We start from the raw sequence: 288,358 nt of genomic DNA on the forward strand, positions 1-288,358 counted from the left end.
AAAGACAGCCTCTTCAATAAGTGGTGCTGGGAAAACTAGACAGCTGCATGTAAAAGACTGAAATTAGAACACTCCCTAACACCATACACAAAAATAAACTCAAAATGGATTAAAGACCTAAAATAAGTCCAAACACTATAAAACTTTTAGAGGAAAACCTAGGCAGAACACTCTATGACATGAATCATAGCAAGATCCTATTGACCCACCTGCCAGAGAAATGGAAATAAAAACAAAAATAAACAAATGGGACCTATTGAAACTTAAAACCTTTTGCACAGCAAAGGAAACCATAAGCAAGACAAAAAGACAACTGTCAGAATGGGAGAAAATATATTCAAGTGAAGCAACTGACAAAGGATTAATCTCCAAAATTTGCAAGCAGCTCATGCAGCTCAATATCAGAAAAACAACCCAATCCAAAAGTTGGCAGAAAATCTTAATAGACATTTCCCAAAGAAGATACACAGAGAGCCAACAAACACATGAAAGAATGCTCAACATCACTAATCATTAGAGAAATGCAAATCAAAACTTCAATGAGGTATCACCTCACACTGGTCAGAACGGCCATCATCAAAAAGTCGACAAACAATAAATGCTGGAGAGGGTGTGGAGAAAAGGGAACCCTCTTGAACTGTTGGTGGCAATGTAAATTGATAGCCACTATGGAGAACAGTAAGGAGGTTCCTTGAAAAACTAAAAATAAAACTACCATACGACCCAGCAATTCCACTGCTGGGCATATACCCTGAGAAAACCATAATTCAAAAGGATATATGTACCACAATGTTCATTGCAACTCTATTTAGAATAGTCAAGACATAGAAGCAATGTAAGTGTCCATCGACAGATGAATGGATAAGGAAGATGTGGCACATATATTCAATGGAATATTATTCAGCCATAAAGGAACAAAATTGAGTTATTTGTAGTGAGGTGGATGGACCTACAGTCTCTCATACAGAGTGAAGTAACTTAGAAAGAGAAAAATGAATACCATATGCTAACACATATATATGGAATCTAAAAAAAAAACCAAAAAAACAAGAAAGAAAAAATGATTATGAAGAACTTAGGGGCAGGACAGGAATAAAGACACTGATGTAAAGAAGGGACTTGAGGACACTGGGTGGGAGGAAGGGTAAGATGCGACAAAGTGAGAGAGTGGAATGGACATATAGACACTACCAAATATAAAATAGATAGATAGTGGGAAGCAGCCACATAGCACAGGGCGATCAGCTCAGTGCTTTGTGACCATGTAGAGAGGTGGGATAAGGAGGTTAGGAGGGAGATGCAAGATGGAGGATATATGAGGATATATGTATATGTATAACTGATTCACTTTGTTATAAAGCAGGAACTAACACACCATTGTAAAACAATAATACTCCGATAAAGATGTTTAAAATATAAATTAATTAAATTAAAAAATAAATAAATAGCTGCATTTTCAACATCATCATCATAGCAAAATAAATTGGATCACCAAAAAATCATGATGATAATGAGAATGGTGATGATGAGAATGATAGAGGTAACATGAGCAGCTGAACTGTATAGTAAATTGGATCACCAAAAAAAAATTAAAAATAAAAATTATAGTTATCATACCCAGAAAAAAACTATATATGTGTATTTATATATATATATATATATATATATATATATATATATATATATATATTCCAGAGAGGATTAATAAAAAGAAATGCATGCTTACACATATACAATGGTTATTACAAAACTCATCTACAAACAAAACAAAAACCAAATAAATCAACTTATAGTACATTTTCCAGCAGCAACAATGAGAGGCAAAATCAGTTGAAGAATATATTTAAAATGCTGAGAGAAATGAATCAGCAATTTTCAATCTTATAACTAGCAAACTCTTTTTCAAGAACAAGAACAAGAAAAATAAATACTGAGAAAATTTACCATCAATAGATGCTCCTAATAAGAATTATATATATATGTGTGTGTGTATATATATATATGTATATAGATATAATATAGTTGCCATAACTAAATAAATTATGGTAAAATTTCAAAAGGAAACACCAAAAACTTAGAAATAGAGAGTATACATTTCAAATTTTATAGGAAAATATTTAGGGAATAAATTTATCATTTAAAATAACAATAGAAGAGGGAAGAAATGAAATATCAGAGTATAATTTTAAATAAATATTTTACCAAATTTTCAGGTGACAGATGCATAAAATTTATGAAGTATAGAAAAACTGAAAACACTACATAATTTTAAAAGGCATTTTACTAACACCAGACCCAAAAAATATACTTAATAAAAAATTATATGCCAACTGACACTCATGATTATGGATACAAAGAATTAAAACAATGCACTGGAAAATGTAATAAGGTTATATTTTAAAATCTAAGCTAAATTAGTTTTATCTCCTATATACAAGTTTGGATTAACATTAATAAAGGTATTAATATTTTTCTTCCATAAAATGATTAAAGAGAATGAAAATATGATCAAGTGAATAAAAATAGACAAGGTAATATATCCCATGGATTTTTTTTTTTTACCAATGGTAATGAACAAAAATATTTATACCAGGATTGTTTGTAGTCACAAGAAACTCATAATAACCAAAAAGTCCCCAAAATAAAAGAATGGGCAAAGCAATTATATGTTGATATTAATACATTAGAGTTAATTACAGTTTTAACAAATGAACCATGGTCAATCAACTCAAAATATATCAATCTCAGAAATATATGTGGCTTATAAAAGGGGAAATCGACAGTAACACACTCATAGTAGGGGACTTCAACACCCCACTTTCACCAATGGACAGATCATCCAAAATGAAAATAAATAAGGAAACACAAGCTTTAAATGCTACATTAAACAAGATGGACATAATTGATATGTATAGGACATTCCATTCAAAAACAACAGAATACACATTTTTCTCAACTGCTCATGAAACATTCTCCAGGATAGATCATATCTTGGGTCACAAAACAAGCCTTAGTAAATTTAAGAAAATTGAAATTGTATCAAGTATCTTTTCTGACCACAATGCTATGAGACTAGACATCAATTACAGGAAAAGATCTGTAAAAAAATAGAAACACATGGAGGCTAAACAATACACTACTTAATAACGAAGTGATCACTGAAGAAATCAAAGAGGAAATAAAAAAATACCTAGAAACAAATGACAATGGAGACACGACAACCCAAAACCTATGGGACGCAGCAAAAGCAGTTCTAAGGGGGAAGTTTATAGCTTCCCACCTTAAGAAACAGGAAACATCTCGAGTAAACAACCTGACCCTGCACCTAAAGCAATTAGAGAAAGAAGAACAAAAAAACGCCAAAGTGAGCAGAAGGAAGGAAATCATAAAGATCAGATCAGAAATAAATGAAAAAGAAATGAAGGAAACAAAGCAAAGATCAATAAAACTAAAAGCTGGTTCTTTGAGAAGATAAACAAAATTGATAAACCATTAGCCAGACTCATCAAGAAAAAAAGGGAGAAGACTCAAATCAATAGAATTAGAAATGAAAAAGGAGAATTAACAACTGACACTGCAGAAACACAAAAGATCATGAGAGATTACTACAAGCAACTCTATGCCAATAAAATGGACAACCTGGAAGAAATGGACAAATTCCTGGAAATGCACAACCTGCCAACACTGACTCAGGAAGAAATAGAAAATATGAATAAACCAATCACAAGCACTGAAATTGAAACTGTGATAAAAAATCTTCCAACAAACAAAAGCCCAGGACCAGATGGCTTCACAGGCGAATTCTATCAAACATTTAGAGAAGAGATAACACCCATCCTTCTCAAACTCTTCCAAAATATAGCAGAGGGAAGAACACTCCCAAACTCATTCTACGAGGCCACCATCACCTTGATACCAAACCCAGACAAGGATGTCACAAACAAAGAAAACTAAAGGCGAATATCACTGATGAACATAGATGCAAAAATCCTCAACAAAATACTAGCAAACAGTATCCAACAGCACATTAAAAGGATCATACACCATGATCAAGTGGGGTTTATTCCAGGAATGCAGGGATTCCTCAGTATACGCAAATCAATCAATGTGATACACCATATTAACAAATTGAAGAAGAAAAAACATATGATCATCTCAATAGATGCAGAGAAAGCCTTCAACAAAATTCAACACCCATTTATGATAAAAACCCTGCAGAAAGTAGGCATAGAGGGAATTTTCCTCAACATAATAAAGGTCATATATGACAAACCCACAGCCAACATCATCCTCAATGGTGAAAAACTCAAACCATTTCCACTAAGATCAGGAACAAGACAAGGCTGCCTACTCTAACCACTCTTATTCAACCTAGTTTTGGAAGTTTTAGCCACAGCAATCAGAGAAGAAAAGAAAATAAAAGGAATCCAAATTGGAAAACAAGAAGTAAAGCTGTCACTGTTTGCAGATGACATGATACTATACATAGAGAATGCTAAAGATGCTACCAGAAAACTACTAGAGCTAATCAATGAATTCAGTAAAGTAGCAGGATACAAAATTCATGCACAGAAATCTCTGGCATTCCTACACACTAATGATGAAAAATCTGAAAGTGAAATCATGAAAATACTCCCATTTACCATTGCAACAAAAAGAATAAAATATCTAGGAATAAACTTACCTAAGGAGACAAAAGACCTGTATGCAGAAAATTATAAGACACTGATGAAAGAAATTAAAGATGATACAAATAGATGGAAAGATATATACCATGTTCCTGGATTGGAAGAATCAATATTGTGAAAATGACTCTACTACCCAAAGCAATCTACAGATTCAATGCAATCCCTATGAAACTACCACTGGCATTTTTCACAGAACTAGAACAAAAAATTTCAAAATTTGTTTGGAAAAACAAAAGACCCCAAATAGCCAAAGCAATCTTGAGAACGAAAAACGGAGCTGGAGGAATCAGGCTCCCTGACTTCAGACTATACTACAAAGCTACAGTAATCAAGACAGTGTGGTACTGGCACAAAAACAGAAAGATAGATCAACGGAACAGGATAGAAAGCCCAGAGGTAAACCCACGCACATATGGTCAACTTATCTTTGATAAAGTAGGCAAGAATGTACAGTGGAGAAAGAACAGCCTCTTCAATAAGTGGTGCTGGGAAAACTGGACAGGGACATGTAAAAAGTATGAGATTAGATCATTCCCTAACACCATACGCAAAAATAAGCCCCAAATGGATTAAAGACTTAAATATAATGCCAGAAACTATCAAAATCTTAGAGGAAAACATAGGCAGAACACTCTATGACATAAATCACAGCAAGATCCTTTTGGACCCACCTCCTAGAGAAATGGAAATAAAAACAAAGATAAACAAATGGGACCTAATGAAACTTCAAAGATTTTGCACAGCAAAGGAAACAATAAACAAGACCAAAAGACAACCCTCAGAATGGGAGAAAATATTTGCAAATGAAGCAACTGACAAAGGATTAATCTCCAAAATTTATAAGCAGCTCAATAGCAAAAAAAAAAAAACAACCCAATCCAAAAATGGGCAGAAGACTTAAATAGGCATTTCTCCAAAGAAGATATAGACTGCCAACAAACACATGAAAGAATGTTCAACGTCATTAATCATTAGAGAAATGCAAATCAAAACTACAGTGAGATATCATCTCACACCAGCCAGAATGGCCATCATTAAAAAATCTAGAAACAATAAATGCTGGAGAGGGTGTGGAGAAAAGGGAACACTCTTGCACTTCTGGTAGGAATATGAATTGGTACAGCCACTATGGAGAACAGTATGGAGGTTCCTTAAAAAACTAAAAATAGAACTACCATATGACCCAGCAATCCCACTACCAGGCATATACCCTGAGAAAACCATAATTCAAAAAGAGACATGTACCAAAATGTTCATTGCAGCTCTATTCACAATATCCCGGAGCTGGAAACAACCTAAGTGTCCATCATCGGATGAATGGATAAAGAAGATGTGGCACATATATACAATGGAATATTACTCAGCCGTAAAAAGAAACAAAACTGAGCTATTTGTAATGAGGTGGATAGACCTAGAGTCTGTCATACAGAGTGAAGTAAGTCAGAAAGAGAAAGACAAACACCGTATGCTAACACATATATATGGAATTTAAAGAAAATGTCATGAAGAACCTAGGGGTAAAACGGGAATAAAGACACAGACTTACTTGAGAATGGACTTGAGGATATGGGGAGGGGGAAGGGTAAGCTGTGACAAAGTGAAAGAGAGGCATGGACATATGTACTCTACCAAACCTAAGGTAGATAGATAGTGAGAAGCAGCCGCAGAGCACAGGGAGATCAGCTCGGTGCTTTGTGACCGCCTGGAGGAGTGGGATGGGGAGGGTGGGAGGGAGGGAGATGCATGTGGGAAGGGATGTGGGAGCAGATGTATATGTATAACTGATTCACTTTGTTATAAAGGAGAAACTAATAAAAAATAAAATAAAAAAAGAGACATGTACCAAAATGTTAATTGCAGCTCTATTTACAATAGCCCAGAGATGGAAACAACCTAAGTGTCCATCATCGGATGAATGGATAAAGAAGATGTGGCACATATATACAATGGAATATTACTCAGCCATAAAAAGAAACGAAATTGAGCTATTTGTAATGAGGTGGATAAACCTAGAGTCTGTCATACAGAGTGAAGTAAGTCAGAAAGAGAAAGACAAATACCATATGCTAACACATATATATGGAATTTAAGAAAAGAAAAATGTCATGAAGAACCTAGGGGTAAAACAGGAATAAAGACACATACCTACTTGAGAATGGACTTGAGGATATGGGGAGGGGGAAGGGTAAGCTGTGACAAAGCGAGAGAGAGGCATGGACATATATACATTACCAAACGTAAGGTAGATAGATAGTGGGAAGCAGCCGCATAGCACAGGGAGATCAGCTTGGTGCTTTGTGACCGCCTGGAGGTGGGATAGGGAGGGTGGGAGGGAGGGAGACGCAAGAGGGCAGGGATGTGGGAACAGATGCATATGTATGACTGATTCACTTTGTTATAAAGTAGAAACTAGTAATAAAAAAATAAAAGTAATATATGTGGCTTAGCAATAGCATTGAAAAAAACCACATCTGTTATGGAATCAATTACATAAAAACACAATTATACAAAACTAAGGATATATGCATATGTATGTAACAAAACTAGTATCAACCATCATTGTTTAAAATTCTGTATGTGTGATTTGTTTACTTGGTAAAATGTATTTGTAATCCCCAAATCTATAGTCAGACCTGCTCAGAACAGTGAATATTTGAGTCTGAGGCCTCTGTTTCCAAATGATGGCTAACAGGGTAAGGTGCTCTGCCCTCTTGTTTCAGCTCTCAGAGAGATGCCCACAGGATTGAGAGGGCAGTGCACTTCAGAGCAAGCAGTTCTGGCCCTGAGGGCAGCTGGACAGGGACTGAATCCCACCTCTGGCATCTGCTAGTGGGGAAGCTTCAAGAAAGTCACTTAACCATTCCGAACCTTGTTTCCTCTTTTATAAAATAGGAAAAATCAAATTTACCAGGATGAGCTGTTTTTACAATTTAAGATTGTAATCTATGTGAGATGTGTGTGTGCACGTGTGTGTGTGTGTGTCCATATTTCCCCTAGGAGCAATTGTTCAGTATTTGCTAATTCAGTGTTCACCTCAACTTTATGCAGCATATACACCATGAACAAGGAGAGTCAACTGATAAGGAAAAACAAGGAAATAATATATATGAATAGTAATTCTTTCCAGAGAGGACTGAGAGGTGATATGGGAGCCTGAGAAAGAAAAGTCACACAACTGAAAGGGTCACAGAGGGGCTTTTAGCTGTACTGGTAATGCTCTGCTGGATAATTCAGTTGTTGGGTCCTCAATTGCTCATTTTATTATTGTTTTACTATTTATGGCCTATGACATTTATGTAACATATAAAATTATATTTATGAGATATTTCATAATAATAAAATGGTTTTAAAAGATCAATCTGCCCTCGTTTAGTGCTGGGGTCAGTTAACTACGGTCCATGGATATAGCCGCACTCATGTTTCATTTAGAGCAGGAATAGTCAAATCATAGCTCATAAAATCCACCTGTTTTTACAAAATTTTATTAGTGCATAGCCTGCCCATTTTATGTATTTTCTATGGCTGCTTTTGAGCTACAAGAGCAGAATTAAGTAGTTGCAACAGATACCTCACAAAGCCTAAAATATTTACTATTTGGTCCTTTACCAAAACTTTTACAAACCCCTAATTCAGTGCAACATCTTAATATCCACACTAATTGGTAAGGACAGCTCAGAAGTCAGGGCCAAAATGAGCTACAGAGAAAAACCTAGAAGAAAAATGTTTTTATATGATAAGTGACTTGAGCTTTTAAGATTCTGAAACATCCATAAAGCAGCAGGTGTGGGGGGCTGGAGCAACATGCCAGCAAACAAAACTGAAAATAAGTCAACGAGAAAACTTGCAAATATTAACTCATGGAATCCACACAATCCTCACGTAAGTCAACTGAAGCACAGATAGATTAAAAAATCACCCATGTTCACAGATGTTGCATCTAGTGAAGCTAGAATTCCATACAACCTGCCTTCCTGTGTAGAATAATACACACTCACAATTAGCATAATCTATTATTAAGGTGATTCCCATGGTAAACTGTATGTTGTGGGCAGACTGCTTTCATCATCTCAAACCTTCTGTAAACTGTTATTTTGGAGAGTGAAGGATGCAGTGACATATTGTGTATACCTCTTGGGTGCGAATATAAAGATTCAGTGGACTCAAGACATTGGAAATAAAGAGAAATTTAAGCCTCTTGGTCATCTGTGAAGTTATTAGGAGATACTGGGTTTCCAATCATATGTAATATGGAGATTTTATATTTAATATTTAAATATTAAAGGACAGGGTAAATTTGACATATAAAGGAATTGATGTCACTGAAGTGGTTGATATTTTGGTTATTTTTATGAATACAACAATTCTTGTTTTGTTTAGCAATTAGTCAATATATAAAAAATGAGGATGTCATGGTGGGACCATATCTTATATCTGCTTGCCTTTCTTTAAAAGAGCCAGCAGAATGATCTTCAAATGGTGTATAGCAAGACACTGAATACAAGGATAAACACAGTGTGTGGCTTTTAGAAGGGGGAAAAAACGGTTTTTGAATTCAGGTACCAACAATGAGGTAAGTAACATGAGTATTTCCCTGTGTTCTTATATAAAATAATTATACATTTACAAGAAAATAAGTTTTTATTGAAAATTATTGAAGATAATTCAAATGTTAAAACATTTTTTGAAGCAAATTGAGATAAATAATGTAATAAATGTTATTTCACAAAACATGCAAATACAAGATCTTTTTAAAATTATTTTTTAGTTTAAAAAAACGTATACTATGTAAAATCAATTTTGCTCTACCACAAGTGAAAGTTCATGGGAAAGACTGTAAGTAATCAGGAGAAAAATCATTTTAATAATTTTATTTTCTTAGAGTCCATAGATCAAAAAAATATAGGCCATAGAGAGATTTTAGAATTAGGTTAAAAGCCTTCTGTGCCCCCAGATATAATTGATGTTTCACAGCAATTAAAAAAAATACCTAGAATTCTTATATATAATAGCTTAATTTATTTTTATCATCATGCTTTTATGTGGAGCAACACATTTATCACACAGTCTTGAAGAATTCTGATTTAGATTGAATGAAGCATATATATTACATTGACTTCTTAAAATTATCTGAAATTGGAAAACAAAAGCAATTGTTAGAGTCTTACACTTTGAAAATATTATTTTGGCAATATGACATCATTTAATGTTTTCATTTATATTCAGTTAAGCTTTGATATATGGTTTCTGAAAGACATAACGTCAAGCTTTGATCTATGGTTTCTGAAAGATATAAAGTCAAAGCAATTTCCATAATTTGGGTATTTTAATGTAATATATCTTGTTACTTATCACAGAGGTTGTCACATTTGTCATCCCATTAATTCCTACATCCTTATATAACTTTTTCAGAATTTCTTGCAGGCAAAGATCTTTTCTTTGCCCCTCACATTTCAGTGTGTACTTTTCAGAGTCTATTCACTACATCTGTGTCTGGTATCTCGTTGCCTCTCTTGTTAGGGAAATGGGCCAATTACAGTTCTGGTTTTCCTACCCCAGGCCCTGTTCCCTAGGAGATTTCTGCTTGTGAGTCCCTGCTTTAGTAAGCTGATGACCTGTATTCATCTGTTGGTCTCTCCAATTTGAGGGAAGGAATTTGGCCTGTGTCCTCCCCTCTCTTACAGATCCTACTAGAGTTAATTTTTCAGTATGTTCTGCATTTTCTCTGTTTTTTTTTTAAGATTTTTATTTATTCTTATTTTTCTATTTATTTATTTATTTATTTTTTGGTGACACTGCACTGCTTGTGGGATTTTAGTTCCCTGAGCAGGGATTGAACCCTGGGCCCTCGGCAGTGACTGTGTGGAGTCCTAACCTCTGGACCACAAAGGAATTCCCTGTTCTGCTTTTTACTTGCTGTTTGAACTGAGTCAAAATTTCCACGTTCCTTACATGTGGAACCTGAAATGGGAAGTTAAGGTCATTACTCTAAATTGTTTTAGTAAAAGAGGGAGAAATACCCCAGAGCATATAAGGATCAGATTGTGTCCTCAGAAACTAACCATGAATAATCTCTTATGATCTGCCCTAGGATAGATTGTGTGTGTGTGTGTGTGTGAGAGAGTGTGTTTGGGGGAAGTGGGGCAGTAAGGCAGGCAGGGCTCTTCACTCTTCAGACTTTGGAAGCAAGTGTAAAAGAAACTTCACAGCATAAGTGTGTATCATGCCTAAATTTGACTTAATAGTGTTTTGACTAGAACATGAAAGGGACATTTTTGAGAAATGTTTTAAAAATGTTTATATTTTGGAGTTCTAATTCTTCAGCTTCTAAAACAAACCAATTAATTAATATAGAGTATAGTGAGAGAAAACAATTCTCCAAAATTTCATCAAGAATTCCTCTAAGTTAATGGCCAGATTTGCTATTATTCCCAGGATAGTTTCTGGTAGAACAAGTACACTTTTCAAAAAATACTGTAGGTTAAGGATTAATATTCCTAGCCTATGAAGTTGTACAAATTGCTAATGCTCTCCCTCTATACCTTGTCCTCCCATTGCCAAGCTCTTTCTCTCTTCTATTAACATTCAAACTATTGCAACATTTGAATAGCTGTTGTAAGAAAGAGTGACCTCATCTCATTGGCTTTACTTCTTCGTTTGACATTCACACTCAAACCAGTGAAATGTTGTTTCACCCTCTACTGCTCAATATATCAATAGTCTGCTCATTAAATCTAGTGGATTCTTCTCAGAACACTTCTTACCACTGCAGCATTTGATATTGAGGGCAATTTTCTTCATATTTTGCATTCTTGAAACTTCTTTTTTGATTCCCATGACACAACTCTCTCCAGGTATTGTCTTATCTTTCTAGTTGCTCCTTTATTCTTATGTGAGCTATTTCCTGATCACAGCTTCTAAATTTTCTGTTCCACAGAATCAGTGTCCTATATTGGGGAAAACTCTTCATTTTTTCTTATGGTGTCTCAGTCACTCTAACAGCTGTATTTATATATTCAAGACAGCCTTTTCCCTTGAGCTCTATTCTTGTCAGTAAACCTAAATTACCTTCTAGGTATCTCCACATATACATTATATAGAATACTTGTTAGTTTTTAACTCAACTTGTTGCACTCTAAGCTTATTATACTCCTAGAAAACATATATCTATTTTCTACATCTCAGACAATGGCACTTTTAACCTCCCCCTCCTCTACCCATCATAAACTCCTCAGTTGTACTTGTTCCTGTTGGTGTCAGTAAGGTCCAAAATTGCTTTTTGACTGAAAAGCAATCAAAGTAGAAATATACCAAATTTGCTAAACTCACAATCTCCAATTTATAAAGCTTCAATGCCAAGAAAATAAGTTCTAAATCTTCTAGTCTGGCATCACTTAGCAATGATGATGGTCAAACATATGAGACTTCCTTTAAACATGATCACCCAGTTTGTTTTAAATAAGTATTACCTGTGGTCATGGAGACAAAATAAAGCAGTACCACCCACAGAAGTCCTGGCCTCACAAGCTGCATGTACCAGATACCTTTGTGGTCCCACCTCAAATATCATATTTGATTTTAGCAGCAGTTATGCTGGACACCTCTGTGCAATATTTGTTCAATCAATTCTGTATACTACATTCTTTCTGTTAAAATAATTTGTGTGATTTCTGTTTTCCTGCCGGAGTCTAACTGAACCAATCAGCTATGATAGAGAATAAAGATACACACAAGATCAGGGACACATGATAGAATACATGTATCTGTCTCCTCCTGGCCCCTCTTATTTCTCACAGAGGCACACCCCAAGTGCAGAGGCCCTAGCAGTGTAGTTGACATATGGAATCCATGGAGTAGAAGAGAATAAAGACAGGCTCATTCTTTACCATGTAATCTAATGCACTGGGGTGGGAGTTTGGGGGGTGGTACACGTAGCACACAAAGGTCTATGTTAGTACAATATAATAAATTTCTTACTCTGCACAGTTAAATAATCAGGTTCAATTTCTTGTAGGTTTAATGGGCCTCTCTTAAAATATCTGTGTGTCAGACCTGGCCATGACCCACCTCAGCCTGTGTGGTATGGTCCATTTTTTCCTTCTGACCTGTTGCCGTCCCCCCTCTTAAATAGTCTAGCAATAAAGCTTTATGACTATACTTCAAGAATATAAAAGTTTTCCTGAATTATAGCTTTTACACATGCAATATTCTATGTCCAAAGTCAACTCCTCTTCCATCCTAATACAGTGGTAATTCCTAACTTTTTCTACCTGGATAACTCACACTTATTTTTCAGGAAACATTATTCCTTCAGGGAAGCATTTCCTTATCACTACTCTCCCACTAGACTAAATTAATTCCTCTAGTTTACACTCTACCACTTCATAGATGATCATATCATGGGCATCATTGTCAAAATCGCAGAAATAACAGAAGTAAAACCAATGAATCACAGAAGTAGCAATTAGTAAAAGTTTATTGTGCAGACACCAAAAAGACAGTTTGTGAACTGGGAGCACTCAAACCAAAACATGGGATGAGGTTCAGGGGTGTATTTTTTTATAAAACAACTATAGTGAGAAAGCAATGACTGTTTACTCTTCTCACTGATTGGTTATAATATTAGATTTTTCTTTAATGGTAGGGAACTGGTCAGTGGATACCTCATACCGTCCTTGGGAAAGAGTTTAAGCTTTGCTTACGAGATCCAGAGGCATAAATAAGATATGACTCAAGTAAAATTAGCCTTGCATAATAAGCTAAATTAAGCTTTGTTTTTATGACTAAACTGATTTTGTCTGCTCAGGGAATTTTCAAGGCTAGGCTTCATTTGTTTTTGATTTTAACATCATATAGTTTTTTCTGGTTAATATTTTCTTTCTGTCTTAATTTCAAGAATGTAAGTCTGATGAAAGCAGGCACTATATTCATTGTATTTATTTCCATATCCTTGGAACTAAAGACAATTCCTGATACATTATGGATATTCATTAAGATAGTAGTTAATGGCTGAATAAAGGGATAAACAATGATTGAATGTTACTGTCTATTATCAGTCCTGTCCAATATACCTTTCTGTGATTTCGGAAATGCTGTATGTCTGAATTATCCAATATGAAAGACACACATGGCTACTGAACACTTAACATGTGGCTAGTGTGACTAAAAAACTGAAATTTTAATTTAATTTGAATTAATTTAATTTTAAATAATTACATGTGGATAGTTGCTAACATGTTAGACAGCGTCAGGTCTATGGGACAGAATCCATAAGGATGTTCAGTTAAAAATATGAGTGAAAATATATGTATACAAGAGATAAATTTGGGGAAATCATAAATCTTAGACTGAGCTTCATATATGGGAAAAAAATCATTTTTTCTGAACAGAGAACACAAGAACAGAGAACACAAATAGCACTCTGGTTTGGAATATAACACTTCTCTAAAATAGTAAAGCACAAGTTTCTTGTACTTGTTAAACTAGAGACATAATGTGACCAATATTTGAAAGAAAATAAATTGCTATGCTCTACCTTTTTAGAAAAATATGGAAAGACTAAATCTCATTGAATGTGCATTTGTTTTATGAATATGACCCAGCCTCAATCTTTTATTACAGTTTTATGTTGTATCTGTTGAGTGCACACAAATGAAAAATTTGGATAATGTAATAATCATTATTTAAGCACTTTGCCTATGTTGGTCATATAGTGAACTGAGATAGCTTATTGATTGTATTATTAGAACCTACTCACATTTATGTTTTATGATTAAAATTTTGCATGGTTTCAATACTTTACACATATTAATATATATTACATATTTTTTAGTCAACAATGTCTTAATTGATTTTTTCTCATGACAATTTTCTTTCATGACTGTATGTAAACTTGTCCATTTTAGTTAATTTCTTGAACCATCCTTATTAGAATAATATATCTGTCTTTTGCCATTGTATATTTACCACTTCATAGGAGAGTATCAAAGGTTAAGAATGTATAAGAGACATTGTCAATACATATTTGTATATCCAAATAAACCATAAGCAAAATTTGTATTTTCATATAAATGTAAATGTATTCTTGTAAATTTGGACATATCCTATACTGCATTTGTACTATTAGATTTAAAAAAATATTTTGCTAACTCTAATTCTCTGAGCCATACAAATGTTCCTAAGTTCTCTGAATGTTCTCTCTGATTAATTTAATTTGGTTTTTGTAAAAGCTAAACTCATATAATTCCATCTGAATTCAGAGTTACTGTTTTAAAATTAAATCAGATCTTCTAGATAATATTTATCCCAGATCTGTATTTCCTCTGCCTTGGAAACAGTGTTGATTTTATTCATTTCTGATAAGGTAGTACCACCTTGGTTAAAGATACTTTTGACTTATTTTTAATTTCAAGCCTAGTAGACACAAAACACTACTTCTAGTCACTTCATACCATCCTCCTCATGATAGAGATCTTTTCAGACACAAACCAATAAAAAATAAACGCTATTATCTATGAAATGGCAGAATATTTTCTACCAAATACAACATTCTAAAATTAGATACATAATTTGATAATCAACTAGTGGCCTGATGATGCTTTTAACCATGCTCTTGGGCCCTATTTTCTTCTGAAGACAAATTTCTAGCTCTAGAAGAAAAACATACACTTTTTCAATGGTATAGAGAAGAGCAAGGAGGAAGCATTAGTACACCCCACCTTTCAGTTATTCTGAATACTCAGCCTCTCAGAGGGCATTTCATCATAACTCTCCTTATTCCTCACATGCACAAAAAACGCACATAAATAGTACCAAGATATTTTCTCAAGACCAGCAGGTAAAGAATATAACTCAGCAGTAAAAAGACAACTCTGCTGTCTTTGCAGATTTTCTCCCCCACTTATCTTTCAATGCATGAATCATCACACCAGCAAGAGCTTTCCCTTCCACAAGGATGTTTTCCTACATTACCCCCCATGAAATCTTTACCGACTGAGTACCATCTTCTGCTAGGGTCTACCTGTGCCCCACTTACCATGCAGGATTGTGCCCAATTCAACTGCTGGGGGTGATGAGCCAGTTCCTGCATGAGACTTCAGACTGTGATTCAGGTCTCTCACCTGTGGAAGGAGAGAAGTAAGGCAGGAGAATTAGATAAGAAGAGTATTAGACTGCAGCATAGTTCCAAGAAAAGCGAGACAAGTCCAATGAGCAGTCCTTGGATGAAAAGTGCCTAGTGGAGAAATCCCACAGCACCTGGAGCTGCCAGTCAAATATGCTCCTCCAAAACAGATCTGTGAAATGAATTTTCATGGCCTCCACATTACTCTAACTTCAGTCCGTCCCAATCATTCCACAAAAGCAATGTTCGAGGAGGTCACCTAGAACCTCCATGTTGTTATAACCAGTGGTTATTTTTCGGTCCTTCTCTTACTTTGCCATTCAGCCATGCATTGAATAGTTGATGCTACTCAAGTCAGTCAGTTCCTTGAAACACTCCCTCTTTGACTTCATTGGCACCACCCTTTCCTGAAGGACAACCTTCCTCTCTGGTTGTTCATCTGCATGCTTGTCCTCCTCTACTCAGCTACTAAATATTTTCAGTTTCCCAAACACAGGTTTATATCCTTTTTCATCACACTCTATATTCCTTCCATGGTTTACCTCTTCTACATTAAAGTCCTCAGTTTCTACTTATATGCAGGTGACTCTCAAGCTTATATATCCAGTTTTGTCATTGGATGCTAAGCTAGAGCTTCTCTGAGATAAAACACTTTTTATTAGAGATCCTTCTCCACCTGGCTGTGACATAAAATGCATATTTCCTCTGTTACTTCATTTCCTATTTGTCCCCTATTTGCTGTGTAGGTGGCTAAGATTGTCTGGGCCGGTACTTGGGGTGGAAATAGCTTCCTGAGTTATTTGAACCTGTAAAAGGATGAAGGTTTCTTAAGAAATGATAAATCTAACTTCACACCTATAGAAGCAATAATCTAAAGTGATGAAATAAGAAATGTTTTCCCAAAATAGTCTCTCCCCTTTCTTTTGAATGAGAGCAGCATATCATTTTGTAATAGAGATGGGAAATGCATGAGTAATAACAAATACAATTTAACTGGATTTTCCATACTCCACCTGGAAATATGGAAGATTAGTTCTTATGGGTGAGGAGGAGTTGACAATACACATCTGCAGGTTTATTTAGTTTGTGAGGTCCCTAAACTCCTGAGACAGAAACTTTGTAATTGTAACCATATTACATGAATGTAACTAGTTGAAAAGTACTATGTTCAATCTAAAGAGGCATCCTTTTGACAATAATAGGTTGTTTGCCTGAATTCAACCCTGATCTAAGTATGACAGGTTTTTGTGTGTTGGGATGGACTGCAATGTATAATTAGAAAAAAAATTTTGTGGCAACCAGAAACTTACTTATATTTAATTCTATTTTATATCATGAATTGAAAATCCCTGCTGCACAAGATCTTATAGAGATAACCATTGTTCATCTTCTCTTCAGGAGACTACTTTCTTCATGATCAGAAATGATCTTTTTTCCAGTGACTTAAATGAATTATATTCAGTCCTTATTTACCTGACCATCCTGCAGTATATGATGCTGTTGACCTTTCTCTTCTAACTGAAAAATAACCATGAGACTTTGCTTTCTATGAACTGGCACTCCCTGATTCTCATTTGGCACTTTTGGTTTCCATTGAAACTTGTTTTCCTTTTCCTGGTCTTTTTATGTAGGTTTCCCTCAGGAGTCTGTGACCTGTGCTCTGTTCCATCATCACTTTATGTGCTCTGCATGAGCAATCAAATTTATTGTGATGGTTCTAAGTACATATATATATTTATGACTCAAAAAGCTTGTATCAATCAGGATCCTATAGAGAAACAGACTAATAGAATTTATATAGATATGTAGAAAGGTATATATTATGAGGGGTTGGCTCACACAAATATGAAAGCAGAGAAATCCCACAATCTGCCTTCTGCAAGCTGGAGACAAGGAAAGCCTGCAGTGCAGTTCTAGTCTAAACCAGAAAACTTGAGAACCAGGGGAGCCAGTGATTTAAGTCCTAGTTCAAGTCTGATGGCCTGAGAGCAAGGAGTGCTGATGTACCGAGGCAAGACAAGATGGATGACCCAGATCAAGAGAATAAACAAAGTAACCCTTCCACCACCATTTTGTTCCAGTCAAGCCTTCAGTGGATTGGATGATTTCTCACATTGGTAAGGGAGATCTTTACTCAGTCTACCAATTCAAATGCTAGTCTTTCCCAGAAACACCCTCAAATACACACACACTCAGAAATATATCTTACCAGTTGTTATTCCTTAGCCCTGTCAAATTGACACATAAAATTAACTATCACAAAGCCTAATACTATCTCAGTTATCATTTCAAAGCCTTGAAATTTTTACATCCATGTATTCCACTACAGATGACACTGGTTGTACTTCAAATCAACATAGGCAACATAGGCACAACTTGAGAATATATTTTCAAAACATGTTACCTAATAAAAATTTATTTTTATTGAGATAGAATATACCTACAATAAAGTATACAAATCTTATGTATAAACCTTGTTTAATTTTTGCTATGTACCTGTTATAAATGCCTCAAAGATTAATATATAACACATTTCCAGATGCCTGATTGTGGATTTAGGATCCTAAATCCTAAAATATCCTAAAGGATCCTCCCTGCCCTTCCCAGTCAGTACTCCTCAAGGTAACCATTACTTTGACTTCTGTCTACATATACTGGTTTTGCCTGATATTTTAAAACATGATATAAAAAGAAGCCTATGATATATGTTCTTTTGGGTCTGTCTTCTTTTCTTCATTATTGGACCTGTGAGATGCACCCATAGTATTTTCTGTAACAGTGCTTCACTCTTTTTTATTGCTGGGTTATATTTCATTGTATAACTAGAACAAATTTTATATATCCCTTCTCCCATTGGTAGACATTTGGGTTATACATGAGTTACAATTGCTGTGTAACAAATTTTCCTAAAGCATAGCCCTTTAAAATAACATTTGTTATCTTACAGCATCTCTGTGTCAGGAATTCAGGAGTAGTTTAGTTGTAAAACCAAGTTAATCTAGTGTTTTAGTATAATTTCTAGTGTTTAATATAGTTTCAGGCAGTATAAGTTAAATAAAGCTCATAACTTTAGTTAACTTAAGATGCACAGCTATTAATCTATTCGAAATAGTAAAACTCAAATAATTATTAGCTAGTGAATGCTATTAACACAATGAAGCTCATTGTTTAATTTGATAGCATATCAGACATTTTAAACTTATGAAAACATTCTATTATGCTCACTTTTATATTACTAAGGTCAAATTCGCCCATCTTATTTGTATCATTTCCTGAAGAGAAATTTTAAATTTGAGAAAGTGCAGTGTGTTGTTTCAGTAATATAACTGTGGCAACAGAAAAAAAGGTGACAATGAGGTTAGAGATTACCTGGCATAAAATGTACTATTTGTATCCAATTAGTATCAAACAAACAAAAGTTTATATAGTAGGATTTTCTATCTAAAGTTTTAAGATATATTTTATATCCTATAATTGTTACACAGGAAGGAAAAAAATACATACGCAGAAATTACATTTCCAAATGTGAATCCTGGGGTCAAGTAAATTAAGTAAAACCTTAAAGATTATAATTGCATTAATATAGAAACTGTGACTTATTTTCTACTGGGACAAAGAAAGATTTTCATTGTGCTTTCCACATAGACAATATTTTACAAATTATTTTCCTGTTGTGTTTTTTAAAGATGTTGATGTTGAGTATATCTATAAAGAAATAACGTGTTATCCAAATAACCACAATATTTCTAAATATTCTAATATTAATTACAATATTTTTTCTTACTCTCTAAGGGAACTCTTCTGCTACTGTCATATTAAAACTAGATCCAAGTTTGTTAATTTAAATTTCAAGAGGTTTTAAAAATTCAGTAGGATTAACTACATTGTGGCTGGAACACTGGGTTGATGCCTCAGACATTGTTTATCTGGTTTAGAGATTAATACTTAATCATTTTTAGAAATATAAGTAATGGATATTTAAATAATAAATAATGTCTTCTAAGCCCAGGTGCTAAAGAACATTACCAAACACCATTAGTAAAAGTCAATATTACTGACTTTAAAATACTTTTTTTTATTCATAAACTTTGTATATTGAATGGCTCTCCTGACTTTTAATCCAAATATGCATAGAACTTTGTGTCATCTAACAATCAATTGCTCTTACCCAAAGCTTTTTTCTTGCAGAATGTTTGCTATGCTAGCGAAAATGTACTTCAGCTAATCAAATCTCTTTACCTTCTCTACTTTATTTCTATATTGGGAGAATCAGAAATCTCAGTGAGAGAATTTTAGTGTATCATTGTGTGATGACAAGACTAATGATTTTTTCCCATTTGATGAAGTAATTTTTATGAACAAAGTAGCTGGGTTACTAGCTCCATAAAATTTCAATATCAAATCAGATGTGGAAGGGACAGTCAACAATATATAGTCTGATCTTTATTGTACATATTGGGAAATTGAGGTTCAGAGATTTTAAGTGAGTCATTTGAAGTCACAAAGTCAAACAGTAATAAAGCTGTGACTGGAATCCGGGCCCAAACATCTCCTTTTTATTTTTCTTTCAATACTTTTCCATTTGGTTACCTTTGGAAAATTCTTGGTTTATGGCCTTGGTTATTCCTTTTTCAATTGAAATATGTACTAAATTTACATAAAGATGAATCATAGAACTGTAATTCAGGATAAGCTGTGAAGAATGTCTAGTACAGTTTTCAAAATGTCCTTTTGGTTTTTCAGTAATTTCAATCAATCAAACTTCCTCTAAAGTTATCTAAGTTTTTGCAGGGTTTATTTTTTTTTTCTTTTCTTTTCTTTTTTCTTTTTTTTTTTTTTTGCTATACTAAAGAGTCTTTCCATCTTAGATAGGGGAACATTCACCCATGGTGAAAATATGAATTATTGCAAATACTTTGGTGTATAGAATGATAATCTAACTAAATTTAAAATAAACATAATCAGTACTTCTAATGCTAGATGTTTATCAGGCCTGGAAAAGTATGTAATAGAAAATTTGAAGTAGTTTACATATATGAGATTTATAAAATATAAATAAAATATATTTATAAATAAAATGGTATATTTATAAAATATAAATAAAATAAATTATAAAATAATATGGTACATTTGATAAATAGAATACTATACAATTATTAACAACAAAGAAGCTGATCTAGGTGCCAAGTGCAGAAGACTGGATTTAAGTGAAAAAATGCAAAGCGTAAAACATGTATTATAATCTTATTTAAAATTATAATGTGTATGTATGTTGTGTAATGTATGTAGAAGCTATGTATATCTATCTACATAACGACTTCTGTAATGTTGGCAATGAGATTATCCTTATAATTATCTCTGAATTAGGAAGAGTTTTGGGGACAGAGGAAGTGAGATTTAAATTTTGTTAGCAGTTGTAGGTTCACAGCAAAATGGAACAGAAAGTACAAAGAGTACCCATGTATTCCTGACATTTAAATATTAGCTTTGACTTTTTTAAGATGTATTAATTTACTTTTTTACTATGTGTGTAAAACTTCTTTCTTAAAATCTGGTTGAGAGATAAAAACTTTAAAAATATGATTAATGAATATCAATTAAAATTTGACTAAAAGGTATACAATTAAAAGGTACCAGCATCAATTAAGATGGAATCAATGCATGCATTCTGTTTTGCTTTCTTTATATATGATAGTTAACTATATTTTTGTTAAAAATTCACTATATTGTCCTCATGTCCATTTGCTTTTCCCATTTAATTTTTACCTCTTATTACTTAGGTTTCGCACATACAAGCACAAAATCCCTTGATTAAAAAAAAATGAAGCAGATGTCACATAATTTCTCAGGGTGGTGGTGATTGTGGAGGTTAGGGGGTGAAGAGATTAGAATTAAATAGCCCAATACATAACTATTATGCTCAAGATGCAGGTTTGATATGAGTTCCATTCAGCAGAGCTCACTTTTTAACATAAACTGTTTTATTCATTTTTAAGATTCATTTCAATACTACCCTCTCAGTGCTGTGTGATCCGTTACTTGTGGACAAGCTGTATTCACTACCCTTTAATTCTTGAGGTATTTATAATTTCTATCAAAATGTACTACTTATCTGCAGTTTCTTATTTTTTCTCTTGCTATTTGTTAGCTATAGCTTCAACTGTATTTGCAATTTTCTTCCTGAGTACAGAAATCAGTTTTAGGACTCATTTCATTTTCCTCAATATTGATTGTTAACATTACTATTTTGACTTCCAGAATCTACTCTTGTTTTCTGAGAATATCATCCTTATTTCTTCTTGCCCATTTTCCTGCTTACCTGTAACCTATGATTATATGTAATCCAAATGGGAGCTATACCTAACTTGTATGCCCTTCTTCTCTGGTCATCAGGATATTGAAAGTGGACATTTGTCTCCATCTTTCATTTCACTTCATTGACAAGTTTTCAGCATGTAGCTCCATCTATGCCACACAAGTCTTCATTTAATATTTTTAAACTAAAATTGCTAAACACAGACCAATGGTTACCATGATTTTAGTGTTATGAGAGAGGCATTTGGGGGGAACAAACAACACTGAAGAAGGAATCATAACAAGTAGAAAGAGAGGCTAATGATGACTATTCAATTCTAGTCCCTGAAATTCTGAGGACTATCTTGGTTTCAGAATTCTACCTATTTAGTTGTTTGATTTGCCCTTCAACTCTTTGAATTGTCCCAGAACCTTTCAAACTAACTTCTTTTATATTTCCTTAACTAGCTTGAATTAGATTTTTGTCATTTTTTTTTTTTTTGCAAATTTGGTCAGTAATGATGATGCCTAATTCAGAACATATATTGCATGACAACTAATGAATTTTCTTCACTTTTTTACTCTTCCATTCATGATAAATAATGTCTTATGAAAGAATATACATTCTTCAAATGCCAATAAAAAACACTTGAAAATTATTGGTGCACAAATACAAGAGTAAGTTAAAAGCTATTGTCAAAGAAAAGTGTTTTGACACATTTAGGAATTTTATTTGATGTTATACATAATTTTAATAAAGAAATTAATTGTAATACCCTCTTAACTACAGTGGTTTTCCCCTAGGTAATTTAAAATATATTTTATCCACTATTAATCTATTAAAAAATCTTAGACCTGAAAAGTCATATCAAATTATTTTTAGTTATACTCACTTTCCTCTTAAATGGAAAGGTTTTCAACATTAGCATTACCAAATATCCAAGTTCATCATCAAATTAAGATAATTTTTCTTTTCACTTTTGACTTTTTCAAGGTTTTATAGACTGTCAATACATATGTATAAACTATTATTTTTACATAATGGACAAATTTTATTGCATCTTCCTTTTTATCTAGCAATATATTTGAATCAATACCATAGTGATTCCAAAATGTTCTAAGTGAACAAAACTGAATGTAGTACATTTTGAACATTTTTTTTAACATAAGAAACCACTGATAATATTAGTCTGATTTTCTCCAATAACATCTTTCTGAAACATGATATAAAATATAAACCACAATTGCTAATGATTCTGTAGTACTGATTTTTGTTTGGTTTGGTTTCTATAATTGATATAGAAGGAAGCATGAAAAGACATTTAATAATTTTGAATATAATTTTACAAAATTTTACTATGAAGAAATTCAAAGGGACCATAACATTTTTTTTTAATTTTGTTATGGCATAAAATTACTATTGCTTTATGTCTATTGCTCATATTGATTTTGTTTTATAAACTGATGTTGAGATGTAAACTTTATAAGTTTCTTCAAGACAGAAACAGTCAAGATTAGAATCAAGTTAAATCAAAAGTATTATTTAGGGCCTCCCTGGTGGCGCAGTGGTTGAGAGTCCGCCTGCCGATGCAGGGGTTACGGGTTCGTGCCCCGGTCCGGGAGGATCCCATATGCCGTGGAGCGGCTGGGCCCGTGGGCCATGGCCGCTGAGCCTGCGCATCCGGAGCCTGTGCTCCGCAACGGGAGAGGCCACAACAGTGAGAGGCCCGCATACCGCAAAAAAAAAAAAAAAAAAAAAAAAGTATTATTTAGTGTAGTACCCAGAGTCTAGCTTCTTTTTTGCCCCAAATATCTAAAACCAAGTGACGTATTGTCTGTGGTGTAGAGTAGGACATTCCTAAATGTCCTTAGGAAAGCAGGCAAACAGATAAAAAGTGTAAATTGTAAAACCATAGATAAATGATGACAAACTATTATTGTAACATAAGGAAAAAATCTCAAAGATTTTGTGAACAGAAAAAGAGAATCATCCTATTCTCTTACATTGAAATTGTGATCAGTACTAATTATTATAGTGTTTTGTCAATATTAAGGAACTAAATTGAAAAGAACAATTTATTTGTAAGCTTAGTTATTAATTTGAACATTCTTTAGCTTTTTCATGTAATCTTGTATTCTATCACATTTATTATAGGAAGGTATATATTTAAGTTAAATGTTGTTAATAGATATCACAGATTTCTTTACACCCAAAATCATGACAGCTGAGGATTATATACTTGAAAGTATTTTGTGACCATATATTTGAAAATTTAAAAAGTAATCTCTGTAAAATATAATATTGTTTCTTTTGTGTTTGGTAAGGTTTGAAAATGTGTAGTTAATGTGGGCACTTGAATAATGTTAAATTTTGGAAATCTGTGGATAAAACCAATTAATTGCAGGCAAGTAGCTTGGGTAGTTTAACGATGTATCCTAATGGTCCAATTTTGTGATTTTGCACATCTTCTGAATATTTAACTATTTTGAATGATGTCTTCCTAGTTTCAGCATGACAAGGAAAACAAAATGAGGCTATTTTGGTTTTAGCACAATTTGTCTTTTGCCAGAAAAGGGCAGAGTAAATTCTCCTGCTAGCATCATGGGCACAGTATGTAAAGGTTTCATGATATTAGTACAATTTAACATTCTCTATACATTCAAAGAATAGAAATAATGACCAATTAGAGTCAAAATCCTAATGACAAGATTAGTTTTTTATTAAAGGTAATTTTATTTAATCCTATTTAATGAACAGAGGGAGCATGTTTCAGTTAAGCATTTTTTGGTTAAACTAAACATTAAATTTATATATAACATGGAACTTTCTAAGGCTCTGCTACTTGACTAAAAGAGCCAAACTCATCTTCTTCATACTCTTACCTAAGATTCAAAACTTATGAAAATTATAGGTTTGCTATATAACATTTGTTTTGTAATAGTTACATCTTTTTTACCACCATTGCAGAATCATAGATATGAGAGGGATTTAGAGACAATTTAATACAATCTCAACACATATTTAAACATATATACACAAGAACTGCTTGACCAATTCTAGTCATGAATAGCCTCCTACTTTTAGACAATGAGATGCATTGTTAAGAATATCTAATTGTTTGAAATTATATATTTACATTGTTTAAATATTTGCCTCCCTGTAAATAGTTTATTGTTGATCTTATTCTATATATGTAAGGAAGAAGAAATAGGCCCCTCTTACACATGAAATATCTTGAAATATTTTAAGACAAATTTTGTTTTATTATGTCTTTTACTTGGGTTAAATACCCCCATCTTCAAAGTATACTCTGTGGATCAGACATATTATTAGCATGACTAGAGAGCTTGACAAAAATGAAAAAAATTTGATCTCAGTAATACTAATTAGAACCCACTTCTCAAGATCTCTAGGTGGTTTATATGCACATTATTGCTTGAGAACCATGGTCCTAAATTAATCTTCATATGTATGTCATATTCTGTTGAACTTCCTAAATTCCAGTTATGAACACACACACACACACACACATTTCTTTTTTTCAAAAGTTTTGTTTAGGTGTAATTTTTGTATCGTTAAAAGCACAGATCTTAAGTGTACAGTAAAATCAATTTTGATAAATCCATACGTCCATGAAACTCAAGCTTCCATATTCAATATATAGAATGATTGCATCACCAGGTAAAGTTCCTCTGCTTCTCAGGTGACCATTGAACTTATTTGTCACTAAAAGCTAGATTTGACTGTTACAAACTTCATATAAATAAAATCATTCAGTATATACTAATTTGTGCTAATTTTTTTAACCCAACATAATGTTCTTGATATTCATAGATGTTGCTGTATATATGAGTAATTTGGTCATTTCCATTGCTCGGTGATGTCTCATTGTATAAATATGACACAATTTGTTTATGCACTCACCTGTTGATGGATACCTGGGCTTTTTTTAGTTCTTGGCTATTATAAATAAAGCTGCTATAAATATTCTTGTGCAGCATGCTTTGTGAACATATGGTTTCATTTCTCTTAGGTAAATAACTAGGAATAGAATCACTGTGCCAGTGTAAATGTACATTTAATTTTCCAGTGTATTATTATGAAAATATTCAAGTATAGAGCAAATTTGAAAAAAAGTTTGCAGTGAACATCAATATCCACCACCTAGATTCTAACATTAATATTTTATAATACTTGTTTTATCACATTTCTATCCATTTAGGCATGTTTCTATCCATGCATCTGTCCATTTAAATTGTTAATACATTTCAAAGTAAATTGAAGACATAAATTCAGTTCTCCTTCAAAACTTCAGCACATACATCACTAAATAGAGTTAACTCTTTATTTACAATTTTTCTTTTGATATAAAATTTACTTAAACTTAAACGTGTGTGTACATTTTTTTGAATTTTGACATGTACCTCTAACTATGTATTCTGAACACTTGCCACGTTAATAATGCTCCAGAAAATATTCTCATGCTTATTTTCAATCAAACTCCTTTGACATCCTAGCTAATGTAACCACTCATGTATTTTTCCCAGTTCAATTAGTTTATCTAGTTCTAGAAATTCAAATGAATGGAACCTTACAGTTGTGTAACGATTTTGTGACTGGCTTTATTCATTTTCATTTCAGGATTCCTTATATTGTGTTTGTCAGTGGTTTGTTCCTTTTTATGGCTAACATTTTGTTATATGAATAAAATAAATTTTTAGTGATTTTTTCTACTGATGGAAACGTAGTATTTCCAGTTATTGGCTATTATGAGTAATGTTTCTAAGATTTCCATGTACTAGTTTTTGCATGAACATATTTTCATTTTTCCTGAGAATATATCTAGAATTCTTAAGTCAAAGGTAAGTATATGTTTAGTTTTTTTTTTTTTTTAGAAACTGCTAGAACATTCTAAAGTGGTTGCAAAATTTTACTTTCTCAGAAACAATTTGAGGGATCAGTTGTTCCACATCCTTACTAACATTTGGTGTTGTCAGTCTGTTTTATTTTTGTGTCTGATGTGAACCATGAATTGAGGTTCAATTCCTTTCAAAATGAATATCCAGTTTTTCCAGCACCATTTGTTAAAGAGACATTTTTTTTTTCACCTTTGGATTGCTTTGGCTCCTTTGTTGAAAATCATTTGACCACATAAATGCATGACTTTATCTTGGCTGATTGATAAGCACGTTAAAATCGTCATTGATATTGGCAACATTATGAACAATAACCACACTAATCATAGCAGAAAATAAACATTTATTATATTTTTCTTATTGAGTCATCTTGTTATCTTTTTAATCCCCACAATTGTATGAAGTAGGTGCTATTTTTACCCTTATTTTATTAATAACAATAATGAGTTTTGGAAATTAACTTGCTCAATGTCACACACCCCAAGTTCCTCACCACTGTATTAAATTACCTCAAGAATTTAGAAAAAGCAATAGAAATTTCTTTCCAATTGACAATAACCTATAGTAAACAAAACATTAAGTATATTATCTAATTAGCTATGAATTTGCTGAACTAAAATATTTTCCAAAAAAAAAAAACTCAGTAAAAATTTTCAAACACGGATCAATTCAAAATATATCTGCATTTGTCTGATCTCATCAACATGAGATAATAAACTATTACTAATAATGTAACATTTTCTATAATGTATAATGTGATTTTCTGTTATCGAATCTAACCCTCTTGACTCATGCATTGGTTTAAAAAAAGCTTCTATCTTGGAATACGAGCATTATTCTTCAAGCACTGCAAACAATTTGTGATATGGAATATAATGAAGGTACAGTCCTACAGGAATATCTTGGACATATTGCAAGCTCGGTTCCAGACCACCCCTATAAAGTGAACATCTAAATAAAGTGAGTCACACAAACGTTTTGATTTCCTAGTGCATATACGCTGTTCTGTAGTCTATTAAGTGTGCAGTAGCATTATGTCTAAAACAAGCACATACCTTAATTAAAAAAATACTTTATTGCTAAAAAATGCTAACCAATGTTACCGGGTGGCATGCATTGTGTCACAATAGCCTCAATCGAGGAGGTCAATGGAATATCTGGACCTGGACCAAATCCTGGTCTTGGTCCTCACAGTAGCAAGCAAAGAATTGCAGACTACCACTTGAGGCGTAAATACAAAGCAAAGTTTATTTAAGCATAGATACACCCTCAGAGAGAGAGAGAGCAGGCTGTTTCTGTGAAGTGAAACCAGCATTCCTGTACAGGCTTAAGGGCATTTTTAAGGAGCATTTTGCGGGGAGGTGGAGGGAATGACAAGGGTCATTATTTGATTGACAGTCCCGAGCTATGTGATAAGTTCACTACTGCACATGCTCTCACCCTTGATTCGCTAAGAAATGCCCATGGGGTAGGGATGGGGGATCACATGTAGATTTTATTATAATGATGGTATAATGAGTTTGGGTTTACTATAGGTTATACACCTGTCTGGTCTGGGCATGCACAGCCCAGGGACATTCCCTTGTGTTGCTCTGCCTCTTCTTTATCAGGATAAGTTTGCCCACCATATGGCCATAGTTTCACCCATTCTGGGTGGGGTAAGGGGAGGGTACCCAGATGGTTGGGGTGTAACGTAGCTGCTCCCCTCTTGTCTTTCGCCACAGTTGTCTTCTTGCTGCTAAAGTTAGGAGAGGGTCCCCAGATGGTCGGGGTGTGACTCAACTACTCCCTCTTTTCTTTTCACCGCTGCCACCTTCTTGCTGCTAATGTCTAACTACCTAACACCATGATCTGAGCCCTCAGCGAGTTGTAACCATTTTGCTGGTGGAAGGTCTTACCTAGATGTTAATGGCTACGCACTGATCAGGCTGGTGGCTGCTGAAGGCTGAAGTGCCTGTGGCAGTTTCTTAGAATAAGACAACAGTGAAATTTGCTGCATTGATTGACTCCACAGAGTAGAACGTTTTTTCAAAACTGGAGTCAGTCCTCTCAACCCCTGCCCCTGCTTTATCCACTAACTTTGTATAATATACTACATCACTTGTTGTCATTTCAACAATCTTCAGAGCATCTTCACCAGGAGTAGTTTTCATCTCAAGAAACTACTTTCTTTGCTCATCTATAAGAAGCAACTCTTCATTCAAGTTCTATAATGAGATTACAGAAATCAGTCATAACTTCAGCTTCCACTTCTAATTAAACTTCTCTTGCTATTTCCAGCACATCTGCAGTTAGTTCCTCCACGGATGTCTTGAATGACTCAAAGTCATTTATGAGGGTTGGAATCAGCTTCTTCTAAACTCCCGTTAACGCTGATATTTTGACCTCTTCCTGTAATCCACAACTGTTCTTAATGGCATATAGAATGGTGAATCCTTTCCAGAAGGTTTCAATTGACTTTGCCCAGATCCATCAGAGGAATCACTATCTAAGGCAGTTATAGCCTTACAAAATATATTTCTTAAATAATATGACTTGAAATGTGAAACGACTCCTTGATCCATGGGCTGCAAAATGGATGTTGTGTTAGCAGGTATGAAAACCGCATTAATATCATTATACATCTCTATCAGAGCTCTTGGGTGACCAGGTACATTGTCAGTCAGAAGTAATATTTGACAGAAATCCTTTTTTCTGAGCAGTAGCTCTCAACAGTTGCCCTAAAATATTTAGTAAACCATGTTGTAAACTGATGTGCTGTCATCAGGGCTTTGTTGTTCCATTTATAGAGCCCAGGCAGCATATTTAGCATAATACTGAAGGGCCGTAAGAGTTGCAGAATGGTAAATGAACATTGGCTTCAACTTAAAGAAACAACTGCATTATCCCTTAGTAAGAGAGCTAGGCTGTCCTTTGAAGCTTTGAAGCTAGGCATTGACTTCTCCTCTCTAATTATAAAAGTCCTAGATAACATCTTCTTCCAGTATCTAGTCTTGGTATCAAAGGTTTACTTGTTTTATAAAATAAATTCCATAGTATTACCTCTTTTTTCAATAATGTGGGATAGTTTATAGTTTAGGAAATATTTTTTCTTTAAAGATTTAGACAAAATGATTATTAAAATTATCTAACCCTAAGGACTTATAAAGGAAATGCTGATACATTTGCATTTTTCTATGGTTATTGTTTAGTTTTATTCAATCATTTATATTTTCTCAGAATAAACAAGGTGTTCAGAATGGTTTCTTATTAAATTAATCATTACATTCTCTTTTTAAAAATCTTTTTTGACACTGCATTCCTTTTATATAATTTTATTGATTTGTTTTTTCAGTTTCTTTTACCATTTCAGTTATTTATTTATTGGTTTATTTATTTATGTATTTATTTTAGTGCTAAGATTTGTCTGAAGTTTGCCTATTTTAACTTCTTAACAATTAAGACTAATGTTTAATTTTTATTTCAATAACACTATTTTATTAATATTCCATTGATTAGTATTTTTGTTTTTCCTTTTAATTTTTATTTCAAATTTAGTTAACCATGAATTTTGCATGGTTAATTATTTCATCTTAATTATTTTTGTGAATAATCTAGCATGCTTCTCCATTATTTCTATTTGTTTGTCCTCTTCTTAATGCTGGATAATCTTTTTATGTTTATGCCAAGTCCTGATTAAATTTCTGCAGGATTATTTCTATTTCCTTTTAGTTATTTTTACATCTGTGTGTAACTCAACCTAATCCATTTTAATATTACCCTCTCTATTTTTTTCTTCTCATCCTTTTCTTTATTTTAGGGTCTACTTTAATGGTCTCCTCCTGCTTTACAGACACTATTTCCCTTCACATGTATTTGAGACACTAAGTTCTATGCTTTTTTCTTATTTTCTGTAATACATATTTTTTGTTATAAACTTCTCTAGGTGCTTAGAATTGCTTTGCTTTTTCTTACTGCTACAGTATATTTTTTAATTTGCCTTATGTTAGCTCATTATATGGATATATACTTGAATATGTATATTGATGTAATATATAATATACTATCTATATATACCTATATATATCTATATATCTAACTTAATATAATATCTATTCTGACCCAGTCTTTCTAGAAGAGAGTGTGAGGATTACCCTTACTAAACTTAGTTTTAGTCAAATGCTCTTTCTCAGGTCAATAACAATGGAGACGTGGAAGAGTGCAGGTCCCAAAGCAATAACTGGCTATGTAGTTTCTTGATAGTGTTGGTACCTTTCACTTCACTCTTTTAAAAAAGTGGTGGGCTTCCCTGGTGGTGCAGTGGTTGAGAGTCCACCTGCTGATGCAGGGGACGCGGGTTTATGCCCGGGTCTGGGAGGATCCCACAGCCGTGGACCGGCTGGACCTGTGAGCCATGGACACTGGACCTGCGCGTCCAGGGCCTGTGCTCTGAAATGGGAGAGGACACAACAGTGAGAGGCCCGCGTACCTCAAAAAAAAAAAAAAAAGTGGTCATCGTTCTGCCCTCATTCTTTTGGCAAATTCGTATTCATTTTTCAAGTGTCTTTTCTTGAATAATTATTTGCCAACATTAATGAGGCACCCAGCTGTAATATATCCCTTCACTGTTCTTTTGTACTATTTTTTTTATATAACTCACTAGTTATTTTTGAATTTTATTTAATTTATTTTTTATACAGCAGGTTCTTATTAGTTATCCATTTTATACATATTAGTGTATATATGTCTATCCCAATCTCCCAATTCATCACACCACGCCCCCTGCCATTTCCCCCCCTTGTTGTCCATACGTTTCTTCTCTACATCTGTATCTCTATTTCTGCCCTGAAAACTAATTCATCTGTACCATTTTTCTAGATTCCACATATATGCGTTAATATACGATATTTGTTTTTCTCTTTCTGACGTACATCACTCTGTATGACAGCCTCTATATCCAATCACGTCTCTACAAATGACCCAATTTTGTTCCTTTTTATGACTGAGTAATATTCCATTGTATATACGTACCATATCTTTTTTATCCATTCATTTGTCGATAGGCATTTAGGTTTCTTCCATGACCTGGCTATTGTAAATAGTGCTGCAATGAATATTGGGGTGCATGTGTCTTTCTGAATTATGGTTTTCTCTGGGTATATGCCCAGTAGTGGGATTGCTGGGTCATATGGTAATTCTATTTTTAGTTTTTTAAGGAAACTCCATACTGTTCTCCATAGTGGCTGTATCAACTTACATTCCCACCAACAGGACAAGAGGGTTCCCTTTTCTCCACATCCTCTCCAGCACTTGTTGTTCATAGATTTTCTGATGATGCTCATTCTAACTGGTGTGAGGTGATACCTCATTAGAGTTTTGATTTGCATTTCTCTAATAATTAGTGATGTTGAGAAGCTATTCATGTTCTTCTTGGCCATCTGTATGTCTTCTTTGGAGAAATATCTATTTAGGCCTTCTGCTCATTTTTTGATTGGGTTGTTTTTTTTTTTAATATTGAGCTGCACAACTGTTTATATATTTTGGAGATTAATCCTTTGTCAGTTGATTTGTTTGCAAATATTTTTTCCCATTCTGAGGGTTGTCTTTTCATCTTGTTTGTAGTTTCCTTTGCTTTGTAAAAGCTTTTAAGTTTCATTAGGTCCCATTTGTTTATTTTTATTTTTATTTCCATTACTCTAGAAGGTGGATCAAAAAAGACCTTGCTGTGCATTATGACTAAGAGTGTTCTGCCTATGTTTTCCTCTAAGAGTTTTATAGTGTCTGGTCTTACATTTAGGTTTCTAATCCATTTTCAGTTTATTTTTGTGTATGGTGTTAGGGAGTGTTCTAATTTCATTCTTTTACATGTAGCTGTCCAGTTTTCCCAGCACCAGTTATTGAAGAGGCTGTCTTTTCTCCACTGTATATTCTTGTCTCCTTTATCAAAGATAAGGTGACCATATGTGCATGAGTTTATCTCTGGGCTTTCTTTTCTGTTCCATTGATCTACATTTCTGTTTTGTGCCAGTGCCATATTGTCTTGATTATGGTAGCTTTGTAGTATAGTCTGAAGTCAGGGAGTCTGATTCCTCCAACTCCGTTTTTTTTTTTCCCTCAAGACCACTTTGGCTATTCACGGTCTTTTGTGTCTCCATACAAATTTTAAGAGTTTTTGTTCTAGTTCTGTAAAAAATGCCATTGATAATTTGATAAGGATTGCGTTGAATCTGTAGATTGCTTTGGGTAATATAGTCATTTTCACAATACTTATTCTTCCAATCCAAGAACATGGTATATCTCTCCAGCTGTTTGTATCAGGTTTAATTCCTTTCATCAGTGTCTTATAGTTTTCTGCCTACAGGTCTTTTGTCTCCCTAGGTATGGTTATTCCTAGGTACTTTATTCTTTTTGTTGTAATGGTAAATGGGAGTGTTTTCTTAATTTCTCTCTCAGATTTTTCATCATTAGTGTATAGGAATGCAAGAGTCTTCTGTGTATTAATTTTCTATTGTGCAACTTTACCAAATTCATTGATTGGCTCTAGTAGTTTTCTGGTGGCATCTTTAGGATTCTCTGTGTATAGTATCATGTCATCTGCAAACAGTGACAGTTTTACTTCTTCTTTTCCAATTTGTATTCCTTTTATTTATTTTTCTTCTCTGATTGCTGTGGCTAGGACTTCCAAAACTATGTTGAATAATAGTAGTGAGAGTGAACATCCTTGTCTTGTTCCTGATCTTAGAGGAAATGTTTTCAGTTTTTCACCATTGAGAATGATGTTTGTTGTGGGTTTGTCATATATGGCCTTTTTTATGTTGAGGTAACTTCCCTATTCCCACTTTCTGGAGAGTTTTTGCCATAAATGCTTGCTGAATTTTGTCAAAAGCTCTTTCTGCATCTATTGAGATGATCCTATGGTTTTCCTTCTTCAATTTGTTAATATGGTGTCATTGATTGATTTGCATATATTGAAGAATCCTTGCATCCCTGGGATAAATCCCACTTTATCATGGTGTATGATCCTTTTAATGTGTTGCTGGATTCTGTTTGCTAGTATTTTGTTGAGGATTTTTGCATCTATAATCATATGTGATATTGGTCTGTAATTTTCTTTTTTCTGTAGTATTTTTGTCTGGTTTTGGTATCAGGGTGATGGTGGCCTGATAGAATGAGTTTGGGAATGTTCCTTCCTCTGCAATTTTTTTTGGAAGAGTTTGAGAGGGGTGGGTGTTAGCTCTTCTCTAAATGTTTGATAGAATTCACCTGTGAAGCCATTTGGTCCTGGACATTTGTTTGTTGGAAGATTTTTAATCATTGTTTCAATTTCATTACTTGTGATTTGTCTGTTCATATTTTCTATTTCTTCCTAGTTCAGTCTTGAAAGTTATACATTTCTAAGTATTTGTCCATTTCTTCCAGGTTGTCCATTTTATTGGCATAGAGTTGCTTGTAGTAATCTCTTTGGTTGTTTTGTATTTCTGTGGTGTCTGTTGTAACTTCTCCTTTTTCATTTCTAATTTTATTGATGATTCCTCTCTCTGTTTTTCTTTATGAGTCTGTCTAATGGTTTATAAATTTTGTTTATCTTCTCAAAGAAACAGCTTTTAGTTTTTTGATCTTTGTTATTGTTTCCTTCGTTTGTATTTCATTTATTTCTGTTCTGATCTTTATGATTTATATCCTTCTACTAACTTTGGGTTTTTCTTGTTATTCTTTCTCTAGTTCCTTTAGGTGTAAGTTTAGATATTTATTTGAGATTTTTCTTGTTTCTTGTATATTACTCATTAGTTTTTAAATAAAGAATTTATTTATTTGTGAGTTCCCCAGATTGGCTGTAGGCAATTTGAAGAGCAGGTTTAATCTAGTTCAATAGGCAAGGTGCAGTAGCAAACAGAATGAAGGACTTACATAACAGCTCACTTATGTAGATGAGGTTTCAGTAGGGCCACTGCATCCTGGAAAGATGTGTGTCTACCACAAATGAGAAGTGTGGGAAAACATCTATCAGGAAACAGAATAATTGAGATGCTATGGAGGATGAGTAGTATTGAAAGGTCTAGTTATAGTCAATCTCCTATATGCCTGAAGGATACTCACTTGAAGGGCTGTGTGAACTACTGTACTGAAATGTTCCTCATTGGGTAAACACTCAGTTCTGTAACCATAAATCTTTAAAACTACTTCTCTTCCTCTGCCACTTTTTCTCTTTCTTCTTATTTTACATCACGTTCTGAGTGTAAAACAGAATAGAAAAAGGGATTTGGGATATTGGCAAGAAAATGCAATTATGTATTATGATTTTACCTACACTCAATTACATTATGAAGTGCTGTATTGGAAGTAATAGAAACAGGTCTGCTATTTAGAAATGCATATTTTATGAACATTACTTGTTAAAGTTATATTAATTATTCACAACAATATTTAAAAATAATATTTTGACAGGGATTACAAATGCACCACCTTGTGAACTGTGAAGAATATATTTCAGTTTCCATAATTATTCTAATGAGAATTATTACAATGGAGTTAACTCCTGGAAGAATTAGACATGAAAACTTGCCAACACTGCATCAATCATAATTTTAACTTCAAGCCTGTAAAATTCTCTTTATAATATATAACAGTGAAACTTTTTTAGCTCTAGGGTTGAAAATGAACTCTGGCTGCTAAGTCATACAGCTTAAATTAAAAACAAGATTTAACTATAATTAGCAAATTCCAGATTTGTTTCTAAGCTATTTTGCATGACTTAAAGAAAGAACCATTGTGTGGTGACTCTCTACACTCTCTTTTCTTTCTTTTTTTTTTGTGGTATGTGGGCTTCTCACTGTTGTGGCCTCTCCCGTTGTGGATCACAGCCTCCAGATGCACAGCCTCAGTGTCCATGGCTCATGGGCCCAGCTGCTCTGCGTCAAGTGGGATCCTCCTAGACTGCAGCATGAACCCGTGTCCCCTGCATCGGCAGGTGGACTCTCAACCACTGTGCCACCAGGGAAGCCCCTCTTACCCAGATTGATTGCATAAGTATCCTACTCTCCACTTGACTGAGTCTTTATAATCATTGAACAATCAAGTAGAAACAACCCAGCTATTTGTATTATGTCCTGTATTTAGAGGTAGAAGTACCAGGAACAAAGGACAAAATAAACATTGTTAGTAGACAAATGAAGAGAAAAAGCAGCAAAGAAAAGAACACGCTTTTTAAAAATCATCTTATCATCCCCTAGACCTTAATTTATACTTTGTTAAAAATTAAAGGCAAAATCTCAAGTTTTATGGATTTCCTATCATCATAACTTTTAATACTATTTATTATCATTCTAGATATATCAAATAGGAAAAGAAAAAAGAGAATAAGATATAATTCATGCTCCACAGCACATGTTTCAGAGTGGAAAGAAAACATGTAATCAAATACACTCAAAACAAAATGGCTAAAGCAGAAACTAACACAGTATTGTAAAGCACTTATGCTCCAATAAAGATGTTAAAAAAAAACCGAATATAATAATAATGAAAAAGTGTGAAGTGCTGCAAGATTACCAAAACATGACACAAAGACAAAAAGTGAGCAAATGCTCTTGGAGAAATGGTATCAATATAACTGCTTGACACAGGATTGACACAAACCTTCAGTTTGTAAAAAGTGAACTATCTGGCTCCTCTCTCATGCCCCCGTCCGCCCCCTCCCCCGCCAGTGTCTTGCGCCTTCCTTTCATTAAACAAACAGAAGATCCTGAAACCTGGACACTGTGCTAGCTGCAGCTCAAGGAGGAGGAGGAGGAGGAGGAGGCAGAGCGCGGTATGGGCGCTGAGGGGAATTTGTGATCCCGCGCTCCCAGCCCCATGTGTGCGTGCACACACACACACTCTCACACACATGCATGCACACACACACTCTCACACAAACACACGCATACACGCCCATGCCGTGCGCTCACTGGTTGGATCTCCCATGCAGGCAGAATGCAGCAGAGCCCGGGGAGCAGGTCTCCAACCACTGCTTGAATGCACCTCACTGCAAGGAACCGGATGGCCCAGTAGGGCACACGGGAGGAGGGTCCACCGAGAGAGGTAGATGAAAGGCTCTTGGTGCTGCAGCTAGGAGTCAGTGCTGTGCCTCTGAAGTGGGAGAGCCGACTTCAGGACACGGGTCCACAAGAGACCTCCCAGCTCCACATAATATCAAGTGGTGAAAATCTCCCAGAGATCTCCATCTCAACACGAGCACCCAGCTTCAGTCAACGACCAGCAAGCTACAGTGCTGGTCACCCTATGCCAAGCAACTAGCAAGGCAGGAACACAACCCCACCTATTAGCAGAGAGGCTGCCTAAAAACATAATAAGGCCACAGGCACCCCAAAACACACCACCAGACGTGGACATGTCCACCAGAAAGACAAGATCGAGCCTCAACCACCAGAACACAGGCACTAGTACCCCCCACCAGGAAGCCTACACAACCTACTGAAACAACCTTAGCCACTGGGGACAGACACCAAAAACAATGGGAACTACGAATCTGCAGCCTGCAAAAAGGAGACCACAAACATAGTAAGATAAGCAAAATGAGAAGACAGAAAAACACACAGCAGGTGAAGGAGCAAGATAAAAACCTACCAGACCTAACAAATGAAGAGGTAATAGGTAGTCTACCTGAAAAAGAATTCAGAATAATGATAGTAAAGAAGATCCAAGATTCTATTTCCAAGATCCAAAATCTTGGAAATAGAATAGACAAAATGCAAGAAACAGTTAACAAGGACCTAGAAGAACTAAAGATGAATCAAGCATCAATTAAAAACACAATAAATGAAATGAAAAATACTCTAGATGGGATCAATAGCAGAATAACTGAAGCAGAAGAACGGATAAGTGAGGTGGAACATAAAATAATGGAAATAACTGCTGCAGAGCAAAATAAAGAAAAAAGAATGAAAAGAACAGAGGACAGTCTCAGAGACCTCTGGGACAACATTAAACACACCAACATTCGAATTATAGGGGTTCCAGAAGAAGAAGAGAAAAAGAAAGGGACTGAGAAAATATTTGAAGAGATTATAGTTGAAAACTTCCCTAGTAAGGGAAAGGAAATAGTTAATCAAGTCCAGGAGGAACAGAGAGTCCCATACAGAATAAATCCAAGGAGAAATACGCCAAGACACATATTAATCAAACTTTCAAAAATTAAACACAAAGAAATCATATTAAAAGCAGCAAGGGAAAAACAACAAATAACACACAAGGGAATCCCCATAAGCTTAACAGCTGATCTTTCAGAAGAAACCCTACAAGCCAGAAGGGAGTGGCAGGACATAATTAAAATTATGAAGGAGAAAAATCTGCAACCAAGATTACTCTACCCAGCAAGGATCTCATTCAGATTTGATGGAGAAATTAAAAGGTTTACAGACAAGCAAAAGCTGAGAGAGTTCAGCACCACCAAACCAGCTTTACAACAAATGCTAAAGGAACTTCTCTAGGCAAGAAACACAACAGAAGGAATATACCTACAATAACAAACCCAAAACAATTAAGGAAATGGGAAAGGGAACATACATATCAATAATTACCTTAAATGTAAATGGACTAAATGCTCCCACCAAAAGACAGAGATTGGCTGAATGGATACAAAAACAAGACCCATATATATGCTGTCTACAAGAGACCCACTTCAGACCTAGAGACACATACAGATTGAAAGTAAGGGGATGGAAAAAGATATTGCATACAAATGGAAATCAAAAGAAAGCTGGAGTAGCAATTCTTATATCAGACAAAATAGACTTTAAAATAAAGACTATTACAAGAGACAAAGAAGGACACTACATAATGATCAAGGGATTGATCCAAGAAGAAGATATAACAATTGTAAATATTTATGCACCCAACATAGGAGCACCTCAATACATAAGGCAAATACTAACAGCCATAAAAGGGGAAATCAACAGTAACACACTCATAGTAGGGGACTTTAATACCCCACTTTCACCAATGGACAGATCATCCAAAATGAAAATAAATAAGGAAACACAAGCTTTAAATGATACATTAAACAAGATGGACTTAATTGATATTTATAGGACATTCCATCCAAAAACAACAGAATACACATTTTTCTCAAGTGCTCATGGAACATTCTCCAGGATAGAACATATCTTGGGTCACAAATCAAGCCTTGGAAAATTTAAGAAAATTGAAATTGTATCAAGTAACTTTTCCGACCACAATGCTATGAGACTAGACATCAATTACAGGAAAAGATCTGTAAAAAATACAAACACATGGAGGCTAAACAATACACTACTTAATAACGAAGTGATCACTGAAGAAATCAAAGAGGAAATTAAAAAAATACCTAGAAACTAATGACAATGGAGACACAACGACCCAAAACCTATGGGACGCAGCAAAAGCAGTTCTAAGGGGGAAGTTTATAGCAATACAATCCCACCTTAAGAAGCAGGAAGCATCTCGAGTAAACAACCTGACCCTGCACCTAAAGCAATTAGAGGAAGAAGAACAAAAAAACCCCAAAGTTAGCAGAAGGAAAGAAATCATAAAGATCTTATCAGAAATAAATGAAAAAGAAATGAAGGAAATGATAGCAAAGATCAATAAAACTAAAAGCTGATTCTTTGAGAAGATAAACAAAATTGATAAACCATTAGCCAAACTCATCAAGAAAAAAAGGGAGAGGACTCAAACAATAGAATTATAAATGAAAAAGGAGAAGTAACAACTGACACTGCAGAAATACAAAAGATCATGAGAGATTACTACAAGGAACTCTATGCCATTAAATGGACCACCTGGAAAAAATGGACAAATTCTTGGAAAAGCACAACCTGCTAAGACTGAATCAGGAAGAAATAGAAAATATGAATAGACCAATCACAAGCACTGAAATTGAAACTGTGATTTAAAATGTTCCAAAAAAGAAAAGCCCAGGACCAGATGGGCTGGAATACAATGGAATATTACTCAGCCATATAAAGAAACGAAACTGAGCTATTTGTAATGAATTGGATAGACCTAGAGTCTGTCATACAGAGTGAAGTAAGTCAGAAGGAGAAAGACAAATACCGTATGCTAACACATATATGTGGAATATAAGAAAAAAAATGTCATGAAGAACCTTGGGGTAAAACAGGAATAAAGACACAGACCTACTTGAGAATGGACTTGAGGATATGGGGAGGGGGAAGGGTAAGCTGTGACAAAGCAAAAGAGAGGCATGGACATATATACAGTACCAAACATAAGGTAGATAGATAGCGGCAAGCAGCCGCATAGCACAGGGAGATCAGCTTGGTGCTTTGTGACCGCCTGGAGGGGTGGGATAGGGAGGGTGGGAGGGAGGGAGACGCAAGAGGGCAGGGATGTGGGAACAGCTGTATATGTATGACTGATTCACTTTGTTATAAAGCAGAAACTAATAAAAAAAGTGAAATATCTGGAAAGTAAAATAAAGTGAACCATAGTAAAAAAAAAAAAAAAAAAAAAAAAGGCATTCTCCAGAATCAAAGGTAAATTCTGTCATGGGAATTACCCAACAGAGGTCACGTAAATATGGCTATGGTGTTAGGCTGTTTTTACAGTAAAAGTGAAATAAAACTTAATGAGCAGAATATGTTCAGAGGGTCATAGAATTCACAGCATGTAAACTTTCAGAGGTAGTGATTAGAAAAATAACTCACTATTTTAAGGAAAAACTATAGATGGCAACATGGATTTCAGTTTAGTTTTTGTTGTTGTTTTTGTTGTTAGATTAAAATTCCAGGACATTATCTCTAAAATTACACCTGAATTCACCTAAAGAAGTAGCCGGGTAACAAGTTGGAGTTACAGCATTCCAAATAGAGGAAACAGCTGAAGTTGCCAGAAATAATGGGAGTATAGGCTTCATAATAACAGTTTTTCATGTGTACACTAAAGGATTCTTCTCCATTATTTTAGGAATAATTTTTCCATGGAGTTTATGTGATATAAAATGCATAATAATCTTCCTAATTATTGAATTAAATTATCATTGTAGGGAAAAAAGTGAAATACATTCATTCCCTGTAAAACAGGTTGCTTTTATAAGACATTTCTTCTTGGCTTTTAAAAATCATTTTAAAGTTGCAGTCTTTAAAACCCCCTTTATTATAATTTTTAAATCTCTCTATATAAAGTGACCAATTATCTTCTGGTTGTAACTAAAGCAAAAGAGGGAATTAAGATTTTTAAAGATAATTTACACTCAATGGCTTTATAACTACTAAAGACACATTGTAACAATTCATCTTATTTAAGTACTGGCACACTCTTCTTTTAAATTTACAGCAAAAACAATAGTCTCATTAGAGGTTGGACTTTATGACACTTAGCCTGCCCCACATCCATTCCCAGCTATTAAAACACTTGCTGCTATAAACTGAAGGCTTTAGAGTTAGACACAGTCATGATAAAATAAAAATCGTAGCCTGTGGTGCCCATAATGGACAATAAGTCCTTAACCACATAAGTCTGCTTACTGCTTAACAGTGTGAGCTGAAATCATCTTTTGTTCTTATTTCTATATGCATTCATCTCTGTTAAGAACATCTAGACTTAAAAATAACAGCTGTCTTGCCCTCTTTTTTGTATTTGTCTTGATTTCCTACTCTTTACATACACCAAAAATAAGCAGTGTTTCATGTGATCCTTGTACATTTTTGCTTTTATGTTTCCTTCCTCTATTATGTAGGCAAACGCCAGGCCATTCTAAGGAAAGCTGACTCACCGAGTCTGTTAACCAGAGGCACCTTCAATGTTTTCTAGGAATTAATGTTGGTCCCTGATTTCTGTTGGTTCTATCTACTTCAAAAAATACTTAAAGATAGTTGATTCTCATTATCTGCAGATTACATAATTGTGGATTTTCCTTCTTGCTAAAATGTATTTGTAACCACAAAATCAGTGCTCATGGACTTTTGCAGATAGGCACAAAGGAATCAAAAATTAGAGTCACCTAAGGAGCATGTCCAAAGCTATGGTCAAACAAGGCTATGCTCTGCCTTCTTGTTTCAGGTCTCATGCTGTAAATGAGTGTTTCTTCACCATCTATCTAATGACATACTTTTTGCAGTTTAGTGCTCTTTTTCAGTGAATTTGCTGTTTAAAATGGCCCCCAAGAATAACAGTAAAGTGTTGTCTATTGTTTCTAAGCCCAAGAAGTCTGTGATGTGCCTTCTGGAGAAGATACAAGTGATAAGACGTATTCAGACATGTATTGTGCTATTTGAGTTCAATATTAATGAATCAACAATATGGTATTTTCAGAGAGAGGAAGAGGAAATTTACTTACATTTATAGGAGAATGCTTCAAAAAGTATTAAAATAACATGTATAGTTTATGATGAAGCTATGGAAAAGATGGATAAGTGGTTAAATTTGTGGATTTATGAGATGGTAACTGATAAAATAAGCATTGAAGACAGCACAGTGTGAGTTTCAAAGCCAAATATATCTGTGGCCATGTTATCCAGGGTCAGGAAACGATTAAACTCTTTTCAGCTAATGTTTCCTTATACAGAAATACTGCATATAATTATTTCTTACAAATATATATTATGTTATGTGTCATTAACCAAAGCACATAAAAAACAAGCTTATGTTTGATTGATGAAAATGTTGCAATGAATGGTTCTCAGGAACCTAACTCTGTATTTCCCCTAGGAACAATGAATGGTTCTGGATTCACCAAGACAGTATTCACTGCAACTTTATAAAATATAACTACCTTGAAAAAGGAGGAACAACTGTATATAAAATGTGGGCAAGTTCTTTTTTATGGATAGAAAATTTTAGTTTATTTATAGTTTCTTCCATACCACTCCTCTATATAATTGATAATCAAATATGAGAGAATCTGAAGTCATGTAATAGAAAAATGCAAGATATGAAATCAAATGAAGCTTTACTCAGTGTTCATAAATAGGACTTGCAGAAATACATTTCATCTTAGGAAATTCCACTTGTGTGCTTTTAACTTAGAGAAAATATATTTATCTGTAACAGTATTCATAGTTGATAGATGAGAAGATTTAATAGATTATTTCACAATTCTATTAGGAATTCAAAGAGGAATATGGTACAAAAAATGATAAATTGAATAGCTATAAAATTAATAGAAAAGGAGTATGAAGTAATATACACTAAAAAGTAATAGACCATTTCTTAAAATTAACTTGTTTGGATAAAAATGCATGCTTGTTTCAACTCATGCGAGCAAACATTTTAAACTCCATGAGAATATGCACCTTGTACTTGGTTTTTCATGGCCTACAGAGCCATGCAAAATTTCATTCAGAAAAATAATAAATATATGCACATTTGAAAACAGATAGTCTCCATCTAACTACAGATTTATTACCAATTTTTCCAATATTAGTTCTTTGAAGTGAAATGAATGCTTTTAAAATAAATGGAAAATATTTTAACTATTTTCAGAGGTATTTAATGCTCATTTATATGAAAAAAGCCTGTTCATTTGTAACTCTTTTTTAGAAAGAAACAAAACCTAGCTTAAAAGCAATAAGAAAATAATCTCCAATATTATTTTAAGGAATTCAATGCATTTTTTCCTACTCTAACTCATATTTACTATTTTCTTCAACATATTTATTTGGGTTCTGTTTCTCATATGAAGTCTTGTAGGGCTGAACAGGGGAAAGAATGACCTATACTTGCTTTAAAGTGGTAACTCTTTTTTTTAAATTTCAAAGTATATATCTCTTTCACACAGAAATGTATGAAAATGATTTGTCCCAGGCAGGATCATTGTAAGTCAAGGTTTTGCCATCATGAAAATTTTGCTTTTTAGTTACAAACTTATACGAAAATTAAAAATCCTGAAATATGACAGATTCATAAGTGTAGGTGGTGTTGTCATACTATAGCAGGCACTTCAGAAAGCATCATAAAACTAAATTACAAATGCATGTTATTTTCAGTAAATAAAATTTAAGCATTTAAAATTTAAAACTTTCAGTAAATAAAATAATATTTTCAAATCATTCAACTAAAAGACATACAGCTGAATTTTATATCTCTTCAAAAACCTTACAAGAATAAATATTTCCAGAAGCAATACCCATGAGCAAACCTGTTATTGTGGTTCATTCAATGGTACCTGAAATCTAAGCAAAGATGTTCCACAATTCCACTCTTTTAAATATGGCTAATGCAAAAGTAAACGGCTCCTAATTTTTTATTTAGTTTCAAGTTAATCAAAGTTAAACTGATTTCTTTAGTGAGGCATTTGTTAGAGTTTTAGTTTAATAAAATTTGTTATAAAGCTCCAAAAATAGTATATTTATCTTTTCACTAATTTATTTATCCACAAAAACAGGGGTGTGTGTGTGTGTGTTCTCTGATACCTATAATACTGCAGAATACAGACTACACCTTGGGAAGCTTTTTTATAAAAATATGTGGTACATTCCAAATGATCCTAAAGGGTTTTATTTCTAATTCTTTTTGTAGAATATGTGAATACAATATCTGAGGAAGTTAGGATGAGTTCATTCAAAAAAATGCTTTTAGAAAAATTTATATTGCAATTTCTTTTGTAAACATTTTGATTTCTTGGTATGAAAAGGAGAAAAAAATGAAAAGATATTTAGTATGTGTTTGGTGATGAAATGCTCAGTGTGTTATATAAATATATAATATTACCTCAAATCTTGCTTAGAATTGGAAGATTAGTATGGCTGATAGTAATAGAAAAATTCTTGGCACAATATCTGTTACTACTCAGTCATCATACATGGTCAATGTTTCTAATCAACAAACTCTATAACCACGAAACTTCATTCTTTTCGTGGCCTATACAAGTAACATCACACAAACTCTACCTCTAAACACAAAAGGGACTAAAAATTATTCTGCTTTCAAGACACCATTAGTACTGATTGAGATTAGACTAATATCTGGTAGTATAAGAAAACACAATATTGAATATAGTTTTTGTTATCAGTATTCACTGACCTACTTTCCAGAAATTTGCACTTGTATAAAACTGTATAAAAATGTGACAATTAGTTTACTGGTATATATGTAAAAGTATATGTTAAGAACACTGTTTCTAAAATTTTATCTGAGAAAGATTACATGTAAGAGTCTTCATTGATTTTATTAATTTAAACTTTACCTGAGGGAGATTTCAGAGTTATTGGTCAGTCATTAAATATACAGAACGTGTGATAAGTTTTGGATTCTGTTATGTACTCTTGGCCTCAGATCAATTGGAAGACCATAGTTTGATTTTAGGTTTTGAGTATGAGATTCAGGTGTCTGTTAAATTAGCCTTAAAATTAAATTGCAGACTCAGTACAAATATCTAACTCTTAGTCCTACACGTTAACACAGATTCAACGTTTTGAAAAAGGCTCAATCTTTCAATCAAGCTCTTCATGCAGACTGAGGAGACTGACCACTAACTAGAACAAAAAATCCTTCAAAACTAAGTTTTTTACATGTTGATTTTGCAGGCTAACTTGTAAACAACCACTCCACACCTAACTTCATTTCTCTTTCTAAAACAATAGATGCGATATGCATATGGCAGAGAGGGCCTTGCAGTTTCAAGTAAAAAAAAAAATTATTCAAAAGGAAAATAAAAATACCTGAAAAATGTGTTTTTGAAAAGAAGGAAGTTTAGTAATTGCTCAGAAGAAGAAGGGGAGAAAATCATTGAGGATCTTTAAAGATGTCAAGATGAGAGTTAAGGGAATGAAACATTAGGGTTTTATTGTGATTTGAATTATTTAACAATTAGAATGTGTGATATAAAATTCTGCTGATCTTCTCACCCTCTCTCCAGCCTGCCAACTCACTCAAGCTCTCTTTCCATGCTTGGCTCAAATGAAGTTCAAGGGCTGATCAACAAGTGTTTTCCTAAGCCAATGTCCCACCAGGTCAGTTGACACTGGTTTTCCTTAGTTTAGGCATTGCTACTTTCTGCAAGGGATTATTGTAAACCATTCCTTAGCATGGTTAAGGAGTACCAAAAAAAAAAAAAACACAAAAAAAATCCATACCCCAATCTAACTCTATTCTCTGAAGTTTCTCCTTGACTTTCTATGCTCCGCTTAAATAGGCAGGAAGGAAATGGAGGTGGGACACAGGGAAAGATGGTAATGTAGACGTGTTCTGCCCTCTCTTTGTAAGGCCTATGGCAACTCATTTTAGGACACAGCAGGTACTAATAAGCTATGTTGTTTTGCTTTGGAGCATTGGCCTCAATTGCAAGGCAACACCTGCCACGTTCCCCAGCACACAGAAACTAATGACTGATAATTAACCTGAGATGAAATAAGTACCCCTTATCATCTCACAGTGTATTAATATTTCTAATAATCTAATATGGGGAAAATTAGATAGGGTTAATGCATTGTTTCAACTAACTTTTTAAAACTTAAAAAGTAGGTGCTTATTTCCTCACGTTCTTAATTTTTAACTATGAGAGTTAGATATCACAGTATAATTTTTAAATAATTAAAGATTTTCTGACACAAAGGGTTTTTGCAGACTCCCAGGATCTGTGAGACTTTTTAAAGAACTGACACAGAACTTTCACACTTCAGTTTACTCTGCAATCTAAAGACTGTGCTTCTTTTAGTAAAATTTCATTTGTATACAAGCACTTTGGGATATATTTTCCTAAGAAAATACCATGGAAATTTGCTTTAGAATTAGTTTTTCAATAAGTCAAGTCACATCTGTAGAGGATTTTATTTGGAGAGCTGGATCATATACTCTTTCTTAAATCCATAATATTGGGTGACATGGTCACTTCTTGAATGAAGAAATGTAAATTTAGCATCAGGTATACATTATGTTTTTAATAAAAATCTCTGAAAACTGATTATTCTGTTTCAGTTTGTTCTTTCTAAACAAAGTTAGTCTCCCAAGCTCTATATGACTAAACTATAAAAAATACAGCATGTGTAACATTTAATATTGTACTTAAAAACAAATTGACTAGTATTTCTGAATATTCTGTTTACTAATTCAAAGACTGCATACTGATATAGTCATGTTCAGTTATATACAAACTATAGCAACAATATTCACCATGTGAAAATAGACATTGCATTAAACTTCCAAAGCAGTGACAATTTAGTCAGATTTAAAAATTGCACAAGAGGAAGTTTCCCAGTATTACCTATGTTGATAAGTTCGTGTGGAGTTAGGCTTTCTTATAATTGAATCAACTCATTATATATCAACAATTACTGTTTAATATAAAGGATTTCCAAGAAGATTGAGCCTTATTTATAAAGATGAGTATACACAAAGAAAAACATAAGTACAAATTCTCTATTATAGAATACACTGCAGTAAAAAAAAAAAAATACCATGTGTATTTTTAGTATTTGCACAATTCCAGTAATCAAAGAGTTACAATGTTTTAGCAAAAAGTAGAATGTTCAAATTCTAAATAAATTTGACTTGTCATTTTTTCACTAGAATACAAACACATTTTGCTATGAATTTATTACAAGAGCATGGCTTATTTATTTTCAAATTCATTTTCCCTGGAATAAAGTGGCAGTAAATCGATAATCCATGGCTCTATTTCACACAGTTAGGCATCCCATCATGCACCAGGAAGAGAGCAAATGAAAGAACTGGGACATTTATAACAAAGCTCCCTGCAGACTCATGATTGGCAGTACCCTGAACCATTAAAAACCCACAGCCCTGAGAGCTCAGAAATGCGTGCTGTGGTATACCACATTCATTGAAATATAGCGTAATGCATTTTCTAATTCTTTAATTTATATTTAACTTTTCATTTCTAAAAGCTAGAGTAATTGAGTTTCACATGTAAACAAAATTTAGTTAATTTATAATATTTTAATAAACCAAATCTATTTAGAAATGTGTTATATACACATATATGAAAAACTGAAACTTTTAAGTCTTTGTATTCCTCATGATGCCAAAATATCTGGCACTTTTAATTTTCAAAAGTACTTTAATATACATTTAGGTTTTATACTTTTTTAAAAAAAAGGTCAAAGTAAAATGCTACCAAATTTTATTTAATAAACAAAAAGTACATAAATGCTATCCCTTTTCACAGCAAAATATAACTGATGTAATATACAGAAAGTCAATGCAAAACAAAAGCACTGTTCCAACCTTGTCACTTCTCCTGGCCAAATGATATACATTTAATTATTTCAAGGAGGAAAAAAAATCTCATAATACATAATGCAAAGAGCATGGGGCACCAAAAAATCTGGTATCCATTTTGATATATAACTATCATAAATATGGAAATAGTGCATGGTGATTAAGCATTTTACAACATGAATAGAACTATAACTATCTGCAGGGTCAAAAAATTAACGTTTGGCTGGTTGATAGTTTACGGCTATCCCCAAAATAAATTAAAAAGCCCAAAAGGAACCAACAACTTGAATATTAGAGGAAAAAAATAATTTACAATGTTATAGGCAATTTGCAACATAAACCTACTTATGACCAAGAGATATCAGATAGAAAACAGATTGACAAGTAGATAAAAAGACTGTGGGTCAGTGTAAATAATCCAAATACAGAGTTCTTGAGCTTTTTATGCACATATCTTAGCTCCAGTTTTAAGACTGAACTCACTGTGGGTAAGTTCCGCCCATATAGATAATTTTAACATTAACAATAATAATCATATCTGCTTTTTAAAAAATGACCTATAATGCTCCAGGTACTAACTGGGCACTTTTATATAATTAGATAATTATTTACTATAAATCATTTTAATTTTAAGTCATAAGTTTATAGTTTATAAGTCGAAGGATGTTTACAAGAGAACGATTTTCATTTTCATATCATTCTGTTAAGAAGGTTAACAGTTTTGATAAGTAAAGGAAATACTGGGACATGTTAGCAGGTGCAGACTTATTGCCTAGAAGGTATTTTGAACATTATGCATCTCACTTCATGGTAAATGTGTGAAAAAGCATTTTCAACATTGAAAATAGTCATATACACACAAAAAATTCTTAGAGTCTAGATCATCAGCTGGTAGCATATGGCTAGCTCAGCAAATACAGCTGTTGAGATCATTTTGAGTAAAGACACTGTAGAAAAATCTATGGATAAATGCAAGGATTAATTCTGAGGGAAAATAAACTGTCATCAAGCAATGCAGGATTCTTGATGTCTTTCTCCTTCTCCAGCTGGTTATGTCCATTTTCTGAATCTTCTTTTAAGGACATGTTTCTTACCACATTGCTCACTCCCCTAATGCACTCTCTTACTCTCTTAAGCAGTGGGAGTTACCTCCTCTGGAATCTCTTCTAAGATATTAAGCAGTGGCTAAAAATTTATCTCATTAATAAACTAAGCCTGGGGTGGTAGTTTTAGTACAAGCTTCACTTAATTTTTTCTATTCAAATATTTTAAATATTAAATAAAAATTGACCAAAGGATTGGATTAGGGATTATGTTTCAAAATCAATCTTACAAATCCCACCAGGCCTTGCAGGATTCCTTCCCTTTATTGCCTTCTCCAACCTTATCTCATTCTCCCTCTGTGAGAACAATGCTGGTCTCTTGTTTTTCCTGGAATAGGCCAGACATGCTGCACCTTAAAGTCTCGATACTTGTTTTTATTTTTACCTGGAATACATTTCCTCCATATGGTCAAACCCCTTAGGTTTTATTCACATGTCACCTAGGTGACACTGTCCCCACAGCCCAGTATTGACAACTGAGATAGTTAGATGATTGTGTTTTTAAAGCTTTCTGCCACAAAGTTTCTGCTTTTCTGCTTGAAATATCTATCTCTATCACCTTTAATCTCAATTGAAAAAATTGGCGTAAGTCACTTGGTAGAAAATTTCCATTTTGTATTTCTATTAGAAAATTTCTTAATTTCCATTGATATACTGATAGAAATTATTGCTCATTATAAACCAAATATTTCCACATCCTTAATTATCCTATTGGTAAAAAGTACTGCACCCCAATTCAAGCAGCTTTTAATCTTCTTCATGGCAAGGATCATGACCACTTTTTTTCTTATATGTCTATGTATCCTACCCATTACTCTCTTCTCTGTGGTGAGACACCAGTGCTTTGGTGTGTATAGGCATGCTGAGTGGAACAATGCTTCTAGAGTCTTTTGAGAAGGCTCTGTTTATATTAATAGATTTCTGCTTGTAATGCAGCTCTCAGCTCAAAAAGAATTAAATGCTATGTGTAACATACAAAAGTGTAGGTTATATAGGTGTTCGTAAGGACATTGATTTCTTTATTTGATAAACCTCACTTTGAAATTTTACACATAAATATGTGAAGACTGAACCTTTGATTAAAGCTTGAGTGACAAACTACTTTGTTTTAGTCTGAAATCTCTTGAGCACAGCTTTTATGCCTTTACAACTTCTAATGTGCACAATGAAAAGAATAAAGAGAACTCTGCACAGTTTTACATGTAAATCAAGTCAAACTAGCTGACCACTGACTAACACAGAAGCTGATGAAATGAAGCACACTAATATCCTAATATGACCCATATTAAGCCCTGATGCAAATTGTTTTTTGGTCAGAATTCAAAGGCATTACATAAAAATTATATCTAGGATGATTTTGTTCAGAAGTGTTAAAAAGCAGTTGCTCAAAATTCACTTTAAAAAGAAAATAAAAAAAGACCTAGGAAACTTTGTCATTAAGAATGATCTACTTTCAAAGAGCCTTGCTGCTTTCAGTATTATTTGTAACCTTTTGATAGAGTCATTTTACCAGTATCTGTTTATAGAAAATTAGAAAAAAATCCATCACCTATTTCTACCTTCTTTTAGAAACTTGACTAAAGGAGAGAATACTGGAAACCCCTGTGGCTGGGCTAAATAGAACCATCATTTGTTGATTGTATCCCTGAGGACTTTTACATTTATCTCATTTTAAAACATGTAAAAAAATGTCCATTTTGTGACAGACACTTAAAATTCTGAGGCTACTTAAAAATAAGTAGCAATAAAGTCCCTCATAGAGAATTCACTATCTCAAGCAAATTCACACTTGTAAATAATTACAGAATGTGTTAGATCCTACTATATCTTTAGATCATATAATATTAATTATATTATCTTCTTCCCTTACTGTAAACTCAAAACTAAATTCAAATATTTCATGTTTTACCTATTGATATAAATTCAATTGCACTGTTACTACAAGATACACCTGAGAAACTTTGTAAACTCTTCAGTATTGTGTAGTTAAATAAAACTGGATTTAAAATATTGAAAAGATATACCACGGTTTATTTTCAATAATTTATGTGTTTTCTCATTTATGAATGCTTAATTATTGTTACTTCACATTTTTTCATTAAGAAACTATTTGAAAAAGAAAAGGGTTAAGATTTTTGGTAACATAAATAAATTCTCAGCAGTTTGTTTCTTCATATTTATATTTGGTCACACAACATCACTGGCTGGAGAATTTCTGTCTTTTTCCTCAGAGAGAGAGATAATAAAACAGAAATCAAGAATGGCAACTAAAACCTTTAGACTTGGACAAGGATATCTCCATGCAGAATACTGAAAATGTTACTTGCATATATTTAATTACTACAAAAAAAGAGATGATCTTAAAAAAAAAACTGGGGAATATATATTCAGAATTTAGAGGATTTCTTTCTACCTTAGGAAACAAATCTATTTCTCACCTCTAACTTTGCTAACCAGAAAAAGATTCTCAATTTAGGGCACAGCTTAAGTCCAAAGACAAAATCCAGATACGACACAGACTTAGAATAAAGATCAAATCGTGATATGGCTCTAACATTTCTTGTTATGACCTCTGGGGAAAAAAAATATGTTTCTGTGGTCTAGTAAAACATTTAAGGTAGAAAATGGGTTCTAGAAAGCATAAGGGGAAAATATATCAGTAACTTGATATGTTCAAAGAATCAGTAATTAAATCAAGAGAGAAAAGAACATCTTTTTAAAAATGTGGGTATAGCTTTATTGCAGAGAGAGCAGTTACAAATTGGAAACAAATACATAGAAAACCCACAGTATGTTTGAGAGAGCATTATTAGCAAGAGTGCTGTCAGTCTGCACTGTAGGAAATTCAGATTTTATAAAAAGACTTCTAAGTCACTACCTTCCCAAAGGCAGAAAATAGTCAATGAGATCTGATCAGCTGCCTAAAGAGCATATATTTCTATTCAATTTTCTGAACTGGCCAGGGTATATGATAGGAAAATAAAGACAAATACTGTATGATATCACTTATACGTGGAATCTAGAAAATACAACAAACTAGTGAATATAACAAAAAAGAAGCAGACTCACAGATATAGAGAAGAGACTAGTGGTAACCAGTGGGGAGAGGGAAAGGGGGAAGGGGAAATATAGGGGTAGAAAAGTAAGAGGTACAATCTATTATGTACAAAATAAGAGACAGGGATATACTGTACAACATGGAGATATTTTTAAAATATATTTTATATTGGAGTATACTTGATTAACAGTGTTGTGTTGGTTTCAGGTGTACAGCAAAGTAACTCAGTTATATATATATATTCTTTTTCAGATTCTTTCCCCATTTAAGTTATTAAAGAATGTTGAGTAGAGTTCCCAGTGATATACAGTAGGTCTTTGTTGATTATCTATTTTATATATAGTAGTGTACATATGTTAACCACACACTCCTAATTTACGACTCCCCACCATTCACCTTTGTAAACCTAAGTTTGTTTCCTAAATCTGCGTCAGTTTCTGTTTTGTAAATAAGTTCATTTGTATCATTTTTTTTCTAGATTTCACATATAAGCCATCTCATATGATATTTGTCTTCCTCTGTCTCACCAACTTCACTTAGTCTGATAATCTCTAGGTCCATCTATGTTGCTGCAAGTGGCATTATTTTATCCTTTTTTTAAAAAAAACCACCTTTATTGGAGTATAACTGCTTTAAAATGGTGTGTTAGTTTCTGCTTTATAACAAAGTGAATCAGTTATACATATACATATGTTCCCATATCACTTCCCTCTTGCATCTCCCTCCTTCCCACGCTCCCTATCCCACTACTCTAGGTGGTTACAAACCACCGAGCTGACCTCCCTGTGCTATGCGGCTGCTTCCCACTAGCTCTCTATTTTACATTTGGTAGTGTATATATGTCCATGCCACTCTCTCATTTTGTCATGGATTACCCTTCCCCCTCCCCATATCCTCATGTCCATTCTCTAGTAGGTCTGTGTCTTTATTCCCATCTTACCCCGAGGTTCTTCATGACCTTATTTTTTGCTTTTTTTCCTAGATTCTATATATACGTGTTAGCACATGGTACTTGTTTTTCTCTTTCTGACTTACTTAACTCTGTATGACAGACTCTAGGTCCATCCACCACACTACAAATAACTCAATTTCGTATCTTTTTATGGCTGAGTAATATTCCATTTTGTATATGTGCCACATCTTCTTTATCCATTCTTCTGTTGATGGACACTTAGGTTGCTTCCATGTCCTGACTATTGTAAATAGAGCTGCAATGAACATTTTGGTACATGACTCTTTTTGAAATATGGTTTTCTCAGGGTATATGCTCAGTAGTGGGATTCCTGGGTCGTATGGTAAATTTATTTTTAGCTTTTTAAGGAACCTCCATACTGTTCTCCATAGTGGCTGTGTCAGTTTACATTTCCACCAACAGTGCAAGAGGCTTCCCTTTTCTCCATACCCTTTCCAGCATTTATTGTTTCTAGATTTTTTGATGATGGCCATTCTGACTGGTGTGAGATGATATCTCATTGTAGTTTTGATTTGCATTTCTCTAATGATTAATGATGTTGAGCATTCTTTAATGTGTTTGTTGGCAGTCTGTATATCTTCTTAAGAGAAATGTCTATTTAAGTCTGCTGCCCATTTTTGGATTGTTTTTTTTTTTTTTTTATTGAGCTATATGAGCTGCATGTAAATATTGGAGATTAATCCTTTGTCAGTTGCTTCATTTACAAATATTTTCTCCCATTCGGAGGGTTGTCTTTTGGTCTTGTTTACGGTATCCTTTGTTGTGCAAAAAGGTTTTAAGTTTCATTAGGTCCCATTTGTTTATTTTTGTTTTTATTTCCATTTCTTTAGGAGGTGGGTCAAAAATGATCTTGCTGTGATTTATGTCATAGAGTGTTCTGCCTATGTTTTCCTCTAAGAGTTTGATAGTGTCTGGCCTTACATTTAGGTCTTTAATCCATTTGGAGCTTATTTTTGTGTATGGTGTTAGGGAGTGTTCTAATTTCATTCTTTTACATGTAGCTCTCCAGTTTTCCCAGCACCACTTATTGAAGAGGCTGTCTTTTCTCCCCTGTATATTCTTACCTCCTTTATCAAAGATAAGGTGACCATATATGTGTGGGTTTATCTCTGGACTTTCTATCCTGTTCCATTGATCTATCTTTCTGTTTTTGTGCCAGTACCATACTGTCTTGATTACTGTACATTTGTAGTATAGTCTGAGGTCAGGGACCCTGATTCCTCCAGCTCCATTTTTCTTTCTCAAGATTGCTTTGGCTATTCGGAGTCTTTTGTGTTTCCATACAAATTGTGAAATTCTTTGTTCTAGTTCTGTGAAAAATGCCAGTGGTAGTTTGACAGGGATTACATTGAATCTGTAGATTGATTTGGGTAGTAGAGTCATTTTCACAATGTTGATTCTTCCAATCCAAGAACATGGTATTTCTCTCCATCTATTTGTATCATCTTTAATTTCTTTCATCAGTGTCTTATAATTTTCTGCATACAGGTCTTTTGTTTCCTTACATAAGTTTATTCCTAGATATTTTATTCTTTTTGTTGCAATGGTAAATGGGAGTGTTTTCTTAATTTCACTTTTTATATTTTTCATCATTAGTGTTTAGGAATGCAAGAGATTTCTGTGCATTAATTTTGTATCCTGCTACTTTACCAAATTCATTGATTAGGTCTAGTAGTTTTCTGGTAATATCTTTAGGTCTCTCTATGTATACTATCATGTCATCTGCAAACAGTGACAGCTTTACTTCTTCTTTTCCAATTTGGATTCCTTTTATTTCTTTTTCTTCTCTGATTGCTGTGGCTAAAACTTCCAAAACTATGTTGAATAATAGTGGTGAGAGTGGGCAACCTTGTCTTGTTCCTGATCCTAGTATAAATAGTTTCAGTTTTTCACCATTGAGGACAATGTTGGCTGTGGGTTTGTCATATATGGCCTTTGTTATGTTGAGGAAAGTTCCCTCTATGCCTACTTTCTGCAGGGTTTCTGTCATAAATGGGTGTTGAATTTTGTCAAAAGTGTTTTTTGGCTCTATAGATATGATCATATGGTTTTTCTCCTTCAATTTATTAATATGGTGCATCACGTTGATTTATTTGCACATATTGAAGAATTCTTGCATTCCTGGAATAAACCCTACTTGATCATAGTGTATGATCCTTTTAATGTGCTGTTGGATTCTGTTTGCTAGTATTTTACTGAGGATTTTTGCATCTATGTTCATCAGTGATATTGGCTTGTAGTTTTCTTTCTTTGTGACATCTTTTTCTGGTTTTGGTATCAGGGTGATGGTAGCTTCGTGAAATGAGTTTGGGAGTTTTCCTCCCCGTGATATATTTTGGAAGTGTTTGAGAAGGATAGGTGTTAGCTCTGCTCTAAATGTTTGATAGAATTTGCCTGTGAATCCATCTGGCCCTGGGCTTTTGTTTGTTGGAAGATTTTTAATCAAAGATTCAATTTCAGTGCTTGTGATTGGTCTGTTCATTTTTTCTATTTCTTCCTGGTTCAATCTCAGCTCGTTGTGCATTTCTAAGAATTTGTCCATTTCTTCCATATTTCATTCTTTTTTATGGCTGAGTAATATTCCATTGTATATATGTACCACATCTTCTTTATCCATTCTCTTGATGGACATTTAGGTTGCTTCCATGTCTTGGGTATTGTAAATAGTACTACAATGAACTTTGGGGTGCTTGTATGCTTTCAAATTATGGTTTTCTCTGGATATATGCCTGCCCAGAAGTGGGATTGCTGTATAATAGCAATGAGAGCACTATTTTTAGTTTTTTAAGGAACCTCTATACAGTTCTCCATAGTGGCTCTACCAATTTACATTTCCACCAACAGTGTAAGAGGGTTCCCTTTTCTTGGCACCCTCTCTAGCATTCATTGTTTGTAGACTTTTTGATGATGGTCATTCTAACTGCTGTGAGGAGATACCTCATTGTATTTTTGATTTGCATTTCTCTAATAATTAATGATGTTGAGCATCTTTTTATGTGCTTTTTGGCCATCTGTATGTCTTCTTTGGAGAAATATCTACTTAGATAATATGGGGATTATAGCCAATATTTTATAATAACTATAAATTTAGTATAGCCTTTAAAAATTGTGAATCACTACATTGTACACCTATAATTTATATATTATTAGACATTAATCATACTTCAGTTAAAAAAAAAAAGGTACTACAGTGTGGAACTCACATCTGAGCAAACAATGAACTGGGAAACTCTCCCAGGGAGCAGAACCAGAACTTATTCAAGTAGCATCCCATACCCAAAGAGTGAGTGGAATTGGCAAAAAAAAAATGCCCAGTGGAATATCAAAGTTGATATGTACCAATGACTACATTTACCTATGGGCAACACAGTTTCCACTCAGACATTAAAAATCATTTCAAAGGGAAATCATCAGATATGTAAAAACTGTTAGGTGACATGTTACAACAGCAGTATCCTGACAGCAATTAATTATGGAGGCAAAGAAGGAAGGAAAGATGAGGTGAGAAAACAATGACAAGGAAAAAAAATTACCGTTTAGTATTCAGGCACAGAAATGGCTATTCAGGACCTCACACTCTAGGCTGAAGCAGAATTGTTGTCAACAGTTGGCCAAGAAAAAGTATTGAAAGTTCAGGAAAGAGAGCAAGTTAGAAACGAGACAAGTAACAAGAGGCACAAAACAAAGGACACAGTCATTAAATGATTAATATATGAAACCTACATGTGACATGCTCAGTACTTATATAGAATTATACATAGGTGGGGAATAGCCCTACTTATATAGTATATAACACTTATATATGCCAGACACTGTTCTGTATGCATTGCAAGAACTAAATCAATCAATCCTTATAACAGTTATTTGAGGAAGGAAAAATGTAAGCCCCATTTTACAGAGGAGAACCTGATGCCAGAGAGGCTTATTAACTTTTTGATGTTCAGTCAGCTAGTAAGTGACAAAACTGCTATTTGAGCACATCATCTTATATTATCTTTTCAATTATCCTGTGCCACAACATATTACCACTGTTTTACAGTTAAGAAAATTGATGCCAGGGAATTTAAATAATTTATTTGAGGAGATAACTAGAATAAATTGTCTCATATTTTAAGCCAAGTATATCTAACTCAGATACCAACCCTCTTACCATTACACCACTTTCCCTTTGCTTATATAAGTAAAAGAACCAGTGTGTGAGGGAGTGATAAAAGAATCAAATATAAGGACTACAATTTATTAAGCAAGAAGTGACAAATCATAGAGAAAAAACTAGTAGTTACCAGTGGGGAGAGGTAAGGGGGAGGGACAATGTGGGGTAGGGGGAGGAAAAGGTACAAGCTATTAGGTATAAAGTAAGCTACAAGGACTTATTGTACATGAGGAAGATAGCCAATATATTTATAATAAGTATAAATGAAATATAACCTGTAAAACTTGTGAATCACTACATTGCACATCTGTAACTTATATAATAAAAATTTAAATTTTTAAAAAGAAATAAATGGGGAGTACTTAGACAAGTCTTGGGCACGCAATTTTTGTTAAAGAAATCAAGTCATAGTTTAAAAAAAAAGAAGTAAAGAATCTTTATAATGTAGTTGTCCAGGTAATATAATGATTTTTTAAAAAATTAACTTCCTTATTAGCACAGAATGATGTTAACTACATGCCCATGGGAGAGGTGGGATGAGAAATATATATGACATCAGATAATTGAGATAATGAAAAAGCAACTGCAAATGCCAAAAATCTTTTAAGGACCAGGACGTACCTTGCATAGCTTCAATTTTTAATGAGAACTACTCAATTGTTTAAGAGGTTAGGCAGAAGTGTGTCTAGTAGCCATGAAACAGAGACTAGAAAGAGTGAATGAGACAGAGAGACAAACAGATAAATAGAAAAAGAAATACAGACAGAGAGAGATACAGAAAGAGATACTGAAGAAAGAAAAAGAGGGAGAGTTCAGATGATATAGAAGTCATAAATTATAATCTTCAACAGCCAGAGATTTGTTTTAAGAATATTAACAGAAATGATAGCTTTAAAATTCCTTATTTTATTCTTCTGACTTGTCCTTGATATTTTCTCCTTATAATAAAAGTCACTGTTTTAACATATCTTTACGTATAAAATAGTTTGAATGAGATAAAGTCCTTGACAAGATGTTATTAATCTGAATATATTTTAAATCAATTTACAATGTTAACAGAACTCTGAAGGATGTTCAAGATTTTAAAATAACTAACACCTTAAAATCCTACTTGGAACTCATTTCCAGAATGAATTGAAGTGTTCTAGATAATCAGCAGAACACTGGAACTGTCAATATGATACTAACACAGAGGCCAATGAAAAATGTTTCTTCTTAAATTTTGGTTCTTTCATGAACAAACAGCAAAAATACATAGATCATAGAAATTTTAAGACAGAAAAATGCTTTAGGACAGTTCTATGGTCTGATTGTTTGTGCCCCGCCCCCAGATCTGTATACTGAAATTCTAAAACCCAAGGATGATGGCATTTGGAGGTAGAGTCTTTGGGAAGTGCTTAAGCCATGAGGGCAGAGCCCTCATGAATGGAGTTAGTGCCTTATAAAAAGAGGCTCCAGAGAGCTCCCTAGCCCCTTTCATTGTGTGAGGACACAGTGAGAAGGTGCCACCTATGAATCAGGAAGAATGCCTTCACAAGAAAATGACCTGGCTGGCACCATGTTCTTGGATTTCTCAACCTCCAGAAATGTATGAAATAAATTGTTGTTGTTTATAAGCTACCTAGTCGGTGGTACTTTGTTTTAGCAGCTCAAACAGACTAAGGCAGAAATTTATGTAAGCCAAATGAAGTTTTTTACTTTCAAGGTTAGCTTTTAAGTTTTTGTTCATTTACTTTATATGCAAATATAAATGCCGAGGATATCAAGGTCCAGAATATGGACATCAATAAACCTCATAAAATGTCTTCTAGATTATGGGAGCATAGTATTGGTAAAGTGATGGAAGGAGGGAGGGTGGTTCCATTGGCCCACTTCTATTGACTTCTCTGATATGATCTAAACTCAAGTAAGCTTTGTTTTTAAATCTTTTAGAAATGTAGATCAATATATTAGTCATTTATTCTTTTAGAAATACGACAGTTGTAATAAAATAAAAATCAATTTGTCAAGCAAATCTTGATTGCATTATCCTCAAAGGAAAATGCAAGTCAGCAATAAAATATTATGACAAGAAAATAGCAATAAGCTTAAAGCCTCATTTCATATTGTTATCCTGATAGCAATATCTCTGGAATATTTTCCTGACAGGAAAATTCCATTTTATTACCTTTAAAAAGAATTATCCAGAAATGTTTCCTCCCAAGGAAATAGTTATTATGCTAAAAGAAACATTTCAGTTTCAGTGCCCTGAAAGAAGTATCACTCTTAACCTGGAATAGAAAGCATTTGAATGAAGGGCAGCTTGTTCCTTTGACTGCTGGAAATATTTTATATATTTACGTAAAAAGAAAAAAAAACACAAAAATGTTAAATCAAACCACAAATTCAGCTTGTCATTTTATAATATTAGTGGTATACTAAAATTTGAAATAGACACAAAAAACAGAGAAATATATCTATCTATCACTTTCAAGCACTCAACCTGTTTTTGTATGGCAACATCATGTATTTATAGTGATATTACACAAACAGCATGGTAGGACAAGAAAGGCAATTCAGTATGAAAAAGGGGTTAGGTAGAGGCTGACCTATTGGATCCTTCCACCCCTGGGCATCTGATTTGCACTGTCAAAAGATCTTCTTTATACTCTTTATACGTGCTTAAGTTATTTAATATTGTGACACAGCCCATAATCAGGAGTCAATTATCACGATTCTAATTCCAGCTAAGCCTCATACTGTGTGTGTGCTTTTGGAGCAAGCAGTTCATTAAACAATATGAGCCTAATTTGTAAAGTGAAGATAACCAAACCCTTAAATATATCATTATTTTCCCTTAGGACTGAATTATAAAAAGTATGGAGACAATAACATGGAAGCATCCAAAAGAGCATGATATGGCATCTCTGGGCCTCCCATCAAAATCCAACAGAAGATAAGAAAGTAGTAAAACTTCAAATGATAATGAAGAAAATGATATATTCTTTAACTTTTGCAAAGTATTTGGGCAGAGTAACAAAAACATACAATACTCATATTCTATCTTATGCATCTAAACAGTATCTAAGATATGAGAATGTTTCTGACTCATTGCTGCTTTCTATTTTATCTTTCAATTGATGGTTAGGGATAGTACCTCCTCTTAAATTCAAGTTACACCAAATTAATCATGGAAATTTTTTTCACAATGAGACTTGTGGGTTTTAACTGGACTATTATTTTATCTGCATCTATTACTATACTCATAACATATGTATATATTACTTATATTCTTTGATTTATGTAATGTATTACAGATAAATGCATTTTAAACACAAACCTAAAATGACAAACTTAAACATGACATTGATTGCCAGAAATATAAACTACTGTCCAATCCCACTTATAAATACAAATGTAAAATCCTTAAGTAAAACAATAGCAGGTTAGTTTTTAGAAAGTTCTCCACCGTAATCATATTTGGTTTTGTTTTTATTCCATTATTGTGAGGATGGATGAGTGTATTGGAACCTATTTATATTGCATACATATAAAACTGCTCCCCAATGAAGTCAGCAAAATCCCATGTCTTATTTAAAAAAATAAAATAAAATGATATACCCTTAAAATCTACTGCAAATAACCTATACTATCATGGAGCAAACATTTGCTCTAGACTAATAACAATTATAAACTTAATGATAAATCTCTGAAGATTTGTCCTAAAAAGTTAGGAAAATCACTGAGAGGAGCTAATCTCTACAATAACTATTTTAGGATACAATTGTTTATTCAAAGTATTTGAGACAAAACTATTTGAAATAGGGGAAATAATATTATTGGCATATATGTGTATTAATATATACATATATGTAATATTATACACATATATGCTATATATGTGTGTGTGTGTGTGTGTGTATACTGTAACCATTTTGTCACCATAAAGAAATCCAGATTCTAGATGAAGCTGATAAGAATGATAAAGTTTAGCAAGGGGACCAAACTGGGTCTGTAATGACATTCTAGTGTTTCTGAATTAAAATCAATCTTTAAGCGTACTTTTCTCTTAACTTTCAGATGCTATTGTTTTAGAGTTTGAGTTGAGTTTTTGTGTTACCTAAAACTACAGCCTTCTCATTAATATAATAAATCTCATTATATCTAAGCATTTTTTTCAATTGGTTTTCTAGGGACAGATGGATAGATGATAGATAGATATAGATATTGCTACTTGTATCTATATACAAATATATCATGTTATAAACATGAGGTCAAAAGATAGGAAAATGATGCTCAGCTAGGTTCCAGTCATGATACTAGTAGTCACAAATGCAATCATTTATTAGGTCATGGGAACAATAATAATGAGGAAAGAAAAGGGACTGATAAAGAGAGACTTGAATTATATAAAATTATATGCATATGAATAGAAATAAGTAACAATTTTTTGTCTACCATGTGAGTAGTGGCATGATTTGTACTTCATAAAGTTGTTAAATATTGTAGATTAAAAAAAAACCTATGTTGATGTAGATGAGGAAGAAAAATATGGTTATTTAAATAGTTTAAAAATATATGATATATATATGTTTATATCTACTATATAAACATATACATATATATAACAATATGATATATATGCTTTTATGAGTACATATATATTCTCTTTAATAATTAAAGAATAAAAATGAGAAATACATTTATTTATTTTTAGAAAAAAGTATATATGGATAAATAGACATAATATATTTATTTTTAGAAAAAAATATGTGTATATATGAATAGATAAATAGATATAATTTACTAGCAGGCATTGTTGCTTCAACAATTCATCGCACCATACTACCGGTAGACATTATGCTTTGAGATACTGAAAAATATATAAAGAAAATAAAAAAACAATTATCAATTGACCATGTAATAATACAATAATAATGACATTTTGAATTGATATATTACTCAAAAATGTCAAGCAAAATGCTTAATTCTTGTTAAGAAGGATATATTTGTTACTTCCTTTCAAATGAATTCATTTTTTAAAAAATATAAGAAAAAATAAGACAGCTAACAAACGGTTAATTTTTTTTCTGTATTGAACTGGTTTGAAAAGTAATGTTTCATAATGCTATGTAATAGCTTCAATAACACTGGGAATATGTGAATGAACCACCCCTCCCAAAACTAATAGCCTGTGTCTGTACTTATATGAAGCACAATAGAATATGGATTCAAAGGTTAAAATGTATATACAGAGCAATATTGCTAAAAAATTTAGTTTTCAGCATATTTAAGAAATGGAATTTTCCAGTACTATATCTTCTCTTAAACTGAAACTGGCTAAGCATTGATAATTTCAGTCCAAATACCATGTTTCTGGCATTAGTATAAGCCTCCATTTGGAAAACAATGTTATAAGGTTCATGTAGACAGATGGATAAATGAACAAAAGCAAAATACCATCCTAAGTTTTCTCCCTTTTATTTGGTCTTCTGCCAAATGGAACTGTTTTTCTGTACAAAACTGAAAAAAATATATCCTGGCATAAATTTAACTCTTCCTATGTCAATTTTCTCTCTGAATTTATCCCCTCTGGCATATCTCTATTTCACAGAATGGTTATATTAAAAACTTGCTCAGTGTGAACATTTAACCAAATTCAGTGTATACATTATTCCTTGGTATAAAGTTAAATCTATATTTAAATACTACATTGTTTGTTGGTATGGGCTGAATTGGGACCCCCCCCCCCAAGGCTCATATGTTGAAGTCCTAACTCCTAGTATATCAGAATGCTCCTATATTTGGAGAAATAGTCTTTAAAGATGTAATTAAGTGAAAATGAGATCATTAGAGAAGGCCCTAATCCCATCTAAATGGTGTCCTTATTGGAACAGATAGGGACACAGACATGTACAGAGGGAAGACCATGTGAAGACATAGAGAGGAGAAGGCCATCTCTAAGCCAAGAAGAGAGGTCTCAGAGAAGGTCAACTTTAAAGACACTTTGATCTCAGACTTCTACCCTAAAGAATTGTGAGAAAATATATTTCTGTTGTGTAAACCACCCAGTCTGAGGTATGTTGTTATGGCCCCTTAGGAAACTAGTACATCTATGATAAAGTAAGTTTGCTATTTTGAGCCCTACTGGTAGCTCTTTTCAATGCAATTGGTCCAATTATCTGTGAAGTTAATTCTACTGTAACTATGAAGTTTCAGTAATTAGGCCAACAGTATACCAGTGTTTAGTTAGTTGTATAGACAGTTTAAGGACTCTCCCAGGGTTAAAGAAAGACATGTTACTCATTTGAAAGCTACAAGACTATCTATTCCATGAATTAAAAATGCAATACTTAACAATCACATCAAAAAACTGTCTGATTCCAATATCTGACACAAAATAAATTTATACTCTTTTGTTAACCAGTAACAATGACACCTACTTCATGAAATTATTGTAAGAATGAAACAAGGTATTTGTGGAAACACCTAGAAGATAACTGACCATATAATCAATAATCAACATTATACTGAGTTGATTTGAAAATGATACCTTCCTACTTACCAAGACTATTTAACCAATAAATGAAAGATATTGAGGGGACAGATGTCGTTAGGAACAGATTTTCTTATACAGGAAATTCACTGTATAAGATAGTGTAAAAGATAGGCTGGAGGAAGTTGATACCAGAATAAAATATATATAATAATATGTCCAGGGAACAATAAGAGATCTTACTTCTTAAACTGAAAGCTATGTGCTGGGTACTATTAGGATCTATAGATTAGGTAGTTAGAAGATAAATTGTGAAGGCAGAAATAGAAGGATTTAGAAATAGTGTGGGAGAAAATATGAAGGCTCCTGAGAAGGGGATACATGCTGATATTAGTGCTAAAAAAAGATTTGTCTGACAATGCAGGCTCTGCATTTCCTTGATATTTTAGTATAATGCTTGTAAATCAAGGATAATGAAATATGACTTATGGGGAAATTGGGAGGATTAATTACCGATGCTAATGTTTATAAAGAGCTTTAAGAAATGTTGAATTCAAAGTCTTATTGCATCGCAGTTCAGAGCATTTGCATTCTTTCTCTTGTGAATTTCTGTTCACATTTTCTGAAGCTACTTTATACTGAGCTCTAATAAAAGTAGTTTCTGAAAGCATTTAAAGAAAAAGATGCACCTGAGAAGAGCAAGTGGCAGGGTCAGACCACCTCAGTATAAGAAAGGCCATATTCCCATGATGAAAGGAAGAGTCTCTAGGAGAAGTAGACAGCTTTCCACTGTTTCTCTCACTAGTCATCCACCTCCTCACTTTTTCATTCTCAGACTCCAGAGACTCTCAGGTCACCCCATATGATAATTAATAGTTAACCATAGGAGTAATCCATAACTGATTAAGGAATCAAAATTGTTCATCAAATCTTTCCTATACATTTGATTATAATTAAAGTTACACATTCTTTTGGTATAACCAAACCATTTTTTACATTTTTACAAATAATTTTTACAAGGCAATTTAGAAATGTGATATATAAGCTGCCCACACGAAAAATTCCTCATACACAAAATACACGAGGCCCTAGAAAAGCACAAGTCTTTATTCCATGGATTTCTGATTCACTGACATAGATCATATTTATTAAGAAAGTGTCCTCTAGGAATACAGAAACTTAAATCCCAGCTCTGCCACTTAATCACTGTTATACTATCAATAAAGAAATTCCTTTATGCAACTAATATTATGAAGATATAGTATTTGTCAGGCACTATTCTTGGCACATCTGATTGTCAGTGGGTAAGTGAAACTAAAATGGAAGTTTAAATTTTTTTCATCTTCATACACATCTCTTATTTTTTATATAATAAGTCTCTATTGTATTTATGAAAAAATGTGTTAAAACTGAATTCAATACCATCATTCTTGCCCTCATTAATCCATTTTTCTTGGAAATATCACCTTCTTCCACATCATAGTCTCATTCAACCAAACTATCTCCATGTATTTATGCTCTTAATTCTTGCCTTTTCATCATTAGCTTGCTTGTCTCAAAAAGCCATCCTTCACATTCTATCCCTATTCCCACTAATATAATCAAGGCCTTAAATCAGGCATAACTATGTCAAGTGGCTGAGAGAGCTGTCCAGTTTGCTTTCTTTCCTTCATCTCTCATTTGCTCAGTCTGCATCACTGTGCTGTTTGCTAAATCTCAAGAAAAATGGTATGGTAATATTCAGTTCCAAGTTTCAACTCTACCACTTACTATTTTTGTTTTGGCCTTGTTAATGCCACTTAAAAACACTGTTTTAATGTCATCAACATGAAAAGGAGGAGATATTACTAAGATATCACTATCTTCTCTCTTACCATTAACATTTTTGAAGTTGACCTTTTTTAAATATCTAGACTGGATTCATGAGATTTATTATTGCCTCAGCTACTTTCCCCCCACTATTGCATCATTGTGTGTTTTGATCTAAGAGGCAGGTTAACTTACAATAAGTTAGTAAGCTTAAACTTATTTATGGGAGCTCCTTCCCCATAAATTTTTCCTCTAGTTACCTAATTAAGTATATATACTGTATTTATTTACATAAATAATGTATTTGTATATTTACATGAATATTTATTTACATAAATAAATTATATACACATATAAAATTTTTACCTCAAGTTCAAATATATTTTCTACTTTTTCCTTACAGTATTCTACAATCATGCAAACCATTCTCCTCTTTATAAGTGCAATAATCTTTTCCCCAAAATATTTTATCAGAATTCAACACATGGTCAAAATTGTAGTACATTCCCATTTCAAAACTACTGAGATAGAGAATGGAATAATCTCACTGGCTTTATCATCTTGATTCATTGCATTAGGCTAAGGAGGGACACAGTTCCCAGTAAAGCACAAGACTGCTTAGTACCTAAAAGCAAGTACAGTGCCCTACCAAGGAAGAAGGTGAGGGGATTTAGAATTGAGGTAATGTATTGTGTTTCTAAGAACCACAGGCTATGTGCCACTAGCATGTTCCCAAACGCTTTATCAAAATTTTGAGAGCTAGAAGAGGAGAAATAGAATTTATATTTGCATAGTTGCTTAGTGGAAGGAGATTTGGGCTACATATAAAAGTAATGGATTTTGTTTCTGACTCTGTATCTAATGCCTGTCTGCAATATCATTGCCTCTCTTTTGGTGCAATGATATTTGGTCAGTTTCCTCGTGTATTAATTATTAAGGTCTTTAGGAAAGGGAATTCAGTACATCACAGCTTTCTGATTTGAGTGTTTGTATGAAGAGTGAAACTATTCAGTAAGATAGAAAATATCATGGAAAGGTAAATTTCAGGAGATAACTGAATATGTGAAGAACTATTGGATATGAAGAACCTGTACAAATGATTCAGTGGAATATTGATTGGCAGATGACAATATTGCCCAACACAGATATGTTAGTAAAGAAAATATTTGTCATTTACAAAAAATATATAATATTTGAAGATATATATATATATACATATATATATATATATAATTCAAAGTAATATTTCAGCAACTATTTTGAGGTTTTTTTTTAACATTTTTTATTTATTTATTTATTTTTTTGGTACACGGGCCTCTCACCATTGTGGCCTCTCCCGTTGCGGAGCACAGGCTCCAGATGCGCAGGCTCAGCAGCCATGGCTTATGGGCCCAGCCGCTCCACGGCATGTGGGATCTTCCCGGAACGAGGCACAAACCCGTGTCCCCTGCATTGGTAGGCGGACTCTCAATAACTGTGACACCAGGGAAGCCCTATTTTGGTATTTTTAACCATGTTTAATCTTTTTGTTTTATTCATCTCTTGACAAGTGTATACAACTGATAATTTGAGAAATGTTTTATTCTTAATGAATGCCAGAAATATATTTTGGAAAAAAAAATAATTACATGTAAACAATTTTGCCAATTACATTTCTTAATGTAAATGATCTTTTCATTGTACCTCATATTTTGCTTGCTTTTGGTTTCTGATTCCAGCACCCTTTGTTTGATATCTCAGTTGCAAAATGTGATAAAGACATTATGCAATCAGATAGTTTTATTGTCACTGAAATAAGTTGTCTATAAAGTGTGTAGAATTAGGGGAAAAATGAGGATAAAGACAAATCAACTGCTTATTTGTTACAAATCAAATAACAAAATTATGAATAAAATTCTGAATTCCATGACTGCAAGAAAATTCCCAAAACTCTACCACTAAATTTTGTGGGAAATAAAGAATTAGTTATGGGTTAATGATTTCATGTTTTAAGTTTGATCTTTCCTGTCATTAATCTTTCATTATTAGGCATACAGTATGTTGTTAAACAAAAATATACTTTTCTTGTCTTTAGTGACTATTAAAAAAACTACATATCCATGCAGAAAGATACCATGTAGTAGGAATTTGTTAATTTATTCTTCCATGTCTCCATGCATTATTTTCAAAAACATTATTACAACTTTACGAGTATTAGGGAGGTAAACTTGTTTGTTTGTTTTTTCCTTATTCAAGAGCTTTCCAGCAGACTACTTAAGGTATAGTTCATACAGTAAATGCCTATATAGTGGAAGAATAAATAAAAGTAATAATGAAGAATACACTTTTACACTATTAACTATAATGTAATGTGATAGATTCTATAATAAATATCAGAATAAATTACTATGAAAATACTATAGTTATAAGGAGGCTTCAGAAGAGGATATGACTACTGAAATATCAATAAGTCAGTCATATAAGGCATATATACACTATGTAAAGATATGAATAAGAGTAAATATGATGAATTAATAACAGGATATAGGTAATACTTGATCCAAAATGTCTTGTACAAGAGGCTTTGTTTATTGTATTCACTTTTTACTTTTTAAACATGTGTGTTCTTCAATTTCATAAGTCTTGCATTTCTTGAAAAGACCATGATTTAGTCAACAAATCCACTTGGAGAGAAAAATGCAAAAAATAAAGTAGATTTCCTGTACACATGAAGGATCCAATAAACATTTCTAACAATATAAAGCACTTTATAAAGCATAGATGTGCTGTGTAAACAGGAAATAGCAGTCATTAGTCAAATGAAATAAGTACTTAGAAAATTTTACTACAAGAGGAAGGAAAGGCTCCTACTCATCCCATGAATATACAAATCATTCATGCTTACTGCAGATACTTGAATAATTATGTGAAGGCTTTCCCTTTCTTTTCCTTGCTTTTAAAAATCTGTGTTGATATTCCTTTGTGTTGTGAATATACATAGATATCAGCACACTAACTATGCTTGGATATCATTAAGCAGATTAAATTGAATGATTAAAGCTCTTTCTAATAAAATGAACATGATTTTCTTTCTTGTTAACTATATTAAACAAAATCCTCTCTTGGAATTAAGTCATTAAATTTATCCTCTCAACCTATGAAATAGAGCCATTAGACATTCAACTTGATCAATATAAATGTCCAATTAAGGCAATTCTGAACTAAATACTTTTCCTGTTCAAATGCTATTTGGTTCACTTGATCTACCAAGACTGCATTAAGAATGGAAGCATCATTATTTTACCTTGTATGTATTGCAAAGTGAAGCAAAAATAAGAGTCATAACTATCTCTTAATCCTATTTTGACCTATTTTTATTGAGATATAATTGACATATAATATTATATTAGTTTCAGTTGTACAATGTAATGAGTCAATATGTGTAAATACTGTGAAATGATCACCAAAATAAGTCTAGTCAACATCTATCACCACATATAGTTACAATTATTTTTCTTGTAATGAGAACTTTCAAGATTTAGCCTCTTAACAACTCTGAAATATACAATACAGTATCATTAACTATAGCCACCATGGTGTACATTACAGCCTCATAACATTTATTATATAACTGGAGGTTTTTATTTTTTAACCACCTTCACCCATTTTGCCCACCCCTATAACCCCACCTCTGGCAACCACCAATCTGTTTTCTTTATCTATCTGTACATTTTGCTTGTTAGTTGATTTGGTTTTTAGATTTCATATATAAGTGAGATCATATGTTATTGGTCTTTCTATGTCTGAATTATGCCCTCAAGGTCTATCCACCTATCCACAAATGGCAAGATTTCCTTTTATCTTATGAATGAAAAATATTTCATTGCATATATATGCATATATATTTATGTATATATATATATATATATATATATATATATATATATATATATATATATATATAATATACATATCCTTTATCCATTCATCCATCAGTGGACACCTAGGGTTGCTTCCATGTATTTTGACCAGCTTTACTAGTTTCCCAAAGAGGGTACAATTGAATGCCTAAATGCATAATCCCCAAGGAACTTAAATATTACTGAATGATTAGAAGAAAAAACACAAATATCTACAATCCAGGTAGATAAAATATAAGGTCATATAGGTCACTGGTGGATCGAAGAAGTGGACTTTTGTTTTCTTTTGTGTTTTTAATTTTCTTTTGGAGAGAGCAGGGACAATATGGAAATTAATGGAGATCACTGTTCACACTCATTATATGAAATACAACCAAATAAATCTTGACAAAGCATAGCTATATAAATATGCCCTTATCCAGGCAAAAAATTCTCTCTTGGTTTCCCATTGACCTCACAATTGAGTGAAAAGCATTTCTTAAAATTAATTAATTAGTTTATTTATTTTTGGCTGCATTGGGTTTTCGTTGCTGCCCACGGGTTTTCTCTAGTTGCAGCGAGTGGGTGCTACTCTTCATTGCGGTGCGCTGGCTTCTCATTCAGGTAGCTTCTCTTGTTTCCGAGCACAGGCTCTAGGCACGCAGGTTTCAGTAGTTGTGGCTCATGGTCTCTAGAGTGCAGGCTCAGTAGTTGTGGCACACGGGCTTAGTTGCTCTGCGGCCTGCGGGATCTTCCCAGACCAGGCCTCGAACCCGTGCCCCCTGCATTGGTAGGCAGATTCTTAACCACTGAGTCAGCAGGGAAGTCTGTGAAAAGCATTTTGAAAACATAAATTTTGTGAAAGTTTTATCAAGCAGGAAAATCTTCCAAGAAAGAGAATGTAGTAAATATTGAATGCCTGATGAATTTTATGCCATTTCAAGGGTAAAACAAAGTGCTTGAAATGTAGTTTAAGCAAAAATTTTGAATGAGGAAAAATTTAAATGAATCCACATATATACCAGTTCTAGTGTCCTCCATTCATTTCCATAGATTAAAATTTCCATCTGAAATAATTTGCCCTTAGCCTGAAAAATATTTTTAAATAGGCTTTGTAGTGTAGTATTGAAAAAACATATCACTTTGGTTGTATTCTATTTTCTATTATTTTTAAGGATATTTTGAGCATATACAGAATTATCATTGACATTTTTTTTTCCTCAGCCCTTTAAATATGTTATTCCATTGTCTTCTGGAATGCATTTTTTGGAGGCAAGGAATCCACAATGCTTTTTGTTTGTTTCCTTGTATATAATGTATCATTCTCCCCCTTGGCTGTGATTCCTTTCCTTGTTTTTTAGTGATTTGATTATTATGTGCTTTGTGTAGTTTTCATGAAATTTGCAAATATTTTTGATCATTATTTCTTCAAAAATTTTTCTTCCCAATTCCCTTGTAATTATGAAACTCATATTATTCACATATCAAACAACTTGACATTTTCCCATATGTCTTTTAATCTTTGTTCATTTTTTTTTTCAGCCATTTTCCCTCTATTCTTGAGTTTGGACAGTTTCTATTGCTATGTTTTCAAATTCACTGAACTTTTCTGTAATGTGTCTAATCTCTTCTTCAGTCCAACTAGGTAAATTTTTTTTATTGCAGATATTTTATTTTTCTCTTTAGAAGCTACACTTGTTTTTATGCAGCTCCCATTTCTCTCTTCATTGTATTCATATTTACTTAATGACCTAAAAAACCTTATAGTTGATTTTTCTTTCAAACTTAGTCTGATTATTACTTCATCTTTCTCAGTTCTAGAATTTTAAATTAACTGATTTTTCTCTTGGTTATAGGCCATACCTTTTGCTGGTCATGTTTAATGATATTTGATTGGATGCTATACATTGTAAATATTTTTCTTCAAATGTATAGATTTTTGTTTAAAGAGTGTTGGCTTTTGTTTGTTTTTAAACCAAATTTCCTAACTGATCAGGTTAATCTATTAAAATTATGTTTTTGTGGATCTAAAGTAGATTTTAATCTAGGCACTCAGACTACTTAAAACTTTCTTTTAAGGTGTGGTTTAATTGATGTAGCTACTGAATGCATTAGGTGAATCCTTAAGACTTTCCACTCTCACTGATCAGAAATGAAATGTCTCATAAACTTGTATAAGCTCCCCAGTAGTTTTTTCCTGGTAGCTGTCTTTTGCCAGGGTTTGTGAATTCTCACCCTACACATTCACATCTTCATATTCACCCAAGAATACAAAAAGACACTTACACAGATTTATAAAACTTTTTCTTTTTCTGAATAGAGCACTTATCTCCACAAATTCCAGCCATTGGAACCTCTCAATCTAGGATTTATCTTTACATAAACCCAGAATTAAGATTTATGTAAATAAATCTCAATAAATCAAGAAGGTCATGTTATATATTAATTCCCCTCCCTGTGCTAGGCTCTGGTAAATTAATTTAGGTAAAAGCTGGGACAATTTGAGCAATCATGTAATTTGTTTCCCATCTTTCAGGAAGAATATATTTTTTGCAGCCAATTGTCCAAATTATGGAAATAGTTGTTCCATATTTTTTCCAGTTTACTAGGTATTTACAATTGAAACACTAGCTGGTACCAGTTATTTAGTCATTTCCAGAAGCAGAAATTTAGTTTTATGAGTAGCATTAAATCAAATCCATTGTACAAATAATAAGCCTTATACAACTGCATTGGCTGAACAATTTGGAGGGAAATTTTTGTTGTTATTATCTTGAATGATAATAACAAGAATGATAATGTAAGCCCCCATATATTATGTTATTGTTAGTAATTTGTTAATACAAAGGATGACTACATAACTAAACCTTCAAATGTCATCAAGCTAGCAAAGTATTCACACAAACCAGGAAGTACAGTTGCATGAAAGGATAAACGAGACAGCTATGTTTGTAAAAAATGGTGAAGAAATTGGTGGAAAAGGATACGTCCAAGTTCTACTGAATAACAAGAGCAACAAGAACAAAAACAAAGAATAATATTATTATCACCAGAACCCATGTCATCCAAATGATGGTAATAATGGTAAATTTGTAAGGCCAAAGTCTTTATATGATCTATGTATATGTAGCTTCTATAGTGCCAGTTAAGAGGATTTTTCACATGGAGGTATTGAATGATTATGACTTGATATATTTTTTAGAATATTTGCAAATGCATAGATCTATAAAGATAGGGTTTTAATTATTTTATTGAACATATAGACTACAGAAATAATCTATTTTTGTTGAAAAATAGATAAAAATAGAAAGTAGTTGTTCATTAACTAATTTTTGACAAATGAACTGTGATGGCTTATGAAATTCAAATCCAAGATTTATTGCACATTTCTTAGGCTTTAAGATAGGTTTAGTGAACTTAATATATGCAGCTCAGTTTAAGGTCTATAGGTTAGTGTGTGATAGACAAGGTTAAGAAGAAAGTGAGTTACAGTGGAAATTAGCTGAATTATCTATTCAAAAATTTCTAAAATGTTTAAGGTGATTTTCTACTTCCTGTTTTTTCAAAAGATGCTAATGGATTTAATTGATCATTTTCTTAATGTACATATTCAAAATAAAACCCTCAAATTATCTTAACCCAACTTAATATAGAGAATAAAATAGGAATTTTTCTTAATTTTTGTTATATTTATTTCTGCATCATTTTATTTTATTTTTTTAATTTAAACCAAAAAAAAAAAGATACAGTTCACCCATTTCTCCCAGGCTCCACCCCCTGCCTCTTGCAACTACCAATCTGTTCCTTATATCTATAAGCTTGGAGTTTTTTGCTTTGTTTTGTTCTGTTTTTTACATTCCACACATAAGAGAGATCATACGTTTCTTGTCTTTATCTGTCTGGCTTATTTTACTTAGCATAATGCCCTCAAGGTCCATCCATGTTGTTGCAAGGGAAAGATTTCCTCCTTTTATATGACTGAATAATATTTCATTGTATATACAGTTGGCCCTTGTGCAACATGAGTTAGAACTGCAAGAGTCAACTTAAATGTGTTTTTTTTTTCTGTAAATACATACTACTGTTTTACATGATACACGATGGATTGAATCCGCAGATATAGAACCTCAGATAAGGAGGGCTGACTGTAAAATTAAGAGCAGATTTTCCACTTCACAAGGGGTTGACATCCCTAAGCCTTATGTTGTTCAAAGCTCAACTGGATATATCATAAATTCTCTATCCATTCATCCATTCGTGGACACTTAGATTGTCTCCATATATTTACTATTGTAAATAATGCTCCAATGAACATGGGGGTGCACATATCTATTTAAATTAATGTTTTTGTTTTCTTTGAATAAATATCCAGGAGTGTAATTGCTGGGTCAAACGATAATTCTAGTTTTAATTTTTTGAAGAAGCCTAAACTGCTTTTCATAGTGGTTTCACTAATCAACATCACACCAACAGTACACAAGGTACCTACCTCCTTGGCAACACTGTTATTTGTTGTCTTTATGATAGCAGTCATTCTAACAATGAGGTGACATCTCAGTGTCATTTTGATCTGTATTTCTCTGGTGATTAATGGTATTGAGCATCTTTCCATGAATCTGTTGGCCATCTGTATCTCATCTTTGGAAAAGTGTCTAATTAGATCTTCTGCCCATTTTTTAAAAGAATTATTTGGGTTTTTTTGTTGCTAATAAACTCTATGACTTCTTTATAGATTTGGGATATTAGCCCCTTATCAGATATATGATTTGCAATTATTTTATCCCATTCAGTAGGTTTCCTTTTCATTTTGTTGATGGTTTCCTTTGCTGTGCAGAACTTTTTGTTAGTGTGATGTAGTACCACTTGTCTATTTTTGCTTTTGCTCCTTTTGCTTTTGATATCAAATTAAAAACTCAGTGGCAAGACCTGTGTTAAGAGCTTAATGCCTATGTTTTCTTCTAGGAGTCATGGTTTCAGACTTTAATCTATTTTGAGTTAATTTTTGTGGATGGTGTAAGGTAGTGGTCCAATTTCATTGATCCAAATATTGAATCATCTTTGAATCCATGGAATAAATCCCACTTGATCATGATCCATGATTCTTTAGTGTATTGTTGAATTTGGTTTGGTAATATTTTGCTCAGGTTTTTCACTTCTATGTTCATCAGATATATTGGGCTGTAGTTTTTTTTTGTGGCATTGCTGTCCAGTTTTCGTATCAGGGTAATGCTAGCCTGGTACAATGTGTTAGGAAGAGTTGCCTCCTCTTCTATTTTTTGGAAGAGTTTGAGAAGGACTGGTATTAATTCATCTTTAAATATTTGATAGAATTCACTGGTAAAGCCATCTGGTTCTGGATGTCTGTATGTTGGGAGATTTTGATTAGTGATTCAATCTCCTTGCTAATAATCAGTCTGTTCAGATTTTCTATTTCATCATCATTCAGTCTTGGTAGGTTGTATATTTCTGGAAATTTATCCATTTTTTCTAGGTTGTCCAATTTGTTGTCATATAATTGTTCATAGCTGTCTCTTATGATCCTTTGTATTTCTGTGATCATATCAGTTTTAATATTTCTTTTTCATTTCTGAATTTATTTATTTGAGTCCTTTGTCTTTTTCTTCTTGGTGAGTCTAGCTAAAGGTTTGTCAACTCTTTTTATCTTTTCAAAAAAACAATTATAATTTCAATGATCTTTTCTATTGTCTTTTTAGTCTCAATTTCATTATTTTCATTTATTTTGCTCTAATCATTGTTATGATTTTCTTCTACTAACTTTAGGCTTTGTTGCTTCTTTTTTATTGTTCTTTGAGGAGTAAATTTTGGTTACTTATATGAAACTTTTCTTGTTTCTTATTTATCACTGTGAATTTCCCTTGTAGAACTGCTTTTGCTCATTCCATAAATTCTGGTAGGTTGCATTTCCATTTCTGTTTGTCTCAAGGCTTTTTTTGATTTATCTTTTTATTTCTTCTCTGACCCATTGGTTGTTCATATTGTTTAATCTCCACATATTTGTGAATTTTCCATGTTTTTTCCATGTAAATAATTTCTAGTTTCATACCATTGTGGCCAGATAGATGCTTGATATGATTTCAGCCCTCTTAAATTTATCGACTTGTTTTTTTGCCTAACATTTGATCTAACTTGGAAAATGTTCTCTATAAACTTGAGAAGAATATGTATCCTGTTGTTTTTGGATAAAATGTTCTGTAAATATGTCAAGTCCATCTGGTGTAATGTCATTTAAGGCCAATGTCTTCTTATTGATTTTCTGTCTGAATGATCTCTCTATTGATGTAATTAGGATATTAAAGTCCCCTACTATTATTGCATTGCTGACTATTTCTCCCTGTATGTCTGTAAATATTCGCTTTACATATTTAGGTGTTCCTATGTTGGGTGCATAAACAATTACAAATATTACATTCTCTTATTGGATTGACCCCCTTATCGTTGTTTAACACCCTTCTTTGTCCCTTATTACAGTCTTTATTTTAAAATCTATTTTGTCTGATATAAGTATATATACTCCAGGTTTCTTTTGGTTTCCATTTGCATGGAATAACTTTTTCCATCACTTAACTTTCAGTCTTTGAGTAGTCTTACACCTAAAGTGTGTCTCTTGCAGGTAGCATATAGATGGGTTTTGTTTTTTATCCATTCATACACTCTATACCTTTTTGTTTGGATAATTTAGTGAATTTACACTTAAATTAATTATTGATAAGTGTGTGCTTATTGACATTTTGTTCATTATTTTCTAGCTGCTTCTGCAATTTCTGTTTTCCTTTCTATTTCTCTTGCTCTCTTCCTTTGTGGCTTGATGGCTTTCTTTAGTGGCATGCTTATATTCCTTTCTCTTTATCTTTTACGTATTTACTATAGGTTTTAATTTAGTGGTTACATTGATGCTATACATATAATATACATATATATACTTATATATTATATATATAGCCATCTATTTTAAGTTGATAACAACTTCAGTTTGATTCCATTCTAAAGCCAATATTTTCAATTTCCTCCCACTTTTAATGTTTTTGATATCACATTTTACATCTTTTTATCCTGTGTATCCCTTAAATAATTACTGTAAGCATAATTATTTTTACTACTTTTATCTTTTAACCTTCATACTAGATTTATAAGTAATTAATCCACTACATTCACTGTATATTTACTTTTCCAGTGAGATTTATTCTTTCATATTGTTCTTTTACAAAATAGTGCCCTTTCTTTTCAACTTAAATAAGTGCCTTTAACATTTCTTGTAAGGCCAGTTTAGTGGTGATGAACTCCTTTAGTTTTTCTTGTCTGGAAAATTATCTTTGTTTCAATTCTAAATAACTTTGTTGGTAGAATATTCTTAGTTGGAAGTTTTTTGTTTTGTTTTGTTTATTTATTTCATCACTTTGAATATACATGCCACTCCCTTATGGCTTACAAAGCTTGTGTGAATAATCTGCTGTGAGTCTTATAGGGGTTCTCTTCCATATAACAAGTCGTTTTACTCTTGCTGCTTCTAATATTATATGCTTGTCTTTAACTTTTGCTATTTTAATTATAATATGTCTTGGTGTGGGTCTCTTTGGGTTCACTTTTTTTTTAATTCTCTGGGCTTCCCTGGTCTAGATGTTTGTTTTCTTTCCCAAGATAAGGAAGCTTTTCATTTTCTCACAAAATATTTCTGCCCCTTTCTCACTCTCTCTTCTACTTCTGGAAGTCCTATAATTCTGAATCATTTAAAGTAATGGTTAGCTTCCTTGAAAGACTGCTATGATTGTGATTATGATACTTGAAGCACATATATTGAAAATTAATACAAAATTTAAAATTCTATATAATGTGCTAAAATTAGGTGATATGTGTTTTCCTATTCTTAAAATATATGCTAAAGTAAAGGTTGTAATTCAGTTTTATTTTTGACATTTTACAGATAAGAATACAAACTCAGAACGTCCAAGCTGCTATTTTTAAGATCCTGTTCACAATGTGAAGAAATGTGACATTCTAAATCAAAACTAGTATTCTCTCTTCCATTTGTTTCCAGAAAAGTATTTAGTTAAAAAAGATGGAATCTTTTTTTTAAGTAAATAATCTCACTTATTATTCTTAATAGGAAGAGTATTTCCAGTTTAACTTTGCCTAACCTAGTCTACTATTCAAAGCTGTCCCAGATATATCATCCTATTTTTGACATTCACAAGTACATACTTTACTTGTATGTATTTTTTATTTATTGAACAAACACATACTACATATGCCAACTGATGACCTAGACTTTATTACTTTCCACAAATTCAATATGAGGAAACTAAGGCATGAAAGGTGATATGTTTGCCCAAGGTCACACAAGTAGTTAATGGTAGAGTTAGCATTTGAATCCAGGAAATCTTGTTTTAAATTAAATCCCTTCAACTACTACACAACACAGGTATAAATTGTCAATCTTTCAAAGCAATCTTTAGGTAAACAGACACACTCTGACAGTGCTCTCATGGAAGAGGAAGATAAATTACAAACTGGATTAGCAATGTTCTCAAAACTTTTTCTAGATTAGTTATGTGTGTTTGTTGACCATTCAAGGACAGTTTCACAGACATTCTGTGGTTTCTTTCCAAAGATAAGTTCAAACCTCCTTTGATTTCTTAAAAAAAAAAATACATTGAATTATATCTCTAAATATATGTCCTCTTCTATTATGTTTTTTCTTCTCTGATGATTACAAATATTTGTACTTGCTATTCACTTTGTCTATTTTCTATATATATCACTTTCTCTTTAGATGTTTATTTTATATATTTACTTTTCTCTCTCTAGACCTTATTTGCATATTCATTGTTTTTTAGCAAGGTTAGGCTTTTAAAATGGGATTTTAATATTTATTTCCCCTACCAGCTATCAAATACCTTATTTATTAACAGGGAAGTAAAGTATTTCAAGAATTTAAATCTCACAAGTCTCATTTCTGGGCAATTAAAATTTAATAAAACAAATATTGAAGTACATTCCAACTTAGTCAAAGACATATTTCAGAATCTTATTTATATTTTGGAAAGCTAATGTATGCTGTTCTATGTAATATTGTTTATAAATTTGGATTCTCTTTTTATATGATTAAGTATCATTCATTCTTATTCTTATATAAAAAGAGTTAAACTGAGGGGAGTGTTTAAGGAGTGTGCAACTAAGATTGGGACTTGAAGCCACGGGCCAGGACTCAAACGCAGCCATCACCCAGATTGGGACTTGCACCCATTGGCCAGGACTCAAACCCAGCCAAAACCCAGATTGAGATTTGAACCCACGGTCTTTTAATTGAGATCACACACCTGGTCTCAAGACTTAATGAAGCTCAGGTTCTTGATGTCTTGTCACAGAAAGAATACAGTGAGAGACAAAGTGATAAGTAAAAAATGGATTTATTTAGAGAGAAACACACTCCACGGACAGAGTGTGGGACATCTCAGAAGGCAAGAGGAGCACCAGGGTATGGGGTTGCCAGTTTTTATAGGGGTAGGTAATTTTATAGGCTAATGAGTGGGAGGTGTATTCCAGCTATTTTGGGGATGGGGTAGGAATTGGGACACCACCCATTTTTTGACATTTATGGTTGGCATTGGAACTGTCATGGCACCTGTGGGTGTGTCATTTAGCTTACTGATGTATTACAATGAGCAAATACTGAGGCTCAAGGTCTAGTAGGAATCAGTTTGTCCACCATCTTGGACTTATTTGGTCCTAATCAGTTTATATTGTGTCCTCAGTCTATGTCATTCCTTTTTTGTGTGTGTGTGGTACGTGGGCCTCTCACTGTTGTGGCCTCTCTCATTGTTGAGCACAGGCTCTGGATGCACAGGTTCAGCAGCCATGGCTCACGGGCCCAGCCACTCCGTGGCATGTGGGATCTTCCCGGACCAGGGCACGAACCCGTGTCCCCTGCATCAGCAGGTGGACTCTCAACCACTGCACCACCAGGGAAGCCCCACTGGCTATGTCATTCTTTTAAAGGTTGTGCCCTGCCTCCTTCCCTCCTGTTTCAGTATTTAAGATAAATACTCCTTACTTCATTTTATCAATTTTATGAAATACTTACAATTATAAATTCTTGGTGCTTTTTCTGAGTTTATAATACTCAAAGCTTTTATTTTACTTTTATTCAAAATGAATTAATTATATTCATTAAAAATCAATCTTCTATGATTTCCACCTTTTTTTTACATATCTATTTTATATATGCATTTAATTTTAGTCTTTCCTTGTTAATCTGTCTTTCTAGATTTATAATCATGTATTCTGCCTATTACTTTACCCAATTTGTCATCAACTTTCTGGCATTTCTAATGGGTATGCATGTCTCATTTAAAGTGGTCAGTTTTTAAAGGAAAAGAAAAAGTGATGTAAAAATGAGTTTAAGTTTCTGCCTTAAAATTTTGTTGATTTTTTCCCCTTGTAATTTTACAATCATGTAGTTTTTTCATTATGTTAACACACAATATGTTTCAAATTCTATTTCAATTTGATATTAAGAACCATTGATATTCTTTGAAATATTAATACTGATAATGTTGGAATTTCAAAAATATTCAAAAAATATTGCCAATGTGGGAAAAGTTGATGTCATGTATGGAAGTACCAGGTTTAATATGTCATCAGAAATATATATATATAAAAGAATCTCAGATTAGAAGTCTCCATGACCTTTAGTTAAAACACTAATTTAGGTCTCTGCTTGAATACTACTTTTACTGAGAAGCTTATTGCCTCTTATACCAACTTTTCCTTGACCAACTTTCAAGCAAATGATCATGTAGCAATACTGTCAAAATGGCAATGAATAAGATTCAGAGCTACAAAGATTATCAAGAACCAAAGCTTGGAAAGCTGAGTTTTACTTCTGGATCAGTTATTCGCTAGCAAATGTGTCAGAAAATATCCCTCCACTGGACACTTCAGTGAAATTGTCTGCCAGGAAATCCTCACTGTCTTTTTATTTTAGGTGCTCATTCTCATCAGTCTTGGTTTATTGCTCTTCAAACAATTATTTAAAACTTATGTAGAAGTAGACTTCAGTTGAAAATGTCTTCATTTCACTTAGGACCAAAGGACCCCAGACCATGTCAGGCTAGATTAATGTAGTCACATTATTAAACATCCCAGAATGACCATTTTAAAACATAATTTGACTTGATTATGCATAAACATCAAAGTTGTGCACAAATATCAACTGTTATAGAAAAAGCCTCATTTAAAACTCTTCTAACCTATCCTCTGACAGCAGAATCATACAAAACTCTTCAGTATACAAACATATTTATTATCAAATTCTCCAAATTAATCTATCAAAATTACCTTTTCCATTGCCCTATCTTACCTTTGTTCAATTGTTGTCTTGAACTATTTATGACAAAATCTGAAGGTATTTGACCTACTCTTATGTTTTAATTACATTTTATTTTTTAAGTCCACAGAATCACATGAACTCTAATATCAAGAACAAATAACTTCACTAGCAAATTCATTAACTGAGTTCCAGAATCAATAGTTCAAGCGGTTACTGCTCTTCTTTTTTCATAATGTGGTCATTGAACATGTAAATTGTCTGAAATTGTGCTCCTCTCTAAATTTTTAAATATATGTTTTGGGTGGAATTGTGACCTTGGAATGTCCTTATCAAGTGCCTAGTTTACTGAATGTAAATGCAGAGGAATATTTTTTGAGGATTATGTCGAAACACATGAACTGAAATTGAAGTTTACATTTACAAAACACTGCTAAAAAAATTTGTCAAGTATGTTAAGAGGATGTGTTGTGGGCCTAGTGAAGGGATGAGAGAAGCAAGGTCAGAGCCCAGATAGATTCAATCACAAGGAGTAAGTAATACACCCTTAGTTGTCATATGACAACTCAACTTTTTACTACTATGAACAAGAGATAACCTGGATATTTTTTCACATTCATTTACCAGTCTAAATTACCAACTGTATGTTACTTGCTCAACCACAATGCCTAAACAAAGACAGTAAAAAGGACTCTGAAATTTATGTTTGAATAGAACACTTTGTAATCAAGACTGTTAGCATGAAGTTACAATATCAGAGCAAAACATCTTCAATCAACTCTTTTATGTATATAAGATACCCATATTTCCTACATGATTAAATCTTAATCCTTGGCTCCAGAAAAAAAAATTTATATATATATATATATATATATATAACAGAGAAAAAATAGCATCTGAATAAAGCAATGAAAAACTTATTGTGGGTAAATGAATCCAATTAAATATTTGATTCAGAATGTCATCAGTAATTTAATAAGAAATTTTGATTTATATCAGTAATTACAAAAGGTAGATTGCATCTAAGAGTCTTCTAAACAGACCAGTAATCATTTTTAATTAGGTTTTGATGGGACTGGAAGCTGTAATGATAAAGATAAAAATATGGGATGTCCACTTATTTTTATCTGAGTTATTAAAAATGCTCTATTACTTAAATACAAATCAAAATTTTTCAAGTGGGTGAAGATTTTTTTGAAATATTGTGATAGTAAAAATAATCAGACAGTTTTATGGAAGTATAAATAATATTAGAATTGCAGCTTATACTGCAACATATATCCAAGGCAATCTTGTATCATAGTAAACCATGCATTTAATAAGTTTTATTGCAGCACTAAAGTCTTTTAACTAGAAATGCAGTATTCATAATTATTTGTAGTTTTACTTTATTCACAAATATCCCATGTAAATTTCTTATAAGCTGAGTCATGTCTCCCTTTCCAAATTTACATATTGAAGCCCTAACTTCAATGTGATGGTATTTGGAGATAAGGCCTATCTAGAGGTTATTAAGGTTAAATGAGTTCATAAGAATGGAGCCTTAATCCAATATGAATGCAGTCCTTCCAAGAAGAGGAAGAGGTACCAGGAATGTGTGTGACAGAGGAAAGACCATGTGAGGACATAAGGAGAAGGTGGCCATCGGCAAGTCATTGAGAGAGGTCTCAGGAGAAATCGACCCTGCTGGCACCATTATCTTGGACTTTCAACCGCCAGAACTGTGACAAAATAAATTTCCATCATTTAAGCCACCCAGCCTGTGGTATTTTGTTAATGGAAACACTAGCAAAGTAACACAAAGTTTTAAGACCAAGTTGTGTAACTTTCATAAATAAGTTTGGGGACAAGGAAACTATTACATATAGAAATCTATAATTTAGCACTTTTCCTTAAACATTCAAAATATATATTTACATGAAAACTTAAAGTATTAAGTTTTAATTCGAAACAAATGGCTGAAATGGAAAAGCCAGATGTTTCAGTTCATTCTCTAAAAATGCAGCAGGCTGAGGCATGGGAAATGTTGGGAAAAAAATAGAGTTCTATATGTATTGTCAGGGTATAAAAGTAGAATTTAGGAAAACTTAAAATCATGTGTAGATCTGACATGTGTCCACTCCTATTAGGACAGTGACTAGTTGTATATAAGGAGTAGATCTGGTCTTTGAAAATATAAGCAGCTAAACAGGATATCAGTAATTTAGACAAACTGATCAGAAATGGACTTCAGGGCTACAAGAGCACTGGAGTACTTTGCAGTAAGCTGTGCTGGATATGGTTGCTCCATCCCTACCACGTTCAAGGGTGCTTTTTTGTATAGCAAGAGCAGAAAGCTAAATAATTTTTTTCTAGATTTCCTTACTCATACTGAATGCAATTAGGTTCTATCAATTAGATGCATTTATATAAGTGTTTTTAAGGGAAAAATGAAAGGAAACCATCTTTTTGCTGATTTTTGTTGGTTTGTTGTTATTGAGAGCAAGTGTGAGGATGTGATTTTGTTTTGTGGCTTTGTTTTAGAATCCAGTTTCCAGCTTCACTGGTGTTTAAGTAAGTTCAGGGGTGACAGCTACTTCCTGATTCATCCAGATAGTATGTCAAACTCAGTGGTTCAGAGGTGACCTCTTGATTTTCCACTTTTCTGATTGTATCAGAGGTCAACCCTTGGTTGATCAATTCAGTATGTAATGTTCTAAGGTATACCTCAGAACCTACTCTTCCAATAGTTCTCTGGATTAAATCCTATCCTGTTCATAATAGTTAGTGTATATTGTTAGAGAAACCAGGAAGAAATAGTCAGTTTTCTGTATGGAATTAATTCTATTGTTGTTTGAGAAAGTAGTGTGTTATCCATACTCAAAATTTGATATAATAGAAAATGTATGCAATTGTAACCCATAGATATCTCCAAATGTATACATGAGTAGGTTAATATAACTATTCCTCGAACAGGAAAATGTCTCTAATTCCACACTTTGAGTTTCTTTTTTCCTTAATCCAAAGATGCATTCTTACTCCCTGCTCCCCGCCAATGTGGTATACATTTACTGAAATAATTATCATGACTAATAGTTAAATAGAAAAAAAATACTATTTTGTCAACAAGGGAACATCCTTGGTTTCATTATCAGTTAGCCAAAAATTGAGTCAATACATAACCACAAACATACACAGAGGTATTAAACCTTATCTTCCCAGACCTAGTAACAAAAGGAAATGTTTATGAAAGAGAAAAAGTTATACTATTCTTTCAGTCTTTTATTCAATTTGATTACTTCCCTTCCTTACTCAGAGACTAAAACTGTATTGAGTTACAAACCCTTGCCCTAACATCTACCTGAGCTATACCTGAAGAAATCTTTTAAATACCTTTTCTTAAAATCATTTAATGGAAAGGGTACTTGACAGAGAAGAGGGAAAAGCTTGAGTGTTTATGGCTGCAGCTATTAACTAGTGAAGATCACTTCATTAGATCTCTCTGGGGCTTAGCTTACACTTCAATTAAAAATTAAAGGTGGCCTAAATGATCTCTAAAACTTCCTATAGGTCTAATATACCAGGTTTCTCTTCTGGTTATGCTATTCCAGGAAGGAATATATAAAAAGAGTGTTTAAAATGGCCTCTTAGATTATGGAAGGAAAATGCTAAATTAGAACTTATTAATTAAATATGCAGAGAAACATAGGAAGAAATAAGACATTTCCTAAAGGAGAATCCATAATTTAATGCAGATTTCAATTAATACAAAACCACAAACTATCAATAAATATTATGAAAGGTGCTTCTCTTTCCACCATGCTTACTACACTCCCATATGTCTTGCTACTGTCCCCTGGGAGAAATATTGTCACATATTTTCCTAAACCTTAAAAATGTACTTATCTATAAAGTTGTGTGTTTGTTTTTTTCTCTCTTAAAATAGAAAAAAGGAAAGTATCTGAAAGTCATAATTTTCAAGGTGATGTTTTAGAGAAGCACAAAGATGAAGAAATTTTGTCTGTTAAAAGATATGATGTTTGTGATAGCAGATTATCCCTAGGATATTTACTTTTATTAAAACCTGTGGCTTCACTTTCTTAATATCTTTAGGGCTAAGATTGCTGAGATATTAGGAGAAGACAGCAATGACAAAAGTATTTTGGAATTTATCATCATTCTATCTAAAATGCCTTCATTTTCCTTGAGTTTACTGCATATATGAAAAAGAAAAACAAAAGTTTATCAGAGAAGCTTTAGAGTTCAAATTTCATTATAAAAGTTACAAATTAATTTATTTAATTACCAAAATCCATCCAATACTATCAATTTGTTCTCTCAAGTGCATGGAACAGTGCATGGGAAGGTGCCTTACCAATAGGATATTAGGGCATTTTCCATGGGCTAGGTTAGACACAAATTCTTCATGAAAAGAAAAAGCTTTAGTGCTCACTTTGGCAGCACATATACTAAAATTGGAACAATACAGAGAAGATTAGCATGGCCCCTGAACAAGGATGGCATGCAAATCTGTGAAGCATTCCATATTTTTTAAAAAAAAAGCAGTAAAATTTCAGCTATATTTGTAAATATCTGGAATTTGAGAAAAAAATAGTGCTTTGAACATTGTTTGTACTGCACAACCAGTTTGACCTTTGCCTAAGCACCCTAGTCAATTAGGACATTGAGTATAATGATTAATGCAATGAATTGACCAACTGTGTGACTGAACTAACCAAATAATATAATTCACTTAATGTGAAATATGTGCATGCTCTGAGAAATCCCTGACCTCCTCTGTTCTGCAAGATGGCACCTTCAACAACTAAATAGGCTACATGCATCATATTGTTGGGAAACTCAAATACATAAACAAAAACAAATACTTACAGAGAATTAGAATTGATGAATCTAGCTTCCTGCAAATTTCTATAATGAAAACTAGGGGAACCTCGAAAGAAACAGGAAAACATGTTGTGGGTTAAAGATTCTGTGCTAATAATTTTCTTTGCACAAAGACTGTCTATCTAGTATGGTACTTTTGAATACTAGAGAGCAGAAAGACAGAGTTTCCAAGCCAAGAAAGTTTTAAATACAAGTGTCACCAAGCAGGACCTTATGGGGCCTTCCCAGAACAGACCCTCCCCATTCCATGTTCTCCATCTGTTTCTTGCCTGTAGAAAAAACTTTAACCTCCTAGGCTGTCCTCAAGTTCCAAAGAATAAATATAATCAGAATAGTGAGAAAATACAGAAAGAAAGGAAAACAGTCAAGCAAGAGAAAATAATAATAGTTTAGCCATTAAACAAAGTCAAGGACCTTTAGTCCCTCCTCAAGGGCTATCAATAATATTCTGAAACATATCTTTGAGATGTTTTACAGATACTGAAACCCCCACTAGGTGGAAGAAGTTAACTATAGCTGCCCACAAGCATGTAGCCCCATATTGGTTAGAATCAGAAGCTTGATGATGTTGACTCTTTATTACCTCACCACCAACCAATCAGAAGCATATCCACAGCTGATCATGCACACCGTAACCCCTCTCCCTCACCTTGTCTTTAAAAATCTTTCCCTTGAAGCCATTAGGGAGTTTGGACCTTTTGATCACTAGCCACCTGGACTCCTTGTTTGGTGCCCTGCAATAAATGCTGCACCTTCACCACATCCAGTGTCAGTAGATTGGCTTTACTGATCATGGGCAAGCCAACACAAGTTTGGATCGGTAACACAAAGAGTGTGGATGTACCACTAGATAGCCTCATTAGTATTAATCTTGTACATAGGTAAATACCCATATACACCCTGAAACCCAGTGGAAAGCACACAGGCTTTGGGTCTAACAAAGCCCATCATCAAATTTCAACCAAATTTATTGTACTTGACTCCAAAACAAATCCTGTGTGATATAAAGGTAGGGTTTTTTTCTCACATGAGATAAGGAAACTCACATTCAGAATAAATAAGTGACTTGCCAATGATCACATAAGTAATAAATATTAGAGCCAGCTATAATACCCAGATGTTTTAACTCTGAATTCACTGCATTGTTTCTAGTACAAATTATTAAATCTTTCATGTTTCAGTTGCAAATGACCAAAGTGTCAACTTAAGTCCCATGGGGCTCTTTGGTGGGGCTAATGCCAGACTCTGGGAGGGCTCACACCAAGGACTACTTCCTATAACTTCTGCTGCTAGTGTCCTTGTCCTCACAGTGAGCCAAGGCCACCACCAGCATCTGCAGGAGACCCTCCAACACTAGCAGTATCCTGAATTTTATATATATAGAACCACATCACCAGCAAGGCCTTCTAGATCCTCCTCAAGAAGCTCACATATGCCTCAAACAAAAATGTCACCCAGCAAGAAAGATAAAACAAAGATTTAAACATTTTAAAAAAATGAGGAGGAGCTTCAAGATGATGGAAGAGTAAGACACAAAGATCTCCTTCCTCCCCACAACTACATCAGAAATACATCTACATGTGGAACAAATCATACAGAACACCTACTGAATGCTGGCAGAAGACCTCGGACCTCCCAAAAGGGAAGAAACTCCCCATGTACCTGGGTAGGGCAAAAGAAAACAGAAAAAAACAGAGACAAAAGAATAGGGATGGGATCTGCACCAGTGGGAGGGAGCTGTGAAGGAGGAAAGGATTCCACACACTAGGAAGCCCCTTCATGGGCAGAGACTGCGGGTGGCAGAGGGGGGAAGATTTGGAGCCATGGAAGAGAGTGTAGCAATAAGGGTGTAGGGGGCAAAGCAGAGAAATTCCCACACAGAGGATCGGTGCCGACCGGCACTCACTAGCCCGAGAAGCTTGTCTGCTCACTCGATGGGATGGGAGGGGGGCTGGGAGCTGAGGCTCAGGCTTCAGTTGGATCCCAGGGAGAGAACTGGGGTTAGCTGTGTGAACACAGCCTGAAGGAACTACTGCACCACAGCTAGCAGGGAGGGAGTCTGGGAAAGTCTGGAGCTGCTGAAGGGGCAAGAGACTTTTTCTTGCCTCTTTGTTTCCTGGTGTGCAGGAGAGGGGATTAAGAAAGCCGCTTAAAGTAGCTCCAGAGACGGGCGTGAACCCAAGAGATGGGCATGGGATGCTAAGGCTGCTGATGCAGACACCAAAGAGTCTGTGTGTAAGCACAGGTCACTATCCAAACCTCCCCTCGCAGGAGCCTGTGCAGCCCGCCACTGCCAGGATCCCATGATCCAGGGACAACTTCCCGGGAGAACACACGGTGCGCCTCAGGCTGATTCAACATCAGGCCAGCCTCTGCTGCCACAGACTCGCCGCACATCCATACCCCTCCCTCCCACTGGCCTGAATGAGCCACAGCACCGGAAGCACCTGCTCCTTTAACCACATCCTGTTTGAGAGAAGAACAGATGCCCTCATGCGACCTACACACAGAGGCAGGTCCAAATCCAAAGCTGAACCCCAGGAGATGTGCAAACAAAGAAGAGAAAGGGAGATTTCTCCCAGCAGCATCAAGAGCAGCAAATTAAATCTCCAAAATCAACTTCATGTACACTGCACCTGTGGAATACCAGAATAGACAACGAATCATCCCAAATTGAGGAGGTGGACTCTGGGAGCAAAGATATATATACCTTTTTCCCCCTTTTTTATCTTTGTGAGTGTGTATCTGTATGCTTCTGTGTGCGAATTTTTCTGTATAGCTTTGCTTTTAGCTTTAGTCATAGGGTTCTGTCTGTCCTTTTTTTTTTTCCTTTTTTACTTTTCAAAAAATTTTTCTTAATAATTATTTTTTATTTTAAAAACTCCTTTTTATTTTACTTTATCTTATTTTATTTTATCTTCTTCTTTCTTTCTTTTATTTTTTTCTCACTTTTATTCTGAGCCGTGTGGAGGACAGGCTCTTGGTGCTCCAGTCAGGCATCAGGTCTCTAGCTCTGAGGTGGGAGGGTCAAGTTCTGGACACTGGTCCACAAGAGACCTCCCAGCTCTATGTAAAATAAAACGACAAAAATCTCCCAGAGATCGCCATCTCAACGCCAAGACCCAGCTCCACTCAAAGACCAGAAAGCTACAGTGCTGAACACACTATGCCAAACAACTAGCAAGACAAGAACACAACCCCATCCATCAGCAGAGAGGCCACCTAAAATCATAATAAGGCCACAGATATACCAAAACAAACCAACAGACGTTGACCAGCACACGAGAAAGATAAGATCCAGCCTCATCCACCAGAACACAGGCACTAGTCCCCTCAACCAGGAAGCCTACACAATCCACTGAACCAAACTTAGCCGCTGGGGAGAGACACCAAAAACAACGGGAACGGGGCTTCCCTGGTGGCGAAGCAGTTGAGAGTCCCCCTGCTGATGCAGGGGACACGGGTTTGTGCCCTGGTTTAGGAGGATCCCACATGCTGCGGAGCGGCTGGGCCCGTGAGCCATGGCCACTGAGCCTGTATGTCCGGAGCCTGTGCTCCACAAGGGGAGAGGCCAAAACAGTGAGAGGCCCGCATAATGTAAAAAAATAAATAAATAAATAAATAAAATAAAAAACAATGGGAACTATGAACCTGGAGCCTGCAAAAAGGAGACCACAAACACATTAAGTTAAGCAAAATGAGAAGACAGAGAAACACACAGCAGATGAAGGAGCAAGGCAAAAAACCACCAGATCTAACAAGTGATGAGGAAATAAGCAGTTTACCTGAAAAAGCATTCAGAATAATGATAGAAAAGATGATCCAAAATCTTGGAAATAGAATGGATATAATAAAAGAAACGTTTAACCAGGACCTAGAAGAACTAAAGAGCAAACAAACAGTGATGAACAACACAATAAATACCATTAAAAGTTCTCTAGAAGGGACCAATAGCAGATTAACAGAGGCACAAGAACGGATAAGTGACCTGGAAGATAAAAGAGTGGAAATAACTACTGCAGAGCACAATAAAGAAAAAGGAATGAAAAGAATTGAGAACAGTCTCAGAGACCTCTGGAACAATATTAAATGCACCAGCATTCGAATTATAGGGGTCCCAGAAGAAGAAGAGAAAAAGAAAGGGACTGAGAAAATATTTGAAGAGATTATAGTTGAAAACTTCCCTAATATGGGAAAAGAAATAGTTAATCAAGTCCAGTAAGCACAGAGAGTCCCATACAGGATAAATCCAAGGAGAAACATGCCAAGAAACATATTAATCAAACTATCAAAAATTAAATACAAAGAAAAAATATTAAAAGCAGCAAGGAAACAACAACAAATAACACACAAGGGAATCCCCATAAGGTTAACAGTGGATCTTTCTGCAGAAACTCTGGAAACCAGAAGGGACTGGCAGGACATATTTAAACTGATGAAGGAGAAAAACCTACAACCAAGATTACTCTACCCAGCAAGGATCTCATTCAGATTTGATGGAGAAAATAAAATCTTTACAGACAAGCAAAAGCTAAGAGAATTCAGCACCACCAAAACACCTTAAGAAAAAGTGCTAAAGGAACTTCTCTAGGCAGGAAACACAAGATAAGGAAAAGAGCTACAATAACAAACACAAAACAATTAAGAAAATGGTAATAGGAACATACATATCAATAATTACTTTAAATATAAATGGATTAAATGCTCCAACCAAAAGAAATAGATTGGCTTAATGGATACAAATAAAGATCCGTATGTCTACAAGAGACCCACTTAAGACCTAGAGACACATACAGACTGAAAGTGAGGGGATGGAAAAAGATATTCCATGCAAATGGAAATAAAAAGAAAGCTGGAGTAGCAATCCTCATATCAGACAAAATAGACTTTAAACAAAGACTATTACAAGACACAAAGAAGGACACTATATAATGGTGAAGGGATAAATTCAAAAGAAGATATAACAATTGTAAATGTTTATGCACCCAACATAGGAGCGTCTCAATACATAAGGCCAATACTAACAGCCATAAAATGGAAAATCAACAAGAACACAATCATAGTACCGGACTTTAACACCCCGTTTTCATGAATGGACAGATCATGCAAAATGAAAATAAATAAGGAGACACAAGCTTTAAATGATACATTAAACAAGATGGAATTAATTGATATATATAGGACATTCCATCCAAAAACAACAGAATACACATTCTTCTCAAGTGCTCATGGAACATTCTCCAGGATAGATCCTATCTTGGGTCACAAATCAAGCCTTGCTAAATTTAAGAAAATTGAAATCATATCAAGTATCTTTTCCGACCACAACACTATGAGACTAGATATCAATTCCAGGAAAAAATCAATAAAAAATACAAACACATGGAGGCTAAACAACACACTACTTAATAACCAAGAGATCACTGAAGAAATCAAAGAGGAAATTAAAAAGTACCTAGAAACAGATGACATTAAAAACACGACAACCCAAAACCTATGGGATGTAGCCAAAGTAGTTCTAAGAGGGAATTTTATAGCAGTACAATTCTACCTTAAGAAACAAGAAACATCTTAAGGAACCTAAACTTACACCTAAAGCAATTAGAGAAAGAAGAACAACAATAACAAATAAACAAAGTTAGCAGAAGGAAAGAAATCATAAAGATCAGATCAGAAATAAAAAAGAAATGAAGGAAACAATAGCAAAGATCAATAAAACTAAAGCTGGTTCTTTGAGAAGATAAACAAAATTGATAAACCATTAGCCAGACTAATCAAGAAAAAAAGAATAAGAAACAAATCAATAGAATTAGAACTGAAAAAGGAGAAGTAACAACTGACACTGCAGAAATACAAAGGATCATGAGAGATTACCACAAGCAACTATATGCCAATAAACTGGGCAACTGGAAAGAAATGGAAAAATTCTTAGAAATGTACAACCTTCCAAGACTGAATCAGGAAGAAATAGAAAATATTAACAGACCAATCACAAGCACTGAAATTGAAACTGTGATTTAAAATCTTCCAACAAACAAAAGTCCAGGACCAGATGGCTTCACAGGCGAATTCCATGAAACATTTAGAGAAGAGATAACACCTATCCTTCTCAAACTCTTCTAAAATACAGCAGAGGGAGGAACACACCCAGACTCATTCTATGAGGCCATCATCACCCTGATACAAAACCCAAAGATGGCACAAAGAAAGAAAACTACAGGCCAATGTCACTGATGAACATACATGCAAAAATCCTCAATGAAATACTAGCAAGCAGAATCTAACAGCACATTAAAAGGATCATAAATCATGATCAAGAGGGGTTTATCCCAGGAATGCAAGGATTCTTCAATATACACAAATCAATCAATGTGATACACCACATTAACAAACTGAAGGATAAAAAAGATATGATCATCTCAATAGATGCAGAGAAATCTTTCGACAAAATTCACCACCCATTTATGATAAAAACCCTGCAGAAGGTAGGCATAGAGGGAATTTTCCTCAACATAATTAAGGCCATATATGACAAACCCAACAAAGCCAACATTGTCTTCAATGGTGAAAAACTGAAACCATTTCCACTAAGATAATCAAGAAGACAAGGTTGATCTTCCCTGGTGGCACAGTGGTTGAGAGTCCACCTGCCGATGCAGGGGATACGGGTTAGGGCCTCAGCCTGGGAAGATCCCACACGCCACGGAGTGGCTAGGCCCATGACCCATGGCTGCTAAGCCTGCACGTCCAGAGCCTGTGCTCTGCAACAGGAGAGGCCACAACAGTGAGAGGTCAGCGTACCGCAAAAAAAAAAAAAAAAAAAAGGAAGAAAGAAAGAAAGAAGACAGGGTTGCCGACTCTCACCACTATTATTCAACATAGTTCTGGAAATTTTATCCACAGCAATCAGAGAAGAAAAAGAAATACAAGGAATCCAAATCGGAAAAGAAGAAGTAAAGCTGTCACTGTTTGAAGATGACATGACACTATACATAGAGAAACCTAAAGATGCTACCAGAAAAGTACTAGAGCTAATCAATGAATTTGGTAAAGTAGCAGGATACAAATGAATGCACAGAAATCTCTTGCATTCTTATACACCAATGATGAAAATTCTGAAAGTGAAATTAAGAAAACACTCCCATTTACCATTGCAACAAAAAGAATAAAATATCTAGGAATAACCTACCTAAGGAGAAAAAAGACCTGAATGCAGAAAATTATAAGACACTGATGAAAGAAATTAAAGATGATACAAATAGATTGAGAGATATATCATGTTCTTAGATTGGAAGAATCAACATTGTGAAAATGACTCTACTACCCAAAGCAATCTACAGATTCAATGCAATCCCTATCAAACTACCACTGGCAATTTTCACAGAACTAGAACAAAAATTTCACAATTTGTATGGAAACACAAAAGACCCCGAATAGCCAAAGAAATTTTAGAAAGAAAAACGGAGCTGGAGAAATCAGGCTCCCTGACTTCAGACTCTACTACAAAGCTACAGTAATGCAGAAAGTATGGTACTGTGGCAGAAACAGAAATATTGATCTATGGAAAAGGATAGAAAGCCAAGACATAAACTCACACATATATGGTCACCTTATCTTTGATAAAGGAGGCAAGAATATACAGTGGAGAAAAGACAGCCTCTTCAATAAGTGGTACTGGGAAAACTGGACAGCTACATGTAAAAGAGTGACATTAGAACACTCCCTAACACCATACACAAAAATAAACTCAAAATGGATTAAAGATCTAAATGTAAGGTCAGACACTATCAAATCTTAGAGGAAAACATAGGCAGAACACTCTATGATATAAATCACAGCAAGATCCTTTTTGACCCACCTCCTAGAGAAATGGAAATAAAAACAAAAATAAACACATGGGACCTAATGAAACTTAAAAGCTTTTGCACAGCAAAGGATACGATAAACAAGACCAAAAGACAACCCTCAGAATGGGAGAAAATATGGGCAAATGAAACAACTGACAAAGGATTAATCTCCAAAACTTACAAGCAGCTCATGTAGCTCAATGTCAAAAAAACAAACAACCCAATCTTAAAATGGGCAGAATATCTAAATAGACATTTCTCCAAACACATGAAAGAATGCTCAACATCATTAATCCTTAGAGAAATGCAAATGCAAATGCAAATCAAAACTACATTGAGATATCATCTCACACCAGTCAGAATGTCATCATCAAAAAATCTACAACCAATAAGGGCTGGAGAGGGTGTGGAGAAAAGGGAACCCTCTTGCACTGTTGGTGGGAATGTAAATTGATACAATCACATACAGTTACTATGGAGAACTGTATGGAGGTTCCTTAAAAAACTAAAAATAGAACTACCATATGACTCAGCAATCCCACTCCTGGGCATATACCCTAAGAAAACCATAATTCAAATAGAGTCATGTACCACATTGTTCATTGAAGCTCTATTTTCAATAACCATGACATGGAAGCTACCTAAATGTCCATCAATGGATGAATGGATAAAGAAGATGTGGTACACATATACAATGGAATATTACTCAGCCATAAAAAGAAACGAAATTGAGTTATTTGTAGTGAGGTGCATGGACCTAGAGTCTGTCATACACAGTGAAATAAATCAGAAAGAGAAAAACAAATACCGTATGCTAACACATATATATGGAATCTAAAAAAAAAAAAAAAAAAAAAAACGGTCATGAAGATCCTAGGGGTAAGAGGAGACTAAAGACACAAACCTACTAGAGAATGGACTTGAGGATCCTGGGAGGGGGAAGGGTAAGCTGGGACAAAGTGAGAGAGTGGTATGGACATATATACACTACCAAACATAAAATAGATAGCTAGTGAGAAGCATCCGCATAGCACAGGGAGATCAGCTCGGTGCTTTGTGACCACCTAGAGTGGTGGGATAGGGAGGGTGGGAAGGAGGGAGACACAAGAGGGTAGAGATATGGGGACATATGTGTATGTATAACTGATTTGCATTGTTATACAGCATAAATTAACACACCATTGTAAAGCAATTACACTCCAATAAAGATGTTAAAAAAAAAAAAAAAAGTCCCATGCCCCAAGTGTAGGTAAATGGAAGATTCATTGGTTTTACACAATCAGGAAGTCCAGAGGTGGAGGTGATTTCAGGCATTTCTGGTCCATAAATTCAAACAATAATCTGCTTGGTTATGCAATCTCACTCTGTCCCTCACCCTCTGTCACCATATTTACCTGCTCTTCCTTCTTTCTCCCTTGCTACTTCTGTCCATATGTTGGCCTCATTCTTTCTTACTTCAGACAGGGTCTCTTTATCTGCAAACAATGATAATAATTTCAAATTGGTATTTTATTCTTTCCAGGTTTGTGATTCTCCTCTTCCATTTCATCCTCCACTTCCTCCTCCTTCTCTTCTTTCTCCTCCTTCTCTGTCATTGTCTCTGATTCCTGACTTGGATCACAGGTCAACCTGCAGTTTCATCATTGCTTCCAGGGCTCTAAGGCACCTTTGTTTTCCAGACTTGAGTTGTATTTAATTGCCCAGTTAAAGATAATTACCCAACAGTCAATTAGAAATCACATGAGGAGATTTGGTGATTCTGTCCAATGTGAGGCTGTCTAAGATCTTTGTCTTAGCAAGGATCTTGTTAGGTCACTTTAGCAAGAATCTCCCTACCCTCGATGTCTCCTCTTAGAAATTTTCCATCAGGTGACCCTTCACTCTGTTCCTTGGCTATAAATCAACACTTTTCTTTGCTGTAGTTAGAATTGAGCCTCATCTCTCTCCCCTAATGCAATAGTCTAAAGTCTACATTTACCATTTTAACAAGTGTGAGAATATTTTTTTCTTTAACACGATGCTGGCCACCACCCCTGATACCAGCCTCACAGCAGCCGTAAAGTCTGCTCTTGCATTGAAAAGTCTATTGTTTCATTTGGAGTTATAAAGCACATTCTCTAACCCAGAAGACTGATTGATTGATTGATAAGCAACAGCAATATATATATATATATATTTATACACACATTTAAACCTTAAAAACCTTACATCACATACATAGAAAAATGTTACCTTCAAATATTGAACCACTGACAAATACTAATTAATTGCTACCTACATACTGAGCATTTAGTTAGATGATTAAGATAAAGTATCAACCGAAAAGATGGGGTCCCTCATCTCAGGGAACATAGCAAGGAATAAGGTGACTATAACAATAAAGAACAGTAAAATAGCCTGTGTCAAGGGTCTAAACACAGGATCACAGATGACTTTCCTAAGGAAGTGATGTTTATACTGGTACCTGAAGGAGAAGGAGGATTTATTTAGGCAAAGACAAGAAGAAGAATATTCCAGTCCAGTGTACAATATATTGGCTAGAACAGTAGCCAGAGTGACTGGCACAAAGTGGCTGATGTATAGTAGTCACATGAGTACAGATCAGAATGGCCTTTGCAAAATTAATACCAGAAAACAATGGGAAAAAGCCTGGAAAAAGTGAGCTAGCTCAAAGGTTTTATTCCTAGCCACTTTTTGAATGTGAAAACACAACTTTTGTTTAATCACTCATTCCAAAAAATAATTGAGCCTATAGGCACCTACTTTGCTCTGAACAAACACTCATCTATAAAACCAAGTTCTTGGACTTCCCTGGTGGTACAGTGGTTAAGAATCCGCCTGCCAATGCAGGGGACGTGGCTTCGAGCTCTGGTCAGGGAAGGTCTCACACGCCACAGAGCAACTAAGCCTGCATGCCACAGCTACTGAAGCCTGCACTACTAGAGCCCGTGTTCCACAATAAGAGAAGCCATCGCAATGAGAAGCCCGCACACTGCAACGAAGAGTAGCCCCCACTCACCACAACTAGAGAAAGCACATGCACAGCAACGAAGACACAATGCAGCCATAAATAAGTAAATAAATAAATAAGTTTATTTTTTAAAATAAATAAATAAAACCAATCCCTTGCCCTTGAGGGACTTACATTATAATAAAGGAGAGTGGAATTAAATAAACTAATAGGTACTATACAGTGGAGTGGCAATGGGTGTTATAGTAAAAAGTAAAGGAAGCTAGAGGGAAAGAGCATTGGGGGTGCTATTATAGGTCAGAAACATTGGGAAGATCCTTCAGAAAAGCTGACATATAAACAGAAATCTGATTGAAATGAGATGAGCAAAAATTGTAACTAATTTCTGGAAAGATTGTCCAAAGCAAATCTAATTTTAGATTGTCTGACATTTTCTCATTACTAGGTTGATGTTGTATATTTTGTGGCAAGGATACCACAGAAGTAATGTTGTTTTTTTCTCAGTGTATTGTAAGAAGGGAAACATGATGTCAGCATGTGTTACTACTGATGGCGTTAACCTTAATTATTTGGTAAAGATGGTAACTGCTGGGTTTCTCCATTATGAAGTTACTCATTTTTTCTCTTAATTAATAAAAATCTTAGGATACATTACTTGGAGACTATGCAAATAGTCTGCTCCTCTTCAAAATTTGGTCCACCTCTTTTAATATCTATTGATGGATCCTGTCTACAACAGTTTTTCCTGTATTGTTCTAGTGGTGACATTTTTCTCCATTTTTTCTACATTTATGAATTGTAGTTTTTCTGTAAAGAAGAACTATCCCTTCTCTTTCACTTATTTATGTATTCAATTATAAGTTTATATTGTTATGTGCACATGGATATTTACCTTATTCCATGGTTTCTAATGTTAAATTATCATTACTTACCATATTCTTCAAAATTTTCTAGCTTTGAACATTAAGAACTATTTCAGAGTGCTTCGTACAACCTTTTGACATGTTCCCCTCCTTTTGTGAGAACTTTCTTACTCTCTGGCTCCACACATTCTCCAGACTCATTTGTATTTCCTATGCTGCAGCTCTGGAATCAATAATTTCTTCAACAAGGCCTTGTTCCTTTTATTGGACAACAATATTTATAAATCCATAACTTGTTTTTAGAAACATACCTAACAATATGTCCTTGCTTCTAGGTCTTCTGAATGGATAGACCTTGTAAAATATAAATATTTATTTCTGTATACGGATGAATGGATAGATTTATATCTATATCTATACATACACTGAGTTTATAGCCTATGTTTAATTCTAATCAAATACCACAGCGTTCATTCTAAGAAAGTGAAAAGCCTGGCTCTAATGATTTACAATGTATTTACTTATTTGCACTATGCTAGTATACACAATTTCAGAATTGATGCCATCTGAGAAACAAATCTATTAACCAGAGTACAATACTTGTGTATAGTTATTTTTGTCTTTAACCTTTTGGTATCCAGACAGAACACTATTTTCCAAAGTAATGTTGGTTATTCTACATTCCTCTACATCTTTCAATATGGTATATCATTCATATTTTGTTCAGGTGGCCTCAGATATTACGTTTTAACTTCCTGTCACATGTTGCTTGATTTTTCATACCTACAAAGTATGGCTTGTACAAATGCCAAATTATGTTTGTTTGTAGAAGAAACAGATGGAGGGATGGATGTATAGATGGATTAATATATAATATTTTCCAGGAAAGTTTCTCTGTCTGGTCTCTCAGATCATTTACCTATTTTGGTGATTAATAGATGTGGTTTGTCATATTTTTGAACATCTTTGGACATGTAACTGCTCAGTATTCTCTGTGTATTTGTGAGTGTGTGTGTGTGTGTGTGTGTGTGTGTGTGTGTGTGAGAGAGAGAGAGAGAGAATGAAAGAGATAAACAAAGACAAAGTCAGAGACCATGACATAGATCAAAAGTTCACAAGAAATTATGGGAGAAGAAACAATTCAGACTCTGGTGTTTTCCTCATTTATTGCATCCTCTGGCTTAGTGACTCCAGATTCTCTTTACTGCCTGCTTCTCAAGAGCATTTAAAGTTTTCTCAGATGGTATACCATTTTATTTGTCCTTTCATATAGAGTCACACCCTGAGAGTGTTGATTGTTTTTCTAGGTTCCTGATTCTGTGGTCCATATTAAAATTCCTACTAATATTAATAAAATACACTTCAGAAACTAAATTATAGCATTCAACAACGTCAGTTGCTAGAAAAGATAAAGTCAAAGGCATAAAATTCTGACTGAGTAAACAAAAGATTTATTGTGCTACTTTATGGCTTAGATATCCAAAATTTGCCTGGAGAATAAGAATTTAGCTTCAGAAATACTAATATAAGGAGAGTGAGGCACTTGCCTTGGGCATAAAATTTAAAGAAGCAAAAATATTCAGTAATTGAGGTAAATATTTTAATGCAATATCACTGAATGTTCTATTTGCCTCAGGCTCAAATAGGGTTTATCTAGTTATAGTTGCTGATTCTGCCTGAATCTAAAATGTTGATATTTTGTTCATCTTTACTTATTTGCATTAATTTTCATTTTTAAATATGCATTAAATAATATTTAGCTTGATTATTGAATTTTGGGGATGCATCCTTAAATATTGCCCCTGAGGTAAGTTCCTACCTACCGTACTTACCCCATGGTAACCCCACCCTGCTTAGTCTCCATTTTTATCTGCAGTCGACATAGTAAATGTTGATATTAGTCAAAACGTAATTCAAACTATACATAGGAGTGTGTGTGTGTGTGTTTGTGTGTATGTGTGTGTAAACATACACAATATACATATAATACTGAAGAGGATTAATATCAACATAAACCAAAATAAAGTTTTCCTCCTAATAATCTACTTCCTCTTAGAGAATATGTCAGATATCAAATATTCACAAAATATTTGAGTTAATTCTTCCCACAATAGCAAATAACAATATCATAGTGTCGCAAATCAAACAATGATTGTAAAATAAAATTTATGAGGCTTTTGTAGCTTAGTTGACAGAAACATATGTAAATTCTATTACAGAAGTGAAGACATTAATATAGATTTCTTGTCAGGAGAGATGAATGCATGTCTAACCATGATATAAAAGGGGTTCTGCATTAACCATATTCATCCTATCAAGCAGGGATTTTCTATTAAGTTTTATATTATTAAATATAAAAAGAATACAAATTCCTGACTGCCTGAATTGCTAAATCTCACTTTAAATACCACCAGATATTTTGAAATCTCAAGTGTCTTATGATTAATATCTTTCTCTGGTGCACTAAATTAAGAAGTTGATACTGACTCATTCTGCTGCCTGATGCTTCAGCTTGCCTATTCACAATGAAATAATCTTGTCTTAAATAAAGTCATAGGTACTCTACTAAATTGTTTGCCTAGAAATAACTAGAGAGAGGAGAAAAAACCATTTTCTTCTGATCCTGTTGTCAATCTTATCTCATATAGCTGGAATAGCATTTACTCTGAGTTTCAAATCCAATATTCAAGACCCCTAGTTTCAATTTAGAAATGAATTAAAACCAAAGTGACATTAAATATATATATACATTTCCCAAATTATCTCTAAAAGGGAGTAGTTCAATATGAACATTACATGACATCTGGACATCACAGAAGATAGCAAATTAGCAAGCTCCAAGGGTTGCTTGACAACTACTGAGCTAGCAAAAACTGTCTGACACAACTATTTTAGAATGTTAGATACTTGCAGCATAAGGGAAGTGCTTGATGAAGAAAGACTCATATGTTTAAGGGAATTTTGAGTTTCCTTTTGTAGCTATTATTCCTCATCCCCCATCTCCTATCCCTGTGGTTACATCAGGCCACAATCCTGGTGTGATTTCCTGGGTCTAGGGAGGGAAATAGGAATCTTCTTCTCCAAAACTGTGTTTTTCCTTTGTGATTGATGTTATTAATTGCTAAGAGGCTAACACAGAGGTAGGCCATCAATTTCAGGCACATGGGCCATTGGTGAGATGAAATTTAAAGATATGGACTTTTAATTTTTCCCCCTTTTTATTAGAATGAGGCTTTTAAGGAAATTAGAGTCTAGAAAAGTCACTGAACATACTGATGACTGCAGCCTTCATCAGGTAAGAGCAGCAATCCCAAGTGAAAGGAGGGGATGCCTCATTACAATATTCAAAATGTCCAGTTCTCAACAAAGAGATTACAAATTATACAAAGAAATATGAAAATATGGCCAAGTCATAAAACAAAAAGAAATTGGTAGTAACTCTCCATGAAGAAGCCCAGACATTGGACTTAATAGACAAAGACTTTAAACTAACAGTTTAAATGTGTTCAAAGATCTGAAGGAAACCATGGACAAAGAAGTCAAGAAAATCAGGAAACCAATGAATGGGAAGCTATGGAATGTATAAAATAGACACTACAGAAAGAAACCAAATAGAAATTCTAGAGCTGAAAAATAAAACAGTTTAAAAAAATTTTCACTGATGGAATTAAAAAACCGACTTGAGCAGGCAGAATACAGAAGCAGAGAACTTAAATAAAGGACAATTGAAATTAATAGTCTGAGGAACAGAAAGAAAAAAGAATGATGAACAGGCTCCAAGGTACCTATGGAACACTACCAAGTGTACCATCATGTGAATCACAGAAATCTCAGAAAGAAAGATAAAAAGAGAGAGATATGGTGGCTTCCAGCATGCCCTGGGAGAAGCCCTAGCTCACAATGGACTCTGGCTCTAGCCCCTCTGGCTTAAGCCCCATCCCTACCAAGAAAACAGCCTTTGCTTGTTCCAGGAAAAACCTTAACATTTGCTGGGCTACAGCTCTAGCCCCTCCAGCTCCAGCCCAGCTCCCTGTCAAAGTGACAACTGCCAATGTTCCCTGGGGGAAACTCTCAACTGCACCAGATTCCAGGTCTAGCCACCAACTTCCCAGGACCAGCACCCAACGCCACCAAAGCAATGACCTCAGGGCACCCCAGAAAAGCCCTAGCCTCTGCTTAAAAAAGCTCTAGACCTCCCACCAAATCCACTGTGTACATGCAGACTACACAGGGACACTCTTATTCAAAGACACACCTTTAAGACTGGGATAGATAACTGCTATTAATTTTATAGAGACAAAAAAGAGAAAGTCAAACAAAATGAAAAGAGAAAGTCAAACAAAATGAGAACACAAAGGATAGGCTTCAAATAAAGAAAAAGAAAGAAGGAGGAGCATCAAGATGGCGAAAGAGTAAGACACGGATATCACATTCCTCCCCACAAATACATCAGAAATGCATCTACATGTGGAACAACTCCTACAGAAAACCTACTGAATTAAAAGCAGCAAGGGAAAAACAACAAATAACACACAAGGGAATCCCCACCAGGTTAACAGCTGATCTCTCAGCAGAAACTCTACAAGCCAGAAGGGAATGGCAGGACATAATTAAAGTGATGAAGGAGAGAAACCTGCAAAAAAGATTATTCTACCCAGCAAGGATCTCATTCAGATTTGATGGAGAAATTAAAACGTTTACAGACAAGCAAAAGCTGAGAGACTTCAGCACCACCAAACCAGCTTTACAACAAATGCTAAAGGAACTTCTCTAAGCAAGAAACACAACAGAAGGAATATACCTACAATAATGAACCCAAAGCAATTAAGGAAATGGGAATAGGAACATACATATCAATAATTACCTTAAATGTAAATGGACTAAATGCTCCCACCAAAAGACACAGATTGGCTGAATGGATACAAAAACAAGACCCATATATATGCTGTCTACAAGAGACCCACTTCAGACCTAGAGACAAATACAGATTGAAAGTAAGGGGATGGAAAAAGATATTGCATGCAAATGGAAATCAAAAGAAAGCTGGAGTAGCAATTCTTATATCAGACAAAATAGACTTTAAAATAAAGACTATTACAAGAGACAAAGAAGGACACTACATAATGATCAAGGGATTGATCCAAGAAGAAGATATAACAATTGTAAATATTTATGCACCCAACATAGGAGCACCTCAATACATAAGGCAAATACTAACAGCCATAAAAGGGGAAATCAACAGTAACACACTCATAGTAGGGGACTTTAACACCCCACTTTCACCAATGGACAGATCATCCAAAATGAAAATAAAAAAGGAAACACAAGCTTTAAATGATACATTAAACAAGATGGACTTAGTTGATATTTATAGGACATTCCATCCAAAAACAACAGAATACACATTTTTCTCAAGTGCTCATGGAACATTCTCCAGGATAGATCATATCTTGGGTCAAAAATCAAGCCTTGGTAAATTTAAGAAAATTGAAATTGTATCAAGTATCTTTTCCGACCACAATGCTATGACACTAGACATCAATTACAGGAAAAGATCTGTAAAAAATACAAACACATGGAAGCTAAACAATACACTACTCAATAACGAAGTGATCACTGAAGAAATCAAAGAGGAAATTAAAAAATACTTAGAAACAAATGACAATGGAGACACGACGGCCCAAAACCTATGGGACGCAGCAAAAGCAGTTCTAAGGGGGAAGTTTATAGCAATACAATCCCACCTTAAGAAACAGGAAACATTTCGAGTAAACAACCTGACCCTGCACCTAAAGCAATTAGAGAAAGAGGAACAAAAAACCCCCAAAGCTAGCAGAAGGAAAGAAATCATAAAGACCAGATCAGAAATAAATGAAAAAGAAATGAAGGAAACGATAGCAAAGATCAACCAAACTAAAAGCTGGTTCTTTGAGAAGATAAACAAAATTGACAAACCATTAGCCAGACTCATCAAGAAAAGAAGGGAGAAGACTCAAATCAATAGAATTAGAAATGAAAAAGGAGAAGTAACAACTGACACTGCAGAAATACAAAAGATCATGAGAGATTACTATAAGCAACTCTATGCCCATAAAATGGACAACCTGGAAGAAATGGACAAATTCTTAGAAATGCACAACCTGCCAAGACTGAATCAGGAAGAAATAGAAAATATGAATAGACCAATCACAAGCACTGAAATTGAAACTGTGATTAAAAATCTTCCATCAAACAAAAGCCCAGGACCAGATGGCTTCACAGGCGAATTCTATCAAACATTTAGAGAAGACCTAACACCCATCCTTCTCAAACTCTTCCAAACAATTTCAGAGGAAGAAACACTCCCAAACTCATTCTACGAGGCCACCATCACCTTGATACCAAAACCAGGCAAGGATGTCACAAAGAAAGAAAATGGCAGGCCAATATCACTGATGAACAGAGATGCAAAAATCCTCAACAAAATACTAGCAAACAGAATCCAACAGCACATTAAAAGGATCATACACCATGATCAAGTGGGGTTTATTCCAGGAATGCAAGGATTCTTCAATATATGCAAATCAATCAATGTGATACACCATATTAACAAGTTGAAGGAAAAAAACCATATGATCATCTCAATAGATGCAGAGAAAGCGTTCGACAAAATTCAACACCCATTTATGATAAAAACCCTGCAGAAAGTAGGCATAGAGGGATCTTTCCTCAACATAATAAAGGCCATATATGACAAACCCACAGCCAACATTGTCCTCAATGGTGAAAAACTGAAACCATTTCCACTAAGATCAGGAACAAGACAAGGCTGCCCACTCTCACCACTCTTATTCAACCTAGCTTTGGAAGTTTTAGCCACAGCAATCAGAGAAGAAAAGGAAATAAAAGGAATCCAAATTGGAAAGGAAGAAGTAAAGCTGTCACTGTTTGCAGATGACATGATACTATACATAGAGAATCCTAAAGATGCTACTGAAAAACTACTAGAGCTAATCAATGAATTTGGTAAAGTAGGAGGATACAAAATTAATGTACAGAAATCTCTGGCATTCCTGTACACTAATGATGAAAAATCTGAAAATGAAATCAAGAAAACACTCCCATTTACCATCGCAACAAAAAAAATAAAATATTTAGGAATAAACCTACCTAAGGAGACAAAAGACCTGTATGCAGAAAATTATAAGACACTGATGAAAGAAATTAAACATGATACAAATAGATGGAGAGATATACCATGCTCCTGAATTGGAAGAATCAATATTGTGAAAATGACTCTACTACCCAAAGCAATCTACAGATTCAATGCAATCCCTATCAAACTACCACTGGCATTTTTCACAGAACTAGAACAAAAAATTTCAAAATTTGTTTGGAAAAACAAAAGGCCCCGAATAGCCAAAGCAATCTTGAGAACGAAAAACGGAGCTGGAGGAATCAGGCTCCCTGACTTCAGACTATACTACAAAGCTACAGTAATCAAGACAGTCTGGTACTGGCATAAAAACAGAAAGATAGATCAGTGGATCAGGATAGAAAGCCCAGAGGTAAACTCACTCACATATGGTCAACTTATCTTTGATAAAGGAGGCAGGAATGTACAGTGGAGAAAGGACAGTCTCTTCAATAAGTGGTGCTGGGAAAACTGGATAGGGACATGTAAAAGTATGAGATTAGATCACTCCCTAACACCATACACAAAAATAAGCTCAAAATGGATTAAAGACTTAAATGTAAGGCCAGAAACTATCAAACTCTTAGAGGAAAACATAGGTAGAACACTCTATGACATAAATCACAGCAAGATCCTTTTGGACCCACCTCCTAGAGAAATGGAAATAAAAACAAAGATAAACAAATGGGACCTAATGAAACTTCAAAGCTTTTGCACAGCAAAGGAAACCATAAACAAGACCAAAAGACAACCCTCCGAATGGGAGAAAATATTTGCAAATGAAGCAACTGACAAAGGATTAATCTCCAAAATTTATAAACAGCTCATGCAGCTCAATAGCAAAAAAACAAACAACCCAATCCAAAAATGGGCAGAAGACTTAAATAGGCATTTCTCCAAAGAAGATATACAGACTGCCAACAAACACATGAAAGAATGCTCAACATCATTAATCATTAGAGAAATGCAAATCAAAACTACAATGAGATATCATCTCACACCAGTCAGAATGGCCATCATCAAGAAATCTAGAAACAATAAATGCTGGAGAGGGTGTGGAGAAAAGGGAACACTCTTGCACTGCTGGTGGGAATGTGCATTGGTACAGCCACTATGGAGAACAGTATGGAGGTTCCTTAAAAAACTAAAAATAGAACTACCATATGACCCAGCAATCCCACTACTAGGCATATACCCTGAGAAAACCATAATTCAAAAAGAGACATGTACCAAAATGTTCATTGCAGCTCTATTCACAATATCCCAGAGCTGGAAACAACCTAAGTGTCCATCATCGGATGAATGGATAAAGAAGATGTGGCACATATATACAATGGAATATTACTCAGCCATAAAAAGAAACGAAACTGAGCTATTTGTAATGAGGTAGATAGACCTAGAGTCTGTCATACAGAGTGAAGTAATTCAGAAAGAGAAAGACAAATACCGTATGCTAACACATATATACGGAATTAAAAAAAAAATGTCATGAAGAACCTAGGGGTAAAACGGGAATAAAGACACATACCTACTTGAGAATGGACTTGAGGATATGGGGAGGGGGAAGGGTAAGCTGTGACAAAGCGAAGGAGAGGCGTGGACATATATACACTACCAAGCGTGGGGTGGATAGATAGTGGGAAGCAGCCACAGAGCACAGGGAGGTCAGCTCAGTGCTTTGTGACCACCTGGAGGGGTGGGATGGGGAGGGTGGGAGGGAGGGAGATGCATGAGGGAAGGGATGTGGGAGCAGATGTGTATGTATGACTGATTCACTTTGTTGTAGAGCAGAAACTAATAAAAAAAAGAAAAAGTAATTAAATATATAGAAATTATAACATTAAAAAAAAAAAGAAAAAGAAAACCTACTGAATGCCGGCAGAAGACCTCAGACCTCCCAAAAGGCAAGAAACTCCCCACACACCTGGGTAGGTCAAAAGAAAACAGAAAAATACAGAGACAAAAGAATAGGGACAGGACCTGCACCTGTGGGAGGGAGCTGTGAAGGAGGAAAGGATTCCTCACACTAGGAAGCCCCTTCGTGGGTGGAGACTGAGGGTGGAAGACGGGGAAAACATTGGAGCCATGGAGAAGAGCACATCAACAGGGGTGCAGAGGGCAAAGCAGAGAGACTCCCTCACAGAAGATCGGTGCTGACCAGCACTCACCAGCCCGAGAGGCGTGTCTGCTCACCCACCGGGATGGGTGGGGCTGAGAGGTGAGGCTCGAGCTTCGGAGGTCAGACCCCAGGGAGAGGACTGGGGTTGGTGGCGTGAACACAGACTGAAGGGGCTGGTGTGCCACAAGTAGATGCGAGGGAGTCCGGGAAAAAATCTAGAAATGCCAAAGAGGCGAAAGACTTTTTCTTGCCTCCTTGTTTCCTGTTGAGTGAGGAGAGGGAATTAAGAGCACCTCTTAAAGGAGCTGCAGAGATGGGCACTACCTGCAGCTATCAGCATGGACCCCAGAGATGGGCATGGGATGCTAAGGCTGCAGCTGCAGCCACCAAGAAGCCTATGTGCAAGCACAGGTCACTATCCACACCACCCGTCCCTGGAGTCTGTGCAGCCTGCCACTGCCAGGGTCCTGTGAACCAGGGACAACGTCCCCGGGAGAACACACGGTGCACCTAAGGATGCGGCAGCATCACGCCAGCCTCTGCCCCGGCGGGCTCGCCACACATCTGCACCCCTCCCTCCTCCTGGCCTGAGTGAGCCAGAGCCCCCGAAGCAGCTGCTCCATTAACCTCATCTTGTCTGAGTGAAGAACAGAAACCCTCACGTGACCTACGCACAGAGGAGGGTCTAAATCCAAAGCTGAAACACAGGAGATGTGCAAACAAAGAGGAGAAAGGGAAATTTCTCCTAGCAGCCTCAGGAGCAGCAGATTAAATCTCCACAATCAACCTGATGTACATTGAATCTGTGGAGTACATGAAGAGACAACAAATCATCCCAAACTGAGTAGGTGGATTTTGGGAGCAACGATATATATACTTTTCTCCCCTTTTCTCTTTTTGTGAGTGTGTATGTGTATGCTTCTGTGTGCTATTTTGTCTGCATAGCTTTGCTCTTACCATTTGTCTTGGCTTCTGTCTGTTGCTTTCCTTTTACTTAAAAATTTTTTTCTTAATAATTTATTTAATTTTTTATTTTAATAACTATTTTATTTTATTTTATTTTATTTTATCGCCTTCCTTCCTTCCTCCCTCCCTCCCTCCCTCCTTCTCTTTCTTTCTTTCTTTCTTTCATTCTTTCTTCACTTTTATTCTGAGGCATGTGACTGACAAGCTCTTGTTGCTCCAGCCAGGCATCAGGGTGGTGCCTCTGAGGTGGGAGAGCCAAGCTCAGGACACAGGTCCACAACAGACCTCCCAGCTCAATGTAATATCAAATGGTAAAAATCTCCCAGAGATCTCCATTTCAACACCAAGACCAGGCTCCAATCAACGACCAGCAAGCTAGAGTGCTGGATACCCTATGCCAAACAACTAGTGAGACAGGAACACAAACCCACCCATCAGCAGAGAGGTTACCGAAAATCATAATAAGGCCACAGACGCCCCAAAACAAACCACCAGATGTGCACCTGCCTACCAGAAAGACAAGATCCAGCCTCATTTACCAGAACACAGGCACTAGTCCTCTCCACCAGGAAGCCTACACAACCCACTGAACCAAACTTAGCCACTGGGGACACGCACCAAAACAAAGCAAACTACGAACATGCAGCTGGCAAAAAGGAAACCCCAAACACAGTTAAATAAGCAAAATGAGAAGACAGAGAAACACACAGCAGATGAAGGAGCAAGGCAAACACCTGCCAGACCTAACACATGAAGAGGAAATAGGCAGTCTACCTGAAAAAGAATTCAGAATAAGGACAGTAAAGATGATCCAAAATCTTGGAAATAGAATGGAGATAATACTAAAAACGTTTAACAAGGACCAAGAAGAACTAAAGAGCAAACAAACAGTGATGAACAACACAATAAGTTATATTAAAAATTCTCTGGAAAGGATCAATAGCACAATAACTGAGGCAGAAGAATGGATAAATGACCTGGAAGATAAAATGTGGAAATAACTACTGCAGAGCAGAATAAAGAAAAAAGAATGAAGAGAATTGAGGACAGTCACAGAGACCTCTGGGACAATATTAAATGCACCAGCATTCGAATTATAGGGGTACCATAAGAAGAAGACAAAAAGAAAGGGACTGAGAGAATATTTCAAGAGATTATACTTGAAAACTTCCCTAATATGGGAAGGAAATAGTTATTCAAGTCCAGGAAGCACAAAGAGTCTCATACAGGAAAAAGAAAGGAGAAACACACGAAGACACATATTAATCAAACTATCAAATATTAAATACAAAGAAAAAAATTTAAAAGCAGCAAGGGGAAAAAACAAACAAAAACAAATAACACACAAGGGAATCCCCATAAGGTTAACAGCAGATCTTTCTGCAGAAACTCTGCAAGCCAGACGGGAGTGGCAGGACATATTTAAACTGATGAAGGAGAAAAACCTACAACCAAAATTACTCTACCCAGCAAGGATCACAATCAGATTTGACAGAGAAATTAAAACCTTTACAGAGAAGCAGAAGCTAAGAGAGTTCAGCACCATCAAAACCAGCATTACAACAAGTGCTAAAGTAACTTCTCTAGGCAGAAAACACAAGAGAAGGAGAAGACGTACAATAACAAACCCGAAACAATTAAGAAAATGTTAATAAGGACATACATATTGATAATTAACTTAAATGTAAATGGATTAAATGTTCCAACCAAAAGATATATATTGGCTGAATGGATGCAAAAATAAGACCCATACATATGCTGTCTATAAGAGACCCACTTAAGACAGGGACACATACAGACTGAAAGTGAGGGGATGGAAAAAGATAATCCATGCAAATGGAAATCAAAACAAAGCTACAATAGCAATTCTCCTATGAGGCAAAATACACTTTAAAACAAAGATTATTACAAGAGACAAAAAAGGACACTATGTAATGATCAAGGGATGAATCCAGAAGAAGATATAACAATTTAAAATATTTATGCACCCTACATACCAGTGGCTCAATACATAGGGACAATATTAGCAGCCATAAAAGGGAAAATCAAAAGGAACACAATCATACTAGGGGACTTTAACACCCCACTTACACCAATGGACAAATCATCCAAAATGAAAATAAAAAAGGAAACAAGATTTAAATGATACATTAAAGAAGATGGCCTTAATTGATATTTACAGGACAATCCATCCAAAAACAATAGAATACATATTCTTCTCAAGTGCTCATGGACATTCTCCAGGATAGATCATATCTTGGGTCACAAATCAAGCCTTGGTAAATTTAAGAAAATTGAAATTGTATCAAGTATCTTTTCCAACCACAACATTATGAGACTTCATATCAATTTCCGGAAAAAATCTGTAAAAATTACAAACACATGGAGGCTAAACAACACACTATTAAAACCAAGAGATCATTGAAGAAATCAAAGAGGAAATAAAACAATACTTAGAAACAAATGACAATGAAAACACGACGACCCAAAACCTATGGGATGCAGCAAAGGCAGTTCTAAGAGGGAAGTTTATAGCAATAAAATCCTAACTTAAGAAACAAGAAGCATCTCAAATAAACAACCTAACCTTACACCTAAAGCAATTAGAGAAAGAAGAACAAAAAAACCCCAAAGTTAGCAGAAGTAAAGAAATCATAAAGATCAGATCACAAGTAAATGAAAAAGAAACGAAGGAAACAATAGCAAAGATCAGTAACACTAAAAGCTGCTTTTTGAGAAGATAAAAACAAAAGATAAACCATTAGCCAGACTCATCAAGAAAAAAAGGGAGAAGACACAAGTCAGTAGAATTAGAAATGAAAAAGGGGAAGTAACAACTGACATTGCAGAAATACAAAGGATCATGAGAGATTACTACAAGCAACTATATGCCAAGAAAATGGACAATCTGGAAGAAATGGACAAATTCCTAGAAATGCACAACCTGCCAAGACTGAGCCAGAAAGAAATAGAAAATATGAACAGACCAATCACAAGCACTGAAATTGAAACTGTGATTAAAAGTCTTCCAACAAACAAAAGCCCAGGACCAGATGCCTTCACAGGCGAATTCTGTCAAATATTTAGAGAAGAGTTAACACCTATCCTTTTCAAGCTCTTCCAAAATACAGAAGAGGGAGAAACCCTCCCAAACTCATTCTATGAGGCCAACGTCACCATGATATCAAAACCAGACAAAGATGTCACAAAGAAAGAATATTACAGGCCAATAACACTGATGAACAGAGATGCAAATATCCTCAACAAAATACTAGCAGACAGAATCCAACAGCACATTTAAAGGATCATACACAATGATCAAGTGGGATTTATCCCAGAAATGTAAGGATTCTTCAATATATGCAAATCAATCAATGTGATACACCATATTAACAAACTGAAGAATAAAAATCATATGATCATCTCAATAGATGTAGACAAAGCTTTTGACAAAATTCAATACCCATTTATGATGAATACCCTTCAGAAAGTAGGCATAGAGGGACGTTTCCTCAACATAATAAAGGCCATATGTGATGAACCCCCAGCCAACATCATCCTCAATGGTGAAAAACTTAAACCATTTATACTAAGATCAGGAACAAGACAAGGTTGCCCAATCTCACCACTATTATCCAACAAGTTTGGAAGTCCTAGCCACAGCAATCAGAGAAGAAAAAGAAATAAAAGGAATCCAAATCAGTAAAGAAGAAGTAAAGCTGTCACTGTTTGCAGATGACATGATACTATACATAGAGAAACCTAAAGATGCTACCAGAAAACTACTAGAGCTAATAATCAATGAATTTGGTAAAGTAGCAGGATACAAAATTCATGCACAGAAATCTCTTGCATTTCTATATACTAATGATGAAAAATCTGAACATGAAATTAAGAAAACACTCCCATTTACAATTGCAACAAAGAATAAAATATCTAGGAATAAACCTACCTAAGGATATAAAAGACCTCTATGCAGAAACTTATAAGACACGGATGAAAGAAATTGATGATACAAATAGATGGAGAGATATATACCATGTTCCTGGATTGGAAGAATCAACATTGTGAAAATGACTCTACTACCCAAAGCAATCTACAGATTCAATGCAATTCCTATCAAACTACCACTGGTATTTTTCACAGAATGAGAACAAAAATTTTCAGTTTGTATGGAAAAACAAAAGACCCCAAATAGCCAAAGCAATCTTGTGAAAGAAAAACGGACCTGGAGGAATCAGGCTCCCTGACTTCAGAAGATACTACTAAGCTACAGTAATCAAGATAGTATGGTACTGGCATGAAACCAGAAATACAGATCAATGGAACTGGATAGAAAGCCCAAAGGTAAAGCCATGCACATATGGCTTTGATATGTATCTTTGATAAAGGAGACAAGAACATATATTGGAGAAAAGACATCCTCTTCAATAAGTGGTGCTGGGAAAACTGGACAGGTACATGTAAAAGAGTGGAATTAGAATACTCCCTAACACCATACACAAAAATAAACTCAAAATGGATTAAAGAGCTAAATGTAAGGCCAGATACTATCAAATCTTAGAGGAAAACATAGGCAGAACATTCTATGACATAAATCACAGCAAGATCCTTTTTGACCCACCTCCTAGAGAAATGGAACTAAAAACAAAAATAAACAAATGGGACCTAATGAAACTTAAAACCTTTTGCACAGCAAAGGATACCATAAACAAGACGGAAAGACAACCCTCAAAATGGGAGAAAATATTTGCAAATGAAACAACTGACAAAGGATTAATCTCCAAAATTTACAACCAGCTTATGTAGCTTAGTATCAAAAAAACAAACAACCCAACCCAAAAATGGGCCAAAGACCTAAATAGACATTTCTCCAAAGAAGATATACAGATTGCCAACAAACACATGAAAGAATGCTCAACATCATTAATCATTAGAGAAATGCAAATCAAAACTACAATGAGATATCATCTCACACTGGTCAGTACGGCCATCATCAAAAAATCTACAAACAATAAATGATGGAGAGGGTGTGGAGAAAAGGGAACCATCTTGCATTGTTGGTGGGAATGTAAATTGATACAGCCACTATGGATAACAGTATGGGGGTTACTTAAAAAACTCAAAATATAACTACCATACGACCCAGCAATCCCACTACTGGACATATACCCTGAGAAAACCATAATTCAAAAAGAGACATGTGCCATAATGTTCATTGCAAATCTATTTACAATAGCCAGGACGTGGAAGCAACCTAAGTGTCCATCAACAGATGAATGGATAAAGAAGATGTGGTACATATATACAATGGAATATTACTCAGCCATAAAAAGAAACGAAATTGAGTTATTTGTAGTGAGGTGGATGGACCTAGAGTCTGTCATACACAGTGAAATAAGTCAGAAAGAGAAAAACAAATACCGTATGCTAACACACATATATGAATCTAAAAGAAACTCAAAATGGTCATGAAGAACCTAGGGGAAAGACAAGAATAAAGATGCAGACCTACTAGAGAATGGACTTGAGGATCCTGTGAGAGGGAAGGGTAAGATGGGACAAAGTGAAAGAGTGGCATGCACATATATACACTACCAAACGTAAAATAGGTAGCTAGTGGGAAGAAGCCACATAGCACTGGGAGATCAGCTCGGTACTTTGTGCCCACATAGTGGGGTGGAATAGGTAGGGGGGAGGGAGGGAGACGCAAGAGTGAAGAGATATGGGGACATATGTTTATGTATAACTGATTCACTTTGTTATAAAACAGAAACTAACATACCATTGTAAAGCAATTATACTCCAATAAAGATGTTAAAAAAAAGAAGAAAATAAAAATTAATGAAACAGGATAATAAACTTACCTGATAAACAGTTCAAAACAAGTGTCATAAAAATGCTCATCAAATGCATGAAAAGAATAGAGGAACACAATGAGAATTTCAAGTAAGAATTAGAGAATATGAAAAATAACCTATCAGAGCCGCAGAATAAAATAACTGATATGAAAAACACTAGAATAAATCAACAGCAGATTATGTGTTATAAACAAAAATTCACAGAAGACCTGGAAGAAAGAATAGTGGGAATCACTCAATCAGAACAGCAAAAAGGGGAAAAAATTAAATAAGAATAGTTTAAGGGACCTCTAGAACAATATCAAGCATACTAACATTTGCATTATAGGGTTCCGAGAAGGAGAAGAGAGAAAGAGAAAAGGACAGCAAATGTATTTGATAAAATAATGGCTGAAAATATCCCTAGCCTGTGGAAGGAAAGAGATACCCAAGTCTGGGAAGCACAGAGACCTAAACAAGATGAACCCAAAGAGAACCATACCTCATAATTAAAATGGCAAAAGTTCAAGATAAAGCAAAAATATTAAAGGCAGCAATAACAACACAAAACAAAGAGTCACATGTAAGGAAACCCCCATAAGGCTATCAGCTGATTTTTCAGCTGAAACTTTGCAGTTCAGAAGGGAGTGGCATGATAAAGTGCTAAAAGGCAAAAAACCTACAGCCAAACATACTCTTCCTGGCAAGGTTATCATTCAGAACTGAAGAAGAGTTTCCCAGACAAGGGAATACTAAAATAGTTAAAAAACAGCCTTAAAAGAAATGTTAAAGTGAGAAAGAAAAGATAATTAAAAGATATAAAAAATATATGAAGGGAAAAATAGCACTAGTAAAGTGATAGAAATACACAAGGCACATACACACACCTACCCAATGGTGACCACAAACCAAAAACTTACAACAGATACCCAAAACAAAAGAAAAAGGCAGGAGCTCAAACATAACACTAAAAAAAAAATCATCAAGCTACAAGAGATTAGAGTAACAGAGGAGAAAACTATAGAAAATAACTCTAAAAAACAACCAGAAAACAAATAACAAAGAAGAAATAAGCACATGCCTGTCAATAATCACTTAAAATATAAATGGACTAAATGCTTCAATAAAAAAATATACAGTAGTTGAATGAAGAACAAAACAAGACCCATCTATATGTAGCCACAAGAGAATCACTTTAGAGATAAAGACACACAGAGAATAAAAGTGAAGAATGAAAAAAGATATTCCATGCAAATGGAAAGAAAGAAAGCTGGGATATCAATACTCATTTTAGGTAAAATAGACTTAAAATAGTCTATAACACAGGACAAATAAGGACATTACATAATGTTAAAGTGGTCAATCAAAAAAAAATGATATCATTTGTAAACAAAAATGTACCTAACATAGAAGCACGTAAATATATAAACCAAATATGAACAGACATAAAGGAAGAAATCGACAATAACACAATGGTAGTAAGGGACTTTCATACTCCACTGCATTAATGAGTAGGTCATCCTGACAGAAAGTCAGTAAAGAAACAGGGACCTTAAATGATATATTAGACTAGACAGTCTTAATAGATATCTATAGAACATTGCATTCAAAAACATCAGAATACACATTCTTCTTAAGTGCAGGTGAACATTTCTCCAGAATAGAGTATACGCTAGGCCATAAAACAGGTCTCAATAAATTTAGGAAAATTAAAGTAATATGAAACATTTTCCAATCACAAAAATATGAAAGTAGAAATCAATTACAGGAAGAAAACTGGAAAAACCACAAACACGTGGAGATTAAACAACATGATACTAAAAATGTTTTTTAAAAGAACAAAAGAAAACAATGGATCAACAAAGATATCAGGGGAAATTCAAAAAAATACCTTGATACAAATGCAAATATAAATAAAACTTTCAAAAATCTATGGATTTCAGCAAAAGAAGTTCTAATAGGAAAGTTTATAGCAATACAGGCTTACTTCAAAAAGGAAAAAGAAAAATCTTAAATAAACAACCTAACTTCACATATAAAGACTATAGAGGGCTTTCCTGGTGGTGCAGTGGTTGAGAGTCCGCCTGCTGATGCAGGGGACATGGGTTCATGCCCCAGTCTGGGAAGATCCCACGTGCCACGGAGTGGCTGGGCCCGTGAGCCATGGCCACTGGGCCTGCACGTCCAGAGCCTGTGCTCCGCAATGGGAGAGGCCACAACAGTGAGAGGACCGTGTACTGCAAAAAAAAAAAAAAAAGTAGAAAAAGAAAAATAAACAAAGCCCAGAATTAGTAGAAGGATGGAAATAATAAACATCAGAGCAGAAATATATAAAATAGAGACATCCCCTCAAAAAAAAATAGAAAAGATTAATAAAACTAAAACCAGTTTTAAAAGATAAACAAACTTGATAAACACTTGTCAGACTCCTAAAGAAAGAAAGAGTGTCCAAATAAATAAAATTAGAAATAAAATAGGAATTACAACCAATATCACAGAAATACAATATAAAGAGTCATAAGAGAATACTACAAACAATCACATGCTAACAAATTGGACAACCTAGAAGAAATGGATTAATTCGTAGGAACATACAATCTTCCAAGACAGAATTAGGAAGAAAAACTGAACAGATTAATTGCTGATAATGAAATTGAATCAGTAATCAAAGAACTCCCGAAAAACAAAAGTTCATGACCAGATGGCTTTACAGGGGAATTCTACCAAACATACAAAGGGTTGATACCTATCCTTCTCAAACTATTCCAAAAAATTGAAGAGGAAGGAACACTCCCAGATTCATTCTATGAAGGCACCATCATCCTCATACCAAAACCAGACAAAGATAATACAAAAAAAGAAAATTACAGATCAATATCTCTGATGAATATAGATGAAAGACCTCAACAAAATATTAGCAAAGTGAATTCAACAATATATATAAAGGATCATACACCATGATCAAATGGGAATTACTCCAGGCATGCAAGGATAGTTTAATATCCATAAATCAATCTATGTGATACATATCATTAACAAAAGGAAGGATAAAATCACATGATCGTCTCAATACATGAAGGAAAAACATTTGACAGAATTCAACATTTGTTCTTGAAATACTCTCAATAAAGTTCGTATAGAGGGACCATATCTCAATATAATAAAGCCCATTTATGAAAAATTCACAGCTAACATCATACTTAACAGTGAAGAGCTGAAATTTTTTCCTCTATGATCAGGAAGAAGACAAGGATCCCCACTCTTTACACTTCTATTTAACACAGTATTGGAAGCCCTAGCTACAGCAATAAGATAAGATAAAGAAATAAAAGGTATCCAAATTGAAAGGGAAAAAGTAAAACTATCACTATTTCAAGATGATCTGATACTATTTATAGAAAAGCTTAAAGACTCCACCAAAAACCTAGTAGAACAATAAATTAATTCAGTAAATTTGCAGGATATAAAGTTTATATGCAGAATTTTATTGCATTTATCTACACTAATAATAAACTATCAGAAAGAGAAAGCAAGAAAAATATACAAAGAACTCAAATCAGAAAAGAAAGCAAAGACATTACTGACTTTACAGAAACTAGAAGAATTATGAGAGGCTACTGTGAACAGGTTGTGTGCCAGCATATTTAGATAACTGAAATGAAATGGACACATTCCTAAAAACATACAAGTTACCAAATTACCCACCCTGACTCAGGAGGAAATAGAACTTCTCAACATACTTGTAACAAGTAAAGATATTGGGTAAGTAATTAAACTTCTCAACAAAGAAAAGTACAGGACTAAATGGCTTCAATAGTGAATTCTCCCAAACATTTAAAGAAGAATTAACACCAATTCTAGTCAAACTCTTACAAAAGAATCTTAAGAGGAGGAAGCATGTCCTGACACATCCTATGAGGCAGAATTACCCTGATACCAAAGCCAGACATAAACATCACAAGAAAAGAAAACAACATGTCAATATCCCTTATGAATTTTGTCAGCAAACATAAGAGCAAACTGAATTAAACAGCACATTTAAAGGATTACACCCATGCCCAAAAGTGGGAGTTATCAAAAGAACAAAATAGTGGTCCAAAATAGAAATTCAATTAATGAAATACTATATATTAATGTAACTAAGGAAAAAATAAAACACATGATTACCCCCAGTTGTTCCAGAAAAGGCATTTGACAAAATTCAACACACTTTCCTGAATAAAACACTCAGAAAACTAGGAATAGATGGGAACTTCTGCAGTATAATAAAAAACATTTATGGAAACCCAGTTTTTTATACTCAATAGTGAAAATTTGAAACTTTTCCCCCTAAGCCTAGGAACAAAACAATAATACTCATTTTACCCACTGTTATTCAACATTGCAATAAAAAAGCTATCCAGAGCAATTAGGCAAGAAAAGTAAATAAAAGTCATCCAAATTGGAAATGAAGAAGAAGAAACTTTTTCTAATTAAGCAGAATGTAGATGACATGATTCTATATACAGAAAACCAATAGAATACACAAAAGCTACTAGAGCTAATAAATTCAGCAAAGTTGCTGGGTTCAAAATAAATGCACAAAAAAATCAGTTGTGCTTCTATACAACAGTAATAAACAATCCAAAAGGAAAATTAGGAAAGCAATGTCATTTACAGTAACATTCAAAAGAATAAAATACCTATGAGAGAATTTAAGCAAGGAAGGGAAAGACTTGTACATTGAAAACTACAAACCTTGCTGAAAGAAATTAAAGAAAACCTAAATAAATGGAAAGATAATCCACATTCGTGGAACGGAAGATGTAATGCTATTAAGATGTCAGTATTCCTCAAAGCAATCTAGAGCTTCAATGCAATTCCTATCAAAATTCCCATGTTTTTTTTTTTTTGTAGAAATGGAAAAGTAGATTCATACAGAAATGTAAAGGGCTCCAAATATCAAAAACAATCTTAAAAGAGAAAGTCAAAGTAGGAGGACTCATACTTCTTTATTTCAAAATTTACTACAAAACTGCAGAAATCAGAACAATGTGGTATTGGCATATGAACCGACATATAGAGCAATGGAAGAAATTTGAGAGCCCAGAAATCAAACCAAACATCTTTAGTCAATTGATTCTCAACAAGAGTGCCTAGCTTATGCATGGGGAAAAATAGTCTTTTCCAAAAATGGTGCTGAAAAACTGGTTTTTCACAAGCAAAAAGAATGATTTTGGATGCATACGTCACTCCATATACAAAAATGGATCAACAACTTGGATATAAAAACTAAAACTATAAAACTATTAGAACAAAACATAGGGGTAAATTTTCATGACCTTAGATTTGGCAATGGATTCTTAGACTTAACACCACAAGCAAAAGTTCAAAAGAAAAAAGAGTTTGGACTTCAAAATGTCTAAAAACGTTCATGCATCAAAGGGCATTATCAAGAATGTGGAAAGAAAACCTACGAAAATGGAGAAACTATTTCTAAATCATATATCTTATAAAAGTTTACTATCCAGAATCTATTAAGATCTCTTCTTTCTTAAAAAAAGACAAATGGCCCAATTAAAAGTGGATAAATGAATTGAATAGACATTTCTCCAAAGATATACAAATGCAACAAGCACATGAAATATGTTCACAATCCTTGGTCAATAAGGAAGTAGAAATCAAAATCACAATGAGATACCTCTTCACACAACTAGTATAACTTTAATCCAGAATGTAAAAGTTAACAAGTGTTCCTGGTGATTTGGAGAAATAGGAACTCCTATACATTACAGGTAAGTATGTAAAATAGTGGAAAAAGTTTGGTAGTCTCATAAAAAGTTAAACAGAATACTCAGCAATTATACTCCTAGGTATACATCTAAAAGAAATAAAAATGTATGTCTACACAGAAACTTGTTTGTGGATTTCTATAACAGCATTATTCATAGTATCTAAAAGGTAGAAATAACCCAAACATCCACTATGAGCAAATGGATAGACAAAGTGTGGCATATACATATAATGGAATATAATTCAACTATAAAAATCATTTCAACATTATTCCAGATTGTGAAGAAAGTAGAGGGAAAGACTGAAAGATGGCAAGATGATAGAATGTGACATTTAAGACTGTTACAATTAAGTAAGTTAGAGATCAGGTTGTCAACAATGAAGCATTCCTAACTTTACATATGACAGAACCCATATTATACAGTATTTGAATATGCCTTCTCAATATGCTATGGTATTTATAACATGAATCACAAATCTATGTTTGGAGAGTATGCATAAAAGTACATTTCTGAGGTTTTATTATTATTAATTCATAAAGAATATAATGATTGAGGAGAAAAACTCAAGTTAAAGGAATTTTTAAATTAACATGATAATGGTGGGAAGAAAGCTGAAGGTGGTTTTGATTGTTAAACTGACAAAAAGCTAAAATGAGATTTTGAAAGAGGAAAATAAAAAGAGGGAGGAAGGGAGGGAGGGAGGGAGAAAGGAAGGAAGGAAGGGAGGGAGGGAGGGAGGAAGGGAAGAACATGAAGCACCAACTTCAGTTTGGAATAGAAAGGTATACTTGTGTATGCTTGTGGTTAGAATATGGTACTGGTAGTGAAAATATGTAGATTTTATTTCTGGCTTTGCTGTTTACTCTGCCCCTGTCTTTCTCTACCTTGAACAGAGCTTGTGATGTCTTTCTTTAACGGACTTTGATCTCATGTGAGAAAAGATGATGGGGGAGGCATAATTTTCCTCAGTTCTACTAGATACTTGACAGCAAGAGCTATCAATTTCTTATATGAAATATTGGACTATCCTTTTCTGGAAATCTTAACAATTGGTCAAAAGAAAATATTGTAAGAAAAATTGAAAGAAACAGTTCTGTGCCTTTGGGAAATAGATTGACAGCAGTGGCAGACCTTTGAAGTTTATTATATTCTTTGTTTTAGTAGTGCTACAAGTTTTAACACTTTTTTCTTTTAAAAACAGTGTATCCCATTTTAAAATGATTTGAAAGAAACAGCATCTGTTACTTTCCTCAGAAACCTATCTTTCCAAATTTATAGCTCATGCTGTGACTTTTTTTCTTCATGAACAGCCACTTTCTTTAGATTCTTGTAAACTTTTATGAGCACCACCAAGTTAGTTTCCTTGGGATTCTGAACTAAATTTTCTCTCTTTTGTGCTGTACTGGATACTACAATTTTAATTTCAAGTTCTACAGTGTGTTTGTGTGTGTGTGTGTGTGTTATCAAATGTATTACATCACTATTCCTATAAATTTTATGGTACAAATATTTATATAATCAAATCAAATGGCTTGTGTATTTTAACATTAATTCAAAAATAATACTTTAAAATGAAGATTATATAATGTTACAGGATACACACAGTATTATGTGGATAAGTATGACATTTATTCAAGCTCAAACAAATTGGTATGCCTGTTTTGAGAAAATGAAAATCTTACTTCACATTACCTGTGAATATATAAGCAGAGGAAAATTCTCAAAATGTCCTTCATGTTTATTATACTGCAATAATGTTAGTGTTTCCATGAATAGCTTCTCCTAGTTGAAATTTCAACATAATCAAATATTAAACCTGTGAGGTTTACCAAAAAAAAGATATTTATTTGGAAATATTTTATAGATAATGTTATAAAAATCCTTGTTTGAAAACTATTAAAGATGACTAATGTCTCCTAATCTTTTGAATTTATATGATTTTTAAATATTTTGCTTAACAGTTGTTTTTAAATGAAAAAGTATTTTGGTTTAAAAATAATAATTTAAAGAGTTTCTAAAATAATTATATCTTTCTTTATGAAGGAATCATAAAGTCTTCTGAGTTTTATATTTAAACAATCAGTATTTGAATGCTGTGCCACTGATGTTACCTATGAAAGAAAATATCTGTTTTTATAACAATAAATATTATATTCCTAAATTATTATTTATTCAATTTTTAAATATCATTTTCAACTGCAAATAAATTTACATGTGTGAATTTAAAAGTGAATAGTAGAAATAATTTAAAAGCAATATAATAAAATAGTGTGAACTTTTCAATATTTCCATGAGTTAGAGCAGGATCATATCAAATATGCAGCATTTTTATATTTACAGTACATCAATCCAGGAATATATCTTGAGCATTGTGATGATTAATTTTATGAGTCAACTTGGAAGGTGTTTTGGGATGAGATTAACACTTAAATAAGTACATTGTGGGGAAAGCAGATTGCCCTCCATAATATGGGTGGGCCTCATCCAATCAACTGAAGGGCTGAGTGGAACAAAAAGGTCTGCCTTCCAGAGCAGATAAGAGTTCTTCAGTAGACTGACTCACACTTCTTCATCTTCACGATTCGTTCTCCAGGGTTTCCATCCTGCCAGCTCACGTTGAAAATTTGGGACTTACCAGCCTCCATAATTATGTAATTGAATTTCTTATAATTAATCTCTTTCCCTGTATGTATACATCCTACTGGCTGGAGAACCCTGAGGAATTCAAGTGTTGACTGTATCACTATTTTAAGTGTTATTTGGGCCTCTTAGAAGATTGCTCAGGAAGAGATCTGGTGAACACCATCATGCCTATGCTTTGAACTATGGCATACACTATTGCAATTTAAAAAAAATAAATAAACATTCCTGTTGTTAGATGCATATTTAAAGAAAGAATCTAAGTTACTGTCAGAAATATATAGCAACAGAGTCAGATCCATTTCCCTTGTACTTACATCTCTCCTTAGCATTGAGTAGAATACCTGCACCCAGCTATCTGCCCACCACTTTGCTCCTTTAGATGTGATACTTGTAGGTCCCCTGTGTCAGCAGAACTCTCTGCTAATCAAACAGGCCTCTCTTGTGAAGATCAGGAGAAGCCCTCCTCTCCTCTACTCTTGAATGTGCCACCTCCTGATTCCCAGTGTTCACAGCTCATATTTGGAGTGCCTTTGAATATACTTCAGCTCATCAGGAGTCTTCATCTGTGATGTTAGGTCAGATGAATTGGTAAAACTGAAAGTGTACGAAATTATAATACTTTACATCTTGTAGCAACATTCCTTTCTATTTTCCAATTCTGAAACAGCTCCCTTTAGTGCGAAAAGGGAACTTTTGAGATATAAATGTCCAAGTACACACACACAGTCAACTTTCATATGTTAAGAGAGATGTTCCTTGATTCCTAGTAACTAAAAATCATACTCCTCTTTCACATTTGACCCATTCTGTTTTATTTTTCTTCCTAGGACTCATTAGTCTTTGACATTATATATTTTATATGTTTATTGAAACAACTGCTATCTCTTTCTCCAAAATCTAAGTTTTGTGGAAAAATGGGCTTTTTTTAACTCAATTTTCAACTGCTACAACAACTAGTATATAATCATTAAATATTTCTTAAATATTGAATAGGACAATTAATTAGTAAATGAAAGAATCATATGTTTTGGAGTAAATTCCTTCCTTATGTGGACCTCAGTTTCCAACTGTATCTCTTTGGCCATAAATAAAGAGTATTTTCACATTTTTATTCAGATTAAAATAAGATATCTTTTTTTAAAATTAATGGATATTTAGACTTCTTTGTGGAAAAGTCCCAGAGCAATAAATAGTAAAATGTGCCAAAGTTTCAATAACAAAATTGTTTTTCATGCAGTTTGTTAAATAACATTTCCTTAGCCCTGTATCTTCATTATGCAATACTCTCTTAGTATATTGCACCTGGAATCATTATCCCCAGACCCCTTTCTTTGGAAAACCCCATGTATTTCATAGTTGGATATGCATAATCAATAATAATAGAATAGCTACAGCTCAATCACCTAAAGCTAAACAAATCAATATCTAAAAAAGGTGATATCCCTGACCATCCTCTCAGCACATGAGCTCTTTTCTACTTCATAAGTAACCCTGACCTCTTGTAATTCATCATCCTTCATAGTCTTAACAATGAGCACTGGATATTTTGCTCAGCACAGTGGGTCATACAAAGATGTATAAGATATGGTTCCTGGCCTTCGAAGATTAAATTCACATCTTATTTTAAAAACATTAAAATATTCATACTGTATACAACAGCAAAAAATGCACATAACTTTATCTTAAAACTCAGACATACTTAGAAATAACTGAACACATGGTTTGTCAAGCCATTTCTCATTCTCCCTATTATTATCTCAAAGAGTTGAAATTCATTTGGGGATTCCTTTAATATTAGTGTTGAAAATCTTTGTCTAGATAGCATCATGTGTGACCATCACTTAATATATTAGTAATCCCAGGCACTTCTTCTTCCCTCTCATGAAAGAGAAAACTGTTTGTCCTGCTAAGTTTCTTCTCATTTCTCCAATTTACAAGGGAAACACTGCCTGCACAAACTAATTGTTTTTGAGTTTTATTAGTGACATTGTTTGTTTGCATTTGTTGTTTTTATTTGTGTTTTGCTTTTTGGAATGTAAAATTTGGACAAATAGGAATGAAGAGAGAAAGGAATGGGATGGGTCAAGCTGGGATTTGAGTTGGAAAAAGTTGAAAGCACCTGTGTCAAAAGGAACATGGAAGAGAATAAAACATTTTTAGAAGAGCATTGCTTATGTCAACATGTATACTTCACATTCTTTGAGAAATGCATGCAACAAACTTGGAGTATATTTATGTTTGGTTGTGGACAGAGTTTCTTTGGCCCTGACACTGCTATGAGTTTAGATCATGTCCATGGAACCACATAACCATTAACATGTTTAATGTTGTTTTCCATAAATATATATTAGATATTTATTATATGCTGGGCTCTGTCCTAGTGCATATTTATGTAAACCTAGTAGAGGGCTCATCCATCATGAAATTTACATTCTAAGAATAAAAGTGAGACCAGAAGCACATTAAAACAAAACCAAACAAAAATATCTCCTTATAGTGAAAATTGATATGAAGGAAACAAATGGGTAGAAAAGAATGCTTTAAAAAAAGGAGTTACCCCTGGGATGTGGAAAAAAATGGTCAAGAATGTTTGATGCAGAGAGAATCCTAAGAGCAAAGGATTTTAGGCCAGATCAAATTTGTCATGGTAAAGCCCCAGTAAGAAGGCCAGTGCAGGCAGCAGGAGCATAGGATCTAAACAGCATGTGCTTAAGCTAAGATAAAGAAGTAAAGAGAGATATTGACTTTTATAGATCACAAAAGAGGAAAGAGGGTTAGTTTGTATGTTTGTTCATTTGTTTTCTGGAAATCATGTAAAACCTTTACAGCTTAGTCAGGGATGGCCTCTAGCAGATAGTAAAATTGGAGGCCAGAATGATAAAACTGCACACTTGTAAACATCTGGGAAAGAAAATTATAGGAACTATTCTGAAGTAGGAACAATCTACATTTGTTGAGGGTCAAAAAAAGATCTGTATGGGCTGGACTTATTTTGGATTGAAGGAGAGAAAGATATATAGAAGGAATAAAAACTGATGCAAATCCATTGGGAAGCCTTAAGCATGGTAACTAGCTTTTAATATAAATTGTTAACTGAAGTGTAGCATACAGACAGAAAAGTGCAGAGCATGTGTGAAGGTGTAATGAGCTATAAAAGGAACACATGTGGAGCCCCACTCAGATTAAAAAGAGAAAAAAATGAAATTGACATTTAAATCATTTCAGAAGTCTGCACATGCCACATCTCAGCCTCTCCCCTTCTCCCCAGAGGGTAGCACTATCCTTACTTCTAATACTAGAGAGTGATTTTGCACATGTTTAAGCATATATATATATATATATATATATATATATATATATATATGTAATTTCACTGCATGCATTATTTTATACTTGGCTTCCTTTTCTCAATATTTCTGGCTTATTTTCATTCATTATTTTATGTAGTTCACCATATTTTATTTTATACTACATTTCAATTTTTATTGTTGTTTCTATTTTAATTGTGGTAGCACACACATACACACAAATGTTCAGAAAAATCTCTTGGTTAAAAAAAGGAAATCCTGCTTTTTTAACAACATGGGTAAATCATGAGGACATTATACTAAGCGAAATAAGTCAGACAGATACAGACAAACACTGTATAATCTCACTTATATGTGGAATCTAAATAAACTAAACAAAGAGGAACAGAGAAGAGATTGGTGGTGGTCACGGGTGAGGGATTGGGGGTATGGAAATGAGTGAAGGTGGTCAAAGGGTACAGACTACCAGTTATAAAATGAGTAAGTTCTGGGATATAATGTATAGCATGGTGGCTATAGTTAACAGTATTGTATTGTTATTTGGAAGTTGCTAAGAAAGTAGATTTTAAAAGTTCTCACCACACACACAAAAATTGTAACTATATGACTTGATGAATGTGTTAACTAACCTTATTTTGGTAATAATTTTGCAATATATACACATATATCAAATCATTGGGTTGTACACCTTAAACTTACATCATGTTATATGTTAATTATATCACAGTAAAGCTAAATGAAGAACAATATCTTGAGAAAATCATAGAAACTGAATATTATTCTGTTTTACTTTGCTCATAAAGTACTTTTCAGCCATGCTAATTGACCTTTACTCACAGAATTGCTGACATGGCAAGTTGAGTCAGTAATAATAAGAACAGTTTTTTAAGGAAAGTAGGCCTTTAGGTACCCTGTTTAGACACAGTAAAGGTGTGATTAATATAAATGTTGAGAAATAATGTTTTCTTTTCAAATTATGGAAGCTCCCCTACTCCAAGTAATTTGTACACTAATCTAAGATGCTTTTGTGGTTTTTTACTTGTTTTCTCTTTTGATTTTTATTTACTCTTTCTTCTCTGACTCGGTTAAGTACATTTATTTATTTATTCATTCATTCATTTATTATTTTTTAATGAATCAGAATACTGAAACTTCTCAGACTCAACACTTTCTCTTTGTAGAGTTTTAAACATGTGAAACATATAGATCAAGGATTAATAGAATAACTGATGTATCAAAATTGTTAACCACTTCCCTGTAGTGTATTTGGGAACAGAAATATACATTACAGTGAACACTTTGCATTTCAGTCCAAGTTAGTTGTTGAAAGCATGAAAATACTTCTATCATGTGTGGGCATATCAACATGTTTCAACTTTCCATGGACACATAATCATCTTATAAAACAAATATAAATTTTAAAATATGGACAAAATTCATGATTACTATCAATTGATGTTCATCACCACCTCTAAAAATACTGATTCAACTTTGTAACTGAATTTAGCATCTTAACTCTTCCACAGCAAGCATGGTTTCAAGACAGGGTGGCCTATTTAGGTCTTCCACTCATTTGTTTTTTTTTGTTTTGTTTTGTTTGTTTTCTCAAAATAACCTTTTTATTTTGTTTTATTTTTTATTACTTTCTGCTTTATAACAAAGTGAATCAGTCATACAAATACATCTGTTCCAACATCCCTTCCCTCATGCATCTCCCTCCCTCCCACCCTCCCCATCCCACCCCTCCAGGCGGTCACAAAGCACCAAGCTGATCTCCCTGTGCTCTGCGGCTGCTTCCCACTATCTATCTACCTTACTTTTGGTACTGTATATATGTCCATGCCTCTCTTCCGCTTTGTCACAGCTGAACCTTCCCCCTCCCCATATCCTCAAGTCCATTCTCAAGTAGGTCTGTGTCTTTATTCCCGTTTTACCCCTAGGTTCTTCATGACATTTTTCTTTTCTTAAATTCCATATATATGTGTTAGCATATGGTATTTGTCTTTCTCTTTCTGACTTACTTCAGTCTGTACGACAGTCTCTAGATCCATCCACCTCATTACAAATAGCTCAGTTTCGTTTTTTTTTATGGCTGAGTAATATTCCATTGTATATATGTACCACTTCTTCTTTATCCATTCATCCAATGATGGACACTTAGGTTGTTTCCAGCTCCGGGCTATTGTGAATAGAGCTGCAATGAACATTTTGGTACATGTCTCTTTTTGAATTATGGTTTTCTCATAAAAAGTAGTGGGATTGTTGGGTGCCTAGTAGTGGGATTGTGGGGTCATATGGTAGTTCTATTTTTAGTTTTTTAAGGAACCTCCATACTGTTCTCCATAGTGGCTGTACCAAATCACATTCCCACCAGTAGTGCAAGAGTGTTCCCTTTTCTCCACACCCTCTCCAGCATTTATTGTTTCTAGATTGCTTGATGATGGCCATTCTGACTGGTGTGAGATGATATCTCATTGTAGTTTTGATTTGCATTTCTCTAATGATTAATGATGTTGAGCATTCTTTCATGTGTTTGTTGGCAGTCTGTATATCTTCTGTGAAGAAATGCCTATTTAAGTCTTCTGCCTATTTTTGGATTGGGTTGTTTGTTTTTTTGCTATTGAGCTGCATGAGCTGTTTATAAATTTTGGAGATTAATCCTTTGTCAGTTGCTTCATTTGCAAATACTTTCTCCCATTCGGAGGGTTGTCTTTTGGTCTTGTTTATGGTTTCCTTTGCTGTGCAAAAGCTTTGAAGTTTCATTAGGTCCCATTTGTTTATCTTTGTTTTTATTTCCATTTCTCTAGGAGGTGGGTCCAAAAGGATCTTGCTGTGATTTATGTCATAGAGTGTTCTACCTATGTTTTCCTCTAAGAGTTTGATAGTTTCTGGCCTTACATCTAAGTCTTTAATCCATTTTGAGCTTATTTTTGTGTATGGTGTTAGGGAATGATCTAATCTCATACTTTTACATGTCCCTGTCCAGTTTTCCCAGCACCACTTATTGAAGAGGCTGTCCTTTCTCCACTGTACATTCCTGCCTCCTTTATCAAAGATAAGTTGACCATATGTGTGTGGGTTTATCTCTGGGCTTTCTATCCTGTTCCATTGATCTATCTTTCTGTTTTTGTGCCAGTACCACACTGTCTTGATTACTGTAGCTTTGTAGTATAGTCTGAAGTCAGGGAGCCTGATTCCTCCAGCTCCGTTTTTCATTCTCAAGATTGCTTTGGCTATTCGGGGTCTTTTGTTTTTCCAAACAAATTTTGAAATTTTTGTTCTAGTTCTGTGAAAAATGCCAGTGGTAGTTTGATAGGGATTGCATTGAATCTGTAGATTGCTTTGGGTAGTAGAGTCATTTTCACAATATTGATTCTTCCAATTCAGGAGCATGGTATATCTCTCCATCTATTTGTATCATCTTTAATTTCTTTCATCAGTGTCTTATAATTTTTGCATACAGGTCTTTTGTCTCTTTAGGTAGGTTTATTCCTAAATATTTTATTTTTTTTGTTGCGATGGTAAATGGGAGTGTTTTCTTGATTTCATTTTCAGATTTTTCATCATTAGTGTACAGGAATGCCAGAGATTTCTGTACATTAATTTTGTATCCTGCTACTTTACCAAATTCATTGATTAGCTCTAGTAGTTTTCTGGTAGTATCTTTAGGATTCTCTATGTATAGTATCATGTCACCTGCAAACAGTGACAAATTTACTTCTTCTTTTCCAATTTGGATTCCTTTTATTTCCTTTTCTTCTCTGATTGCTGTGGCTAAAACTTCCAAAGCTAGGTTGAATAAGAGTGGTGAGAGTGGGCAGCCTTGTCTTGTTCCTGATCTTAGTGGAAATGATTTCAGTTTTCCACCATTGAGGACAATGTTGGCTGTGGGTTTGTCATATATGGCCTTTATTATGTTGAGGAAAGATCCCTCTATGCCTACTTTCTGCAGGGTTTTTATCATAAATGGGTGTTGAATTTTGTCAAAAGCTTTCTCTGCATCTATTGAGATGATCACATGTTTTTTTTGTTCTTCAATTTGTTAATATGGTGTATCACATTGATTGATTTGCATATATTGAAGAATCCTTGCATTCCTGGAATGAACCCCACTTGATCCTGGTGTATGATCCTTTTAATGTGCTGTTGGATTCTGTTTGCTAGTATTTTGTTGAGGATTTTTGCATCTATGTTCATCAGTGATATTGGCCTGTAGTTTTCTTTCTTTGTGACATCCTTGCCTGGTTTTGGTATCAAGGTGATGGTGGACTCGTAGAATGAGTTTGGGAGTGTTCCTTCCTCTGATATTGTTTGGAAGAGTTTGAGAAGGATGGGTGTTAGCTCTTCTCTAAATGCTTGATAGAATTCACCTGTGAAGCCATCTGGTCCTGGGCTTTTGTTTGTTGGAAGATATTTAATCACAGTTTCAATTTCAGTGCTTGTGATTGGTCTATTCATATTTTCTATTTCTTCCTGATTCAGTCTTGGCAGGTTGTGGATTTCTAAGAATTTGTCCATTTCTTACAGTTGTCCATTTAATGGCATAGAGTAGTAATCTCTCATGATCTTTTGTATTTCTGCAGTGTCAGTTGTTACTTCTCCTTTTTCATTTCTAATTCTATTGATTTGTGTCTTCTCCCTTTTTTTCTTGATGAGTCTGGCTAATGGTTTATCAATTTTGTTTATCTTCTCAAAGAACCAGCTTTTAGTTTTATTGATCTTTGCTATCATTTCCTTCATTTCTTTTTCATTTATTTCTGATCTGATCTTTATGATTTCTTTCCTTCTGCTAGCTTTGGGTTTTTTTGTTCTTCTTTCTCTAATTGCTTTAGGTGCAGGGTCAGGTTGTTTACTCGAGATGTTTCCTGTTTCATAAGGTGGGATTGTATTGCTAAAAACTTCCCCCTTAGAACTGCTTTTGCTGTGTCCCATAGGTTGTGGGTCGTCGTGTTTCCATTGTCATTTGTTTCTAGGTATTTTTTAATTTCCTCTTTGATTTCTTCAGTGATCACTTCGTTATTGAGTAGTGTATTGTTTAGCCTCCATGTGTTTGTATTTTTTACAGATCTTTTCCTGTAATTGATGTCTAGTCTCATAGCATTGTGGTCAGAAAAGATACTTGATACAATTTCAATATTCTTAAATTTACCAAGGCTTGATTTGTGACCCAAGATATGATCTATCCTGGAGAATGTTCCATGAGCACTTGAGAAAAATGTGTATTCTGTTGTTTTTGGATGGAATGTCCTATAAATATCAATTAAGTCCATCTTCTTTAATGTATCATTTAAAGCTTGTGTTTCCTTATTTATTTTCATTTTGGATGATCTGTCCATTGGTGAAAGTGGGGTGTTAAACTCCCCTACTATGAGTGTGTTACTGTGGATTTCCCCATTTATGGCTGTTAGTATTTGCCTTATGTATTGAGGTGCTCCTATGTTGGGTGCATAAATATTTACAATTGTTATATCTTCTTCTTGCATCGAGCCCTTGATCATTATGTAGTGTCCTTCTTTGTCTCTTCTAATAGTCTTTTTTTAAAGTCTATTTTGTCTGATATAAGAATTGCTGCTCCAGCTTTCTTTTGATTTCCATTTGCATGGAATATCTTTTTCCATCCCCTTACTTTCAATCTGTATGTGTCTCTAGGTCTGAAGTGGGTCTCTTGTAGACAGCATATATATGGGTCTTGTTTTTGTATCCATTCAGCTAATCTGTGTCTTTTGGTGGGAGCATTTAGTTCATTTACATTTAAGGTAATTATTGATATGTATGTTCCTATTCCCATTTCCTTAATTGCTTTGGGTTCATTATTTTAGGTTTTTTCCTTCTGTTGTGTTTCTTGCCTAGGGAAGTTCCTTTAGCATTTGCTGTAAAGCTGGTTTGGTGGTGATGAACTCTCTCAGCTTTTGCTTGTCTGTAAACGTTTTAATTTCTCCTTCAAATCTGAATGAGATCCTTGCTGGGTAGAGTAATCTTGGTTGCAGGTTTTTCTCCTTCATCACTTTAATTATGTCCTGCCACTCTCTTCTGGCTTGTAGAGTTTCTGCTGAGAGATCAGCTGTTAACCTGATGGGGATTCCCTTGTGTGTTATTTGTTGTTTTTCCCTTGCTGCTTTTAATAGGATTTCTTTGTGTTTAGTTTTTGAAAGTTTGATTAATATGTGTCTTGGCATATTTCTCCTTGGATTTATTCTGTATGGGACTCTCTGTGCCTCCTGGACTTGATTAACTATTTCCTTTCCCATATTAGGGAAGTTTTCAACTATAATCTCTTCAAATATTTTCTCAGTCCCTTTCTTTTCCTCTTCTTCTTCTGGAACCCCTATAATTCGAATGTTGGTGTGTTTAATGTTGTCCCAGAGGTCTCTGAGACTGTCCTCTGTTCTTTTCATTCTTTTTTCTTTATTTTGCTCTGCAGCAGTTATTTCCACTATTTTATCTTCCACCTCACTTATCCGTTCTTCTGCCTCAGTTATTCTGCTATTGATCCCATCTAGAGTATTTTTCATTTCATTTATTGTGTTTTTAATTGATGCTTGATTCATCTTTAGTTCTTCTAGGTCCTTGTTTACTGTTTCTTGCATTTTGTCTATTCTATTTCCAAGATTTTGGATCTTGGAAATAGAATTTTGGATCATCTTTACTATCATTATTCTGAATTCTTTTTCAGGTAGACTGCCTATTACCTCTTCATTTGTTTGGTCTGGTAGGTTTTTATCTTGCTCCTTCACCTGCTGTGTGTTTTTCTGTCTTCTCATTTTGCTTATGTTACTGTGTTTGGGGTCTCCTTTTTGCAGGCTGCAGATTCGTAGTTCCCGTTGTTTTTGGTGTCTGTCCCCAGTGGCTAAGGTTGTTTCAGTAGGTTGTGTAGGCTTCCTGTTGGGGGGGACTAGTGCCTGTGTTCTGGTGGTTGAGGTTTGATCTTGTCTTTCTGGTGGACAGGTCCACGTCTGGTGGTGTGTTTTGGGGTGCCTGTGGCCTTATTATGTTTTTAGGCAGCCTCTCTGCTAATGGGTGGGGTTGTGTTCCTGCCTTGCTAGTTGCTTGGCATTGGGTGACCAGCACTGTAGCTTGCTGGTCATTGACTGAAGCTGGGTGCTGGTGTTGAGATGGAGATCTCTGGGAGATTTTTGCCGCTTGATATCATGTGGAGCTGGGAGGTCTCTTGTGGACCCGTGTCCTGAAGTTGGCTCTCCCACTTCAGAGGCACAGCACTGACTCCTGGCTGCAGCACCAACAGCCTTTCATCTATCTGGTTCAGAATAAAAGGGAGGAAAGGTACAAAGAAAGAATTAGTAGAAGAAAGAAAGAGAAAGAGGAAGAAAGGAAGGAAGGAAGAAAGAAAGAAAGGAAGGAGGGAGGGAGGAATGATGGAAAGAAAGAAAGAAAGAAAGAAAGAAAGAAAGAAGTGGGGAAGGAAAGAAAAAGAAAGAGTGAATGGAAGAAGGGAGAGATGAAGGAAAGAAAGAAAGAAAGAAAGACAGGATGGAGGGAGGGAGGAAAGTAAAATAAAGAGTGAAAAGAAGAAGGGTGGGAGGGATGGAGGAAGGAAAGAAAGACAGACAGGAGGGAGGGAGGGAAGGAGGAAGGAAAGAAAAAGAAAGAGTGAAAGGAAGAAGGGAGGGAGGGAGGGAGGAAGGAAAGAAAGAGAGAAAGAAGGAAAGGCGGGGTGGAGGGAGGGAGGGAGGAAGGGAAGGTAGGAAAAAAAGAAAGAGCAGGTAAACTAAAATAGAATAAAGTATAAAATATAGTAGCATTATTAAAATTAAAATGTAATTATTGAAAAAAAATGGACAGATAGAACCCTGGTACATATGATGGAAGCAAAGCTATACAGAAAACATCTCACAAAGAATCATACACATACACATTCACAAAAAGAGAGCAGGGGGAAAAATCGAAAATCTTGCTCTCAAAGTCCACCTCCTCAATTTGGGATAATTCGTTGTAAAAAGAGGAAAAGGGGGAAAAGTCTTAAATCTTGTCCTCAAAGTCCACCTCCTCAATTTAGGATGATTTGCTGTCCATTCATGCACTCCACAGACGCAAGGCACATCAAGTGGACCGTGGAGCTTTAATCCACTGCCTCCAAGGCTGCACAGAGAGACTTCCCTGTCTCTTCTCTGCTCTCACAGCTCCCGGGTCTCAGCCTTGGACCTGGCCCTCCCTCTGCGCATAGGTCGCCAGAGGGTGTCCGTTCTTCGCTCAGACAAGACGGGTTTAAAGGAGCCGCTGATTCGGGGGCTCTGGCTCACTCAGGCAGAGGGGAGGGAGGGGCGTGCAGTGTGGGGCAGGCCTGCGGCGGCAGAGGCCGGCGCGACGTTGCACCAGCCCGAGGCGCTCCGTGCGCTTTCCCGGGAAAGCCGTCCCTGGGTCCCGAGACCCCGGCAGTGGCGGGGTGCACAGGCTCCCCGGAAGGCATGGTGGACAGTGACCTGCGCTTGCACACAGGTCTTGTGGCAGTGACAGCATCAGCCCCAGCGTCCCACGTCTGTCTCCGGGGTCCGTGCCTTTAGCCACGGCTCTCGCCCGTCTCTGGTGCTTCTTTAAGCAGCTCTCTTAATGCCCTCTCCTCGTGCACCAGGAAACAAAAGGAAAGAAATAGTCTCTTGCCTCTTTGGCATCTCCAGGCTTTTCCCCCGGACTCCCTCCAGGCTAGCCTTGGTGCACTAACCCCTTCAGGCTCTCTTCCTGCCGCCAGCCCCAGTCTTCTCCCTGTGCTCTGACTGAAACCAGATACCCGAGCCTCAGCTCCCAGCCCCGCCCGCCCTGGCGGCCCAGCAGACAAGCCTCTTGGGCTGGTGTGTACCTGAGGGCACCAATCCTCTGTGCCGGAATCTCTCTGCTTTGCCCTCCGCACCCCTGTTGCTGTGCTCTCCTCCGCTACTCCAAAGCTTCCCCCTCCGCCACCTGTAGTCTCCGCCTGCGAAAGGGCTTCTAGTGTGTGGAAACCTTTCCTCCTTCACGGCTCCCTCCCACTGGTGCAGGTCCCATCCCTATCCTTTTGTCTCTGTTTATTCTTTTTTCTTTTGTCCTACCCAGGTACGTGGGGAGTTTCTTGCCTTTTGGGGGGTCTGAGGTCTTCTGTCAGCGTTCAGTAGGTGTTCTCTAGGAGTTGTTCCACGTGTAGATGAATTTCTGATGTATCTCCATTCTCTTCCTTCACTCATCCCCCACACCCCGCAACAGGTCTTCCACTCATTTGTTAATTGAATTGTTTGGTCTTTTGATATTGAGCTCCATGAGCTGTTTGTACATTTTGGAGATTAATCCTTTGTCTGTTGTTTCATTTGCAAATATTTTCTCCCATTCTGAGTGTTGTCTTTTCATCTTGTTTACGGTTTCTTTTGATGTGCAAAATCTTTTAAGTTTAATTAGGTCCCATTTGTTTATTTTTTGTTTTATTTCCATTATTCTACAAGGTGGGTCACCAAAGAAGACATACAGATGGTGAAGAGGCACATGAAAAGATGCTCAACATCACTAACTATTAGAGGAATGCAAATCAAAACTACAATGAGGTATCACCTCACACCAGTCAGAATGGCCATTATCAAAAAATCTAGAAACAGTAAATGCTGGAAAGGTTGTGGTGAAAATGGAACCCTCTTGCACTGTTAGTGGGAATGTAAATTGATACAACCACTAAGGAGAACAGTTTGGAGGTTCCTTAAAAAACGAAAAATAGAACTACCATATGACCCAGCAATCCCACTACTGGGCATATACCCTGAGAAAACCACAATTCAAAAAGAGACATGTACCAAAATGTTCATTGTAGCACTACTACAATAGTCAGGACATGGAAGCAACCTAAATGTCCATTGACAGATGAATAGATAAAGAAGATGTGGCACATATATACAATGGAATATTAGCCATAAAAACTAAAGAAATTTAATTATTTGTAGTGAGGTGGATGGACCTAGAGTCTGTCATACAGAGTGAAGTAAGTCAGAAAGAGAAAAACAAATACCATATGCTAACACATACATATGGAATCTAAAAAAAAAAACAAAACAAACAAAAAAAAACATGGTACTGATGAACATAGTGACAGGGCAGGAATAAAGACGTAGACAGAGAGAATGGACTTGAGGACACGTGAGGCAGGGAGGGGGAAGCTGGGGCGAAGTGAGAGTAGCATTGACATACATACACTGCAGGATGTAAAATAGTTAGCTAGTGGGAAGCAGCAGCATAGCACAGGGTGATCAGCTCGGTGTTTGCGATGATCTAGAGAGATGGGATAGGGAGGGTGGGAGGGAGGCTCAAGAGGGAGGTGACATGGGGATATATGTATGCATATGGCTGATTCACTTTTTTGTGCAACAGAAACTAACACGGTATTTTGAAGCAATTATACTCCAATAAAGATCTATTAAAAAAAAAAAAAAGTAAGGGTAACTAGAAAAAAAAAAAAAAAAAAGACAGGGTGGCCAATATGGTAACCATGTGACATCACTATTCCCACCTCCAAGTTATCCTGGTACACTTTCCTATGAATTCTAACTTGGAATTCCTGGTGCTGCTGTATGTTCCTTTCTAGTTGTCCTCTACAACTAGAGAGGAAGAATAAAGCTTATCCTGTCATAACATAAAACACCTAACTATATTGTCCTATGTCTAAGGGAAAATACTCTTGCTCCCACTTAAAATAATTTTTTTTTAATCTCAACAACACAAAGCAACAACAAAAATATCTGTGAAGGTTTAGTTCAGTAATGTTCAGTCTTTTCTGAAAGATGATTAGCACGTGATCTCCATTGCCCAGAAACATTCACTGGTACAAACACACTTATGGAATTGACCCTCTCAACCTTCCCTCACTTGTTAATGTGTATTTTGTTCAGAGTTTTTGGTTCCAGGTAAAAACTTGAATGAGAATATCTTGCAAAAACAGCATATTCAGTTCAATATTACAAGTATTTTCAGCGAAGATTTAGAGAAATTATCAGATATATTTTGTATTTTCACAAGAATATATTCCTCAACTTGATTTTGTCATATGCTAAAATGGAAATATGTATTCCAGAGATAATGTTTTTTCATGAATTTTAGGTATTGCATAAAAGTAGATGTCTGAACCATATTTTGGAAGCAGTGGTCTGGTCAATTAAATGGCTCTATAATTAAACTTCAAGTCACTTTTAATTTATCAGTGTTAAAAGCAAACCTATAAAATACATATCCTTTCAATATGGCCTTATCTTAATCAAAAATACTAAGAAAATATTTTTTAAAATGTGAGTCACTCAAAGTGCAAGTGATGATGACTTTAAAATGCATCATCTAAGTTTCTGCACTGTAGATGCCTCTATACTTTGTTTTTACCTCAATTTACTATTAAAATCCGTTTGCACTTCTTAAATACAGAATAATTGGTGCAGGCAGGCAGAGGGCCCAGAAATTCGTAGAAGAAATTTTCCCAGAATTAAAAACAGACTAAAATAGATCATTGCAGCAAAATCCTCACATGGATAATTAAGAATGAACAGGAAATAAAGCACACAGTAAAGAAAATCTATATAGGAAGTCATTTCCATTTAAATTAGTTGTTTTCTCTACTAATGGGAGGTAAAAATAATGATGATGACAGTAATGAGAAGGGTAATGATCATAACTATTAATAATCATACTATTAATAATCATATTATTAATGGCAACCACTGAATTAAATGATTACCATGTGCCGGTACTGAGTTACCAACTTTACAAATAGTATCTCATTTAATTCTCATAATACTCCTACATGTATGTATTAAAACTCCCATTTAAGAGGAGAAAAGTCCATCCTTAAGGATATTAAGATAGTTTTCCTGGTAATATATTTAGTGTATGGCAGTGCTAGGATTCATACCCAGGCCTCTGTGAGTCCAGAACCCATACTTTCACAGACTGTACAATAAAAAGTGGTGATAAAATCCAAATTTATTCTATAGCTGGTTTGGTGTATTTTCTTACGATTTGCTTGTTTCTTCGTATGATACCAAAGCAGTAGTGATGCATCTCTAGCAAGTAAGGACTAGAGGTTTTAAGGTTTTTTTCCAACTATCTCAATGAGATGACATTTGTAAAGATTACATATCATTTTATTTTAGCATCTCAGGAAGGCACCAATTGAAAGATATTTCCTATGTATATATCCATGTTTAACTCCTTCCCCCATATTCTTATACAAGGGGAGAAGTTGGAAATATAAACAAGTTGCCATAGGTCTGAAATGACAAATATTATTATTCCAGTCAAGCATAACCCACTCAGGGGCAACATAAATCTTGAATACACATTTACTGAATCTGTTGAAATTCTGAGAGTTTGGCCAATAGCTAGTATATCTGACAATGTTTCAATCTTGCTTACATTTACTTTGAAAACTGTGTGTTTTCTTAAACATAGAATGCTATATTATTTGTGTAATTTCTACAGGATAAATTGGTGCTCTGGATACTTGGTGAAGTGGGAGTGAGCTTTCTAAAACCTAAACATGGTTATACTAATCCTCAATTTAAAATACTTCAACACCTTCCTATCGGTTACCAAATGTAATCCAAGACATTTATCATTGAATATATGGCCTCCTATTAGTCAATAGACATTGTCTGGCCTCCTCTTAGTCAGCAGACAATCAATTATTTATTGATTTCACAAAAGAGGAAATCCAGAATGAGGATGTTGGGGGCTGGTGCTATGGTTCAATGACATCATCAGACATGATTCCAGGTTCTTTTCCTCTTTCAGCTCTGCTCTTCATAGTGTTTAGTCCTCTGTCCCCACCCTTATCATTTCATGGTCACAAGATGACTGCTTTCCTCCAGGCTTGTGCCTTCATAATAGTGTAACCAGGGTGGGTGGGTGGGGAAGAGGAAAAAACTATGCTCATATAAGGGAAAAAATACAGGCAGACTACAGAGCAGAATAGGACTGTTTCATGAATCACCTCTAGTTTTGGCGAGGGCTGAAAAATAGACTTTCAGCTAGACACACTGGGAACCCCCAAATAATTAAAGTTTTAACTTTAAGGGAGAAGAGCAAACAGACATTGGCTTGGCTTCTAGCAGTACCTGACTAATATGTGGAAAAAATTGTGTTGGTCATTGGGGTTAGAAATTATTATAATTGCTCCTGCTTAGGGTATTTATATAATATAACCAATTTCAGTGGTCCTATCTCTTGTCCTGACATTTCTCTTTGTTTACTCTGTACTCCATTTTAGCTGAACAACTAATTACCTGAATTGTCTGTGCACTTTTTCTGTTGTTTTACATTTGCAGTTGCTATAACTTTGGCTTGCAAAGTTCTGTCTTCTTGACATACCTGCTAAGTTTCTACTTTACCTAGATGTTAATTCAAGTATCTTTTACTGTATTGAACATTCTTATACTCCCTTAAATGCCCATTAAAATACTATTCCTCTGTGTCACATCATACTGTGACCATTTGTATATGCTTACCAACAAGTGATTAATAGAGCTGAGAATTTAGAAATTATTCAATCTGTGGCCACAGGAAAGAATTGACAAAATTTGCTTTAAAATGTTTAAGTGATAATGCAACATATATCATTAAACATTTGAAAGCAAGTTTTGTCAATTCTATCCTTGTGGCCACAAGGACATACATATACCAATATATATGTACATACGTGTATTTCTGTGTTGGAAGTTTATTCGTAATGTAAAGAAAATGTTTTGCTTGGATAAATTATTAAATTTCAGCCACTGTAGATGAGATAATAGTGGACATGTGAATAAGTAATCTACATGTTGTCATAGGCTAGGATAACATAAATTACCTACTAAGAAATGTTGGATAATTGTCATAATTTTGAATATATTAGTCTATAAATAACATTAGTATAGCACTTCAGTGTTTTCAATTTGTTTTCAGACCCTATTTTACTTGATTTTTAAAACACTCTCATAAGGTATATATATATATATATATATATATATATATATATATATATATATATATATATATATGTATATAATTATCCCTCCTTTACAGAACAGATATGTGTATGGTTCAGAGAGGTTTATGGATATGCCAAAGGTCAAATTGTGTGTGGTAACATTAAAAATTAAATGCAGATCTTTTGATTTGAAACTCAATGTTTAGTTAACTACATAATTCTGACTCGTGAATATGATTATATAAAAATTATGTACTTTTGTTCTCCTGAGTGTTTTGTATTCATATATTTATTAATGATGATTTATTGAGTTATAATTAGTTTTACAATGTTATATAAATCCTAATCATTTTGAACTTAACTTATTTTCTATGCATTGCTCATTATTGAAGGTCTAAATTGCTCAGTCCTTGGTAGACTAAACAACTTGTCCAGGTTTGCCAAGGACTTTTCTGCTTTTAAAACTAAAATTCCCAAGTCCAAGTAACCTCAGCCCTGGGAAAATCAGAACACTTGATCACCCTCCTGATACTGTGGAAGACATAAAATGTTAAGCCCTATATTCTTTTGAGCAGTCTTAGAATTATAGATGCATCAACTGATAATAAGGAATCTTGAAAGATGGGAAACTGTTGACACGGTTTAATAGAGTTCAACTAGTCATTGTATCTCGTTAGTCACACAAAGTTTAACAAATATTTACATTCTATGAACTGTTGAATTTTAGTTAATTTTACATATCTTTTTATCAAAGTATCACAGCATTTGGTTTACATTTATATAGGCTTGCACAAAGGCAAATAATTTTCCTATAACTTTGAGAGAATTTTTATAACTGGTCCAAGCTTGTTGACTTTTAAATTTGAGAGTAAAAATATCTGGATTCAAGTGTTTTTGAAAGAAATGATGTATCTTCATTTAAAAGGGTAAATTGTGTCAATTTTACCCATAACTATGAAATGATAAAGCATCATCCCCTCATTTACAGAGTAAATATTTTGATCATAAAAATACAAAAGGACAAGACAATATTGCAAATATAAAGCTCAGAGATAAAAATAAAAATGTATTTCATTAAAATAATTTGGACTATAAAAGTATTTATTAACACATACTGAAGAGAGGACTTCTGCTTCTGGTAAAATGTAGTACAGTAGGCTAATTGTCCCTCTGCAACATCTAGGAAAATTATATTTTTAAAGGCATAGAATACTAATGGAAACAATAAGAATATGGTAAACTGTCTTTAAATAGTTTGAAATAAGAAAAAATCCACCTATTATGAGTAAAAATAGTCAGTCACTACTTTCTTATATCCAGATGCTTATATATAGGAAGACTGGGTAACTGGCCTGACCCAGCAGGACTCTAAGAGGGAATAGAAACCAGCTAAGTCTTAGTAGTTGAGAAGTGGTAAACTCTTGAGTGACAGGATGAAAACTAGAGAAGCCCCAAAAGGCTGTTTGTTTATGTAATATTCAGAATTCTGGAGCTACGATGGATGCCAGGGCTCTCAGTTAAAACTTCTAAGTGGAAAATTAAAATAAAACACAGTCTCCTAATAACTTGTGAGACAAAGTTCTGATGGAGTGTAGAAGCCTGTTTCAAAAACGTGGCCAGTTTCCCCTCAAAACATTTGCCAGGGTTTGAAAAATATGGGATGCAGGGAAGACACAGACTTAAAAACATCTCAAGGGGAGAACTGAATTTCACACATGCCTCTGGGACTAAGAAGGTAGAGAACCACCGGATTCCCCGTCAAAACCATAGGTTGAATCTGAGGATGTGAAACCCACGATGAAACCTGCAGATAGGAAGAGACGACTGTATTCGTTGTATAAGCTATTTTATGTTAACAGACCTGAGCAGCCTCAGATTTCCATATTCGTGGGGACTCCAGAAACCCAACACCCATGGATACTGAGGGATGACTGTATATAATTTCCTCTGACCCTTACAAACACCATTCTAGTCTTTTGATCAGAAAACGTCTGAGCACTATGTAAATCTCTTCATATTGAGGATAATTTGATTCTCTCATTGTAAAATTCTTATGAATTCCTCTTTATCCTCACCTCCTCCAGGCTTTCTATCTGGAAATACTTGGCTTTCTGTAACTTTCAGAAATGTTCTTCTATTTTTCATTTTCCTCTCTATTTTCCCTTTGTTGATTCAATCAACAATTTATTTTAGGGCACCTGGACTTATTAAATTCTCTCATATTTTCACTTGCTTTGACCACTTGCACTGAGTTCTTTGTCTTAGTCTTCTGTTCACTAACTTGATCATTACAGTGTCTAGACTCGAATCATCTCAACTATTAAAATTATGTTTTAATAATTTAACCAAATATATTTTTAGTATTTAAGGACTATGATTGTGTCTATTTCATTTTATCTTGTTTAAAATATATAGTTGCAAAATTCAATTAAATCTATATAAGCTCGTAATCATAGTAAAATAATTTATCCAAAAGTCCAATGAAAGGAAGCAGAATGTAGAAATACTTTAAGAAAAAAATCTTTTCATTCACCATTTCTAAAGCAGTGTCAGTATACTAACTGAAGGAGGATTTGCTTTATTGTGTAGACTGTGACTGTGTTACTTGCCAGGCTTAAATGACCAGTCACTATTGGTTTGAGCCACCCAACATGGAGAGCAGTGTTGATTGTAAGAGAATGATTGAAAAATGACTCTATGAAAAACTATTTCTTGCTGTAAAAATACTATAAATGTCATTGAACCAAGACAATTTACGACTAGCAGGAGGTGTAGATGGACATGCTGAAAGAAGTTTGTAAAACAAAGGTATAACAGATTACATTGCTGGAACTTCACAAGAGATGTTGTGACATTTCCTCTTAGATGCAGAGAATGCTATTACTTCAATGACTACAAATTCTTCAGAAATATGTTTTTGAGCATGGTATCGGAACTTAGGAAATATTTCTGTTAAATAAACATTTAAAAAATTATCACATGATTTAATATGTTTGGCATATCAGTCGTTATTTTTATGTCATATTTTTTTTCATTACTCAAGTTAACCCATGTGATCTGAATCTATGCAAAATGATATTATGTATTTAATGAATGTTTTCATTGGGTTCAACTATGTGGGTAGATAGAGATAGATATACCTTTGATAATACCTCTTTTCATTTTTAAAATATAAAATTTCAGATTAAAAAATCTACATATTATCTGTGGTAAAAAAATTGTTACACTTTATTTCTGAAACTCTTCTATGATTACATAAGAGGGAACATGTGGTAGACACATATCTCAGATCACTCAGCCTCTTTTATCCTTACCTACTCTAAATGACATTAGAAAGTCTATATGAGTCACTTGCCCAGGCTCCCCTGAAGCCAGGAGTGGTCAGTGAAATGTAAGTACAAGTCTGATGACATTCTCTACCCCTTGTCAGCTTCCATCTTCTTTCTTGGAATACACAGACATGTTGTTACCATGAGGATAAGGAGAAAATAATTGCACAAACTTTGGCAAAGACATTATTGAATCATTGGTCCAGCAGCTGCCTATGTCCCAATTTTTTATTACATGAGAGAAATAAACATTATTTATATGTTTATAACAGAAGTCAGGTTTTCTGTTATTTTCAGATGAAATCTTGTTTAACTGACATTAAAATATAGCCAGATAAAACTGGTTTTATACTATCAATGTCATTTGAATCTATTACATATTAAATTTAATTTCTTTAAAGAGTTAATAAAACAAATAGAAGTGATAGGGAAGAAATAACTGAAAATCAGATCATATTTTTACAGATTAAGTTTATAAAACATGATGCTGAACTTAAGAAATATGTTAAGAATAATTTTAATTTTAGAGATATCATTGTAATAATTTAAGATCCTTAATATTCTACTGACTCTCCTTTGTGAAAAATGAGGAAGCTACCATTCTGGGAGTTTCTGCCAAGTCCCATTGTTTTGTTAATTGAGTTATTATTTTTACAATGATAAGGTTATAATATTCATGTTTTACAAACACTGTGAAATACTTTAGTAGGTTTCTTTGTTCATTTTTTTTAAAGAGAATGTAATGCTCACACCTTGCTTCTCCATTCCAGGTTTCGGCAATAATTTGGCTGAATATTTGGCTGTACTTTGCTAAGGACCTCAAATATGTTGTATTCCTGAGGTTCTGGAATATATAAAAATTTTTGTATGTTGCCTTTGTACTTGAAGATAATTTAGCCTTGTGTACAATTACTTAGTGCTTTATGTTTTTTGAGAACTATATAGATATTACTGAATTGTAACTTTTAAAAAATATTTATTTCAGGTAAATTTTTTCCATTATGCCTAAATCCTCATGCCCTATTTAGCTCTTTGTCAGAAACCACAATTTTGCTTATGTTATTCTTCTTTATAGTATTGCACATTCCAAATCACTTATCTTCTTAAAAATGAGCCATTAATCATTTTACATTTCAATTTTTTATTATCTATTATGAGATAATCACTCACAATCACTCTGAGATTTTGAATTGCATTCGTTTTTATGTCCCTTGCTTCTAATATGGTGTTTATTTCTATTATCCTTTTCTGGTCTGTTATTTTCTGCTAGATTCCTTCATCTTTTTCACATTTCTATAATCTATTCTTCAATCATATTCAACTAATCTTTGAGCTTCTTTTATTATTAAGATAATTTGAAGCTATGTTTATTACAAATGTTATTTAATTTTTTATATAAGTGCTCTCGGAATGTAGTGTCTTCATATACTTTTGCTTTCTGTGTTTTCTCTTTTGCGATGTAGGGTCATGTCTTGTGTCTTTCCTGTTTATCACTCATCTTTTAGTGGAGCCAACTATTTGTTGGTATAGTTTATGCAAATTAGAATATGGAGTAAGACGGGGCAGCTCTCAGCTTCAATTAGGGTATATCATATCAACATAATTATTTTGTTTAAAGAAAAAGCATTTCCAAAAGAATTTGAAAAAGAATAGATACATGTATATGTATAACTGAATCACTTTGTTGTATACCTGAAACTAATACAACATTGTTAATCAACTATACTCCAATATAAAATAAAAAGTTAAAGAAAAAAACATTTCTGTGTTTTTGTTGTTTAAAATCTGTGAATCACAGGTTAGTTCTTTACATCTCAGGCTCTCTGTGTTGATAGTTTTCTCAGCCTCTTTTCCTCCATCTTCCTGCCTTAAATCTGTTCATCTCCCTCAGTAGAGGGTGGATTGTAGTATTTGTCAGTATGGATTTTTATTTTTATTTGTCAATATGGAGTTTTATTTTATTTTTTATTTTATTTGAGTCAATATTGATTTTTATTTTTATTTTATTTGTCAATATGGATTTTTTTTTTTAAGTTTACTTCTTTTCTTTTTTTTTTTTTTTTTTTTTTTTTTTGTGGTACGCGGGCCTCTCACCGTTGTGGCCTCTCCCGTTGCGGAGCACAGGCTCCGGATGCGCAGGCTCAGCGGCCATGGCTCACGGGCCCAGCCGCCCCACGGCATGTGGGATCTTCCCGGACTGGGGCACGAACCCGTGTCCCCTGCATCGGCAGGCGGACTCTCAACCACTGCGCCACTGGGGAAGCCCTCAATATGGATTTTTATTTGAGGTTGGATTGTAGTATTTGTCAATATGGATTTTTATTTGAGTCTTCCAGGCTATCCTGCAGAGCCTAAAGAAGTCATTCCCAGGACATGGTCTTAGAGTATATCACTCTCACCTCTGATCAATTCCATATCCCATTCAGAACTATGGTATTTAAGTTGGGGGGAAATTAAAGTTTTGTTTAGGGCTTCCCTGGTGGCACAGTGGTTGAGAGTCCACTTGCCAATGCAGGGGACACGGGTTTGTGCCCTGGTCCAGGAAGATCCCACATGCCATGGAGCGGCTGGGCCTGTGAACCATGGCCACTGAGCCTGCACATCCGGAGCCTGTGCTCTGTAATGGGAGAGGCCACAACAGTGAGAGGCCTGTGTAATGCAAAAAAAAAAAAAAAAAAAAAAGTTTTGTTTAGTTTGTGAAGAGTAATATGCTATAGGAGACCCCCAGAAATAATGGCCTTAAATTTTGGGTGAGACTTGACTTTACCATGTAAATAAAGTAATGACAATTGTCTAAAATGTTTTAGTGAATGCTATGTGTTCAATCTCTGAAATATAGACTGCATATCTATAAAAAGAAAAAAAGATCATACAAGCTGTAAATCCCCTATTAAAAGTCCCTCTTGGTTGAGAATTTATTTATTGACTTCTGATGGCTCTATTAAAATTTGATGAGGGTTTGGCAAGAAAAGCAGCCCCTCATTACCTTCACCAAGCTAAGTACTTATGTTTGAATATCACACAGGGTCCATAGCTTGTGCCCCTAGGAAAGCAATTCAAGTCAGAACATCTATTCTCTGCGTGTTCTCCTGCATACACTTGCTGAGGATTGGCTTTACATCATAGGAAATACCTCTGCCATCTTTCTCCATCATTGAAGCTCTCATGCTCACTGCCTTTTAAACAGGTGAATAATCAAATTGAATTGTCAGAGGGAAGGCAGAAGCAGGGCAGGTAATATCTGGACATTCCTAGAGACTTTGATGGAAAGTGTTTGATACATAATGGGGCTCCTTATTAACTCTAGCTACATGCTGCTTTTAAAAACTACCCTGGTGATTTAAATCTTTATCTAGGGAGTCTGTTATGCTATTAACAAAATTCCAACTTGTGTCATAGATATTTGTATTCTTTATTATTTTTTGCTACTATATGGACAACACCTTCATGGCAAATATTGTTATAATTCAGCTTGTGTCATTCCTGTAAAAATCTTCATCTTAATTCCTCAATAAAACCTTAATGAATATATGAAATTGTTTTTAAAAATACAACATAATTCTAACAAAAGGAAAGTATAATCCAAGCTGTAATTATGTTATAAATAATTAAAAGATAAAAGAATATACCATAAAATATAGCCAAAAGGAAAAGAACAAATGTATTTATACAAATTCTATTTTTATGGCAAGATCATGTGTTCTCTTTTGTCTGAATATAGAGACTTGAGGAGTATTAGTCAAGAAGCCTATGTTAAACCACAATCACAAATCAGTCACAGTATTTTTGTCATTTAACACACAAACAACAATTTTTGTTTCTATCTCTCGGCAGATAGCTAAGGTTGGTCAAGGTAGGATACAGTCTCGCCACACATTCATTCACAGACCCAGGCTGATTGAGCCTCTACCATCTGTTAATTACATATGGAACATGTGACCTTCTTTTTCATTATAATAGGTGAAAAGTGGCAGTAGCGCACTTGCTATCTTATACTTTATTCTGACTTCAGAGATGAGTACCTTCTGCTTAGAACCCATTGACCAAAAGTAGCCACATCACCTCTACTGAATGCACAGGGGCTATAAAATATGGGGGGGGGGATAGCTATTTGGATAACTATTTTTTCTATGGATGAAGAGCAATAAAAGCCAATTAAATGCATTTTATGGTGTATGTGTGTGAGGTGTGTGTGCATCAACTAACAAATATATTCTGACAAATACTGTGTCATCTGTTTAGGAATACATTATATACCTAAAACGTGTAAGGCGTGTTACCTGCTTCAAATTTTTTTAATTCTAGTTGTGGAAAAATGTATAGTTATTAAGTATCCTATATATGAAAATTCTCTTGTCATTTAAGTAGTTTGGGATATTTAGGGTGGAGGGTGGTCAAAAAGTAAATATATCTAATTTAAAACATTGACTCATTAAATAAGCTGTCCCTACTCCTGTCAAAAATCACTATAGAAAAAAGACCCTTAGAGATCTTCAAGACGGCAGGGGTAAGACATGGAGATCACCTTTCTCCCCATAAATACATAAAAAATACAGCTACATGTGGAACAAATCCTACAGAACACCTACTGAATGCTGGCAAAAGACCTCAGCCTTCCCAAAAGGCAAGAAAATCCCCATGTACGTGGGTACAGCAAAAGAAAAAAGAAAAAAAACAGAGACAAAAGAATAGGGATGGGACCTGCATCTCTGGGAGGGAGCTGTGAAGTAGGAAAAGTTTCCACACACTAGGAAGCCCCTACACTGGCGGAGACAGGGGTTGGACAGGGGGAAGCTTTGGAGCCACGGAGGAGAGTGCAGCAACAGGGGTGCAGAGGCCAAAGCAGAGAGATTCCCTCACAGAGGATCAGTGCCGACCAACATTCACCAGCCTTAGACACTTGTCTGCACACCAACCAGGGCAGGCAGGGGGCTGACTGCTGAGTCTTGTGCTTTGGAGGTCAGATCCCAGGGAGAGGACTGGGGTTGGCTGTGTGAACACAGCCTGAAGGGGCCTAGTGTTCCACAGCTAGCTGGGAGGGAGCCTGGGAAAATGTCTGGACCTGCCTAAGAGGCAAGAGACCATTGTTTTGGGGTGTGCAAGGAAAGGGGATTCCTTCCCCTTCTGCCCACAGAAGGCAGAGCACCGCCTAAACAAGTTCCAGAGAGAAGCATAAGCTGCGGATATCAGCTCAGACAATAGAGATAGGCGTGAAATTCTAACTCTGCTGTTATAGCCACCAAGAATCCTGTGTGCAGGCACAGGTCACTATCCACACAACGCCCCAGGAGACTGTGCATCTAGCCACTGCCAGGGTCCCATAATCCAGGGACAACTTCCCTGGGAGAACACATGGCATGCCTCAGGCAGTTGCAAAGTAACATCAGCCTCTGCCACTGCAGGCTAGCCCCACATTCCAATTATAACTACAGTACCCCTCCTTCCCCTTAGAATGAATGACCCAGAGCTCCCTAATCAGCTGCTGTTTAACCTGTCATGTCTGAGCGGGAACAGAGGCCTGAGGGCAACCTACATGCAGAGGTGGGGCCAAAACCAAAGCTGAACCCCAGGAGCTGTGCAAAGAATAGAAAGGGAAATTTCTCCATGCAGCCTCAGGAGCAGCGGATTAAATCCCAACAATCAACGTGATGTACCCAGCGTCTGTGGAATACCTGAGTAGACAAAGAATGATCCCAAAATTGAGGTGGTGGATTCTGGGAGCAACTGTAGACTTGGGGTTTGCTGTCTGTGACTGATTTGTTAGTGATTTTTATGTTTATCATAGTATACTTTTTAATGCTTGTTATCATTGGTGGACTTCTTTATTGGTTTGGAAGCTCTCCTTTTTTTATTATGATATTATTTTAATAATTTAAAACAGTTTTATATTAATAATGTTTTTTAATTATTTTAAATTTATTATTGGTTTTTTCTTTTTTTTTTTTCTCCCTTTTCTTCTGAGCCGTGTGGCTGACAGGGCCTTGGCATTCTGGCATGTTATCAGACCAGAGACTCTGAGGTGGGAGAACTGAGTTCAGGACATTGGACATCCGGAGACTTCCTGGCCCCAAGTAATATCAATTGGTGAGAGCTCTCCCAGAGATGACCATCTCAAAGTTAAGACCAGCTCCATGCAATGGCCTGCAAGCTCTGGTGCTGGAAGCCCCATGCCAAACAATTAGCAAAACAGGAACACAACCCCACCCATTAGCAGAGAGGTTACCTAAAATCATACTAGGTTCACTGACACCCCAAAACACACCATCAGACGTTGCCCTGCCACCAGAATTACAAGACTTAGCCCTACCCACCAGAACAGAGGAACCAGTCCCCTCCACCAGGAAGCCTACACAAGCCACTGGACTAACTTCACCCACTGGGGGCAGACACCAAAAACAATGGGAATTACGAAACTGCAGCTTGCAAAAAGGAGAGCCCAAATACAGTAAATTAAACAAAATGAGAAGACAGAGAAATATGCAACAGATGAAGGAGCGAGGTAAAAACCCACCAGACCAAACAAATGCAGAGGAAATAGGTAGTCTACCTGAAAAAGAATTCAGAATAATGATAGTAAAGATGATTGAAAATCTTGGAAATAAAATGGAGAAAATACAAGAAATGTTTAACAAGGACCTAGAAGAATTAAAGAGCAAACAAACAATGATGAACAGCATGATAAATGAAATTAAAAATTCTCTAGAAGGAATCAACATCAGAATAACTGAGGCAGAAGCAGATAAGTGACCCGGAAGATAAAATATTGGAAATAACTACTGGAGAGAAGACTAAAAAAAAAAAAAAAAAAAAAAAAAGAATGAAAATAATTCAGGACAGTCTCAGAGACCTCTGGGACAATATTAAATTCACCAACATTCGAATTTTAGGTGTCCTAGAAGAAGAAGAGAAAAAGAAATGGTCTGAGAAAATATTTGAAGAGATTATACTTGAAAACTTCCCTAACATGGGAAAGTAAATAGTCAACCAAGTCCAGGAAGTACAGAAAGTCCCATACAGGATATATCTAAGGAGAAGCACATCAAGATACATATTAATCAATCTATCAAAAATTAAATACAAAGAAAAAATATTAAAAGCAGCAGGGGAAAAAAAAAAGCAGCAAGGGAAAAACAAATATAACATACAAGGGAATCCCCATAAGGTTACTCACTGATATTTCAGCAGAAACTCTTCAAGCCAGAAGGGAGTGGCAGGACATATTTAAAATGATAAAGGGAAAAACCTACAACCAAGATTACTCTATGAGAAAGGATCTCATTCAGATTCGACAGATAAATTAAAACCTTTACAGACAAGCAAAAGTTAAGAGAACTCAGCACCAACAAGCCAGCTTTACAACAAATATTAAAGGAAATTCTTTAGGCAGGAAACACAAGAGAAGGAAAAGACCTACAATAACAAACCCAAAACAATTAAGAAAATGGTAATAGGAACATACATATCGATAATTAACTTAAATGTAAATGGATTAAGTGCTCCAAACAAAAGACATAGACCGGCTGAATGGATATAAAAAGAAAACCCATACATATGTGGTCTACAAGAGACCCACTTCAGACCTAGGGACACATAAACACTGAAAGTGAGAGGATGGAAAAATATATTCCATGCAAAAGGAAATCAAAAGAAAGCTGGAGTAACAATTGTTTTATCAGACAAAATAGACTTTAAAATAAATATTATTAAAAGAGAAAAAGGACACTACATAATGATCAAGGGCTCAATCCAAGAAGAAGATATAACAATTGTAAATATTTACACCCTCAACATAGGAACAACTCAATACATAAGGCAAATGTTAACAGCCATAAAAGGCAAAATGACAGAAAGACAATCATAGTGGTGGACTTTAACACCCCAATTTCACCAATTGACAGATCAACCAAAATGAAAATAAATAAGGAAACACAAGCTTAAATGACACACTAAAATATAAGAATTTAATTGATATTGATATTAATAGAACATTCCATCCAAAAAAACCCAGAATACATGTTCCTCTCAAGTGCTCATGGAATATTCTCCAGGATAGATCATATCTTGGGTCACAAACCAAGCCTTGGTAAATTTAAGAAAATTGAAATCATAGCAAATAACTTTCCTAACAACAATGCTATGAGACTAGATATCAATTACAGGAAAAAAAAACTGTAAATAATACAAACACATGGAGACTAAACAATATACTACTAAATAACCAAGAGATCACTGAGGAAATCAAAGAAGAAATAAAAAAAAAATCTAGAAACAAATGCCAGTGAAAACACGATGGCCCAAAACCTATGGGATACAGCAAAAGCAGTTCTAAGAGGGAAGATTATAGCAATACAAACCTACCTCAAGAAACAAGACAAATCTCTAAAAAACAACCTAGCCATACAATTAAAGCAATTAGAGAAAGGAAAACAAACAAACAAAAAAAAAACACACCAAAGTTAGCAGAAGGAAAGAAATCATAAAGATCAGATCAGAAATAAATGAAAAAGAAATGAAGAAAACAATAGCAAAGATCAATAAACCTAAAAGCTGTTTCTTTGAGAAGATAAACAAAATTGATAAACCAAGAGCCAGACTTATGAAGAAAAAAAGAGAGGAGACTCAACTCAATGGAATTAGAAATGAAAAAGAAGAAGTAACAACTGACACTGCAGAAATAAAAGGATCATGAGAGATTACTAAAAGCAACTCTATGCCAATAAAATGGACAACCTGGAAGAAATGGACTATTTCTTATAAAAGCAAAACCTTCTGATACTGCCCAGGAAGAAATAGAAAATAAAAACAGACCAATCACAAGCACTGAAATTGAAACTGTGATTAAAAATCTGCCAACAAACAAAAGCCCAGGACAAGATGGCTTCACCGGCGAATTCTATCAAGCATTTAGAGAAGAGCTAACACCGTTCCTTCTCAAAATCTTCCAAAATATAGCACAGAGGGAAACACTGCCAAACTCATTCTACGAGGCCAACATCACCCTGATACAAAACATAACAAAGATGTCACAAAAAGAGGAAACTACTGGCCAATATCACTGATGAATATAGATGCAAAAGTCCTCAACAAAATACTAGCAAACAGTATCCAACAGCACGTTGAAACATGGAAAGGATAATATACCATGATCAAGTGGGGTTTATCCCAGGAATGCAAAGATTATTTAATATACACAAATCAATCAATGTGATACACCATATTAACTAATTGAAGGATAAAAACCATATGATAATTTCAATAGATACAGAAAACACTTTTGACAAAATTCAACATTTATGATAAAAACTTTCCAGAAAGTAGGCATAGAGGGAACCTACCTCAACATAATAAAGGCCATATATGACAAACCCACAACCAACATGATTCTCAATGGTCAAAAACTGGATCAAGTTCCTCTAAGATCAGGTACAAGACAAAGTTGCCCACTCTCACCACTATTATTCAACATAGTTTTGGAAGTTTTATCCACAGCAATCAGAGAAGAAAAAGAAATAAAGAGAATCCAAACTGGAAAAGAAGTAGAACTGTCACTGTTGGCAGATGACATGATACTATACATAGAGAATCCTAAAGATGCTACCAGAAAACTACTAGAGCTAATGAATGAATTTGGTAAAGTAGCAGGATACAAAATTAATGCACAGAAATCTCTGGCATTCCTATACATTAATGATGAAAAATCTGAAAGAGAAATTAAGGAAACACACCCATTTACCGTTGCAACAAAAATAATAAAATACCTAGGAATAAACCTACCTAAGGAGACAAAAGACCTGTGTGCACAAAACTATAAGACACTGATGAAAGAAATTAAAGATGATACAAACAGATGGAGAGATATACCATGTTCCTGGATTGGAAGAATCAACATTGTGAAAATGATTATACAACCCAAAGCAATCTACAGATTCAGTGTAATCCCTATCACACTACTAATGGCATTTTTCACAGAAATAGAACAACAAATTTCACAATTTGTGAAATCAGGAGGAATCAGGCTCCCTGACTTCAGACTATACTACTAAGCTACAGCAATCAACATTATGTTACTGGCACAAAAACAGAAATATAGATCAATGGAACAGGATTGAAAGCCCAGACATAAACCCATGCACATATGGTCACCTTATTTTGCTAAAGGAGGGAAGAATATACAAGGCAGAAAAGACAGCCTCTTCAATAAGTGATGCTGTGAAAACTGGACAGCTACATGTAAAAGAATGAACTTAGAACACTTCCTAACACCATACAGAAAAATAAACTCAGAATGGATTAAGGACCTAAATGTTAAGGTCAGATGCTATAAAACTCTTAGAGGAAAACGTAAAAAGAAGACTCTTTGACATAAATCACAGCAAGATCCTTTTGACCCAACTCCTAGAATAATGGAAATAAAAACAAAAATATACAAATGGGACCTATTGAAATGTAAAAGCTTTTGCACAGCAAAGAAAAACATAAACAAGACTAAAAGACAACCCTCAGAATGGGAGAAAATATTTGCAAACAAAGCAACTGACAAAGGATTAATCCCCAAAATATAAAAGCAGCTCATGCAGCTCAATATCAAAAAAAGAAACAAACCAATCCAAAAATGGGTGGAAGACCTAAATAGACATTTCTCCAAAGAAGACATACAGATGGCCAAGAGGCACATGAAAAGATGCTCAACATCACGAATCATTAGAGAAATGCAAATCAAAACTATAATGAGGTATCACCTCACACCTGTCAGAATAGCCATCATTGAAAACAATACAATACAAACAATAAATGCTGGAAAGGGTGTGGAGAAAAGGGAACCCTCTTGCATTGTTGGTGGGAATGTAAGTTGATACAGCTACTATGGAGAATAGTATGGAGCTTCCTTAAAAAACTAAAAATAGAACTACCATATGACCCAGCAATCCTACTGTTGGGCATATACCCTGAGAAAACCACAATTCAAAAAGAGTCATGTACCACAATGTTCATTGCAGCTCTATTTACAATAGCCAGGACATGGAACCAACCTAAGTGTTCATCGACAGATGAATGGATAAAGAAGATGTGGCACATATATACAATGGAGTATTACTCAGCCATAAAAAGAAATGAAATTGAGTTATTTGTAATGAGCTGGATGGACCTAGTGTCTGTCATACAGAGTGATGTAAGTCAGAAAGAGAAAAACAAATACTGTATGCTCACACATATATACGGAATTTTTAAAAAAATGGTTCTGATGAACCAGTGGCAGGACAGGAATAAAAATGCAGACATAGAGAATGGACTTGAGGACACTGGAAGGGTAGCTGGGACAAAGTGGGAGAGTAGCATTGACATACATACACTACCAAATGTAAAATACATAGCTAGTGTGAAGCAGTTACACAGCACAGGGAGATCAGCTTGGTGCTCTGTGTCCACCTAGACGGGAGGGATAGCGAGGGTGCGAGGGAGATGCAAGAGGGAGGGGATATGGGGATATATGTATAATTATAGCAGATTCACTTTGTTGTACAGCAGAAACTACCACAACATTGTAAAGCAATTATACTGAAATAAAGATGTTAAAAATATAAAAAATATAAAGACCCTTAGTATGTATATTTAAAAAAATCTGGGCTTCCCTGGTGGCTCAGTGGTTGAGAATCTGCCTGCCAATGCAGGAGACACGGGTTCGAGCCCTGGTCTGGGAAGACCCCACATGCCACGGAGCAACTAGGCCCGTGAGCCACAATTACTGAGCCTGCGCGTTTGGAGCCTGTGCTCCACAACAAGAGAGGCCACGATAGTGAGAGGCCTGCACACCGCGATGAAGAGTGGCTCCCGCTCGCCGCAAGTAGAGAAAGCCCTCGCACAGAAACGAAGACCCAACACAGCCATAAATAAATAAATAAATAAATAAATTTTAAAAAATCACTATGGCATTAATTGAACCATACGCATGATTTACGAATTATACAAATGCTCTTTTCTAAATACAAACATATGGCTCTTAGAAATCTACTGCAGGTGCTTTTACCACATTTTATTATTTTGGCTTCATTTTTTTATTATTGCTTTGAATATAAGAATTAAAATATTAGATTAAAATTTTATATTTTTTATAAAATAGCTTAGAAAATCACATCTATGTTTCATCAGTTTATAAAAGAGTTTATGTGGCAAGCAAGAATATTTTCAGCAATGTGGAAACTCAAGTCATTTTTCTTCCTTATTTTACAATTTTTCCAAAGAACAATATAAAATAATACATGGTGAACCAAATAACTTATGATGTATTGCTGTAAAACTCTCACCACAGTCACCAAAATGTTCAAGAAATGAGCAGAAATTCAAGATATGAGAATGTCTGGGTAACTTTGTAAGTAACTCAGTAATAGCTAGAATATAAATAAAACTTTCTATTTTAGGTTGTTGTCCTGGCACTTTCGAATTACCTTCATACCTTGTGAAGTACATCTAAAGTTTTTATAAGTAGATTTAGGAAGCATTAGAAATTAGGTTAATTGTACTAAATGTATATATTTATTTGGATATAATTATATATTTTAACATAATTTCTTCCCATCCCAGAACATGGGATGACTTTTCTTTTGTGCAGATCTCATTTTGTCTTTCAATAAATGTACTCTCACTTTGTTCATATACATTCTCTGTCTTTCTTATTAAATTTATGGGTAAGCATTTCATAAAGTTTCCTAATTTTGTTTTCTTGGATTAGTTGTTGTTGTTTGTTTTGAATAGATTAATTTTCCCATTTATTTTCATCAGTGTTTACTGATAAATTCAAGATAACCTACTGATTTTGTAATCATTAATTTTACATCAAGTCAGTTTATCAAGTAACCTAACTCATTTCAGTAGTTTGAGAACAAAGATGAGGGTTGTAGGCATAAATCATATTATCACAAGGAAACATAATTTTCTCTTTTACAAAGTTTGTATTGATTGATTTCTGCATTCCTATACTGCTAAAAACTCAAGAAAACGTTACATAATATGATAAGAGTTGGGTTCTTATTAACTTATCTGTTTTAAATAATTTTAGAATTTTGTCCTGTAGGATAACGTTTGCTCTAGGATTCTGGTAAATGGTTTAATTTTTATTTTCCTTCTATTTCTGTTATACCCATACTTTTCATTCAGAATGAATTTTGATATTACCAAATGCCTTATTGGAACGTACAAATAGAATGTTTCACTTTTTTCTCCTTGAATGTGTGAAGGTAAAATATATATATATATATATATATATATATATATATATATATATATATATATATATATATAATTTTTTTGATACTGAGTCACACCTTGATTAATGGAATAAACCCTGTTTAGTAATTTTACATTATATTTTCATGCACTGCTTTCTTCTATTTGTTCATATTTTATTTAGGATATGTATTTTTATATTCATAAACAATTTCTCTTTCTTTCTGTCTTTTCTCTCACTTTTTCTCTGTGTTTTCCTTTTTAAGATTGGAAATTTTAATCAAGCTGGTCTCATAAAATAAACTGGATAATTCTTTGCCTCTTTTTATATCTTGAAATAATTTTAAAAAACTGAGAATGAGGTTATGTAATGGTTGGCTAAAACTTAGTTAATCCAGGTCCCTTATAGTGTAGCTTTTAAACACATATTCTGTTCCTTATATTGAAATGCATCCTTTCAATTTTTCTACTTCTTGAATCAATTTTAATATTTTTTTGTTAGAAATTTAATTATTTGATTTCTCCTATATCTTTTTTATTTCTCCTTTTTCACTCCCATTCATGTATGTTTACTTTCTCCCCCTTTTAATAAATTTCTCTTGACTTAAAAATATGAGCTTCTGCATTTATGTATACTGAAGACTATTTTTTTTCTTTTTCTTAAATTTTATTCTATCTTTATTAAATTCATCTACCTATTTTATTTGGGTTACCTTGTTAAATTATGGAGTTCATTGTTTAATTGTTTAAAAGAAGTAAACCAATTAAATTTGGGCATTCCTCTTTCTTATAATGATGGTATTTCAAACTATAAATTTATTCTTGGCACATAATCCTCATTCCAGAGCTTTTGATATGAAGTGTTCTCATATTTATTGCTTTCTATATATTTTTTAATTTCCCATTGGATTATTCAAAAGTATTCTAGAACTACATTTCTGAATTCAAAAGTAGTTAGGATTTGTCAGTCATCATATTATTTAGTTCTATTTTTGGGGATGACCAAAAAACAAGGCCTAAAAATGTTCTGCTTTATAATTTGTAAAGATTCATTTTATGAATTTATTTGTGAGTTCTAGTATGTGAGCTGTTTTGTAAATTTTCCACAGACTTAGAAAACTATTTGCATCCTGTATGAAATAGCCATGATTCTAGGTATTCTTATTAAATTGATTTTATTAATTACATTTTTGTTCTGTTAACATTTATTGTCTTTTGGATCACTCAGACTTTAAAGAGATTATTGAAGTCTACAATTCTTATTTTATTAAAAATTTTGGGGGGCATTTCCAAGTTTTTCTTTTATATATTTATCTGCTGTTTGCTCTATAAGGATTTTTAACTCTTTTATCATCTACATGTTTTCAAATCATCAAAAAATAATCCTGTCTGTTCTTCTTAATACTTTAGCTAGGCTTAAATTTTAGCTTGTCTATATATATTTCCTATTCATTATTACTGTGTGCCTTTGGCCCATATCTCCTCACTCATTTTATTTCATTTCAATCTCCTTTTATTTTTCTGTATTAATTTTTTCTCTTCTTGTTGCTTTTCTTAAGAGCATAGGACTCAACAGCATTTTTTTGACCTACCATCTCTTTGTTTTAAATGGAATAATTCAATGTATTCACATTCAAAGATGATATATAGACAATTATACTTTGTACATCTCACATAACCTTTTTTTTTTTTTTCTACTTCGCTAGTTGCTCATTTTGTTTTTCCATATTTTTGCTGGTTGGATACCACTTTTTTTTTTCCAAGAGAAAACCCTTGTGTTTTACTCAACTATATTTTGAGGGGAGGGCAGTAGTAACAAACAACCTAATATTCCCATGTTTTTAGCAACAGCCAAAAAAATAACCATAGTTTATAATCTCACTATATGTCATGTTCTTAGTTTCTGTTTGGTAAACAATTTTGTTCAAAGAAAAACATTTAATGAAGGCAATGTTAATCCATTTAGAGAGTGTGCCTGAAGGGCGATGGCCTTGCCAATCTAGGCCATTTTTATTTCCTTATCATGTTTACATAAGCAAGAGTCTACCAAATATTTAGGACTGTATAACATGACTGACTGTCTTCCAGTCTCTTATAATAGATCAACTGCCACCATCAATGTCTCATATTTTAGAACTGTTTTTCTTTTTTTAGGAGCAATTCCATTTTACTCAGCTTTGCTGCAGCACAATCACAGATAATCAGTGTCCTCAAAGAAAAAAACATTTATTTCTCACACACATCTTATGTGGGCAGCTACAGATCAGTTTCAGCAGCCCTACCATATGAGTCTGCTTATATTATTACCCAGGCTGAAGAAATAGCTCTTATTTGGAATACGTTATCCTAGTGGCATAAGGAAAAAAGCAAAAGAGAGAGCTGAATCACACCCTGTACTTAAAGCTTTTGTTCTAAGAAGGTATATTGGATATACTCTGATTCCATTGGTCAAAGACAGTCAAATGCTGAAGAAAACCATCAATGGGGCAAGGATGTAAAAATGTACCCACAGAGGGAGTTGCAAGTCACATGGCAATTGGAGGTGATATCTAATCCTCTTATAAGGAATAGAAGGAGTTAATACTCAAGGACAGTACTGTGCTTTATGCCATCACCTCATTAATTTTGAAGTCCTCCTTTACCTTTCCTTCAGTGGCTACCTCTCTTTCCATCCACACTTAATTATACATACCTTTTTACTAATATTTTTTAACAAGAAAATTATGTCTCTCTTCTTACCATCACCCTTCCTTCAACTCACATTCATAAAATAAAACTACAATAAAATTTTTGAGACACTCTTTTGCTCTATCATAGAAATGGTATCATGAAAGGATTCTAATTACTTTTTCTTACTTGTCTATAGATATTAGTCCATTCGTTTTTGGTTTTATGTGCTGCACTAATTCTAGTATGATTCTTTTTCATTTATAGGTAATACATTTAGTTCCAGAGGCTTGTAAGAAATATTCTGTATCTTTAGAATGGAAATATTTTATCAGGATATGCTTTGTGGTATTTCTTTTCTCAACAATCATTCCTGAAATTCAATGAACTATTTAATCTGCAGGCTTAAATCTTTCTTTATATCAGAAGAATTTTTTCTAGTATCTTTGATCAGATGTTGCTCATTTTCCATCTGTATCTTTTTTCTTCTCATGACTAGCATAACTATGTATCCCCATTTGCCACACACAGCCCTTGTCCATACCTGTGGTTTCAGCAAATTTATTAATATTCATCCTCTTTTACTCTGAAAAGTGTCCAACTTTGATAATATATAATATGGTCAGCCTACCTATAAATCTTACTCTTTGCATACTGAACTCCTGAAACTATTCTCTAAAAACTTTACCTTTTCCCTCATAATATTCACATGTAGTCAAATAAACTGTTGCATCCAAAATGTATCTACACCATTTTCCATGAGGCTGCAGTTATCCCACCAAAGGTGGAGTAAACTTCCCATCTCTTGACTTTGGGCTCAGCTACATACTTCTTTTGTCCAATGGGATGTCAGCAGATGTGATTAAAGCAAAACATTAATTGTACTTGTGTAATGGGACTTGTGTCTTGTTCCTCTTCAATCATCATGGGAAGAATATGTCCCAACTAGCACACTGGTCAAAGGAGAATGAACCACATTAGGATCAAACCTGGAGCAATCTGTAATTTGGAGTGAAGTTCAGATAAGCCCTGCCCACAGAAGTCAATGACTCCCAGATAACTGATGGATGTAAGAGCAATAATAAATATCAGCAAAACTAACAGATTCAATCTATATTTTTACTGCATACTCCAAAATATTTTGTATTTAATATTTTAGATCACTAAGTTTTCTCAACAGTAAAAATCATAATTTATTTCATCCACTATATTTTTTTTCAAGAAGGGAAATTATGTTTCTTAATCATCGGAAAAAAATTTCTACCAAGTCTCTTTTACTAAGCATGTTTCCTCTTGGTTCTAGCTAATTTCTAAACTCTAGTTCTTGAACCCTTTTAAATAGTATGCTATTTTTCTTTGTCATCTCATTTGGGTTGATGTCTTAGTTATGGAATATTATTGATTTTAGTCCCAGAAATGACAGAAAATGAAATTATCTCTTCTCTTTGGTGTAGTGTTGTACAAGCAAGAAAGATGTAAAGCAGTCTCTGATGTGGCACCTGGAGAGAGTCTGTTGGTAGAGTGGTCCCGCACTACACACCTAAGATAAAACTTAGGATGCCTTGAGCCAACCTCAATCAGATCACTCAATCAAACTTATTTGTTTCCTTCTTCTCAAGAATCTAAGAGACTAAATACATTCCATAATGGCCAGTGCTAAAATTCAGTAAGAAATACAGAGATTTCTAAGGGCCAAACACTTACAGTATTTATTAACAATTCCCATTTATAGCTAGAACATTAGGGTTTACACAAAAAGGTGAAAGTCCAAACTGGCTTACTCCAGGGGACTCCCACAGAACCCAAGGCTTTGTATGTCCTTAAGACATTTACACTCTAACACCCATTCAGAAGACACAGATAAATCAATATTATTGTTTAAATCGGGGGAAAGAAGGTATGTACAGATTGTGATTTTCCTCTTCACAGTCTCTCACATCCATATAACTCATTTATATCATTAATCTCACCGTTTTGTATGACCCTATTAATCTACGTTTCTCAAAATCAAAGTTCTTGAAATCAGTTTGTTGCTTTTTTTGTTGCTGTTGTTACTTATATTTAATATTTTCTCCATTCACTTTCACTTATCAAACCTCTCCACTGGGATTTTCATCCTCACCACTCTATGGAATCTTCTCTTGCCAATTGTCCAATAATCTCCATGTCCATAAATCCAATGGGTACTTTTCAGTCCACTATTCAATTGATATGTAAGCAGCATTCTCCATGGTTGATTATGCTCTTTTTAAATCTTTACATCCTTCAGCATCTAGGAGGCCAAAATTATTGTTCTTCTCTTTTGATTCCTTTTAAGTTCCTTCTTTCACTTCCAAATTTTGAACATTTTATCTTCATCATGGCTCTGTTCTGAGTCATTTTTTTCATGAGAGTCTGTATGTGGTTCTTAAATAATCTCCCTCATTTAAATCCAATTTGTGTTCTAAATAGAAATGTTATTTAACCTCAGCGCTATATTTCCAGTTCAAACCTCTCTTCCACTCCAGACATGTGGATGTTTCATGGTTTCTCAAATTGAACTCACAAACATTGTCCCCATAATTTTCCTTTTTGGGGTTTATCTCTGAGAATGCATTATCACATACTGAGATTCAGCTAATAAAACCTTAGTGTTCCTCCTTGACTACTCTTACCTCTCTGTTAGTGGATTATTTGGTTTTATCAACTTTGCTATCTTTCACCAACACTATCCCAGTGACACCAGTATTTCTCACTTGAATTATTCCACTAGCCTCTTACTTGGTCTCTCTTCAGTCCCTCATGAAACATTGCTGCTATCAATGTATCTTTTTAAAATCAACAAACAAATCAAGCCATCCCCCCCTATTTAAACCTTTGTAATAACCGTTAATTTCACTTTAAAAATGTAAACAAATTCTGAACATAGCTAACATAGCCATGCTTAATGTGACACTTCTTCATTCTATCTGACTTTGCTTCACATTTCCCTTTGCTCTCTCTCATGCAGCCATGAAAGTCTCTCTTAAGATCCTCAAAGGTCACTGCCTCAAGAAATAACATTAAACCTGAATCTGTTTCTTTTTTTCTTTTCAATTTACAATTTGACCTTTATTATTTCTGAGGTATCAGCTAACATATCACTTCCTAAAAGAAAACTTTGTCATACTAGACCAGGATAAATTTTCAAATGGCTCACAATACTTCTTCCTTACATAGTTCTTTATTTAGTATGACTTAATAAATTATTTGCAAATATTTATTTAATGTGCATCTGTATAGATGGTCTTTAAATTCCCTGAGGCAACAAATCATGTATGTTCTATGCAGCTCTATGTTCCTAGTAACTAATACGTTCAATAACTAATAATTACTAATTCATATGCCTTAGATAACATAGGACTCTACATTACAGCATAGATTTTTATTTGTGGGAGGCAATGGTACTGGGAAATAAAACAGGGTATTTGTTTTTTGTATTTTGTCTTTTTTCTATTCTTCTCTGTCAATTCCTCAGCCTTGACCCACATTTTTTGCTTTGTCTCAGCTGTTCAATATAGGGAAGTAGAGTAAGTTTTTTACTTGTATATATTTTGTACACATAATTATCTCAAGCTTAACTTCTTAAGCAAATGGATGTTAACTTCTTGAAGTTAAAACAATTTTTCAACTCTGTGTGCTTGCACTAAAAGTATGGTAGTGGAAAATTTATTTGCATATTTTGGCATGTATTTTAATTAGTTTAATTTTCCATATAACTCAGGATCATTTTAAAAGATTGGAAAATTTTTGACACATTCTTTATGAAATATTTTCTTTATTTTTTCAAATCTGGATAATGACTTGGTCACACCAGAATTGAGAAGATTAAATGAAGAAAATATGAAAATATTATATAAAATACATAGTACTGTTCAATTTGTTATTATTATATTAATATTAGCCTTGCACAGATGGTATTAAAATCATACATCTTTATATTACCATCATATTATTTCAACTAAACATAAAAAAACTTTTTGCTTATTTTTCTAATTTTTTTTGTCTCATAAATAATTATTACTCAAAGAGGGCAGTTTATATTCAAAGCCAGTGTTCTTAGGCAATGCAACTTTATTCAGAAACATTTCTTCATAAGACAGAATCTAATTGGCTGACAGAATACTCAAACTAGGGATTCCAGATGATCACAGTTAAAATTTACTACCACTATAAATCTATGGTGGAAAAACAGTGCTATGAATTTGAAATAGAAAAATTACATCTCCATTGCTTTAGTGTTAATTTTACAAACTGTTGTTTAGTTAACATTTTTATAAAAAGATTCTTCCACTCAGGCTCCTAATTAGAAACTGTGACATTCCAGAGCCAGACCTGCCACATTTTTTAAAGTTACTCTTATATCGATAATTACCTTAAATGTAAATGGACTAAATGCTCCCACCAAAAGACACAGATTGGCTGAATGGATACAAAAACAAGACCCATATATATGCTGTCTACAAGAGATGCACTTCAGACCTAGAGAAACATACAGACTGAAAGTAAGGGGATGGAAAAAGATATTCCAATCAAATGGAAACCAAAAGAAAGCTGGAGTAGCAATTCTCATATCAGACAAAATAGACTTTAAAATAAAGACTACTAGAAGAGACAAAGAAGGACACTACATAATGATCAAGGGATCGATCCAAGAAGAAGATATAACAATTGTAAATATTTATGCACCCAACATAGGAGCACCTCAATACATAAGGCAAATACTAACAACCATTAAAGGGGAAATCAACAGTAACACACTCATAGTAGGGGACTTTAACACCCCACTTTCACCAATGGACAGATCATCCAAAATGAAAATAAATAAGGAAACACAAGCTTTAAATGATACATTAAACAAGATGGACTTAATTGATATTTATAGGACATTCCATCCAAAAACAACAGAATACACATTTTTCTCAAGTGCTCATGGAACATTCTCCAGGATAGATCATATCTTGGGTCACAAATCAAGCCTTGGTAAATTTGAGAAAATTGAAATTGTATCAAGTATCTTTTCTGACCACAATGCTATGAGACTAGATATCAATTACAGGAAAAGAGCTGTAAAAAATACAAACACATGGAGGCTAAACAATACACTACTTAATAACGAAGTGATCACTGAAGAAATCAAAGAGGAAATTAAAAAATACCTAGAAACAAATGACAATGGAGACACGACGACCCAAAACCTATGGGATGCAGCAAAAGCAGTTCTAAGAGGGAAGTTTATAGCAATACAATCCCACCTTAAGAAACAGGAAACATCTCGAATAAACAACCTAACCTTGCACCTAAAGCAATTAGAGAAAGAAGAACAAACACATCCCAAAGTTAGCAGAAGGAAAGAAATCATAAAGATCTGATCAGAAATAAATGAAAAAGAAATGAAGGAAATGATAGCAAAGATCAATAAAACTGAAAGGTGGTTCTTTGAGAAGATAAACAAAATTGATAAACCATTAGCCAGACTCATCAAGAAAAAAAGGCAGAAGACTCAAATCAATAGAATTAGAAATGAAAAAGGAGAAGTAACAACTGACACTGCAGAAATACAAAAGATCATGAGAGATTACTACAAGAAACTCTATGCCAATAAAATGGACAACCTGGAAGAAATGGACAAATTCTTAGAAATTCACAACCTGCCAAGACTGAATCAGGAAGAAATAGAAAATATGAACAGACCAATCACAAGCACTGAAATTGAAACTTTGATAAAAAATCTTCCAACAAACAAAAGCCCAGGACCAGATGGCTTCACAGGTGAATTCTATCAAGCATTTAGAGAAGAGCTAACACCTATCCTTCTCAAACTCTTCCAAAATATAGCAGAGGGGGGAACACTCCCAAACTCATTCTACGAGACCACCATCACCTTGATACCAAAACCAGACAAGGATGTCACAAAGAAAGAAAACTACAGGCCAATATCACTGATGAACATAGATGCAAAAATCCTCAACAAAATGCTAGCAAACAGAATCCAACAGCACATTAAAAGGATCATACACCATGATCAAGTGGGGTTCATTCCAGGAATGCAAGGAGTCTTCAATATACACAAATCAATCAACGTGATACACCATATTAACAAATTGAAGGAGAAAAACCATATGACCATCTCAATAGATGCAGAGAAAGCTTTCGACAAAATTCAACACCCATTTATGATAAAAACCCTGCAGAAAGTAGGCATAGAGGGATCTTTCCTCAACATAATAAAGGCCATATATGACAAACCCACAGCCAACATTGTCCTCAATGGTGAAAAACTGAAACCATTTCCACTAAGATCAGGAACAAGACAAGGTTGCCCACTCTCACCATTCTTATTCAACATAGTTTTGGAAATTTTAGCCACAGCAATCAAAGAAAAGGAAATAAAAGGAATCCAAATTGGAAAAGAGGAAGTAAAGCTGTCACTGTTTGCAGATGACATGATACTATACATAGAGAATCCTAAAGATGCTACCAGAAAACTACTAGACCTAATCAATGAATTTGGTAAAGTTGCCAGATACAAAATTAATGCACAGAAATCTCTGGCATTCCTATATACTAATGATGAAAAATCTGAAAGTGAAATCAAGGAAACACTCCCATTTACCATTGCAACAAAAAGAATAAAATATCTAGGAATAAACTTACCTAAGAAGACAAAAGACCTGTATGCAGAAAATTATAAGACACTGATGAAAGAAATTAAAGATGATCCAAATAGATGGAGAGATGTACCATGTTCTTGGATTGGAAGAATCAACATTGTGAAAATGACTCTACTACCCAAAGCAATCTACAGATTCAATGCAATCCCTATCAAACTACCACTGGCATTTTTCACAGAACTAGAACAAAACATTTCACAATTTGTATGGAAACACAAAAGACCCCGAATAGCCAAAGCAATCTTGAGAAAGAAAAATGGAGCTGGAGGAATCAGGCTCCCTGACTTCAGACTATACTACAAAGCTACAGTAATCAAGACAGTATGGTACTGGCACAAAAACAGAAAGATAGATCAATGGAACAGGATAGAAAGCCCAGAGATAAACCCACGGACATATGGTCACCTTATCTTTGATAAAGGAGGCAGGAATGTACAGTGGAGAAAGGACAGTCTCTTCAATAAGTGGTGCTGGGAAAACTGGATAGGGACATGTAAAAGTATGAGATTAGATCACTCCCTAACACCATACACAAAAATAAGCTCAAAACGGATTAAATACCTAAATGTAAGGCCAGAAACTATCAAACTCTTAGAGGAAAACATAGGCAGAACACTCTATGACATAAATCACAGCAAGATCCTTTTTGACCCACCTCCTAGAGAAATGGAAATAAAGACAAAAATAAACACATGGGACCTAATGAAACTTAAAAGCTTTTGCACAGCAAAGGAAACCATAAACAAGACCAAAAGACAACCCCCAGAATGGGAGAAAATATTTGCAAATGAAGCAACTGACAAAAGATTAATCTCCAAAATTTATAAGCAGCTCAGGCAGCTCAATAACAAAAAACAAACAACCCAATCCAAAAATGGGCAGAAGACCTAAATAGACATTTCTCCAAAGAAGATATACAGACTGCCAACAAACACATGAAAGGATGCTCAACATCTTTACTCATCAGAGAAATGCAAATCAAAACTACAATGAGGTATCATCTCACACCAGTCAGAATGGCCATCATCAAAAAATCTAGAAACAATAAATGCTGTAGAGGATGTGGAAAAAAGGGAACACTCTTGCACTGCTGGTGGGAATGTGAATTGGTACAGCCGCTATGGAGAACGTTATGGAGGTTCCTTAAAAAACTACAAATAGAACTACCATATGACCCAGCAATCCCACTACTGAACATATACCCTGAGAAAACCATAATTCAAAAAGAGACATGTACCAAAATGTTCATAGCAGCCCTATTTACAATAGCCCGGAGATGGAAACAACCTAAGTGTCCATCATCGGATGAATGGGTAAAGAAGATGTGGCACATATATACAATGGAATATTACTCAGCCATAAAAAGAAATGAAATTGAGCTATTTGTAATGAGGTGGATGGACCTAGAGTCTGTCATACAGAGTGAAGTAAGTCAGAAAGAGAAAGACAAATACTGTATGCTGACACATATATATGGAATTTAAGAAAAAAATGTCATGAAGAACATAGGGGTAAGACAGGTATAAAGACATAGATCTACTAGAGAATGGACTTGAGGATATGGGGAGGGGGAAGGGTAAGCTGTGACAAAGTGAAAGAGCGGCATGGACATATATACACTACCAAACGTAAGGTAGATAGCTAGTGGGAAGCAGCTGCATAGCACAGGGAGATCAGCTCGGTGCTTTGTGACTGCCTGGAGGGGTGGGATAGGGAGGGTGGGAGGGAGATGCAAAAGGGAGGGGATATGGGATCATATGTATATGTATAACTGATTTAATTTGTTATAAAGCAAAAAAAAAAAAAAAAAGTTACCCCCTAGCTCTGTGATTATGCACGTAGGCTCTGTGACACACAGCACTTAAAGTTTAGGACCAAATGAGGCTCTAGATAGCACATATCATTTGTAGAATAATAAGAATAATAGGATGGATTCCCATTTGCTCAAGCAATAAAACGATGTCTCAATAATCATATGGTTATATCCTCTTGGAAACTCACAGTTTCAGTAAATTGAGGAACATATTTTAATATTGCCAAATAATGCATTTTTATACATCTAACATTTTATAGTAGACATATAACATTTTTATTATTCCCATTTGAAAATAATAATGAATTATCAATTAGTTACCTCATTTAAAATACTCTCTGAGACAAAGTTTTTAAAAACCCTATGTAATGAAATACTAATTATTCAAATTATTCATTATGAGGTAAACTAAAATATTCAAGACGTTTTAGTGGTATAAATTCCAAATCCAACTTTAATATATTCATTTCCAAAATATGGATGGTTTGCATAGAAAGCTGGAAAGTAATCAAAAGAGTCTTTGAGCTCTTAAACTTCACCATCTACAGTATCAAATTGAAACTTAATATTTCTGCAATTTTTTCTCAGTAAAGATGAATTATTTTCCTTTCATTTACAACCATGCATAAATAATTTCAATCTGCTTATTGTTTTCACTTAGCATTTTGCACAAGAAAATTAAAGACATTACTGAACTCCAAGAAGCAATTAACACAATCAGCCATTTGCTCTTAGGACTGCACTGCTATGCTAAGTTGATTTTTACTACTATTGCATTTTAGAATAGAAACATTATTGCATTTCTAGTCTAAAAGCAATGTTAGCTGAAATAAGAATTGCTTGGCATCATGTCAAGATGACTTGATTTTTTTATTTTAAAAATGAAAAGTTATAAAAACATGAATAATACTAATATAATTGTTGAAAATGCTAAAAAAAAAAAACCCCAAACATTTTCATAAGAAGCTTGAATCACAAGATAGGTATCTCCAAGACCCAAAAATTTATTGAAAATTAGATTTTGCTAAATAATTCATTGGGTGATAAATAGAAGTGCTTTCTATAAAATGAAGTCTTTAAATAATATTTAAAATCAAAGTAGAAAATAGAATAATATGCATATTTTCTAAGGCACTATAAAGGACTTTTGTGATTTTGTGTTATATATCCAGTGGCATTGTATCTGGAAGCTACAAGACAATAAACCCTTGCTATCCAATTTAGTTGTATTGCCCTGTGAAAACTGCATTCAATTTTAGGCACCTCATTTCTAACAAAATATAAAAAGCCAGATAGATTTCTGAAAAAACAAACAATAATGTTCTGAAATCTGGAGAGGGTATTTTTAATAAGATAATGTTCATAACAATCTTTTTCTTACATCTCTAGAATGAGATCAGATGTATCTCATCATGGATTCTGTGTAAGCACACAGTATTTTGATAAAGAAAAAATAAAGAAGTTGCTTAAAACAAGATTAGTTACATAGAATTTTCTAACCAGAAAGAATCAATAAGGATCACCTTATCTAACACACTTATTTTAAAATGAGGATTTGGGCCCAAAGTTATCATCACAAACAAGTCCCTGGAGCCTGTGTCAGAACCAGCATTAAAAACCCCACATTCATGATAATAGATGTTTTCACCAATTTGCCACATGCTTTAAGTATCTCTAGTTAGTGTTATTTTACTGAATTAAAAGTACCCTATTATTAACTTTTTCCAAATGCATTTTGGGCATTCTTACTATTAAAATGGGCTTTGGTATAAGACAAAATAATTTCAGTCTATAATCTATAACCTAGATATTTGACCTTGGCCTAATTTTTGTGTTTTCATTTTTCTCCTCTATAAAAAGGAAGTTTTAATAGTAGCAACTTTATAGGTTTGAGTATCACATGAGAAAACTGAATTGACACATTTAACCCAGAATCTGGCACATGGTAAAGTTTTTATCTTTGTTGACTAGTTTTATGAATTGTGGAAGAGAGCATAAATAGGTAGGTGGAAAGTATTCTTTACACCCTTCAGAAATTCTCCTCAATGGAATGAATATGAAGTAAAGCACAACTGGGCAAATCACAACAAAAACCATGTATGAAATAAACTTTCAAAAAACACATTGCCTGCACATGAATGACAAAGAGACTGGCAACTGATTTCTCAACAGAGATCATGGAAGGCAATTGACACTGGGGTGACATTTTTAATGCTTAAGAAAAATAACTGTCAATCTAGAAGTCAACATCCAAAAGAAATACTCTTCAAAAATAAGTTAAATTAATAAATTTCTAGACAAGCAAAAACTAATACAGCATCTATTGCTAAACAAACAAAAGTAGGGGTCAGTATTCTTCAGGGAGAAGAAAGGTGATTTCAGAAAAATGAAGGTGATATACTAATCAATGAAGTGCAATGGAATACTCAATTATTTGATAAAATATAAATGAGTATTGGATGTTTAAATTTATAATAATAACAAAATACAATGTTTTGTGTGACTTAAAAATATTTAAAATTTAGATACATTGCAATAATAATATAAATGGTGAAACAGTAATTATAGGGATTATTAGCATTGTATAAACTGTGTGTGTCAGGAGAGAAGTAATTATTCAAGGAAGCATTTTGTAATATTTATAATAATCACTAAAAGAATAATAAAAGAATGCATAATTAGAAAACTAATAGGGAAGTAAAGACAAAAGGAATAAAAAACAGAAGAAATAGATATAAAGCAACTAGTTAGAGAAGAGATTTACAATCAACTGGAGCAATAATTAAACATTAAATGTAAATAAACACAATAGATGGAGTAAAAAGCAAAAATTGTCAGACTGTATACAAAAGCAAAAGTCTAGCATATACTCCTTTCAATAGACACACCTTAAATATGAGGACATAGCAAATTTTAAAGTAAAGGTATGCAAATATATATAACATGCAAATGGTAATCAAAGAAACCTGACATAATTATATTTATATCAGAAAACTAGAATTAAAGGCAAGATTTATTTTTATCATTGTAAATAAATATTTCATAATGATACAACAGTTCATTCAATAGGAGCCACATGTATCTTTAATTTGTATATACATAAAAACATAGATTCAAAATATTTAAATACTGACATACTGTAAAGGATAAGTATGCAAGCTACAGTCAAAATGGATATTTTAGCAAAATTTCCTCAGTAAGTGATGGAACAAACAGAGAAAACCATCAAGAACTATAAACTTCAAACACTATGATTAAAAATTTGTCAAACTGAGATCCATAGAATACTTTATCCACATTCTTTATAAGTGGAAATGGATCATTTTCTAAATTGCCATAAAACAACTATCAACAAATGTCAAATGACTGAAATTATTCAGTTTGTTTTCTGCCTATAGAAGAATTAAGTTAGAAACCAACAAAAGAAGATAGTTAGAAAATCCCAGATGCTTGAAAATAAAGCAATACACTACCAAATAGTCCACAAGTCATAGCCAAAATAACAAAGAGGAAATTTCAATACTAAATGATAATGAAAATATACCAAAATGTGTTATGAAGCTAAAGCTGTGTTTTAAGGGAAATTTATTATCATAAAAAATACACTGGAAGACAGAAAACCAGGCATTTAAGTATCCATCTTAATGAACTAGAAAAGGAAAGAAGGGATTGATAAGGTAAAAACAGAAGTCAATGACATAGGAAATAGAAAACAATAGAAAAATCAATAAAGCCAAAAGTTGGTTATATGAAAAGATGAATTAGAAAACTAACATGAGTGATTAAGAAAAAAAATGACAAATTATTAATATGAATGAAAAACATAACTCTAGATACTATAGATATCATAAAGATATTAAAGTAATATTTTCCAAGATTTAAAAATTTATTTGAAATTTTAGATGATGTAGACAAATTGTGAAAAGCACAACTACATGAAACTTATATAAGAATAAATAGGAAACCTGAATTCTTCTACATATATTAAATAAATTAAATCTATAACTAAAAATAAAACAGTTCCTGGTCCAAATAAATTTTCATGTGAATTACTTTAAGCATTACATAATAATCTGCAACAATCTTAAATATTTCCAATTATTAGATAGAATGGGGGAAATCCACAATTCATTTTATGAAAGCAGCCTAAATTTAATAACAAATCTGTGAAAAAATACAAGAAGAAAATTGAGAGACATATAAATGAAAATAATAATAATACTTGAACCATCCACATGATATACAGAAAAACAAATTCCTTATCACTTGTAGACATAAAATAAAAGATAAAACAATGAAACAGGAGAGTATCTTTCTGACTTTGGTATGAGCAAATGTCTTAAGCAAGATTTCTGTATGTTAAAAGACAACACTAAAAGAGTAAAAAAGCAGTCATATTTAATACCAATTACCAATGACAGACTTGAAGCCCAAACGTAAAAATAATTCCATATTCCCTTAGGAAAAGACAGACAACTCAGGAAAAAAGTGAAGAAACCTCTTGCAACAGGTAAAAGAGACTGTTCAGTCAACGGGCATGTGAAATTGTATACAACCTTATTTATGATAAGGGAAACACAAATTTTAAAAAATGTGATACAAATACAGTCACCAAAATGGCTAAAATTAATATGACTGGCATCACCTACAAATGGTGTGGATGCAAGCATATACTCCTCGGGAGTGTCAGTTGTTTTAACCATTTTGGAAAAATCCTTAGCAGTATTTATTAAAACTGAAGGCATACATTCCCTGTTAACCAGTAATTCTCATATTTGCATCACAGGACACATACAATAGTTTTATAGCAGTATAATTTCTATTAGCGTGAAAATTAATACAGAGACACCTCATTTAAAATGGAGCCAAGAAGCCCTGAAGGGGATCTCTTACACTCTTTGTTGTCTGCACACACTAAACAAAAGACGTTCCCTGCATCTCCAACAAGAATGTTACTACTTTCCCACTCCAGCAAAGAGGAAAGAAGATTCTCTCCTTGCCCAGCAACAGCCCAGCCACTGAGATACTACCACCACTCAGCCAGTGAGAAACTGTCCCCACCCTGAACTCTTGCTCTCCTCCTGGATGGACTTTCCTTCAAAGCAGCACCCTCAACTTTCTACTTTTACTCCATAAAGCAACAATCCTCCACTTTGCTGGAATTGCTTATGGTTTTGCCACAGCTTTCAAGTCCAGAATTGCAATTCCTCTGCTATTCCCGAATAAACCCATTTTGCCGGTAAAATAACTGCCTGTTTTATTTTAAAGGATGACATTAGCTACAAATGAAAAACAACCACAATGTCCAGAACCGGCAGAATGGATTGATCTTAATATAGTCATAAAATAGAATGCTACACATCAAAGAAAAGATTCTATTGCAACCACAAAAAACTTGTTTAAATTATGCTACATGTTGAGAGAAAAAAACACCAGCACACACACACACTCAAATGCAAATACTATAGTCCCGTTGTTGATATGTGTGTGTGTGTGTGTGTGTGTGTGTGTTTGAGTTGTAAAACAGGCACAACCCCTGAACAGAATTCAGGATAGTAATTACTTTGAGGGAGGAGTATCAGAGGGGCTTCTGGGAGCTGGCATTTGTCTAATTTTTGACGTGAATAGTGGTTGCAAAGTTGTGATCACAATGAGTGAAATTACAGAGCTTTACATTTTTAAATGTATTCTTGTTTTATATGTGGGTACATTTTCAGAGAAAAGTGTAAAATATGTGAATACAAGATTGTGTTATTCTCTTGAATGTTCTTCTTTAGATTCTTGCTTCCTAAAATGTTTGTCCTTTTTCAGGGGTTTTTTTTTTTTGGCCTTTTGATACCCCACTTCTCATAGGTTAGTTTATAGTTTTGAGCCTCTCTCTGAAAAATTTTCATCAGACACTTAAAATATCTATTTAAAAGCTACTGCCAAAGAATTTCTGCTCATGATATTCTACTGAAACTATGACTCTTTTCATTTGCTCTGAAGAACACGTCTCCCATTTCATTGATCAAAGCTTTTAAAAATGCCTTTACAAGAGACTCATGACTAACATCATTATTTTGATGTGAAAACAGCTAACATCTTTGGCTTAGGAAAAAAAATAATAAAGCATGCTTCTGAAAGAACTTGTTCCATGTACTATACAAGTTCTGTATTATCAATGCTTGTACTTCTAATCTGTTCTAATTATTTTTTCCAGCTATGCCAAAAAGAAGAAAGTATTAACCCTGCTTGTTCATAGTGTACTTTTGTTTTTTATGACAAATGACCTTCAAAAATTTATATTGGTTTATTTGGGATTACTTATCACGTATTTTTTTTTTAACTAAAGTCAGCCTCCTGCCAGTCAGGAAGCTGTGTAGAGTCTTAAATCAGGTGAAGTGTTAAAATCCATATGTCTGCATGTTTAATAAATTGTATTTTAGTGTTTTATTGTGTTTACTCAATGGCATTTTCTGAGAATTTTTAATACATATATGTTTTTACTTTTTAAAATTTTAAACATTCATAAGAACTGATTATCACTTTCAAAGTCCATTTGATGCCACTCATATTTTAATTATGTGTTGGGATTTGAAGATAGTATTTTATAATTAGAGATATTTTTTATCATAGAATTTTATGAATGAATCACTTTCATTTCATTGTACTCTACGGAAAGTATAAACATTATACCTTAGTGTAATTAATCAATCCATAATAGCATAATCTGTATAAGCACTTTTCATGAATAATATAGCAACTAGACACATTTGAAATTCGAATGGCCATTCCTGTTTACCAAGTACTATATTTACTATGGTTACAAGATAATAAATTAAATATTACTCGTTATTTACAGCTGTTAATAACTCCTCTATCAAACGTACTAAAAGAAATGTATTCATGATCTTAAATATTATCAGGTAAACCTCGTTTTGCTTTCTGGGAGGTAAGTAAGAAGGAAGGCAGAATTAAGTGAGATCAACATCATTTCTCCTCAAAAAGCTTTTCAAAATCATGAAGAGAAAATTATTAAGAAACTTTTTCTGGTCTGTTAAATAGAACTGCTTCATCACTTTTATGGGCCTAGGATGTTATGTTTTTTGACTGAACAGAGATAATTTTAACAAGCTAAATAGGATTACAGAGAATAGTGAGAAGTCTTTCTTTGAGATTGTGCTAGAGAAAGCTGAGAAGAAATGATTTGCCAGAGGATATGTTCCTGAAGCTAATTTCAATGGCACATCCATTAAAGAAATAAAACTAGAAATGAATAATATGTAAATAAATGTTTTATTTTTTAGCAGACTTCTGTCCGTCCAATTATTTCAAGACTAAATATTTCAGATCTTTCTGATAAAAGGAATTCATCAATAGATAAATATCTATGATGTTATTAAAACCAATTCAAAGAATATATAGTTTTATTTATATATGAGTGAATTTGAATACAGTGAAAGCCTCCACATCAAGGCATCCATATTTATTTATTAATAAATGAATGTTGAGTACTTACAATTAAACATTTGACATCCTAGACACTAAGGATACAAATAAATATAAATAACAGTCTTTGTAGTCAGAACCTGTACAGTAGGTTGGCAGAAAGTGACAAAAAATTCTGAATGATACACAGTAGGATAAGTGAAATGATAAGGGTGTGCAAAGAGTATAATGGGGAATACCAATGAGGAAAAACTGTCTTGTTATTTGAATCAAATAGAGTTTATTTTCAGGTGAAGAAAAAAATAATGCTAACTAGAACAAAAAGCACATACAAGAGTGACAAGATGAGAAGACATGGCTTTAGGGAATTATACACAGTTCAGTATGGATTGAGCATATGTTACAAGGGGAAAATGTGAAGAGATGAATTTTGAGAAAGAATTAAAGAATACATAAGATATCTTTGTAAGTACAGTAAAGGAGATGGATTTAATCCTATTTGCAAAAGAGAGAGAGCCTTTGAAGAAATCCAAGAAGAGTGATTTGTGCCAACTTTTACATTAGGAAGATCACTTGGGCCACAATGCCGGGCATGAACTGGATGACAATAGGAACAAAAGGGTAAGCCAGCTTTTGGAAAATCAAGAGAGAAATAATTAGATCCTGGGCTAAAATAGTGGCACTTGAAATAGAAATAGGATGTTTGTTTAAGAGTTAGAATAAGCAGCACTTAGTAATCATTTGGATGAGTGTGGTGGAGACAGACAAAAGTCATGAATATCTACAAGTTAAGAGGTTTGACAACTAGGTGGAGGAGATTTACTGGTAATGTTCACCAAAAAGGAAAGTTACACTGAAAGACATGTTTGAAGGAAAGTATAAGTTTACTTTGGACACGTGAGATTCACATACAGATGGTAATCATGTTCAGGTAACAGCAGACATAGTTTTCAGAACTCAACAAAATGATCTGGACAAGAGATACTAATTTAGGAGTTCCCCGAACATTTCCCATTGCTGACCTCATTGAAGTTAGGTGGTTTTCCCAGAGGAAGCAGAGCTATGAAAGAGTTTTAGAACCTTGTTGAACACTAAAGTTTAAGGAATGTGAAATGGAAGAGAAAATTATAAAGGATCTAACAGAAAGCATGAACTGAAAACATAATTGTATCAGAAAATCCAGGGAAGGAAAGAGTTTCCAGTCAAAAAATTCAGTAAAATCATGAGGCAGTTTTGTTAATAAGACACAAACTAAAATTTCTCTAATGAATTAGCTATAATCAGTTTTTGGTGAACTTAATGGGCCAAGTTTACAGCTGTGGAAGTAATAGAAGCCAGATTCCTGTGGGACAAAAACATTGTGAAAAAAATTTGGAAAATACACATATAAATTACATATTTCAAAATCTGACAGGGGAATAAAAGACACAAGTTAAGTAATGTAACAGTCAGAATTTCTTGGTTATGTTGCAATAAACAACCTTAATATCTCACTGCTTAGAACACCAGAAGTTTATTTCTTGCTTAGGCTTCATGACTATCTCACGTCAGCAGAAGATTCTGATCCACATTATCCTCACTCAGAATCCAAGCTAATGGAACCTCTAAAATTTGGAGTTATTGTGGCAGGGAGGGAAAAGAAACAGAAAATTGTGCACTGAATCTTGAAGACACATATCTTAACCACATATCTTAACCAAAGAAAGTCATGTGTTCATGCCTGCGTTCAAGGGGTGGAAGTGCAATTTACTCTATTCCCAAAATGAGAAAGAGAGAAATATTTATGAAAACTGTAAATACTATTGCAATCTATTCTCTTCACCAAATATTCTGTTCACTCTACCTCCTGAATCCAGGGTTTACTCACCTCAGCCATAAATCCCGTTCAATCATGGCACCAAACTAAAAGTGCCAGTTTTCTCTGTGAAAATGTCTTTTACCTAGAATGATGGACAAGAGATTTTTAGATAAACCCTGGCTATGGTTATTCCTGTTGTGGAGACCTCTGAATTTAGAAAGACATGTTATTTGACTCCACAAACACACCTCAATAAATATTGGAAGAATAAGGTCTGGATAATCACGATAAATGCTCCTTTTTGGAAAACAGAAGAACGCAACACAAATCAGAAACCAACTATTTTTTCCACTATCTTCCTTTGCCACAGTTGAAATGGACATCAGGGAACATGCTCTGCTTGGATGCTACTGCAAATAGTTCTCAGATTACTTTCTGTCCAGAGATAATTGGGACCTAGAGTCATTTCAAGTCTCAAATGGCAACAGTCTCCTCTGGTCCAAGCTCGTTTTGTTTTGGTTTTTGGTTTTTGTTTTTTTGGGGGGTTTTTTGGACAGTGCATTCTTTTTAAAAGCCTGGTTGGTTCTTATCAATTTGATTCCAGTCAGCTTTATCTTTATATGTCAGTATTCACAAGCACATTTCCTTTCAAGACATACATCTCATACGAACTGTATTTCTCTCTCTCTCTCTCTCCATTTCTTACTCTCTCTCAATACCTTGACTTAACATATACCTGGAAGTTATTAAGTAGGTAGGTTTGGCAAGCACACATTCTTAGTCCCTGTTTCTTGAGGCATTTTGCCCATTTAAAAATATTTATTGGATGTCATCATCTTAATTTGGATTTTTTTTCTGGTGTACCTTAATCCAGGTGGTTTTAAATATGACTGTCATGGTCATTTCCTTAATTTGATATTTGCTCTGAGGCAATTTAATTGGTTGAAAATTGTTCACATTTTGTTTTTTACTTGCAAGACTCAGTTTAAATCAACATTTCATTTATTCCTCAAAAGTTTTCTCACTTTTTTCCCCCTATTCTTTTGGGTCTAAAAACAGTTGTCATTTTAATATTACAAGGCTTCAAATTTCTGGATATGCTTTATTCCCTTTTATTCATTACTGAAAACTGGCTGATTTATTTCAAGCTCTTACTTTTCTTGTAATGCCTTGCTAAATATATTGAATACATGCCATTGCCTTCTGCTTTTCAGCCTTTTCCATTAACCCTTCAGATCCACTACCTGCATGGTCTGCTTTCTAAATTATAACGAAAAATATTTTTACCAAAAGTTTTGCGATGGTCTAATATGTGGCACTATTTTTTTAAGCCATAAATAACAGGTTCCTCTTTGCTTACTACATGGGTAGTGAGACATTATCTTATATTTTAGGTTTTTGTTATGTTAGCACCCAAATTATAGGAATAGATTTCTGTATTAAGCAGGATAGAGAGGTTATGCTTTGGTAAAGAGTGAACCCAAAATCTCAGAGCTTAAAAGTAAAGAGGTATTTCCTACTCACACCACATTATTTTTATCTCAAGTCAGCAAGGCTGTCCACTCAACACTGTGATCACTCAGGGACCTAGACAACAAACATCTGCCTCCTGGATAATCACTTGTTGCATGAAAGGGGTATGGAAAAATGGAGAATCTTGAGCTAGCTCATAAGGCTTTCACTCAAAAGTAAGGTAAATCAAAGTTCATTCACAATCTTACCACATGCCTGGAAGGAGAATAATCTTAATGTAAGTAATCTGCCCTATTGGCTAGCATAGGCAATATCTAGAGAGGTAAGTGGAATTAAAATATCATTTTTACCTTTATTTTTAAGGCATAAGTGATTATATATGTTATTTGTTGAGGAAAAATTTCCAAAAAGAGAGCAGTTATGAATAGTGGAAAGAGTGGTGATCAATCTTGGAGCATAATTGCTGAGGATGTAGAAGATAGGGTCTATGCAGAGATGAAGTCATTATCCTTAAAAAGGAAATGGACATTTTTCTCCCCTTTGAAAATGGGAGAAAGAAAGTCAGATTGGTGTAGATAAAAGTAAATGTGAAGGTGAGGAAAATCATACCCGAGAACTAGGACTTTCTCAAGGAAGCTATAAGTCATTGAATAGAAACCAGAGTGCACATAGTATATTCAAAATGTTTTCTGTGGCCTAGGTTAATTTAAAGGTATACAATAGGAGAAAAAATTACCTGAAGTAGTTTCTATTTTGTAGTATAAGTAGGTATTTCATTTCAGAGCTAAAACTCAGAAGACAAAAATACACATTTTAATGGACTTCTTCGCCAAAGGAGACGTGTAATCAGCAGACAATCTGATTACCAAGTGCTTATCACTTCCCTTCTAGGCTCACTAAGAGAGATGCAACTACAATAATTCTACCTCATATAGTAAAGAATGAGGAAAAGAGAAGACGGCAAATAAAAGAGAGACCAAAGTTTGCATGTGAGTGAAATAATTCCTGAGTGATTCTTCTCCCCCATGATGAGGATGTGGCTTATGCAAAATTTTATAAGTCAACAGGGAGGGGAGCAAAACTGCTATAGTTTTTAAATTATTTATTTTATTTTAAATACTAGATAACTTTTATTTCCTAAGTACTTTCTCCTTAATTCTCATTTTAGTGAGGAAGATGACCAACTAGGATCAGTTTAAAGGCTGATAGCTTATAAACTTTTTATGAGATTGGCAAGATCTAAATGATAATGATAAAAAGCAAACTCAGAACTCACTTCCTAAAGCATTTTTATTCAGCTATTTACAGCTTCACTTTTCCAATATTTTTAATTGCCTAATATGGGAGTCTGGTAAGATACTGACCCTCTTTATAGAATTTATACCATAGAAGGGAGAATAAGACACACATTTATTTGCTTTAACCCATACACCTCAAATTTGGAATATAGACATCAGTGATATATCTCACAAGATAGGTAGTTTCCCCTATAAAGTTGGGAATTGTAGCCAAGGTTTAAAAAAAAAAAATCGGAGGATGCAAGAATGGATGTTGTGCACAAAATAACTAATGCTTCTTCTCCTTGGAGAGTGAGTTTCGTCAGCTGAGTAATGCTTTGGTGAAGTGATTTATTTCTCCCTGAAATTCAATTTTCTTCACTTGATGGCAGCTACCCTTTCAAAACTCAATGCCCGTACTTATTACTACTACCATTGAGAAACACTAGACAATAATATCTAGACTGTCCAACGTAACAAAGCTTGTCTCACTGTCATGCTACACAGTCGAGTCAAGAAATAATGTCTGAAAGCTGGGAACATAAATTTGTGGGTGATTGTTTTGGTGTTTGTCGGCTTTAGTCTATCTTGGTGATTTTTCCTTAAAAATTTCAGTTTCTATTTGCTTCAGCCTCTATTTCTTGTCAAACTCTTCAATATCTCAAAGAAAATTATTACAAACATACATACAAGATTGTATGCATATATGGGATCTATTTTTATTTACAACTATATATGCAGTATTAATACAAACCATGTGACTTTGCTGACATTCACAAAAGTTTTCTCTTCTACTGCTAACTTATTAAACGTGTGGATTTTTTATTAACATTTATTTTTATGCCACTCATCACATTTTTTCCTCTGCTGTGGCCATTGTTGGTGCTTTCATTATCGCTTGTTTAAGTTTCCCATTTGATCCACAATAGGAACAAGTTGTCTATTTCTAGATCAGGCTTTTGGACTCTGCTGTGTACAGATTGGGAGTGTAGAATTCTTAATGAAGTTGCTTCATGTTTACTTTTACTGTATGCCAAATGATAAAGCTTTATTATAGCAATTCCCTTGCCTGTCTTAAATCCTGTCATCCTGCACAGCTCGTATGCTCGTTGGACCACAAGACTTCACCAATTGTCACAAACTTGAAATTACATGGTTTGTTTATTAAAGTCATGAAGTTGTTAATCATTGAGCCTGTTTCTGGCTATTTGCATTATTCATTCTGTTGGATCTCTTCATATATACATGCTTTTAAGTGCAAGTTTCTGGGATTGTCCTAAGCACACTGATAATATAAAGAAAACATTACTTTGATTTACTTCATTGACCTTCAGTTTCTGATTTACACATTTTTTCTCTCTGCTGCATGAAATTCATGGCTAATAAGTCATCCTTACTTGATGACACAACTGTACGTGTAAATACTGGGCTGCTTGTTGCCATTCAGACTTGGATCAGTACCTATAACTCTGTCTCTTCAAAATTACAGAAAACTCAAGGTATTAGTTTTTTCTTATGTACCCTTTACAAAGGATAATGGTGATTCTTATTCTTTCATTAAAGAAGGATTTCTTTGCTGTAATAGTAACATAAAAAGGACGGTATCTTTTTGTTAATTCAACCTAAAACTAGCTATTATGCATCTGCCTATAAAAATATAGATATTTCATTGATATCATTCATTTAAATATTATTTCCTGCTCATTAGAACTCATCCTGTAGAATACAAAGACCCTAGCCTTGGATTTCATCTTGTTTCTTTCATACTTTTTTTGCATTTTTTATTCAAATTTATTGGAGTATAATTTCTTCACAATACTGTGTTGTTTCTGCTATACAACAAAGTGAATCAGCAGTATGCATACATATATCCCCATATATCCTTGAGCCTCCCTCCCACCCTCCTTATTTGTCATCACAAAGCACCGAGCTGATCTCCCTGTGCTATGCTGCTGCTTCCAACTAGCTATCTATTTTATATTTGGTAGTATATATATGTCGATGCTACTCTCACTTCGCCCTGGCTTCCACCTCCCACCCCATGTCCTCAAGTCATTCTCTATGTCTGCATCTTTATTCCGACCTGCCACCAGATTCATCAGTACCATTTCGTTTAGATTCCATATATACGTGTTAGCGTATGGTAGTTGCTTTTCTCTGACTTATTTTACTCTGTATGACAGACTCTAGGTCCATCCACCTCACTACAAATAACTCAATTTCATTTATTTTTATGGCTGAGTAATATTCTATTCCATTGTACATATGTGCCACATCTTCTTTAATCATTCATCTGTCAATGGACATTTAGGTTGCTTCCATGTCCTGGCTATTGTAAATAGAGCTGCAATGAACATTGTGGTACATGACTCTTTTTGAACTATGGTTTTCTCAGGGTATATGCCCAGTAGTGCAATTGCTGGGTCATATGGTAGTTCTATTTTTAGTTTTTAAAGGAACCTCCATACTGTTCTCCACAGTGGCTGTATCAATTTACATTCCCACCAACAGTGAAGCAGGGGTCACTTTTCACCACACCCTCTCCAGCATTTATTGTTTGTAGATATTTCAATGATGGCCATTCTAACCAGTGTGAGGTGATACTTCATTGTAGTTTTTTTTTTTTTTTTTTTTTTTGTGGTACGCGGGCCTCTCACTGTTGTGGCCTCTCCCGCTGCGGAGCACAGGCTCTGGATGTGCAGGCTCAGCGGCCATGGCTCACTGGCCCAGTCACTCTGCGGCATATGGGATCTTCCCGGACCGGGGCACAAACCCATGTCCCCTGCATCGGCAGGCGGACTCTCAACCACTGCGCCACCAGGGAAGCCCCTCATTGTAGTTTTGATTTGCATTTCTCTAATAATTAGTGATGTTGAGCATCTTTTCATGTGCCTCTTGGCCATCTGTATGTCTTCTTTGGAGAAATGTCTATTTAGGTCTTCCACCCAATTTTTTAATAGGGTTGTTTGTTTTTTCTGATATTGAGCTCCATGAGCTGTTCATATATTTTGTAGATTAATACTTTGTCAGTTGTTTCACTTGCAAATAATCAAGACAGTATGGTACTGGCACAAAAACAGAAATATAGATCAATGGTATAGGATAGAAAGCCCAGAGATAAACCCACGCACATATGGTCACCTAATTTATGACAAAGAAGGCAAGGAAGACAATGGAGAAAACACAGCCTCTTCAATAAGTGGTGCTGGGAAAACTGGACAGCTACATGTAAAAGAATGAAATTAAAACACTTCCTAACACCATACAGGAACTCCATACACCAAAATGAACTCCAAATGGATTAAAGACCTAAATGTAAGACTGAACACTATGAAAATCTTAGAGGAAAAAATAAGAACACTCTTTGACATAAGTCACAGCAAGATCCTTTTTGACCCACCTCCTAGAGAAATGGAATTAAAAACAAAAATAAACAAATGGGACCTAATGAAACTTAAAAGCTTTTGCACAGCAAAGGAAACCATAAACAAGACAAAAAGAAAACCCTCAGAATGGGAGAAAATATATTTCATACATTTAATTTAGCATTTAATTTCTCTCTGCTCTATTTTAAAATCCTATTAAATGTTAAAACAAACAATGACCACTCTCAGTGAAGCCAATGAAATGAGAGTGCTGAGATGTAGCTGAGAATAGAAATTGGTTACATAATCTCACCTCTCCAAGTTGATGCCATAAATGATCATAAAGCTTTGCTTGTTGTATGTTTTCAGAGAAGGGGATAATATAGGAATCTTTGTGAGGGAAAAACATCCTTAAGAGCAATGTACTTGTGATAGCCCTCTTCTCTAATCAAGAGAGAAGAAATCTCTACACTTTTAAGTTAGAAAGAAAATCCACATAGCTACTTGAATATTCTCAATGTACTCATATGTAAAACTATAGTGAATTTGTCTCATGGCTATGGCTCAGACATAATAAAACTTGTTGGAAGGTAATCCATTACTCACTCTTCCTCCACTCTGGATTCTAACTCTTTGCAGATTCAAATACAGAGCCAAATAATAATCAAAATATCAATACAATTAATGCCATCATGTAAACAATCAATATGCAGAGCTTCCTGAAAAATTCTGAATGGAGTAATACTGGTTAGCCTCCTTTCACTACACTGAATACATCCAGAAATCTGAGGGTCAACCTTATTTTACCTACCCATGTGAAGCAGAAAAAGGTTAGCCTGTGAAAAGAAATCCTATCTAGTATGCCTTTTACAAGAAAACAGGAACTGTATGAATCCACAGTCCTTGGGCTCATGCAGGTCCAGTGGAAAACAAGAGCTGAATTGGTAGAGAGCTGAAGTCAATACATCTTCTCAGTGAACGAATATTGACCTTCCACTCATAAACCCGACTGAGTAGAGAAAGAGGACCAAGAACATGTCCGTTTTCCTATAATTAGAAAAAATCATTACTTTTCCCTTGGTGTCCTCGCAATATCTAGATGGGTCAAAATGTTGGAAAATTTTTCATTCCCTCTTCACTAAGGGAAAGATATCAGTGGAGAAACAGAATGGGCCACCCTCAACAATACTCTTTTTTCTTAACCTAATGGTATAACATAAAATTGGTTTGGGTTTTTTTATTTGTTTTTATTGAAACTATCTCTCACAGAGTTTCATTTGAAACTGTGTAATGCTAATTATGCATAAGGCACTGTTCTATGTGGTTTAAATACAGCAGCAGATGAAACAGAAATGTACCTGTCTTCCTGGAGCTTACATCTTAAATCAATAATTTTGTGTGCCACTTTTTTAGTCTTTCAGAATTCCAGGGCTTCAGATTAGGAAAGTTTAAAGACCATGCTATTAGAAATGATCTAATACAATCTTGTCATTTAAAATGGAAAGAAACCAGGCCATAAACCATTAGTTGTGTGTTTTCTTTTCTTCAATTTGTTTTTAATTGTTACTTATTCTGCAAGCCTTCAAAGACAGCAGTCTTATATTTTTATTCTGCAGAATCCCCATGACTGTTTTTGGCAGCTTAAAATAAACTAATTATGTTGATATAAGACTGATATGAACCAGCTTTCCAATCCAAATGGAATTATAACTCATGTAATGTCATTGCTGTTGGTTCTTGGACCACACTTTAAGAACTAGCAAGATTTTCAAGTTTAAAGGATGGCCTTGATGTTTCACAGGAAAAGGAATACTGTGAGATGAAGAGGAAAAGGATGGGTACAGGTAAGATCTGGACCATAGATTTGGGGATGGGAAGATGGAGATATTCCAATCTCTATCTCCTGATTTGTCAATACATATGAGGCTAGTAGGGAGGATAGATTTAGTGTCAAGAATTTAGAAGATTCTTTTTTTAAATTCTGCATTTCCATTAATTAAGATTGAGGTGAGTGGGAAACACAGTATATTTTCTACACAAAGTTAGGTTCCATTTAGAATTAATATTCACTAATTTTCATTACAGCCAATTAGCCTCATGCATTTGATTTCCTGCATCAGTTTTCTGCTGCTTCTCTTCAGGAATGGAGAAGCCATTTCTTAGTTTAAACAAGGGTTGAATTTTGCCAAGTGTTTATGATACAGGAAGAAAGAGAATAGTGAGGGGATGATTTGGGGACAGAAATGAATAATAATAATGAACCATGAGATCCAAGCTGCAAAAGGAAGCAAATGAAGACAAGTGTTAGGAGAGTAAAAGAAAGTGAGCTACAGTGTTCTCATGAAGTCAATGAATTGTAGAGATGGAAGGACAGAGAAGCAAGATTAAAACTTTGAGGTAAAGACCATATGTTTTACTTTGCTTGTACATTAATTGTTTGGGAATAGTGTCAAGAATTTAGAAGATTCTTTTTTAAAAAATTCTGCATTTCCATTAATCAGTAAGATGAATACTGTGAATTCTGAATCACAAATATATTGTCATTGTAGATTAGTAGATGGGTACTAATTACTACTACTGCTACTAAAAATATCTAATTCTTGATAAATATACTATTATAGTAAGAGCCAGTAGTTCATAAGTATCTGGTTTTAGGATTCTTGACTCTTTTAACATATTATCTGATAGCACTCTAGATATTCACTAATGAACAAATATTTGCTGAGTGCTCAATCTATGCCAGATACAGTCCCTGGCACCAGCATTATTACCTCATTTTATTTTCATATGAAAACAGAAACCCAGAGAATTTTAAGGTTTGATTTAGAGTACACATTCTATGTGGATTTTATTGTCATACTAGAGCCACTTAAGGGCTAGGATTGTTTCTCAGGATATTAATGGGATTTCTATAGCTCCTGTAGTTCAAGTTTTATGCATTTTATGGTAATATTCTTCAAAAATATATTATTTGAGCATTTCTATGTACACCTTATTCTGCTGTCACAGAATGAATGTAATAACATTAAAGAGCTCTAAGTATATAAAGTAGTCTTCTTCCTTCTTAATAACCCTTTAGCAATGTGCAACTTTCTTTATGTGCCTGTAGTCCTATTTGTTTTGTCCATGCTCCTACTACAGAGACTCTGGTGGAGGGAAGGGAGTTAGACACAAATCAATTCATTTGGATTTCAAATTGCTAAGGGGGTAGAAATCTGATCAAAACATGGTCCAAATGGCCCTCAGTAAAAATGCTATTATTCCTTGAAAATGATATATGTACCAGGACTCTGTTGCCACATTATTTGCAATGAGTGATTCAGAGCACTGTATAGCAGACAAGACATTATTTAATGTTAATGTAACATAAAAATCCTATATTTTACTGATTAGAAAAATGCCTACTTTAAAAGAAAAGAGTGAAGATTTATGATAGAAAACATATTTACATCATATAAAATGCTCACATTTGAAATAAGATTATAATTTGAATTCAGACTTTAATGGTTTGTGATTTTAGCCATACCATTTAACCAGTGTCAATTCCCTTACCTGAAATGAAGACTAAACTACATGAGATTCAATATGTAATGCATTTAGTGGGAAGCCTAAAATATAGTAATAAAAATCACTAACAAGTATAGACTACTGACTTGTCCCAGGAAATGTTCTAAGGACTCTATATGTATTACCTCTGAAGTAGGTATAATTATGATTCTCATTTTACAGATGAGGAAACTCAAGAACACAAAGGTTAAATAATTAGACCAAAGTTACACAGCTAAGAAATGGGAGAACCAGATCTGACTTTATAGAGCCAGGAATACTAAATTGCCTCTTTCTTTAGGAATTCAATGATCAGCAATGACTGATCATTGTCTTTATTAAGCTAAAATAATATCTTCTTATAAATTAATCACAGAGTTATAATATTAAAGAGCCATTTCTGATTTCTTTCATCAGATGGCACAAATCTGGGTATATATAGTTGCCAAATAAGGACTGATTTTTTTTTTCCTAGAACAGAAACCAAAACTTGGCAGTTTCTTGTGAAATCTGTACAACACAAGATGGGAGGAATGAAAAAAAAAGGTAGATATTAATAACATCTTTGAATACCTTTGTTTTATAAATCCTTCAAGTTCACCACAATCTTTTATTGATGGAACACTAACATTCAAATCTTTCAAAATGCCATTTTAATTAACATTTCTCACATTATTTTCTATTCAACACAAAGAACTGATTTCCTAATTCGAGTGCTTAAACCCATAAAAATCATTAATTAACTACCATACAGCATTCTTTACTTCAAGGTCTATAATTCCTCTTTTTGCTTTTTCTCCAATTGCCATTATAATGAATTTAATTAATTTCATGTCATCCCTTTCTTTCCAAGTCTTTTCCAGCTATCATTATTAGTTGTATCCCAGATTGGACACTGAACAATGAAAAATAATGCTCTTGATATAGAATCAGGGGATGATTTCAAGGAGCAAACTTGACTGAATTATTAAAATGTAAAGGCTTTTCTAAACCACAAATATCCTCATCTCCATCTCCCATCTCCTCCATAGTGTTTCTTGCTCCACAGTTTTGATATTCAAAGAATCTTTGCTCATATATTTACTCATTCACTTACACATTACTCAGAGCAGATAGAGAATATTTACAATATATCTAGAACTGTCTTGGATCTGAGTCAAAAAAAAAGTAACTAAAGTCGTTCTTGACACTGAGGAACTTAGAATACAGTGTAAAAGATGGGTAAGAGACTATGTTTGTTTGATAACATATAAACCTCCATGCTCCCCATCTCTAATCTCTCAAGGGAGTTAATGTTATCTGTTCTCTAATTGCAAATGCTCAATGCTAAATAAAATAATAAAGTGGGGGATAAACACCATCAACAACAAAAAAATAAAATAATATTACCAAAGGAGTTCAGATAGAATCCATAAATGTTCTTTCTGACCCTCTCTTATTGGGTAGTTTGTAGTACTATTACTATTGTGTTCATAGAATGTCTGTTATCCTTCCAAATTGAATTTGATGGCTATTTTTTTTAACATTTTACCCATTTAATAGATTCTAGTTTACCAAATGAAATATTTATTTTCCATTATATGCCCTAATACTTATGATAAATGGGTTCATGACATAAACTTTGATAAACTGATAATATATGAAAAGTATAATTGTTTTGTTTTTGAATAATGAACTTGGTGAGAAAAGCATTTTGATTTATATAAATTTGCCTAATAAAATTTTAGAAATTAAAATACTTGGGTATGTGTTAAAAATAAATAATTTTACTTTTTAGTTTAATTATAAGATTTTCTCATTAAAAGTAATACAGAAACCTAAATATAAATTTAGCCACATAAAACTCATAAAAACAGTATATAATTAATATATTTTCATTAATAATGAAATGTGAGTTATAATGTAAATAAATAAAGGTTTTGTTTTATAGTATTCCATTATATGGATGTATGTAATTTATTTAACCAATCCTTAATTGAGAGGCAACTTCTTTGTTTTCAGAGTTTTCCTATGCATAAATAATACTGTGATGAACACTTTCTTGTGGGGCAACTACTAGCATTAGAATTGCATTGAAATCATGATTATGCATATTGCTAAACTGTTCTCTTAAACTGTTGTACCAATTTATAATTTCAGATGCAGGTTTTTTATTGTTCTTGTGTTTGATTAGTAAGTATATACATACATACATACCCGTATTCAGTGACGACTTACGCATGTTTGTGAGTTGTTAAACCCTCCAGCACAATAGTGAATAAGATTGTTTTCTTTCTTGACCAGTAGTAAAAAGTCTACATTAGACAATAGAATCAAATGTTTCAGGTACCTGAAGTTATAAGAACAAAATTGTGCATTTCTTTTAGAAACCTGTACTACACTATCAACCCAAAATTTAAAAATAAATAAGCAGGGCTTCCCTGGTGGCACAGTGGTTGAGAGTCCGCCTGCCGATGCAGGGGACACGGGTTTGTGCTCCGGTCCGGGAATAACCCACATGCCGCGGAGAGGCTGGGCCTGTGAGCCATGGCCGCTGAGCCTGCGCGTCAGGAGCCTGTGCTCCACAACAGGAGAGGCCACAACAGTGAGAGGCCCGTGTACCGCAAAAAATAAATAAATAAATAAATAAATAAATAATAATAAGCAAATGAAATCTAATCCAAGAATCATTTTATTTTTATTTTTCTATCAAACAACATTCAATAACTCTATATGTTTTACATCAGCTCCAATTTTAAAAATTCATTTGTTTTCCTACTAGGGAAATGGAGGTTAATGTATCCATCATACATTTGCTTCTATTTATTCTAAAATATAGACTCTATTTCAAATCCCTCTTAATCCATATACTTCCTGTTATCTATTCATGGCTGCAATAACGTGTACAAAGTAAGAGAGAGAAGGCCCTTGTAAACAAAAACAAATTATTAAACTGCTTCAGTGTAAGTGAGTACCGTTGTTAGGGCAACTAAACTTCTAAAAAATTCATAAAAGAAAAGGACATCACCTTAAGAAATGATTTAAGTAGTCATAGCAACTACTATTTTAAAACCAAGTGTTAGTGCCCAATGTTTCCTTTCTTCCTCCTGACTTAAGATTGTAAGATTTGTAAAATATTGTTGCCCTCTTTCCACAAGTTTTATTTTTATATCATAAAAATATAAATTTTAGATGTGTCAAGTTGTCTCCAGTAGTTTTTCTGGCAGTAGAGAAATATCACCATCATGAGGATGGTGTTGGTGGTATTATATCCTTGTTCTGCATCTGACTGGGGGAATGGTCACTGACAGAGAAATGAGTAAAGAAAGAAGAATAAATTTAATCATTTAAAATATTATCTGCATATAGTTCCTGAGGTGAGAGGAATCAAGAAGACTTTTGTCTACAGGGGTGAATGAAATCCTTACGGCTGAGTTAATCTAGCTCAATTCACTGAGATAGGAAAACACTAAGATAAAAGACTTAGACTAATATTTTCTTAAACACTTGTTTCTTAGGACATTGATGTTATTTTCAAGTAAAATAAAATCAAATAAAAAGAGAGGATGTTGTTCTGTGAACTAACATTTGAGGAATGCAATGTTAAACAAGGTTTAATAGGTTCCAGTACATAAGGGCAATTAAGATTTTAATACTTACATGCAATGTAAATTTCCATTTATATTATGGACTTAATCAATAGGGTTTCCCAAAAGGATTTTCCCAAAGAACGCTATGTTCAGGGTTCATGTCTCCACCCCAATCACCACTTACATTATGCTTACTTATGTGTAAGAAAGATTAAGATATTAAATAGATACAAAATAGCAGTTGTCACACTGAGACGTTGATGTAAACTGATAGACAACGGACAGTTTCCAGAACATTTTCCTCTGCATGTCTTCCTCAGTAATTTGAATTCAAGCTCTCTTGGTTAAAGGTACAGGAATATGGAATCCTCGCCCTCTTTTAATTATCCTATGTACCCTGCCATCCTTTACTTAATGCTTATGTGGAAATAAAAAATTAAATATTAAATTGCAACATTAATTTTAGTATTATAATCTGAAAAATATTAGCATAAAATTTATATTAAAAGATGTATCAATTTAGTTTCTATCTTGATAAACTAAATCAAAATCTCTAAGATCTTACACAAAAATCACAAACTAAATAAACTCCACAAAATATTTTACTCTCATTCTCCACCTCCTTAAGGCAATGATTTTACTGTGTTTAATATGTAAATATTTTCATTTTTAAGCATTCCTATAAAATAGTTATGTGTATATAATAATTAAGGTATGCATATTATAAGTATGTCTATATAATAATCTTAATTTATTAAAATAGTATGTATAAAAAATTAATTAAGAAATGCTGAATTGTTCTCCCATATGAAGAGGGTTGTTATATCACTTTATCCTTTTTGAACCTTTCTAATTTTGCTAATAAATAATAGGAATTTAAAATATTATTGTTTTCTTTAATTCCATTGCTCTGATTACTATTTGGATCATCTCAACATACATGTTAGTTTTTATATTTTCTTTTTTGAAAATTGTCTGTTCATAACTTTTTCTATTTGTCCATTGAGACTGATGTCTTCTTAACTTTTATTTGCAGAAATAAACAGTTGATTCCAGATATTAATTCTTCCTTGGTTTCAAATATTGCAAATATCTTTTCCCATCCTGTAATCTACCTATTATCTTCATCTACAGTGTTCTTCATTTAGCAAAAATGATTAATCTTATGAGATAGAATTTAACCAGTTTTTCTTTGTGGTTTTCTTTTTTTTTTTTTTCCTTTGTGGTTTTTGTATGGAAAATTTTAAAATACTTTCCACCCCTAGGTCATAGAGATATTCTGGAACATTTCTTCTATTAACAATGCATTTTATTTTTCACAATTTTGTGTTTAATTCATTCTAGGGTCTCTCTTTTTGTGAGATATTATGTAATGATTAAAATGTAATTATTTTCATTTTCCTGTCACTGAGATTCCATTAGAAAGTAATATTTTCTAAGCACCTTTTTCAATTCATTTACAGCTTTGAGACAGTGTACATGGAGTACTTGACACCTGGAGGTGAATTTTAAATGTCCTCTTCTTCAGTTTGATTTATTATTTTCATTAATTAATATACTAAACAAAAACAATAAGTATTTCCTTGATTCATTTAATAAACAATTAATTTTAAAAGAATAAATCTGTTTTAAAGATATTATTCAAATTTGGTGAAATATTGCTTGCATAAACTACAATTTAACTTAAACAAAAATACCACACCACACATTTTGTATTCTGTTTCCTTAGATAAACTTTAACCACAAATAAAACCTTCAAGTGGTCACACAGAAAGACAGAACTTAAGTAAGTGAAGTTCTGTTTCTTTATCGTTACTATCAGTATTTCTCTGTGCTATCAGTATTTATCTTGAAGTTGCTGTTTAAACACGGAGATGTGAAATAGCACAGACAGTGGAGACAAGAATGATATGCAAAGCAAGTGTGAATGATTCCAAACTGTTACTGAGTCTTTAAATAAATGTGTGTAACTGAGTCCAAGGGTGTCATGAGCCAACTGTATAACTGGAAGTTCTTTGTATTAACTTCCATGAATCATCCAATGTTAATTAAAGAGTAATAAAACATAGACTAATTTGATATTTACATGAATATTAAAATTCACAATAACCACAGCAATTGTTTACAACTCAGCCCAGGACAATATTTTTAGAAGACATATTTTATCACTGATACTATTGAGGGTCACTGGTGCATGGTAATGGAATAAAGCAGGACAACATTTAGAGAGTTAGATTATAGTGTTTGAATTCTTACAGAAAATGAACCTACGTGTTGGGAGCACCTGTGGATCATACCCACTGCCATGTCTCTGGAAGGGCAGCACTTTAAGATTAGAATCTGAGGCTCCAGTTCCAGGCCAAAGCATCATCCTATGTATGTTTGTATGGTCCCCAAGTTTAATTACATGTTGATTGTAGAAGTTTTTGATCAGCAGTAATTTCTATCTGTGACTCCAGTAGGATGACTTTCCCTGCATCAATGACCTGTTGTATCAGATGGTCTGTACGGTAAGGAAGAGGCATGGAAAGTGGACACCTCTACTCACCTCCATCTGGAAAGTTGTACTGTGAACCCACAGTAGGAGTGTCCTTTCATCTGTGATGATGTTACAGTCTATCCTTGCTGCCAAATAAAGTGAAGTGCCACCTGGCTCTATGGTGGGACTTTACAAGTTGAAAAGCCACAGCACATCTGGACTGGCTTGAGCATGAACAAGCAAAGGACTCCTGCCTAATGGCATGATTAAAAGTTTTCAAAATGCTGTTTTAATTCAATCAATTAAAAGCATAAACAGCATGGGTTTGATTGAATCAATTTAAAGAATTACACAGTAGTCAATGTGCTCACGAGCAGGAGTGAAAAATTCATGTATCACCTACAAACAGCTTGAAATCTGTATCCTTCAATTATGTGTAACAAACAATCCTTTAGCACATTCCAGAAAGGTGACTCTTTTTCAGAAGGAGAGTGGTGCTACACCAGAGGGATATGCTATTAGTTATAACTAGTTCAGATGGCATCCAGTTTGAAATATTTAACAAATACCATATCTTGGTTATAAATAACTTTGTGTTCTCTATATTCCTCCAAATTTGATCCTAAACATGATAGTGTACTTCTACTCCTTTTATTTAAAAAAATATTTGAATATCAAGATGTAGTCTTAAAATACAATAATGTGAAATAATAAGTGTACTGAAGGCAGTGATGGTTTAAGACAATCGTGAAACCATTGAGGTAACTGTGTGTCTGCTTACTATAGCAAGAAGTTTCCATGGGCTTCCCTGGTGGTGCAGTGGTTGGGAGTCCGCCTACCGATGCAGGGGACACGGGTTCGTGCTCCAGTCTGGGAAGATCCCACATGCCGTGGAGAGGCTGGGCCCGTGAGCCATGGCCGCTGAGCCTGCGCGTCCGGAGCCTGTGCTCCGCAAAGGGAGAGGCCACAACAGTGAGAGGCCCGCATACCACACACACACAAAAAAAAGTTGCCAAAAGGTATATTCATATTTACACCTACAGCTACAGCCAAATAAAGCTAATAGAGACAGTGATAAGCTTGAGCTTCCCAAAAAAGTTAATACATACTCCAAATTTCTAATTCATTCCCTTTTTAACATTTCTAGATTCTGACTATGATTAATAGAATTGTTTTGAGGGGAAGAGATTTTTTAACACAATTTTCACCACTGTAGTTGAGCCAAGATGACCATATATGCAGCAGGAAAAAAAAGAGGGTAAATCGGTACACATGCATTTTTAAGTAAAAAATAAAATAAAATAAAATGAATCACATTAACCTGAGCATTTCCATTTCACCAGCACAAAGCTTTACACATTTTGATTTCTAGACGTGTAAAAGTTTGTGTTCCCTTAACCATATCTGGTTTCAAACACTTTAGAATTTAGGTCCAAATAAAGAAATGTTGCGTTCTTCCCTTCTATGTCATCTAAAGTGAGTGTATGCCAGTCTTTACCCTCATATCTATTCAGAATTTGTATGGAAACCGTGATCCCATGATCTAGATTGCCATGAGAAAACCCTGTCCTAGAGTAAATGCTCAGTGAATGTTAGAATTAATATCTTTCAGACTTTATATAAAATTAATTTAGGATCATTAATTTCATTATTACAAGAGCATAATAATTTATTCCAAATACCTAGGGGCTATACATATACTTATTTATTCGAAACATCTAGGGGGTTGGCTTTTAGGCATTTTGGATTTCAGAAAGCTATTTGTGTATCTGTGTGTGTATGTATATACATTTATATTATAAATCATAACACCCGCTTCATGTAGAGGTGGAGAGTACTTTGATGCTTACGGAAAAAAGAATACATTAATAGTCACTCTACTTAAAATAAATTCAGTTTTATCACAAAATAAATTGAATTGTTTTTTTTTAATTTTGAGAGCTTTTTGTATTCTAGAGATGTGAATCTATACTTATGACAAAATTTTCAGTTAGAATGATTTTATGCCTATTTGAGAAATTCAGAAACAGGTCTGGAGAGGTTAGGTAAAATCATTCAGTGAAGAAATAATGGAGCCAGGATTCAAATCCAAGCCAACTGGCTCCAAAGCCCTCATACTTATCCTTCCTCTCTCCCTCTCTCTGATTGTGGTAAATAATACCACAATCATTTCACGCTCTACAGTCACCAAAGCTCAGGTTTTTCTAACCTCAGGAGGATGCATTCTTTCACAAGGTAAGTAAAAGAAACTATCAACAGTTTAGTGTCATATGCCCCAGGACAGAGCTTATCCTGATGGTCTTCCTGATTGACACGCTCTAACAGGTTATGCGTACACATTTGTAGCTCTGATGTCCCGAATATGCTGCACCGGAACTTCGATCAGTTACCAATTGTGGATTAAATGTACTGTTCATGCCAGAATTGAGTGGAGTGTCATATTTCAAAACACAGATGCCAGGTTAATGTGTTCGTGTTTCGTTTAAGTCAGCAGCACTTGGCCTGCATTGACCTGGATGAGAGGACACAGTCAAGGGCCCATGTGATTGTCCATCAGAGGCCAGAGGCAGGTAGGCGAGCTCTGTAAATCCAATGTCGTTGATATGTGAATCTCCTCATTTTTGGAACCTGCTCACCAAAGCAAAGTTGTAGGAGCTGTGGCAAAAGAAATTATGACCTGTAGATGATTAGAAATCAAAAACTTGCACATATGCCAATGCTGAATCTTGTTGTTTATTTGAAGTAAATGATAAAAAAAAAACAAACATGTAAATCTTCAAGAAAATAGTATCAAATAACTTAGAAGTACTTTACATATTGTCACTTGGGATATTTTTTGAATTATAATGCCACAAATTATATATTATGAAGCCAGGGAAAACTTTTATTTAAGCTAAATATCACTGTACTACTTAGAACAACAAAAGGCCCTCCCATCCAGGATACAAAATAAAAATCATAATATAATCTATGCATATTGAAGCTTCCGAATCAAGTTATTTAGAACAAAAATCATCACTGAAAAAAATGTAAGTAAGTGCAAGTAATATTTTAAAAATAAAATGCAGGCTTCCCTGGTGGCACAGTGGTTGAGAGTCCGCCTGCCGATGCAGGGGACACGGGTTCGTGCCCCGGTCCGGGAAGATCCCACATGCTGCGGAGCAGCTGGGCCCGTGAGCCATGGCTGCTGAGCCTGCACGTCCAGAGCCTGTGCTCCATAACGGGAGTGGCCACAGCAGTGAGAAGTCCACGTAACACACACACACACACACACAAAAAGTAAAAAAAAATAAAAAATAAATAAAATGCAATCAATAATGAACAGAACATAAACTTCTGGCAAAACACTCCACCATAAACAGAATATTAAATAGGTTTTTGTAAGTAAGAAAGGGTCTACAAGCACCATTAAAGATCTTGCTTCAAACATTTTGAAAACACATCTCTCAAAATCACTGTGACTTAAAGTAGCCTTTTGCCATTTTTACGGTATAATTTTTTTCAAATTAAGAAGTATTCCTAACGTACATAAACTTGCCTCATCTACTAGTGTGGAGGAGAAGAATCTGCAAATGTTTCAGTGAGAACCATGATATCACATTTGTGAAAAAGGATGTGATGGAAGATGATATTTTCAGTGCACAAATACAGTACTGTAAACTGTAACTTTTAATATTCTATTTTAAATACTTTGCTCTAATTTTTGTGCCAAATTTGTTCCTCTTTGCCAAAATGAACAGTCATTATTATGAATAACTTCATCACATGAGTAAACTCCTCACTTTGCCTTTCAAGTGACAACTCATTTGGTATTTCAGGGTTCTTTCCACAAAATAACATTATACCATTCAATGTCTCTTAAGAGAGTAATAAAAAGTGACAGACGTAATGGAGATAAGAATAAATTAAGAGTGAAACATTTAATTACTACCAGTAAGTCATTGTTTGAGTCTTTGACATTTTTTCTTCTCAGAATCACCAAGGGTTGTTTATACTTCATATGATAGCATATTTTTGTAAGAATAATAAACCTAAATCAGGCTTTCACCATATGAATGAAATCCATGAGTTACAATATTCAACCCACCACTATTGTCCTGTGTTTCTCACTATAAATATTTCTCTTCTAAACCTAATGTAATCAAGTTTGTTGAATTAGATAATTTCTACCCAAACTAAATAATGATATATTCCCTTTATTCTGTGATACTTATATCTTTGAATTTGCTTTTTATACTATTTATCATCTTATGTGAATCTTATCTCTTTATTTCTCTGCCTTCTCTATTGAAGAGTGAGCTCTCATACATGTCTTAATTGGATACATAGTTTTATGCATTTTTAATTATTTTTTCTTATTAGTTTAATAAAACACAGCCATGTAACTTCTTATTAACCATGGTATGATATATTACTTCAGGTGATGTATAGGTCTGACCATTAACCTCAACAGTTTTTTCTCCATTTTCCACTTTCCTTGCCACTAAAATGATAATTGGTGTTTTTTTCCAAAGAGTGAATGAGAATTATGTATGTTCATCATGGGGTACAATGTAATTCTTATTATTCCAGTCAGTTCATAATTTGACCAATACTTGTTGAGCATATATCCTATATTATGCCAAATATCAGAGAAACTGTGATGAGCAATACAGACTCAGGCTCTTCCTAGGAGAAGTCTGGCTAGAGGGAGAAAGAAATATCAATAAATAATATGGGTTGCACTAGGTAAGTGCAAAATATCATGGGATATAGTAAAAAGAGCTAATTTATTTCCTCCCTGAGACTGATTCAGGAGAAATAATTCAGTAATTGTGGACGGTTCATGAGGAAAAGCTTTCTAGGGAGAACGAATAATCTGTTTCAAGGAACGAAATGAAGTCTGTGAAAATTTAGTGAAATTATCTAATTCCTTGATTTTTAGTTCTTCATCTCTAAGTAATTACATAACTCCTTTGTGGCTGTATGGTTGACATTTACACAGGTAAAGCATTGAGAGCAGCACCTGACAAGTAGTGAACAGGTCATCTACTATAACTATGATATACCCAGTGTGAGTGGTGAGGAAAGAGGTGGGGAGAAAGCGGGAGATAAGGCTAGAGTCCCTCAAAGGCCAGGCCATGCAGCATATTTCAAACATGTTAAGAACTTTTATCTTTATCCTAAATTTTAAGCAAAGGAGTCATATGATAGCTTTATCTGTTTTAAATATTACTTGTCCATTGTGTAGTGGATGGATTGAAGGGAAGAAAGAATGGATGAAGAAAACCTATGTGCTGAATGCTTGTGCACCCCCCCAACAAATTCCTAGGTTGAAGCCCTAAACTTCAATGATATGGTATTTGGAGGTGGGGCCTTTCGGAGGTAATTCAGTTTGGATGAGGCCATGAGAGTGGCACCCCATGATTGAATTAACATCCTTAGAAGTAAAGGAAGAGAGACCAGAACTTGTTTCGGCCCAATCTCTCTCTCTCTCTCTCTCTCTCTCTCTCTCTCTCTGTGCCAAATGAGGACACAACAAGAAGGTAGCTATCTGCAAGCCAGGAAGAAGGCTGCCACCAGAAATTGAATCTGCTAACACCTTGGACTTCCCAGTCCAGAACTGCGAGAAATGAATGTCTAATGTTAAGCCACCTTGTCTATGGTATTTTGTTATAGCAGCCCCAGCAGACTAAGAAAGGGGGCTTCAGAAAGACTGTGTTTCAGGCAGAATACGTGGTAAACTTGAACCATTGCAATAGCAATGGCAAGAAGAGATTAGATTACAGAGATGTTTAGAAGCAGGAGTCAGAACAACTAACATACAGAGTATAATTGTTGAGTTCTGGTCCCACAAGCCAATCTGTCTGTGTTCAAATTCTGACTTTGCCATGTACAGACTGCAAAACCTTACATAAGTAACCTACCTCTGTATTTTTTTAATCAGTATCATGTGGGTCATAAGAGTATGTACTTCATAGGATTATTGTGGCAAGTAAATTAATTAATATATGCAAAGCACATGGAATTTTTTTTTTTTTTTTTTTTTTTTTTTGCAGTACGCGGGCCTCTCACTGTTGTGGCCTCTCCTCTTGTGGAGCACAGGCTCCGGACGCGCAGGCTCAGCGGCCATGGCTCACGGGCCCAGCCGCTCCGCGGCATGTGGGATCTTCCCAGACCGGGGCATGAACCCGTGTCCCCTGCATTGGCAGGCGGACTCTCAACCACTGTGCCACCAGGGAAGCCCAGCACATGGAAATTTACCTAGTACTTCTTAAATATTGCTTATAGTTATTGGTGACTAGTGAAATATAAATGGTAGAAAAGAGGGAATCACGAAGAAGAACTCATGGGTTTATAAGCCATGGCAAGTTAAATAGCCATAAATTTTGAGATCTTACATGAAAAACGAATTCATCCATATGGAACTGGTTGAATCTCATGAACGTTTAACATGTCAAATGCTATAATTTTCCTTAGAGTTTCAAGAAGTAAAATTTAGCCATAATAAATAATGGTTTTCCATTTTACCTAATAATAAAGCCATTGGTAAGGCAACCTTAGAATTAACAAAAATGCCTAATCTATGTTAAAAAATAATAATATATTAACAGAGTTTCTAACAAAAAAGAATGTAAAATTAGCCACTGGTTTCTTTCTAATTTGCTCAAACTTCTCTTTTAAAGAAGGTGTTATTTTAAATTTCAAAATGGTCACAATATCATACACACAATAAATTGTCTATTTTTAAGTATAGAATAAATTTGACTGCACAGTAAAATATGCATGAGATGCCTAATCACTAAAATTGAGATGCCAATTCACTATTATATTTTTCCAAGAGCTAAAACAGTTCTTTATTTTAAAAAAAGACCAAATTAAACTACCACTGTGCTTTAAAAGTCTACTGATTTTAATATGAATGGGGGGTGGATTTCAGCAAAGGTCGGAAATCCTACTATAAGATAATATTGTTCCATGGTAAGTTCATCCTCCCGCAGTGAGACATAGTGCCTCTATGTTATCTTTTTAAGAGAGTAAAAATAAATTTCCCCAAATACTAAAATAGTACATAGTGGAGCAATTAATGTCAAAATTTCCCAAAGAATACTGATTACAATTATAAAAATGTGGTCAAAATCCATGTCTGTTTGTGACCCTGAAAAATCAATAGGGATCACTAGCACTTTCTGATCAAGCGCACATGAACACTCCCCTAGGTCTGCTGTAAGTGCTCACTGCTTCAAAGACAGTTTCTGAATACAGCTGCACCAGGCCAAAGAAGGGGCACATAATAGAGCACCAACATACATGTAATTAATTTTCACTCATTTATTTATTGAAGAATTATTCATTGAACACACAAAATGCACCATGGTGCTGTTCCAGAAACTGTAGATATGGCAATTAAACCCAATAAAATCTTTGGCATATGTTCACTGGAGGTTTATATTATACAAAATAGAAACATATAGTCATATAGAATTTACCACATGTACTATATTTTTCCTATTTTGAATTGTTACTCACAGTTTATAAAACTCATCTCTATAAAAAATTAAGCCCCTTGAATACAAGGCTCCTTGTACAGGATGCTGCATACATTCAATAACTATTTGATGATTATAGAGATGACATATAACATATGTCATGATGTTTTATAACATAAAATATCAGTTTTATATTTCAAACTACATTATAAGCATTTTATCATCACTGGGTTTGGCATCTAATATACTTACTGGTTAACTGATTCTTGAATGAGATTCTATTCTCGTACAGGTGATCTTTTTATCAATAACCTCTCATAACATCAAAGAATAGAAAGCTGGGCCGTTCAAAGATAATTAAGCACTTCATATAAACTGAATACAATAGATATAGTTATACATGGGACTATAAATCTTTTTACACTACAGGGCAGCCTGATCAGAATGGATGAATTGTTTGTGCTGAAGTGTTTTTCTTTTTCACCTACATAAGACATAATACAAAGGAGTCATTATCCATTTGGAAATTTATTCATTTTATCTTTTAATCAAAGGAGATTGTCTCATACCATGATAAATTTGAGAGGCCAGAAGGCATATTTATTGACTATATGAATTAATTCATTATTGTTCTCATTTTCTTTTGTTGCAAACTGATCTAGTTCTATTTAGACATGACAGCTCTTAGATTAGTTTTTGTAGATAACCAATCATCAAAGATTTAGATGGTAAGAGTTACCTACTCTTCATATTTTCAATACCATAATACAATGAAAACACAATCAATATTTTTTAAACAAACCATTAGCAAATTAGGCACAGAAAAGAGCATACAATTTGTTCTATAAAGTTTTAGTTCTCTGAACTTTTAAGTTCCAACCATACCTTGACAGAAAAGTTCACACAAGGCAAACAGTATAATGCTCCAGAAGAAGGATTCTATATCTTCTAGTCTGTATCAGGATATTTAAATTCTTCTAAATCAATAGCTGGACATGGATAGAGTTAGGTAATAAACACTGAATGACAACCCTAAGACTGAAGGCTTCTAGCCTTTTTTTCATCCTCCACATGAAAGATGAAGGAGGATTGCTGAATTAAATTTAGGCAATAACAACCTATGTTTAACTTTTTTTTTTTTTTGCTTAATAAGTCATTAGATTTAAAACTTCATTTTTGACATTTAGTATGCAAAACAGTAAAGTGGTTGTTGGAGATCTATATAACAGAGGGATTCATGATGGGGCCCTTCATGATATGACACCTACTGGCAACCTTTTCACTATTCCTTCTTGCTTAGGACCTAGTTATAACTTAGCCTAAGTAACACACATAATGTTTTACTCCATACAGTGAAGTCACTCAAAGTAAATTATAGACATTATAACATCCATATGATATTTTCTTTAATGAAGCTTATAATATGTACCTAAGTAAGTGAAGTACTTCAGGAATGGTGGTGTGAGGAGCTCTGTGAATTTGCTCCCCAGCAGATCAAACATAACTTGTGAAAATTATAAAAATCAACCATAAAAATCTCTGGAAACTGCCCTAAGGACATACTGCAGAGAAATGTTTATGCAAGAAATGTACTAAATCTCTTTAAGAACAGGGACTTGGTGGCATTTAAGCCATGACCCACTCCATTTACCAGGCTCCTCAAATCAGTGTGATGAAAGTTTTACTGTGGGTAGCGAGACCAAGAAGATGGGGATTTTTCTCTCCCACTGCCAGCTTAGGGTGATAGTTTCTACCTAGAAAGGGCAAGCAGCAGCATTTCCATTGTGTGTTATAGAAGCTCTATTCTAGGCAAGAACAGTTGAGAGATCTGAGGCTCATTTCTGCTACTCAGTACCCACTTTTAGAGTGGAAGCCCTTGTCCAGCCATGTCAGGACAAGCACCCTTAGCCCTAATCTGCCTTTCCCCAATTGTTCATTACATAGATATTCCAAACTGGGAGATACAAGCAAAGAAGAGCTGAGGCTAGCATCTCCACTCACTGCCCTGTGTTTGGCAGAGAGATGTCACTCCAAGAAAAGCAGGGCTTGGTCTAGGCCTATAACTCAGAAACACTGCCACAGAGATTCTGTTCAAGGAAAGAAGAAAGTTGCAAGAACAGAGAGGTCTGTAGTTCTCCCCAATGAAGACTGATTTTATTTGGAATAGAGTGTAGGAAGTTTCAACTTCCATAGTTCTTTCAAAAACAATGAAGATTTTGTTGCTGAACAATTAAGAGGAGATTGGTAGCTCCATGCTAGCAAGAAGTGAAACAGTCAACCAAAAATATATTTGATAGATAAAAGTAGGAAAAGAGATAGCTAAGAAGAACCCTTCTGTGGTCTGAGAAAGTTTCAAAGACTGGCTACAAAAACTACCTCTGCAAAGAGTTCAGACTTAAATTGGATTAGACCATTGAGCAATTTATACTACAGGTCATTATTGGAAAAAAACAAAGCAATCAACTATCACTTAGTGTAGGCTAACAGCTTGGTGTGGTATCAATAAAGACTGGGTAGCCAGAGGCTTAATAGGTAAAGAGATAAAGGGAGCCCAGCTGAAGTCTCTCATTCCATTGGGGTGGAGGGAGGCTGAGAGGACAAAGTGATTAGGTTTATTGTGTGCATACCCAAAACAGTGCCCTTTGAGAAGTGATATCAGAGGCTGCACATGGCAGAGGAAACAAACGTCACTGAACAATTTACGCCAACACAAGCCAACACAAGAAAGCAAATGGATAGCAAATTCAAGCCTCAGAGGAGGAATTGCTATCCACAGTTGAAACAATATATTATCTCAAACGTCCAATTTTAAACAAAAATTACAAGTCATGTAAAGAAATAGGACAGTGTGATGCATACACAAGAAAAAAAGGGTTAAAAAGAAACTGCCTTTGAGAGGGCCCAGGTAATATGCCGAGCAGACAAAGACTTCAAAGCAGCCATTGTAAATGTGTTCAGTTAACTAAAGGAAACTGCTTTAAAAATTAAAGTTACAATAATGATGACTCATCAACTACAGATTATCAAAAAAGAGAAATAAATTATTTTAAAAAGCAGATAGAAATTCTGGAAATGAAAAGTACAGTAAACAGACAGAAAAATTCACTAGAGGGGCTCAACAGTATATTAGTGCTGGCAGATGGAAGAATCAGCAAGTTTGAAAGTAGACAGATGTAGATTGATAGAAATTATGCAATCTGGAGAAAAGAAAGAACAAAAGAAGGGGGAAAAACAATCAAGCCTCAGAGAAATGTAGGACACCATTAATTTGAAAAAACATATATGAAATTGGAAGGGCAAAATAAGAGAAAGGGAAAAGAGCACAAAAAATAATAATAATTTAAGAAATAACTGTTAAAATGTCCCAAATCTGATGGAAGACATTGGGCTACACATTGAAGCAGCATAATGAAATCCAAGTAGGCCAAATACAAAGAGATCCATACCCAGCCACATCATAGTTAAAATGTTGAAAGACAAAGAGAAAAACTTTAAGGCAGCAAGAAAAAAGTAACTTGTCAGCTACAGAGGAACTCAAGCAAAATTAACAGCTGACTTTTCATCAGAAACAGCTAAGATCAAAGGTAGTGAGATAATATATTCACAATGGTGAAAACGATTGTTAACAAAGAATATTACATCCAGTAATTTTATCTTTTAAAATTGAAGATGAGAGGCTTCCCTGGTGGCACAGTGGTTGAGAGTCTGCCTGCTAATGCAGGGGACATGGGTTCGAGCCCTGGTCTGGGAAGATCCAACATGCCGTGGACCGACTGGGCCCGTGAGCCACGATTGCTGAGCCTGCACGTCTGGAGCCTGTGCTCCGCAACAAGAGAGGCTGTGATAGTGAGAGGCCTGCACACCGCGATGAAGAGTGGCCCCCACTTGCCGCAGCTAGAGAAAGCCCTCACACGGAAATGAAGACCCAACAGAGCCGTAAATAAATAAATAAATATTTTTTAAAAATTAAAAAAATAAAAAAATAAAAATAAAATTGAAGGTGAGATTAAGATTCCCACATAAACAATAAGTGAAAGAATTCATTGCTAGCAGACCAATTCTATAAGAATAGCTTTTTTCTTGAAGGAAGATTTTTAGGCTGAAAGCAAATACATCATACAGTAATTTGATTTATACACACACAAAAGATAATTAGCAAAGTCAATTATGAAAGTGATGGTAAAAGACTGCACCATTGCATATTTCTTCTCCTCCTAATTGATTTAAAAGTAAGTACCATAGGGGCTTCCCTGGTGGCGCAGTGGTTGAGAGTCCGCCTGCCAATGCAGGGGATATGGGTTTGTTCCCTGGTCCGGGAAGACGCCACATGCCACAGAGCAGCTGGGCCTGTGAGCCATGGCAGTTGAGCCTGCACATCCAGAGCCTGTGCTCTGCAACGGGAGAGGCCACAGCAGTGAGAAGCCCGCATATCGCAAAAAAAAAAAAAAATCATAAAATAATATATAGGGGTTTCCCTGGTGGTGCAGTGGTTAAGAATCTCTCTGACAATGCAGGGGATATGGGTTCAAGTCCTGGTCTGGGAAGATCCCACATGCTGTGGAGCAAACAAGCACATGCACTGTAACTACTAAGCCTGTGCTCTAGAGCCCATGAGCCATGACTATTGAAGCCCATGCACCCTAGAGCCAGTGCTCCACAACAAGAGAAGCCACCACAATGAGAAGCCTGCACACCACAATGAAGAGTAACCCCCATTCGATGCAACTAGAGAAAGCCCATGTGCAGCAGCAAAGACCCAATGCAGCCAAAAATAAATAAATTAATTAATTTTTAAAAAGTGTGGCACTGCCAAAAACAACTCAATATGTATATAACATATATATAAAATTTTATATATATTACATACATATATATGTATGTGTGTGTGTATTTGGTCTCCTTTCTTCTCTCAGCTTCTTTAAAGGATATAATATATATACATATATATATATATATATATATATATATATATATATATATATAATATAAAAGTACATCTGGAGGTTTGTAAAACAGATACATGTAAAAGGTGTTATAATAATAATAGCACAGGCTTTCCCGGGTGGCACAGTGATTGAGAGTCCACCTGCCGATGCAGGGGACACGGGTTCGTTCCCGGTCCAGAAAGGTCCCACATGCCGTGGAGCGGCTGGGCCCGTGAGCCATGGCTGCTGAGCCTGCGTGTCCGGAGCCTGTGCTCCACAATGGGAGAGGCCACAACAGTGAGAGGCCCGTGTACAGCAAAAAAAAAAATTAAGAATAATAATAATAATAATAGCACAAACACAAGAGGAAGGCATAGAGTTACATAGGAGTTCCATTTCTAAATCTCACTGCAATTAAATTAGTATATAATTGAAGTAATTTCTGATATATTAACATGAACACTGGAAACACAAGAGCAACCAATAAGAAAATCACTCAAAAAGGGTAGCAAAAAATATTGAAGGAATTAAAATATTACATTAAAGAAAATTTTCTGGAGGCAAAAGATGGCAGTTAAAAAAGAAAAGAAAAGACAAATGGCATAGAAAAATCCAACCGTATTACTATCATCAGATGTGAATGAATTAAACAATGTAATCAAAAGGCAGAGATTGTTTGACTTGATGAGTAAACATGATATAATTTTATGCTGCATGCAGGAGACACTTTATATCAAAGATTCAAATACTTTTATGTAAAAGAATGGGGCACCATGTATAATGCAAACAGTAACTATAGAGTTGGAATAACTATTATATCAAAATAGAATTTAACATAAAATGTGTTACTATAGATAAAGAGAAATATTTATAATGATCATTTACAATGATAATGATAAAAAGTTCACCTATCAAGCAGGACTAAAAACTATAAATATATATATAAACTTAACAACCATGCCCAAAAATACATGCAACAAAACTGACAGAATTAAAGGGAGATATAGACAGTTTAAAAATAATAGTCAATACCTTGCATTCAATAATAGAACAAATGGGCAGATAATCAACGAGGACATAGGAGACTTGAACAACATTATAAACCAACCAGATTTTTCTAACGTCTATATAATATTCCACCCCAAACAGCTGAACATACATTTTTCCCATGCATGCCTGAAACATATTCAAAAAGAGACCATATGCTAGGTTGTGAAACAAACCTCAATAAATTTAAAGGTATTTAAATTAAATAAAGTATGTTCTCTAACCATAATTGAATTTACTTAGAAATGTGTAAAAGAACATTTTGAAAATTCACAAATATGAGAAAATTAAACAGTACACTCCTAAATAACAACTAAGTCAAAGAAAAAAATCACAAGGGAAATTATAAAATACATTGACATGAATGAAAATGAACACACAGCGTAGCAAAACTTATATTATGCTGCTTAAGCAGTTCTTAGAGGGAAATTTACAGCTATAACAGCCTCCATTAATAAAAGAAAGAAAGAAAGATCTCAAATCCGTAACTTAAACTTCCACCTTAAGACTCTATAGGAGGAGCTTCAAGATGGCGGGAGAGTAAGATGCGGAGATCACCTTGTCCCCACAAATACATCAGAAATACATCAACATGTGGAACAATTCCTACACATCACCTACTGAACACTGGCAGAAGACCTCAGACCTCACAAAAGGCAAGAAATTCCCCACGTACCTGGGTAGGGCAAAAGAAAAAACAGAGACAGAAGAATAGGGATGGGACCTGCACCAGTGGGAGGGAGCTGTGAAGGAGGAAAGGTTTCCACACACTAGGAAGCCCCGTCGCGGGTGGAGACGGTAGGTGGGCGGAGAGGGGGGAAGGTTCGCATCCACGCAGGAAAGCGCAGCCACAGGGATGCAGAGAGCAAAGTGGAGAGATTCCCGCACAGAGGATCAGTGCCGACCAGCACTCACCAGCCTGAGAGGATTGTCTGCTCACCCGCCGGGGTGGGCAGGGGCTGGGAGCTGAGGCTCGGGCTTCAGTAGGATCCCAGGGAGAGGGCTGGTGGCATGAACACAGCCTCAAGGGGTTAGTGTGCCACAGCTAGCTGGGAGGGAGTCCGGGAAAATGTCTGGAGCTGCCAAAGAGGCAAAAGACTTTTTCTTCCCTCTTTGTTTCCTGGTGCGCGAGGAGAGGGGATTAAGAGCACCTCGTAAAGGAGATCCAGAGACAGGCGCAAGCCGCGGCTATCAGCTCGGACCACAGATGTGGGCATGAGACTCTAAAGCTGCTGCTGCCGCCACCAAGAAGACTGTGTACAAGCACAGGTCACTCTCCACACCTCCCCTCCCAGGAGCCTGTGCAGCCCACCACTGCAGCGTCCGTGATCCAGGGACAACTTCCCCAGGAGAACACACAGTGCGCCTCAGGCTGGTGCAACGTCACACTGGCCGCTGCCGCCACACGCTCACCCCGTGCACCATACACCACCCTCCCCCTGGCCTGAGTGAGCCAGAGCTCCCGAATCAGCTGCTCCTTTAACCCCATCCTGTCTGAGCTAACAAATGCCCTCACGTGACCTACACGCAGAGGCGGGTCCAAATCCAAAGCTGAAACCCAGGACCTGTGCCAACAAAGAAGAGAAAGGGAAATCTCTCCCAGCAGCCTCAGGTGCAGCGGATTCAATCTACACAGTCAACTTGATGTACCCTGCACCTGTGGAATACCTGAATAGACAACAAATCATCTGAAATTGAGGAGGTGGACTTTGGGAGCAATGATATATATATATATATACTTTTTTCCCTTTTTCACTTTTTTTGAGTGTAAATGTGTATGCTTCTGTGTGCAATTTTGTCTGTTGCTTTGGTTTACCATTTGCTTTAGGGTTCTGTCTGTCCATTTTTTTCTACTTAAAAAAATGTTTCTCTTAAAAATTATTTTTTATTTCAATAACTTTATTTTATTTTATTTTACTTTATTTTTTATTTTATCTTCGTCTTTCTTTCTTTCTTTTTTTTTTTTTCCTCCCTTTTTTTCTGAGCCATGTGGAGGACAGGTTCTTAGTGCTCCAGCCAGGCATCAGGGCTCTGCCACTGAGGTGGGAGAGCCAAGTTCAGGACACTAGTCCAAAAGAGACCTTTCCACTCCATATAATATCAAATGGTGAAAATCTCCCAGAGATCTCCATCTCAGTGCCAAGACACAGCTCTACTCAATGAAAAGCAAGCTACAGTGCAGGACACCATATGCCAAAACAACTGCAAGACAGGAACACAATGCCATCCATTAACACAGAGGCTGCCTAAAATCATAATAAGGCCACAAACACACCAAAACACGTCACCAAAAGTGGACCTGCCCATCAGAAAGACAAGATCCAGCCTCATCCACCAGAACACAGGCACTAGTTCCCTCCACCAGGAAGCTTAAACAACCCACTGAACCAACCTTAGCCACTGGGGAGAGACATCAAAAACAATAGAAACTACGAACCTGCAGCCTGCGAAAACGAGACGCCAAACACAGTAAGTTAAGCAAAATGAGAAGACAGAGAAACACATAGCAGATGAAGGAGCAAGGCAAAAACCCACCAGACCTAACAAGTGAAGAGAAAATAGGCAGTCTACCTGAAAAAGAATTCTGAGTAATGATAGTAAAGGTGATCCAAAATCTTGGAAATAGAAAGGAGAAAATACAAGAAACGTTTAACAAGGACCTAGAAGAACTAAAGAGCAAAAAAACAGAGATGAACAACACAATAAATGAAATTAAAAATTCTCCAGAAGGGATCAATAGCAGAATAACTGAGGCAGAAGAATGGATAAGTGACCTGGAAGATAAAATAATGGAAATAACTACTGCAGAGCAGAATAAAGAAAAAGGAATGAAAAGAATTGAGGACAGTCTCACAGACATCTGGGACAACATTAAACACACCAACATTAGAATTATAGGGGTCCCAGAAGAAGAAGAGCAAAATGAAGGGATTGAGAAAATATTTGAAGTGAAAATAGTTGAAAATTTCCCTAATATAGGAAAGGAGATAGTTAATCAAATCTAGGAAGCACAGAGAGTCCCATACAGGATAAATCCAAAGAGAAACATGCCAAGACACATATTAATCAAACTATCAAATATTAAATACAAAGAACAAATATTAAAAGCAGCAAGGGAAAAACAACAAGTAACACATAAGGGAATCCCCATAAGGTTGACAACTGAACTTTCAGCAGAAACTCTGCAAGCCCAAGGGAGTGGCAGGATATATTTAAAGTGATAAAAGAGAAAAACCTACAACCAAGATTACTCTAACCAGCAAGATTCTCATTCAGATTTGACAGAGAAATTAAAAGCATTACAGACAAACAAAAGCTAAGAGAATTCAGCACTTCCAAACCAGTTTTACAACAAATGCGAAAGGAACTTCTCTAGGCAGGAAACACAAGAGAAGGAAAACACCTACAATAATAAACAAAAAAACAATTACAAAAATGGTAATAGGAACATACATATCGATAATTACCTTACATGTAAATGGATTAAAAGCTCCAACCAAAAGCATTTAGAGAAAGAAGAAAAAAAAAAACCCACAAAGTTAGCGGAAGGAAAGAAATCATAAAGATCAGATCAGAAATAAATGAAAAAGAAATGAAGGAAATGATAGCAAAAATCAATGAAACTAAAAGCTGGTTCTTTGAGAAGATAAACAAAATTGATAAACCATTAGCCAGACTCATCAAGAAAAAAAGGGCGAAGACTCATATCAATAGAATTAGAAATGAAAAAGGAGAAGTAACAACTGACACTGCAGAAATACAAAGGATCAGGAGAGATTATTACAAGCAATGATATACCAACTAAAAGGACAACCTGGAAGAAATGGACAAATTCTTAGAAATGCACAACCTGCCAAGACTGAATCAGGAAGAAATAGAAAATAGGAACAGACCAATCACAAGCACTGAAATTGTAACTGTGATTAACAATCTTCCAAGAAACAAATGCCCAGGACCCGATGGCTTCACAGGAGAATTCTGTCAAACATTTAGAAAAGAGCAAACACCTATCCTTCTCAAACTCTTCCAAAATATAGCAGAGGGAGGAACACTCTCAAACTCATTCTATGAGGCCACCATCACTCTGATACCAAAACCAGACAAGAATGTCACAAAGAAAGAAAACTACAGGCCAATATCACAGACGAACATAGATGCAAAAATCCTTGGTAAGCTACTAGCAAACAGAATCCAACAGCACATTACAAGGATTATACACTATGATCAAGTGGGGTTTATCCCAGGAATGCAAGGATTCTTCAATATATGCAAATCAATCAATGTGATACACCATATTAATAAATTGAAGGAGAAAAAACATATGATCATTTCAATAGATGCAGAGAAAGCTTTTGACAAAATTCAAAACCCATTTATGGTAAAAACCCTCCATAAATTAGGCATATAGGGAAATTTCCTCAACATAATAAAGGCTATATATGACAAACCCACAGCCAACATCATCTTAAATGGTGAAAAATTTAAAGCATTTCCACTAAGATCAGGAACAAGACAAGGTTGCCCACTCTCACCACTATTATTCAACATAGTTTTGGAAGTTTTAGCCACAGCAAATAGAGAAGAAAAAGAAATAAAAGGAATCCAAATCAGAAAAGATGAAGTAAAGCTGTCACTGTTTGCAGATGACATGATACTATACATAGAGAATCCTAAAGATGCCACCAGAAAACTACTAGAGCTAAGCAATGAATTTGGTAAAGTAGCAGGATACAAAATTAATGCACAGAAATCTCTTGCATTCCTATAAACTAATGATGAAAAATCTGAAAGTGAAATTAAGAAAACACTCCCATTTACCATTGCAACCAAAAGAATAAAATATCTAGGAATCAACCTATGTAAGGAGACAAAAGACCTGTATGCAGAAAATTATAAGATGAAGAAAGAAATTAAAGATGATAGAAATAGATGGAGAGATATGTCATGTTCTTGGATTGGAAGAATCAACATTGTGAAAATGACTCTACTACCCAAAGCAATTTACAGATTCAATTCAATCCCTATCAAACCACCACTGGCATTTTTCACAGAACTAGAACAAAAAAATTCACAATTTGTATGGAAACACAAAAGACCCCGAATAGCCAAAGCAATCTTGAGAAAGAAAAATGGAGCTGGAGGAATCAGGCTCCCTGACTTCAGACTATACTACAAAGCTACAGTAATCAAGACAGTATGGTACTGGCACAAAAACAAACATAGGTCAGTGGAACAGGATAGAAAGTCCAGAGATAAACCCACACACATATGGTCACCTTATCTTTGATAAAGGAGGCAAGAATATACAGTCGAGAAAAGACAGCCTCTTCAATAAGTGGTGCTGGGAAAACTGGACAGTTACATGTAAAAGATGAAATTAGAACACTCCCTAACTCCATACACAAAAATAAATTCAAAATGGATTAAAGACCTAAATGTAAGGCCAGACACCATTAAACCATTAAAGGAAAACATAGGCAGAACACTCTATGACATAAATCACAGCAAGATCCTTTTTGACCCACCTCCTAGAGAAATGGAACTAAAAAGAAAAATAAACAAATGGGACCTAATGAAACTTAAAAGCTTTTGCACAGCAAAGGAAACCATAAACAAGACAGAAAGACACCCTTCAGAATGGGAGAAAATATTAGCAAATGAAGCAACTGACAAAGAATTAATCTCCAAAATTTACAAGCGACTCCTATAGATCAATATCAAAAAAACAAACCAATCCAAAAATGGGCAGAATGCCTAAATAGACACTCCTCCAAAGAAGACATACAAATTGCCAACAAACACATGAAAGAATGCTCAACATCATTAATCATTAGAGAAATGCAAATCAAAACTACAATGAGATATCATCTCACCCCAGTCAGAATGGCCATCATGAAAGACTCTACAAACAATATATGCTGGAGAGGGTGTAGATTAAAGGGAACCCTCTTGCACTGTTGGTAGGAATGTGAATTGGTACAGCCACTATGGAGAACAGTGTGGAGGTTCCTTAAAAAACTAAAAATAGAACTACCATACGACCCAGCCATCCCACTACTCGGCATATACCCTGAGAAAACCATAATTCTAAAAGAGTCATATACCGAAATTTTCATTGCAGCTCTACTTACAATAGCCAGGACATGGAAGCAACATAGGTTTCCACTGACAGGTGAATGGATAAAGAGGATGTGGCACATATATAGAACGGAATATTACTTAGCCATAAAAAGGAATGAAACTGAGTTATTTGTAGTGAGGTGGATGTACCTAGAGACTGTCATACAGAGTGAAGTAAGTTAGAAAGAAAAAAACAAATACCATTAGGTAGCACATATATATGGAATAAAAACAAAAACAAAAACAAAAAAAGATCAGAAGAACCTAGGGTCAAGATGGGAATGACGATGCAGACCTACTAGAGAATGGACTTGAGGATACGGGGAGGGGGAAGGGTAAGCTGGGACAAAGTGAGAGAGTGGCATGGACATATATACACTACCAAGTGTAAAATAGATGGCTAGTGGAAAGACGTCACATAGCACAGGGAGATCATCTCAGTACTTTGTGACCACCTAGAGGGGTGGGATAGGGAGGGTGGGAGGGAGGGAGATGCAAGAGGGTAGAGATATGGGGACATATTATATGTATAACTGATTCACTTTGTTATAAAGCAGAAATTAACACACCATTGTAAAGCAATTTTCCTCCAATAAAGATGTTAAAAAAATAAAATAAAAGTGATATTGCTTCTAATAAAAAAAAGACTATTAAAAAAAGTCAAACTAAATCTATAGCAAGCAGAAGGAAGGCAATAATCAAAAAAAGAACATAAATTAATGACATTAAGCATAGCAAAACTATAGGGAAAATCAATATATATAAAAGATAGTTCTTTGAAAAGATCAACAAATTAAAAAATAAATTTTAGCTACACTGACTCAGAAAAAGACAGGCATTTCAAAGAAGGAAAGAGAGAACATTGTTAACAACCATACAAGAATTAACAAATAATTAAAAAGATTATAAGGGAATATCATGAATATATGTATGCCAACAAAGTATATAACTGAGATGAAATGGACTCATTTCTATAAGACACAAATTACTAAAACTGACTGAAGAAGTAGAAAATCTGAACTGATTTATAACATGTAAAGTAATTGGATTAGTAATAAAAAAACTTCCCAAATAAATAGCCCAGGCCCAGACAGCTTCATTGGTCTACCAGTGAATTCTACCAATCATAAAACAATTAATACCAATCCTTCATAACATTTTCCAAAATATAGGATAGGAAGGAGTACATTGTGTCTAGTTCTATGAGGTCAGTTTTGCACTGAAGACAAAACCAGACAAAGATATCATAATAGAAGAAAAATTCAGGACAACATCTCTTAGGAATAAAGTTTTTTAAATCCTGAATAAAATGCTACAGCACTGAATCCAGCACCATATAAAAAGTATTGTCACAGAAAACAAACTGTCCATATTGGACTTATTTCTTTAGCTCTAATATTTGTGCTCAGTTGCCTGTGCTTAGTTAGTCATGATGTCTCTGCACCTTTGTCTCCTCAATCAGTAAAGGAATGTTGCCAATAGCCTGAAATATACATAAGAGCCCTTTCTCAAGGCCCTGTCTCCCAGGCTTGACATGTAAAGCCATAGCACTTTTTATTTATACAGCAATAAAAAGTTGCATAACAGAAAATAACATTTGTCTTGTTGAAGGTTTACAGGAACATCATGACCAGACCTACGTGGACAGCTGCAAGATCAAAGGTTTATCACATCCCCTCCAGGGTTTGGCAAATACCAAGAAGTCTGGTACAACCAGCCACCCCTCCTCTCCTTTTAGTATAAAAGAAGCCTGAATTCTAACTCTTCAAACTCAGAGAAGATGGTTCTTTGTGACACTAGTCACCATCTTCTCGGTCACCTGGCTTTCTGAATAAAAGTCACTATTCCTTGCCCGAACACCTTGACCCTCCATATATTGGCCTGTCTTGAGACAAGGAGTACAAGCTTGTACTCAGTAACAGTATTATACACAATGATGTAAAGGGATTTATCCCAAGAGTGAGTTTGGTTTAACTTGAATGAAATAATCGTAAAAATTCAGATGATAATCCCACATGAAAAAGACATTTTACAAAATACAACACATTTTTCTGATAAAGCACTTAACTAAGTAGGAACAGAATATAATTTTATCAACCTGATAAAGGACATCATGAAAAACACACAGCTAATACATTAGAGTAAGTCCTCACTTCTTCAGGTACAGAAGTAGTACCATTTTATTGTCCATCACAAGCAGATGAGGGGAGAAAAACCAATCTCACATTGTGCAGTAATATCACTGTTTTGTTTCATTTTTAATATCATGTTTAAAACTTTATTATGAAATTTTTTAAACACATGAAAGTGGAGAGAATACTATAAGATTTACTATAGTATTTAACCAATAGATTTCCTTTTTTGAGCAGTTTTAGGCTTATGAAAAAAATTGAATTGAAAATAAAGAGTCCCCATATACTATCTTTCCCCCAGAACCCAGTTTCTCTTATTAATAATATCATGCATTATGGTGGTACATTTGTTACCATTAATGAGCCAATATTGATATATTATCAACTAGTGCTCACAGTTAGTGTTAGGGTTTACTCGTTGTGTTGTACATTCTATGGGTTTTGACAAATGTACAATGGCATTGATACACCATTACAGTATCATACAGAATAGTTTCACTACCTTAAAATTCCCTTATTCTCCACCTGTTCATCTCTCTCTATTTCTATTTGTGGCTTGATAATTCATTTTTTATGGCTGAAAGATATTTCATTATATGGATGTACCACAGTTTTTGTTTATCCATTTACCTATTGAAGGACATATTGGTTGCTTCCAACTTTGGGCAATTATGAATAAAGCTCCTATAAAGATTTGTGCACAGGTTTTTATGTGGACAGAAATTTTCAGTTCATTTCGGCAAATACCAACAAATACAATTACAGAGTCATAAAGTAAGAGTATTTTCAGTTTTGTAAGAAACAACTCAACTGATTTTCAAACTGACTGGACCATTTTGCATGCCCAGCAGTAATGAGAGTTAGTGTTGCTTGCCAGTGTTGCCAGTGTTTTAGATTTTGGACAGTCTAATAAATTTGTCCACTTTTTATCTTTACCATTTGGTCTTTATATCTTATTTGGCAGACAATGCTAAAATTCTAGGGGGAGTTTTAGTAGGTACTTTGTATTTTTTGATAAAAATATTATTCCCAGGTCCTAGCGTAGATACTGAATAAATGAAAAAGAGTTTGAAGAATGTATCTAAAATTTCCCTAGTATTTCATTCTGATGTTTAACAACATTCATTATGAGAAAAATATATATATACCATAATCTCAAAAATTATTTAAACCAATGTGTTCCTCTTGTTGCTAAAGAAACAACAATATTCTTCTATTTTAGGGGGGGTAGACTAATAAAAATAATTGACTATCTCTTCTATGATATTTACATTTTTAAATATGCTTTTCTTAAGACAAATAACAATTTGCATACCTTTCCAAAGGTCTTTTCATCAGGTATTCAGATGTTAAGGGAAACTTCAGTCTACAATTGTAATTTGCCACTTATATACATGTAAGAATTACTGAGGATATATTATACATACCTAATAAAGCAAAATTCCCCTAAGTGCAGGCATCTTAAAGTTTGTAACACTGAACCTTATAATGATTTCTTAGATTCCAAGATTTTCACCAACAAATCACGAAAAGTAAACCATCACCCATCTTGATTTAATTCATTTTTCTGTCTTAATTGTGAGCAAAAATATATATATTTTTATCTTACAACTTTGGTCAGTCACTCTTTCAAACTACAAATTTCCATAAGTGTGTAACTTTTTAGTGTAATTGTATTCAAGATAAAAGAAAATTCTAATTTATTAACTTCTGTTACATGAACATCATTTCTATGTTTTTTTCTAGACAGCAATCACCACATAGCTTTTTATTTCTTAAATATGACAGGTTATTTCTTAGACTTGTAGATAGAGGTAAGATTTTTTCTGGTATTTTTTTTAAATGTAAGAAGCTAGATAACAGATATTATATGAATGCAGGTATATTTTAAATTACTCTGGAGGTATTAGTTCTTCATGTATAAAAGTTTATGTAATTGAAAATTATATATATATACATACATATATACATGTAAGTATTCATCAGTAATATATATACAAATTTATATAAATACATATTTAGACATTTATCAAAAACACTATATATACGTAGACATTCTCTAATTGATATTTAAATTCTATGTAAACATAATTATTTGTTTTGGTGAATGGTTTTGCTGCTTGAAGCGTCCACTTGATCTGTAAAAATCTATAATGAGTTTATAGATCTTGGCCCTGAAAGGTGAGATATTGAGTACAAATGAAGACGAGATGGTCTCAAACTGATAAATTTAGTGATTGGCTGAATTTTTAATACTCTATAGTAAAATGAAAACAAGTATAAGGTATTTTTAAATCATAATCAAAGTGTTAAAATATTCAAACTGTTAAACCTTAAAATACCAAACAACTTCATGCACCACATCCTATGGTGAGAAAATTGATTCCATCAGACTTGGGAGCCACTTAAGATTACCAAATTAGATATGGACAGGTGTGAGTATGTCATTCTCACAGATGGAGAAATTCAGACACAGAAGGATTAAGGAAATTGTTTAGGAATCCACAGCTGTTCAAGTTAGTGCAGACATGATGGGAACACAATGTGAATGAGATATAATCCTGGGGTTTGTTTGTTTGATCGACCTGCCTTTTATTTGGTTATTTTAGATTCATATTTTTGATTTCTTGTTAGTAGAGTGCTATAAACAAGTTGACATATAAACAAGTAGAATTCCAAGTTAATGTCAAGTATCTATAAAATCAAGAACTCTAGCTATATTCATCTTTGTATTCATAGGAAACTAATTACTAAGCTACCAGATCAATTTATCAATTTAGTTGTATAGGGAAAATGCTTTTCTCCCTTATACATAAATCCCCATTCCATTGCTCTGACCATATAACCAATCTTGGAGTTGCTGTCTCCCTCCTCCTGCCAACCAACTTCCAGGTGAGCATAGCGTGTTTCAGAACCAGGGGAAGGGCATTTTCCTAATTCTGGCCCAGAACCTCAGTCAATTATGGTTTAAAATGTACCACTACCCTCTGTTTCTCCTCCTTCTCCATCTCAGCTTATTGTAATTATAATTAATATAGTGTAATTTGTTTAACATCTATACCCTCTGCTAATAGACTGACAGGAGCTAGGTCTGCAACTGACACAATACTTGCTATTAAATAAACTAAACTTTATTAGCTAAGATGACCAGAATTTTCTTAAATCACCATTTTCTGCTCTTATGCTCCTTCCATTTTACCTCTTTCCAAACTCAACTAGCATGGCTTACTTTCTGTTATTGGAGTGGGGGGTAATGTAATTAAACTATGCTACTGGGGATTTATTCTGAGAAACATAAGGTTATTTGTCCACTAATTATGTTAATCTAACCAGGTGCTTCCTGAGAAAAATAGATATCTAGACCAAAGCTCAACAGAATACTTTCTGTATAAAAACTTGAACATTCTGGGTTGGCCTCTGATTATATTCTAAAACTAAACATAGATAATTTTACTGTTATTTTACTGTATAATATACATTCAACTCACCCTCTAGAGATAGTCCAGTGTTGAAAATTCCTTCCTTTGGACTTGAGAAAAGGAATTCAACAGATTCATTCCAAACTAATTCTGGCACTGATTAATAACTTCACTGGCACTTCTCTCCACTTGATTCAAAATATATATGATATTGAGCTTAATTGTATAATGGGTTTACAGTTCCTCTATGAATATAACATAGTGAGTTTTGTAATCTTTATTTCATTGTGAAAATAAATTTACTGTTTTCATCATTGTTATTCTAAGATTCTATTGAATCTCTTCCCTTGGAACTTGGTATTGCTCTGAAATTACCAACTGACATCACTTAAATCTATAGTGGAAACAGAAAACACAAAAAAGTGTACCTCAGAAATAGCTAAAAGAATATATGATAGACCTAAGTTTGGTTATTGCCTCTGGGTGAGGAAGCAGAGTGAGGGCTGTGAGGAAGAGATTTACTTTTTGATGCTATTCCTTGATATATAACATTCTGAGTATTCGAAAATTCTGTGTGTGCGTGTGTGTGTGTGTGTGTGTGTATGTATGTATGTATGTATAGAGAGTATATTGTATTAGTGCACTCAGGCTGCCATAATAATATACCATAGACAGAGAGACTGGGAGGCTTAAACAACAGAAATTTATTTTTCACAGTTCTGGAGGCAAGAAAGTCCAAGATCAAGGTTCTAGCAAGGTAGGTTTCATTCTGAAGCCCCTTATTCTGGCTTTTAAGTGAGCACCTTCTTGCTGTGTGCTCACATGACCTCTTTGCTCACGTATGGGAAAAGAGAGAGAAAGCAAGCTCTCTGTTGTCTCTTTTCACAAGGACACTAATCTTACAAGATCAGGCCCCCATTCTTACTATCTCATTTTACTTTAATTACTTCTTTAGAGGCTCCGTCTCCAACTACAACCACTGGGGTTTAGAAATTCAGCATATGAATTTTGGAGAGACAATCATTCATATATATATAGTTATATATTTATGTCGTTACATGGGGTTATATATAGTACATTGATATTGTTATGTAGTTCAACATATTTTTAGCTATCATATTGTTAGGTGCCCATATAAATACATAGAACTGTACCTTACAACCTAACTCAACAGTAAGTAATACAATTTAGGAACACTTTTAAGTAACTTCTTCCTGAAGCTGTTTATAGCAATTGAGCTCTCAGCGTAAATGTGAATCCTGTAATAGAGTGATATAATACAGAGACTAAATCCTCTCCTCTAAAGTTTCCTAGACTATCCAGTGGGTGGTAGAGGCTTTTCTTTTCTTTGTTTTTTTTCCCCTGGCAAGGCAAGATAATGGAGAGGGAAAGTAATAGAACTAGTATTGCTATGCTGAGCACACAAATATTAATGGTTTCTTCCTAAACTGTTACAGAAGAAATTTTAGGGGAGCATGTCCTTGGGCCAAGACTAGGATAAACAGGTAAATAAATAGAGAGAAAAGCACATCAATTTCTAAAAGGTAGAAATTAAAGAGAATAAACGTGTAAATAATTAGAAAGTAGCAAAAACAGTTACAAAGGCAAGTGATAGTTTCAGGGGGAATGGGATTATAAGATTCTCCCCGTTCTTTTCAAGAATATTCAACCCAAACATTCGAGTTCTGGGAAGCAGAAAAATCAAATCCAGAATCATAAAAATATGATGATTGCCATATTAATTATTTCCAAACTAAATCTGAAGAAAATGTACAGGGATTGATGTTCTTTAAGAATGTTCAACTGACCCTTAGAAAGACATGAAAGAAAAACAAACTAACAAATGGTAAAAGAATCTCTGTGAGATGAGGACAGTTTGAATGAGTGTTATACTTGCTATATTTGATCACTTTCCCCTTAACACTGATGGCTCTGGAGAAAGAGGAACATTTTAGAAATGGCAAAAAGAAAAATCATGTACAAAAATCTGCTGTTCTTTCAAGTCAGTGAGTTTTTCTCAAACCTACTGCAAGATTCTCTCTCCCAACACCTGCAACCCATAACCACTTTTAGGATAAATCTCCCCATCCCATACAAGGATGAGAAACACAGAAAAAAAAAAAATTCCACTTGGGAAAAATCTCATGAAAGCAGTTTGTGTTTGTTTTTGTCATCACTGTATAACCTCCACCTAGTATGGTGCGTGCACCTAATAGACTCTCAATAAGTATTTGTTGAATAATTAATAAATTTGTGTAATTTAGTCAAAGTTTCCACAGTAGAATTGCATGTGGGTATCTGCAGCACACCCCTCACTTACCAGAGGTGTCTCTTCTGCCTGTCATGACAGTAATACAAGTTCTCTAACTGCAACTTGTCTGACAATTTCTGACCCTCCTCACTGCTCTGGCTGCTGCTTCTTTCAGCACTGGGGTTCTTGGCAGTATGAGTTGCTGGGGTTGAACTGACCCACTCTTTCTTCACAGACGTTGTCACTATGCAATTGCTCATCAGAAACTATTACAAACAGCATCCCCAGGAAACCACACTGCCATGCTCTAAAACCCTAGGCAAAAATAGACGAGTGGGACTGTATCAAACTAAAAAAGCTTCTACACAGCAAAGGAAACAATCAACAGAATGAAAAAGCAGCCTACAGAATTGGAGAAAATATTTACAAACCATTAACTGAGAAACGGTTAATTTCCAAAATATACAAGAAACTTCTACAAATCAATAGAAAAACAAACAAGTAAACAAACAAAACAAGTTTCAAAGTGTGCAAAGGACTTGAACAGACATTTCTCCAAAGATGACATACAAACGACCAACAGGTATATGAAAAGATGCTCAATATCATTAATTATCAGGGAATATGAATCAGAAGTTAAATGAGATATCACCTCATTCCACTTATAAAACAAAACAAAACAAAGGATAGATGTTGACAAGCATGTGGGTAAAAAGAAACCCTTGTGAACTCTTAGTGGAAATGTGAATTGTTTCAGCCACTATACAAAACAGTATGAAGGTTCCTCAGAAAAATAAAAATACAACTACTTTATGATCCAGCAATCTCTCTTCTAGGTATACATCCAAAAGGATTAAAATCAGGATCTCAAGGAGATATTTGCAGTTTCATGCTGATTACAGTATTATTCACAATAGCCAAGTTGTGGAAACAACCCAAGTGTTCAAGCACAGATGAATGGATAAAGAAAATGTGCTATACATATGCAATGAAATATTACTCACTTTTAAGAAAAGGAAATCGTGCTCTTTGCAACAGCATGTATGAACCTGGAAGACATTATGCTAAGTAAAATAAGCCAGTGGAAGAAGGATAAATACTGTATGATTCCATTTATATGATGTACTTAAACTAGTAAAACTCATAGAAGCAGAGAATACAATAGTGCTTGCCAGGGGCTGAGGAATACAGGATATGAGGAATTGTTGTTCAATGAGTAAAAAACTTAAGTTATATAAGATGAGCACATTCTAGAGATCTGCTCTACTATAGTTAACAATACACTATTGTGCATTTCAAAATTGTTAACAGGTTAAATCTCACCTAAAGTACTCTCACCACACACAAAAAAAAAAAACTAAAACAAACAAACCTAAGAGACCCAAGGAAACTTGGGGAGTGTTGCCTATGCTTATTATTTTGATTCTGTAGATGGTATCACAGATGTTGGCATATGTCCAAACTCATCAAATTGTACACATTAAATATGTGTAATTTTTGTGTATCAATTATACCTATATAAAGCTGTTAAATAAAACTCTTAAAAGACCCTAGATATGCCAGATTAATATACCCACCATCCCCTTTCCCATCATGATTGCACATTTGTATATGATGACATAACAAAAAAAATTCACGTCTTATTCCCCACAGCTTTGTGATTTGCATAATTATCATTCCATATATTAACAGCCTTCAGTAAGGTAACTTTTCCAAAGCTATGTAACTAGCAATTGAAGAATTCCATTCCATAGTTACTGACTTCCAGGCTCAAGTCTCTCTTACTTTACTGCAAGTATCTTTGTACAACTCCAAAGCCAGAGTAGGAACAAACCAAAAATTTTTAAAATAAATAAAATTTTAAAATGGTCAAAGTAATAATAACAATAAATGTAAAATAAGACTGGTATTTATGAACTCAGAGAACCAAAACATCCTATAGGCAGGGAGGAGGGATTCCTGTCTCTAACAGTGAAAAGAGACAACACTACACATGCGACTTGGTGACCAATGAGAAGCACCCAAGGACACTAAGGAGACTGAATTGTATCTTTATTCTTAGGCTGACAAATGACATTCTAGACTAACAAATATTTTAAGAGTTCAGACCATAACTTTATAAATTCCATTACATATCAAAATTTCCACTAGAGTCAATTCTAGAAAATGAAGAGGAAAAGGACTTTAATTTTGAAAACAAGAAATTCAGTTAGGCTTACCTCAATATTAATTGAAGCACATACGTTGTAGAGTGTTGTAGGTTCTGAAAGAGAGAATAATTAGTATGCAGGATTGCTGTCAGAATAATACTTGGGGGAGAAGTGAAGGAAGCACGATTGGGCAGTAGGCTATGCTAATGCAGTCACAACAAGGCCTCAGCTTTCCCTACTGGAGATGCTGGAATGGCCCAACTTGGGGTGAAGGGTATGAGTCTCTAAAACCTTCTGTGGCTCAGAAATTTGATGCAATACGGCCCTGGGAAGGAGTGTGACCTTAGATGTGGTAATTCTCTTCAGTCAGGAGCAGTTTTGAAGAGGGCTGACAACGGAAACCTATCCTTCGGCAGCACTCCCAAAACAGGGAAAGAAATCCTGTCATCAAAGGGGTCTGTAAAGTGGAGCACAGTATCTACTAAATAGTGACTCCATTTATTGAACATCTATTATATGCCAGGTGACTTATTTACATTATATCTGAATTTTATAAGTTCTCAAGAGAGATATTTTCTCAGTATACTAATTTCCTAAGGACATACAGCTAATAAAAGTAGAATTAATGCTGGACTACTGAACCTTCAGTTTAGACTGGCCCCAGTCATGGAAGGATGCTCACAGAGAGGCAGGCCATGCTTTTAAAAAAGAAGATAATTAGCAGCCAGTTGTTTTAGGCACCCCTCTTGAAGCCCATGACTCTTCCCTTATGCTCCACTTGGATTTGCACTCCATGTTAATAGCCTATGAAACAGATCTCTCTCACTCCACAATATTTAATAAGGAGAAAAAAGTTAGAATGATAGCCATCATCCTCAACAGAGCTCATTTTTTTTTCTTTTCCTGTGTTTTTTCTTTTTTTTTTTTCTTATTAATCCTTCAAACCAGGTCACTTGAAGGGGAATGATAAACTATATCACAAAAAGGAAAATCTCATCCAGATAAAATGAGTGCCAAAAGTGAACAAACAGAAAATGCTGCAATTGCAATATAGACAGAAATCATTTGGCCTGATAAGAAACTGCTCAAAGTGAAGGTAAACATTATTTAGAGACTTCCTACACACATTTTAACAAGATATCTGTTTCTGACTGTGACACCAGCAAATATTTCAGAAGACAACGGCAGTTTCCTCCTTGATACTGAACTCATATGGTCAGAGGTGTACATCTAAGATGTTTTTTAATGTTCTGTTATCTTTTAAACTGCCCAAACATTTCTTATATCTTAGCGTATTTTTAGCAAAACCAGCAGGGGTTGAAAACACATTTCAATTCAATTTTAATTTCAAATACATCAAGTGTAACATGAATGTACATAATAGAAGGCAGTGGCTGTTTTGTAGGTAACCAGGAATGGCTCAAATCATGTGAATTTTATTACAGGTCATGTTGTTACTAACTGAATGAGCTAGAGGAGGTAATATACTTTTTTTTTCTTTCTTTCTTTCTCTTACATAATCATAATTTTGCCAATCTATCTCATCAGTTTGCTCATCCAATAAGATAACATATATGAAAAGATGATGAAGATTAGAAAGTTCTTAAAATATCATTTTAAAAATGGCAGGCTCAGTGAATCTATCTATTTCCTGTTGTCTATTCATTGTTTATTAATTTATGAAAATGTCAGTATTCTGTCTTCTCCAAATCTGAGAAGGAACTTAGTATGTTGCTAAGAGCATGGGCTCAGGAACAGAATAACTGCACCCAAATCTTATTATTAATACAAACTTGAGCAAGTTACTTAATAACCCAATAACTCAGTTTCCCTTGCTGTAAAATGGTGGAACTGCCTCATAGAGTAGTTGTAAGCTGAATACATTAAATATATGTAAATAACTTGATACATAGCTGATTATATGATCTCAAAAATATTAGATATTTTTGTTATTCACATATTTCATATTGCATATTAAATAAATAGAGACTCTAGCATTTTGGAAACATAAAAGTTAATACTTATTAAACTCTTATTTACCAAAATTAAATTTTCATATGCTGTTGAGAACTCTTTGGGTGCCAGGTGATAGCTAGAAAATACCAGCTCTTCTTTGTTTGCTTCCTATTTTTGTTCTTTGCACAGCATTATCCAAGAAAGTTTCCTTCCAATGTTTTTCATAATATGTGAAGTTCCAATTGTTATTTTAAACGTAAAAAAAATGAATTAAAATATGACTAAAGGCATCATGATAAAATATAATCTATAATAAATATTAGATAGCATGAATGACCAACTTATGAAACACATATTCTTCCTTAGTAAAGAAAGAAAATACATACGTTTCTACATTCTTATTTTGTTTAGAAAAGACTCAATTAGGGGCTTCCCTGGTGTTGCAGTGGTTGAGAATCTGCCTGCCAATGAAGGGGACACGGGTTCAAGCCCTGGTCGGGGGGATCCCACATGACGCGAGGCAACTACGCCTGTGAGCCACAACTACTGAGCCTGAGCGTCTGAAGCCTGTGCTCCGCAAAAAGAGAGGCCACAAAAGTGAGAGGCCCATGCACCATGATGAAGAGTGGCCCCTGCTTGCCACAACTAGAGAAAGCCGTTGCACAGAAACGAAGACCCAACACAGCAAAAATAAATTAATTAATTAATAAACTTCTACCACCGACATCTAAAAAAAAAAAAAAAACTCAATTAAAACTGATAATGTAGAGCTGTAAATTGAAGATATTTAATTGGTAAAGTTATTTTCTACTTAAAATATCAATATTTGATCCAACATTTAAAAACACATCCGGGAATTCCCTGGAAGTCCAGTGTTTAAGACTCCAAGCTTTCACTGTGGGGGGGCATGGGTTTGATACCTGGTTGGGGAGCTAAGATCCAGTATGCTGCATGGCATGGCCAAAAGAATGAATGAATGAATAAATAAATAAATGCACATACATTTTTGAGGCAAGCTTTCTTCATTTTTCAGAATTTCTACTTGAGACTGACCTGAACTGTATTAGAGATCCATAGAGCAATTTACTTTTAAATTTTCCAACCTTTCTTATACCATCTAAATCTAATCTACAGTTATTCTTCTGAATGCAACTGGCTTTAGAATTATGGTTCTATTCTTGTTGAAAGATGTTAATAAATCATCGAATACAAATCATAGTTAACAAATTTGAATTTTAAGGAATAAGGTTGACTCCTTAGTAATAACTCTGTAAGAAAATCCCTGTTCTAACCACATAAAATATTTTTAGGAAAGTCATTTTCCAAGTTGAATAGTGTCTATTGTAAGACTGGCACTAAATTAGAATTTCAGAATTCACAAATTTATAATATGTAGTCTGAGATTGCAGTGTAAGGGGAATGGAGTTTGTGGGGTGACAGTGGGCAAAACACAGTTAGCTACATACCTGGTGAGTAGAATTTTCAATTCAAGTTGGAGAGCATCTCTGATTTTTCCCACAATATGAATATCTCCTTTCCCACAGTATGAGCAAAACTGTATAGAGTAGCTATACTCTGACCCAAGTGAAAGGACCTTTTATGTCCAGCAAAGGCAATTTTTCCCAAGACGTAGCAATATCCAGAACTGTTGTCTGGGGAATCGGTAGGGGTAGCTAGGGACAACTGCAGTGGCATCCAGTGCTGGTGGTGTCCAGCAGCAGTGACTTGGTCCACATGGCCATGCTCCTTGTGATAAAAGATGCTTATTGTACTTCTTGTTCCCAACCCTGTGGAGCTGCTTTGATTCTTGCAAGATTTCTAAATCCAATTCTCCAGTTATTTATTATGTGAGTCACCATTTCTCTTCAATTCTATTCTACTTTAGATAATAATAGTCAGTTTCTGTTGTTTACATCAAGATTTCTAAATGATATTATATTAATGAAATATTCAAAGTGCAGTGGAACAAGATCAAGATTTGAAGTTATCCAGACCAGATATCTTGGTTTCCCTACTTACTACCTCTAAATGATATCAGATTACTTAATCTCTCTGTGCCTCATTCTCCTCACTTACAAAATTGGATTTTTATTACTTAGCCTGCAGGATTGTTCTAGGGATTGAAATGATGCTAGCACCTAATACAGTCTCTGGAAAATAGGGTTTGATAATGGTAACCAAATCTTGATATCCAAACTTCTTTTGATCTTTTCTCCTTGCATGTGACCCTTCAATCACTGGAATACCCTCTGGAGGAATTCACTCTGAACTTCATTCTGGATATTTATTTGACAACATACAGTGTGGTATAAAATCTAAGCCTTGTTAATGGAAAGTTAAAATTATGTGTATTGCTTGCCTTTTTCACACTTTAAGACACCTTGAACTCTCCAAGTATGAATCAGGAGTTTAGGCTGGGTAAAAATATAATCAGCTTACTGTTGGAAGGCAATGCCTTTTACTCCATCCCTGGTTTTCATGAAGAGGGATTTTTTCTCCTAAGCCTTTCTCTACCTACTTAATACCTCTGCCTTTCTTCCTCTTGTTTCCTATAGGGAACAAATGGCCCCCCACCACCACTCCCATAGTAAGAAGCTATCCCAGCTCAGCCTTGTCTAGGATTGAGTGAACAAATCTCCCCAGATCTGGCACTCGCATAGTAGGTCGATCTACCTCTTACTCTAAGTTTTGTCCTCTTAGCTGGATTTGCCAGTAGTAAAGGTGATGTTTAGGATTCCTTACGACTCTCCTTTGTTTTATGTTATTTTATTTTTTTTAAAAAAATACATTTCTGAAGAATGTTTAATAATACAACAAATTCTTAACTTAATATCAGTTCTTAAAACTTGAATTGAAATATAAATACAGTTAAGCTTAGTTTTTAAAATATAAATGCAACTCATTAAAATAAGCATAGTAAATAACTGGAAAGAAATATATTAAAATATTACAACAGATTAGATTCCACAGAAAAACTGCACTGAATTTCAGTTTTTTTCCCACATTTTCCAAGGTTTTGACAATAAGCATGTATTTGAAGAATAAACTCATTTGTACTATGTTAAGTGCAAAAAGTAGGATGTAAAATTAGTATACTGTATGATCGTAACTACATAGCAAAAGACTGGAAATAGTAATAAAATAATAATGATTTTAATTATTTTGACTTTTCTATATTTAAAGAAATAAATAGGACAACTTCATTTTTTTAATTGATTGGTCTATTACCTCTTCCAACATAGAGAGATGTTTACAATATATTCTTTTTTATTGAGGTATAGTTGATTTACAAGATTGTATTAGTTTCATGTGTACAATATAGTGATTCAAAATTTTTACAGATTTAAAACTTCATTTAAAGTTATTGTAAAATGTTGGCTATATTCCCTGTGGTGTACAATATATCCTTGTGGCTTATTTATTTTATACATAGTAGATTGTACCTCTTAATCCCCTACCCCTATGTTGCCGCTTCCCCACTTCCCTCTCCCAACTGGTACCACTAAGTTTGTTCTCTATGAGTCAGTTTCTGTTTTGTTATATTCATTAATTTGTTTTATGTTTTAGATTCCACATATGTGTTAACGTATAGTATTTGTCTTTCTCTGACTTAATTAACTAAGCATAATACCCTCCAGGTCCACCCATGTTGCATTCTTCTTCATGGCTGAGTAACATTCCATTGTGTGTGTATGTGTGTGTGTGTATATATATATGTATATGTGTATGTGTATGTATATATGTGTGTGTGTGTGTGTGTGTGTGTGTGTGTGTGTGTATATATATATATATATATATATATTACACCTTCTTTATCCATTCATCTGTTGTTGGACACCTAGGTTACTTTGATGTCTCGGCTGTTGTAAACAATGCTTCTATGAACATTAAGGTATATGTATCTTTTCAAATTATAACTTTTTGTTTTTTCAGATAGACTCTCCTTTGTGGTTTTTTGTTTGTTTGTTTGTTTGTTTTGCAAATTGCTCAGAATCATGGGACAAAAGAGAGATGCTATTTATTAGGGGCCCCCTTAAACGCCTAACACACACCTCAAAAGGAGGTAAAAGCATTTCTGATTTGCTTAAAGATTCAGTTACCCTAGCCAAGTCTACTCAAACTTGATGGGCTGTATTTAGAACACTCCACAGTCTTAGAGTTGCTTCTGAAGTAGAGGGTGAAGATACCTTTGACTGTGCACATCTAAGGGGAGTATGGCTGGCAGATGATTGTTTGTGGATAAATCCACAGTGAACTTATATGAAAATCTATTATGCATTATGTATCAGGAATTGCACTTTTAATACTCCCAGACAGCATGTCATGAGAAAACAACAAAATTAAAGGAATTGAACTTTTTGAGTACCTAGTATGTGACAAGTCCTTAGCAAGAAAAATGTCATTTGAGAGATGAGGAAACTAAGCCTCAAAGGAGTTAAATAACCTGTGCAAAGACAAATATCAATTAATCAGTGGAATGGGGAATAAAGCATGAGGTTTTTGTTCCAAAATCTGTTCTTTTTAATGGTATATACATAATGCTTGTAACTCTGGAAATGATTCCCCTAGTTGTAAAGATAAGATTTATAATTTCAGATACATATGTATAAGTGTCTATCTTTCCCACTCTTCAAGAAGAACAATTTTTTAAATATATATCAAAATAGTGATAGTGTAAAGTTTGGACTCAAGGAATTCAGGTTATAGAGAAAAAAATGAATAAGGCTAATCAGGAATTGAATGAAAAAGAAAAAAAAATCATATATATACATATATATATATACTCACATATGTGTGTACATCTATATAAATTTTTTTCATATTCCCTTCTCAAAAGACAGACTTCCATTAACTTCAGCAGGCAGCTGCTTGAATTGTACCCATTATCTACATAAATATATAATGTCCCAAGTGTGCAATTATGTTATCCATCAGTGAAGAATAACTTGGTTTTAAAATCCATGTGCTGGGAACCTGACTGATTCTGAAATATTTGCATCTGAAAGGATACAGGCTCTTCACAGAAACTGTCAATAGCTCAATGCACCCTATTAGTGTACATTTTATACTAAAGAAAGAGCATTATGGCTGGGTATTCTCTCTTTCTTCCTAGCCAGAGGGACATACTTTCCTTTTACCTCAGTTTGTTGAGTCTGGGGTTAGTTGGCTCATTGCCAATTCCTTCAATGCAGAACATTCTCTCCAAGCACACTTGGGTTTGTAATATATAAGAAGTCCCTATTTGAAACATAACATGGGCAGTCTATTTACTATTCAATCAATAATATCATTCACAGAGCTAAATATACATGTTTATTATTTCATCACGACTGCCTTATCATCATTAAATTTCTTCCACAATCTTCTTCCTAAGTGCTTGACTAGACACAAAATGATCATGTATTTCCTTAGGAAGTTAAAAATCTAAATAAAATTGCAAACCTTGTAAGTGCAGTGTATCATAGAAGAGAAATGATCTGTTTAATTTTAAATTTGATTAACACGTGTTTTTCTATAAGCTTACCATTAATATTTTCCATTGGAAAATACATTTTGAATAAAAAAGATAACCTCTATTAATGAAGGAATTGCTACACTCTCTCAACTCCTACTGAATTCTTCTAAGCAAAACTAACTTATTTATTCAAGATATTATGGTAACTATTATGCCCTAACACAAATTCTACTATGTTGGAAAGATAGGACACCTTTATATGTGAAAATTAACTAATTGTATAAGGCATTGCATTATAAACACAATTTCATTTTATTTATTTATTTTTGACTGCCTCGGGTCCTCGCTGCTGCGCGTGGTCCCTCTCCAGTTGCAGTGAGTGGGGGCCACTCTTGTCTGCGTGGCGTGGACCTCTCATTGTGGTAGTTTCTCCCATTGCAGAGCATGGGCTCCAGGGGAGCGGGCTTCAGTAGTTGTGGCACACGGGCTTTGTCGCTCCGTGGCATGTGGGATCCTCCCGGACCAAGGCATGAACCCGTGTCCCCTTAATTGGCAGGTGAATTCTCAACCACTGCACCTCCAGGGAAGCCCTAAACACAGATTTTTAAAGTGGCAATTTAAGTGAACTAAGGGAATTCTGAGAAATAATTGATCATAATAGATTGAATTGAACACGGAATATTACATACACTAAATGGGAGTTAAATCAGTCCTTGAAGGGTAGATAATAATTCAAAACAAGGTTGTTATTGTTTTTTTCCTCCCACTTCTCCCTCCCTACATTTCCCCTCCCCACCTGTAACCACTAATTTGCTATAAGGTTTGAAGAGGAAAGTAACATGTGAAATCTCCAGACTCTAGAGGAGGACATTAACAAATGAAACAGATCTTGCAGAACAAAGAAAATTAACATCAAGAATTAAAGAATTTGAGTTGTGTTTCACCTTGGTCTCTAGCATTCACTGTGCTATGTCATACATCTGAGTGGGGTTTAAAAAAAAAAAAGTAGGAGGAGAGGGGATTGACTCTTGCACGTCAGTATAGCATTCTGCTGAACACAGCCAATTAGCTACAGGAGAAGGGAGCTTAAGAAAATGGAAGCTAGGCAAAGGTACCCCTGCCACTATGGAAATTCCATCAGATAAGGTGTTCAAGTAGGAATTTTAGGGTGAAAGAAATTGGACCCCCTTTGTGGGATCATGAGGCATTCACCAAATAGTTATGAAAAATCTACTACATGTTTGGTATTCTGCAAGATACTGAGGAAATAAAGATAAGTGGAATATAGTACTGCTTTCTAGAAACTGTAAATTCTAACAGGAGATGATAGATTGGATAGATAGATAAATACATAGATAGATAGACAGGAGAAATAGCAGCCTAGTGGGTGATTTAACAGAATAGGGGAGGGAACATTTAAAGGAGTAAGTGCTTATTATGCCAGAGACATATGGTACTTGAATAGATTCAAAGTATTTGAAGTGCAGATCCTTAGGACCAATTCATATTCCAACTAGGTTGTCTCCTAATACCTGTGTTTTGGACTGTTGCTGCACAAACATCTGTGCTCACCACCTTGGCCATCTTATACTTTGCTGTAGTGGTCAGGATCTCAGTTTTTGACAGCCCAAACTGTAGATACAAATCCTTCCCCTTAATTCCCTTAGGCAGAGATAATACAAGACACACTCATTTTCACTCTTTTTCAAAGACTTTGAAAGTAGTAGAGGGAAATACAAGATAGAAAAGAAAAACATGAAGCTGGTGATTGTCAGATTCCTTGTTTTTAGAGCCTCCTACTGGATATATTTCTCCTTAGCTCCAACAGACATTTATTTTGCAAAAATGCCTCATTTTTCCAGACAGAAATTAACTTTTCTTTCTCTCACTTTACTGTTATCAACCATTTTGTCTTTAATACTAGCCAGCAAGAGTTAAAGTTAGTTTAAAACCATATATCACTCTCTTCAAACTATAATCTGGGTTAACATGCTATAGCCAGATTTCCTAGATTTCCATGCTATCACTGCCATTTACAAGCTGGGTGATGTTTGGGAAATTACTTAACCTTTCTGTTCCTCAGTTTTATGAGTAAAATGAGGTTAATAATATTATTTTTCTCATAGGGTGGTTATGAGAATTAAGTGATTATAATGTTAATTATAAATTGCCTAGCAAATAACGTTCAGATGTTAAAAATATCATTACTATTATTCAAAATAAACAGTGTGTTCAACATCCTCATCTGATGCATATTTACTGAGATATCTTTCCCAGGTCAAGTCTTTAAAAACAATTGTTTAGAACCTACTTACATTTGTTTAACTAAAAGATCTATCCTAGAACAATGGGTTTCTGCCTTAAATGTATGTAGTACTTTAACTCCAGTGGCTAAAATGGCTGGTAAATCACAAGTAAACAGACATTTGCAATTTTGTCTTTGTTTTGACTTTAATTTGGTCTCTTCATCAGGCTTTCAAATGCATTAGAAAAGTGGAACAAGGCTATAATCTGAGAACATGCAGCAGACCATGTTGTAGTTTGCATTGAGTATCAGGACCCTTTAATTAAAGTAAAAATGTTCTCAAAACCTCACAAGGTAATCTTTATTTTCTCAGAACTTATTGACTGAAAAATGCATAATAACAACACACTATTTTGCAAAGCTTTTAAAGAATTTGTATTTTATTAATTACAGCTATGCATCCAAAGTCTAATTTTCTCTGCCTCTGGAACCAAGATGTCATGGATGCCCAACCAGAAAAGAATAAAGCAGGGCAAGCAAATTCACTGTTTATCATTGTTACCTGCTTCAGATGTGTACTCAACTCTACCCAGGAACCCTATTTTTAATCTAAGTATATCTCACTCTGCCACCCATCTCATTATGTTCACACTTTCTCAACTATGTTTAAATCTCTAACGCTCCATGACATCTCCTACTACTCACTCTTTGTGACCTCAAATCCTGATTTCTGGAGAAAACAAAAGCCATCAAATAGAAAATACCTCATTTTACTAATATGAAAAAATATAAGCCTACCTAGATCTTCACCCATTTATCTTCCATCTGTATAGTTACAAGTAAACATACACTTATTCATTTTAAGGACAGTGTCTCAAATGGTATATGTGTTTTGGACACCATTCAATTCTCAATTCACTAATTTTACAATATCTGGCAACACAAGGATAATTTTTCTGCTCTCCATTGTATAAGAGTCTCTCTAGGAGGAGCTTCAAGATGGTGGAGGAGTAAGACACAGAGATCACCTTCTTCCCCACAAATACATCAGAAATACATCTACATGTGGAACAACTCCTACAGAACACCCACTGAACACTGGCAGAAGACCTCAGACCTCCCAAAAGGCAAGAAACTCCCCCATTACTTGGGTAAGGCAAAAGAAAAAACAATAAAACAGAGACAAAAGAATAGGGATGGGATCTGCACCAGTGGGAGGGAGCTGTGAATGAGGAAAGGTTCCCACACACTAGGAAGCCCCTTCCCAGGTGGAGATGGCAGGTGATGGAGGGGGGAAGCTTTGGAGCCATGGAGGAGAGCACAGCCACAGGGGTGCGGAGGGTAAAGTGGGGAGATTCCCGCACAGAGTATTGGTGCTGACCAGCATTCACCAGTCCGAGAGACTTCTCTGGGCAGGGCTGGGAGCTGAGGCTCGAGCTTCAGTCGGAGTGCAGGGAGAGGATTGGTGGCGTAAACACAGCCTGCAGGGGGTTAGTGCACCACGACTAGCCGGGAGGGAGTCCGGGGAAAAGCTTGGACCTCCCGAAGAGGCAAGAGACTTTTTCTTCCCTCTTTGTTTCCTGGTGCATGAGGAGAAGGGATTAAGAGTTCCGCTTAAAGGAGCTCCAGAGATGGGTGCGAGCCGCGGCTAAAAGTGCAGACCCCAGAGACGGGCATGAGACACTAAGGCTGCTGCTGCCGTGACCAAGAAGCCTGTGTGCGAGCACAGGTCACTATCCACACCTCCCTTCCGGGGAACCTGTGCAGCCCGCCACTGCCAGGGTCCCGTGATCCAGGGACAATTTACCCGGGAGAACACCTGGCGTGCCTCAGGCTGGTGCAACATCATGGCAGCCTCTGCCGCCGCAGGCTTGCCCCGCATCCGTACCCCTCCCTACCCCCAGCCTGAGTGAGCCAGAGTCCCTGAATCAGCTGCTTCTTCAACCTCGTACTGAGCGAAGAACAGACGCTCTCACGCGACCTACATGCAGAGGTGGGTCCAAATTCAAAGCTGAACCCCAGGGTATGTGCAAACAAAGAAGATAAAGGGAAATCTCTCCCAGCAGCCTCAGGAGCACAGCATTAAATCTCCACAATCAGCTTGATGTACCCTGCATCTGTGGAGTACCTGAATAGACAACAAATCATCACAAATTGAGGAGCTGGACTTTGGGAGCAACGATATATATATATATATATATTTCCCCCTTTTTCTCTCTTTGTGAGTGTGTATGTGTATGCTTCTGTGTGCAATTTTGTCTGTATAGCTTTGCTTTTACCATTTGTCCAAGGGTTCTGTCTGTCCATTTTTTTTTTTATTTTTCTTAATCATTATTTGTTTTTAATAACTTTGTTTTACTTTATTTTACTTTATTTTATCTTCTTTCTTTCTTTCTTTCCCTTCCTTCCTTCCTTCCCTCCTTCTTTATTTCTCTTTCTTTCATCCTTCCTTCCTTCCTTCCTTTCTTTTCTCACTTTTATTCTGACCCATGTGGAGGACAGGCTCTTCGTGCCCCAGGCAGGTGTCAGGGCTGTGCCACTGAGGTGGGAGAGCCAAGTTCAGGACACTGGTCCACAAGAGACCTCCCAGCTCCATGTAATACCATGCGGTGATAAACTTCCAGAGATCTCCATCTCAACACCAAGACACAGCTCCACTCAACGACTAGCAAGCTACAGTACTGGACACCCTTTGCCAAACAATTAGCAAGACAGGAGCACAACCCCATCCATTAGCACAGAGGCTGCCTAAGATCATAATGAGGCCACAGACACCCCAAAACACACAACCAGATGTGGACCTGCCCATCTGAAAGACAAGATACAGCCACATCCACCAGAACACAGGCACTAGTCCCCTCCACCAGGAAGCCTACACAACCCACTGACCCAAACTTAGTCACTGGGGACAGGAGCCAAAAACAACAGGAACTACGAACCTGCAGCCTGCAAAAAGGAGACACCCAAACACAGTACGTTAAACAATACGAGAAGACAGAGAAACAGAGAGCAGATGGAGGAGCAAGGCAAAAACCCATCAGACCTATAAGATGAAGAGGAAATAAGCAGACTACCTGAAAAAGAATTCAGAATAATGATAGTAAAGATGACTCAAACTCTTGGAAATAGAATGGAGAATATACAAGAAACATTTAACAAGGACCTACAGGAACTAAAGAGCAAACTAACAGTGTGAAAAACACAATAAATGAAATTAAAAATTCTCTAGAAGGGATCAATAGCAGAATAACTGAGTCAGAAGAACAAATAAGTGACCTGGAAGATAAAAGAGTGGAAATAACTACTGCAGAGCAGAATAAAGAAAAATGAATGATAAGAATTGAGGACACGGCTTCCATGGTGGCACAGTGGTTGAGAGACAGCCTGCAGATGCAAGGGACACGGGTTTGTGCCCGGTCTGGGAAGATCCCACATGCCACGGAGTGGCTAGGCCCGTGAGCCATGGCCGCTGAGTCTGCGTGTCCAGAGCCTGTGCTCTGCAATGGGAGAGGCCATGACAGTAAGAGGCCCACGTACCACACACACAAAAAAAAGAACTGAGGAGAGTCTCAGAGACCTCTGGGACAACATTAAATGCACCAAAATACGAAGTATAGGGGTCCCAGAAGAATAAGAGAAAAAAAGGGACTGAGAAAATATTTGAAGTGATTATAGTTGAAAACTTCCTAATATGGGAAAGGGAATAGTTAATCAAGTCCAGGAAGAACAGAGAGTTCCATACAGGATAAGTCCAAGGAGAAACAGGCCAAGACACATATTAATCAAACTATCAAAAATTAAATACAAAGAAAAAATGTTAAAAGCAGCAATGGAAAAACAACAAATAACACATAAGGGAATCCCCATAAGGTTAACAACTGATCTTTTAGCAGAAACTCTGCAAGCCAGAAGGGAGTAGCAGGACATATTTAAAGTGATGAAGGAGAAAAAACTATAACAAAGATTAATCTACCCAGAAAAGATCTCATTCATATTTGGTGGAAAAATTAAAAGCTTTACAGACAAGCAAAAGCTAAGAGAATTCAGCACCATCAAACCAGCTTTACAACAAATGCTAAAGGAACTTCTGTAGGCAGGAAACACAAGAGAAGGAAAAGAACTACAATAATAAACCCCAAACAATTAAGAAAATGTTAATAGGAACATACATATCGATAATTACCTTAAATGTAAATGGATTAAATACTCCAAGCAACAGACATAGATTGGGTGAATGGATACAAAAATAAGACCTGTATATATGCTGTACACGGGAGACCAAATTCAGACCTAGGGACACATACAGACTGAAAGTGAGGGGATGGAAAAAGATATTCCATGCAAATGGAAATCAAAAGAAAGCTGGAGTAGCAATTCTCATATCAGACAAAATAGACTTTAAAACAAGGTCTATTACAAGAGACAAAGAAGGACACTACATAATGATAAAGGGATCAATCCAAGAAGAAGATATAAGAATTGCAAATATTTATGCACCCAACATAGGAGCACCTCGGTACATAAGGCAAACACTACCAACCATAAAAGGGGAAATCAACAGTAACACAATCATACTATGGGACTTTAACACCCCACTTTCAGCAATGGACAGATTATACAAAATGAAAATAAATAAGGAAACACAAGTTTTAAATGATACATTAAACAAGATGGATTTAATTGATGTTTATAGGACAGTACATCCAAAAACAAAAGAATACATATTCTTCTCAACTGCTCATGGAACATTCTCCAGGATAGACAATATCTTGGGTCACAAATTAAGCCTTGGTAAATTTTTAAAAAATTGAAATTGTATCAAGTATCTTTTGCAAACACAACACTATGAGACTAGATATCAATTACAGGAAAAAATGTGTAAGAAATACAAACACATGGAGGCTAAACAACACACTACTTAATAAACAAGAGATCACTGAAGAAATCAAAGAGGAAATAAAAAAATACCTAGAAAGAGATGACAATGAAAACACGACGACCCTAAACCTATGGGATGCAGCAAAAGCTGTTCTAATAGGGAAGTTCATAGCAATAAAATCCTACCTTAACAAGCAAGAAACATCTCAAATAAACAACCTAACATCACACCTCAAGCAGTTAGAGAAAGAAGAACAACAACAACAAAAAAAAAACAAAGTTACTGGAAGAAAAGAAATCATAAAAATCAGATCAGAAATAAATGAAAAACAAATGAAGGAAACAATAGTAAATATCAATAAAAATAAAAGCTGTGTTCTTTGAGAAGATAAACAAAATTGATAAACCATTAGCCAAAAGCATCAAGAAAAAAAGGGAGAAGACTCAAATCAATAGAATTAGAAATGAAAAAGGGGAAGTAACGAGGGACACTGCAGAAATATAAAGGATCATGGGAGATTACTATAAGCAGCTATATGCCAATAAAATGGACAACCTGGAAAAACTGGACTAATACTTAGAAATGCACAACCATCTGAGACTGAACCAGGAAGAAACAGAAAATATGAACAGACCAATCACAAGCACTGAAATTGAAACTGTGATTAAAAATCTTCCAACAAACAAAAGCTCAGGACCAGATGGCTTCACAGGTGAATTCTATCAAACATTTAGAGAAGAGCTAACACTATCCTTCTCAAAGTTTTCCAAAATATACAAGGGAGGGAACACTGCCAAACTCTTTCTATAAGGCCACCATCACTCTGATATCAAAACCAGACAAAGATGTCACAAAGAAAGAAAACTACAGGCCAATATCACTGATGAACATAGATGCAAATATCCTGAACAAAATACTAGCAAAGGGAATCCTACAGCACATTAAAACGATCATACACTATGATCAGGTGGGGTTTATCCAAAGAATGCAAGGATTCTTCAGTATACACAAATCAATCAACGTGATACACCATATTAGCAAATTGAAGGAAAAAAAATATGATCATCTCAATAGATGCAGAGAAAGCTTTCAAAAAACAATCAATACTCATTAAAGATAAAAACCCTCCAGAAAGTAGGCATAGAGGGAACTTTCCTCAACATAACAAAGGCCATATATGACAAACCCACAGCCAACATCATCCTCAATGGTGAAAAACTCAAACCATTTCCACTAAGATCAGGAACAAGACAAAGTTGCCCACTCTCACCACTATTATTCAACAAAGTTTTGAGAGTTTTAGCCACAGCAATCAGAGAAGCAAAGGAAATAAAAGGAATCCAAACTGGAAAAGAAGAAGTAAAGCTGTCACTGTTTGCAGGTGACATGATACTATACTTAGAAAATCCTAAAGATGCTACCAGAAAATTACTAGAGCAAAGCAATGAATTTGGTAAAGTAGCAGGATAAACAATTCATGCACAGAAATCTCTGGCATTCCTATACACTAATGATGAATAATATAAAAGTGAACTTAAGAAAACTCCCATTTACCATTGCAACAAAAAGAATAAAATATCTAGGAATAAACCTACCTAAAGAGAAAAAAGACCTGTATGCAGAAAATTATAAGACACTGATGAAAGAAACTAAAGATGATACAATTAGATGGAGAGATATACCATATTCTTGGATTGGAAGAATTAATTTTGTCAAATGACTGTACTACCCAAAGCAATCTACAGATTCAATGCAATCCCTATCAAGCTACCACTGGCATTTTTCACAGAACTAGAACAAAATTTTTCACAATTTCTATGGAAACACAAAAGACCCCAAATAGCCAAAGCAATCTTGAGAAAGAAAAATGGAGCTGGAGGAATCAGGCTCCCTGACTTCAGACCATACTACAAAGCTATGGTAATCAAGACAGTATTGTACTGGCACAGAAATATAGATCAATGGAACAGGATAGAAAGCTCAGAGATAAACCCATGCACATATAGTCACCTTATCTTTGATAAAGGATGCAAGAATATATAATGGGGAAAAGACACCCTCTTCAATAAGTGATGCTGGAAAAACTGGACAGTTCCATGTAAAAGAATGAAATTAGAACACTCCCTAACACCATACACAAAAATAAACTCAAAATGGATTAAAGACCTAAATATAAGGCCAGAGAGCATCAAACTCTTAGAGGAAAACAGGCAGAACACTCTATGGCATAAATCACTGCAAGACCCTTTCTGACCCATCTCCTAGAGAAATGGAAATAAAAACAAAAATAAACAAATGAGACCTAATGAAACTGCAAAGCTTTTGCACAGCAAAGGAAACCATAAACAAGACCAAAAGACAACCCTCAGAATGGGAGAAAATATTTGCAAATGAAGCAACTGACAGAGGATTAATCTCCAAAATTTACAAACAGCTCACGCAGCTCAATATCAAAAAAACAAACAACCTAATCCAAAAATTGGCAGAAGACCTAAGTAGACATTTCTCCAAAGAAGGTATACAGATTTCCAACAGACAAATGAAAGAATGCTCAACATCATTAATCATTAGAGAAGTGCAAATCAAAACTACAATGAGATATCATCTCACACTGGTAAGAATGGCCACCATCAAAAATCTACAAACAATAAATGCTGGAGAGGGTATGGAGAAAAGGGAACTCTCCCCTCTTGCACTTTTGGTGGGGATGTAAATTGATACAGCCACTATGGAGAACAGTATGGATGTTCCTTAAAAAACTAAAAATAGAACTACCATGAGACCCAGCAATCCCACTAACTGGGCATATACCCTGAGAAAACCATAATTCAAAAAGAGTCATGTACCAAAATATTCATTGCAGGTCTACTTACAATAGCCAGGACATGGAAGCAACCTAAGTGTCCATGAACAGATAAATGGATAAAGAAGATATGGCACAAATATACAATGGAATATTATTCTGCCATAAAATGAAATGAAATTGAGTTATTTGTAGTGAGGTGGATGGACCTAGAGTCTCTCATACAGAGTGAAGTAAGTCAGAAAGATAAAATCAAATACCATACGCTAACCCACATATATGGAATCTAAAAAAAAAAAAAAGAAAAGAAAATGCTCATGAAGAACCTAGGTGCAAGATGGAAATAAAGACTCAGACCTACTAGAGAATGGAGTTGAGCATACGTGGAGGGGAAAGGGTAGGCTGGGACAAAGTGAGAGAGTTGCATGGACATATATACGCTACCAAACGTAAAATAGCTAGCTAGTGGGAAGCAGCCACATAGCACAGGGAGATCAGCTTGGTGCTTTGTGACCACCTAGAGGGTGGGATAGGGAGGGTGGGAGGGAGGGAGATGCAAGAGGGAAGAGATATGGGGACATATGTATATGTATAACTGATTCACTTTGTTATAAAGCAGAAACTAACACACCATTGTAAAGCAATTATACTCCAATAAAGAAGTTAAAGAAAAAAAAAAGGAGAGGCAGGTGAGAAGATTAAAAAAAAAAAAAAAAAGAGTGCCTCTCTCAACTGAGACTTTCCTATGGTTTTTATATCTTTCCTTTAAAAAATTGAGGTATAATGACATATAACTTTATACTAGTTTCAGGTGTACATGTAATAATTTGATATTTTATATATTGCAAAATAATCACTATAATAAGTCTAGTTAACATCCATCACTACACAGTTACACAATTTTTCCTTGTGATGAGAACTTTTAAGATCTACTCTTTTAGTAAATTTCAAATATATAATATAGTATTATAAACTATAGTCACAGTATTGTGCATTACATTCCCAGGACTTATTTATTTCATATTTGGAAGTTTGTACTCTTTCACCTCCTTCACCCATTTCATCCACCCCTTCATCCCTCATCTCTGGCAACCACCCATCTTTTCCTTATAAATTAGTGTTTTTGTTGTTGTTGTTTGTTTGTTTTAGGTTCCACTTGTAAGTGAGATCTTACAGTATTTGTCTTTGTCTGCCTAATTGTACTTAGCATAATGCCCTCAAGGTCCATCCATGTTGTCACAAATGACAAGATTTCCTTCTTTTTTGGCTGATAATATTGTCCTATGGCTTTTCAATATGCTGAAGTCTCTCCAAGTATAAGCTCATTCAAACCCTACCTCAAGCTACTTCATTCTCTCTCTTTCCTTTCTCAGGCAGTTTTGAAAAGTTTTATTAGTACTTGGTGTATTAATTTCAACCTTTTTGATTCATTCTTCAAGCCACTTTAATATGTCTTCTTTCTTACCATTTAAATACAATCTTGCTCAAATTTTTCTATTTTTATTTTTCCTTAAAGACTTGGTATAGAAATGGAGTTATCTATGATTTAAATATTTTTTTATAATTTCCTCCTAAAATCATTTGGAATTTTCTTTTTTTTTTTTTTTTTTTTTTACTGAGCTGATTCAAAGCTTTTAAATGATTACTAGACTATTAATTTTTTTTTTTTTTTTTTTTTTTTTTGCGGTACGTGGACCTCTCACTATTGTGGCCTCTCTCACTGCAGAGCACAGGCTCCGGATGCACAGGCTTAGTGGCCATGGTTCATGGGCCTAGCCGCTCTGTGGTATGTGGGATCTTCCTGAACCAGGGCACAAACCCTTGTCCCCTGTATCGGCAGGTGGACTCTCAACCACTGAGCCACCAGGGAAGCCCAAGACTATTAAATTTTATACATTTTCTTGAATGAATTTTCATAGGCTATATATACTTATCCTTCCTTTTGCTTTCTTTGGGTTCATTTTACTATTTTTCCTTAAGTTTTTAAGATGAGTGCTTATCTCATTTATTTTTAGCCTTTCTTTTTTTTCTTAAAAAACATTTAGCTCAGTTTTAATATGGAGTACTTATATTATTTTTTTCATTCATGTTTAAATATTTGTTATGTTTTCTTCTTTGAACAATTAGTTATTTGGAAGTATAATATCTAATTTACAAATATATTTGGTATTTTAAAATTATCTTCTTATATTTATTTCTAATTCAACAACACTACAGTAGTTTTACATAATTGTTTGTTATTAATTACTTGGAGTTTAGTTAAATTTGCATTACAGTTTATTTCAAAGCCAATTTTATGTATATCTTATGTGTGCTTTAAAAAAAATGACATGCTCTTTAATTTTGGGATTCAGGGTTCAACGTATGTTCTTGAGAACAAGCTTATTAACTGTGTTGTTCAAACCTTCCATTTCTTTACTAAGTTTGGGTTTTGTATCTCATAGTAGCAAGTTGAATGACATCTCCCTGTATGATAGTAGATTTATTACATTCTGCCTGCCATCTGTCACATTTTTTCTTTATAAGTACATCTTTGACTATGTTATTATATGCAAAAAAAATGTAAAATTGTTCTATATTCTTCATATGAATTGAAAGCTTTTATCCCAAATAATGATCTTTTTGCCTTAGGGTCTATTTTGCCTGATATTAGAATAACTGTAATAGGGCTTCCCTGGTGGCGCAGTAGTTGGGAGTCCACCTGCTGATGCAGGAGATGCTGGTTCATGCCCCGGTCCGGGAGGATCCCATGTGCCGCGGAGCAGCTGGGCCCGTAAGCCATGGCCACTGGGCCTGCGCATCTGGAGCCTGTGCTCTGCAACAGGAGAGGCCACAGTAGTAAGAGGCCCGTGTACTGCAAAAAAATAATAATAAAATAAAATAAAATAAAATAAAATAAAATAAAATAACTGTAATAGCTTTATCTTAGTCGATGATTCTATGTTTTTTCTTTCAACCTCCCTGAGTCTGTATGTCTTATTTGAGTCTCTTGCGAATTACATACAGATGAATTTTTTAAAGGTAAAATCTGATAATCCCTACAAGTGCTTCTTTCAACCCATTATGGTTTCTACTGCTACTCATTTATATTCTCATTAATAAAATATGCCTTCTTTTAAATTGATATTTAATATTGATATTTTAAAATTGTTATTTTTAAAACTTTATTTTATATTGGAGTATAGTTGACTAACAATATTGTGTTAGTTTCAGGTGAATGACAAAGTGAATCAGTTATACATATACATGTATCTATTCTTTTCAAATTCTTTTCACAATTACGTTGTTACAGAATATTGAGCAGAGTTCTCTGTGCTATACAGTAGGTCCTTGTGGGTTATCTTTTTTTTTTTTTTGCTTTTTTTAAAAATACATCTTTATTGGAGTATAGTTATTTAGTTTGTTGCACAACAAAGTGAATCAGCCATATACGTACACATGTCCCCATATCCCCTCCCTCTTGAGCTTCCCTCCCATCTTCCCTTTCCCACCCCTCTAGGTCATCACAAAGCACAGAACCGATCTCCCTGTGCTATGCTGCTGCTTCCCACCAGCCAACTATTTTACATTTGTTAGTGTATATACGTCGATGCTACTCTCACTTTGCCCCACCTTCGCCCTCCCACCCCATGTCACCAAGTCCATTCTCTATGTCTACCTGTTTATTCCTGCCCTGCAACTAGGTTCATCAGTACCATTTTTTTTTAGATTCCATATATATGTGTTAGCATATGGTATTTGTTTTTCTCTTTCTGACTTACTTGACTCTCTATGACAGACTCTAGTTCCATCCACCTCACTACAAATAACTCAATTTCATTTCTTTTTATGGCTGAGTAATATTCCATTGTATATTTGTACCACATCTTCTTTATCCATTCATTTGTCGATGGACATTTAGGTTGGTTCCATGTCCTGGCTATTGTAAATATTGCTGCAGTGAACAATGTGGTGCGTGTCTCTTTCTGACTTACAGCAGTGTGTACATGTCAATCCCAAACTCCCTAACTATCCATCACCCCAGTATCCATCAGTTCATTCTCTAAGTCTGTTTCTGTTTTGTAAATATGTTCATTTGTATCAATTTTTTAGATTCCACTTATAAGTGATATCATACAATATAGCTCTTTCTCTGTGTGACTTACTTCATTCTGTATGACAATCTCTAGGTCCATCCATGCTGCTTCAAATGACATTATTTTATTATTTTTAATGGCTGAGTAATAGTCCATTATATATATATATATATATATATATATATATATATATATATATATATATATATACCATATTTTCTTTATCCATTCTTCTGTTGATAGAAATTTAGGTTGCTTTCATGTCTTGACTATTGTAAACAGCACTCTAATGAACACTGGGGTGCATGTATTTTTTCAGACCATATTTTTCTCTGTGTATATGCCCAGGAGTTGGATTGCAGGATCACATGGTAGTTCTATTTTTAGTTTTTAAGGGAGCTCCATATTGTTCTCCATAGTGGCCATACCAACTTACATTCCCACCAACAGTGTAGGAGTGTTCCCTTTTATCCACACCCTCTCCAGCATTTATTGTTTGTGCATTTTTCGATGATAAGCATTGTAACTGGTGGGAGGTGATATCTCATTGTATTTTGATTTGCATTCTTTAATAATCAGCGATGTTGAACATCTTTTCTTATGTCTCTTGTCTTCCTTGGAGAAATGTCAATTTACGTCTTCTGCCCATTTTTTTATTGTGTTGTTTGTTTTGATGATGTTAAGCCACAGAAGCTGTTTGTAAATTTTGGAGACTAATCCCTTTTTGGTCACATCATTGGCAAATATTTTCTCACATTGTGTGGGTTGTCTTTTTGTTTTATTTATGGTTTCCTTTGCTGTGCAAAAGCTTTAGAATATAATTAGGTCTCATTTGTTTATTTTCTTTTTATTTCCATTACTCTGGGAAGCAGATTGAAAAAGATATTCCTGCAATTTATGTCACAGTGTGTACTGCCTATGTTTTCCTCTAAGATTTTTAGAGAGTCTGATCTCACTTTTAGGTCTTTAATCAATTCTGAGTTTATTTCTGTGTATGGTGTTAAAGAATATTCTAATTTCATTTTTTACATATAGCTGTTTAGTTTTTCCAGCACCATTTATTGAAGAGACTGTTTTTCATACATTGTATAGTCTTGCCTCTTTTGTTGTAAATTGAACATAGGTGTATGGGTTTATTTATGGGCTTTTTATTCTGTTCCATTGATCTATATTTCCAATGTTTGTGCCAGTACCATACTATTTTGATGACTATAGCTTTGTAGTATAGACTGAAGTCAGTGAGCCTGATTCCTCCAACTCTGTTTTTCTTTCTCAAGATTGTTTTGGCTATTTGGGGTCTTTTATGTCTGCATACAAATTTTGTGTTCTTGTTCTGTGAAAAAGGATCTAGGATTCTGTATTCTAGTTCTGTGAAAAAAGCCATTGGTAATTTGATAGGGATTGCAGGGAATCTGTAGATTGCCTTGGGTAGTATAGTCATTTTGACAATATTGATTTTTCCAATCCATAAACATGGTATATCTTTCAATCTGTTTGTATCGTCTTTGATTTCTTTCATCAGTATCTTACAGTTTTCAGAGTATGGGTCTTTATTCTCCTTAGGTAGCTTTATTCCTGGGTATCTTATTCTTTTTGATGTGATGGTAAATAAGATTGTTTCTTGAATTTCTCTTTCTGATCTTTTGCTGTGTACAGGAATGCATCCTAGTCTTATTCCTGATCTTAGAGGAAATGCTTTTAGCTTTCCACCATTGAGTAGGATGTTAGCTGTAGGTTTGTCATGTAAGGCTGCTATTATGTTGAGCTATGTTCTCTTTGTACCCAGTTTCTGGAGTCTTTATAATAAATGGGTGTTGAATTTTGTTAAAAGCTTTTTCTGCATCTATTGAGATGATCATATGGTTTTTATTCTTCAATTTGTTCATGTGGTGTATCACATTGATGGATTTGCATATACTGAAGAATCCTTGCATCCTTGGGATAAATCCCACTTGATCATGGTGTATGATCCTTTTAATGCATTGGTGGAGTCGGATTGCTAGTATTTTGTTGAGGATTTTTGTGTCTATGTTCATCAGTGATATTCGCCTGTAATTTTCTTTTTTTGTGGTATCTTTGCCTGGTTTTGGTATCAGGAGGATGGCGGCCATAGAATCAGCTTGGGAGTTTTCCTTCCTCTTCAGTTTTTTGGAATAGTTTCAGAAGGTTATGTGTTAGCTCTTCTCTAAATGTTTGATAGAATTCACCTGTGAAGACCTCTGGTCCTGGACTTTTGTTTATTGTGAGGTTTATTTTTATTTATTTATTTATTTATTTTTTGCGGTATGTGGGCCTCTCACTGTTGTGGCCTCTCCTGTTGCAGAGCACAGGATCCGGACGCGCAGGCTCAGTGGCCATGGCTCATGGGCGCAGTCGCTCTGTGGCATGTGGGATCTTCCCGGACCGGGGCACGAACCCGTGTCCCCTGAATCGCCAGGTGGACTCTCAACCACTGCGCCACCAGGGAAGCCCTTTTGGGAGTTTTTTAATCACAGTTTCAATTTCAGTTTTGTGAATGGTCTGTTTACCTTTTCTATTTATTCCTCGTTCAGTCTCAGGAAATTGTCCCTTTCTAAGAATTTGTCCATTTCTTCCAGGTTGTCCGTTTTGTGGGCATACAGTTTCTTGTAGTAGTCTCTTATGGTCCTTTGTATTTCTGTGGTGTCAGCTGTAACTTCTTTTTCATTTCTAATTTTACTGATTTGAGGCCTCTCCCTTTTTTTCTAGATGAATCAAGCTAAAGGCTTATCAATTTTGTTTTTCTTTTCAAAGAACCAGCTTTTAGTTTCATTGATTTTTGCTATTATTTTCTTCATCTCTATTTCATTTATTTCTGCTCTGATCTTTACAATTTCTTTCCTTCTACTAACTTTAGGTTTTGTTTGTTCTTTCTCTAGTTGCTTTAGGTGTAAGATTAGGTTGTTTGATTTTTTCTTGTTTCCAGAGGTAAGATTTTATTGCTATAAATTTCCCTCTTAGAACTGCTTTTGTTGCATCCCATAGGCTTTGGATCATTGTGCTTTCGTTTTCATTTGTCTCTAGGTATTTTTTGATTTCCTCTTTGATTTCTTCAGTGATCCACTGGTTGTTTAGTAGCATATAGCTTAGCAACCATATGTTTGTGTTTTTTACTATTTTTTTTCTTGTAGTGATTTCTAATTTCATAGTGTTGTGATCAGAAACGATGCTTGATGTGATTTAAATTTTCTTAAATTTACAGAGGCTCACTTTGTGGCACAACATGTGGTCAATCCTGAAATATGTTCCACATGCACATGAGAAGAATGTGTATTCTGCTGCTTTTGTATGGAATACTCTATAAATATCAATTAAGTCCATCTGGTCTAATGTGTCATTTAAGGACTGTGTTTCCTTAATGATTTTCTTTCTGGATCATCTGTCCATTGATGAAAATGGGGTGTTAAAGTCCCCCACTATTATTGTGTTACTGCCAATGTCTCCCTTTATGGTTTTAGTATTTGCCTTATATATTGAGGTGCTCCTATGTTGGGTTCACATACATTCATAACTGTTACATCTTCTTGGATTGATCCCTTTATCATTATGTAGTGTCCTTCTCTGTCTCTTTTAACAGTCTTTATTTTAAAGTCTATTTTGTCTGATATGAGTATTGCTACTCCAGCTTTATTTTGATCTTCATTTGCATGGAATACTTTTTCCATCCCCTCACATTCAGTCTATATACGTCCCTAGGTCTGAGGAGGGTCTCTTGTAGACAGCATATATATGGATCTTGTTTTTCTATCCATTCAACCAGTCTATGTCTTTTGGTTTGAGCATTCAATCCATTTACATTTAAGGTAATTATTGATATGTATGTTCTGATTGCTATTTTCTTAATTGTTTTGGGGGTGGTTTTTAGGTCATTTTTCTTCCCTTCTTCTCGTGTTCTCTTCTCCTGTGGTTTGATGACCATGTTTAATGTTCTGTTTGCATTGTTTCCTCTTTTTTTTTTCTTTTCTTTGTGTGTGTGTGTGTGTGTGTGTGTGTATCTGTTGTAGTTTTTGGGTTTGCTGTTCCCACGGCATTTTGATATAGCTATCTATATATGTACAAGGTTGTTTTAAGTTGCTGGTCTCTTTCCTGCCTTGAGAAGTTCCTTTAGCATTTGTTGCAAAGCTGGTCTGGTGCTGCTAAACTCTCTTATCTTTTGCTTGTCTTTGAAGTTCTTGATTTCTCCATCAAATCTGAGTGAGAGCCTTGCTGGATAGAATATTCTTGGTTGTAGATTCTTCCCTTTCATCACTTTAAATATATCATACCACTCCCTTCTGGCCTTCAGAATTTCTGCTGAAAAATCACCTGATAATCTTATGGGAGTTCCCTTGTATATTATTTGTTGTTTTTCCCTTGCTGCTTTTAATATTTTTTCTTTGTCTTTAATTTTTGTTCATTTTTTCTTTGTGTTTAATTTTTGTCCACACAATTACTATGTGTCTTGGGGTGTTACTCCTTGGGTTTATCCTGCCTGGGACTCTCTGAACTTCCTGGACTTAGGTGACTGTTTCCTTTCCCAGGTTAGGGAAGTTTTTAGCAATTATCTCTTCAAATGCTTTCTCAGGTCCTTTCTCTCTCTCTTCTCCTTCTGGGTCTCCTCTAATGCAAATGCTGGTGCATTCAATGTTGTCCCAAAGGTCTCTTAGACTGTCTTCATTTCTTTTCATTCTTTTTTTTTTTTTAATTCTGTTACATGGCAGTGATTTCTACCATTCTGTCTTCCAGGTCACTTGTCCATTCTTCTGCCTCAGTTATTCTGCTATTGATTCCTTCTAGTATATTTTTCATTTCAGTTATTGTATTGTTCATCTCTGTTTGTTTGTTCTTTAGTTCTTCTAGGTCTTTGTTAAACATTTCTTGCATCTTCTCGATCCTTGCTGCCATTATTTTTCTGAGCTCCAAATCATCTTCACTATCATTATTCTGAATTCTTTTCCTGGAATACTGCCTATCTCCACTTCACTTAGTTGTTTCTCTGAGGCTTTATCTTGTTCCTTCATCTGGGATATAGGCCTTCGCAGTTTCATTTTGCCTAATTTTCTGCAATTGTGGATTCCATTCTGCAGGCTGCAGGATTGTAGTTCTTGCTTCTGCTGTTTGCCTTCTGGTGGATAAAGATATCTAAGAGGCTTGTGCAAGCTTCCTGATGGGAGGGACTGGTGGTCGGTGGAGGTGTGTCTTATCCCTCTGGTGGGCATGGCCATGCTCAGTAAAACTTTAATCCACTTGTCTGCTGATAGCTGGGGCTGTGTTCCCACCCTGTTGGTTGTTTGGCCTGAGGCGACCCAGCACTGGAGACTCCAGGCTGTTTGGTGTGGTTAATGGTGGCTTCCAGGAGGGCTCATCCCAATGGGTACTTCCCAGGACTGTGACTGCCAGTCCCCAGAATGAGGGACTGCTTGTCCCCAGAATGAGTCCCAGCCTCCCCCTGCCTCTGCAGGAGACTCTTCAGTACTAGCAGGTAGGTATGGCCTAGTCTCTTATGGGGTCACTGCTTTTTCCCTGGGTCCTGTTGTGCACAAGTCTGTGTGCACCTCCAAGAGTAGAGTCTCTGTTTCCCCCAGTTCTCTGGAAGTTCTGTAATCAAACCCCACTAAACTGCAAAGCTAGATTCTCTGTGGACTCCTCCTCCCATTACCAGACTCCCAGGCTGGGGAGCCTGACGTTGTGCTCAAAACTTTCACTCCTGTGTGATAATGTCTCTGGTATAATTGTTTTCCAGTTTGTGGGTTGCCCACCTGGCGGATATGAGATTTGAGTTTATCATAATTGTGCCCCCCTCCTACTGTCTCACTGAGGCCTCCTCTTTGTCTTTGGATGTAGGGTGGCCTTTTTTGGTAGGTTCCAGCATTTTTTTGTTGATGGTTGTTCAGCAGTTAGATGTGATTTTGGTGTTTTTGCGAGAAGTGGGTGAGCTCGCATCCTTCTACTCCACCATCTTGAGCTCAGTCCAGGCCTTGGACAAGTTCTTGAGCCCAAGTTCACTCTGCTCACCACACAATAGGCCAGTAAACCAAGGGACAAGTTGTTGTGCCAAGGAATAACAATTTTAATTGGAAAGCTAGCAGACTGAGAAGGTGACAGACTAGTATTTCAAAAATCCATCTAAAATTGATATTTTAAATTGACTGAGATTTTTCCATTTATCCCATGTGCATTTTGATATCTAATAATTAATTGTGTATTTTAATGATTAAATTTAAACACACTAAATAAATTCTAAAGGAAGACAATATATATTTCTTCCCCAAACAGAATTTATATATTTTAACTATGATCATAAAGTACTCAACACTATTAAACATTCATGCTTTGTCAAATATTTTAGTTCTATGTTAATGATATATCCCCTCATTGTTTTTCTTACTTATTTAACAAACAATTATAAATTGTTGGCCATGTCCATAGTACTACTTGAAACACTTTAAAACTATTATCTTTTTAATTCTCAAAATAATCTTATAGGGATATTATTCTTTTATTTCAACATTTTTGTTTTATTTTTTGGTTTCTGCATTTGTTTATCATTTTATTTTGTTTGCCATAATCTTTTTTCTCTATATTCAACATAACTGTTTCTGAAATACATCATTTAGAAGTTCTGCTAGTGAGAATGTATTGCTGATAAAATTTCTACAATGTACCTAAAAAATTAATTTTCTGCCTCATTCATAAATTATGGTTTACTTACATAAAAAATCATATATTGATAGTTATTTAACTTAACTCTTTAAATTTTCTGTACAGTTTTCTAAATTCAGTTGTGCTCAAGAGAAATCTGCTGTTGGTATCATTGCTTTTTCTTTATTATTATTATTATTTATTCATTTGTTTTGGCTGCATCGGGTCTCAGTTGCGGCATGTGGGAACTTCATTGCAGCATGTGAGATCTTAGTTGAGGCATGAGGACCCTTTGTTGCAGCATGCAAACTTTTAGTTGTGGCATGCATGTGGGATCTAGTTCCCTGACTAAGGATCAAACCTGGGCCCCCTATATTGGGACCACAGAGTCTTACCCACTGGACCACAAGGGAAGTCCCTCTTTGCTTTTTCTTTATGCGTAATTTTTGTTTCATTTTGGATTCATTTAAGATCTTCTCTTTATTTTTGGAAATTTAAAACTTTACAAAAATTTGCTTAAACATAGATTGCATTTGTTTATCATGTTTGTGTTTTATTGTGCCTCCTAAATCTGAGCATTTCTGTCTTTCATTCTAGAGAAGTCTAATAAATTATCCCTTAAAATATTGTCTATCCAGAACTGTCTGGATTTCTCCCTCTGGATTCCAATTAAATATACCAAACTTTCTTTTATCTACCATACCTGTAACTACAGCTCTTTCATTCTCTTTTTCTTCATACATTTCATTATATATCTATATCAGACCATTAAGCCATTCTCTCTTGAGCTATTCACAATATAATTTTAACACTTTCATTGAGTTTTAACTGAAATATTTCTATTTTGCATTTCTATAAGTTTTATTTGGTTCTTTTCTAAAATTGCCTGTTTAATCTTCCTTTCTATTACCCCTTTCTCATGTTTTAAATGCTGTCTTTTAATTCATTAAACATTTTATACAGTTATTATTTTATAGTCCTTACCTAATCATTACAATATCTTTTGCCCTTGAGAGTTTAAAATTGCTGTTTGTTCTTTTTGATCTATTTCATGGTGGCTTGTGTCTTCATGTGTGATACAATTTGGAATTTGAGCCCATATAAGATTGGGCATAATTTTGAGAATTCTGATAGCCTTTTCAGGTGTGTTTCTCTCCAAAAAGTATTGGTATTGATGCCATGGTCTGTCACAAGGTGCTTGTGAGCATATTAAACAGAATTTCTTGTTTGCAGGTTTTCCAGACTCTAAAAAATAAACATTCAGACTCCTCATATGAATGAGAGCAGAACTCTGGTTATTGATTTTCAGCATAGAGTTTATTTTCCAAACAAGATCAGAGAATGACGAGTGCAAAATACCTTGTTGTCTCTCTTTCCTTGGGAGCAGGATTTTTGTTTCTTTGTTTTTGTTTATTCTTCCTCCACTGGTAGTCTTTTGAAGATCTAGCCTTTATTACAGTATTTCAGTTCCAACTCCCCACTTTGCATATATCCAAAGCCCTGTCTCCTTTACCCACCTTAACTGTTAAAACCCAAAGTTTCCAGTTCAAAGAAAAGATGTTCTCTCCCAAACTCCATCATTAATTCACGTTTACCATTCAGCTTTTAAGCTTTTCAGGTCTCTCTGAAATTTGGCTTCTGGAAGTAGTCTTAGTTCCTTCAGGACTCATTTACATATTATTGTTCTTATCCAGGAGTATAAGGATTTATTTTCGTGTGTGTGTATGTTTAATACACAGTCATTTAATTTCCTCTCGCTCAAATCAACAATCATCTCTATGTCTTTATACCTACTGCATTGTTGATAAATTCTTCTACAGTTCAACTTAACTTTCAGTAACATTGAACACTATGGTCTCCCGTCTTAAAATACTTCCTTTGTTTGCATTCCACTATACTACCACATTCCTGTTTTTCTCCTATCTCAAGGCTTTTTTTTTTTCTGACTCCTTTAACATCTCATGCTCCTTTAACAGACATTAAATAATATAACTATCTAAGCTTTATCCTAGGTCCTCTCTTCTTCAACTATACTCTCTCTATGAGTGTCCCTGCCAGCTTCGCTATGAATAATTACCAACAGAGATTGCTTTAAAGTACAAATCCGATTATTTCACTCCACTGCTTACATTTATTCAGTGATTTTCAACACTAAGAGGAAAGATAATTTTTATTAGCATGATCTAATAAGGTCTTAGACAAGATCTCTCCCCACCTACCTGCCTCCTCAGCACCATGTTTTCTATCCTTCTCCCTTCATGTTGCCCCAGCCTTCTTTATTTCTTCATAATCATTATGCTTATTTCTACTTCAGGGCTTTTATATAACATTTCCCTTTGCCTGACACAGTCTTCCATCTCTCTTCATCTAAATAATACCTATCCAGGGAGGCTGGGGGAACATGGCGGAAGAGTAAGATATGGAGATCACATTTCGCCCCACAGATACATCAGAAATACATCTACACATGGAACAGCTCCTACAGAACACCTACTGAATGCTGGCAGAAGACCTCAGACATCCCAAAAGGCAAGAAACTCCCCACATACCAGGGTAGGGCAAAAGAAAAAAGAATAAACAGAGACAAAATAACAGGGATGGGACCCGCACCAGTGGGAGGGAGCATTGAAGGAGGAAAGGTTTCCACACACTAAGAAGACCCTTCATGGGTGGAGACTGCAGGTGGCAGAGCGGGGGAGCTTCAGAGCCGCGGAGGAGAGCGCAGCCACAGGGTTGCGGAGGGCAAAGCAGGGAGATTCCCGCACAAAGGATCGGTGCTGATGGGCACTCACCAGCCCAAGAGGCTTGTCTGCTCACCCACCGGGATGGGCGGGGCTAGGAGCTGAGGCTTGGGCTTCGGTCGGAGCGCAGGGAGAACACTGGCAGTGTGAACACAGCCTGAAGGGATGAGTGCACCACAGCTAGCTGGCAGGGAGTCCCGGGAAAAGTCTGAACCTCCCGAAGAGGCAAGAGACTTTTTCTTCCATCTTTGTTTCCTGGTGCTTGAGGAGAGGGGATTAAGAGCACTGCATTAAGGAGCACCAGAGACAGGCACAAGCTGCGGCTAACAGCACATATGCCAGAGACGGGCATGAGACACTAAGGCTGCTGCTGCCACAACTAAGAAGTCTGTGTGCAAGCACAGGTCACTATCCACACCTCCCTTCCGGAGAACCTGTGCAGCTGGCCACTGCCAGGGTCCCGGGATCCACGGACAATGTTCCCGGGACAATACACGGCATGCCTCAGGCTGGTGCAATATCACGCTGGCCTCTACCACCGCAGGCTCACCCTGCACTCTGTACCCCTCCCTCCCCACGTCCTGAGTGAGCCAGAGCCCCCAAAGCAGCAGCTCCTTTAAATCAATCCAGTCTGAGCGAAGAACAGATGCCCTCCAGAGACCTACATGCAGATGCGGGGCCAAATCCAAAGCTGAGCCATGGGACCTGTGGGAACAAAGAAGAGAAAGGGAAATCTCTCCCAGCAGCCTCAGGAGCAGTGGATTAAATCTCCACAATCAACCTGATGTACCCTGCATCTGTGGAATACCTGAATAGACAACTAATCATCCCAAATTGAGGAGGTGGACGTTGAGAGCAAGATTTATTATTTCTTCCACTTCTCCTCTTTTTGTGTGTATGTGTATGCTTCTGTGTGAGATTTTGTCTGTATAGCTTTGCTTTCACCATTTGTCCTAGGGTTCAATCCGTCTGGGGTTTTTTTGTTATTCTTTTTTATTTAAAAAAATTTTTCTTAATAATTGTTTTTCATTTTAATAACTTATTTTATTTTATCTTACTGTATTTTATTTTCTTTTATCTTCTTTCTTCTTTCTTTCTCTTTTTTCTTTCTTTCTTTCTTTCTTTCTTTCTTTCTTTCTTTCTTTCTTTCTTTCTTTCTACTTTTTCTCCCTTTTATTCTGAACCATGTGGATGAAAGGCTCTTGGCACTCCAGCCAGGAGTCAGTTCTCTGCCTCTGACGTGGGAGAGCCAACTTCAGGACACTGGTCCAAAAGAGACCTCCCAGCTCCACGTAATATCAAACGGCAAAAATTTCCCAGGGATCTCCATCTCAACACCAACACCCATCTTCACTCAATGACAAGCAAGCTACAGTGCTGGAAACTCTATGCCAAACAACTAACAAGACAGGAAGCCAACCACACCCATTAGCAGAAAGACTGCTTAAAATCATAATAAGTCCAGAGACACCCCAAAACACACCACCAGACATGGAAATGCCCACCAGAAAGACAAGATCCAGCCTAACCCAGCAGAACACAGGCACTAGTTCCCTCCACCAAGAAGCCTACACAACCCACTGAACCAACTTTAGCCACTGGGGACAGACACCAAAAACAACGAGAACTACTAACATGCAGCCTGCAAAAAGGAAACCCCAAACACAGTAAGATAAGCAAAATGAGAAGATAGAAAAACACACAGCAAATGAAGGACCAGGATAAAAACCCACCAGACCTAACTAATGAAGAGGAAATAGGCAGTCTACCTGAAAAAGAATTCAGAATAATGATACTAACAATGATTCAAAATCTTGGAAATAGAATAGAGAAAATGCTAGAAACGTTTAACAAGGACATAGAAGAACTAAAGATGAAAAAAGCAAGGATGAACAACACAATAAATGAAATTAGAAATACTCTAGAAGGGATCAAGAGCAGAATAACTGAGGCAGAAGAATGGATAAGTGACCTGGAAAATAAAATAGTGGAAATAGCTACTGCAGAGCAGAATAAAGAAAAAAGAATGAAAAGAACTCAGGACAGTCTCAGAGACTATGGGGAGAACATTAAACACACCAACATTCAAATTATAGGGGTTCAAGAAGAAGAAGAGAAAAAGAAAGGGACTGAGAAAATATTTGAAGAGATTTTAGTTGAAAAATTCCCTAATATGGGAAAGGAAAAATTTAGTTAAGTCAAGGAAGCAAAGAGAGTCCCATATAGGATAAATCCAAGTAGAAACACGCCAAGACACATATTAATCAAACTGTCAATAATTAAATACAAAGAAAACATTTAAAATCAGCAAGGGAAAAACAACGAATAACACACAAGGAAATCCACATAAGGTTAACAGCTGATCTTTTAGCAGAAACTCTACAAGCCAGAAGCGACTGGCAGCACATATTTAAAGTGACGAAGGAGAAAAACCTACAACCAAGATTACTCTACACAGCAAGGATCTCATTCAGATTTGATGGAGAAATTAAAACCTTTACAGACAAGCAAAAACTGAGAGAGTTCAGCACCACCAAATCAGCTTTAAAACAAATGCTAAAGGATCTTCTCTAGGTAAGAAACACAAGAGAAGGAAAAGACCTACAATACCAAACCCAAAATAATTAAGAAAATGGGAATAAGAACATACATATTGATAATTACCTTAAATGTAAATGGATTAAAAGCTCTCATGAAAAGAAACAGACGGGCTGAATGGATAAAAAAACAAGACCCATATATATGCTGTCTACAAGAGACCCAATTCAGACCTAGAGACACATACAGACTGAAAGTGAGGGGATGGAAAAAGATGTTCCATGCAAATGGAAATCAAAAGAAAGCTGGAGTAGCAATTCTTATATCAGACAAAATAGACTTTAAAATAAAGACTATTAGAAGAGACAAAACAGGACACTACATAATGATCAAGGGATCAAACCAAGAAAAAGATATAACAATTGTCAATATTTATGCACCCAACATAGGAGCACCTCATACATAAGGCAAATACTACCAGCCATAAAAGGGGAAATCAAGAGTAACACATTCATGGTAGGGGACTTTAACACCCACTTTCAGCAATGGACAGATCTTCCAAAATGAAAATAAATAAGGAAACACAAGTTTTAAATGATACATTAAACAAGATGGACTTAATTGATATTTATAGGACATTCCATCCAATAAAAAAAAAACAGAATACACATTTTTCTCAAGTGCTCATGGAACATTCTCCAGAGGAGATCATATCTTGGGTCACAAATCAAGCCTTGGTAAATTTAAGAAGATTGAAATTGTATCAAGTATCTTTTCCGACCACAATGTTATGGGACTAGATATCAATAAGAGAAAACGATCTGTAAAAAATACAAACCCATGGAAGCTAAACAATACACTACTTAATAAGGAAGTGATCACTAAAGAAATCAAAGAGAAATCAAAAAATACCTAGAAACAAGTGACAATGGAGACACGAGGATGCAAAACCTATGGGATGCAGCAAAAGCAGTTCTAAGAGGGAATTTTATAGCAATACAATCCTACCTTAAGAAACACGAAACATCTCGAATAAAAAATGTAACCTTGCACCTAAAGCAATTAGAGAAAGAAGAACAAAAAAACTCTAAATTTAGCAGAGGGAAAGAAATAATAAAGATCAGATCAGAAATAAATGAAAAAGAAATGAAAGAAATGATAGCAAAGATCAATACAACTAAAAGCTGGTTCATTGAGAAGATATACAATATTGATAAACTATTAGCCAGACTCATCAAGAAAAAAAGGGAGAAGACTCAAATGAATAGAATTAGAAATGAAAAAGGAGAAGTAACTGACACTGCAGAAATACAAAAGATCATGAGAGATTACTACATGCAACTATATGCCAATAAAATGGACAACATGGAGGAAATGGACAAATTCTTAGAAATACACAACATGCCAAGACTGAATCAGGAAGAATAGAATATATGAACAGACCAATCACAAGCACTGCAATTGAAACTGTGATTAAAAATCTTCCAACAAACAAAAGCCCAGGACCAGATGGCTTCACAGGCGAATTCTATTAAACGTTTAGAGAACAGCTAACACCTACCCTTCTCAAACTCTTCCAAACTATAGCAGAGGGAGGAACACTCCCAAACTCCTTCTACGTGGCCACCATCACCCTGATACCAAAACCAGACAAGAATGTCACAAAGAAAGAAAACTACAGGCCAATATCACTGATGAACATAGATGCAAAAATCCTCAACAAAATACTAGCAATCAGAATCCAACAGCACATTAAGAGGATCATACACATGATCAAGTGGTGTTTATTCCAGGAATGCAAGGATTCTTCAATATAGGCAAATCAATCAATGTGATACACCATATTAACAAACTGAAGGAGACAAACCATATGGTCATCTCAATAGATGCAGAGAAAGCTTTCGACAAAATTCAACACCCATTTATGATAAAAACCCTGCAGAAAGTAGGCATAGAGGGAACTTTCCTCAACATAATAAAGGCCATATATGACAAACCCACAGCCAACAATGTCCTCAATGGTGAAAAACTGAAAACACTTCCACTAAGATCAGGAACAAGACAAGGTTGCCCACTCTCACCACTCATATTCAACTTAGTTTTGGAAGTTTTAGCCACAGCAATCAGAGAAGAAAAGGAAATAAAAGGAATCCAAATTGGAGAAGAAGAAGTAAAGCTGTCACTGTTTGCAGATGACATGATACTATACATAGAGAATCCTAAAGATGCCACTAGAAAACTACTAGAGCTAATCAATGAATTTGGTAAAGTAGCAGAATACAAAATTAATGCACAGAAATCTCTGGCATTCCTATACAGTAATGATGAAAAATCTGAAAGTGAAATCAAGAAAAAACTCCCATTTACCATTGCAACAAATAGAATAAAAAATCAAGGAATAAACCTACGTAAGGAGACAAAAGACCTGTATGCAGAAAATTATAAGACACCGATGAAAGAAGTTAAAGATGATACACATAGATGGAGAAATATACCATTTCCTTGGATTGGAAGAATCAACATTGTGAAAAGGACTCTACTACCCAAAGCAATCTACAGATTCAATGCAATCCCTATCAAACTACCACTGGCATTTTTCACAGAACTAGAACAAAAAATTTCAAAATTTGTTTGGAAAAACAAAAGACCCTGAATAGCCAAAGCAATCTTGAAAACGAAAAACGGAGCTGGAGGAATCAGGCTCCCTGACTTCAGACTATACTACAAATCTACAGTAATCAAGACAGTATGGTAGTGGCACAAAAACAGAAATATAGTTCAATGGAACAGGATAGAAAGCCCAAAGATAAACCCACGCACATATGGTCAACTTATCTTTGATAAAGGAGGCAGGAATGTACAGCGGAGAACGGACATCCTCTTCAATAAGTGATGCTGTGAAAACTGGACAGCTACATGTAAAAGTATGAGATTAGAACACTCCCTAACACCATACACAAAAATAAACTCAAAATGGATTAAAGACCTAAATGTAAGGCCAGAAACTATCAAACTCTTAGAGGAAAATATAGCCATAACACTCTATGACATAAATCACAGCAAGATCCTTTTTGACCCACCTCCTAGAGAAATGGAAATAAAAACAAAAATAAACAAGTGGGACCTAATGAAACTGCAAACCTTTTGCACAGCAAAGGAAACCATAAACAAGACCAAAAGCCAACCCTCAGAATGGGAGAAAATATTTGCAAATGAAGCAACTGACAAAGGATTAACCTCCAAAATTTACAAGCAGCTTATGCAGCTCAATAGCAAAAATCAAACAACCCAATCCAAAAATGGGCAGAAGACCTAAATAGACATTTCTCCTAAGAAGACAAACAGAATGCCAAGAAACACATGAAAAAATGCTCAACATCATTAGAGAAATGCAAATCAAAATTACAATGATATCATCTCACATCAGTCAGAATGGCCATCATCAAAAAAATCTAGAAACAATAAATGCTGGAGAGGATGTGGAGAAAAGGGAACACTCTTGCACTGCTGGTGGGAATGTGAATTGGTACAGCCACTATGGAGAACAGTATGGAGGTTCCTTAAAAAACTACAAATAGAACTACCATATGACCCAGCAATCCCACTACTGGGCATATACCCTGAGAAAACCATAATTCAAAATGAGTCATGTACCAAAATATTCATTGCACCTCTATTTACAATAGCCAGGAGATGGAGACAACCTAAGTGTCCATCATCGGATGAATGGATAAAGTTGATGTGGCACATATATACAATGGAATGTTACTCAGCCATAAAAAGAGACAAAATTGAGTTATTTTTAGTGAGGTGGATGGACCTAGAGTCTGTCATACAGAGTGAAGTAAGTCAGAAAGAGAAAGACAAATACCGTATGCTAACACATATATATGGAATATAAGAAAAAATAAATGTCATGAAGAACCTAGGGGTAAGACAGGAATAATGACACAGAGCTACTAGAGAATGGACTTGAGAATATGGGGAGGGGGAAGGGTAAGCTGTGACGAAGTGAGAGATTGGCATGGACTCATATACACTATCAAACGTAAATAGAGAGCTAGTGGGAAGCACTTGCATAGCACAGGGAGATCAACTTGGTGCTTTGTGACCACCTAGAGGGGTGGGATAGGGAGGGTGGGAGGGAGGGAGATGCAAGAGGGAAGAGATATGGGAACATATGTATATGTATAACTGATCCACTTTGTTATAAAGCAGAAACTAACACACCATTGTAAAGCAATTATACTCCAATAAAGATATAAAAAATAATAATAAATAATACCTATCCATTCTTCAGAACACAGAATTCAGTTATGTTAGAGTTGTCTTTACTAATTACTTTGAATGCCTCAAATTTACCTCTACTCTCACTTATTCATTGAATATGTATTATTAATAACCTATTATGATCCAGAAAGTGTCCTATAGATTAGAATATATTTAACAGTAAATGAAATAGACCAAATCTCTGTCCACATAGTTGGGAGAGGCAATAGGGGAAAATCATAAGCAAATAGACAAATACATAGTATCCAGAAACTATTTGTTAATTGAGAAATGGAGTCCTTCTTAGAATTTGACACAGTTGCTATTTCACATTTATTTCTGTGTTTATTTAAATTAATTATACATCTATACTAATTTTTACTCATTACTGAACCCCCAATATTCTATATAATGCCTATCACACTATACATGTTTATTTAAAATTCATATAAATATATGTATATATATACTTATATTTAATATTTATGTGCAAGGATATATTTTATGTTGCATCTGCAGACATCTTGGTACAAGATCATTCTTTTCATTACTCAACAAATATTTGTTAGTTAGTTCAAATATAATCATATGTGTCCTGCATTATACACCATCATGAAGTTTGTTTTCTCTTGGGTCAGGAAGTGAAATAATGAACAAATTAATAAAAATAAACATGAATTCTCAAATCCTTCATAATAATTTTATATCTTTTACTAAGGGACCATCAATCACCAGCTGGAGAACATGATTATTGTGATTAATTTAAACTCTCTGAAATTTATAACACCTCTAATGTGCTCTGCATTAAAATCGAGAGGCCCAGAGGCAAAGCTAGCATGGCATCTTTCCTACCATTCAAACGAGGTCATTTTGTACCACAGTATGTTATGCCTTGCATAATATGTCTAAGGGTAATTATGTTTAACCAAAAATAATTATTTAAGATTAAATTCCCATTATACGAACAAAGTACCTAGCACAGTGTATGATGAAACCTATGTGTTCAAACAATACTAGTTTCCATAGCCGAAGTACTAGAGTATCTGCGCAGGCTGAACTTATCTCTGCATTTTTTTTTTCTTTTGGTGGAGGGGTCACGGATGGGGGGTTTGATTCAGAATGCATTCCAATGTTTTTCCAATTGTCCATAGAAGAAGAGACAAGTGTGATAAAACAAATCTTGGGAGCTGGGTACAAAAGTATAATTGAGTAATTTCTAAAACTTTCCCAACTACTGTTTTTCAGGATTGTTACTGTCCTTGTACTGATACCCCTTGCCTAGGAGTTTCAGTGCATATTCTACATGTTATCTGCCGAGGTTGGAATGTTTGGATATTTGCTCTAATCTCCAAATGAGAACAACAGAAACAAGCAAATGAAAAACCCAAACTAAGAAGGAAATATACATTGTGTTAATACAAAGCAGAATGATAAAATAAAATACACTCTGAAATACAAGTGACAAAAAAAATAAATTTTAGAATTCAACCAAGTGGTACCTCATGATCCTATATGCCTCTCCCCTATCAGAAGAACAGCACACACTGGAGAAGAGAGTCATTCTGAAAGACTCATCAACAACTCTTACAGATAAAAAAAGGGAACAACAACAACAACAAGAAAAACAGAGGAGCAAAAGAAGGGAAGAAAAACCTGGGGGAGCAAAAACAAAGAAAAAGTGAAAAGCACCGAACTTGGGGACCATGTCCACAGCATTATAAGAGGGAGTAAAAATATGTGAATTTTATTTTTTCTCAGTCATGTCCTAACTATGAGGAAAAAATGAAGGGAACTGAGTTAGAGCAGAGGCAGGAATCATTAATCTGGAAACAGGACTCAGGGCAGCTGACCAAATACAAGGCAGGAGAAATAAAGGATGATCCATCAAAAAAGAGCCCTTTGATCCAAGAATCTTTACAGTGACCTACAGTGACTCCTGTTGGGTGATATATATTCAACCTAAAGCAAGGAAAATACCCCCTTTAACCTCTTCTCCTCTTGGGAAAAGGCTAGGATTCAACAGACTGTAGGGGAACTGCTGTCTGATTTACCCCTCTGATTCCTCTGAAACACAGGATTAACTGTTAGCTCATAAATGAGAAGTGTGCAGCCTCCCAGCTTAAACGCAAAAGCAATGATTTAAACATTGCCCAGATAAGCAGTTGGAGTAGAATGGAGAGAGAAAAGAAAAAGCAGAAAAAAAAAAGGCTTAATTCACTCTACACTTTTATGGATGAGAATCATAAAAGGAAGCAGAAAACAGAGAAGTGAAAAGCACCTAACCTGGGGACCATTTTCCTCCTGTATACTTTAACTAATTTCCAGATCACTTATAATACCTAATACAATGAATATGTTATGAAAATAGTCATAAATACAATGTAAGTGTTATTTAAATAGTTGCAGGCACAAGGTAAATTCAAGTTTTGATTTTATGGAACTTTCTGGAATTATTTTCTGAATATTTTCAACCTGCAGTTGATTGAATCTGCAGATTCAGAACCTGAAGATATGGAGGGCTAACTGTATATGTATTAATATGCATATATTCATATATATAATAAGATGATGTAATGAAAATATATCTGTTATGATTCTAAATGAAAAAAGAATAAGACACCATTTGTGTGATAAGCATAAATTACATAATTTTTAAGGCTCCAGGATAGGTTTATCACTCTAAGACATATATTTTTAGTGGGAAGTATGTGATACCAGGATATTCCTGATTCAGGAAATGACCTTGTTAGAAAAAGGAGTTTATGGAGCACAGCAGCCAGAATCAGACTGTACCTACATTAAGCTCACTCAGAACAGCCCTTGCTAAACTATAAAAATGGGGAAAGGAGACAAAAGAACAGTACAAGCTAATTCCCCAGTCACTAGAATTAGCCTCCCCTGAAGTTCAAATAGAATTATCGTAATACTTTTTTGTAACAAATCATGTAGTATCAGAATAGTCAAGTTAAACTTCAAGAAACACAAGCAGAATATTCAAGTAATACAATTGAAGCTTTTACCTCAATTCTCTGAATCTAGAGGAAAGGATCTAAATTCTGTAATTAATAAAGTTGAATATATATATATATATATATATATATATATATATATATATATATAATATATATACACACACACAACAGGAAAATGAGAATAAAACTTCTTTAAAATGAACTCATATATTAGGCTATGGAGATAAACTGGATCTCAGTAAAAGTTGGTAAAGTAGAAATAAGAGTAATAAGAATGGAATAGGATTACCTGATTACTAATCCTGATTGTTTTTTTTTAATTTTTTTTAAATTTAACAGATTTTTTTCTGTAACAGTTTTAGGTGTACACAAATATTGAGTGAAAAGTATAGCAATTTCCCATATACTCCCCCATGCCTATTTCCCAGTTACCCCATTATTAACATCTTGTATTAGTGTAGTACATTTGTTACAATTGGTGAGCCAATATTGCTACATTATTATCAACTAAAGTCAATAGTGTATACTAGGGTTCACTCTCTGTGTTGTACATTCTATGGGTTTTGGTGATTATCCATCATTATAGTATCATACAGAATAGTTTCACTGAACTAAAAAATCCCCTGTGTTCTCTCTATTCATCCTTTCTTCCCTCCCTCTCTCCCTCCCTCTAAGCCCCTGGTAACCACTAATCTTTTTTACAGTCTCTATAGTGTTGCCTTTTCCAGAATGTTATATAGCTGGAATCAAACAGTCTGTAGCCTTTTCAGATTGGCTTCTTTTATATAGCTATATGCATTTATGTTTTCTCCATGTCTTCCATGGCTTGATAGCTCCTTTATTTTTAACACTGAATAATATCCCATGGATGTACCACAGTTTGTTTACTCATTCATCTACTAAAGGATACCTTGACTGCTTCCAAGTTTGGGAACTTAAGAGTAAGAAAGCAGTATAAACATGAATGTGCAGGGTTTTGGCTAGATGTAAATTTTCAGTATATTTGGGTAAATATCAAGGGTTGTATAACTGCTGAGTCATATATAAGAATATACTTAAAGTTATAAGAAACTGCCAAACCATCTTCCAAACATGCTGTTGCCATTTTGCATTCCCACCCACAATGGATGAGAGTTTGTATTGTTCCAAGTCCTCACCAGCATTTGATGTGGTCAATGTTGTGGATTTTGGCCATTCTAATAGGTATGTAGAGGTATTGCCTTGTTGTTCTCATTTGCAATTCCTTAATGACATATGATGTTAATCATGTTTTCTTATGCTTATTTGCCTTTTGTGTATCTTCTTTGGTGTGGTGTCTGTTCAGATCTTTTGCCCATTTTTTAATTAGGTTATTTGTTTTCTTATATATTGGACTTTTGTGCTGTTTAACCACGACCACAAACTTAGCAACTTATTTCAACTCACACTTATTATCTCACAGATTCCATGGCTCAGGAGTCTGGATACAGCACAATAGGGCACCATCTGCAGAGGGTCTCAAAGCTGTTGGAAGGGGTGCAATCTCATTTGGGGCTCTGGGTGGCAAACTACCAGGGGAGACTTTTCCAGCCTGCCTGGTGGTTGACTGAATTCAATTTCTTGCAGTTGTAGGAGTGAGGCCCTCAGCCACTAGAAGCTGCCCACAGTTCCTTCACATTTGGCCTATACAATACAACAACTTGCTCCTTCAAGGTCAATAGGCTAGCTTCTACTGCTGCTTCACGTGTCTTTTACAGGGCTTGTCTGATTAGGTCAGGCCCACCCAGGATAACCTCCCTTTTGATTAAATTAGAGTCAACTGTCTGAGGTCTTTGATGATATTTGCAAAAGCCCTTACCTCTACTATTCCTGACCCCACTACCCAGATGTTATCATGCTTGAGATCCTTTGTCCATCTTAGTGTGTGCAGTTCCTGGTGGGTGTGCTTTTTATTCCCCAATGGCCTGTATCTTTGGGTCTTCATCAGCGGGCTCCCCTCAGGTTGACACAGAGAGCCGACTCTACCTGCAGACACAGGGATTCATGTTTCCATGTCTCGGTCCTTAACCAATGACTGACATTTGTGAAGGACAGGGAGCTCAATACTCTAGCTCTCTTGCCCCACATGGGACAACTGTAGGTATGAGCTTTGCTGCTGTATTGTGTCTGTGCAACTTGGCCTGGTAGTACACCCTTGTGTGATTTCCTTCCCTTCTCCCTCTCACTCCCTTAATCTTTTTCCTGGAAAAAAATTCTAATAAACATTTTTTATTAGACATATATTTTTAATCCCAAACATTTATTATTAATCCTCTTCTTAGGTCCACTTCTGGAAAATTCAGCCCAAATCATCACATTAGAAGATCTTTTAAGGACACATTCAACTTTAAATTCAGTCATCTTTATATAATCTACTTTGTGCTAAAGTGTTAGAGACTGCTAAGTTATTACTTCTAGATAAGTTATTTGTGCTTATACAGTGGCATTCTGGAAACAAAGCCTCACTATGAAAGAAACTGGTGGTTATTTCAGGCACCCATAACAAGCAAACCAAAATATAAAAAAAGAAAACTTACAAACATTGGTTTCTTAAAAATATCTTAGAGGACAGAACTGCCTTTATTCTTCATTTCTAATTATTTAGTCCTAACTCACATTAAGAGCCCTCTCTGACTGCTACTGGGTCAGGGTATAGCTGTTTCTATTTCATTAAAATGAACATCAGATGAGTACTGAAGACCCGTTGCAGCTTGGGGATGGAGCTTTGGAGAGTATGGAATAAACAAGAGAATCCTATTTCAGTTCCTTAGTGTAGTACCCATAGCCTAGAGAAGAATACCACTATAGATCCAAGAAACATCCCCGAACCACCCAGTTTTCTCCATCTCTAGTGCTGCCACCCTAAATCAATCCAGCAGCCCTTTGAAATAGGCTCCTAACTGGTCTTCCTGTTTTCCCTCTGGAAACATAACACACCATTTTCTACGTATCAGCCAATGTAAGCTGTTTCAACCATAAATTACATCATATATTTTCCCGCTTAAAATCCCACAGTGGCTTCTCACTGAAGTTAGAAAAAGTTCATTTTTTTTTTTAACAATGGTCTGCAGGTCTCCACACCAAGCCCTGCTGACCTTCAGTGCTAACCAGCTCAAGACAAGACACTCCAGCCATACAACCTCATCTCAGTTCCCTCATTTGTAACTCAGGGCAATTGCCTGCCCAATGTTCAGTCCCCAGCTCTCCACATACCTGGCTCCTTCATATTCAATCTATTCTCATTTCAAATAGAGTGTACTCCACACCATCCTGTTTCATCTTTCACTACATTTCACTATATGAAATTATCTCATTCACTTAGATGTTTGCTTGTTTATTGTGTGAGACCCTCTTACACACACACATAAAACAGTAAGAATGAAAATAATGACCTTGACAGTCTTGTTCATTGCTTTATCCCCTGCCTCTTAACAGTAAAAGGAATCTGTAAAGACTAAAATTTAAATGAATGAATGAAGGCACAAATGAAAGAATCAATGGATGGAACTTTTCATCTCCTCTCTTCTATTAGTGGGAATTGTACAATCTACATCCAAGTCCCTGTTATGGACTTCCTGATATTTTGACTTGCAAGCAGTTTGTGTCATGATTCAATCAGGCTAAAACCAAAGTCAGATATAATTTTCTTCCAACAAATTGACAAAGATAAAATAAAATCACATTACTAAGATGCAGGAAGGTTTGAGAAAATAAGTGTTCTAAATACAGCTAGCAAATAATAATTGATAATGCATATTACAATAATTAAAAAAATAAAATGTCCTACCTTGACACAACAATTCTATGTTTAGATATTTAGCCTAAGAAAATGATGTAAGTATGTGCCAATACAAGTTTCAGCATTAATCCACTGGGCTAATAGTATAGATATATAGACTAGGGCAATACTTGGCTGGTAAATATACTAAAGGTGAATATTTATTAAGATGAAAGATACTCCTAATAGTATTGTTATGTCAAAAAAAGTTACAGTAAAATGTCATACTTCTCTCAATTTTTATAAAATATATAAGTGTGGGCAGGCATGTACCCAATAAATAATCTGAAAAGATATATCAGATAGTTCAGTGGTGGTTATCTCTAGATGGTAAAATTAGAGGTTTTTATTTTTAATTTCCCTCATTTTATTGATCTATATCTATACTTCATTAGTTTTCTTTTAAAATATTTTATATATTTTAAAATGTAGTCACAAATACTCTAATATTAAATCCTGTACATGCACACAGAATAATGCCTTCCCCCAAAATATGTTCATATACTAATCCCCAGAACCTGTGAAGATGTTACATTATATTGCCAAAAGGATGTTGCAGATGTGATTAAATTAAAAATCTTGAGCTGGGAAGATTATTCTGGATTATCTTCTTGGGCCCAATGTAATTGTTATTAACAAGGGTCCTTATAAGAGGGAGGCAATAAGTGTTGGAATAAAAGAAGGAAATGTGATGAAAAAGCAGAGGTTGGGACACAAGCTAAGGAATGTGGGCAGTTCCTAGAAGCTGGCAAAGGCAAGAAAACTGATTCTCCCCTAGAGCTTCCAGAAGGAACATAGAGCCCTGCCAACCCATTCTAGACTTCTGACCTCCCGAAATGTAGAATAATAAAAGGTTTGGTTTTTTTAAGCCACTAAGTCTGTGTTTATTTATTAGTACATCAATAGAAAAATAATACCCCATGCCATATAAAATTTAAGACAAAGTAAAAGTATATTTAGCACAATAACAGTATTCATAAAGAACTATATGGACAAGGGTATTAAAAATCACATTTTTTTGTTGATGTTCAAATACAAATTTTTGAGTCTTTCTTCAGGCATCAAATACTCATACCAAGATTTATACAAAAGTATTCTGGAAATAGTATTGCAGCACCCAATGACAATAACAAAAAATTTATATTACTCAGACATACAAATGAGCACTCCAGAACAACCTTCATCATATCAGCAAAGTTATTCCCTTCCAATCTTTTCCTTCAAGTTTGTTTTACTAGCTCATTTTAATCATTATTTTTAGTTTGAATAAAAATGATAAGAGGAACAAATGAGTGTAATTTACTCCCAGACCTACCAAGTAGAAAATGCAGTCATTACCTGCTTTTTAAAAAATACAAAGGCGTGAGTTTGTGATTTGGTAACATTTGTCTCTACCAAGATATGTAAATTTAATAGTAAGTAAGTGGAAATATTTTTAGCCTACTTCAGAAATATGGTTGTTTAGAAGCATTCTTCTCCAAAACCTATGATCATGGAAAGCTTAGAGATTTTTTTCTTTCCACTGCTGACATGCAGAAACAGCATGCCAACTTGTTGAACTAGGAGAAAGTGCATATTTTTCTTTTTCTTTTTTTTTTTCCCAGAAATAATTCAACTGATTACCCTGATGGCATAAAAGGAATTCTACTCTTGGGCTGAAGTCAAACATTTCAAACTTAGTATTAATTTTTGAGCCACTAAAAAGGTTTTGTATAAAGTGCTATTTACTAATGAGCTAGTCTTTGGTGATTGTTATTACTTTCTTTCATTTTATAATCTATGCTGTCATTCTGGATTCAAAGTTGTGGCAGCTGATGGGGATGTGGTCCAAATAGCTTAGTAATGCAAAGTGCTTTGAATGACCAAAAGGCAGCCCTGGACTAAATTATGAAATTGGCAAATGTGTTTTGTTTCCTCTTTATGTCCTCCCCCCCACCCCTTAATCTGTTTACCTACAAGTCACCCAGCAACCACAGCCTTCACATCAGTGCCTGTGTGGTTCTTCCAGGACACACACTGTTGTGCTTTTATCCACGGAAGACTTCTTCCTTTTTCACTTAGGACTTTATCTTTTAATTTGTCTAAAAATACTGTTGAAACCTCCAGTTAAGAAGACTTTGTGAGCTCATGCTTTGTTATTCCCCTTCCACATCAAACACTAAGGTACCTGAAAATAGGAAGAACTAGTGCTGTATAAATCAAAATAGTGTCTCTATGGATATGAGGAGGAATAGACACTCAAAGGAGCGAGCTGGAATGAAGGTTGTGGGACTGCTTGATCCAGGTTCAGAATCAGAAAGAGGCAGATGAGAGTTTATTTCCTTCGAGTTTCTCCATTTGAGGTAAATATTTCAACTGCGCACATTTCAGAAAAATAGCTGACATGGATTAGGCCTCTACAAAAGGGAAATCCATCCATACATTTTTATTTTTACTCTTAGGTTAGTGTTTGGTTTTTTGTACTAAGAAATCTTAGTTTATCCCATGATTACAAGGATTTTCTCTTATGTTTATCCATAAATTTTATAGCTTTAGCTTTTATATGTAGGTCCATGATCCTTTGGCATTTTTTGTGTTTAGTATGAGCTAAGGCATGCAGTTAATCTTGTTTTGTGTGTTTATCCAGCCTTTGTAGTATGATTTCTTGAAAAGGTTATACTTTCATCTTTAATTACCAGAGTGATTTTGTCAAAAATCAACTAAATTGCATATATGTGGCTCTATTTCTGGACTCTCTATTCAGATTTAATGACCTGTCTATCTTTACACAAATCCCACACTATCTTGATTAATGCAGCTTTGTAAATCTTAAAATCTGGTAGTATAAATCCTCAAATTTTATTCTTTTTATCAAAAATGTTTAGGCTATTTTAGATCTTTGCATTTTCATATATATTTTTCGAATTTATTATTTTTTATTAAAATGTTTCTGAGATTTTTTAAATCTATAGATCAATTTGAGGAGAATTGATAAAAATATTGAGACTTCCTAATCCATGAGATGTATATACCCATTTATTTAGGCCTTGAACTTCAACAATAGCTAACAATATTGAGACTTCCTAATCCATGAGATGTATATACCCATTTATTTAGACCTTTAACTTCAACAATAGCTTTTATTTTTGTAGTGTAGAAGTTTTTGATGCTATTGTAAATCATTCGGTTTATCTATATTTCTTCTTCCAACTGTTGCTCTCATAAAAATATAATTGAATTTTGTAAATTAACTTTGTATGCTACAGTCCTGCTAAATTTACTTATTAGTTATAGCAATTTAGTTCTAGTATTGTAGTAGATTACTTAAAATATTTTATGTAGACTCTCTTGCTATCTAAAAATAAAAGCAATCCTTAATTCTTTGTTTTTTCCTTTTCTTATTGTACTGGCCTGGTCTTCTAATCTCAGGTTGAACCCAAATGGTAACAATTAACATCCTTGTTTCTTTTTTCTTTTTTTTTTCCAGGAAATATATTCATTACATCACCATTTAGTATGAGATTATTGTAGGCTTTTATAGATGCTGTATTAGTTGACTTGGGCTGCCATAACAAAGTACCACAAACTGGGTGGCTTAAACAGCAGATATGTATTTGCTCCACGACTTACTGTTGTGGAGGCTGGCTGTCCAAGATTAAGATGCCAGCAGGGTTGGTTCCTGATGAAGCCTTCTTTTGGCTTGTAGCTGGCACATTCTCTCTGTGTCCTCACATGATCTTTCCTCTGTGTGAACCCGTGTGTGTGTGCATACACACACACACACACACACACAGACACACACACAAACAGAAAGAGAGAGAGAGAGAGATCTCTTTGTGTTCTTATAAGGACACCAATCTCATCTGATTAGGGCCCCACCCTAAGACCTCATTTAACTTTAATCACCTTCTAAAGGCCCTATTTCCAAATACAGTCACATTTGGGATGAGGGCCTCAATATATGAATTTGGAGGGAAACATAATTCAGTCCATAAAAAAATGGTCTTTAATACATTCAGAAAGATCTCATCAGTTTCTGGTTACCTGAGATATTTGATCATGAAAGGTGTAGAATTATGTCAAATAGTTTGTCTGCATCTACTGAGATGTAAATTATATTGAGATGGTAAACTACATTGTTTGATTTATGAATATTGAAAGAACTTTGCATTTCTGTGACAAATCCCACTTGTTCATGATATACATATTCTTTTATTTGTGTTATTGAGTATTTTTGTATATATGTGGTTGAGCAACACTGATTTGTAATTTTCTTGTAATGTCAAGAAATATCTGGTTTTCTAATATCAGAAATGGGTATCACCATTGGGCTTTATTAAATAAATTAGAAAAAGTTTTCTGCTTCTAAATTTTCTGAAAGACTTTTTATAAGATTGATATCACTTATTCCTTAAACTTTTGATAGAATTTATCTGTGAAACTATCATGGCCTGGAGTTTTCTTTATAAGAAAATTTTGTTAGCAATTTCAATTAGATATGAGGCTTTCGATATAGGTATTAGATATATTCATATTTTCAGTTTCTTTCTAAATCAGCTTTAATATAGGTAGACACTGCTAATAAAAACCTCAGAAAAAGTACACTCACAGAAACATTAAAAATAAGTAATTTAAAACAGTATTTCAGGCAAAGGTTAAAAAAAAGCTAGTATAACTATATTGTATCAGATAGTAAGCTCAAATTAAAGATTATTAATACAAATGAAGGTGTTAAATTCATTCAAAAATATTATAATTTTATAATTTAATGAATCTAGTAAAATATTAAAATATATAAAGCAAATATTAACAGAACTAAAAGGAGAAACTGGCACATTTATCAACATAGAAGATTTTTGGAACATCTCTCTCAGAAGTTGATTTATCAATTAAATAAACAAGTATAAAGAAGTTGAGGGCTTCCCGGGTGGCACAGTGGTTGGGAGTCCACCTGCCGATGCAGGGGATACGGGTTCATGCCCCGGTCCGGGGGGATCCCACATGCCATGGAGCGCCTGGGCCCGTGAGCCATGGCCGCTGGGCCTGTGCGCCCGGAGCCTGTGCTCTGCAATGGGAGAGGCCACAGCAGTGAGAGGCCCGCATACCACACACACAAAAATAATAAATAAATAAATAAATAAATAAATAAATAAATAAATAAATAGAAGTTGAATATCAAACAAGCTTAACCTAATAAATATATATGGAATATGTTTCCAAAAATGTAATAATAGAAAATGAGCTTCCTCATATATCCTCCAAAGCCTTGCTTTCATACTCAGATCCTAAACTAATAAAATAGAATTCTACTGTACCTTCATTATAATATGCAACTTTTCAGTAGTCACTATTTTATGTTTCCTAATTCTTATAAAGCAATAAAAACACCATTGCTAAGAACTGTATGTAAATTTAACTGAATATTTATAAGTATAAATGGAACATTAATGTAGAGAAAGAATACTCGGATATTAAAATTTCATAGTCCATCCAGATTTTGATGAAGTTGTTATCATCAAAATGTATTTCCTAAAAATCAAATAAAACTCTAATGCAGCTCAGCAGCATCATGTAAAAATAAAACTGGAATAGAATATATGCCATGGCACTAGAGTTATTCAAATTTAGTTAAGAAAAGAACAATTTTTATTCTATAGTAATACTGAGTGTGTTTGGAGAGAAAACAATTTATAAAGCACTATAAGGCAGTGCATTCCAGCAAGAGATAGTCTATTCCTTTGTTTTTAAACAGTTTGCAAAAATGTTAGAGAGATACTGCTGTATACTGATGAAACATCTTGCTATTGTATCAATAGAAAATGCTTCTAGCAATGCCCGAGATGATGCACAAGACAGCATATTTATTGGTTGTAAAAGTATGTTTGTGAGATTAACTCTACAACTATAATGGAGCAATAATTGAGAGGCTGCTGAAACCTGAAAAATAACTCATGGTTTAAGCCAGATTAAAGCAACAATTGATACTGAGAACTGCTGGCAAATTTCCCAATCCATTACTGTTTGCAGATATGGAATGGTTGTTGTCAATATTTGTTGTAAAGGAGATGCAAAAATATATAGAGCAGTGTTAGCTTCATGGCTTTTTTGTTTGTTTGTTTGTTTGTTTTTTCACGGTATGCAGGCCTCTCACTGCTATGGCCTCACCCTTTGCAGAGCACAGGCTCCGGACGCACAGGCTCAGCGGCCATGGCTCACAGGCCCAGCCTCTCCGCGGCAAGTGGGATCCTCCCGGACTGGGGCATGAACCCGTGTCCCCTGCAACGGCAGGCGGACTCCCAACCACTGTGCCACCAGGGAAGCCCTAGCTTCATGTTTTGATGTCTGTTCATTGAACAAATGTTTGGAATATGCGATTGATGTTCTTAACTGAGAAAAGTACACTAGCTTAGAGCTTGAGATTTAAGTAAGATTTTATTAAACAAAAATCGTATTAACAAAGCCCTTATGATTTCTAAGTATTATTCATTAACACTAGTTCCTAGGCATATAAATAGTATAGGACTCTGTAGAAGTTATGTCTGTGCATTTGCTGCTTCTCTTACCCACCAGTTTCATTCATATTTCCAAGTTCTGTAGTGGGAAAATGATTAAACTTTGAAACAAGAAGCCAGCACTTCTTTAGTACTCTGCCTCCACTTTACTTCCTGGAGGGCCAGAAGGATAAAAGCACTCTTACACTTATTTCTCATAGGATGAGACTGTGTCATGTGACCAGCTCTAATTGGAAGGTAGCAAAATGTTTTTTTTTAAGCTGTGCACATAGTCATCCCAAACAATAGTTTCTGTCAGTGAACAAAAGAGCAAATGGATATTGAGTTGGCATCTAACAGTGTCTGCTTTAATAATCATTGTCTCCTGGGCATATATCCAGAGAAAACCATAATTCAAAAAAATACACACACCCCACTGTTCATTGCAGCACTATTTACAATAGCCAAGACATGGGAGCAACCCAAATGTCCATCGATGGATGAATGGATAAAGAAGAAATGGTACATATATACAGTGGAATATTACTCAGCCATAAAAAAAAATGAAACAATGCCATTTGCAGCAACATGGATGGACCTAGTGATCGTCATACTGAGTGAAGTAAGTCAGATGGAGAAAAACAAATATCATATCACTTATATGTGGAATCTAAAAAATGCTACAAATGAACTTATTTACCAAACTGAAGTAGAGTCACAAATGCAGAAAACAAACTTATGGTTACCAAGGGGGATGGGAGGGGCAATAAATTGGGAGATTGGGATTGACATGTACACACTACTATATATAAAATAGATAATCATCAAAGACCTACTGTATAGTACAGGTAACTCTACTCAATATTCTTTAATGACCTGTATGGGAAAATAATCTAAAAAAGAGTGGATATATGTATATGTATATCTGATTCATTTTGCTGTACACCTGAAATTAACACAACATTATAAATCAACTATACTCCAAGAAAAATTAATTTAAAAAATCATTATCTAACAGTATTAATATTTGATTTTTTATGTCCATGTTTCACAACAAAACTTCCCCCCAAAAGTCACCTACTCTTCAACATGGAAAAAATTTGGAAAAGCCAAAGACATTTGTCAACAAGAGAAAGGGGAGAATCTACCTTAAAATCCTCACAGCATCAATCCCAAAGGGCTCCTTCTTTTCATGGATCCAAACAATTTGCAAAAGCAGTTTTAGAATTTCTATGTCATACATGACATATCAATTACTTGAACTTTGTAAAATAGCTTGTGGTTTTCTCTGAAGTTTTACAAAAAAAGAAACTAGTTTTATTATTAAAAGTCATTGTAATATAAAATTCAAACCTACAGATTTACACTAGATCTGGACTCTTTGTTAACAGGCAGGGCTTCACTGGTACTCAAATACTCTGTTATGTTCATTTTACTTATTTATTGTTTTTACATGGCTTTTTGTTTGTTCTGTTTTCAGACACTTCTTTTAAGAAATTAAACTTTACAGCTAATTTGTAGCATCCTTTGTACTCTTTCCTTGTTTCTCCCTTCCTACCTATACATAGACACAAGCATGGATTTGGAACAATTCTGATGGTAGACTGTTGTGACTATTGAATCCCTAGGCTTGAAACAATTTTCACATGTTTGTGGACTATCCTATGTTATATCTGCATGACTCGTCCAACTGTACAAATTTAAACTCACTTGCCCAGCCTTCCTTGTCTCTTGGCTCTGTCAGTCAGAAACGATCCTGTGAGTCTTGGGTTTGAAAGCATGATGAAACAGGTGTTGCAAGAAATCCATTCTGGAAAGGGTGCTTAGCAAGATCCAACTTTCAGTGGCTGCAGCAGGAGAGGTTCTAGCAAGAACATCTAACTTTCAGCTTCAGCAAAGTCAGGAACTTTTTCCCAGTGGTGGTTGCAGTATGGTCTTCACAGCATTGTTCTAGCTGGTAATATAGGCTCTAGTGCCAGCAGTCAAGTCTGAACATCTCGACCTTTCAGATATCTGGGAGTTTCCTATTCATCCAAACTAGGGTGATTTTTAGTGAAACAGGCAAAATCAGGACTTATCCCAGGCAAACAGACACATGTGGTCACACTATACAGAGAGTAGTCGTGAATAAAGTGAAGCACAGGAGAAAGATCAAAAACAAAGGGTGGTTATAATTATGGTAATTAAAAATTAGGAGTAGCTTAAAAATTAACATGAAAAATTACTAGCAACTAAGACTAAAAATAGTAATTATTAATATCGGTCTTACTGTTGTTCACTCTAGGTGTACAGACTCTCTTCTAGCCTGAGCTTTGAGGAATAAAAGCAGAAATTAAAATAGGATAGTTTGAGAAAGTTTCTTTACAAATAACACTGGTTTTGAGTACAGAGTTAACACCATCTCACACATGCCCCTCATTCTCACTAAAGGCTAATCATGGGAATAAATGTATTTCTCTTCCAAATGAACACATGATAATGGAAAGGAATGGCTGTAAGTGGTCCCTTTAAAAAGAAAAACTGCTATCTGAAAGTTCCAGTGAAATGATGACTACATACTTTACTGAGGGTGAGATTATAACCAGGACTCGACTTATGTAGCAGTTTTTGCCTACATTTTTTTTTATCAGGAGAGAAACAAGTCTGGTCACTGTTCATCTGGACTGAATTCAATCCATCAATCTACAAGCCAAGATTCAATTTAGTAGGTTGATCCATCGCTAACTAAAATATAATTCCTTTAAAATATTAAATGACTTGGAAACTATTGGCTTTGTGTGTTAGAAGAGGAAGAGTCAAAGGAGCTGAGAAATGAAGTGAAGAAAAAAGCACAAGATAACATCTCTTTAAGGTTTGTCACCTCATCCTCCCCATGTGACACAAATAATCAAGTGGGGGAAGTAGTAGCCACTGTTTCTCACAGCTTTAAAAGAGCTAACAAACACTTCTGACTGCCATTCTCCTTTCAAATAATAAATGTTTCACCTTGTGAACCAGGATGAGCATTTGGGGAATTAAGATGTCTGGAAGAAAACATCGATATGACAAAGTGACATTTTAGTGTGTGGCCAATTCAGAGTTATTGAACAGAACCCTGCAATTAAGCACTGCTGTAGGATTTTGATTCTTTTTTTCAATTTTAAATTAAGGTATGGGGGAAAGAAATTCATGATCTAACAAGTGAAGTAATAGCCAGGCTGTCGGGAGGAGGATTGGAAGATTGAGCTAATACTTGAAAATGAATAACAGGCACATAAAGCAGGTATAGATTTGACAACCCCCAGGTAACTTGAGATTGACACTAACCTTTGGTAATAGCATAAGTCTTGGGACACTGCCAAAATTCAAGGTTATTTTCATCTATGCTAAAGCAAGAATGGGACATCCAATGTATTCCTTTCTCATCTACTGACTGTGGCAGAGACCTCATTTCTTAAGGAGCCTACGATCACTGTCTGATCTAGACTAGATGGCCCCTGAAGAACTTGGTACACACTAGGAACTCTTTTGTAGTAATTTTCAACTTCGTGCTCTACCAGATCATGGAATAACTCAGTCTAATCCTTGTATACAACAAGTGGTTGAATTTTATTCAAACCTTTTTTTCTACCAGGTCCAAGCTTATAATTTGTGAAAATGACATTGCCCTTGACTATGTGTGTTCCATTATTTTGTCATAAATTTTCCTTTGTTCATTACACCTAAGGCATTTTGCTTGCTGTTTCTTGAAATCACTGTTCCCCTTCCCACCTTAGGGCTTCATACAATGTTTCCTCAGCCTAAAATATTCTTCCCTTCTCTCACCCACCATCCCAAGCCCCAAACCTCATTCACATGGCTGATATCTAATCAACATTAAGGTTTTAACATAAAATTAGCCTAGTCCCTTCATTACAAGTTCTCATAGAATTCTGCATTTCTCCTCCAAATCACTTGCAATAATTTTCTGTATGTGACGCTGTTTAAAGCCTGACTTCAGTGACATTAAAATCTCTGAATATAGAGAATTTTTTATCACTATCTCTGTACCTAAAATGTACCAGACTAATAATAGGTATGCAACAAAAACTCCTTGAGAGGATAAATGATGTGAGAAATACTTCCTCACAGGTATAAATACTTGGCCTTTATTTTGTTGAGGTATACTCCACTTATGTCCACTTTCTGGAAAGTTTTTATCATAAATGGGTGTTAAATTTTATTAAAAGCTTTTTCTGCATCTATTGAGATGATCATGTTTTTTATTCTTCAATTTGTTAATGTCATCTATCACATTAATTGATTTGCAGATATTGAAAAATCCTTGCATCCCTGGAATAAATCCCAGTTGATCATGATATATGATCCTTTTAATGTATTGTTGGAGTTGGTTTGCAAATATTTTGTTGAGGATTTTTGCACTTATGTTCATCAGTGATGTTAGCCTATTATTTTGTGTGTGTGATAACTTTGGTTTTGGTATCAAGGTGATGCTGGCCTCATAGAATAAGTTAGGAAGTGTTCCTTCCTCTGCAATTTTTTGGAATAGTTTCAGAAATATAGGTGTTAACCCTTCTCTAAATGCTTGGCAGAATTCACCTGTGAAACCATCTTGTCCTGGACTTCTGTTTGTTGGAAGTTTTTAAATTACTGATTCAATTTCAGTACTGGTAATTGGTCTGTTCATATTTTCTATTTCTTCCTGGTTCAGTGTTGAGAGATTGTACCTTTCTAAGAATTTGTCCACTTCCTCTAGGTTGTCCATTTTATTGGTGTATAGTTGCTCATAGAATTCTCTTATGATCCTTTGTATTTCTGTGTTGTTGGTTGTAACTTCTTTTTCATTTCTGATTTTATTGATTTGGGCTCTCTCTTTTTTTTTTTTTTTCTGATGTGTCTGGCTAAAGGTTTATCATTTTTTTTTACCTTCTCAAAGAACTAGCTTTTAGTTTCAATGATTTTTGCTATTGTTTCCTTCATTTCTATTTCATTTATTTCTGCTTTGATTTTTATGGTTTCTTTCCTTCTATTAAATTTAGGTTTTGTTTGTTCTTCTTTCTCTAGTTGCTTTAGGTGTAAGGTTATGTTGTTTATTTGAGATTGTTCTTGTTTTCTGAGATAATCTTTTATCGCTATAAACTTCCCACTTAGAACTTCTTTTGCTGTGTCCCTTAGATTTTGGATCATAGTGTTTTCTTCTTCATTTGTCTTTAGGCATTTTTTTTTTAATTTCATCTTTGATTTATTCAGTAATCAATTGGTTGTTCAGTAGCATATTTTTAGGCTCCACTTGTCTATGATTTTTGCAGTTTTCTTCTTGTAGTTGATTTCTAGCCTCATGGCATTGTGATTGGAAAAGATGTTTACTCTGATTTCAATTTTCTTAAATTTACTGAGGCTCAGTTTGTGATCCAGTATGTGCTCTATCCTGGAGAATGTTCCATGTGCACTTGAAAAGGATGGGTATTCTGCTGCTTTTGGATGGAATGCTCTATAAATATCTATTAAGTCCATCTGGTCTAATGTGTCATTTAAGGACTGTGTTTCCTTATTGTGATTTTCTGTCTGGATGATCTGTCCATTGATGTAAGTGGTGTGTTAAAGTCCCCCACTATTATTGTGTTACTGGCAATGTCTCATTTTATGTCTGTTAACATTTGCCTTATATATTGAGGTGCTCCTACGTTGGGTGCATATATATTTACAATTGTTATATCTTCTTATTGGATTTATCCCTTGATCATTATGTAGCATCCTTCTTTGTGTCTTATAACAGTCCTTATTTTGAAGTCTATTTTGTCTATTATGAGTATTGCTACTCTGGGTCTCTTGATTTACATTTCCATGGAATACCATTTTCCATCCCCTCACTTTCAGATTGTATGTGTCTCTAGATCTGAAGTAAGTCTCTCACAGGCAGCATACAAACAGATCCTGCTTTTGTAACCATTCAGCTAGTCTATGTCTTTTCATTGGAACATTTAGTCCATTTACATTTAAGGAATTATTGATATGTATATTCCTACTACCATTTTGTTAATTGTTTTGGATTTATTTTTGCAGGGCTTTTTTTTTTTCCCATTTCTTCTTTTGTTCTCTTGTGATTTGATGACTATCTGTAGTGTTATGTTTGGATTCCTTTTACTTTTTTCTGCATATTTCTACTATAGATTTTTTGTTTTGTGGTTACCATGAGGTATTTTTATAGCAGTCTATATATATATATATATATATATATATATATATATATATATATATATATATATATATATATATATATATACATACAAGGACATATATATGCTTGTTTTAAGTAGCTGATCTTTTAGTTTCTAATGCATTTTAGATACCCTGCATTTGTTCTCTGCTCCCCTCACAATTACAGTTTTTGATATTTTATTTTACATTTAATTGTTTTGTTTATCCCTTAATTGCTTATTGTGGATACAGATGATTTTACTTTTTTGTCTTTTCCCTCCCTACTAGCTTTGTGTGTGGATGATTTCCTACCTTTAGTGTATGTTTGCCTTTACCAGGGAGATTTTCCATTTCATAATTTTCTTGTTTCTAGTTGTGGGTTTTTCTTTTCTGCCTAGAGAAGTTCCTTTAGCATTTGTTATAAAGCTGGTTTGGTGGTGCTGAATTCTTTTAGCTTTGTTTGTCAATATAAATGAATGACTATAGAAAGACTCTTCAGTGTCACCAAGAGAACTTCAATGACAATGTTGTTCATCAGCATGTTAGCACATTCAAGAAATAATGGGGAAAAAATTGGACCAATTTGTAGCTCAATGATGTTTAGGTCTGCTAAGTTTCTTGCTATCAAGGATGTCATTAAGTGAAATAATTATTAACCAAAGTCCTTTATTTAAAATTGGCTACCAAATTAGTTAATTTCAAACACCAAACTAAGAATAAGGAGACTTGAGTTTTAGTTCTTTCACCCAGGAGTCTTATGATGTAGAACAAATCACATAACTTCTGTTAACCTTAACATTTTCCTCTGAAAGTTGGAGAAATCCTCAGTTGTCACACTCACAGTTAACTCTAGAGGCCAATCACTGTGAAGGTCAGTAATGTTAAACATACTACAAGTATGAAGAATTATTATTACTATTGGCTTGATGTTTAATGGATTAATTAGAAGAAACATATATGTATTTCTGACTTATTTGTAGTTTGATAGGTATACAGAGACATATATGTTGCATGCAGTATAAAAATGCTATAGATTAAAATCGTTATAATTTTTATACTTATGCTTCATATAAACCCATACACTTGTTCTCACCCTGCAAAGTCATTAAGAATATTAATGTGATATCATGAAAAGAAGCCAGACACAGATTAACAACTGTCTCTCTGACAAGTGTTTATAACTAACTAGCAGTATAAATTTTACATATATTTGAAGTTTTCAAGCATGATAAATAAATATGCAAACATGATTCAGATATACTGCTTTAATCAAATCAATTAAAGATAAAGTAAGCTTGTGTTGATTGAGATTGAAATTCCCATCAAAGGTCTTACTAGTACCATTTTTGAAAATTTTAAATTTTGTTACATTTACAAAGAATGTGTTTTCTGAGGTGAAATATATTGCTGGCTGAAAAAGCATGCCAATTGTATTTTCTTGGTTCATTAGCTTTGAGTAGAAAATAAAGTGACTATCTTACACAAGGGTAAAGAAAAATATATTTTGCTGAGTTAAATTGGAATAATTTCAAAATTAACATTCATTTTACATTTTATCTTAAATTTAAATCTCTTTGCATTGATAATTTTGAGTCTTTCTCATTACAGAAATTTAATAAAAATACAAAAATCTATATTGAATAGTTCATATATATGTGTCATTTTTCATAAACAGAAATTAGTATTTCTTTCTATGAATATTCTGTGCTTGAACCATTTTTCTATTGGAGTTGTTATGCTTTTCTCATTGAATCACAAACACATTTTATTTATGAAAAATTTTAACCTTGACATGGTTTATTTAGGCAGATAATTTTTCTGTCTTTGGTTTTTGACACTATCTTATTTATTATATATATTGATAAAATTAGTTTTTAAATTTTAAGTCAGACCCACCTCTTTTGTTGTGGTTGTTTCTTGTTTTGGTGTTTTCTTTCATACATTGTTATGTATGGAAAGGACTCTCATGTTCCAAGATGACAAGAGTCATCAATTTTTTAGTTTAGAACTTCTATATATGCAAATTTTGTATTTAAATGTTAATGCTTCTGGAATTTACATCTGCATGTATAAAGAAATATGGATATGACTTGTTTTTTTTCAAATATTTATCATAATTCCAAGTATCAATTATCAACTAATCCCTTATTCCCCACTGATTTTGTGACTACTTTCATTGTATACTCAATGAAAATATATGTAAAATTATGTTTATAAAGTGAGTGTGTGTGTGTGTGTGTGTGAGAGAGAGAGAGAGAGAGAGACAGAGACAGAGAGAGAGGTTCTTAGCCTTTACTATGCTCCTTAAGTTATTGTAACTTTCTGAATATATTTTAATATTTACTAGCATAAGTGTCCTTTAAATATATAAACTATTTATATTTCCAGAATAACCTTAGTGTGACTTAACCAAGTAACCACAAAATCATATGGGGTCTGAGACTGGAAAATTATTAAATTTTTAGATGAATTCAATAAGATTTGAAATCTTTATAATATTCAAAATTTCCACCCAGCAGCTTCTATTCCCCTAACAATTTTTAGCTACATCTCTGAAAAAATTTTGTTTTCCTCTTATAAATCCCATAATATATATTATTGTTGAATTCTTGCATATAATTTTATATTTTTGGTGCAGTTAATGATTGTATTGTCACCTTTATAACTATAACTCTACATGCTGTTACTTAGTAACACTTTGAATGTTTCCCTATATTTGTTTAGTACTTGGTCATCTTGTTGATATTTTTCAGTATATTAAACATTTCTATTTATTCTCCTAGGTTCCTTAGTGAAGTTATGTGTTTCTTCTGATTTTAGTCCCCTACTCCCAACTTTATGAAACACAAGTCTAAGATTCCATTCAGTTTTAAAATTCTCATATGAAATATTTCCTCTAGAAATTATTCTACCAATTATAATACAAATAAAGTAAATTTGGTAATATAAATTTTATATCTGATTAATGTAGTTTTGTTATATTAACCTGGAGCTAGTCCATGTCTTATAGAGGTGTCTATTAGTATAATTACAGTAAGCTGATGTGTTTTAGTCATCAAAGAAGTTACATTAATAACTACCAGGTAAGTTTTCTAGCAGTTGCATAGCTCTTGAGTTGTTCCAACATACTGTCTTATTCTCATGCAGGAATTATGAAGGGTCTAAATTCTCAGGCTTTAGACCTTGGTTTCATTAGACTTCTAATCAACAGAGTTCAATAGATAAATTTAGGATGAGAGGGATAAGACTCATTAGAACTCCAGATGTAATAGCAGTCTTCTTTAATGCCTTTCTCCAACTTCTATTTCTCATTTTCTACTCTACATGAAATTTCCTCCTCAGTAATTTCACTGCTGGTATATACAGCATTTTGTTAAATGTTCTGTGTTTAGGTGGGAACTGAATTCACATCCTGGGGTTTTCTCTTTGTTCCTTGGATTGTATACTTCTCTGGAATTTTGAAAGAGAATTGGAAGTTTCTCTCTATTTCTCATGTAAATATCTCGTATACCTCTAGTTAGACTAGGCTACAAGACATAAACAGACAGAAACCTGAAAGAAAAGGCACCAAATATTTAATGCACTAGAAATGAAAGTTTGGGGTTTCAATCTTTTAAATGCTTTGAGAAGATGAGATTATGCAGATTAAAATACAATTGAAATTTATCAAGAATAAGCTATACTTTTTTTTTTCTTTTTTTTTTTTTGCGGTACGCAGGCCTCTCACTGTTGTGGCCTCTCCCGTTGCAGAGCACAGGCTCCGGACGCGCAGGCTCAGCGGCCATGGCTCATGGGCCCAGCCGCTTCGTGGCATGTGGGATCTTCCCGGACCGGGGCACGAACCCATGTCCCCTGCATCGGCAGGCGGACTCTCAACACTGCGCCACCAGGGAAGCCCTAAGCTATACTTTTCTATTAAAAGGAACAAGTCTTTCAGACCTTTAACTTATTCAAATAACTATAACATTATTAAACATTAAATGATCAACAGAATGATAATCTAATTGTCTCTGAGTTAAAACCTTTTCTAAAGTATCTAATTCCTACCCAAGAAATAATTTGGGGGGGGCCTTAATTTCTGAAGCACTGGTTACCTACATATTTGGTAGGAAGAGAGTGCCCTAGGTCTATTAAAGACCTATTAAATTATTCATTAAATTATTCCTTATTGGAATTATACAAAGTTAACATTTTATTTAAAAAATACCATGTATCTGCTATAGAAGATATGAACTAGTAATCAGTGGAGAAGTGAATTCTGAGGATTCCTTAGCTAATGTTAATGGATCACATTGAATAAAGTCACATTCACAAAAATCAGAGGTCTTACTCAGTAGCAAGCATTACTAGTAATTTCAAAGATACAAGCAGTCAAGGAGTATGGGTAAGTTAGAGATAGTGAACATTTCATATGACTATGTCTTTTCTGTCAACAGTAGGCATGTACTCCCTGACTCAGAGTAATATAAGAGGTGCCCCCTGAGGTTTATGGGATACCATAAAGAGTGACGAGAGTTTAGATTCTGAAACATCTCTACTTTATATCCTCAGTTATATGGCTTGCATGACATTTTCTAGGAAGCCATGCCTCATAAGTTCCTACAATACATGTTTGTTTACTGTAAACAATCCTAAAGAAGAAACATCTTGCTAAAAGCATTTCATAGATAAGTACTAGCCTCCTAGCAAGTATCATTGGTCTCTTTACTAGGAGGTCTACTTACCAAGATGTTTACAAGAAGATTACACTAAGTCACCTGCCTTCTTTCTTTCCCTAGATGTGATCACAAACCAACTTTTTAAACTACTATTCTTCCAATTAATAACTTTGTGTGTACCTAAACAAAATGCCTATCTAAAATCAGTATAAGTTGTGACATTGATCTCTGGGTTTAAATCTTTCAGAAAGATTTCCTTAATCCTTTTTTGACTACAGCAAAACTGGACGTCAGCAGTAAGAATAATTTATTTGAGACTTTTTGGAATATAGGTATGTGAAGGTTATACATAGCAATCAAATATTTCTAAACTCAGTAATGCCTGTTTATTGATATGAAATGTGATTAGAAATCCTAGATGATAAAATATAAAATTAGCTGAAGGCTGCCCATTTATGTGGGCAAATTACCCTGGGTGAAGAAAGCAACAAATATATAGGAATCTACAATTCTGGAATTGTTTTCAAAATATGCATAATATTAGTATTTGAGTTCTGTTTTATGATTGTATGTTCCTAGGTTGTGGATCGATAGACAGATAGAGGTATTCAACACATGACTACCCATCATACAACTTTATTGTAAACAACAGAATCTTAAACTAAAGAATACTTTCTGTATGGATAAAAGAATTACATTTCCAATGGCCCCAAGTTCCAAAGACAAAACTTTATACATATGTGGAATTCAAGGTTCCTAGGCAGTTTGCAACCTTTCACCATAAGTTTTTTAAGTAATAATATTATATTCATAAAGATTCACAGCTCTTGATATATAAGATTCAAGTTAATCAAAATAGTTTAACAACTATTTTAAAATTTTGGCTCTCTTTAGAAAAATGTCATTTATCTGCATCCCCAACCTCAGTTCTCCCCTTTCATTCCACAAAGGCATATAGGTTTAGATTAAGATTTGTATTATTATACTTGATGTAAGGATCTCTCAATCATCCTGTCATAATGCACCATTGGTAAATAGTTACACTATGAAAAGTAATTGTGTATTTATCCAACCTGCATTTCTTAAGCAAATATTCTCGAAATTTACAACTGTCAAACATGTCAGCACTCTACCTAAGCTATCATTTCTTCTTATTTTTGAAGGCTATAATTATTATATGTCATCTTGTAAAAGTGAAGCTTTTTTTTTTTTCAATCTGAGTGTTTCAGAATGTGAACACTTGAAATTAAATCTTCGTAACAATACAGTTTCCTCAATCTTTTCTATTGCTCTGGTCTCTCTGCTGGGAAGCTCTATGTGGTTTTCATTGTATTTAGATATCTGGCATTCTATCAGATTAATGCTAGGTTTTTCTTTTCTATCCAAGAATTTGAAGTCATGCTAGACACAACTAAAAAAGTTATTTTTAAAAAAGGAAACTGAATTAGAGCTCAAATTCATAAGAAATATGACTATAATCACTTATAGGAAAGAAAATTATTTATTTCAGAAAGTTATTTTCAAGTAACAGCAGCACACACATTAAAACAAGAAAAGGGACCAAATAAATAAGGCAGCGTTAGTGAATCCTCTTTAAGGCGAATGTCACAAGGATTTCTGGGCCACCGACATAAAAAAAGCCTATTGTGAAGAAAGCTCAAGATATATTACAGAGCAGCACATTGTCATTTCTGTGAGTCCAAACAAAGCCCTGAGGAAATTGGTGCATCCAGTATCTTCCTCTGTGAAATATTAAATTACTTAGTTCTGAAGTGCTATTCATGAGTTGCAAAGCTATTTCCTAGAAGCATTTCTCAATGTGTCACAGTTTGTTTTAAAAAAGAAGTTGATGACAACAGGAAAAAAAAATAACAGTATCAGTGATAGTTTTAATAAATCCAGATTAGCAAATTCAGGGCTGAATGAGCAGCAGCTGTTTCATATAAATGAACAACACTCAGCTACATGTAAGAGAGCATATGTGTGTGAGGAAAGAAAAGATAATTCCAGCCTGCAACTTGAGTGGTTATAAAAGTGGTAATATCATAGAATGGTTAAAGTAGAATCTCAGTCTATACAGACCTGATGTAGACTCCGAGCTCTACCACTGCACAAGCTGTTTAAGCCTGGTCGAGTTATTTAATTTTGCAAACCTCGGTGGTCTTATTTATAGACACTTTTAACATAAATATGTATCAAATTAAACTATGTAAAACAATCCCTAGGCATCTAGAAAAACACTATCAACAATAATGATGGTGATTATTGTAATGACATTATTTTTCTTTGTAATCTTATTCCTAAGTAAATATAAAGTGAACAAATATCATGATTTCAGGTAACCACTGTGAGACTACTACTTAACAACATTACTGCTAAGTTATCCATTTATTTACTCAAAAATACAAACTTGAACATCTTTTATGTGAAGGGCATTAATCTAGGTACTTGGAATACTCAAGTAAATAAAACACATAGGTCTCTAGTCTTGTGAATTTAACATTCTATCAGATAATAGTAAACAAATGCCATAAATACTGTAACATATTAGAAGGAGAGAGATGATATGGAAAAATATAGAGATCACGATAAAGAGAACTGGGAATGGAGAATGGTGTAATTTTAATTATGACTCATTGAGAAGGTGAATTCTGAGTGAAGGTTTGAAGGAAGTTTGAGCTACATATCAGGAATAGCTGGTACAAAGACCCTACGACAGCAAAAAGACAAGTGTAGCTGGAGCAGAACCAGCAAAGCAGAGTGAAGTATGATATGAAAAGAGGAAGGTAAGGGTGCCCAGATCAGCTACTACCTTGTCAGACATTGTAAAGGCTTTGGATTTTCCTCTCAGTAAAATGTAGAACAAATTAAGGGTTTTGTTCAGAAGAGTAATATGACTATATTTGTTTTAAAATGATCATTCTACATCCTTTGTTGAGAACAGAGTAAGGGGTTAGAGGGCAGAGAGGCTATCTAGGAGGCTACTGAAGTCATCTCTGAGAGAAATGTTGATGACCTCACTGAGGGTGATAACAGGAAAGAGAGAGACAGGGTTAGATTTAAGATATGTTTTGGATTTAATATAACAGGATTGCCTGTCAGATAGTATTTGGGTTGTGAGAGAAATAGAAGAGTCTCCAATAACTCAAAGTTCTTAGAACTGAGCAGTTGTAAATTGGGAGATTGGGATTGACATATATATACACTAACTAATATGTATAAAATAGATAACTAATGAGAACCTGTATAGCACAGATAATTCCACTTCACTGTACAGTAGAACTGTAACACAGGGAACTCCACTTCACTGTACAGTTTCCTGTAGAGCACAGGGAACTCCACTTCAGTGTACAGTAGAAACTAACACAACATTGTTAAACAACTATACTCCAATAAAAAAAAAAAGAGTTGCTCAAAAAGAGACCTGGATGAATGTAGCAAGGGCAGGATAATTTATGTGGGTTTTTTGGAGGGTGGTGTAGGGTGGAGGGATCTGGGAGTAAGGGAGGAGAAAGAAGACAATCTGAGAGTTCAGAAGTACTGTTTTTGAGATATTTATCAGATATACAAGTGAAAATATCAAATAGACAGTTGATCAACAAGTATAGCACTCAAAAGAGAAGCCTGAATTGGATGTATACATTTGAGAGTCATCAACATAAAACTGGTATTTCAATTCATGAGACTAGAAAAAAATCACCATATGAGTGAATTAGAAAGGAGAAAAAGACCAACGTCTAAGGTGAGTAGTGAGCAAAAGAGACTTTAATGAGTGACCATTGGGTTAGGAGATAAAACAAGAACATGTAATTAATTATGATAAATGCTCTTAAGAGATAAAAGATATTGAAGATAGAGAAATGACCACTGGAAATAACAGCATAATGGTCATCAGTGACCTTGAGAGGCCAGTTTCATTATAGCAGGAGGGGGCAAACACATGACTTAAGTGGTTTTAGAGAGGATGGGAACAGTGAGTATAAACCAATACATGTTTTGGAAGCTCACCTTTCAGGTTTTAGCAAGAAAGGAGACTGGAAATTATGAAAGAGAAAAGAGCTGGGGTGGGAAGCTGGAGAGGACAAGAGGGTAAGGAGGGAGTGCTCAAAGAGAAAGGGGATTCTTTCTTGTGCATAGGTAATATCATAAATGGAGGAGTTAGACAAGAAATGAAGGAAACAACATTGCAGGATAAAAGAACCATATTGGTCCAGAACCACTGTCCTCCAAGACAAACATTCATTCCATTTTCAGAGGGAATAATATGTTTTCAGAGTGAATCTTACAGACGGACAGAGTAAACTGTAGTATATGTGGTTGCTGTGAGTTGAATTGCATCCTCCAAAAAAATAGGTTCAAGTCCTAACCCCTGCTGGTCCCTGTGAATGTGAACTTATTTGGAAATAGGGTCATTGCAAATGTAATCAAGTTAAGATAAAGTCATATTGGATTAGGGTGACTCTAAATCGAAAAACAGGTATCTTTACAAAAGAGCTGTGTAAAGACACATATTCAGACAGAGAAGAGAAGGCTATGTGATAACAGGCAGAAATTAGAGTTATACAAATTAGAGTTATACATTCTCTGAAAGCCAGGGAATGCCAAGGATTGATAGCAACTACAAAAAGCTAGGACATGGCAAGGAAAGTGCTCTCTTAGAAAGTGGACTTTCTGACACTCTGATTTTGGACTTCTGGCTTTCAAGCTGAGAGAACAGACTTGTTTTTAAGCTACCCAGTTTGTGGTACATTGTTATGACAGCCCAGGAAACTAATATAGTGGTACTATTCTAAGAATGTTGTAAATTTTTGTTTTGTTTTGTTTTGATACCTCTCCTTCACAGGATTTCTAATGCTGAATAATCCTAGAAGATATGTTCAGTCAACAAGAGTACTGATGGATAATTAGAATTTTCAAATAAACTCAAGATTATTGGTTACATATACCTTAGTAGAGTTGCATTTCAGGTTATTTCTCCTTAGTAGGATCTGATGGAAGGAACACCAAAAGTAACCTAAAATGGTAATGAAAGCAACTCTGAAGTCACTAAAGGTAAATCAGTATAATTCATAATAACCCCATTCAATGCCAGTTTCAAAACTTAGACTGACCCTTCAACTACCTTAATTGCTCTATCATGAGTTAGAAGTGTACTTTGTGCCAACCCTGAACTGATATCCTCATGCCTTCAACTAGTCCTAGGCAAGACTAGGGCTGAAGTGTGTGGTTGGTTGTACCAA

The sequence above is a fragment of the Mesoplodon mirus genome (genome assembly GCF_964341445.2).
Source record: "Mesoplodon mirus genome assembly, chromosome: 2".
NCBI lineage: Eukaryota > Metazoa > Chordata > Mammalia > Artiodactyla > Ziphiidae > Mesoplodon > Mesoplodon mirus.